This window comes from Nesoenas mayeri (assembly GCF_963082525.1).
Source record: "Nesoenas mayeri genome assembly, chromosome: 3".
Classification (NCBI taxonomy): domain Eukaryota; kingdom Metazoa; phylum Chordata; class Aves; order Columbiformes; family Columbidae; genus Nesoenas; species Nesoenas mayeri.
Window position 1 is genome coordinate 40358754 of NC_137544.1, and position 288358 is coordinate 40647111.

A 288358-nucleotide genomic window follows, 5' to 3' on the forward strand; every position below is an offset into this window, starting at 1 on the left:
GAGTGTTTTTACTGCAGTTGGTGTAAAAACACAGTTGTGGTGTCAGATATTCTCATGCAAAACCCTCCCACAGGAACTTTTAAATGAGCATTAAATTAACCAAAGGGGATCAAACATAGTCCTCTGAATGTAATAATCTCTGCCTTGTATAAATATAGAAAAGTAATTAAAAAGCTGAATATAAGGATCCCACATCATGTTTCCCAGTTCATTCTTGCATGTAACATTTCATGCAAATCAGATTATGTTGTTTGACTTAAAAATTACTGGGCCAGATTCTCAGCCAAACTGATATCAATGAAGTAGATTTGATTGACACAAGCTATGGGCCTGATTCATTACATTAATTTAACATATTTAGATGTCCAAAAAAAAGAGAACTTTCATTAGAGAGAAAAAAGAGAACTTTGCTTCAATGTTACCTTTTTCTTTTTCCTCTTCAAAGTAATATTATAGCTGTACTTCATGGTAGGCAACATTTAACTGATGAGATCCATGCAAGACTATGAAGGGCTGGAGTTTGACTTCCAGCTCAGCTCTGAGGAAAGTGTGACCACTCCCACCACAACCACAGGACGCATTGTGTCTGACAGATCCAATTCCTCCCATGTTTTCTTTTACATTCTAGGAGTTATTATAACAACTTATGACTGGCGAGGCTAAACACCAAATACCTATGCTCCCAATGTAAGTTGGTTTGGTTATTTTGGCTAGAGAAAAGGGGAAGTAAACCACTGTTGTGATTGTTCTTCCATGTCACACAAAGCAACCTGGCCTCATACAAAGTCTATCAGGTGCAGCAGGAAAAAAACAGTATAGATAATGATGCAATATATATGCTTTGGAACTGGAGCAGCAGTAAATGAGTAAAGAAGGCATGGTAATTTCCGCAACTTCACCATACTTTCATTGTATATCAAAAACTGAGAACCAGGACTAGGTATGGTGGATAAAAATCAGTTGGAAAAAGAGAATTTAATCCTGACTGTTCTTCAGTTTCCCTGGGTTTTTTTGTTGTCTTCAGATTCTATTGAAATTGAAGGATCACTATAGAGATATTGGAGGGAAACAGTAAATTAATAATTACTGTGACTTTAATTATCGTAATTTAATGGAAGAAACAGAGAGATTCATATTAGTTAAGTGGGTTACACAGGTATTAAAAGGTCACATTGTCACTTCTGAAAAAGGAGTAAATTTTCATAGGATACATGTATCTTCACCTTGCTTATCTAACCCACCTTCAACAGGTTATCTTAATTATCAAAAATCACTTTTAATAATATATTTGTCATCCAAGCCTGGTGTGAGCAAATTTTACTTTGTGGAACAACATGTAAGTATTGTACTTGCTTTGCTTCTGCATAAAAGTTAAATGGCAATAACTATTTTATTAAATTGCAGTGGGAGTCATGGACCTCAAATCCATTAACTGAAGAACCGACTGTATAAAATTTACTTAGAAACTACTCACTGTTTTTTGGATCCATTTAAAGGAACACTTACAGAAGCAGATGCTTCCAGCTCAGGAGCAGTGAAGCCTAATGAAACAAATACTAGATGCAGAGATATGACTTTGTAAATTCTAATCCATGTTTTCTTGAGACAAATTGAAGAAAATTAGAAGGTATCTGGCCAGATCTCATTTGGAAATACTTTTTTTTTAGATTTTGGGGTTTCTTGTGTGTTCTACTTTCTCTGCCATATTCCGATTAAGACAACTAGAAAATCTATTCTTCCAAATTAGTCAACAGGTCCACATGTTGGCTCTACAAAATCTTAGCATTTGTTCATTTTATTATTGCAGGAAAAATCTGCTGGGAAGTACTTCTTATTAGTTTTATCCTTAAAAGGGTGATTGCAGTAGGCAAAAATCAATATATATAGGTACAAATCTTCACATAAATCTGTTGGAATAGAGAACAATTTGAATGCATATTTTTATATTGAGAGCTATGGAGTTCACACAGCTAAATTCAATACTTCTGGAATGTATTTCTAAACAAAAACAATTTTCTTATGGCCTGCATGTCAAATAGTAGTTTAAATGTTATTATACTCATTGCTATCTCTGGAGTTTCATTTCCCTGAAAATTTTTTAATATACATATATATTTTTTTTATTTTTTTTTTTTTTTCTTCTAGACTATGAAGTACAGATGCAGGACCAAGAAGGGATGATTTCTGGACTGTCACTGAATCAAGGGACCCACAAGTGCATCTGAGTTTACAGTGCATGTTCTGACCATGTCATTCACCCACTCTGTATCCTGGCTGTTGCAACAAAGAAACCTGAATATACAAGGTCTCAGAATGTTCTAAGTAGGTCCTTATGAAGACAGACAGCCTGATACACCAGCAAAGTTTTCCAGATTGTTCCTGTAATTTGGAGATGAATTAAAATCTCAGTCCCACGAAACAGGAACATAGAATAGTTAGTCCTAATTGTTCAGATTTGCTGCAAAACACCAATTAAGTAATTGTAACCTCTTCATGTCTCCAAGATTAATCCAGAAATAGGAATAGTAGTAAGAACTTTCTCTCAGTTTTTTCTTTCTCTGTATTTGAGCTGTTGCCTTAAGATTTGTATCCAGAGGAGAGAGTGTGTGCATGTGTGCATAAATGTGCTAGAACAATAGTGCTGCAGCACACAATTTTAGAAATCAAAATAGATATAAATATTTATTAGTATAAGAAATAAATATATATATATATATATATTTTTTTTTTTTACAATTGCAAAAAGTGTTCCTCTACTGACTGTTGCTGCTCTGGCCACATTAACTAGATCTATGTTAGTGAGCTGTGCAGTGATGTTCAATGGTTCACACAGATTTCTTAAAAGACTTGTAAAGACTCATCCCTACATGTTCATGGAATCATATGCTCTTCTAATGGCACTGTCTTTGCTTTAGACAAAAATAGTAGGAAAAAAATTATATCTTTTGAAGATTGGTTATTATCTTGTTTGTCTTGGAAAACAATTTTCCCTACAGTCATCACAATTACAAAAACAGTAAATGACTGTGTTCAAATCATCTTCTAGAGGTGCCAAATATAAGCATTATAGATACTTTTACACCTCAAGTCAAGTTAAGGGGCAGAATTTTGGAACGCCTTGGCTAATATTTGCATAACTGTCCAACTCTACTGTCAGTGAAAAGAAAAACATTCAAAACCTAAATTAAGAAAACAGCAAAGATCTTACTCTGGGAGTTTAACTTAAATATCACTCTTGTTCTCTCCATTGACCCTAGAGTCAGTAGATAAGCCAAGCTGAAAGAATTTTGTCCTGGAAATCTGTCATTACAATGCTTAATTGAAAAACCTCTGGAAGACTAAATGCCACCTACAACAACCATTATTCTTGAATGAGGGCTTTTTGAGTTTTGTTTGAACTTGTGTCTTTATAATCTAGTTATGGCATGATTTATATTACCTGGCATACTGAAAAATACCCAGTTTCTGCTATTTAGTCTTCCCAGGCAAATTGCTGGTACGCACAGGAAAAAACACTATATTTAATTTCTTATTTATCAATAATTTTATTCAATACAGAATTATTTGCATTTAACTAAAAATGTTTAAAAATTTGAAAATTCCACTGCCACCTCTTTTCTTAATTTTGATGTTTAAATCTTATCTTTAGAAGAGTCATATAGTTCTTTTCTATTTTTGTAGTGTACACGTTATTGTTTGCTACTAAAAAAGAAAAGCTGGACAATTGATTCAGCTGTTAAATCATGTCTACAATGTGTCATAAACAGCAAAAAGATATAAAGCAAGAATCTAATTGACCAATACTTGGGTAGTGTGTGACATTACGTAGCTGTTTTAGCTGCCTTTGTAACATCACAGAAATCTATAAGTTCATACTTCGTGAGTCAGAATCAATAAACCTGCCATTACAGACTCCAAAATCAATCTTGCGTTGCATGCTCCCTCCTTTTTACTTCTTCCTCTTTTCCTTCTAGTTCCCAGCAAAACAAAATGAACTGCTTTGAGAATTTATAATATTTTGATCTAACTAAAACAGATTAATTAAGAATGTGGATTCTATGGGCAATATCACTTACCACCCTCTTCAGGGCTGAATGTTGAAACAAACACCTCAGAGCTGACACTTACGCCCAATCTGGTTTTCCACTATAGCCATAGCCCCTCATTCCTCTCTTTTTTTTTTTTTTTTTTTTTTTTTTAAGTTACTGTGACTTAAGTTCAACTTTATCAGCCTTAGCCAAATGAATACTTCAGGTAAAGACCTAATTTATCCTGTAATATCTGCAATTCCTCTGTTCTTCTTTCTTAAAACTCATTTTACAATCCAGATATCCAACATTATGACCTATATCTTTGCCATCCTAACGCACTTTTTACCCCTTCAGTTCAGGACTCCAACATTATAGGTGCTACACTTCATATACCTACCTCCTTAACCACATACTCAGGTGTCTTAGAGCATCTACCGATGTCACTGGTCTCCCCCAGGAATTTCATTAGGTCAGTCATTGGAAAATCAATGTGGGGCACTGCTGTCATTCTAAAAATGTTACTGCACCAGTTGTGTCACGAGAACTATTTGTGTAATGTCTCTTTGACCTTGTAGCACATGCCAGATGGTTTTAAATCCTTACCCTTTCAGGAAAGAGGAGTAAGCTCCTTCAGATATCCCATAGAGAAAGTGGATGTTCATAGGAAGAGCATCCTCAGATCTTTGGAAGTCCAAAAACCCACTTACCTCCTTATTCTTAAGGTTTTTGCTAGTTATCAGAGAAAAAGGGAAAGAAAAAAATGTGAATATTATCAACATTTAAATGACAAAAATGATTGTAAAAACTGCCCCTATGTTCCTTTCATAGGGGATTTTGTTGTTTACTCAGTGCAAATCCAGATATTTTGTTACTAAAGGCTTGGGTTGCCATTTAATCGTCTGAAAGAATCAGCTTCAAGGAAGTACATGAACCATATATGAAAACAGTTTTCACAGGTATGAGTACAATGGAAAAAAATAACTTGTTTGAATAGAATTCTGTGATTCTGTGAGCATAGACCAAAATCTCAAAATCAGACAAGAAAGATGATAGGATCTTTGGTTTTGTTTATTTATAAAGTATGTCATTTCTGTTTTCTTCACCAAGGCAATTCTGCTAATAGATCTACAATTTTATCTTGCAAAACGAATACACAAATAGTATGTTTGGTACATCATATAGCTCCTGGTGCTAACTGAATCCCAACAATGTGAATACTAATCTCTTCTGAGCACAGATTTTTTGTATTTTCCTCATTATTTATTTATATTTCCAAATAACCCAGACACCACTTAGGATGTGGTTTAATAAGACTAGCTTTTATTTTTGAGCTATTAGTGCTCTTGTAGAGAGCATTTTTGGCATGTATTTTGCTGTGTCAGCCCACTGAAGTACTTAACAAAAGTTGGTAAATGAGAAGTTTGAGAAGGGAAGGAGAACAGTTAGCAGGTGTCATGCATTTGCATAGCTGCACATGCTACACTGAACCTGTAATCTGAGAAAATTATTGGCTTAAAATGGCAGAGAAGAATGAAAAAAATGATTATGTATGGAACAATTATATTTTCTTGGCATTTTTTCCCAGGATTTGGCATCATTTTTGACCATTTATAGGAAGACCAGAGCAGTTCCTCCACACAAGATGCCATGTCATCCTTAGTTGGCTTCTCTGATCTTACCGAAAAGGGGATATGGATTCTTTCCAAGATTAATAACTGTGCATCTGTTAGTATAACAGTGAGGCAGATTTGTGGTCAATAGACCTACACATGTAATTGAAGAGATCAGTGGCACTGATTGAATCTAATCATGTAATTACAAAAAATTGGCCATTATACAAGTCATTTGCGCCTCTTTATTTTGATGGTATTTGATTCTGCTATGATATTTTAAATGCTCAAAGTGTCAGTATTTCTTTCCCTTTACTTTCCTTCCCTTTTCTTCCTTCCCTTAATGGGGACTTTCTCCAAAACTATTTCTTAACAAGAAAGGACAACTGCTGAAAGATCAATTATAAATCATGACTTCCTGTAGCTGAACAGAAAATTGAAAGAAAATTGCAGAGCATTTAATGAATATTTAAAATTATCTCTCTTGTTTGATAGAGAGATTGCCTTGAGAATGTTTCTCTCTCTCGTAATTTCTGGATTGACTGACTTTCCTCTAATTGTCCACCAATAGCAGCACTGAGGTTGCTACACAGATTTCTAAAAGTGAAAATGATATTGAAAAATATTTCTGATGTGTTTTGAGCTTTCCTTATCATGACAACATCTGAAAAGAAGAAATATTATTCCAGTCAAATTAGATAAAAGAAATTTAATTAATTGCAATAAACATGAAGGAGAACTTGGACCAGTCAGTCCTCAGTAGGTCACAAGCAGGTTCTCCTTTAACCACTTTGGAAGCTATTCAGATTACATAACAACTTTAGTACACATCATGTTTGTTCTATTTTTAGTCGTGCTATCAAATACTAGTAATGCAAGCACAGAAAAGAAAAAAAAAAAAAGAAGAAAAAATGAACGGTGTAAAAATGTACATTTTAACAGCAATGTGTGCAACAATATTAACTTTAAAACCTGATCAGAAGGCTTGCCCCCATATATATGATACTATGATCTCTATGCAAATAAAATTGCCACTGAAATACACTGTCTGAGAAATAACTGCAGAGAGCTTCACAGCCAACTCACACCCATACTACCATTCAGTATGAATAATTCCTTTCTTGCACAGGAGAAGAAAGTGCTATAGTTTTGTTTTAATTCTGTAGAAATAAACTAGTCTACATAGAATTAAAAATCTGAGCTCAAGAAGACTGAAAGGAGCTTGTACATCTCAGTAGATCTCCCTTCACAACAAAACACAAACCATCACTAGTTGTTGTCACCAGCCTTCAATAGCATTAGATCTTTTTTCACCCTGCTAGTAATGTGAGAAAAAGCCTCTGAAAACACATCTCAAACCATACATACATATAGTAAAGGCAATGAACCAACATGACCAAGCAATAGGTGTTTGGTTTCTTTCAGAAGAAACTACAAGTTTTGTAAAAAAATCTACAAGTTTTGTGAAAAAAATTACTATCATCTCACTTTGCACAGAAGGAAGAAGTAATTACGCTTCTCAGTCAATGAATGCAAGAGAAACTGCAAGTATATGAATTCTGATGTTCCTGGTGAGTTATGTGGCTATGGAAAAGGATAAATTTAGACGCAAATGAACATGCTATGCCACTAAAAGTGATTTATCTGCTTGTAAGAAACAGTAATTCAAAGGAGGTGAAGAACAGGTCTAGCTGAGCATTCTGAAGCTGTTATCACTAATTAAATAATAGTATTAAGCTGCACATATTTCTGAAATTAGAAAATGGTAAACCCATGGACATAACACCAATAAGAAAAAGGCTAACGCGATAAGTAAAACTGAGTTCTAAAGGAATTGTTTGTTTTTTCTTCCCCAGTACTACACAGTGAGGCTTCTCAGTGAAGGTTAATCTTTATCATCTTTTCACAACACAAGGAACCTTTTTTTATGCCAGCTCTACTGATACCTTGTACCTAAGTTTGATAAAGCCTTAAATACTTTCAAGAAAAGCATGTATTTGGCCTCTGTGAGTTGTTTTTTGACCCTTTGTGGTGGCCTCCTTTTAACTTATAACCACAGTTCTTCAGAGCAGTGTATCAGTTTTCTTGTGTTTGGGAGAGAATCTTGATGAGAGTGAAGTTTCATCACCTCTCCCTGAGGATCTGGCTTTTTTCAAAATGTAAGTTATAATGCTTCACACGTTGTCCCTGGCAGGATGTTTTCTAAGCAAAATGTCAAGATTTGCAATATGAAAACAGTTTCCTACCTATTGAAATTGTAGTGATGGAGACATGAAAAATATTTCACTTGTCAAAGAAATCATATTGAGAGATTCTCTTTGCCAGTGGTAGGTTCATGTAAGCATGTGAGTAACTGCTGCTGACCTTCTCTAGTCTGCTCAGGAACTTAAAGGTCAGCATGGGATTATGTGCTACACAGAGTAGCTGACATCTACCAAGCTAACTGTATTGACTTCTTTTTTACTTAATACCTACAACTTGTACTCTTATTAGTTGTTTGTTTGTTTTTCAGAACAGTATCCTTGCACAACTTTATGAGAAGAGGAATGGTCTCTCTTCTTAATTCTCACCTGGGAGGAGTTAATATTATTGTTCTTTCCCCTGCACCATTTTGTCACATGAGCCATTAAAATGACATGCAAGAGTTTGAAGTTAGAAGTGCTCTAAATTATGTATTTCCAGTGATACTGTTTCATACAGCTGTCTGGGAGACATGAGCTTGATTTTACATCCCAATCTCATATTCCTGCACATTTAAATAGAAAAAAAAATAATAATGAAAAAACCCAACACATTAATAGTAACTAGTAATTAATAAGCTTTTCCAACTTGGCACGTCCCTCAGTCCCTGAGAGAGATACTGCTTCCCTCACTAGCACAACAGAAATTGTAAGGAAATAATACAGTTGTGGATGTTATTATCTTTTCCGTAGTGTTCCTTAACAGCAAGTTATTGCTTGAAGTCTGAGAAAAACCTCTGACCATAAAATGAGTTAATGTGTCCTTCCTCCTACCTTGTTAGGATCTCCATTGGGTCTGAAGAGCTCTTATAGTAGAAAACTCTAACTATTTTTCCCCAAGGAAGCAAGTTTGTGTGCCATTTATAAGAATGAGAGACCAGGTTTTGATATGCCTCATTGATCTATCTATTCTTAAGTTCCAGTATGAGATATTGGTTCTCAGAACCAATGGCTGTGGTAGCCTGCAACTATGCAACTAGGTCATCTATTCCAGAATATAAAATAGACCCAGAATAGACTCAACACTTCCTGTCCCTGTGGAATGATAAGATCAAAACTACAAATATATCACTGCCTGCCCTGTTTTTCTGGAGACCACCAAATTGAAAGGAAAGTTTGAATTCCTATTGCTAGTTCACTCTCAAATTTGTTGTGACATTATTCTTCATAAACAGATGTAAGCACATTTGAATGTTGCAACACGATTATTACCTTAAAAAAACAACTTTGCTCTACATATGTATATAGAGAGATTGTTATAATATTGGTTTTTATATATAAATATTTATTCATGTGTATACAGACCATAGAATGCTGGTTTATGTTGTTATCAGGCTCATTCTTATTGCATTGCCTGCTCTACAACTGAATTTTGAGCCATATACCACTGGGATTCCATATGTATACAGCAGTCTGCCAATGCACAGTGAATTGCAAATTCGGGAATTTAATAAAAGCATCATGAAATTGCAGGGAATATTTAATGAAAAAGACTCCCTTTTTAAGAACCATACCACGCCCACAGTAATTTACATGTTTGTGAAAATTATGAATTGATTATGAATATATACCATGCTGTAACATTTTGAACAATTCTGACTGTGAAAAGAGTACGAGTTGAACATATAGTCCAAAATTTAGCATTAATATATAGTTTTTTGGCAAACACTAGAACAAAGAAAAAGAGTGTACCTTTAAGAATATTTATCACTTCTATCCTATTTTTCATTACAAGGGCTCAAAGTGCTTTATAAACATCAATTAAATCATACTCATCTCCTCATCTACTTCAAATGAGCAAACTGAAGTTCAGAGAGATTAAAGGGTTTCTCTATAATAAAGTAGTAAATCAGTGCAAGAGCTAAAAATAGAACTGAAGAGTTTGGATGAGAAGACCATATTATCCAAAATTTTCATAATGAAATAAAAAAAAGTCTCAAATATCAAGGAGATTTTTTGTTATAGATTCATAATTGGCTCCAATCTAATGAAAACAACATTTAAATGCTAGTGGGAACAAAAATTATCCTTGTGACAGAAGTATTCAAATCACATTTGAGACTCTTTTCCAGTAATAACAAGTCTGTTTGTGAGTGGAAATAGATTCTTGAAAATTGTTTGTGTATCAAAGAACAAATGAGAATTTATGGGTTTATATATCTGTATCTATGTATGTTTGTACCATTATATTTATAATTATGTATACATATAGCCAGTAATATCATCTTATTAAAGCTACAATTACAGGAAGAACAATGGGCCTGGAAATATTGCAAGACAATGACAATTTCCATGCAAAATCACATAAAATCAAAATGGCAGATGTAAGCTAGCTGTAATCCTGACCATGAACCCAATGATAGAAAACAATATGATGCATTCTTTCAATTAGTTTCAGTTTTAAGAAATGTGAGCAGTTGTTTTCTAATATATATACAATTTCTTTTTAGAAAGCACGTTAGTTCTGGAAGTAATGTCAAGTAATGGCCAAAATTAAAACAATGAGATATATTTAGGATATTTATTTTTTTCTTTACTGACAACAGCAAAACCCACTGAAACCTTTGGTGAACTTCAAACTGAAGTTTCAGCATTTCACAGGCTTCATGATGTTTTTGTTCGTGGAGATTTATTTGGCTATATTATATCTGGCACTAGTCAGTGAACAACTAACAACATAGCACAGTAATGACTGCATGATGCTGTCTCTGTTCTCACTGTGAGCTGGGCAGTTTCCTATTTTATGTAACCTTAACAATTTGTTCAGGTGGTAGAAAAATAGTACGCTAAACTTGTCACACACTGAAAAGAATGAAAATAATATTCATCAAGAAATACTTCGGTCTTGTTGGTTTTGGAAAGTTATCTGAGAAATTAGATGCGTAAAGCAGATGTCTTGGTGATTGTGTGGGCTTATCTCATCGCAGCCTCCCAGAGTCAACTCAGCACCCAAATGTCAATAGTTTTAGCTGCAGATGCTGGGTAAGGATTTCAGTGTGTTATACTGCAATCTCCCCTACACCTTGTCACTTATTTCTTTCACACACTTTGCTTGTTTAATATCAATAAAATTTCAGCTTCCCAGGCAACTGCCAGCTGCTGGTGCAATATGGCTGGCACACTCGCCCTTGTCCCACTACAGTCAATGAAAAGAATCCCATTGATTTCATCAAGATCTAGATCAAGGCTTTTTTTTTTTTTTTTTTTTTTTTTGTGAAGCAAAGCTCATTCGAGCTTCCAGTAAATTCCTTTGCCATATTCTCAGTCAGAGAGTGAGCTTAAAATCAAATTACGGTTTGCCAGACCCAAACGGGAATGCAAGCCATTTTTTGATTCACCTGCAAAAATCAGTAGTGTTACTACACTAGGACAGGAGAATGGACAGATGTGTTGTTTTTTTGGTTTTGTTTCTCTTTGCTGCTGCCTGCAAGCCTATGTCTATATAATTAACTACTTATTACTATAGGTTATTTGATAATATTGAGAGGGTTGGTATATTCAAGGATCTCAGGTGAGTCTTGTTCTATGTGAGGCAGGAAACACATTTGTACACAGACACATATTTAATACTTTTGTGGCAGTCCTTCCATTTACAAAGAATAGGAAGATAAGGTTCTTCATAAGAATGTTTTGGGAATTCTCATTCTGAAATGTACTGTTTCTTTCATTCATGTGGGTGGAATTCATCTCATTTAACCTTCAGCCATCTACAAGCTTAGCCACGTCACTGGGGGTTTATCTATAGCCATGAGAAAGAAAAGCAATGCATCCAATCCTAAAACAAGCAACTCAGTTAAATGGAATGAATCACCCTTTAATAACGCTTGCCTTTCTGCATTAATTATAGTACCTAAATAATTAATTTAGGTTAGATACACAGATTCTCTGTCGCACTATTATAAGAAATAAGATCTATTCTAAAGACAAACTTCATATGCATATGACACATAAATGCACATACACATACATTTATCTAGATGTATGCGTACTTAAAACACCCATAACACCTGTGTCTATGTATGTGTGTGATCAGTTTTTTCAGATTGCTTTCTATAAGCCAGTCATTCAGTTTCTCTAAATATTAGTAAGTAACCTATACAGCTCTCCTTCTAGTGTCCTAGGTATTTCATTAATAAAATTACATCAACAATCAAGAAAGGCAGAACTTGGGGTTTTTTTCAGTTGATCTTCCATTAAAAAAAAACAAACCCTCACATTTTATGTAACTGACTGTTTTCCTTCTCATTGTATTGTATTCAAAATGATCAGCTACAATTATATTTTTAAAAAGAAAAGATTTTAAATATTGGAAAGTTTTCTTTTCAGATTTCTAATATTCAGTAATTTTTTAAAAATTTTTTTTTGGTAGTGATGTCGACAGATAAATTGTCACTAGATTCATTTTGATGACACCTGTCATATTACCTGCTGTAATAAGGTCTTAAAGTTCACATTTTGTTAAGAAAATTATCATGACAGTGGAAGAAACAGCTCATTAGTAGGATGATAAAGAGGGACAGTAAATGCTCTGTAAAATAGAAGTCAGCTTTACTTTCAGATTGATATTAGTTTTGTACCAGATAATATAATTTAATTGAAAGTAATTTTATGCACTGGTTTTGCATTTGATTTAGACTTGAACATGACATACCAAGGAGTTGCTGATATGCTGCAGTTAAAATTTCCTGTAAAAATATTTAAATGCAAAGAGTCTCGCATCTGGTTTTGGCTTGCATTTTTCCTCCAGATAAATGCTAACCTCTTATGAGATTGTTATCATTACCAGTAATTGTTAACAACAATATTGTTAATACTAATTAGCAAAAATGCTCCTACATCCAGAGAAAAAAATAGGCATAGCTAAAAATACAGGCGAGGCGCTTGTTAGGAACCTGATCAAACAAGCTTAATTATGACCCCCAGATAAAAGGGCTGCCATTAAGCCATTAAATTATCACAGATAACACAGGTTCTCAGTCACTGTCTGATGGTAAATCGCAGCTAACAACAGCAAGGAAATCAGAGCTTGAACTGCTAATCCTTTTGAGGTTTGTGATGAGCACCAGTTCTCCTACTGTTTTGCATCTATTTATGTTGCACTCCGAACCCCCAAATGGCCTCTGCTTATCTGCAGCTCTAGATAATTTATGTCTATTGGTGTGTCACCTCACAGTAGAGGCTGTTATCAGGAAAGAGGAGCTTTAGGAAATCTGATCCCTTGAAATGCTAATCCTCTGGAGATCACTGCACATAAACAACTTTTCTGCCATGATTTACTTTTGTTTATTGGTAGCAGAGATTAGAACTTTACAATTGTTGTTTCAGACAACTATGTAGTTTGGGAATAAAGTGATTATTTAATGTGGTTGATTTTCACATCTGAAGCTGTCCTGTTTCTTGCAGTTAGAAGGCAAGATAGTAATTTTAATTTATATATTCTCTCTTAAAAGATTTGTAAATATTTTACTACATGAAAGGCTGAACTTAAATGCCTTATTCCCTAGACCTTAATCCAGAAAGGCATCTACTCTTCTGTGTAATTTTAAGCATCTGGGTGATCATAGTAACTTTGATGGGATATTCTTGTACTAATAAGGCACACTAAGGTGTGCTTAAGGACTTGCTGGGTCAGGCCCCAGCAATAAAATGCTCTCTGGTTTCATTCAGCTATGATGGGTACTTTCTGTGCTGAAACGATTACTGATGAGAAAGGATGTATGATATGGAATTTTATTAGAAAGCTTTTTCCCCTATCTTAATGCTGTTGAACTGCTAAGAAATCTTATCTTTTAGAATTTTATGGGGTTGTTTGTCTGGTAGTTAAATGTAGTGCTTTGTAGTGCTACAGAATATTCCTAAATGAAAAACTACCAAAGCCATCAAATTCAAACTTTTCTGTAAGTGTAACATAATGAAACCTTGAACTGCAGGCACATAGTGCTGCTGAAAAAATAAGTGGACTAAACACACAGTTGCTAATTGTTTCCAATTTCCTTTTTTGCTGTTATACTCAGGTTCAATAGTCAGACTGGATGAGATCACACCAAGTGACATGACTGATTACTAATTAGCCAAGCGTTCTGATGGTAGCTGTTGGTGGCAGCTACTGAGACACAGTACAATGTGTCAGAGAGATAAGGAGAGGTAAGAAATTAAGCTGACCTTGAGATTTCATTACATTTAATGTCACCTGATAGCACCTGATATTTTTAATGCTCCTTACCAAATCCATTTGCACTGGCAAACATGATTTAAAAAATAAAACAAAACAAAGCAAAACACACAAAAAACACAAAACAAAACAAAACAAAACATGACAAAAAAAATGTTTAAGAACATCCGCACTGTTTTCTCCCTTGGGAATACTTCAGTATAAAAATGCATATGAGGGCAGTCTGGAGGGAAAGAAGTAGTGTCCCCTATTTTCAAGGGTGACAGAGGGACATTTCTTGAAAGAATGTACTCATATATAATTTTGAGGGTTTTTTTTTTCCTGGGTCCCTTGGGGAATGTAGTTAGTCTGTGATTCTGTTAATCTACAAAAGCACATTAGTGAGGAGGTGGAAAGTAAGCATGTTCTCAAAATAAATCAAAAGATGGACACACAGATAGGCAAGCAACAATGCAGATTACATCTCTGAATGCTTGTTTTTGTTCTATTTTAGAGAATTACGTCTTTATACACATTAAGGTTTCTGTGTAATTTCAATTCAGATATCATGCAAAGGAAAAGATTTCCTTAAAAGTAGTTTGATTCTGAACATGCCTTTAGTTCCTGAGTAGAAGAAACAAAGATAATATCTTTTGACTGGCCCCTGTACGTGTATTTGTACATGTGCTTGAATATCTGTATGCACCCATGGGTAGGTACAGAAAATTCCTGGTAAACTTAGAGTAAGATCTTTTTAGCTTTTTCCCAAGAATTTGGTCTAGATCTGCCTAAAGATTTATTTATAGTTTTAGTGACAATTAGGATGTGATGACACAAGTATCTAAATCCTTTGCTTTCTTTTTTCTATTCAGCTGTCAAAATGAATGTATAGTTGTTGATGACTGTACAGATAAAATATTACATTGCACGGACTAGTATGACAATTCTTACATTTTTATTTGGCAAAGAAAGATAATGTTAATATGTCGTACTAGCTTTAGACTTGAAGTGATTCATCTACAAAAGTCTCCTCTTTTGCTGTGAGCCTTGCCTATTGTAAGTTATGCTTAAATTGTGTTTTAAATGAATGTTTGAAAACATTATAGCATGAAGTTTTCAGAAAGGAGGCACTCCATACATTTTTATAGATTAATTGGTAAATTATTGACAATATAAATACTTTGCAGTAAGAAAACTGTAGATCTTAAACTGCCTAAAGCAATTTCTACTGGCTCTAGTCACTGAAATACAATTTTGAAATGGTGTTATTGTTCTAGGGATAGTTATTTCTACAGTGGACTACAGCAAGGTTTGAAATATTCTTGTCCAAATTAGTATTAATTATGGTTGACAACAGTGCATCTTTTAAGTTTCACTTAGCTGAAATATTTAATGAAGCATATCATCAGCTCCTTGTATTTATTAGAAAAACTGCCTCCAAACTGACCATCTCAATTTGTTTTCCTAGATACTTCAGCTTTGATAAGAATTTCTGTCCACTGGTTAAAAGTTCATTTGTAATATTAAATTGGCGAGCCTGCCCTGGCTACTCAGTAAAGTGCAGACATATAGGTATGCATTTATAATATAGAGCTTCAGCATAAAATAAAGCAAGGCCCTAAACGTCAAAAGAAAAGCAACTGACTTAGGCTTTTTATTTTATTTTAAATACTGGGTTTGTTTGGGTGGTTTTTGGTTGGCTGGTTTAAATATATATATATATATCTGCAGTTTTTAATAACGTGAGAATTCCTGCATTTAAGAGATTTGGAAATCAGTTCTTTTTAAAAAAAAAAAAAGTCCCATGAAGGGTTTCAAGTTAAGTTCCAAACTTTCAGAAACCACAATGCAAAATTATCTTACAGGAAAAGTTTTGATTTTACAGAACTAGAGAAGATGATTTTTTTTTTTCTCTCTCTCTAAAGAATCAGTAATTACTTACTAAATTCTGAGAGTTTGTATTGGAACAAAAGATTGAACCAAGTCCATCTTTCAATAATGTAAGTAGAGTTTACATTCAAAATGCAACTAAAAAGACAGAAAAATCTTAAATAGACCTGAGGCTAACAACCAATGAAGTGATATAAGAACAAGTCCAGTGAAGCAGGGCTAGAGACTGTGGGAAAGGGTGTGGACATGGAGCCCTTCAATCCCAGTCTACACAGAAAGAAAAGAACTAGAAAGAACTGATGAGATGGGCTGTGAAGAAGGAATGAACATTCCTAAAGCACCTGGTGTAAACACTCAATAGCAGAACTGCAATAAAGTTCATCAGCTTGCAGTTAGTACTTAGATTTTTTTGACGAAGCTTAAAGCCACAGCTTTTCTATCAATTCCTTCCATTGTGTCACTGTGTATATTAGATCTCCTAGAAACAGCCTTACTGTTATATGGCATCAGTGCATAAAAAAACACCTTTGTTGCCATTTTGGCATTGTATATAAAAAGATATGTACCCACCCAGCACATACCAGGAAAGATTTGCTGACCTGGCATTTGTTATGAGTTTTCCTCTAATCCCAGATTTCTGTTCACTCTATTTTTTTGCTGTCTGCCATTGTTACTCAATAGCTGTCAATAGAGAGAGTGGGCATATATGCCTAACATAAATTGAGAAAGTAAGAAATTAATTGCAAATGTAGGAACTAGCCTATGTCAATACTTAGACAGAGATGACAGATATAGCAGTCATTCAGGGCTTATTCATTCTTAAAACATTGCATGGCAGTTTGATTTGACAGTTTGTGGAGTCTCTTAATTTTTGGCTTATTACTTCCCAAAGTTCTACTGATTCAGAGAAAGATTTACAGGCATCTACACTGCAATTGAACAGATGGAAATTCATAACACTTTCTCTAGAAACATCAAAAATCTCCTCTGACAGCTAGTCTCTTTTGTCTCTGACCAGCCCAGTATAGCTATATATTTTGAAAGAATTAGTTTTATAACTACAGAAACACAGTACTACATATTTCTGTATTTTTTTAATAGAAGCAAGCAGAGATGTTTCTACAAAAACAAATAAATAAAAAAGCTCTTCATTCCTCCTCTCAACTATCCAAGATGCAACTCAGCTTGAGAAACACTAAATGTCAGTCATCACCCACTTACTTCCCCCGCTATGTAAAATTTCTAGTATGTTATGAATACTAGTAACTCATAGGGTCTACTCCCCTGTCTATAATTACAAACTTGCAGCATTCAGATAAGTCAACATGGGTCATGGCATAATCCTTGTGCAGACAGAGAATAGGTTTGGGAAAGTTAGTAAAATACCATTTCAATGAAGTTAAGATATGGGACAAACTAAAATGATTCCTTTGTACACAAGCAAATTTAACAGATTTACTAATTCAGGGTTCAAATTATTCTCACTGCTTTTACTGGTATTGTAACACAGACACCACCTTACACCTGCAATGAAACAGAAGTGGTTCCCCAGGGAGGCAGTCATGACCCCAAGCCTGACAATGTTCAAGACGAGCCTGGACAACACCCTCAGAGACATGGTGTGAACTGTGGGGTTGTCATGTGCAGGGGCAGGGGTTGGACTCGATGATCCTTGTGGGTCCCTTCCAACTCAGGACATTCTCTGATTCTATGAAATGCAGCTTCGGGTGCTCACACTGACATGGTAGGTCCCCAAAGTTCACACAATTGTTACCTAACACTGAAAGTACAGTATTTGCTGGGATAGAAAGATAGAGAGGGATTGGCACCTCAGTGTTGCAGTTCCGTGCTAGAGCTCACTGCAGGGAATAATGGGACAAATGAGAGAAAAAGGTACTGTGGCAGAGATTCTGAGAGTCTTACCTCACAACACCCTCTAGTCCCGTGAATAAGGCAGTGTTGAAAAATATATCAAAATCAGCACACCATTCACTTGTTTTATTTCCCCCATCTGACTCTTTCTCCAGCTCACTCAGACTGTTCCCTGCTCCGTATGCCAGAGTTCGTGGAGACTGTTGCTAAACACCTGGCTGTCCCCTTTCATTGTAGAGGGATGTGCCTAATCTGGGTTTATAGCTTCTGTGAGGAGGCAGGACATTGAAGAGGCTAAAGGCTATTCCTAAATGTACTTTATGGATCTAGCCCTTAGCAATTTTTCACTCTGAAGGTTGTATAACCACTCTGTCAGAACCAGTAGGCAATAAGAAGGTTTAAACTCTACTTTTGAGGTTTCCAATTAATAAACCACAAATAGCTTGAAGGCCTCTCTCCCCAACACTGAACAATGCAGAAGTAAATTATAGCAACCAGGCACGTAAGTGTGTGCAAAGCTTCCTGGACTGAGGCACGAATTAAAACAAAGATTTTAAGCAAAAGTACTTTTATTAGTAGTAAAAGGAAATGTGATATCTAAGAACTGTCAGATGATAAAGTTTGATACAAAATGATTTTTAAAAGTTAAATCAGAAGCTGTCTGTAAGGAACTGCAAAATGATTTCACAATTTTGAATGCCACTGGCAATAAAGTGGTGATGAAATTTGATAAAACAGAAAGAAATGCACAAGGGAAAATTACGTCTAGCTATATATACACAGGCAGGGACTACAAATTAACTTGCTTGAGAAGAAAAAAATAATTAATTAATACTAGACAGCTTTCTGAAAACATCAAGTCAAGCACTCAGTATCAATTAAAACTGTAAACCAGGATATTTGGATGATTAAGAAAGAAACTGTAAACAAAATAGAAAACATATATATCACTGTATAAATACACTGTATCGCTATATCACTGTATAAATACATCATATACTCTTATGTTGAATAATTCATGCAGCCCTGGTCATTCTATTTTAGAAGAAAGAAGGGCAAGACAGACAGAGAAAGAGAGACAGAAGGAGAAAGTAAATTCACAGGATCTAGGACAAATTCAGACTATTAAACATAGTGCACCCCTGATTTAGGAAGCATTTGAACTGTACATATTGGATACAGAGCCCTGAAGATGTCTGTAAGTCAACAGCTGAAGGTGTTCCTAATCTGTATGGGACAGTGGAGGCCTTATAACAACAGGACTGTACCCCTACCACGGCAGGGGACCTGCCAGGTACACAGGATTATGTGAACTTGAGGTTTGAATCAGTGCAGCTATTCTTACTTTATGCACAACCAAGTGTCCTCTTGGAAAAGCTGACAGATAACAATAGGAAAGCATTGGCAGGAAAAGTATAGGCAAGGTTAAAAACAAATAAATTACAGGCAAAATAACCATGCTGTCCTTTACTCTTGGGATACATTATAATATATATATATATATATTTTTTTTTTTTTAAGACTTTTTCCTTTAACACCACGTGGCTACTGAGGTAGCTGGTATTAACAACCTTCCCAAATCATGCATCTAGTTCAGTGTCTGAACTCAGAAGGTAGATCAAACTACAGTTTACAGAGGTTATGCCACCACCTCATCCAATTGAAATAAACTCTTTTTTTTTTTTTTTTCTTTTGGTAGCAGAGGGTGGGAAGGTGCCACACAGTGGAATCCTCTCTCAGGGCCAAAAGATAGGTACACACATCTTCCCTATCTGCTATCATGCCGGAAGCAGGGGCAAAATTATGCAAAATCTGGAGCTTGGTTAAATGTAATTAGTAGAATTATTAACTATGTCTTGATATTGCTTTGTGCTGAGTCTCTTTTTGCAAAAAGTTATATGCAGCTGAGTCAATAGGGTTCTTTCAAACATGTAAAAATGACGTAAAAAATCCTGTATTGTGGGGAGATACTATGACAGTGCCTTACAATCTCTCTTTTTTTTTTTTTTTTTTTTTAACAATATGTGGACTGTTGTAAAATTTCGATCTACTTTTTATTATAAGGGGAATGTAAACAGGGTAGATTTTGTAAGTTGACTCCATGACTACATGATTTAAATCCAATATTATTTCAATAACAGCGGAGAGAAATTACTAAGGTGGGCCTGATTTTTCAAGCACTGCTGAGCATTATCTAGCTCTCTCTACTTAGTATTTTCTTTAGTAGCTGAAGTTTCTACATTGACAGAGTAGGTCCTGTAAACCTCATTGCTAAAATGGTATGCTGAGGTGAAAAGAGTTTGATTAACTTAAGCAAAGTTCAAATTGAAGACAATTTAAAAAAATGTACTTGGCCGTTGCTGACATTTGACAATCCAGTAAGCCACCATTTACCAAAATGTTCAGGCAAATGATGGACAAAGCCAACCAGTTACAGACTTTGGGCAATATTTCAGCTATGACTTTCAGTTGTCTCCTCCTCACCTAGATGAATTATTTGAATCCTATCCAGAGTCACCATGTTCTTAAACAAGGCTGTTGTCTCCACTAGATGATACTTAAATCATCCTACTGCTAGGAGACTAAAAATGGGCATCATATTGATAAGGTGTCACAACAACTAACTTGATATCACTCTAGTGCACATTTAAGATGAATGACTCATGCAAAACTGTGTTAGCCTGAAGGAGAAGAAAAAAATATCCACTGTTGTTCCCGAAACTTACAAGAAAAGATAGAATGGGTACCTATAGTACCCTAAACATAAATACTTTGCAGTCAGAAGCACCAAGCAAAAAGTGTCTATATATGCCAAGTAATAGAATACTCTATTACCAGCAGTAGTCTGTCAGCTGTCATACCAGTACATCTGCCACACTATAACTATGTCTAAAACCAGTTTCACTGGAGACAGAAAGATCTGAGCCTTTCCAATATCCTTTCTGATAAACTTTCCCAGGCAAAATAGAAGAGCTGTGAGGAGGATTTAAGTGGAGACATAGTCTGCAGCAAAAAAAGTAACTTCCTGTAAGCATAGCTAGTTAATAATTCTTAAAGAAGTTGGCAAAATGCCTATTCTCAGGGAGACAAAGAAACTGGTTTTGCTCTTTGCAGCCTAATTACTAGACATGTCTGATCACCGAAGCAGAGGAGAAGGAAGTGAGGAAGAGATTAGACTGGCCACTTTGCAGATTTCTTGCTCCTGAAGAAATCTTACTTTGGAAATTAGGGTAGTTTAAAATGTCTAACAGAGTGAAAATGACAATTTTCCAGTTTCCTTCTAAAAACAACACCAATTCTCTAGAAAAAAAAATAAATAAAAAGCCAATCCAACATAATTAAATAATTTCCAATTTTATCAGGCATGTTAATGAAAAGTTATAGAATGTATTATTTTTCAATTAGCAAAATCCCCCTTATATCTTTCCATAATACTGAAATGATTATTTTCAGCTTTAAAAGAAACTGCTCAAATATGTATCTTCCCTGTTTCCATTTCACTGTGAATGTTATAATTTATGCTTATTTCTGATCTAGAATGAAGGACATTTTAAAATGCCCTGGATTGGCTAGAGTATCATAATATTGCTGATTATTTCTCAGCAAGGTCTATTTGTAAGTAGTGGCAAAGGCTCCCATTGATTTGTCTGTATGAGAAAGGCTGACAGGATGCTCTGTGCCACTTGCTACCAGCAGCATCATCAGTGAATCTGTATCATCCCAGTTTAAACTTCTTTCCCAGCAGGACCTTTGGAAATGTTTGATTTAGCTGCCTCTCCTTCTCCTTTGCTCTTCTATATACATATTTTGTGTATAAGAGGGGAGCTAGAAAGAAGATGGGGAAGCAGGTTTGTATGAGTGTGAGGAGCTTCCAGGGCAGGGTTCCAGGGCAGCTTTGCTGGCTCTTCTCTCCCTAGCAGCATCGCCATGTCCTGCTTCGCCATCCTCCTGCAATCATCATGCTCTTCAGATGTGGTCTTTCATTCTTGGCAAAAGTCATAATCCTCAGTTTGTCAGGTGTGTGTTCTGGCCTTTCCCATACACCTCTGTTTACTCTTCCTCCTGTTGCCAGTCTGTTCCTCCCTTCTTCTCCATTCCTTTCCATGCTTCTTTTCTACATTTCCATTCTCTAATCCCAACTACAGTCCTTATGTGCTTTAAAAAAATGCCTCATAGCGTTCACTGTGCCTCCAAACCAACCTCATGATCTTATGGTTATAACTCTTGTTTTGCTTCCCCTTTCTGCTTCCTTTGTTTCCTGTCATTATGCCATGTCTATTCAGGCTGTCATCTCTTCTGGAAAGGGATTTTTCTTGTTCTCTGTTTTGCAAAGCACCTGGCATGTTTTTGATTCTGTCAAACAAATAATAACAACAGATATGAAATTGGCAGTGCAGCAGAATCCTGATATTAGGAAGTAATAGAGGCAAATTACAATGTCATTGCCATGTATACACCACTACTTGATAAAAATTCTCATCGACTAAGTAGGTAAACATCAAAAATGCAAAGATTCCCAAGCAAACACCTCTAACATGTTGTTTCATTTCATGTTGGATCTCAATGAGCCACAAGGTTATATTTGACAATTTCAGTATTTGAAATAAAGGAAATAAATGAATGAGGTGTAGTTTTTCAGATGGATGTTTGAGTATAAAATTAAGAACTGGGAGAAGATGTGGATAACTCTTTAAAACAGAGAGGCAGGAAAAGGGTGTAATGGGTGTGTTCAATTTAAACTCTGCTTAATTAAAAAAAGCATACACATGGTAGTTATCTTCTAGCATGTAAACTAATAAAATAGACTGTCCTTTAGCCTAACTGACATTGTCAGAAGCTCTCAGTATTTTGAAGAATCTTGCAAAACATTTTAACTGACTTGTCTCAGTCATTACATGGTGTAAGGCACTCCAAGACAATGTTTATGTTGCTTGTGTTCCCAAAAAAACAAAACAAAACAAAACCCAAAATTTAAAAAAGAAAAGGAAAGATGTCAGTTTTACTGTACATTTAGTGACAGGCTAGCCATGGGAATTCTCCAAAACAATGTAGCTCCAGGACTAATGGATATAGGCCAAGACTGAAGAAAAATTGTTTTACATATGGTTAGCAATCTCTTAACCAAATTATTTTAAATTCCTGAGAGAAAAGCAATTTACTACAGACATTGAGACAAGCCAATGTAACACTAATACTAAAGAAAAATAAACTAGCAGAGGAATGTCCCCCTGCCACATCAAACAATATTCTTGTAGTTGATTCCAAAGAAGTATCTGTCATTTCGGCACATGGATTAGATTATTTAACAGTGTGAATCAAAGGGAAGATACTCATTCAAGAGAAGAGCGTTATTAATACGTTCTAGAATGCCATACATCTCTGTCACCAAACTGGACACTATGGGAGCAGATGTTTTATGATAAACTGAGAAGAGGATCTGACAATACTAATAGCCATAATGTCTCTAAGGCTTAGGGAAAAAAAAAAAAAAGCAAAAAAAAAAGCAAAAAAAAAAAAGCTAGAGGAAGCAATCTGATGGAAGGACAGAATGTTTGTTTGTTTGTTTGTTTGTTTCTGTCTCCAGTGTAGTGTCCTAGGGACTAATTTTACACGTAGGGAAGGTATAGCTATCTAAATTTAATTTCTATTAGTTGGGTTTTTTTTTTTTTGCACCTGCCCTTTGAAACCCCAGTAATGCCAGGAATGCATGAGAAAAGAATGCATCAAAAAAAAAAAACTCTGAGGAGAAAACCTTTCCAAAAATAAGACTTTTTTGATCCTGATAGTTTCTTTTTTCACTGTTTTGAAGGTAAGTAGATATTTGAATTAGTAAAAATGATTGACATGTGAACTTCTTCAAAGCTAAAGGCAAATGCATAGATACAAAGGTATTTAAAACCTCAGGTTACATTTATATTGGCTATGCCTCTACTGACATTTTTGGTCAGCACCAGGATGAAGGTCTTTAGATCAAGAGATTCATGAGACACTGAGTGTATACCTTGGACTGTGGCATGGCTGTACTCTGGGCTGCACCTGGTTCTCATTGCCAAGTGATGGTTTCACCAGAGTCGAGACCAGGTGCAAGCTAATGAGTATGAAACATCAACAGATGGGAGATGAAGATCCCTGTGTGATACATGGTAAATCAATTTGATAATTTCCTTGCATTTGTATGACCTAGTTATTAATTATTTTAATGCTTCGTTTCTAGCTGCCCTGCTGTCCATTGTCACTCCTGAATTAGATACTCTGTCTTGCTGGGAAGAGAAACCTAAAATGGTTTTAAGAAACTGAAGGCCAGTCAAAGACAGTGGACAAGACAGCTGACAAGCCCCACTGAGGTAAACATATGCCTTCAGTTCTTGGTTGGGATATCTGTATGGTCAGATTTAGTACTCATTTACCCAGTCTCTGATGGTGCCAAGGCCATACCTGTAGTTAATAATGAAACAAAACCAGCACACACGAGTTATCACCCACCCTAATTTCCACAGCAAGGAAACACCTTGAACTAGAACTAGCACTCAGCACACTTAGGAGGGTCCTGGGTATGCCATAGTGTATCCCAGCAGTAAATCTGGATGTGTCCCAAGGAAACTATTTTCAGGGATTCACATCCCCAAACTGTCTCTGAATGTAGATGCCCAAATTCACCTTTTCAACAGGAAACACACATAAAAGCAGTATTAAAGAGATGATAGACATTTTATCTACTAGTGGAGCAATGGCAGAATGATAGAGGAAAGTATGGTCTCTGCAGACCAATATTTTAGCTCTTCTGGGACATGACAGGACACTCAACCTCTTCCATGAAAAGACCTCCATCCTACTCAAAACAACAGTCTTCTGTTGGTCTAAACACCGATTTTAGAGAGAGGGGATTTTTGGAAGAGAAAGGTACTTCAGGAAGGCAAGAGATTGTACAGTGCAAGTAGGAATTCTGAAAGTAATTTTGGATTCGGCTTAGCTTAACCAACTTTCTTCCCAGGCAAGCAGCTGCAGATCAAAGTGTTTTCAATATATGAATATCTACAGTTTCTCCCTTCCCATACAGAGGTTGAAAGTATCATGTTGGCCTTCTTGTACCACCTTCCTGCAGCCCAAAGCTGTTGAGTTAGTCTTACTCTTTCTACACCTTTCTTACCCAAGAGATACATAAAATTTCCATGTGTTGTCAGAAAAGAAGTCATTCATCAAACAAAAACAAAATACAGTGAGCATTCTTAGAAGCAGAGGTAAAAGGATGCCAGATAGGTGTGACATTTCCATCAGCTATGTATCCTGAACTATGAGTAGCCATGATTCAGCTGTCAATAAGCATGAGGGGAGTCAGTCTGTTGGGTTGCTCTGGCAACACTAGACAAGGAGGGAGAATGAGTTCAGTAACAGCTGAACATCACCTCTGTGAGATATCACCATAGTTTAATCAAATGGCTTCTACCAATTTACACCATATTTATCTGCTTACTGATGCTCACTGATCTTAGCTAACAAGAGCTTCCATCACCAAAAGACCTTAAATACAAAAACAATAGCAACAACAGCAAAGAACTTACAGTCTAAGCATCAAATATAATATTCTGTTTTGCAAAAGTATGCTGTGATGGCTCAACAACAGATACGCAGATGCATAACTATATGCTAAGATGTATGGTTTCTGTTTCTCTGGTATCTAAAGTGAAACACTGTTAGTTTAGACTTGAACATTCAGCCTTAAATATCAGGCAACAATTTGTACAAGCATTGTGAAATATATACTATCTTATAGGATTTTAAATTTAAATAACTTGGCAGCATCTGAATGTTTATTAAAAAAATAAATAAACTCAGCTTTACACAATCCTATTTCAAAATACAAGTGTAAAAATGGTATTAGCTGCCTTGAAACTTACTTTATAAGGATTTCTTTTTCCTTTTCCATAATTAAGATACTTTGCTAGGCTGAAAGCATGTAATATTTCTAGGGAATATCTTTATTCTTTTCCAGCAAATAAATCAGAAGCAGATAACACAGGTAAAGCATTGGTTTCTGTATGATTTCTATTAATCCAGTTATATTAATTTCATAAAATCCATAAGAAGTAGGTTTATAATAGTATGAAAGAATGAGAAGAGACTTTCCTCCCAGTCATTATCGGGAGTATAAAATCACAGAAGGTAATTATTTTCTCCCACCAGCCTGAAATAGTCCCTTCTCCAGGTGTTTTGATTTCTGCCATTCAGCTCCCTCTTAGATTGTATGGCCAATATAAACACATACTCCATTACCTTGTACCATTGGTGTTACTTGATGGTTCTCCTGTAAACCTGGATGATTCAGTTTCCCCATACACACACTTTTTTTTTGGTGTTTGTTTTGATCAACACTATTGACTTCTGCACTTAGAGGGCAGATCACCTGGAGAGATCTCTATGACCCATAGTTTGCTGGTTGTAGATAGATGTTGCATTTCTTGTTGCTGAGGTACTATAATTAATGTTCCTTCCTCACTGTCATCTTCTACGTACCCCCCAGTGAAGCATGGATGGTGCTGGGTAAGTACTAATGATGAAGGCCAGCTGGGGAAAAATTGAAGTAGAGCATAGCGCAAAAAAAATGTTTCCCTCCATGTGGCTGGGGAAATATCCTTCAAAAGCCAGAGACACCTCTGCACAAGGAATCAAACATGGACATCTGGTGGTGTGTTACTCAGGTAACTACCACAAGAAAGGTACTGCCTGTGAAACACCCCATGTTTTGCAAGCAGTTTCATGGGATAGGAGGCAGCTTGTGAATGAGATTTTCAACCGACAACACGCAGCTTATCTGGGATTCTTTTGCCAGCAAATAAGAAGCACTGAAGAGCATTTGCTTCTTGCACAGGTTTGGGTAATGTAGGCATAGAGACAATTATTTCTCTTGAAAAGAGCACTACAAAGAAATGCCTGAAAGCCTTTTTTTCTTCTTCCCTGGCCCTCTTCCTGCTCTTGACAGTGCGGAGTGTGTAGGGAAGCTATATGGTAGGGTGTAAGCTTTCTCGTCACGATAGCAATCGATAGTACTGAGGCCCAGTAATATCAAAGGAAATTCTCTTTAGGAATAGATCTCAGAGCCTTGCTGGCCCAATTCTTCTTGTATTTGCCTGGATTTGAATCTAACCGTGTCTTCTTCTGCAGACCTTGAGGGTGTAAAAATTGGCTACTGGGGAACAAGACACTGCTATTTTGTACAGAGTAATAAAGAGAGGACATAAGGTGTTACTTGAGTAAAAAAGCCAGTAGAGAGACCTGGGATGAAACAGTCTGAAGTCAAGGGCTCTGCACTGCAAAGATCCTGAAACAGAAATACAAATTTCGCCCAAAGTCATCCACAGGTCCAGCACATCCTCTCAGCCTCTCCGTTCCCAGTCTCCTCACTCCACCCAGTTCCATTTTCCTCCTGTTTACTGGACCCATCTTAATTTTCCACTGACACCACAAGGAAGCACCAGAACTGCCAAGACCAGACAATAAATGGTGAAGGCCTGGTCTGATTCTGTTACAATTTTTTTTTAATTTCTTTACTCCTATGAACTTATGGATCTTACATTTTTGATCTAGTTTCAGTGACAGTGACAGAGGATATCTGCTGTTCAGAAAGCTCCACGCTTTGCTAAGCAGAGTGTTTTATGGAGTGTGAAAATTGCACACACAGACTTCACACAGACCCGCTTCTTTCTCTTTCTGAACAAAATCCTAACCACCAACTAAAACCAGCCATTTCTGAGTGGCCTTCAGGAGGTACCTGAGTGATTTTACTAAGTTGATTCTAGGCCAATGATATTTCTCTTATAATTTACCATGTGCAACTTCTGTGGGCAAATACATTTAATTCGTGATTATGACTGAAAAGAACACTCTGGAGAAAACTAATCTGAGATTCCTGCACCTTCTTACTCTTAAGCTACACATGTGTTCTTGGCACAGTCTGGTTGGTCCCTGAGGAAAGGAAACTGACACATGTTTTGCAGCAAACATCTTAAATATGGACATGCAGCCCTTCAGGAAGCCAGTGGAAGCTGGCATAGTAAGACAGGTTGAATGATAGTCAATATATTGCCTGCGTAATGTTTCTGCAGAGGTGAAATGCAAGGGATAAATGTGGATACATTGTATTTATCACTCTTCAGTCTATCCTCTTTCAAGCTAGATTTTGATGTCTTAGTAAAACAGAGAGATGGCATCTTTGGAGTAGGAAGTTTTTTTCTTGTAAGAGATAAACTCATGGTTTTCTTGGTAATTATAAGGAAATAATCAGAAGACGATGTGTATTGCACTTGCTAGGCCTTACAGACTCCTCAGCATTCCTTCCATCTTTTTATCTGGCACAAAAGAGGAAGGCTGAGTTATAGACTTGGGCCTATGTCTCCAGTTCATAGCTGACTTGAAATACTCAAGAGTCAAGTAATTCTAATACCAGCAGCACACATAAGTCTTTGGGCATAGCTATGGCTTAATCACTGTGTTTTTCAATGTTAGCCATATTATGATTCATCAGATGACCTCTTAGCTATAGTTTTTCATTATTAGTATTAATTATTATTAGCAACACAGTTCTACAATTGATTATTTGGTTAAATTAAACACAGAAGCCTCGGTCCATGGATGAATAGATTTTCTGTTCCTGATTTAGCTCTTCTGGCACTAGGTACTATGTCTTGTTTTGTCCAAGATGCATTTGGCTGGCTACACAAGTTTTCGCATGGCTGTGTCGCATCTTTTTTTCACAGTCTATCAAGACATCAACTATTTTTTGACTAGTGGTTCTTTTTTGGTCACCCTAATTAGACATTAATTTCACCCAGTTTGTACAGTATCAGTGCTAAAATCGGCTACCATTACCCTAGACTTAAAGAAAACTACTCTAAAACCTTCTGAGAGTAAATATCATCAGAGTCCATGTTTTATTTTCAGGCTTTTAGTGTAAAATTCTCCTTTCATGTCTCTTTCAAGTCTGCTTGAATGAGCGTATTACCAGTTGCTTTCCCATCTGTCTCAGTTTAATCTCTTTGACAAATTCCAATCTGGCCTGAGGAAAAATCAGAGTACTGAAACCACTTCACATTAGATTATAAGGTATATTTTATTAACAGTGTCTCTTTACTTAAACAAAAAATCTTGACACTCCGTAACTCCTCTGCCAGAGATATCTTGTGGAGCTCTATGACTTAGAGTCACATATAGTGAATGGCTCTCTTTCCATTCCTTCCCAAATTCTGACTTTTCACCAGGTACAAAAGTGAGGGGTTTCCTCTTTAACTTCTAACTTTTCACAGTCTCTCTGGACATAACCTACACAGTCTGTACAGCATATAAACTCCATATAACTCCTTTCACTTTCAAACTGCCTAATCCTTACCCATGCTGAAAGTGCACTGAGAATTTAATGGACTTAATAGACATCCTAGTTTTTTCCCTTAGCTTGCCTCAACAGACTTTATTCTAAATTTGTGTGGTAATTATCCTAACTTGAAAGCTCACAAAACCCAATCTGGAGATGAAAAAATCCCACAAATGTAGCTTGCATTCTGCCACTACTCTTTTGTCAGGATATTGCAGATTTTATGCCTTTGGTTTAATCTTTTATATTTTCCAAATTCCTATATGGAATGTGTTACAAAAAATGGTGAGTCAAGTCACACTTTGGGTTTCACAGGTCATTTGTTGGATTGGATTTTTCTTTCTTTCTTTGTTTTTGTGTTTGTTTTTTTTTTTTTCTTTCCCCAAAACTTTCTTATTCCACCCCTCCCCCCCATCATCCTTCCCTAATCCTTTTGGCAGGAAATTCAATTACAGAACTGCCGACTCCCAAGAAAAGAAGGCTGCACTATGCAAACAATAAAAATCTCTGTTTAAAAGCAGTTTCTGGCTGTGTTTGACAACCCTTAAGGGAATAGGAAAGAAAATACAGGCTGCTGCCCAGAAATTCTTGTTTTACCAGAAATTGGTTTGAGGCTAAGACTTTTGAGTAGTCTAGTGAATTCCAGATCTACCATCTGCAAGTCCATTCCAAGTTAGTGGGGGAAAAATATCGCCTGTTTCTACATACCAGTTAATTCATCAGAAGTACAATCTTAACAGGTCCTGAACATGCAGTAACCCTGCTGTGCTAGATGCTCAGCAAATCATAGCACCATCTGCCTGAATACCCCTGCAGCACCTGCTGCCACGGTTACTGTTAGGCAAGAATTTGTATTGTACTTTTCTTAAACTCAGCTTGCCATCCTATCTGGGAACTGTTCTCTTCAACAAGCATGCCAAGTGTCACTTGTTTAAAAGAAAACAAATAAATAAACAAATCAACAAATAAAAACTGCAAAAACCCAGATGCATATGATGAGTATATCAGTTCCTAACTGCATGTAGGAAATAAGGATGTGTTAGCTCTAACTTATCACATATATTTATTTTCAAAAGATGAAATGACCGTTTTTTGACTGAGTCAGCCTTTGCTCCTCACACACAGCTGGGGGACAGTTTCATGCCATTACTGTGCAACAGAATGCCAGCTGAACCCACCCCTGTGGCAGAGTGTCTTGGCATCGCTTGGTATTATGGCTGTAGTGACATGATCACCATCTCAATAGTAACCCAAAAGTCAAGGAATTTAAATCATTCTCAAAGTTGTTACATATGAATGATTTAGAAAGTTAAGGACAAATTATTATTTTTTTATTTCAACTACTAACCAATAAATGTAAAAAAATACCAACAACAAACCAAAAATAACCCCCTTAATCCCCCACATTAAAGCAATAGATTTTGTAACATTCAAAACAGTGGAAACTATTTAACATGTATTATTATTAGTGGAGAAAAGCAAATTTAATTTAAAATCATTGTTTCAAACTCCCTCAGTGGATGCCAGATAACTCCAGCTTAAACAAATATAAAAACCTCATTTTAAATGGAGAATAATACAGACAGAGCTCAGTTATTGAGATATTAAGGGCAACATTCAATTTGAGACACAGTTAAGCATCTTTGCCTCCTGGAGATTTTTACATGACAAGGCTTTAGATAAACATGGTTTTGCAAACAGCAGCTATCATATCTGATCACATAACCTCTGGACTGAAGCAGTATGTCAGCAAATATTTCTGATTATTTAAAATACTAAATAACTGTAATTTACTAGGCAGGTCTTCCTCAGAACAATCGCAATTTTTTTCAAGAATTTATATCCATATACAAAAAGCATTTAGATGATATGTTACCAATCTCTGAATTAAAAAAAAAAAAAAAATAAATCACTTCTCTCTGTGATAAAGCCCAGTTTAAATACATTCTGTGACATACTAGTAGTGGAGGATCTGTCTTTCTACGACACTCAGCTTATGAAGGAAATTGTATCAGCTAAGGACATATAGGGTAGGAATCACCTCACCTAACTGCAACTATCTAGACATTAGACGCCTATTTTAAGCTAATCATCTGGGTTCCCTCTACAGGTAACAGAGATATGCATTGCCAGAGGGAGATTCATCCTGCTTGTCTTAGACCTCTCTCTTTTAAATGCTTATAGATGAACAAAATCAAGGCAGATCAGTCTCACTGACAGTCTGCTAATCTGTCTTTTAGAGATGACAATTTCCAAATTCAATGAAATTAGGCCAGAACTGAGATGATAATTTTTTTTTCACCATTTAGCCTTCAATCCTCCCTCTGACCCAACTTTTTCTTTAGTTCCTCCCATGAACATCAACTTTCTCTGGCCTTTTATTTTTCTTTCACTGGACTATGTTTTCCTGGAACCTGTGGAACTGCAACCAACATCAGTATGTTGCTGCTTTACCAGTTACAAATCCATTTACATGCATGTGCTCTAAATTGCAGTAATGTTCTGAACAAATAGCTACGATAGGAGTATTGAATAGCAATTGTGCTTTCTGGTTCTACTCTACCACTTTCAAATGTGTAAAAATCTGTGGCAACATTAAGGCAGTCAAGGTATATAGATGAATGCTTAAATATATTTAATATTTAAAGAAGATGGCTTAAATCAAACAAGGAAAAATAAGGAAGAAATACCATTAGGGCCCTCACTTTTACATGTGTGAGCCCAAGTCACCACACGTGCTTCGAGGCCTCTGTGCTTCAGAATATTGAACAAGTCCTAAAGGTGAAGCCTGGCCTGAACTCTCTTGCATTTAGGGTTCATGGGTTCTCAGCAATACCAGCATTGCTGCATCGCACCTTTATTCACCGAGCCCTTGGAAACAATAGCCAAGATTTATAAGGAAGCAGGTATCTGAACTTAGACTCCTAAATTCATAGCTGGGTGCTTAAAGCAGTAGCAAAACTGACAAGCATCCTGATACTCACCCCAGCAGTGAGGCACTTAGCTTTTGTCATAACACAAAATGGATGTTGATTAATTAAGTGTGTTCCAACGGCTACTTGAAGTGCCTTGGCCGAGTGCTTGCGTGCACTAATTTCAATATTGGGCATGCAGTCTACTCTGTGTCTTACTTCTACAGCATTTCTAGAAAATTTATTTTAATAGTTAAAAAAACAACTTGAGCTGCATACAAGAAAATAACTCCATTTCTACTGAATGACAATCTAATATGAAATAAGAATATTCACCTTTTTTCTTACTCTGCCCAAATCCAGGCAATAAATTAGGGTTCTCAGCATGACTGTAAAGTGCTGTGAATTGTATAAACAATCATATATGGACACTGAAAAATAACCCTTATGCACATTGCATTATAGTTCCAAAAATATATTTACAGTCTATTACAAAGATTACAAATGGAAGTGTCTATGTAACGGGATTATGCTAGTTAAAAGCTTTTTACAGATTTTCTTCAACAAAGGCGGGAAGGGACAAAAAATTAGTATAATCAAACCTTTTTCTACTGAAACAAATAAATAAAATGACAAATATAACACTGTACAGTGATCTAAAAAGGGGCAGAAAAAAAGGAGAGGGAAAATGATGCATTTAAGTTTTTAATAACTATCTTTGGTCCTAAATGTGGGAAAACACATTATGTAGCACTGAATATACACGTTTGTGATGCTCTGCAAGTAAAATAGAAAAATATAGTGCATTTTCAATGTATTCAGAGCTCACTACACATAAATGTGTGTACAAAACAAGACAGTATAAATAAAATTTACAAGTTTTACAAAGGAACATTTACAGGGTTTTTTCTTTTGTTTTTATTTTTTTTGTGTGGATGCCCACATTATCAAACAAGACCAATTTATGACTGATCCCTGGGATCTTTCTCTATTAAAATCAATAGAAGCAGCCTAATTCTCTTTGGAAGTACAGCATTTCATTGCTGGGGTAGTTCACAATTTTCAGATTTTTTAAAGCATTTCTCTCTGGTTCATATACATTCCTGCAATATCTCTAAAGACATCATTCATTATTGCTTATGGTAGTTGTATATTTTAATCAAACAAAATTCATATATAAGGAAATGGTGTAAACAGATACTCTGTTGAGCAACTACTCTTGCATCTGTGTTCCTGATGAATGATTGCTGTGTCTGTGTGAACACATACACCTATGTTTGCTCAGAGCAGCAAAAGCTTGTAAAAAACTTGAAAATTTTGAACTGCCCCTTGCCTCATGCTCTACAGTTCTCATATAAAATCTATGTCCTTATTCTGACAGCTGGACTGCATTCGCCTTAAACTCATATAAAATATACTCCAGCTATTTCTCTCAGATTTGCTAATGCAGAGTATAGAAAAAAAATGTGATGTGCTCAGATTAAATGGTTTAGGTAACACTGGAGAACTGCACCCGTGCTCTGAGACACTCCTACAATCACTTGTCCATTCAATGCAGTGTCTCAGCAGGTTTGCAGTTGTAGATCTACATCTTAGAATATATCTCACTTTCACTCTAGTCCATTAAAATCATCTTGCAAACAATTTGCTAAAAGTGCCTAGAACTACTTAGGGGTCATTATTGCTTTTCTTTTTTCTTTTTTCTTTTTCTTTTTCTTTTTTTTTTTTTTTTTTTTTGCTTTTATTTTCTTTTAAAAGATAGTATATGTGTAACCTTAAAAAATTCTTTAAAAAATATCAGAGCTCTTGGCAACTTGCATTTTCCTGACTCCCTGCCAATTAGCTAGCCATGTCGATATAGTGTTGATTTAACAAAAGTAAATGGCACAAAAGGATACCAAAGTTCGGACAGATATACATTGCTTGGTCATGCTTCTTAAATCTCTAGGAACTCAAATAATCCTTTAGAGGTACCCAGTGTAGTAATGTGTCATAGAATTAGCACTAAAAAGGTCCAAAGATATAAACATCATACTAAAAGAATGTCTTTATGAAGAATAAACACATATGATTAAAAAAAGATTCAGAAATCACAGATTTAAGGAAAATATTTTGTTGAATTCAACAATAATATCATGATTTTATCTGACAAATATATTCTTTTTTAAATTTTTATGTACATTTAAAAAGTCTATTAGATAAAAAGGAGGTTAGAGAGCTCAAGGTGTTTGTATGTTTATTCAGGTAGTACTTTGTTTATTGTCACTGCTGTTTTCCTTGCCACCACTGGTGGATCCTAATTCCCTTTTCATAAATTCTGGTGGCACTTAGGAGTTCAAGTCTGTAGGTGCTTCTTGTAGCTCTTCTATTCACTGCAGGAAGGACCCAGGAAATCAAGTGTCTTCTAGCAGCACTTCATATATACTGAAGGCCAGTGCTGTTCTCTCAGTCTGTCACCTCCCTCATAAGGGAGAAATGTCTATCACACTTGGATGCCAGTGCCGTGTAAATGTAGCATTTGTGCTCTCATAGTCTGAATGCTGCTCATGATTTTCTTTTGATGACCAACCAACGTGATCCCTAAACTCATCACATCCCTGGGGAAGATAAATGCGTACATTGTTAATTTTTCAACTTAGACTGCTATTGTACGGTATTAAACTGTGAGTCAAAGCTACATAGTGCTCTGGGCTACCAGCTTCTAACATTGGAGCTACACTGGAACCTCAGCTCAGTACTGTGAAGTTCATATAGGCGGCGGTTCAACTTCTCAGCGAGCAATGCAATTACATGGTAAGTATCACATAATTATACCGCATGTGGCTCCACATCTGAGAATGAAGCCAGTATATTTTGCACTACAATAACTTTTTATTGTGCCTTTAAGGACACCCGAAGAAAGAGACACTTCTCTTGTAAAATACTTCGGATGGCTTTCAGGACAAAGTTACCTAAATACAAGATTTTGGGGACCACCTGCTTCCTAAAGAGATGCCTAGAGAAACCCTTTGCATATTGACCCACATCCATCATGCAAATGAAGAAGAGCAGCTGTTTCAATTCCACTGCTACTAATGTTACTGATCTAGCAGAAGTTTGTGGGCTCTGACGACAGTTCCCAAGCTATAGGGTGGGTCTCCTAGTGATACCAACTAGACAAGAGTAGGGTTGCAAACTTGAGAATATGGTTTAGAAACTTGTTTAGAAAAACACTGCTCTCTATAAGAGGAATAACGTGTTTGGCAACCACCAGGACAAGAATGTTGTTTGCAGGGTGCCAAGAAGACCCATTTAAGATGGCAGCTCTAATACAGGCCACACTCGCCTTCAGAAAATTGTTTTGCTTCCATAGAGTTTTATCCTAATGCAAAGTCATTTCTTGCAGGACACAGACAGCCCCCAGCCAATTGGAAGAACATTCCACATCTTCTAGTACATGTCTAGAGAAGGTACCAATTAAGTAGTGAAGGCAAAGTGGTTATTTTCCTATATATACATATTTTGAAATGGGCCACATTCTCCCTCAAATTCTAGCCCCTTGGTTTTCTTTCAGTTGGTCTCAAAAGGAGGGAAAAAAGTGATGCCACACATAGGTAGCAGGGTATTTGCCCTTTCATGGGATGCTCCAGTGCAACACCATCAGCTGCTAAATCGGCTTGGCTTATCCCCAAGTACCATGTTTGTACTCAGGGTAAAGTTTTGGAGGTGAACATAGTGTATTATTTTACCTAGAAATTCCCTAAATGCAAGTTAAACATGCCCAGTACTAACTTACTCAATAGTCATCCTGGCAACTGATTCAAGAGAGTTGTAGCCTGCTGCTGTGAAATTATCCTTATATCTTTCCATCTTAATAGCTTGTAACCATTCGCCTACGGAGCAGAAAGTGGTAAAATCGGGAGTGTTCTGGTCCAGAAGAGGGCTAATTGGTCTATGGAGAAGGAAAAAGGAAAGTAAGTTGTTTCCAAAGAGAGTAAACATCAGGGAGTATTTAGCAAGGTGAGAGTCATATAAGTTCGGGATATTAAAAATGTCAAGAGTAGAAAGTAATAGGCCTTTATACACAGTTTAGATTATTCCGTGAATAGCTGTTGACTACTCTGTAACTCACAATATGTAATTCCTAAGCTTGCTCACGTAAAAGATGAAAGGTCAGAGTGAGCAAAATAAGCCTAATGGACTATTGTTACCAACATAAAATCAACGTTATTACCTAGCATGACAGAAGCTGCAACTAATTTTGCTGGGTAAAATAAAGATGCTATTCTTTTAAGCATCTTAGAAAATGTAGCAGCAGCTATTGCCATTATTCAATTGGATGGGACAAAACAGAGACAAGGAAAGAGCAGAGACACGAAGTAAGTTGCTTAAGGTCACATAGCAAATCAGTCAGTAGAAGAACTGAGAGCAGAACACAGGCCAGTTGATTTCCTAGGGAAGTGATCTAGCTAGCAGATCAAAAGATTACCACAATTAAATAATCCACCTGAAATTTACGAAGAAGCCATTAAAAGCTACACCATGAAATACAATGAGATGCAATCACTGAAAGGAGTTAAAGCCAGAAAATGAAAGGCAAAAATCTACAGTGTAGCTTATCAAAGCACATTGGCCAAGCATGAGTATTGCTAATTACTATTTCTATTGTACTAGTTCTTAGGGCAAAGGATGCACCATATCAAACTACAACAGATGATGATCCTTGCCCTCCAGACTTCACAGTTTTAAGAAACAAGGAAAACAAAGACTGCTAGTGGTGAGAGTGTGGAAAGAGTGATGAGCAGGCAGTAGTTCATTGAGAAATGTGTTAGTTCCATGATATTTACTTTCTTCATTTTGGTTATTTTTTTAAGAAAGTCCTTTTGGGCTTTGTTCAGCATGGTAAAAAAGAAGGCCAAATGAGGGAAGGTAAAAACAGGGAACAGAAGGAAGAAGGAACTGAGAGACACATGGAGTAAGTGTGAACTGGAACCAGCTACAAGCAGAACATCCAGAACATCCAGAACCAGCCACGTGAACCATCAAAAGAATGCACACTAAAGATTTTCTTACCTGCTACAGGTTCCCATTGGGGTTTTCAAGCTGTTTGGGTTTCTTATCATTTTGTCCAGAATACCAACTATCTGCTCAAACTTTGGCCTTTCACCGCGCTCCTTCTGCCAACAATCCAGCATCAGCTGGTGCAGTCCTGCTGGGCAATCCATGGGTGCTGGCAAACGATAGCCTTCTTCGATTGCTTTTATAACCTAGTAGCCAACATAGTTAATAATTTTTCATCAAGGAACATTTAAGTAATATATATTGCTATCCAGTTCAAGAAATAAAAGAAAAAAAAAAAATCAATAAATAAAATTTGCCATCAGTCTTGCAAAAATAGGAATCTGTTGTTTTGACACTAGCCTTCATGTTTTCAAATAATTTCCCCAACTGTATCTTTGGGCTTATTAAACATATTGTTCTATATGTGCAGAACATAGCTATATTACCTAGTCAAGTGAGCAGTGGGGAACAACAATTAAATTCACCAAGAGAGCAACAGATAGATTGATAAATGGAGTTATTTCAGAAAGTATTATTACTTGCCCCAAGGCTTTTATGAAAGAGCGTGTGGTAGAAGCATCTGACTTGTAAATGGATAGAGATCTGCGTGTGCACATATAAAATACAACCCCCCTGAAGATATTATAAAAGGATCCAAGAAAAATGTTTACTGGACAGAAATTGTTAGGGAAAAAAGTTGTGTTCTATGTCTAGCCATGTTATATTAATGATAAAGTAGCAGAAATGTGTCATGTGAGAGATGAAGACCTGGCTGAATGGTATTTTAATATATCACCTAAACAGAAAGATAGATTTAATAAGAGATGCTGCCAGATAATGATATGATTGAAGGAGAGCATAAATGTCTGAACCAAGAATTACGCTCACCCGCTGATTTCCTTAGACAAGTCCATTTGCATTTAAGTAAAAAATAAAAATGGGTAAAATAAAATCAGAGGAAACTGCTGTAAACCTTGAGGGCAGGATAAGAAAGCACATCAGGAAGCAAGGCAGATAAAAAGGCTTGTGAAAAAGGACTAAAACACTGTTCATGGGGGATTTCAAGTCTATTGACATTGATTGACATAGCAATATTAGAATTGCTAAGGAAGGGTGCTTGCTCCTGAAGGGTAACGCATAGGACTGTCTTCTCCCTTGGTTTCTATAGATAGCAAGATTAGAAGCTGTTCTGGAGGTAGCCCTAGGAAGTAGGTCTGCTATGATAAATTAAGTTGGTGAATATCCAGAGTTTAGTGAAAATAATAACCTCAGATGGGAAATATTCCATAGATTGTATGAGAAAATGAAAAAGCAGTGGACTGCAAAGTAGATAGAACTGCAAAGAATACAAAATAATCTTAAAAAAGCTGGCTGAGATCCATGATTGTATCAAAACCTTTTGCAGAAAAACAGTTTTGTGAAAAGAGGAGGTATAGCCCAGCGGTAGAGCACTTACTGCACGTTTGTGTCAGAGAATGTCCTTCTGACCCCAGGAAAGTTGCCTCATCTCCCTGAGCCTCAGCTTTCTATCTGAACATTTAGAATGACAGTACTGTCCTGCAACTCAAAAATGACTGAGAAATATTCAGTTCCTGCAGTAACATCTGTGCCTTGAAGAATGAGTGAGTGAAGTTATCTGTTAGAAAGGGCAGGGAAAGAGTATTTCTGTGGAAGAGCAGGCGAATTGGAAGAACAGTAGTATATAGGAAAGAAAACATTAAAAGTAAAATTTGGATCTTTTAGAGCAGTGTTAAAAGGAAACATAAAAGAACAGTTCCTTATGCTCAGAAGCAGCAGTGCAATAAAACTGAAAAGCTGCAGTGTGTATAGGACAACAGGTGTGTTATGAAAAGTAATGCAGAATTTTTTTACTTTGTAAAAGGCAAAAGGTATTAAAACCTTTGTGTATACTACATATGATATACTACAAACAAAGCAGTTGCTTAACAGGTCAGGACATAGAGACAACCAATGAGGAATGATAAAGTAGGTAACAGCAACAGTAACACAACCACAAAAATATCTAAGAGCCTTAGAACTGGCAAACCATCTAGATAAGACTACAGCCAAGAGTGCAAGGGACAGTGAAAACATGATCGAAAGGATCATGAATGGGAATTTTCCAAGTTCACTGTGATCTGCAGAGAAACCTGAAGAGAGGTGGGAATCAAGATGATTACATTATTTTTAAAAAAGGTTTTGAGGATACTGAACAATCAGTGTCTTTGATGTGTATTCTGAGCAAGAAGGATGAAACTGGTTAATATAAAATAATAAGTTAGCTAGAGATGGACAGAATTGCTAGGAATATCCAAAACACTGAAAAAACCATTCTAAAATATTGATAAGTAAAGTTTCTTAAAAAAAAAAAAAAAATGTTTATACAAAACTCAGGTGCTTTGAAGGGTATTACAAGTGTTGACTCTGTGAAGAAAAGTGGGGGCGGGGTTCCAAAAATCAGTACTCACAGATAATGAAATAGATGCAGATTTTTATATTTTTTTAAAATACGCAAAACAACAAAAAAACAAAACAAAACAACACAGCTGGACCTCCTACTAATAGAATGGATTTATATTATTTACACTTCCCACAATTCTTTTTTTCAGATTCTGCTTTTTTGCAAAAAGAGAAAAAAGGAATACTGTTAAAAGTCACGTATGTTTTTATCTTAATCAGGCTATCTGAGGATGTGAAGTAGAATAGAAGAGGGCCTGGTCTGTTCAGTGTATATACTGGTTGCCAACAAAGAAGCATTAAATACAGGTAACTGGATAATGTAGTGTTATCACTCTGCTTCTGGGTACATAATAATAATACAAATTAATAATCATAATAATGGTAATAGATCCAGGAGTACAGAAATGAAAAAAATATGCAAGCCTAAGTTCTTGGCCTTTTCTGAAGAACAAATCTGCACTAAGGTCAGTAACCGAATGACAGCAAGAACTAGCAACCACCAGCATCTAACAGAGGAAGAGGGTAAAGTGCAGTGGGTTTAGGGCTACTATTACCAGAAAGGATTAAGCTGAGGGGAGCCCACTGATCAGAGAAGTTGGGTGGACTCTGTGTATCACCTGTGTTCAGCCCTATGTGCCTCTGTGGCTAGCTTGTAGGATGAGTATTCTGGTGCACCCTGACTCTAGTCACTGCTAAAAGGAGGACTTTTGCTTAAAAAGAGATTGCAACAGTAATTTGTATCCTCCATCAATCTAAAACAATGTCTTAAAGGAAGCAGAATTAAATAAATGCCATCTAAAGATCCAAAGTCAGGGAGACATATTTTATTTGAGATCTGGTTTATGACTGCACCCACATCCACTTTTAGACAAATTATATACTTAAGATATATAAACTGCTTGATTGCTTTTGCAAAATCAGAAAAATTTAGCATTTTTTATTACAGTTAAATACTCCCATTGGTAACTGTGAAAGAGAATAAATAACCAATCATAAGATAATTCAAAATTTTTTCATCATTGTTTTACTCATGGGATTGGTAGGATGTGTATATATTTTGGGAGGTATGTTTCAGGACACGCTTGAAGATCACAGGATACAAGAATATCTGAAATTATTTTACCAAGATGCATCTTTTAACTATATGCTATTGAAGATTATTATGTAAGATGCTAAAAAGAGATAAAACTGCAAGAAATGGTAATTAGCTGTTCTATGAAAAAGGTTCAGTCATGTGCTTTCCTTGCATGGGAATACTTTTCAAAATCCAACAAGAAGCATGAAGATACCAAAATTTCTCCCCTATTTGAAAGTTTTTCTTTATTGTTCCCTGAAAGCTAGGTAAGGTTTGCCTTTGAGGCATCTTATATTCCTGTCAGACTTCTTTTATGTTTGAATCTAGTACAGAAGGAAGGTGTCAAAAGAAATGAAACTCTACTTGGTGTCTAGGGAATGTAAATATTTCTCTTTCTCTGCCCCAAGGACTTGTTTGCCCGTATTTTGACAGTCCATGAAATCTTTGACACTGAGACCTGTCAAATATTAACAACTTTGCACTGTGCCAAACTGACTCATCATTTACACTTTTATCTTTTTTTTTTTTTCAAGTTTGATGTCGATCATTCAATCAAAAAATAAAATAATAACAAAAACCACTCAAGACCCCGACCTGAAGAACTTTAAATGAGACTCTTTCTGACATCTTTCTCACCTGTATGGCTTTTTCCTATGTAATTTCTGTATTAATAGATACTCTTGTCAGAAATCAAGATTAACACCCATCTGTTCTATTACCACTGACCTGTTGGTCTGGGTCATATTTTATGGAAACAAGGTTATTGTTAAATCAGCATAATTAACTTGAAAAAGCCAAAGTAGGTCATTAACTGCCACTCACATTTTTAGCAATTTTTATCAGCTGATTAATCATTGTTCTGAGGTCAGAAACCTCAGAATTATTTTTGTTGGAAAAAAAATAATTTCTTCTATGCTTAAGTATAATAAAGTGAAGAGCATATATTACTATTTTTGATGTTCCAATTTTACTTGATACTCAGGACAGAAATCTACAACATCCACATGGTAAAAGAAATATTTAGAGATTCAGGTAAAAAGTGAAAGCTCTGTATCTTTTTAATTTTGTAAGAACACTACAGTATTTTGATAAATCTTATTTCTAAACCAACATTTTATGCATGTATAGTGAAACACATATGTACGTGTTTACAGTATGTAATTTTTGTTTTTTCTAACACACACACATGCTCACAAACAGTCAAAGTATAACCTACATCTTGATTTGACATGTCCCAGTAAGGCCGTTCTCCATAAGACATTACTTCCCACATAACTATTCCATAACTCCACACATCACTGGCTGAAGTAAATTTGCGGTACTGGATGGCTTCTGGAGCTGTCCATCTCACTGGAATTTTTCCACCCTAAGAAATATAAAGAAAAGAATAAAGTTTTATTGTTTGCTTGTTTGTTTTATCCACAAAATTTCCATATCATCTTCTGTAGAGAGTGTTTGCAATTATTTCCATCAACATCAGAAGCAGCAACTATGATATCTACTATAGTTGACTTACTGTAGAATTTTCAAAGCAGTCTAAGGAAGTTCAGGCAGAAACAGAAACTTAAACACCTGTCTAGGCTAAGTTGGATGCATTTCTCTGGAAATGCTTATCTCTCCATTGATTTTAAACGTCTGGTTAGATGTCTGATTTGCCTAGTCATTTAAGTCCTGGCTGGCTGAAGCTAGGAAGGGTAGTGTCATCCTGTTCATATAAATCCAGTTGACTTTGAGATCTTGGTCTGACATATTTAAAACAAGGTCCTACTTTAGACCCCAGTGGCAGGAGTGACAGCCATGAACACTGGTGTGGTTTCCTGGATCCCTGCGCCTGTTGGAGCAGATTCCAGGGGCCCCTCCTTCCCTCAGCATGAGAAAATAGGTACAGCAAAGCCCCACGGGTGGGAAAGTAGAGCTGGCTAAACAAAAGAATAAAGAGCATAGTGTGCCCAGTGAATGCTTATTTAAGAAAAGCGTCCCACCCAAAAGCAAGGGAAAATACAGGAGTTGAGCTTTGTCACAGCCTAGCCTCAAGCTAGTCAACTTTTTGTGCGATAAAATCTAGTCTGAAAAACAGTAATAGCCTACAAATATTTTAATTGACTCATAGTAAATGAGACGATTAAAATTTTTATGGGTAAAACTTCCATATTTGTTCAAACAGAAAATCATGAGGAAGGGAATAATGAAGATACTGTCCAAAGTTTTTAGAACTTTACCAAGTAAAGTTAATGTTCTTACAAAATTATCAGTCCCTAATTCAAGCCAGATTTCTAAAGAGACTCTTTTCCATTTGACTAGCTAATATTTCTCAAGCAATTTATCTATTTCTCTTATCTATACTGTCTATAAGACATGCTGCTTCTTAATAACCACAACTCAAAACTATTAAAACCCATCGATTTCTCTTACGGTAGTAGTGTAGACAGCCTCTGGATCATCTTCTATAACTCTGGAAAGGCCAAAGTCTGATACTTTACAAACAAGGTTGCTGTTGACAAGAATATTGCGTGCTGCAAGATCCCTGTGTACGTATCCCATATCGGCCAAATATCTCATTCCAGCAGCAATTCCTCTCAACATCCCCACTAGCTGAATGACTGTAAATTGCCCATCATGTTTCTGGAGGGAAGAAAGGAGCAGCAATTCTTTTTAGTATGACTGAGAGGAAAAATAAGAATTAGTTTCACAACTTCAGCTTTCTGCTTATTTACTACTTCTGTGGCAATTCATCCAGGGGCAAAGAAACTCATTTCAAACACAAGTTTTATGAGATAAAGCAGTACATCCAGTTAAGAAACATGAGTAGTTAATGTACTAGAAGTAACAAAACTTGTTAATCCCTATAAATTTCTGGCTAAGTCCTGACAAGCCTCTTCTAAGAGAGATTACCTGATGCACAGGTCTTTATAGTTTGCCTGTATGCTCTTCATCTCTCAGCATAATTATTTGTATCAAGAGAATAAGGACTATCTCCTTTTAGAGATACAACAATACAACAAACATAATCTTTTTGTTCTCTATAGGGTGTTCATATATCATCTCACACTGTCTTGTACATCTGGTAAGGAGTTTAGAACACACACTCAAAAAATACTAAATTATTGTGAAATTGCATTGCTTTTTTCCTTTGTTCTTCTCTTATACACAACCACAGTTCATTTAGTGATCCTTGTATACTGATTTCTACCATGTTGACACAATAAAATTCTTCACCCAAGAGGCAGAAGATTGGGCCTTAGGTATCAGTAGTTTTAACTTCAGGTGGTGGCAATAATAAAACCCATCATTTCTATGCCACATTAAATCACCTAAATTCCTAGAATGTTCCCATGTGGTCCTGTCTGATCCTCTCATTTCTGATCTGGTTTTGCTGAAATAACGTAGTGAACTCATAGTAGTTGTCAAGCTTCATTTCAGCCTGAAAAGCATTTTAATTATATGAATATCATGCATGTATACCTATATAGGCACATATCTAAACCCACATTTTTAAAGGTGACAACATATAATATAATATATATATCACTTAAAATATGTTTATGTATGTTTTCATTTTGGTACTCACCCTAAGAAATGCATCTAAGGCCCCATTCTCCATGTATTCTATTACAATCATGACTGGTTTCCCTGAAAGAAAAGAAGACATATTTTGTTTGAGAAACTGTAACGCAAATGGAGTGCCTTTTTTTGATAAAACACATGGTACTCCTTTGAAGGACTGAATCAATGAGACAACGAACATTTCTGAGGCCTCCAGCACTGTTACTGAGCTCTAATAAGTTCTTAAATGTCTGTGTGGAACGTGGTCATGATTCACAAAATTAAACCATACAAATCAAAATGTCAGTGTGTTCTCCTAACTCCTGCTGTGTGAACAGGACTCTGGAATAATGACACTTCAGATAATATAAAAGGACATAAGAAACCTTATCTCTCTGCATGGTCTTTGAGGCTAAATGGAACTAGAAAAATTATATATTTCAAAGTACTTCATCTTTTAATCATGCATGCATCATAATTTTTTTCCTCAGGTTGTACCATAAAGTAAGTATTGTTTTAGTTAGTCACGCATCAGGAGAAAATCCATTACGAGTGTGCAGCCTAATTTGAATCTTTGACCATGAATAACCTAAAGTAATTTCTGCCATTATGTTGTTATTTGACTGACAGTTGGAGCCACTGCTTACCTCTAGTAACAACCCCTTCTAAGTGAACAACGTTGGGGTGGTCAAACTGTCCCATGATGCTAGCTTCACACAGGAAATCTCTCCTTTGCTTTTCAGTGTAGCCAACTTTCAGAGTTTTTATGGCTACTGCAACATCTCTCTTGCCAGGAAGCTTTAGACGCCCACTGCACACTTCACCAAACTCTCCTAAAATGAAGTAAATCAATGCTGAATTACTCCAACTAGAATATCAATATTTCTCTTAGGCCTTGATTCAACTAGCCGCCTAAGTATGTGTTTAAATTTAGCATGTGACTGTTCATATTTGAAATGGATTACTTAGAAACACAAAGACAGGCATGTGCTTTAAATGAACTGCTGACTGAATACCTTACAGAGTAAACACGTCATGTTAAGTCAATCTACAAGACTCTTATTTGAATATTTCATAAGACTTGTTAGTAATTTGTCACATTTTTTCATAAATAGGCAATAAATATGAAGTAGTTTTTATAAGAAAACACTATTACAGAAATAGTAATACCATTTCTAAGTGAAAATGTAATTCTGTTCTACATGGTTTCCTTGCCATCTTTAGATCCGATGGGCTTTTTTCTTTCAAAAGGCATCTCTCTCAGAGCTACTTTTAATTTAACATCATTATGGTGTTAAATGAAGCACTACATTATTACCTTCAAGTAGGATAATTTACTTTGCAGATTATGAAATGAAAGGTGTGACTTATAATAATTTTGTTACATTAAACAAACACAAGCATACACTAGAAGTTTGTAAAAGGCTTCTAAACTAACAGACAACTGGAACTTGAAGAAGTATGTGAAAAAAATTGCCAAACAACCAAGAACAATACCAGAAAAAAAAAGCCCCAACAACTGCATGGAAGCACGTGAGATGTGGAGATAAATGCCACTACTATTGAGACTGTGAAGGATTTAAGGATTGTCCCATGCCTCACAGCCATGTCACCAGAAAGGAAAATAAAGACCTCCTATTCTGTGATCAGGAAGAAAGATGTCTTGAAATATATAGGAGAAAACGTTAGTAACATATACTGAATGAAGGGGAACATCTCTTTAAAAAGCAAAAGATTCATCGCAAAAATATTTGATAATCTGGTACTTTTAAAATTTATCTGCAGTATGGGAGATAAAGATCCAAGTCCCTCTTCCAAATCAAATCAAGTCAGAAATTTATCTCCCACATATCTATGGAGTGCCTTAACTTTAAGCTATTGAGTATACACAAGTATGCAGACACACCTATATCCAAGACATGTTATAGGGTGAGTGCTGAAAAAAATTATTTGTATGAGGAAAGACTAATATAGAGACTTTGACTAGAGAACTCCTTTGGACATAGGCTGAGGTCCTCAGAAACCTGGTGGGATCAGGACTTAAGTGCTCATACACACTGTCAAGGCATCTGGCTGGCAGAGGAGAGAGAGGTATGCCTGGAAACGGGGCTGAACGCCTGAATGCCTGAATACCTGAATACCTGAATGTTTGAAGTGTCCTAGTGGATGAATTCTGTTTAGGACACTGCCACCGTTCCAATGCTACTGTTCTCTTCTCACCCCCAAAAGCAGAGCCTTGGCTTCACCATTCTCCAGACCAGATAGAAGTGTAGAACTTTGGCCAAACCTTAATATTTCCTACCAACTTGTTCAGGCAAATCTCCACTCAGCATGGCTGATTTTATGAATCTCACAGGAGATGACTGCATACAGAACTGAATTCCTCTCTCTCTGTTTTATGCTAGTTGAATTAAGGTTAGCTCAGATTGACTCCATATACCTCTGCTAACACTGTGCTGTACTGGAACTAATTGGCTAGATAGAGTACAACTGTTCCTGCCTGCACAGGTGAGGCATTAGCATCAACCCTCCTTGGGTACTGGTGGTGTTGTCTGAATTTCCATCTCATAGCTATGAATACCCTGAGGCACAGCTGTGACGTACGTAACAACTAGCTGTTCATGCCCTTAGTTTGGTGCCTTGACCTCCCACTTGTACTTCATTAGCATTATGGATGACTATTAATGAATTCACCACTCACCTGGCTCACAGCTCCTAGCCACAAGAACTTACTAAAGGATAATAATTTTCTCTAGTAATACCTTCCAAAACTGTTTTTTGTTCCATGTTGAAAACAAAACATGTGTGTGTGTGTATGTGATACTTCAGATCCAGGTAATTAGGATACTTGGCACAGGAGATGCTAAGGCTTAGCACCTTTCCAGCTCTCTGTGATCTGTTTTTGATTGATTTCCAAAAGCAGATCACTCACACTCAGACAAACCAGAAACTTGAACTTGGATGTTATGCATTTCAGGCCAGGATGCTAGCCATTGCACTACTTTTATTCTGAAGAAAATAGTATATTCAGCTGAAATGATGCCCAAAAAGGATCCACAAAATATGGCAACAGGAGAGGGAATACTGGACAGTCACACAGCCACTAGCTCAGCACGTCAACAAGAAAGAGACTGAAACAAAGGATGTGTGGTATGAACAAGGACTCAACATAGTGGACACCATATTCTGTGTCTGACAGGTGGCCGCAGCAGGGTAGTAATGAAAATGTTGGCAAGGAAAGCACATATCCCTCATGCAAATTGAGCACAAGCATACTTGCTGCCTGTTTGTCTGATAGCTGACGTGGCCAGGATTGCTGATGTGTATTGAGACTGCTAAGTGGCTTTTCTGGTGCTGTCGCTAGTACAAATTCTATATTCTTCTTTGATGTGTGAGTTTCAGCTGCTTCTTTGGGTCTTTAACGTTCTGTTGTTCCTGGACTGCATTTCATTTCACTCCTATCTGCTATCTACATCAACAGGTTAAAGCTGTAGCTACACCCCATCCACAATATGCTATTCACCATAGCACTTCTAATTAACTTTCTTCAGTATGACTAATGACACATGTTAGTTTTTTACTATCACTCGTACTCAAGAATAAATTCATCTGCAGTCAACAAAATTAACATTCTGGAATTACTCTGTCACAACAGTGAAAATACATTTTAAACTGTATACTCTTTGCAACTGAAGCGTTTTCAATGTTTTGCTCAGGAGGCATAGGCAAAATCCAACTGAATATATCTTTGTGCTCTGAGCTGTTGCTATGCTGATAGTTTTTTAACTCAAAGCAAAAGATAAAGCTCAGTAATTTTTCTATGCTAATCTTGATTTTAAATCTTGTATATTATGTATTTATTACAAGAGATGCTGCCATTCTAGCCTCACAAAAGTTATTAGTTAGCAAGGGCTGGATTCTTATGGTCTTACTCATCTGAAGTAATAATTTGCTCAGCAGTGTTGTTAATTTCAACAGTACTACTCCTTGATTAAGACATGATTCAACATGAGTGAGGTTACATTAAGGAGGCATTGTGAATTCTAAGTGTAAAGACTTTAACACAGGTAAACCAACTTGTTTTAGAGATATTTCTTCTCTTTTTAAATAATGCCACAGTATGTAATTTACAGTGCATATCAAACTACAGGGTGATTTTAAAAGTATTCTACTAATACTTTTATAAAACAACAGGAAAGCAAAAGAACATTTCCTCCAGGAATCCAAAGTATTTGATATTTTTCTTACTCATGGAAACTTAATTTTACTACATGGACTAGTGCAATAAAAATGTCACATATCTTATTAACGCAAACAAATGAAACTGCCTTTTTAGAGCATGAACACCATGTCTTAAGTAGGTGGTAGACAGTTCAAGAGGAAGAAAAGCAATGTAATGTTGGTGCAATTACAATCAGTCATGAGAAGTTAAACAATAACTTTTTGTATTCATAAAATATCAAAAAGAAAAATGGTAGAACAAAAAACAGCCTTAGGGAAGATTTTCCTAGTCTCTATTTAAGATTTTGTGCTGCAGCCAGTTTTCCCTGCGTACAGGAACAAAAATTCAGAGGTCAAAGAGCCCTCTTGCAAAAGGAAAGCAAGTAGAATTTGCACTCATGCCTAACGCCTTTAATATGTAGCAAAACTCCCCCCCCAACTACAATTTTAACAGTAGATACAGAATTAGAAACCCACAAGATTTCAATGTCAAGCAAGGCTCTTCATTTACTTATTTATTTGGGTTTTGTAGGGTTTTTTCCCTCTGTTTGTCTTTACATTTTAGAGGCGAGTAAAGCTTCATTGCTCTTAACCACTCTGGCAAATGCAAAAAGTTCTTCTATACTTGAGGCATAATTATTTGCCTGTCATTATGATGTATGAGTTTCGATCCCAGCTAAATGGAATAGTTGAATTAGGAAGCCACGGCAGCCTTACCTGCACCAATCACGCGCTCAATTTTAATACAAGAGGCATCTAGCTCCTTGGCGAATTGATGGACAGCTCTATTTGGGTCCTCATAGGTTTCAGGGTCGATGTAGGTTTTGGTGCCTGGAAATTTAACTGTAATGATGTAAGAAAGCATGACTGTGATGAAGCAAAGGCACTTATTGTGCAGTCAGCCCAGGAATTTCATTATGCAGAGTGCTTCTTGGAAGAGTGAACCTGCTTCCACGCTGCCTGAGTCAGAGCCGCTCTGAGAGGCAACTTTAGTTTTAGGCGTCATCTGCAAGCATGCTAACAGAACTACACAATCCCATCTCTAAAAATTACTAACATTAGCATCTGCATCTCCAATGTGAAGTGAAAGAAGTAATAAATGTTAAATAGTGCTCAATGGAATAAAATGCAAGGATTGAGCGGAAGCAAAAACAAAGCAGGGGAAGGGGTATAAGAGCAGCAGGTGAGGTGAAACTTTCTTTTCTGTTTAAGGACAGCATATCTTCTTTTCCCAGGTTGCATAAATAGGGTTTCTTTATGTTATCTCTGTCTTCTAGGGGGATTTGAAAGTCTCTTTCACCTACTTCAATTTGCTTGAACTACTGAATATAGTATTATTTACATGCTGTGGCAATAGTCAGGCTGAACTATTCATAGCACTCAGAATTTATATCCTTAGTTATGTTTCTTGCACTAGAATATGAACATAAGAAACACTTGTAGTCAACTTGTAAAGGCATATGAAGGGGAAGTGGGCTCTGCAGCACAATTATTCCCTCTCTCAAGCACCTAAGTGAATAATATGGTGCAATTAGTTTTTTGCTCCCTTTTTCTCCAGTATAGCATTTAGTGCAACTCAGGCAGCACAGAGCTCTGGCTGGTATGTAGTTTTTTCCCTTAGTTAGCTGCTGATTCAGGAAAATTATTTTTTCCTCTTCTGGTGAAAGTAGAAACTTCTGTTGAAAGTAGAAACTTCTGGTGAAAGAAGAGGAATGCTGGAAATCTATTAATCAAGCATTTTTTTTATGAAATAAAATCAGCTCACAGGGATTACAATTCTGAGCTTTAATTAAATCAGTGAATCAAAACTCATTATGAAAATACAAGAATGTTCCTCCATTAATTGATATACTGATACACAAGAACAGGATCAAAAGTCAATACAAAACATATGATAACTTTTTAATCTTTTAATTGAACATAAAATATTTTAAATTTTAACATCTATTGAAAAATACCATAGTAATCACGTGTATTTATGTTTCAGACAGTATTAGTGACCAAAAAATACCCTAAGCCCTCAAAAGAAGGAAAAAGCTAGAGAAAATGTTTGAGTTATCCAACAAATTTATATCCAGAAAAATTATTTGAAATGTTGCCCAGATGTTATTATCTACCACATTATGTATTTAAATAGATGTTCTTCCAGTTGTACTGATAGTGCTACAAATTTTTAAAATTATAAATATTTATTTCTTAAAACCAAAAATGACTAGAGAAAATGAGAAGAAAGTAATAGGTTAACCTCATATGATAGTGCTTTCAGGCAGGGAGACGGAGGAGTCATCCTCTTGTGTTTGTGATAAGGGGCCTGGATTGGAGGTAACCTTGTGAATCTCAAAAAGGTCTCTGATGGTTCTTTATTCAAGCTGTCATAAAACATTTTGTCAGACCAAGGCTATCCTGGCATACCAATGTGAAATAATGCTGGCTTGGATTTGAAGACATTGTTAGAAGAAAATGGTAGGAGGAAACCAAATATAAATCTGAATTGCTTGACTAAACTCCTGCATTGTACTTGTATCTTCAAGTGTAGAACTTAAGGTCACAGAGAGTTGAAGGGAACAGAAACAAAGTATTTGACACTCTATTAAACACAGTACTTTAAAACCTGCTTTTAAAAATGGTTACTTGTAAGTTTTTGTATTAATTAAGCACTTGTTATAAGTCACATTTTTGAAAATTCAATCTGATACCTCAGCACAGAAGAGGGTTGTCTAGATGTTATGAAGCAAAAGGACACCAAATTGGTATTCACAGCTTTGTGATCAAGTTCGTGTTCACAGCACTGGGTTCTATCTCATTCTGTACATGGTTATCAAAGAAAATTAAACACTAAACTTTCAATCAGCAGATGATGAAAAAATAGCTTGGCAAAAAGTGTCTTCTATTTGGTGCTATGAGTTTAAAAGACTGTGTATGCTAACTCTTCTGACTGATTTGCTGGATAACCAGATTTCTTGAAAGCCAAATGATCAAAATGAAAACTTATAAAATCTCGCAATTTCTGGATCAACTATGAATCATTATGTAGCAACTTTCATATTAATCTGTTTACACTTTCACTGAAACAAAAAATGCCACCAATAATTGAGATGAAAGGAATTATTTAACTACTATATTGTTTTTGCTTATATACTGACATACAAGAATACATATCTGATCTTGTTCTTCAAGGACATAATGGGGATTTTAAAAGTGAAAGCAGCTCTTCTGAAGACATGAAAAGCTTACACTGCATCTAAGAGACGTAAATTTCATATCCATCACTCCCAGAATAGCAACATTTAAGTAATATCAGACTTTTACTGAACTCTTTAGAATCAACTGCACTGCAAAGTGCATGATAAATAATTCTTATCCCATTCTTATCTCCCACCTTTCTTGCAGAGATTATGAATTGATTGACTAAAGCTGCAATGATGTCACTACTTAGTTTCCTACTCACTGCATTTCAAGTAAACGATTTAGGTAGCAACACACCCAAACTCAGGGAGAATGAAGAAATTCCCACTGATCTGATTTTTTCAGGGCAGAAAGGTGAGACAGAAACCTTGATTTTGAGTGGAGCCTTGTACAGAACTACTCCTTTAAAGAGACATGCATTGAGAAGATCCTACAAATTTGTGACTAGTGGGTACTTCATTCTCCACGTGATGTTACATTCTCATGATTTTAACATATGTAAAATTAGATAAAACATATTGCTTTCATTAAAAAATCTGATGGATTTAAGCTACATCTGCAATTATTGGTAGACAACAAAGGCTATATACATCACACCACGACTGAATGTCAAGTTCTGCTGATAGGAGGTATGGGAGAAGACTGGAAACCCAGGCATTGTTCTGTGTCAGAACTTGGAGTTTAATTCTGTTATGTGATTTTGGATGCTAAAAATAATTTTGGAATTTAGTTTTACCATACTTCCTGAGCTAATGACTGATTCTAAAAAAAATGAAAGTATTTTTAATTTCCCAGGTCAAAATGATATTACAAGTGAAATGAAAAAGGGCTAAAATAAAATTTTTTAAAAGACATTTTGATAAAAAATAAACTATTCTTGCATGAGCCTTCCTCTCCCCTTAAATTTTCAGTTGTCATTAACCAAAGAAAGATGCATTTTATTTAATTTTTCCGGGGTCCTGGCATAAGTTCGGGTGGTAGCTGTGATTTTAAGAAGAGGCTTTAGGTGCTATTCTTCACTAAGCGAGTGATTCTAGAACAGAGAACAGTAATAAAGTAGCTCACCTTTCTTTTCACATTAAATATTCTATTTTTAAGGGCTATATGTTTTGTAAATATTGATGCCACAGTATTCACAGTAGCAGAAAACAGCTGCTGAGCAGAACAGCTTCATTGTTAAGGTGATGCAGAGACCCATACTTTTTTAATCTGAAGTTTGCCTGAGGTAAAGATCATACAGTCACTTAGCCAAAGGTCTCGCAAATACTGCCCCTTAGAGGGATCATTAGGATGGTGTGAAACATGTATTTAAAGCAACCAAGAAAAAAAAAAAAGGCAAAATGAAAACAACAATATATCATACACATGTATAGAAATAAAACTGTCTATGTGAGCAACGTTGACTTTAATCTGCATTCTTTTTGTTTAGGTCACATTTTCACAGTGTCTAACTTCCCACTTGCTATTTACACAGCATTTTTTAATTTCTTATGGCTTTCTCTCCAGTTTAGTGTTGTTTTAGTATTGCAGTTGGTAATTTTTGAGAGGGGGGGGAAAAAAGCAAAACACTTACAATGAAAGTAAAGTTCTTCATCCCCTTCTTGATCAGCTTTGCTATAGCCACAATGCCTGAAAAGAAAAATGTCAGTTTTACTCATAAATAATGATTTGCTTCCTCACATTTAAAGTCCTGACAACATCAGCTTTGTGGGCTGAGATTTTTAGTCACTGAGCACCTAACTCCCGTAAGCCCTTTGAAAGTTTCAGCTATAATTCTCTTGACAGAAGAGTTTTAAATAAATCATGAACAGTTCTAATCAAAAGGCTTTTGTACCAAATACCAGTTGGGACAGGTCCTAAAGAGAAAATTCTAGTTCTGGTGAAAAGCTTCTACGGATAAAACAGAGGATTAAAGAACTTGAAAGTAGAACACTGTTTTACATGATGGTATTCTTAAACTTACTGCTGTGCTTCTTTTTCTTGAATGTAAAGTCATTTAAAGGCTGATCAGATAAAGTGTCAGACTTCTACACGTAGGAAAACTGAACAGAAAAAGGAACTTTTAGGAGTACAGGTAAAGAACCTACTAGGGGTTCCTTTTACAGCACGTTTACATAGGACAAAAAGAACATCTTGATTTAAGTATGTCTTGCCAAAGAGTACAAACTATAATTGATAAAGGGATTTAAATGAAAATGGTCCTTACTAAAAACTACTTCTGTTTGAGTTCTGCAAATTACCATCCCAGATTAGCCTATGTCTCAAGAAATCACAAGAGTGCAGTCAGATGTGCTTGTGCCTATACAAGGTGCAATACCTTCTCCCAATGATGAATCCAAACACCATGAAGACCAGAATGATGGTTCCTGCCACAGCAACCACAGCTATGATAATAACAGGATTCTGTTCACTGGAAACAGCTGTGGCTACAAACAGAGCACAGAATAGAGATTAGTCTAAAATTATTCCCTACAAAGGAATTGCAAAAAATCAAGTAAAGGTTCATGAATTGCAGACTGTTAGTTTACCTTTTCAGTTGCCTGAAACTATTAAATTGATAATGTTAGCCTGAAAAGGGGCCTCTGTTGGAAAGTCATCCAAATGTTGGATGAGTTAATGATCGTCTACAGGGAGTAAAAAGGAACTATGTTGGAATTGATTTGGTCAAAGTGGCACAGACATTAACCAAAAGCCAGCACCAGCCACTTCCACTCCCTCCTACAGCTGTGCTGCCTTCTGTTTTGCTCAGCGGTTGACTCCTTCCTGAAAGGAAAGACCTGGATGTCCCTGTGAAGGGGGAGAGTAGGAGAACAATCCCTGAAGAGTTCTTCTTCTAGCCTGCTGCCCAAAACTGGTTGATGTGACTTTGAGGGTATCCAAGGAACCAGTGTCTTAACTATAAGAATAATGTTTGAGATGACACACTATCAATTAACACATATTTCCTAGTTAGCGTATTTCTATCTCTTACTGCCATTAATCATTATAAATTGCTATTATTACTTATTCATTTCTGTTAGGAACAAAAAGGTGCTTCCACATATACAAAATTGAATTCTCCGTGCTTCAAAGAATTTACATGCTAAAATATCCACACATTATTGCTCTTTATTTTCAGATATGCCAATGCTATTAATATATACAAATGTTTGCATGTCACATCAATGTAAACTGAGGATGTAAATAGCCTCAGAAACCTCCAAGTTTGTTAAATATTAATACATTGGGGCCCAAAATCTAATGAAGGTGGCCATATATTCAGTCACATTAAATAAGTGCAGCTCTACTGAGCGTCATGGAGCTTTGCTGGTTTGTAACATAGAGGATATAGCCCAATAAACTGAGAATACAGGAGGGGACATCAGGCAGGGATCCTGAGCAAGGGACTGTGAAAGTGTGAGTCATTTGGAAACAGCAGAGAGACAAGAAAAGGGGTAAAAAAGCAAACCCAGCTGACAGCTGATTAACTAAATTGTGGATGGTTAACTCTGGCAGAGGTAACTGAAAGGAATGTCTACATGAGGATTTTATGAATTCCACAGAACCAGATTCCTGTTACAGGCTTAAGAAGTTCCCATAGAAACAAACAAACCAATCTTTTATTTGATCTGTCCTGGGAGAAGTGAGCCAATCAACATGATGTATTTGACACTGACCTGTACCAGCTGCTCCCCTCAAAAAACCAAATTCCTTGTTATTCCACACAGATACAGAATAATACTAATTGAGGGGAAATGCCCAGTTTCAATTCCTAAAGAAACTTGGTAATTTTTTAATGTTCTAGCTAATGCAGATAAGGAAGATCTCATTTTTCATATTGATCTTTAACTGAAAAGAACAAATGCTTATTTTTGAGTAACTAAAGAAAAAATCCTTATTTTTTAGTAGCTGTAACTTTCTCAGATACTCAGATAAGTAAGATGCTCCTGCAGGCCTGCACATATCCCACTTGTGGGACTTTTAGGAAATCGGTGGTCACTATTTCATGCAAGAGTGTAGGGGCATACATAACACAACTCAGTTCCTATAACATCACCAGGCCATCGAAGCAGACATTCCCAAACATGGGAAAGTAAAATTTATGTACTATACAGCATTTCCTAAACCAGTTCCTGTCTCTCCTTGAACTTCAGTGCAAACCTCACTTGAAAGTCAAGAAGAGGCAGCATCCTGTCACAACAGGGTGCAAAGCTGTATCCATATAAGACAGCCTGGAAAAATACCCACCCCAGCCTGTCACCTAATCTAGCAGCTGAGCTAAGTGCATAGAGGTTGATGTGTGTGAGTGGGTTGCTCTGCATAACTGCCTCACAGATTTTAGGTCTTGACACATTCTGGAAGCAGGCTGAGGATGGAAAAAGGGCTCTGGACTCTGGAAAAAGTTGGAGGCATGGTACACTGGACAACTGGTAATATAGGTGGGATCCAATGTATGATGTATTTTTACATCTTCCTTGATGAGAATTATATTCTACAATGTCCTCTCAAGATCATGGAAAATACATCACTTTAAAAATGTTCTTTAATGACAGTAAGGAACCTTTTACATGGCATGTCAAAACACAAAGCTGGCCTGTGACAAGAGAAAAATCTGCTGTGCGTACTGGCCAAGTATCTCCCTGGTTTATATGCAGTTTTTCATCACCTGAGTCAGAAAAAGGGTACATGGGCATGGTCAGCGATGCATTCATTCTAGAATTTCCTAGTCTTCCATATGTTGACCAAACTCCAGTCAAGACTTTACCTCTGAAATTATCTTTGCTAACCTCAGTAGCTACAACTGTGCTTACATTTGGTATATACAAATTACCTACATAATTAAGGAAATGTTGTGGAAACATTTTGGTCTGCTAATTTTAAACCATTATGGACAATAAATTAGCTAATTAGAAGAAACCTATGACAGATTATGACAGACTTTTAATTTGTTTTCTACTCAAAATAAGAAATGACTTCTGGCTCTACCTCATGTTCTAATTCTGTAAAATGGGAATTCTGCTACTGACTCTAAAGCAGAACTCTATGGATGGAAAGCATGCTATCAGACACAGAGCTAATAATATTAGTAATAACAGTTTATTGCTGCTATTATGATAATTACTATTTCAATTATGTCTATTAGATATGTGGTCTTTTTCATTACCAATAGTTTACATATTCTGTGTGGAACCAAGCTGGAATCAAGACCCAACTACTGTGTTTTAAGAAAACCTACAAACTGTTCATGCAGCACCTGGCTGCAATTAATTGAATGCAACAATGTGCATCCACACCTTAGATACTCTGCATAAAGTGTAAAGAGCAAAGTTGGCATCCCTACCCTTTCAACCTGCTGGCTAAGTATTCTCAGCTCCATATCTGGCTGATCTGCTGTGTGACAGGTCGACATGAAGCAAATGACCCTAAAAAAGCATAATCAAATTTGGGTCTGCGACACAGTGGTGAAGCTGCAAGTGACACAGGCCATTCTCATGAGTGGGCTTATGGCTGCCAGTTCTCAGTGATTGAAGAGTTTCTTTCTGAATACCCAAAATGTGGAAGATTTTCTCTAATCACGAATGCTCATATCTACATTAGTGAGAAAAACAGGTATCAGTGTCATTTTTAGACAAATAAAGGAACAAAATTGGTTTCAGCATTAAGGAAAGAGCAAGCTCTCATGAAGTGTTATCCCTCTGCTGAGATGTCACAGCCACATTCTCTGGTGCACTGTACTCAGAGAGTTTGTACTTCAGCTTCATACTTTCCTTTGTGAGAGTTTTGGAGAGGTGTTTTTTTTTTTTCCTTTACATAGTTTACACATTATTATATGAGAAATCTAGTATCTTTGAGACTTCTGTTTCTTTATTAAATCAAGTTGAAACTAGCCAATGAACTCAAAAGACACTGAGGATGGACATACAGCTTAAACAAGACACACACATAAACAAAACTATGAAGAGTCTACTCCAGCAAGGGATTGGACTAGATGAACTTTTGAGGTCCCTTCCAATCCCTAACATTCTGTGATTCTGTGTGTGAAATCAAACAGGGAAAAAACAACCTGGAGATGCCTCTGTGGGCTGAAATCTCCTCTTCCCTGCTCTACCCAGTTACAGAAGAATCTAATAGAGTTATTCAGGTCACCATACTCACTTCTCTTGTGGAGGGAAAGAGGTGTGTATTTGAATGAAAAAATCTTTTCTTGATGTTACAAGGACATCAGAGGAGAAGAATCTGATATGTTACAAATCCTTTCCAGCTAGTTAGGAGAGTATAATCTGTAGTTCTGTGGTAAAACTATTAATTGAAGCTTATTCTTCAAAATACAGCAAGAGCAATCCACCTTCCTGAAGAACTTCATTCTTTCTAGTTTTAATAATATTACCTATGACTCTTTCCTGTCTTGCTTTACTTGCTACTTCTATTGAAAGTGTTAAACTTTCAATAAATCTAATTGTTCACCTGTGGCTTCTTCAAGTGTGGCAACATCCAGTCTGGGGCTGTAATTTCCATAACCAGCAGCAGTAAAAGCACGAATCTGGAAAACATACACTGTTCCTGGCTTTAGGTTATTAATAGAAGCTGAAGTGGACTTGGTTTTCACTGTTGAATAGGTCCTTTCTCTTTGATCCTGCAAACAATAAGACAAAAGTTTAAATGACATTTACAGGTCAGATTTTATCATGGTTGCACATCAGCAATTGAGAGCCAGCCTGGGTAGTTTATCTCAATTTGTTGAATGTTTTTTTTTTTCCCAAAATAAGAAATAAAACATACTCTGTGGAGTATTACAAAACACTGTCAATGAAATGAAGAGCTCTAAGTGCAACATAAAATTCAAATGGGATGCTCATGTTGTTACTCATAGAACATCCAGATATAAAATGTTTCTTTGGCTCCGGTTACATTTTGAGAAATTTTGATAAGTAAATAGTTTCACCTCAGATTTCCAGGGGAAACTATGGGGTCTAAACAGTTCAAGGACAGGGAAATCTGTATTTTTCATGGTCATAACATCTTGCCTTGTTACCTTCCAAAACCTTTAAAATGAACAGTAATGTCAATGTATAAATGGCTGGATTTTGCACAAAATTCTGATATACTTAAGTCAGTTTTCATTTAGGTTTGGGGTTTTTTTGTGTGTGTTTTTTTGTTTTGTTTTGGTTTTGCTTGTTTGTTTGTTTTTCTCTGGCTTTTAGTCTTTTTTCAGGTTTTAACCCTATGAAATCAAGGAGAACCCAGGGAAAGAAGCTCAGTATGACACCATCCGAAACTGGAGAAGTAAGAATACAAAATCTATGAGCAATAACTCACTTTCAAATACTAGAAAAGCTGCATCACAGATCATTACAGTATTCAAAATGCTCTACTTATTCATCACATTTACTGATCCAGATTATCTTTCAGCATAGATATGTGCAGCCCTGTTGATTTTTGGTGGCAGATGCAACCCTGATTTGAAGGGCAGAAGAGATGAATTAACCAACCATCTGAATGCAACGCATGACCAGAGAAGCATGAGCCGAACGAGGCAGTGATAATGAGACAGATACAGAGGGAAGGAATAAATCTGTAACTCATTTCAATAACACTTCAGCAGCTAAAAATTATAGAGAACCTTCCCCTTTGCAGACAGTAGAGCAGCAAAGGCTTTTGCTGAAATACAGGGTTAAATACAACATATAAGATTCTTTTCTGAGATTCAGTCATGGCATCTCCTGGGTCTTGTCCAGTCTGTCATTTCAGTAAGCCTGCTGGCTTGACTAGCAATTTTTCATATCTTCTCCAGGACGGTTTAAATCATCTGTAAGTAAGGACCATGGTGGAAAGTATGTTGGTATGTGAAAAAGAACAAGAATGCTTGAGAGATGAGAAACAAGTGCGTGGAAACCATAAACAGTCATGTTTGGGACTGTAAGCCACAGTGGAATTTCAGAGTTTCAGTTTTGATGCATAAATGGGGCTTATTTGAATTTCCAATAGTTCTTGCATTAAAAATAAATAACAAAGAAATAAAAAACCCGTGCTAGAAATCTCACAGGACAGGCTTACTAGAGAGATTTCAGGCAGTTTCCATTCCAGTCGTAGCCAGAAGTGAGAGGTGAAAAAAACACTTATCAGAACATTTTGGAACCACATAAATGTTTGATTTAATTTGGCTCTAAAACAACCTGATTTTTTTTCTTTTAAATTAATGGGCCAACACACAAACTGCCTCTCTCGTTCTGAGCAAGAAGTTTATGCAGCAATTTTCGAGCTGAATAGCATTATTGTGGAAGGAAGGCAAGCATTTAAGTATTTGTGTTGAAATTCTCTCCCCAAATTAAAAGGTACATAGTTTAGTTTAGCTGTGACTGTAGGATGAGCTTCTTATTCTCCTTTACTAATTTCACTTTAACAAGTATAGTGCTGGTAGGTTTCCTCCCATTACAAAACAAGTTTAACATCAGTTCTTGTCTTTGCAAACATAGGAAACTAGCAAAGAAATTCTGCTGCTTATGTAAAGTAACATGAATATACAGGAAAAATAGAAAAAAGTCACATTCTGGAAGTCGTCCTTTTATGAAATATCTAGTATCTTAAGCATTTTTCTGTAATTTTTCATTACCTATTTATTTTATTGTAACAGATTGGAAATCAATCTGCATATTAAAAATAAAGGTTTGAAGGTTTTTTTGGTTGGTTGGTTGGTTGAGGTGGTTTTTTGTTTTGTTTTGTTCTTTTGGGGGGTGGAGGGTGGGAGAACATTTTTGCCTTTGGTAAATGTGCAAACTTTTTTTTTTAAATGTATGGACTTTACTTGTGTGTATGCACACACACACATGCTTGAGGGACAAAAGTTACTATTAAAATTACTACAATTCCCTTAAAATAATTGTTTAGCTATCTGTACATATCTGGTAAATTTTATAATAAAAGTCATTAAAATGAATAACCTAAACTGAAGGTTAGAATCAACAAATAAATATTTTACTCCTCTCTCAAATCATATAAAGATCTTTTGATAACTATGTGTGTACAATTCAGCTTTGAAAATTAGATGTGGCACTTGATATTAGATCCAATCTGGTCTGAATTTACCTGATTCTATGTTAACTGGGAAGCAGACATGGTCTTCTTGATATAGAGGTGATATTACCTTTTTTTGCAGAGATGAAATATCTTCACAATTGATCACAAAGGAGCTCCTCTGTTCATTTCTTTGTATTTTTATTCTTTCTTTTTTCTCCCAGAATGCTTTATAAAAATTAGGAATATGTTATGTGCTACAATAAGTTTCCCAGGGAATCTGGAGGAGCCACACTTAGTCTGGGTCCCATGACAAACACACAGCTGCACAACCTGCCTTCTCTCTGCTTTCATCCAGCTTACGGTTGCATGTGGCCCTACTTATATGCTTGTCGGAATGTTTTTATTCTGGAGTACTTCAAAGTTATCACGAATGAAGCCCTAGACACACTGAAATGAATGGCAAAACTCCGACTGACATCAATAAGATTGCAATTTCACTCTACCAGAAACAGAGATCACTTCATCTACTATTGAAAAGCAGCCCTCAATTCATTGTTGTGTTGAGACAACAAGTGAAAAATAAATCTCACAATGCTGGGACTATTTAAAAGGATAAAGAAGGAATATTTATCAGCTGAAACTGTAGGGACTGCTTTGGAAATTTTCAGACATCAAGTCAAAGAGGCCCAGCTCATAAGGAAATACCAAATGCAGTCAAAGTGTTGTATTTCATAGATTATCTCAAGACTGTAATTACAGTGACATAGAAGGAAATGAAACAAGCTTTATACACAATGTAGAAGAGATGGGAAAATGACAAATATTGTGGTAAAATATCCAAGTCCGACTTAACAATAAAAAAAGTGGGAAAAAAAGCCAGATTTCAAGTGGATATTCCATTGTTAGGATACCAAAATACAATATGTGGGACATATGATAACAAGAATAATTGTAGGGATTCACTAGTTTCTAAAAACAAGCAAAATCACTGTGACTTTGAAGAGACAGGATAGTTGATAGCTGATGGCTTTAACATTGTTCCACAACATAGCAAGCCAAAACAAAGCAAACAGCACATTGTCGTACATTAGAGATAATCTTAGCACTTACTTTCTCATAATACTTGATTTCATATTCAGTAATGACTCCATTGGGATGTTCTGGTTCCTGCCAGGAAAGCTCCACGCTCCTTTGCAGCACTCGCTCTTTCATTACTCCACTAACTTGCGAGGGAGCTGTTTGGACAAGATGTGTCAATAAATAAAAAGCAAATTTGTTGGATGCCTAAAATCAAATGTCACTACTGATCCACCCCATGCTGAGCCACTTTCATTAAGGTAAAAGAAAGCACTTCTTTTTCATAGCTCACAATTCAAAGCTAATGAATATTCAAGCAGGACCCTATTACTGTTCATAAACTTAGAATGGAAATCGAATTAAAGTTCAGACAGCAAAAAGTGGCATTATTCAAGTTAGTGCAAAACTGAGATTAATGGGATAGGAATAACAATTAAGCAAATTAATTCTGATTAAGATAGCAAGGTAGATTTTTAGATTGAGATGTAGTAAATTAAGAGTCTAAATATTTATTACTGAAATGTGCATAAAAAGAAAAATAATGTTTTGGAAACAAAATCACATTTTAGGCTGATTATGTTCATATAACTTATTCCAATTCTGCTTAAAAAAAATAACCTGTTGCACTATCTGATTATGGCATGACTTGGTGATGAAAACAGCTTTGTTAAGAGACTAAACCCCCACTTTTTCTTTAATTTAACCTTTCCAAGGCATTAACTCTTTACAGCTCAAGTTTCTATATTTGGTCTTGAATTTTTTTAAAGTGTGAGACAACTGAAGAAGTAGATCTTATGAAATAAAGGGGTCACTGTCTTCCTTCACCTCACTCTACAGAGACATACCTATATGCACACTCACACGTGTGCACACATACACAGAGAGTTTCCTAATAAACATCACCAACAAATAAGCACCTTTTGAAATTAAAGAAAGTCAACAATGTACAATCACTATAGAGCCATTGACTGTCATTTAAAAATGTTTAAGAGATAATTTAATAAAATGTGACCGACTGAAAAAGTAACTTGCTTTACCTCATTTACCTCATGCTTTACTGCATTACCTCATTTACCTCGGTTTATCTCATTGTTTATCAAAAAAGGAGGGCAGAATTTCCGGTGATGTGTGGTTGTAAAGGAGGTCTAATATCATACTTATTCTCAAACATACACACTGCCTCTATGAATGTAGCACAAAAGTCCTCTCAAAACCTAGCTCTTTAAAAAAAAAAAAAAAAAAAATCTATTGCATTGGAACCATGCAGAACTTGATCTTGTTCTTTTTCAATTCTATGTGAATAATTCAAGGGTGTAACAGTGCTCATGCAAAAGATAGAGGACTTGATCCTCAGTCCCCTACAGTTAAAAGCAAAATGACACTTATGTGTACAGGACCTTGGTCATATTCACAGAGCAAATTCGGACACAGGAAAAGAAAATTCAAGATAAATTTATTTATATATTTTCAAGTGTATAATCTAGTACTGGTTCTACACTGGAATGTTCAAACAAAAGTACTGTAAAATTTAAATCTTTTTCTAGGTAAAAAAAAGAACAACCTCGTTTCAGAACTGTATATAAAGCTTTCACTATGTAAAATGACGTACAGTCTTCAGAAAACACAGGGTTCCTATCCCATGCAACAAGCAGGTGAACTGCACTTTCTCTTTTACCATTCCCTTTGAGTCTAATTAGAATAACTTTCACTCCAATGTTCTTTAGTGTACACACTTTATTTAAATAACATAGAAATAAAATACATAGAATGCACACTCCTGTAGCATTAAGGATAAAAATACAGTGGTAACTAAAAAGTTATATAGCACAACTGAGACAATAATTCTCTAAAAAACTTAAAATTTGATTGTTAACTTCTTATTTTAATTGTGACATTTCTAATCTTTTTATTATAACATATATTCATGTAGGTTTTTAAATTAAATTTATTTACATTTCATTAGAGGCTCCAAATGTCCATGAAAATTAAGGATTGAAGCCATGCATGATAATTTTCATTAGGAATTATTATGTTGTATGTGATTAATATAACCAGAGTTGAAGACCCCTTAACATAGGCTGCCCAACTGATAAAATCACAACATCGTATCATGCAAACACCACGACTTGATACATCATTCCAAAGCCAGGATCTCTCTCTTTCGCTTTTTTTGCACTCTCTTTCTAAAAGCTTACAGAACTTTCACTCTCTAATTAGCAAAATATATTCTTTTTCGTAGCTAAGAGTCTGGAATGCAGCAAACTAATTTACTCTGTCTAGTTTTCTTTGCCTTGATTAACTAGTTGTCTTCTTTGTCTAAATGAGTAGCACAGCATCCTGGCTGAATTTCAGAGAGGTCATTATGTTTCACGTATAATGTTCTATCTCATTCAGATAAATGTTTTCAAATTGCTAATTTTACATTTTAGATGCCTAAAATCGTTAATGTTCATACTTATCATGGCAAAAAAAATATGTTACCTAGGTCACTGGAGTTTGTTCTCAACGTTTGCTGCCTTTTGTTTTAGCTTATCAAATTTTTTCATTCCGTTGGTCATAGCATTCATTTTTTTTAAGCAGTGAAGCAAAATGAATTTGCTTCCTCTGGTATTAGTTAACCCTCTCTGTGTATGTGGGGAAGAAACAGCAATGCAGAGAAGGAGGAATAGAGAAGGCAGAAGATTTTAATCAGGGATGTGAAATATACTATGTGAGATTCCTACTTAACATCTCTACAAAGCACAACAGGCATATTCCATTCTGAAGGAATTTTCAAAACAAAATCTTTGTGCTTTATAGACATTGCAAGACAGTATTTAAAACTCTTAAATAAATGCACTCAACAATAAATAATCTGTCAATTAATACTCCTTTCATTCAAGAATGGTCAGATTAAAAGCTGGTTTGGCATCTAGTTTTAGTTGTTTGGTTTTGTTTTTTGGAGAGGGGGGTTGTGTTTTGGGTTCTGCCCTCTTTCCCTCAAACTAAAATGTTGTGCTACTTTTCATTGGTAGAAGAACCACACAAGGAAGAAGAGAATGTTCAACCCTGCAGGCTCTATATGTTGGTACCTCTGAAGATGATTAAGTTGTATGTAATTCCCATAACACATGATATTCCTAAAATGCAGTTAGTTACATCAGCTTATTTTGTCTCTATATTTGTCGGGGGAAGAAGGGAATCATCAAATCAGTTGAAGTCAGAGTATCCTTCTCTGGCAAGGTACACTGGCCTATTGTTACTGCAAGAAAATCACTGTAAACTAGAGCAACCACATAAGCCAATCTATTGATGCTACAGGCTAGATGTATATGCTATCTTTCTCCTGCCTTTTGGGTTGCATTTCTTGATCTCTGCTTAATGAGACTGTACAGGTCAGAAGTGTATTGTTCTTTATTCAAATATAATAATTTCCTCTGTATTCTCTCTGTGGCTTTCTTGCAGACTGTTTTGCATTCGTGTTTTATTTGTTCTGGCTTCATCACATCTCATTTTAAACCTTTAGCCCATTTCTTATTGCCTAGCTTTGTAAATCAGCTAACAAACTATTTATGGTTTTGAAACAACTACGTTTGAGCAATCTTGAAAATGAGTTAAAGGATTCAATTAATCCCTAAATACAAGGTAATATATGCTATTAAACCACAAAAAAGATAACTCTATTAAAATCATAATTAAAAAAATAATATTATTAATAATAATAGCTGTTTAAGTTTTTTGGGGGTTTTTTGTTTGTTTTTTGCCTTTTTTTTGGTTTGTTGTTGTTGTTGTTGTTGTGAGTTTTGTTTGTTTGTTTGTTTGTTTGTTTCATTTAGTATTATAGCTCTTGCCATTGCATCTATAACAAAGCCGCTCATGGTGAAGACACTTCTTACAGTATTTCTAGATAACTAAGTACTCAGTCTTGAATGACTTGAGCATGCATAATCCCTACTGCATCACTTCAGGTTACAAAGAAGCATCACTTGTTGGAATCATTATTTCCATAATGTATTACACTGGGGGATACAGGCTGTTCAAAACACCATTTGCTATCAACTTTCTTTCTGATATACCTCATCTCTTCTTTTTCTCCTTCCTGCTGACACAACATCCAATGCATCAAACACACACAGCCTCTCAGGGCTAACAGGCAGATGTACCTACACATGCTGCATAAGAAAGTACTTAGAGAATGACAGGCACTCAGCACACTCATTCACCTTTTTTAAATGATTCATATATACCATTCAGCAAAAGGAAAAATTGATTTTTCACCAGGTTTCAACATCGCAGCCACAGAGAAATATAACTCTGCTGGGCTTTACTGATAAAGCCTTCAAGTTATATAGATTTCAAGCTGGTCATCATTTTCAGATCAAGTTATAGAAAAAGTTAAAACTGAGGTGTCAAAAAGAACAGGATATTTCAAATAAATATTCTACTCCAGAAAGAATATTGCATCTGGTAGACTGATGTGTTACATCTATACTGGTAATCCACCCATATGGTATATTATTAATGTGTGCAAATATTTATACACAGAAAGCTGTACTGATTGTTTTGGAAGGCATTGGTTTTAGTCCAGAGTCCTCTGAAAATGTTATAAAATTTCTCATGCCTTTAATCTCTATGTGTAGCTATTCTCTGATTCTTATCCCTAACATTTCCCTTGATCCACAGTGTACTTTCCAAAAGAAAAAGATATATGCAAAATTAAATCTTTTGTACTTTGTATCAGAAACAAGCAAACAAACAAAAACCCAACAAAACCACAAACAAACCAAAATAAAATACAATACTAAACCAAAACAATAAAAACTGAAAAATGAAAATGGGAAGATGGACGTTCACATATACAAGGAACTAGGCATAATGCACCAATTGCTAGCACAAAATGAACTATAACACACTTTTATTGAAAAAAGGATGATAACTCAGCAAAAGAAAGATACCTAACTATCTCTCTGATATTTCTTAAAGTTCTGCATCTTGAATGTGTCTCAATTCCAGCAACAACATCAGTTCTGGAGACCTTTAATTTTATACTTTTTAAAAAGTCTCTCTAGCAGAAACATTCCAGGTGTTCAGTAGTATATGTGCATAAAACAAACCACTAAAAATCCTCAAAAATAAGGGTTTCAATCCCGCAGTCCCACTGCATACAGAATGTTTTAGAAACGAACATGAGTAAAGGCTCCCAATGTAAGACCAAACTCCTTATCAACAAATGCTACCAAACATATGTTTGCAACTCCAGTTTTGTCACTTGTTATACAAAGACTAATGAATTAATGGGCTATCAGCCTTCCTTAACTATTTTTTATACTTCTTTATTTTATAATAGCAATAATGTGCTTAAGACAATCTGAACTTCACCTTGTACTTGCTGAAACCAGCACTAACACTTTCGTTTTCATAGAATGGACCCTTACAACACTTCCTAAAGGACAAAAAAGTCTTGGCTTTTGACCTCTTTGCTTTTAATATCATGAAGATACACATAGTCACTCAAAACCACTGGCTTTTCATATAGCAGCAAAAAGATAAATTTTTATATCCCTGCAAAATTGTATCTTAGGGTCCAATGTAAGTTTTACATTACATGAAGCATTAACATCATTTTTCTGCAACCACATTTTACAGCAGTTGTGGGGTGTTTTGGGTATTCAGCCTGAAGGGGACGTTGCTAACAGATGCAAACCATGGAAAAAATGGAGATATCGGCATCCCAATGGTTATAACCTCCTCTATTACCTTTTTATAAAGTGTCTTTGCTGTCTCCTTTCCTGGCAGAAATCTTTATATAACAGAGTTGCTTTGACTCTACATCTATTTTAAGTGAGACTGGAATCTGGCATTTTACCAACAACAGATGCAAAATGAACCCATGTATACATATATGGAAATAGTAGCAGAAAATTATACTGTTGTTAGCTCTTAAATAGTTGTTCAGGAAGAGAATACAAAACTCAAGATACTCTATTAACAATGCTGCACTGATATTACCCAAGTGGCACCCTTCTGCACTGGTTTGTGTACTAATTTTCTCCCAAGAGAAAGTGTGTAAATGAAGTCACAACCTGGCCTCACACTATGCTCTGGTTTGCTCTGAAGGGAAACTTAGACATTAGAATTGCTGAAATTACTAAATATGACATCTGGAGGGAGTGCAGCTAGCTCTGTCAGGGGCCTGGGATCAGCATGTGCACCCACACTGGTTTTGACGCTTGTCTGAAGCAAGTATCTTGACAAGGGTTTGCAAGTACTGGGCAAATTTTAAGACTTTACTGTGTAGACATTTCCCTTATTTGTTTATTCAATTTCCCATAAATATGAAAAGCTTAGTGTGGAAAAAAAAAAAAAAAAAATTAGAGCACTGTAATGTGGCAGTGCTACTCAAGCCATGATAGACATCTGCCACAACTTGTTTGTTGAATTCTTCAGAAAAAGAGTCTACATATATCTTCATGTTTACACTAATATGCACAATAATTTTCATATTGTTTTTAGTAAGAGTTCATAAACCCCCCCATAAAAACCAAACAAAACACCAAAACCAACAACAACAAAACTATAGAACAAAACAGGTGGTTTTAAACTGCACGTTATTAAATAGATAGATGGAAATTCATAAGACTTCCTTTTTTGTTACGATGTATTTCTGTCCCCTCAGTTAAGTCTCCACATGACAAAGCAGGCCATGATAAAAGGTTATTGAGTACCACTGTATTATGCCATTAGTACCCATTGCTTTGGATCAATGACAGAGAAATTCCCCACTGTGTTTACAAGCTGCAGCATTCAAAAAGAGACCCAAATAAATCAGATATTTTACACTAACAATATCCTACAGAGAAGCCATTTTAACTTCCTCTCTGACACACTTTACTTTCCGGCTCATAAATACAGCACAGTGTGCCTACAATGCTCTATAAGCCATGAGCAGAAGCACACATGGCTCTTTGGGCCACTTGGGGATGTCCTGAGTACATGGTAACAGGCAATGTAGTCAAGTAATACTTGACTGCATTACTCCATTTCATTTTCTGCCATTGCTTTTGTGGTTGAGAAACTCAAATTACCTGCTGATCTACAGAGAGGAACACAAGCAGTAGTTCCCTGAATACTTTTACAAATCAATTAATAAATGTAAGTAAAAAAAGTAGTAAAAACAACAAATGCATTCTGATTTCCCCTAATGTCATTAGCAAAGTTTTAAGAAAACTTATGCTCAGATAGCATTCTTACAAAAATGTAGCGATTTACTAATTGTCCATATCTTTTATATAGCTGATGCATTTAAAATACTTAATGGTTTGGTAATTCCTTCATCAAGCTCAAAAGTCATCAGCTTTATCAGTTTCATATGCTGTCTATTCTGGCTGAGTTCTGGGGAGGGAAACTGATAAAAAGAAATAGAACTTACCAGAAAGAAACGAAACAATTTAGAAAGATCAGGGTTGACAGTTTGTCTATCATGTTTTGTGGGTTTTTTTTCTGTTCAGAGTCTACATCTAGACCCATTCTATGAAGTCCCCCGTTTCTCCTGCCTGACATATGGAACAAATATTATTGTCATGTCTGTATGCCATTTCTTCCAAAACTGGCAACTTGGGCATCAATCAGTGCTGAACGGATGCTGAGTTGCGTAGCAAGTGACAATATTGACTCCCATGGTATCCACAACTCTTGCTTTGTGAGTAAGTTTTGACATGTCAGGCACAAACCTGATTCTTACAAATGTGTTAGAGTAACAAACCAGCCTAACAAATAACAGAGAGGGGCTTTTGTTCTCCTGAAGCATTTGTTTTCTTTTGCAGAAGAAATATTTCTATGTTAATTAGGTTTTTCTTTTGTCATGCCTTCTTTTGCAATTCATCTTTCATAACATTTTTTTTTTTTCAACAGAAACATCTGCCACCAGCCTTGCAGTTAATCCTGGACACACAGGTATTATTCTTCATTAAAGAAAACAAAACACCACAGACCTCTCCAAAGATGAGGATATGCTTTTCCCTGGTGAGCTACTCAGACACATTATGTTCTCCTTCTGTCTCCAGCCATCTCTGCTGGCAAGTGTCAATTACAGACACAGGTTTTAGGGAACAGAAGGATAAAGCACAATTTACAAATACGTTCCTCTGGAAGCAGACAGGTGTAATGACTGAGACTGTCTGCTGTAATTGAATTTCATGCTGTCATCTATTCAGTCACAAAAAGATATCAGCTTCAAGGATGCTACGTATGGGAAAAAAAAATCCAAAACCACCTTAACACATTCTTATTGCTACTGTATAGCTAATATTGCCACCCTAGTTTGATTTCTCTAAAACTAAAAGTTGCTTTTGCTGGAGGCTATGAGGTGATTAGAACAGTGGCTTTGGAGGCCTGCAGACTGGTACAATTATGTTTATTTAGTGTATGATGCCCAAGAGACAATTGAATGAATTCCAGCCCCATAACAAAGCATTTTGTTTCACATATAGCCAACCAAAATCTGGAAACATAGTGCCATGCCAAAAAAATAAAAAAGAAAAACAGTTGATCAAATATTAACAGAAAAGCATATAAATATTCTATAAAGATGTCAGTACAAAACAATAATTACCATTGCGCCAAAGGTTTGATCAAACTGATGCTTTCAAAGACATAATTGTTCAGTGGGGAAAAAATACTACCCTACTAACATTGCTAAAATGCGTGCAACTTCTGTTCCAGCCTTCCAAATTCCTGTGAAATGCATTATAATGGCACTGCTAACGACAGACATATTTCTGAAAGCAGCATGGGTGGTATTCGCAGGGAACACGGGAAGAATTCCTTGAAAATATGGCCTGCATTTTTATTTTTTTTTTCATGTTATGAACCTGTACTTCTTCCCCCAAAAAGCAGTAACTCTCTAGAATTTAAGGAGATACATAAATATCCTTCTGGGATTCTCTGATATAGTGATAAATATCAGAAGTAACAAGCCTGAAGTTAGTGACTATGTGCAGGAGTGAAAGTCATGTTCATGAGAGGAAGGTCAGGCACAGCAGTCAGTCCATGGCTCCCTCGGTCAGGGCTTGTGGAAAGCAGCAGTTTCACTGACCAGAGTGAGGTCACCACTGTGGAGAACTGCCACTGACATAAATACAATATTCAAAATTTCCCTTGAAGTATAAAAATTCACGTACATTCTGACAACTGGAAAAAAGAACCTACTTGACACAATCCTGATTGTCCCAAATGAAATAATTTTGGAAGTATGCGTGAGTTGTTAAAAAAATTCTGTCAAACAAAAGCAGAGGAGAACCCCTTATCTAAGGGGGAACATATTTCATAAAGTGAAGACAGCTGATTGGTCTGAATATGCAGTATAAATCAACACCTGCCTACTGAGCAGCAATAATTACTTTGGAGGTAATGCCCATATTTACTTAACAATAAAATATACAAAATTTGCATGAAAATATCTTCAGTTTGTTTATATATATATATATATATATATTTTTTTTTTTGGTAATCAATAATATTAAAACTTGAAACAGGAATAACACATTTCTAGGACTTACACAACTATGTACGATAAATTGGCATGATTTTTAAAAAGTGTACCCCTACCATCTATTACACAAACACTAAATTCTAAACAGGATTTCTAAAATACCTTAAATATTCCTGATTTGAGTAGACATTGGTTCCTAAAATCTCCTTACTACTTAAAATCACATTCGATTTGAGGGAGTTTTTTTGTTATTTGAGAACATGCTACGGTACAATGCTTCTCCACGTTCTGTTAACTGGAAAATTTTGCACAAAGACTTGGCTGATTCAGAAACTTATTAAACTGGAAAGACATGAATCACTTAATGAAAGAACTTACTACGTGGTTTTTAAAGCTGTAAAGAATCATCATCTTTTTACAGACTTTCTAGTGGCCTTACTTCCCTGAATGCTATGAGGCTCTAAGGGAAACTCAAGATCTATATCCGAAGGTTAACTTCTTGGAGATTTAGATTACGAAAATGTCAATTGCACAAATTATAAACCCATTTAGCTTTCTGATTAGTTCCACTTTTAGCATACCATTTAGGGCTCAATTCTGACCTCTCATCAATTATATTTTAGTTTAGCTGCATTGATTTTATCTAAGTTATCCTTGTGTTATACCAATGGAAATAAGATCAGAATCAGGTCCTAAGGGTAAAGTAATTAAAAATGTAATTACCACAACTGATCATGCAACGTAGCTACATCATTAGTTGGTTACAGCTTTAAAAAGAACAAAATAAAATAAAATTTCTTTTTACTCTTCTATTTCAGAAATAGATCTGGATGGGATCCAAACAATCTAACTTAGGCACCTGGATGCACCTACCCTTCAGGCGACTACAGCTCTCCTAAATTAAGTGCTTAAGTTCCTCCAAATAGCTTTGCTCCCCTGACAGAAAGATAAGTGAACTGGAAATATTCAGAAAGAGATCCTGCTTGTTTAAACTAAGACCTATAAATGTGAAAACATCTTCATTTTAAGGCCTCTGAGAAACTTTATCCACTGACGATATAGTGAATTTAGGCACTGATTTTAGGAGAAACAGATGACCATTTACATGACATTTACATACTTCTTCGGTGAGGTAAACTCCATCTTCCTCACACACTATCTAGAACTTCTTCTTATCTCATAAGTTTTCCTTGTGAATTTAAGGAATTGTATTCCTTGATCCTTAAGGTAATTAGTCTGGAGTCTGCTATGACTTACCTCTCATTGTATCTTGTAGGATCATAATCATATAACTCTAATTCTTGACAAGCTTAGAAGTACTTTAGCAAGCTGCTAGCTAAATACTCTGACTCCACCATCACAATTGTGTGGAATCAATTTAATGCTAAATAGAAGTGTGAACTAACATTTTTATAAGAAAAACAACAAAACCAAAACCAAACCCAAACCAGAACAAAAGCTCCTGGGTCTGATTATCTTTCAGTTTTTAATGGTGTGAATAAGTAGTGACTGCACTGACTCCTTTCATCCTGGATGTTGAACTTTAATCAATATCCAGGATGAAGGAGATAAAAACGGGGCTCTTTGCAGTAACAGAAAACCATGCAATGTTTAGTCAAGGTTAAACATAAAAGAAAAAAAGAAAAAAAAAAATACAAAGCTGTTCCGTCTTATTGCAGAATTAATCAATATATTGGAAAAATAAGCAAAATTGCATAAGCATCCTTTAATAGTTTATTATGGTTTTATTTATCTTAAAAAATATACTTAGGTCTGATTCTCCATTTCCTCACTCATAGTGAATGTATTGGGAGAGTGCAGGGTTGGTCTCTTTTTCAGACTGCATGCAACATACCCTGTCCTTTTAAATAAAACTATGACAAAATGTGTCTAGACACCTTACGGGTCCTTCCAGGCTGTAAAAGGTACAGTAAAAATACAGTAAAACTGGAATGTCACAAAATAAATTAAACTTGAGTCACAACCACAGCATTATCCTGTGTTTTAAAGAAAATTACCATTTTCCTACACAGACTTTGTAGATCATTTTTCAATTACTGTTTTTCTAAGAGAAGCTCCAAATCTACAGTAGAAATTATTGCTCCCTACGTGTATATATAGCACAAAAGTTGTATTCACCACCAACATCAAAAGACATAAATTTAGTGATTCCCAGGCACATCATGAGTAAAGCAACTCAATTTACATGAGTGAGTACAGTGTATAATATCGTTCACATTTAGATTAGCTGAACAATATGACAGCATTTGGACCAATAGTGTATTAAATATCAGAACATGTAAGGTTGCACAGTGTGTAAACAGAAAGAGAAATAGGACTATATCCTCTGCATATCACTCGCCTTATTCATGTGAAAAAGATACAGTGTATGTACTCATGAATAATACTCATGAATGTATTATAATACATATATTAAGATGGATATACATCAGAATCATGAATGTCTATAGCTTGTTTCCTTAATTAATATAGTTTCAGCACTGCTGAAAACAAATATACTAAAACACTTGGAAAGTCCTCTCATGATAATTAAATGATAGAAACACTTAATCTACTCATTGCTTATATGAGTTTCTGTAGTTCTTTAAGTGAGCCCCACTGAAGAAGGTGAAATAGCAGAGAGCTTACTTAACTAATCAAAGCTGTGCTACACACATGCTCAAGGATAATAAAAAAGGCAAAACAAAATGTCCCCCTTTGTTCTGAATAGCCAACAGTGGTTGAATTAATCATAAAATAAAGCTGGCAATGATAAGGGCTTATTTTACTTTAAATCTCTACTTGAAGGGTTTTTCTTTTTTTAACCTTGTAATTTCTCTATTCCAAACTAAATTAAAGGTTTATGAAACGTGCATATAAAGTCAGATAATAGAAAGACTCAAGGCACTTTTATAATAACATCTGTATCCCACAGGAACCAATCAGAGCTTCATACATGCAATATGTGTGCAGATTAACAGGATAGATACCTTCAAAAGGACATGACTGCACACTGATTTTAGGAATGGAACACCCAACAGATTTTGTTGCTCCAGGTACGGCCTGAGATGGAAAAAACACCACTTGATCGGTAGGATTCATTTTTCATGCTATGTCTTTCATAAGGTTTGAGGGTTTTTTATTATTTTATTATCATTATTCAGTTTTAAAAGGCTACTCTAATATTTGTTTTCTGTGATAAAAATACAGAGATGCTGGTATTCGTATCAATTGATTATCCATAGCTGGGAACTAGCCTCCCTAATTTAAACTCTTGAGTCTACACAATAGTCACCTAATGAAAAAAATCTCTCCCAGAAAGAAATCTAATGAAGGAGAGGGGGTGCCCTTAAAGGCCTCCAGAGAGGTCATCTTATCTGGCACAACTCAGGCACCCAGCTAGGGAGGCAGGAGTCCCCTCTGAGGGACCTCAGAAGCATCAGCCACTCTTCAAGAGGCAAATCAGGCATGTCCTTTAAGCAGCCTGGTTTACTCAGAGCTTAAAATTTGTGTTGATATGTGATACACAGAAAAGTTTGGCAGATGGAGTCTACCACCTACCCAGCTCTCTGCTGCAGTCATTAACTTTTCTCTAGGATCCCTAGAAACCATTCTCACCCCCTAGATACAAACAGAGTTTTGAGTTTCTGCACTTAATTTCCACAAGATTGTATTCTACGAGACACACTTGCATAAAAGATATGTATATATATATATATATATATATATATATATGTGGTAAATTAGGACTGTGAGTAAGGCAGGTTTTGAGGTGTAACATGCAATCAGCTAGCCAGCTGACCTAGAGCAAAACAATCATATATATGTCTTAAGTAAATGAACTTGGACTGAAGATATAGCATGACCCAAACCTGTGCTTGAACCCTACATTTTACTGTACAGCCAGTCTATCCAGATTACATACTCCAATGTTAAGTGTGTACTACTGGTACACTTTTGAACTTTGTGGTAAGCTGCTGGCAAAATAATTAGAAAACAACAAAAAATAGATCATCAATACAGTATATAAAGATACCTAGAATACATTTTTATATGTATATATATTTTATATATATTTAATAACAAGCTAGGACTCAACCCTCTCTCCCCCCCCAAAAAAAAAAAAGAATCAAGAAAGAAAATCCAAATCTGCAGTGGTTTTGAACACAGGTGGATTAAATTAGTGTGAAAATATCCTATTTGCTCCTTTTCTTTAGTTTTCATACTAGTCTATAGCTCAGGGAATATGGTACAAGAAGGAAGAGATAAGGTGTCATGGTTTAACACCAGCCAGCAACTAAGCACCACACAGCCACTCACTCACTCCACTGCCATGGATGTGGGAAAGAATCAGAAGATAAAAGCTATAAAGTCCTTGACTGCTTTGCAACAACCTAAACATCAGTGTGTTATCAACATTATTCTCATACGAAATCTGAAACACAGCACTATACCAGCTTCTAGGGAGAAAAGTAATTCTCTCTCAGCCAAAACCAGGACAAAAGGGAAGGGTTGCAGTTTTTTTCAGTCAGATGCTTGCATCTTCCTCATTGATTTTAACATGAAGAAAGCAAAATCTGAAAAAAATTCTGTTCCAGTCCTGACTGTATAACGGCAAGTGAAGTGCCATGACTGGTCTTGAGTACTGACTCAGTGCTTCCAGAAGGTCAGGAATACAAGCAGTTGGCTGGACTTTAAAGGAAACGTAAGTTGGAAAAAAAAAAAAAAAAAAAAAGACAAGAAAAAAAAGCCATTTTAATGACTTACCAGAGTCTCAAAGCAGGTTAAGCTGTCTGCATAGATACAAGCAACGACAATAAAAATGTTAGACTAAAGAAATTCTCCTTACCTATAGAAAATCAATGTTTATCAGAGGAACTTTATCTTGTTCTTAACAACTTGAATCATGCAAAAACAAGATCAATAAGGGAGGATGTCTCTAAAGATCCACGGTAGCATAATGGAACTTACTTTGAAGAGCTGGCTGTGCGTTCATGGAGAGTTAACAAACTGTCCCTGCAGGCACAGGTGACATTAGGCAGCTCCAAATACAGTATTTCACTTGAAGCATATCTGACTCATTCTATTGACATAAACATCACATGTTTAGCATTAATGGCTTTTACAACCTGCTTTATAAATATATTTTGCTTCCCTTTCCAACGGCTGTCTTTTCCTTTCTTCTGTTGCAAATATTTTTGCTTGTTACTTTTGCCTCTGACAGTTTGACAGTTATTACCTTAAGACATTGCAGGTGTTCTTCAGTTCTTTTCAAAGAATCATCTAGGAACCTAAAGCCTTCTGCACATTAACAGATGACTAATTTTAATAGTACATCTAAAAGAATAAAGTTCAAAGACACAAAATACAAATAAAAATAAAATGGTGACAGGAGCACTTTTTTTTTTTTTTTTAAATGCAGTGGTATTATTTTTAAGCTGAAATGAAGAATAGTCTAATCATTGGCACTTTATGACATGGAACTGCAACACTCAGATTACAACAAATGGAACACACTACCCTCTTAATTAGGCTGTTAATCAGCAGAGTGAAAGGTGGATCAACTGTGTTACACTTGCTCTAGATGCAGATTTCTAGATGGTCACAGGTTATCCAGATAGTGGCCATTCTGCAGAAATGCTATTTTTGCTTAAACAGCACTCTTTGACCCAGTCATTCTGGGACTGAGAGTAAATCTCCCTTCTTTGTCTCCACAACAAAGTCCCTTTGAAAGGAATTGGGACTTTGAAAGAGAATTGTTTGGTATGAGAAGCAAATTTATGAATTTGAGGTTTAGAAATGTCCCCTTGGTCTGCACCAGCTTTTCCTGGATAGAGCCACAGTTTTTTCTGAATGGAAGTTAACATGGGCAAGCCTCTCTTTCCAAAATCAAGCAGGCAAGAGAAAAAGAAAGGTCAGCCTTATTTCTATATATATTTTTATCCTTTTATCTCTTTGCTATGAATGCCTGATGAGACTGATCTGAATTTTCTCTTCTATAGACTTCCTGTCCATTTCACCTTGTCTTATTTTGTCTACATTTAAAAGTAAAAACAAGGACAAAGTGTTTCTAGCATTGACTCAACTATAATTTAAGTTATGATTCACGCACTTAAATACACTCAAAGTTTTAAAATAAGCCTGTAGATTTTGAATAGCAAAATGGTGGAGTTTAATGAAACCTAAATTCTACATAACTTGCAATATGAAACTAGGACAAAGACTTTAAATGTCTCTATTGTAAAAGAATCAAAGAGCAAGGAAAAGACAAACTTAAATATAGCAAAACAGAGGCATTATGTGGAAGGCTACATCAAGCCACTAAAAGAATGGGTATGAGGCACGACCCAGATTCACATATAGTTGAGAGAAACCTCAGGAAATTATACTTCTGGGTCTCTTCTAATATTACTACAGAAAACATTTACTTAACTGTAACTTAACTGAAACTTAGCTATCTTTTATGTACTACAGAAAATGTTACTACAGAAGAATTTTCTCTGAGATGCCTGCCCACAGCAAATGTACAAGAGGATTAAAAGTTGTATAAGTAAAACAGGGATGTACTGATGCTGAGTGGTTCATTTATGAGACAACTATGTTTGAACAGAGATTGTCCAAACTGGACTCTTTTTTTTTCACATCCTAAGATTATCTTTCACCCTTTTAATTGCAAGCAGTAAATTAACCTTAAAAAAATAAATAGCACATGGTACCCCTCTCTGTTCCTCTCAGTTTAGGAACAATACCTGCACCTAGCAAGTAGATAGCATCTATACCACTAGCCTGTAGCCTCCAAGGGATCGGAATGTAGGTGGTGTGTACCACTTGAGAGAGAGGCCCCAAGAGCAGAACGCTGCCAAAGGCTGGAAAAACAAATTATGTCTTTTAATCACTGGAATCATCCAGCCTTGTGTTAAATCACAGATATAAATTAAAAATGAAAATTACATGACTAGAATTAAAGAGATTTTAATGAAATTCATTTCTATCCTCATTCTTTTTCTTCCTGACTTCTTTGTCATAGTATTCAAACACAGTTTTCTTCTAAATAAAACTTCAATGTAGTTTTCCACTTTTTTTCCCCAAATTCTCAAAAGATTTGTTTCTTTCAAGGTAGTTCTTTTGAAACTGTCAGCCTTAACAATGGTTTATTTAATGTCCTCTGTAAAACTGTTTCTCTATTAGACATATGATTTTATTTACTGACTTAGTGTTTCCATCTTTCTTTTTAACTTTCTAAGTTTATTTTACTATTTGCATTCTTTCACAGTCCTGAGGTGAAAAATAACCTCACCTATGTATATCAGTATATGGCTTTTTAACTGAAACTCTCTGCATAATGAAGACTTTGCTACGGGCTTTCATTCAGGATGTATCACCTGGCACTTTTTTGTTTGGTTGCTTGATTTATTTTCTGGCCTGATTCATTGGAACATCAGCTGTGAATATAAGCTAATACACCTGCTTTGCTTTAACTGCTTACTTTTTAAATAATTCTGGTCACCAGAAACAATTGATACTACAAATGACTTGTATGTTAATGACATAAAAGAAACAAAAAAGTGTTATACTGATGACCCTCTAATTATCACATCTTTATGGCAGCACACTTATAAATGCTGTTGGACTTTTATATTGCTAGGACATTGATTTTTGCCAACTAATGAATCCTTGTATCCTGAGAGAATAATATTCTTTCTTGAGCTGGATACAGATCTCTGATTACACAGAGGTGTTCTTGGGAAAACACCATAGTTTTACACTTTAATGTTCTCTTATTTGTGAGAAATAGTGAACTGAATTTGCTGGGATAATTATCACCTCCAGTCCCACTGAAAATAAATATCACAAAAACAAACAAACAAACAAAATCCACCAATGTTATGGTGATAATAGGATAAATCACTACATTATGTTTCCCTGATAAAGAAACGGTAATATGCCCACATGAAGGCAAGTCTGAGTTTTGCACTACAGGCTTTATAGTAAACAAGTGCTACAATAGCAAGAATTAATGTATTTTAAATGAGTTCTCTCATTTAAAGATCTCAATTTTCTTAGTCATAACTCCACTTAAAATATGTATTGTTTATTAACATTTATTAAAGTATTATGTAAAATATTACTTTTAAAGCATGTTGATTAAAAAAAGTATGGGAAGCTAGAAACTTTCGCACTAACAAAAATACAGCCATCACAGAAGTTGTACATTTCCATTTTAAGCATCAGCATCTGCACCACTGACTTGAAGGTGTCTGAGTGCCTCATTCTCTAATGTTGACTCTGGACCAGGAAACACAGGTTCATCCTCATGCATTATGTGGCACACCAAAGTTAAAAACTAAAGTTTCCAAAACTCCTTAAAGGCACATTCCAGTCAAACATCCATATGCCTTGCTGTTGGATTTAGGATAGTTAAAAACAAAACAAAACAAAAAACCACCACCAAAACACCAAAAACAAACAAACAAAAACACTAAAAAAACCAACTTTATCACTAGCATACAGACTTCTGGTTAGGTGCTAAACTGAAAAGGATTAAAACTAGGCCTGAGTTCTGATCCAGCAAGTGTGACTCAACTTACACAGCTATATTGTCCCCTGGGAGTCCAGAAAACCATGTTTTTGATTAAAATATGATTTAATGTGCAATACCAGTCTTGATTGGCCAAAGCTTGCCACAAAGGTCAGCAAAACTAGCATATGGGATAAAAAAAAAAGGAAAACAAAACACTGAACAACAGCCTAACACAAATCTATTTCAGATTGGAATTAACAGTGTTTACTTGCTCAATTTTTAATTTCCTTACTCCATTTTTAACTGTGGAAAGGGTGGCACCCCTTTCTAAAACAAGGTGAGAGAAGAACTGAGGGCACTTGATTCATAGTGCTGCTCCTGCTAAAAGCTGGGCCTGTTCAAGTGTAAACATCAATTTAGTGATATATGCTAACAAAATGCAAGAAAAAAAGATTGTGAGCTTACTGTATATTACTTCCAAATAGGTTTCTCATCTGTATATCTGGGCCTTGGCCACAGCTTAAGGAGAAAATGCTCCTGCCACTCAAAAGAAGCTGTCTCAGAAATTTCGTTCTAACATTTATTGCTTCTGCAAAACATTTTACACAATGCTGAATATTAAGTGGTTTTTTTAATTCTTATTATTTACACCCATTTAATCTTGCTATTTCATTTTAAAAATTAAACACAATTCATAGTAAAATCACTTCAAGTCCTGCATTGCAAAGAAAATTTATGACGTTTTAGCATCTACTAGTACTGCCTGTAAGAATTCCTCTGTGAAGGAAAGGATGAGTGGCCACTGAGTGTGAGGAACTGGAGTATCTCAGGAATCTGCGAGTGGGTGGGTGAGATGCCCTGACACTTCCATATCACAGCTGTGTATGAAATACCTTCCCTTAGTTACAGTCATTTCAACTTCCTTTAGTCACCAAAAATGAATCTTGCTCTTCTGATTTGGCCACCTGATGAAAGAAAAGACTTTCTGAAGCAGAAAAAAAAAAAAAAAAAAAAAAAAGTGGCTTCCATAATTTCATTTTAAAATTACAACTTAAGGTATAGTTTTTCTGCCCCCCTTTTTTTTTTTTTTTAAGATATATATATATTTGCCATGGGGATATATGGTTTGGGTTTTTTTGTTTGTTTTTTTTTGGTTTGTTGTTGTTGTGGTTTTTTTGGTTGGTTGGTTGTTTTTTTGGCTGGCATGATTCAGTGGAGTGCCAGGGAATGCTATAACTTAATTTCTGTTTATGTATCATATCTGTAAATTGTTTGATTTTTTCTGTACAGTGAACAAAATTAAGCACGTTGTTATACAACTTACTTGAATGACTATTTCAGACCAGAATTTAAGTTCACATGTTTTGATGTTATACATAAGATTTGCTTTTCTTCATTACAACATGATTAATTTTTTTTTAAAACACAGTAAAATAACTTAAACCTCTTTAGAAGTAACCTGCTGTGTTTGGTTAATAAGACATACATCTGTTACGTATACACTGAAACACTAGGGTATTCTTTGAAAAGTGAATTCTGTACTAATGTAAATCAAATGATTCATAACACTAAGATTAAAAAGTAGCACTATAGAAGGTAATCTTTTTATGAATATCTATTCTAATATATATTATTGTCTGTATATAATACAACTTTGAATATGTAATGCATGTCGGATATATGTAATGAATAACTTATATTTGAAATACAGGTTTTAGCTCCTCCCTGCCCCCCCTCCCCCAAAAACAAAAACCAAAAACCAACAAACAAAAAACCCATCAAAACTAAAACCAACCAACCAAACAAAAAAAAAAATCACCAAAACAAAAGAAAAAAAAAAACAAACCAAACACAAAAGAAAGAATAACATAGTTATAAGAATATTTCCCTAGTAATTACTTCTACTAATATTAGAACTGTTTCTTAAAAAAAACCCTCATTAATAAAAATGACTAGCATAATGACTTGTTTAGAAAACACCAATATATTTTTTCCTAGTTTTACTGTAATGTTTTTAACCCGAAGTCTAGTTAAATGTGTACTTCACCCGTCTTTCAGAGAAGTGATATGTTAACTACCTCAAATAACAAAAATGTGCTGGATTGAACTTTTTCAAGCCCCAGAAATTTCACATAAAACATACATCAAATCTGCATCAAATAAACCCACAGACACTTAAATAACTTTTGACTGCTTTTCCTAATAGAAAGTTCAAAAGCTGGGTAACGTTATCTGTCATGCCTAATAGAAAAAATAGTCTATGGCAGAGATTTAGGAAAGAAGACATGGGAAATGTGTGTTGAACCAGCAGATAAAGATTTTCATCTAAAACGGTGGAAAGAAATTTGAAGAATCTGTATTGTTTCCCAGACAGAACCATTGTAAATTGGCATAATAAATGAGCATGTCCTAATTACTCAGGAAGTTCCAGAAATTAGAATCATAAAGCTGTCCTTCAGAGTAAAGACATTTGTCTACTTCACCACTTGCTATGTTGAAATGAGTGGTAAACAGGACATTAGCATTTCACCTTGTCCTTGGCAAAGCATGCCATTGTTACTTAGACTAAAAGCTTTTTGGATTAGAGAATGCATTTTTATATGTGTATCTAATGACTAATGTAGTCAGTCTGAAGTCTGATGGGCACCTTTCAACACTATTCTAGAAGAAAAAACAGTATGCAAAAAAACCCTGATAATGACACCATCTTTCAGCTAGTTTGGCAGTAAAGTTTTATATGGCTCTGCAGATGAGAGATAATTTTAAGTATACTGCCAAAAATAAGGTGAAAAAAACAGTGATTCCATGGATTTAATAAGGCACATTCATAGCAGAAAAATAACAGAATTATATGTACTTTCCCATGCTTTATACATCACTCCTTGCCCTTTTCTTCCTTTAGCAGAAATAGCTGTATGAAACAAGATAGGCTACTTCTATTTCTGTCTTGGTTTGCAGGACCCAGTCCTGCAGAAAAATCATAAAGTTGGTTTGTGACATCAGAAATAATGTTCAGTGTAACAGGTCTTATCACAGATTTTGGAGTAAAGATTCTTTGAACAATAAGCCATGAAAAGGTGAGTCATAAGGAGAAAAAGTATAAAAATATATAGAAAAATATGAAAATGAAGCAGCAAATGGGATAAACAATAATTTAAAGCTAGTTCCAATATAGGCATGCTATCCAAAACTGTATACCACAAGTATGATATAAGAATTCATATTCAGTTTCTCTGAATATTTATAATGTACTGGCAGAATTCTCTTTCTTAGTCTACCATTAATAATCAATAATACCGGTGGTATATGCAGACAGCAATATTATTAGTAGTGCATGGAAATGGCAATTACAATGGAATAAATATTTTAACATTACAATAATGATTGTTTCCAGTAGCTCCTAAAGTGTTTTTAATATTATATTAACAATAAAAAGGGAATGATAACATGTGCAATATTTACAATTTTCCAATATCTTGTGTTCGCTAGCATTCATCAACATGAATGTTCATGAACATCTACACAACACTCAATAAAAGGTGTATGCAATATCAGTACTGTCCCAGGACTTGTGATTACAGAAGATCAAAACTCAGTTTCATCAGAATATTAAAAAGAAAAAATAATAATCAATAGTCACTATTTCTTTGTTAAAATTTCGACTCACGATTCTTGGTTATTTTGCTGCATGTGTCGTTCAAATAAATACGCATGTATTAGTAAGTCATAAATAAACATTCCACCCTTTCACTTTTCACTTAATACAAAAGACAAAGATTTTATTTCAAAAGTCCAGTTTTCTTCTTCCACAAACTACTAAGCAAAGAAACAGAAATCCTATCAGTCTGAAATATCTAGACAAAAAAATAAGAGCTGGAATAGACATGCTTAAGCAATTATAAGCCTAATTGTCTTTGCCCTGTCTTGGTTCTATCTGTACCCACATCTAGGCTAGGATTATCATGAAACTAAATATGTTTAAGGCAACTTTGGATTCATAAAACCAGTTTTACTTGGAGATGCTTGACATTGATCCAGTAGTTACAAGTGATTTCAACTTTTGTGATTTAAAGAGTATACACATCCATGGTCATACTTCATCATAAGCACAACAACTAGGTACAGAAAGAAAACCCTTATTCTTACTACAGAGAGTATAAGAAAAAAAATGCCTTTTTTTTTTTTAATAAATATTAAAAATAAATGCCAATTTTCATTAATGGGATCTAGTTACACTTGACAATGAGTAAAGTGCATGAAAATACATAAAACAATGTAAAAAACAATGTAAATCAAAAGTAAAAATGATAGTGTTTGTTAGCTAATGAGATTCACTTTCTAATCTGCAAAGCTGTTGAAAGGAGATGTATTTAGAGCAAACAAAAGTCCACCATATGGTGCAAGGAAAGGCGAATAATAATTAACCCTTAACAAGAGAAGCACTGCATGCTATCAGTTTGTGAATTCTCTTCACATTAGCTAGATTTCAAATGCCTGCATAGTTTAAACAAAGAGAAATCTGGAAGTGCCTCAGCATTCCTGCTACAGAGCACTGTGGATCTGGCACCTCTCTGTGGATCAACGTCTCCCTGTCTCCTTCCAGGCTTTGAAGCTGGGGTGAAAGATTTGTACTTTTACGCCTGCCAAAATATCTGCTCAAATGCTTCGTTTTGACTCCATAGCATAGACGGGTGCAAAAGAGGAGTAGAATGAAGAAGGGGAAAGTTTAACCAGTCTCCTGAGCATGCTGCAGCTTAGTGGTCTTGCTGCATCCACATGGGAACAGGGGAACAGGGAGGGAATCCCCAGATCCTGGGCTGCAAGTGGGCCACACTACTATTTTTTGCCTTCTGCTGGTAATATACCTACTTAAGGTATGTGTGCTCCTAGATTGGAGTACAGTTGTTTGCATGGGAACCCAGAGGACAATAAATGATTTCTCCTACTCCTTATCTCAGGATGACATCTAGGGTACAGCACAACATTAGGAAAAAACAAACAAACAAACAACCCTCTCCCCCCCTCCCCCCCCCCAACACAAAAAAGAGTTTTTTCTAATACAAATGCCTTATTGCATCCTTACATTTACTTAAGACACTTCAAACGTGATATATTTTCAAGACTTCTCCAAGCTTCCAATATTACAAACAAGACTCTAAGAGAAGGAAACGTGTATGTGTAAAGGCATCAAAATTAAAATATCTACAGTGACATTAAATTTGTAAATTTTTATTATGTTTTTCGTGGCACTTCCAGGTTATCAGTTCAAATGAAATTTTATACTATTCAAATCTAGCAAACACTGTGTAGTTACTGCTATTAAAAGATATAGAGGGTTTCCAAATAGTTTTCTGGTGTCTACCAGCAGGGATATGCTTTCTGGAAAGCAGGTTTCAGTACTTTGACAGATGGAAAGGAGAACACTTTTTAAAGAGGATGAAGATTCTTTGTATTCATATGAAAATATTGAAAACCTTTTGGTAGCTCTTAAATTTCAGCATTTTTCCTTATGAATGTTGAAGAGGATTTTTTTTGGGGGGGGCTGGGTAGGATATGATTTCAGACAGCATAAACAAACAAAGTGAGAGAGAAGCTTTCTAAATACACCGTTTTAAAGAAGAGACAAGAAAACAATTGAAGGCACAAAGTAAGTTGAAGTGGTGCAAGTATACAATATATTCTTTATATTTCATGAAATGCTCACTGTTTTGAAGCCTTTGAGGCTTAATCACTAATGAGTGATGTGCCATATGATAACTCAAAGCTCCATCTCAGGATCTACCCATGCCAAACCTTTATTGCTCCTGAAAACTACAGCCTATTTCCCAATGACTCACTGAATTGAACTCACACGCACTCTTCATCACCTGCTCTGGCAAGTGAGAGAGCTTTGAATAAACCCCAAGAAAGAAATATCCAAGCACTGCCCTTCCTTAGCAGGAAGCTTTAGAAAGAAAAATGTGGCTTTCATTACTCTTTCAAACTAAATCAAAATTAATCCACTTTGTTTTGAATATTTGGGGAAAAAAAAAAAAAAAAGTGGGTAAAGGGAAAGAGGCAGGAGAAAGGGGCAGTGGAAGAGCAGGAAGAGAGAGGAAGTAGAAGGAGGTGGAATCAGCAAAGCTCACAACTGGGAAATACTGGCCTGCAGATTAATCTAGCCCAAGCTGCAATAAATTCAGAATGTGATCTGCTCCAGCCTCAACAATGAAATCAGTTTGAATGTTACTTTATAAATCATTCAGTCATTCTTTAACAAGATGGATGTCTGGCGAGATTCTTTCCTTCCCTGCCTCCTGGAAGAGATTATATTTTGAAAAGCTTTAATTTCTGAAAATCTTCAATATGCTAAAATATGGGCTGCTCCAGAAAGCAGCTTTAGCTCTGTATTTCAACAAATGAATTGAGTGTGAATACACAAAGAGAAAGATGCTTTACACTCACCATCTCTTCCAGATTAGCGTGGGAAAAAAAAATGAATGAACAAATAAATAAACTCCAAACCATCCCTTTTCTGCATAAACCTTGTTACTTTGCTGAAATGCTAATTCTAATACAAACTATCACAGAGATTGTTTGTTGAATCAGTGCTTTGCTACTCATGCTTCTGGGAATGCATGATACCTTATTGCCAAATTCACCCTGATACAGCTCTGGGTTATACTAGATTTGATTCTGAGCTACAGTGAATCAATCATTTAACTGAAATGAGTAACAAAGCCAGAGAAAGGGTTTTCTGCTTTTGATTTTTTTTTCTTTGTTGACATCTTTTTTTTTTTTCCCTGAAGGATAGCACTGACAGAAAATAAATCATGTATTTAGAAGTAATCCCTTTCTAAACAAATATTTTCATTTTCTGATTCTGAAATTGCTTAATCTGATGCAAGAAATAGGTAGGAAGGGCAAAGATATTTTTAACCGGCCCATCTATCAGTGAATACCTTGATAAGCTTCAGCTCTGTAAATTCTGAAAGCCTGTGCTTAGATGTTCAGCCAATTAAAGCCAATGAGATTTAAGAATATGCTGACTTTTGCTTACCTGTTTTGTCAAAATGGGTATTTTGTGGGATCAAGTCCAAACTAAATAACCCACCCACAGCAACTGCCTTTTTAAAATCTATTCCACTACATTACCATACTCTCACTATATTTAAGATAAATGAACACAAAGCAGATATATTTGTCCTTCATATTTTAATCCTTTTCAGAGAAAGGACTAAAAACTATATTTTAATTATGTGTAATAAACATTAGGCAAACTGTGCTCAGGCAAAATCTCACTTAAGTTACTCTGGGTTTATACATGAATGCCAGAGCACTTGGTTGAAAGATCTCTGCCTGGCATTTCTGGGCTCTGGTGCGTTCTTCCTTTCAGAGTACATTTCTTGCAGTTTGCTTCATTTCTCATCAGCCTCATACATGCTGCAGAGGGAATAGCACAGAAGGAATCCATCTAGAAATGAATACACTTGTTGTCACATTAACTTCAAGGTGAATTTTCATGTGGTTTGTAGTTCCTTAGCCCTGCCTTTCAAACCCTGGACCTTTGAAGGAAGAAGAATTGAGTCTTAGAGGCAGTTTTACATACAAATTCTTGGGAAGAAAGGATTAGGTCAAACCAGAAATCCTACAAAGATGACTCTTTATTAAATAGTTTCACATTTATAAATCCTACCTAAGGAGCAAGAGGTTCTGTGTGATTTTCTATATAACCTGGGCACATTACTCTAATTTTGGCAAGATATTGTCTGTAGACAAAGGCATTCAGTTCTACAAGAATCCTATAAATTATCAAGGATTCATAGATAAGACACATATTTATCCATTTCAGGTCTGTATGAGATCCTAGATGCTTCAAATTATATATATCAGAGGACTGTTCTTGCTTTCACAGTCAGCTTTTAAAATTATTTTGAAAATTTCATCTCTACATGTTCTCAAGGTGCCTCAACATACTTAAAAGACACAAAATCACACCACCAAAATAAAACCAACCCGAAAACTGGTCTTAAACTACTCAGGCTTACAAAGAGTTGTCTTGGTTTAAATCAAAACTATTTTTATTCCATTCGGTTGAAGTTATATTGACAAAGCTTCTTGTTATAATAGCAGCAAAGGGATGTATACAGATATATAAATGCTCATCAACACATGTACTAGTTATATGAACAGATCCATGATATTAAAATCTTAGGGGTTAGTCTTGTATTCTAAGCCTATCTTTGAGATCCTGGATTTACACTCCACAAATGTCAGATCAAATTAATTGTCTTCATTTCCTCTTCCTTGACTATGCAGATTTTTTAGATGTGAAATTTGATCAAGCACAATACTTTAAATACTATTTGAAAATATCCTTTAAGAAAATGTGGACTGTGCTGTCTAAGATCTCACGACAAACTCCCAGAGGATATGACTGGTAGTTTTGAGAGTTTTAGCTTTTTTAAAAGTTCTAATTAAACCTACAGGGGCTGATCTTTGTGCCATGGTGTTGCCAATAGATTCCAGCAGCATGATGTGCTCTGTCCCTGACAAGATATGCAGCAAAGTCCTGATATCATAATAAGGCCCCATGATTATTACTGTCAGTAATGCTTCAAGTTTAGTTCAGTTGATAAATATTGTACCTGGCTAGTTTTATTAAATCAACACTACAAATTTTTTTAATGTTAAATTACCCTTCCACAGTCCTTGTTTTACAAGTTTTTATTCTGAATAACCTGAAGAAATGAAAGTCACAACTGACATTCAGACTCAGAAGGGAATAAGTACAGAAACAGGAACATTCCTGAAGTAGCAGATTTTCATTTTATTAATTCAGTATACATGGCCTGTAACAAGACCCTTTCTAGAGATAACAGGGATACCACCCCTGAGAACTGCTTGACTGAGTTCATTTAAAGATTCAGACTAATCTTTAAATACTCTCATCTTTCTTCTTGAGGGAAATAGAAGATATTCAAGGAGGAATTCAATTGTCAAAATCCTTTGTTCTGTGCTTCTCATAGAAAAGAGTTCACCTACTAAAATTCTATGTCTCCTCTCACAAGATGAGTCTTTAGTTGTTTGCACACAGCTGACATGAGTCACAAGCTGAACTAACTAAACACTTACACAGATCTGGTTACTCATTTCCAATTAGCTGTTCTTTACCCCTCCTGCTCAATGTCTCCAGAATGTTATGAGGAATGAAATAAAAATTCACTAAACTTCTCTTGACTCTGGATATCACTTTTTAGCCTCAGAAAACAGGTATTGGTCATGGCTGCAACACTGTGAACAAGGTTTCTGCATTACAAGAAATGTGACTGGGATAAAGAAGAACCATGGAGACATTTAAGTAGTTCTGATTATTGAGTAGAGAAAGTGACACCCATATGTCAGTTCTCTATGGCCCTCCACAAAATGCATAACTCCTTCACAGCAAAAAGTGTATGTTCCTTGTCTTACTCCAACAGGATCTTCTACAAACGAAGACTGCTCAGCTTCCCTTCTCACAATGCAGGTTCAGACACTATACCAAAACCAGAATTGTTAAAAATTTCTGCACTGTTAGTTAAAAAAGCTGCACATAATACATACATTTGAAGAAGGAATTATGTTGTTCAATCCCTTAAATTGCTACATTTGTATAGGAAGGATGGATGGTCGTATATCAGAAAAAAAAACTTCCTTATTATGACTGGAGTCCTCTGATATTGAGTATGATGTTCTCAGGATATTGTTGGGAATAAAGTTATTTTGCTGTGATGGCAAATAAAAAAATATCTATGGAGTAAACAGACTTTAAATGAAGAAAAGAATTAGACAGCAGAGAAAAATACCATTAAATATACTACTCTGATGATGGGAAGTGGAAAAAAAAAAACCAAGAAACATTTAAGAACCTCCTTATAGGAATACAGATATACTGAGTTTATTTTACTTCGGTGTTAAGAGGAAATAAAATTCTTTAACAGAGGTATTCCTCAAACTTGTCTTTTCTATTATGTCATACCAAATGTAAATTGATGTGTTATCTGAACTATAAAACTATGAGAAAGTGACCCTTGAGGCATACATACTATCTTCCCTCTGTGAATCAGTTTCCCCTGGCAAGACCTCGTTTCCTCTGCCAGCTAAGGACTGTCCATTCTGCTCAGATCCCCTTCTTTATTGACTTGCAAACTATCCAGTAAAAAGATTTATTTTACACTCATTCCAGGGTTTGTTTATTTCTTCTTATTATTACTAATTTGTTTTAGCCTTTCTTTAGTCATCTTCGCTGTTAAACCGACAGAGATTCTCTCTCTGTCCTAAAACTAAACAGGAATAGAGGAAAACAAAACAAAACAAAAACAACAAGGAAGCCCATGTCAAATACTGGTTTTCCATATCTGGAATGGAACCTGTCTGCCACTTTGTAAGGAGCAAGTATTTCAACTGGAGAACTTAGACTGACAAATAGCCAAGACCATACCTCAGAGCCCCAAAATAGTGGCAACACTTGTATACTCAGCTAAAATTAACACCGACAGAAGACAATAACTGCAGTTATGTTTACTTACAGGACAAGGCTCAAATGCAACTGCTGAAGTAGTGCACAAAACAAAACAACACAACAACAAACAAACAAAAAGAAAAACTGGTTATCCAAGTTAAATTTCTTATAGAGGCTGGAACTCTTGAGAAGCTAAAATGCCTGCTCGAAAGATGTTGAACCAGATACTGCTTCAAAACCATCAAATCAGTATTTGCTCCTGATTGCTGTGGATATAAGACTTTAACATACCAGGACTTCAAGTTTCTCCATCCTCTCTATTTCCTGAGAAAGCTTACTTTAGGTCAGAAGTTGTTTAAAAAGAAGCTCCAGAAGCTTCTATTGCAACCATATAGTTTCTATGGAGTGAGTACTTAATATTCTTTTTGACAGAAGGCATGAATTTGCCTTTCTTGCTATCACTTTCACATAGCCTGACCAATAACATGCTCATCAATCTTTGGTTAGTTCTTCATCATAAACTACTCCCTTTGAAACACTGAACGTCTGCATTAAAAATAGATTTATTTTATTCTTTTTTTTTTTTTTTCCTAATCTCCAGTAAAATCCAGGCAATATTGATGTTTCTGATCACAATGGATCAACAACTTTTGAAAATGCCACTTCTATTGAGAGTCACAGCTTGATTTACATATTCTGATTTAGGAAGTTCTTAATCTCTAATGGAACAGGCTAAGATAATTTGGAGATATGTCTGTTTGCCTGACACACTTCCTAGATCCTTTCTGTCCTTCCTCTCTTTGGCAATATGTTGTTCAATGTTTGGAATTTCTTAGAGTCAGTAAATAAATCCTATCTGACAAACCATCACTCTTCTATGATGACTGGAAAGAGATCTCTGGGTCACAAAACTTAATGCTCTGTTAAATACATTGTAGCTACCATTACATGGTCAGGATATCAAGATGCAAAATATCAGGGGATTTGCTGCTTTTTTGGCTGGAAGATTGTTCTAGAATGAGATGCATGCATTATTAACTTATGAGTATTTCCTACCTACCCTTCTCTTGCTAAACAAGCTATGTATTTTTATTTCTCCTCACTCAGGTGACACAAAATGCATATAGCTAAAACCCCAAAAATGTTTGGGGAGGAGTCACTAAATCTTTTAGGTATGAGAGAAATTTGAGTGAGAGAGAAGTGTTGCCTAGGAAGCCTGAAACTAAAAGTGCTGTGGTGAAGGGGCAGGAGGTAGAAGTGACAAGGGGAGGGGAAGAAAGTGAATGCAAAATCTGATTTCTATCTTCTTTACAAGATCCAAACCCCTGTGGTATGTGATATAGCCCAAACAGAAGTATTCTTGCAAAGCTGCTTTCTGGACAAGACTCTGATAGATAGAGCTCTGCTGAAGGCAAGTTTAAAGTACCACATCCCAAAGAAACAAAGGCAGTTTCACTCCTTTTCCTTCTTGCTGCCTTGTGTTATTGCAACAGAGGCTTTTCCAACGGTGTAGAGAGGTGAAATATATCCAGGTAAATTATAGTTTCCTTTTTCTGCACAGCATGTCAGCTGCAGAGCTGAAGTGGCCAGGATGCTCCTGAAGTCTGTTCAAGCTTTGAGAGTTTCCTTTGGAGAACCTGCCCTATGAGTAGAACAAACATCTGCCAACATCAATGCACTGATAGAAGGGATAATGCTGCTTTGGCTGTGCACGTAACTTTTTTCATCCTTTATCTTGGCCTAGTCTTGGCTTCCAGGTAGCTAGATCCACTATTTGGAGGATAAAATAGACAGACCATTCAGAACAGGTGAGAAAAAAGACAGAGCATAAAATTAAGGATGGAAAATAGGAACAGAGATGAAGGGATTCTTTCTGACAAAGAAAATAATGTACAGCATTTCCAGGTGTCCATGCAAAATATGAATCATAAGTCAGCCAGATTGCTATCCCATTTCTAACAGCTTAGGTGAATGCAGTCCACGTGTGTAGTTTAACCAGACAATGCCATAAGAAAAAGTAATTACATAACAAATTAGCCACAAAGCTCACATTAAGTAATCAGTATGACTAAATAATTAAGGAACAAAACTTGGAGCTGAGATGTTTGGATACTTTTCTACACTCTGCCAATGATTTCCTTATAAATCTTCAATAACACTTGGTATCTCTTCATCAGAAATTTCTACAGCAACACTGCATAATAATTGTTACCCTTATTTATGATGCATATGAAGATTAGGAAATAATCAGTACATCATATTTTCCTAGGGATTTTCCTGTACTTAGGACATGAACCTTACAAGGCACATCTCTGTGAAAATATAATGTAATTATTACATTAAACAAAAAGGTCATTCACTGACCCAACTCTGTCTATTTAATAAGAACATTTCTCCAAAGATAAGACTATTACTGCTATTTGTATTTAGCAACAGTGAGGCAGTAAGATTATCCTTGCTTCTCTACAGCCATCAGCAATATTTCTTCACCCAGAGATGACAACCATGAAAAAGACTTGCTATGTAATACAAGACATCCTTCTGATTTATTTATTATTATTTAGCTTTTTTAAAAAAATATATTAGCTATAGGTTCTATCATGACTAACAGATAATAAATACATAAATCTGAAAGCATGAGATTTATTCAATTCATTATATTTTAACAGACTGACTTTTTTAATTGCAGCAGCAGTAGATAGGGGCAGCTGGTTCCAGAATCAGTAAATGAATTAATCCATCATGTCACGACTGATAAGTTGTGAAAAGGCTGTTTACCATTATAAAAACCTTTGTTTATCAAAATAAAGCAAATTATACTAACCAGATGGAAGAAGAAGCTTCCTTCAATTTTGTCCCAACTTAAATAACCACTATCTTTTAATTTTATGTAGATGGATATATTTTACATTACAACTGAATGTGCTGACATATACAACAACAAGAGATACTGTGTTTGAAATCCAGTCCAATAAAATTGCTATGAGAAAGCCAGCTTTCATTAATCCAAAGTGGATGACCAGGAATGAAGAAGCAAGACACAGGAACACCATCTTAAAATATCTTTTAAATCACTTATTCTTTTTGTATAACCAAAATAAACATGGCAAAGACTTTCAATTTGTACGTTATTGATGCCTCTTCTTTCTTCACAATATATAAAAGAAGATAAACATGTTGTTTTGATTTGGCAAACAGAAGTGATGAAGAATGAAAAAAACCTATAATAAACAACTACAAACATGATATGAAAGATCAAATTTACTAAAATTATCTATGACTTTGGCTTCTCAAAAGACAATCAAACACCATAAACCAGCCAAAGGCTTGCCTTTATAAGCCAATGAAGATGTATAGGTAGCCTTACTCAGGAACTCTAATATGCACTTGCCTGTAGCTCTGGCATTCAAAAGAACTACACTCAAACTTCAGTTACGTTGCAGAAAGCAGAGGATACGGAGACAAGAGTGTCTCAAGGTTCCCGCAATAGGAGGAAAATACGCAGTTTCTGTTTTACTGGCAACTTGTTCAGATACACATTAAGACTTTTAATTAGCAGACTGATTTCCTTTATCCATTGACTTTCACTGTTTTTTTTCCAGGTATAGCCCATTGTTGTATCATCAATGTCCCCATAGCAATGGTAAGTATATCAGTATACATTTGTAAAAACAAAATAAATTGCTATGTCTTCACTGGGACTACAACATCTCTTGCAATAATATTTTTTATGTAAAGTGTTTCCTTCCTCAGAACACATTCATATTCATTTCTTTATGCATTGCTACATTAAATTTTAATTTTCAACTCCTAATCATAACAAACAGATTATGCAAGGACTTTTATTGTTTATCTGTTCATAACAGCTGAACCTTCCACCAATCTGGTCTGTTTTTCTCACTAGCAGTCCAATATTTCCACCTATTTATAAAGCCCGAGTGAAATATAAATGTTTTCCTAATTTAGATGATTCTTATTGTCTCTGCTATGCACTATTTTGGGAAACATTTCTGATTTTGATACCCTACTGAAAAGGCTAAATCCTTCAGGCATGCTCTCAGACGTATATTTTCTTATCTATTTATACTTTAATATTCACCACCAGTCATTAGTGAAAACTGCAACTGGATTTAGTGTGAAGTCCATCTGCTAAATTTCAGTGAAATATGCCATGATCTGCCATTAAAATAAAATAAAGAAAGACAGCTGAGACTAGAAAATTCCTTTTATTTTTTTTCACACCTGTCCTTAAAAATACTAGTTTATTAAATGCTAGGTTTCATTAGAAACCAAGAGCAAGTGTGGTTTTAGTATAGTGAAATTTTAGTAAAAGTATATATTAATTTTAATGAAAATGTATCTATGTTTTTATTTTCCCCATTAAAAAAGGGCTTCAAAAAGATAAGCTTTATATTTCTATGCTATCTCTTGGGGTTGAAGTTCAGTTATATTTGTTGTTTTAAGGGAGTGCAGCAATTAGTATACAAAGCATTTTTGTCCAAGTTCATTACACAAGGTAAGAACACAACCTTTAAATTTTCATTATAATTTGATGTCATGTTATATAATTTTCATAATTAGGTGCTACAATTGCTATATGTTCTTGAAAAATCAACATAAAGCTCAAACTGAAAAATATTAAAACGAAAAAAAAACCAGTAAGATATCCCGTTTATGCGATTTAACGATAAAATACTAAACTGCATAAATGCCAGCTTAAACATATTTTTTGACCAAAGCTTGCATACTTGTGGTAATGCTTAGTGCTCTGGAGCCAGTATGGACTGACACAATTAGTAAATCCATGAGACAACACTCAGAAGCTAAGAGGTGAGATAAGAGTAAGCTTACTGACTCCTATGTCCCCCAAAAGAATCTGGACATAACTAGGAGATAATCCTGTTAGTAAGGGGTTCCGCATGCCTCCGCACACTATATTACGGAAACTGTATTTTCCATCTTGTGGAATTAGCAAGAGTCAAGTATGTGTAACAAACCTATTGCTTTATAAAACACCATGGCTGTTTATCTCATGAAGTACTATTGTTTCACCATCATTAAACTTGCATAATTATAACTTAGTTTTATGCTATTGCCCTGCCGTTGGGTGAGTGCATTAGAGTGCATGACTACATATGTGCTTTAAAAACAGACAGCCCCATGCTTTAAAAGGGACATCACCAATTTGAATGTTTGACTATTTTTTTCCAGGTACAGTCTATGATTGAAACATTTTTAATTGCTACTACATGATTATTTTATTATGCAACTTTCCAACAAGGAAGAAACACAGCACTTGAATTCTGTACAAGCTTATATTGTTAAGAAGTCCAGTTCAGTGAAATGTAGGATTAAGATGCCTTTCTGGCACTTTTTCTTGTTTCCCAGGCTGGACTATGATGGAAATTGGAACGGGCCCCAGGAGATGACAGCTGAGGGGGCCATTCTGTATTACAGCAGACTCCAAAGATGCCCTAAGGTAAGCAGAATTGCTCAGAGTTTGCACAATGTCGCTTGCTGTTATTTTGTTATTGAAGGCACTGTTACATTTTAGTACACTGTGCATTCACAGCCCACCGGCAAAGAGGTGACAGGCATCACTGGTCATCTAGTAAAGCAGTTTGGTTCCCTTTAGATTTTCATTTATAATGCAGCCATTTTATGTGTCTGGAGAGATACTTTCCTCTGCTACCTGTGCAATGAGAAGAAACGAAGGAGTCTGCTTCAGAACATTACATCCCAAAAATAAGGCAAAAAATCTTTGCCCCTTACGGGATAGAAATATACATTAATAAATCTCACTTCCTGTACATTGCCCCATTTGTACTGGAATGCCACTGGAACAGATCTTTACTGTGCCAGTGCTATCAAATGCTATGTATTATGGAGATGAGAGGGGCACATTCTGTTTTTCTTCAGAGTCCAATATGAATCTATGATCTCTGGAAAAAAGTTGCACAGGAGGAACAATTATACTGGGAAAAAATAATAATATGGGGAAGAAAATACATTATGAAACTGTTCAGCCTTTTAAAAATCTAATTCCAGAAATATTGTTGACATCGGTAGTCCTGATGTGTCATATAAATGTATGCAAAATTATAGACTTAAACAGTATAATATCACACACCGTCATAAGACTACTGCGTGGCCTGGGATAAAGAAAGAGTACCCTTCTGTCCCTTGTTCCTATTAAGATTGTCCTAAAGAGCTTTAAGCTGAAATCCTTGTTTGAAATGAAGTTTTCAGCATTTGAATCTGTTGTCTTTCTTTAGACTCCCTGGCAGAAGGACTCTTCCCCACTGTTTCTACAGTGCCTGGCACAATGGGATATCAAACCTCACTGTGTGCATTAGATGCAACTGTAAAATCATTATTGTCTACACATATCTATTCTGTTTCTTTGGTTCATCACTATTATTCATGTGCCCTCTCCTCTCTTAAACTTGCAGCCGAATGTCCTCTGTGAAACAAGAGACTACGCTGGTAAATATGAACTATGCAGATTCTGAAATCTGCCAGCAAAGCATACACGATAATTAAACATCAGCAGATGCGTGTTATTTGCTAACTAGGCCTTCAACATCAATACATTCTGGGTTATATTCTGCGCTCCTCGGGCTGTTTATTAAAGCATCGTAATAGCAAATGTTTACCTATTTTGACATATTTTTTAATTTTAGTTTTAAATGTTCAACTTCCTGCTGGATTAAAATTACTCTTACAAGGCCAAAGTACTAAAAATTGAAGAAATTTGCTCCTAGCTAATCTAATGGAGTATCATCTCAGCTTCCAGTCATTCCTGCTTCTTAGCATCTTTGAGCTTGATATCAGTTTTGGATGCAGTTAAATGCCAACTATCCCGATAAACATGTACACTACCAGCTGTTGTTCCATCTGCTCAACTAAACATTTTCACACCAAATCTGCCGGGGAAAAAAATGTTGGTTTTGGAGTTGGTTTGTAACAACTGAAATATTAAAATCTTAACTCCAGGTGGCCCTTCACTCTTCTATTCTTCTGATGTATATATTTAGAAGAAAACAAAACCAGCTATTTATAGTCTGCCTCAAAACCACAAAATTCAATGGAAGGAATTTGGTGCAAAAAGAACAGATAAATAAAAGAGAAATCCCGAGATGATAAATCTCCACTTTGTCTCTTGCAGAGTCATTGCAAGTGCCTACGTGACTGCAAGACCTGACGGATGTACAGCGGCAGCTATAAATAGCTCCCAGTCCCTCTGCCTCACCCTTGGGATGAACAGCAGCACCCTGGAGGCAGGCAAGGCTGGTGGGGCTGTCTGCCTGCTCCCAAGCGCTGCAGTTGCAAACATAGAGCTGAAATCTGTACTTCACTAAACTGATATGATAGCTGCAGTGTTTTAGAGTCTTATGAAAACAAAATATTCCCCCTTTTTGTGAGCAGGGACATCTATAGGAGCAGTGAAGCCAACATCCTACCGGAGTCCTAGATGTACTATCAGTCTGAATTGAATTCCACATGTACAGCACGCTCTGGAGTCATAGCTGTGTACATGTCTTTGTATCAGATAGATGCCTATCCCATTACTGTTAACATGTGAATATTCACATCTTCTTGAGCAAAGAAATAAAAGTCATCAAGTAAAGGCAAAGCAACACTGTGAATGTGGCTCTTGCTTGAACTGTCAAAATCACGTTAGAAAGTTCAGTGTGGTAATGAGAGGGCACTAGGAATGGTACCTGCCACCACACTAATATACCAAGTCTGAATGAGGAGCAAGGTTTAAATTGCACTAAGAAAGTGCTTTTCACATTCCATTCCCCTGCTGGGAACTTGATAGAAGGTGTGGGGCAGCCCCAAATCTGTCACTGTGAAAGCCTGAGTGGCTATTGTGAAACAGGGACAGCACAATGGCTGAGCAGGAAGACTAATCCTAGCCACAAGAAGCTCAAGTATTTTTTTCCTGCTCTACTTGCTGGGACCTGTAAATTGCTCCTTCTGAGAATCCTCAGCTACATATGCCAGAGTCGTGATATAATCTTACACCTTCATGAACAACATTTTTAAAATAATGGATACAAGTCTACTTAGCTCAAAAGACTAGCTGATTCAGACCAGCATGTTTTGTACAGTTTCATCTTAAAGAAAAAAACAGAACAACTCTCCACCCCAGTCAGGGCTTTTAAACTGTTGCAGTAACATAAGAAGTAAGCAAACAGGAAAATAACGGATGAATAGACTATACTGTGATTTAACATTCAGAGACATCCTAGTAGAAACCCAAGAAGGCTGAAAAGGTGTGATGATACTGTAATTTTTGTTAATGAAAGCCAAGAGTAATTTTATTGAAGTGAATGGAGTAATGCCAAAATTTTCTTACTAAAGAGACATCAGACCCATTTAGCTACAAAGTTCTCCTTAACAACTACATACATTTCTGTTTTAGAAAGTTAAATTGTATTTTAGATATTACACCTTCTTCTATTCTGTTACATGTGTTCCTTATAAAAATAAAATAAAAAAACTATTTCTAGATCTAATAATTTATTCTAATTAAAAGAAAAAAAAATGTCACCCAGGAATGTGCTTTAAGTAGACATGGTAAGCAATTAACAGTTTAGACTCCACATCAGAGACTTCTGAGACTTTTTGATACACCTTTCTCATGATTTTGTTCTGAGTTTATTCTTATTACCAAGGTCTAGTACATAGGAAACCCAGAAGGTTTTTTTCCAACTGCTGAAATTAAATAACAGAAATTAAAACAGTCATGAGAAAGTTATGGAAATTCTGCACAAAGATTTAGGTTTGTACATTTTATCCTTTCTAGTTCACTTAGCAATGCTTTGTCTATCTACATGAGTACAAAGGTATCAGTAAAAAAGGAGTTTGGGCTAGAAAAATGTATTATATTATACTGAATAAATTATCACCTAACAGTTCTCATTAATGAACACATTTCAGTCTAATACCTAGTGCTATTGTATCTAACAAGTTAAGACAATCAAACTGTGAAAAATACATATCTGTCTTTCTTTCCCTTCATATTTTTGACTCAGGAAACATTACAAAAAACCTCAGTAACAAATGAAATTGTGAGAGACATGAGTTCCAGAAATAAGCTAAATATTATGAAGTTATGTGCAGAGCCACACGTAGATAATCCACTTCGCTACCTTCTGTATTTTTAAATTCTCCAAAATAAGTCCTATTAGAATTAGTCAGAAAATAACAGAACAGAACTAATTTTTGCAAAATAAATAAATAAATAAATAAACCACCAAGATTTAAAAAACAAGATCAATATCCAGCATTGTACACAAATAAATTACATTTTATTGTTCTGTATTCAGCATCTGGCTATTGACTAACACTGAGGAATAATATTCTAAAAAATAATCCTGAATCATAACATTTATTTCATTATTTTAGTATTTAGCTTCAGTATAGATATTGCATCGTTATCTATGTCTGTGATTTATAACAGAACAAAAATTAGTCTAGCACTTCTTTAGAAGCAAAGCTTATGAGCCATATAATCCAGCAAGTTCTTGTAATAATGATTTTCCATCTATATATTCATCTGTTATAATGTGACATATTTTCAATGTAGTCCTTTGAGCTGTACTAGTTTATAAAGCTAGGCATCTTTCCAAACACAGAAGCATATGAATATAATGTATACTTCTCATCCTTTCTCAAGGAGCAGAGGAAAGGGTAACTGAACATCTGAGCTGGAAAGTGCCTTTTTGTTCTATTATGGCTGTTTCTCTGTAACTGTATCAAGATAGAAGCAAGTCCAAGAAATTTGCATCACACAGAGAAATAAGGCAATATTTCGATAGCCATCAGATTCCTTGGGAATTAACTCAGAGACTTTGATGCAAACTGTACTGCCGTATGCTCTCTCCTATAGATAAGCCTTACATTTACTGTGAAGAAATCTACTGGAGAACTTCCAGCAGTGAAGCTATCAAGCACCGGGGCTTGAGATAGCCTTTTAGATATCTGAGCCCAGGCCAGAGAGTCTTGAAGATAAAGAGTGGAGACTGAAGTTAAGCTTAATTCTCTGAAAAGCCAATGTAAGGCAGACTGATGTGCTCATGGTAGTCTGAGTTGCTGCAAGCTTTGTATTAGATAACTTTCCCTATCCAATAAGAGCTTTATGCTCAGATCTACTGTGCTGGTATTATCCAAGGGAGAAGTAGTAAATGCTCAAATAACTGCACCCACTTCAACACTCAGCAGGATGAGGTAGACTCTCTTACCTAAAGAGGAAAGAAGGACAGTTTTAGCTACCAGATGTCACTCTGTGGCTGTTTTAGTGTCAACACAGAATACAGAATGCATTGATCAAAAAATGATGTATAACTTTAACCAGAAGTTACTATACTGGGCCTGGGAACTCATGGACTTGTCACTTTATTTTTGCTAGTACCACCTCTGCCTCATTTGAGTTCAGTTTTAACCAACTATATTTCATTTCTGTGCTGTTTTCTTGCAATCAGTTGCGACTACAGTGAAACTGGAATGGTTAACAGTCTCAGAGTACTAAAGGAAATGTATACTATCTGCATATTTCCCAAGCATACCATCTGACCTGTTTACACAGTAGCTGAGTACAGATGCCAAAAAGAGCTAGCAATAAAACTGATTCTTGAAGAACACCAGAATGAAGAACAGAAAGGCAGTCTGCCCTGACTACTCATTGGATGTGTTTGTCCGGGAAGAATGCCAGCCATTTTAGTGTATTACTTTGGATTCCACTACTTCTCTCAAACAAGAAAGTACAATCTCATGATCAACTGTGTTAAATGATTGAGATATGTCTAAAGTGATGAGAATAGTCATCTGCCCTCTCTCCACTGACAAGAGCAGATTACCTATTACGCATGCCACTAAGGCCATTTCATGCCCTGCTTTAAATTCAGATTGTGCTGGATCTAGAATTTTATCTTAATTTAGTTAATGCAGTTGGCCTTTGGCTAGCTTCTCTATGAGCTTGCAAAGAGTTTCACAATTATTCTGTGTCTGTATATGGGGACAAAGAAAGATGATTATAGTTAGCTCTAGGGTGAAATGTGGAAACTGTTATAAAGCACATGGAAATGCTACACAAAGGTTTGGGACAGGAAATGAATGGATAATGCAACTGAAGCTACATGGGGAACAACAGGGATGTGAGACATAATTACTCAAACTGGAATTTGCTCAGGACACTGAGGTTAACACCTCTTGCATATTGTGCCAAGGCTACAGCTCACAGGACTTCAGTTTTTTTATTCAATTCGAAAAGCAACAAATCCAATTGCAAGATCCTTTTTCCCACAGGGGACAATGGGTTCGGCATAACAGTGAGAAAGAACTGTCTTCTGAATCATCCTTAGCACTTCTTTCAACATCTAGATTCTCACTGCAGATATCCCATTCAAGTAATAATACTCCCCAGCATAACTCTACTCAGTCTGATAAATGAAGAGAAACAGCTTAAAGAAGTATACCTACAGTGACTGTGAGTCAAATATTCATGTAATTTAACCTCAGCAACTAAGTGAGTAAATAACAACAGACCATGAACTAAACTCTGGAGAATATATAACAACCTGGAAAATTTCTAGATTGTTACTTTAAGGTTAAACAAGAGTGGAAAGTAGATGAATGCAGGTTATTAAAACCCATATAAATGTACACACTCTCACATATATAAAATAATCAATTTTATGATGTTCAAAAGCTGTACAAAAAATACTAGGTCTTTGTGGGATTTTGCTGATCTTTCAAGAATGACAGATCAATCTGTTAAAGGAAGAAAAATGGACTGAAATCCCACAATGTTTTAAAAAGCAATTCCTTTCAGAGCTCTACTTTTTTGATAAATTAACTATGATCAGCAATGGAGAAATCCATTTTCTTTTCTACCTAAGTTTCAAATAATGATATATAATTCAAAAAAAAGTACATAAGCAATTCATACCAATGCACAAATTCTTCAGAATTAGACTCCACTTTTCAATTGCTTTGTTTTTGTAACTCACATCATGATTTTCAGAGATGCTAATTGCCTACAAGTCCAGTGGCACTTCAATTATGCAGCAAATACTCCTGCCAAGGAGTCTGGCAGGTGTCTGCTTTGCTGCATCCCTGAAGCCTGAGTGACCAACTTGGTGCAAGGTGAGCTGTCCTATTGCCATATCTTCCTGAGCCTTTGAAAGGAACAGTTCCCCACAGTAATCACTGCTGAAAATCAGGCACAGTGGATATCCAGCACCTGAAGCATTCAGAAAAAACACATTTTAAAACCTCGGTCATATTTCTACATCATCAGGCAATTATGTCATTACTTATAACCTGCAACCTTAAAGACCCTCCTCCAGGGGTTTCATGCCATATAACAAGTTAATGACTCGTTGCAAAGTACCTCCTTATTATGGCATTCAAATCTTCATTTTAGCACCTTGATTACGAATGACATGCTTCTTGTGTCACTGCCAGTAAGGTGCTGAGTAATTAGCAGCACAACATAAGAAAGTAGAAGCTTTTCAGATGTTAGATATGTAACATTAACAAAGCTAAGAAAAACACAATTTTCCAAAGAGTCCCTTAAACTTATAAACTACATAGACTAGACTATTATTACCTGTAGCAGAAAAGCCTTTTAGCATCTAGTTTTTGTGCTACACAAAGGCAAAACTTGTTTAAAATTCATCATAAGAATCAGTTAGTATTAAGGACTATAAATTTGTCTTCTGATAGCATAATATAATCTTTCTTTAAATCTGATTTGAACTCATTTAACTGTAGTACCAATGTAAAACAATATGTCAGAGTACTCCTTTTAGTGACTACAACATGATTTGTCCTCCCACAAATTACGAAAAGTAAGTGTTTTGGTTAAAAAATGGTGAAATCATAATATAGTCAAATGTATTTTTAGTATCAATGATGCAGAATTTACAGATCCTAAAAGGTTAACAAACGCAACATTCATTTAAAAGTAAACAAACTGGGGATAAGTCTTTGCTCACCTTCTAAATTTACACTATCCAGTGAAACAACACTTACTCTATGCTTTATCAGTCTTGACATCAATATTAGAACAGCTATACAAACTGTCATAATTGTTTATACATTCGGTTCAGCCATTTCAATGTGAACAGTGTCCTCCTTGTTTCTTAACCCTACATGAAGCTATTTCATCATCTCCAGTTCACATATCAATTACCAGACTTCTGCAATCTCAACAAAGATTCTTCTTTTCTATGTCCAACCTCTCTTAAGCAATAAAAACCACCACCATCAAATTACAGGTGAAATGTTTCTGAGAAACTGGAGAACATAACAAAATATAAAGTCTTTTCCTAATTAAGAAAGTAGGAGTGGAAGGGTACTTTGGGATCACCATGTCCAGTCACCTGCCATCTCAGGCAACCATGTGCTGTCATTCCTTCCAGAAGAATGACCAAGCTCTGTCTTAAAATCAGATTATGTCTCCCACTACTCCCATCAAAAGGTTAGTCCAGAATCTCACTGCTCTGATGGTTAGAAAACTTAAAAGTTTCCAGACTAAATATCTCATGTTACAAAACCACCTAGTTGTTTTCACATCAGTACTAGTCATTCCATTAAGCTGAAAATTAGTTTGTGATTTCTTCCCCACGTTCCGTCCCAGTGTATTTCCGAATATTAGTGAAATTCGTGGAAGCAAGGAGTCTCTCTCTGTCATTCCTGCTGAATCTCTGTTGTTTGAAAGAAAGGCAATAAGAAAGGAAGAAAATTAGGCACTACACATAAACATGACTCTGTGGCCTAAAAATTAGGGTATTCCTACAGAAAAGAGTTAAACTCATCAGTTAAAGAAGCAAAATGACTCCCCCATTTCACACACTACAGCATAAAGCTGGAGCAGTATTTCTGAGCTCTAGCATCCTATTTTAACAGAAGACTGAGCCTATGCTTTTCTCAAAAATTCATGATTACTGGCGCATACACTTCTGGACAGGTTTTCTGGCTCTCAAGCCCGTATACACTCCTGTTCCAAATAAAAGGCAGAAGCTAACCAGGTCCAACAGCTTTTCTTCCAGCATGTTTCTCCTGAATCCTTCTCCTGAGGCACTCGACTTTCTACAAGCAGAGGGTGACATTTCATACTATTCTTGATCCCTCCTAATAATGGGCTACTGATACAATATTCATGTTCTCCTCTGTGCTTAAAATCACTCTATCCCATCATTTCCTTTACATGAGATGTGTGGAACCACAATTAAGAATAAGAGGAAACTGTTCTCTTGCTTTTTTAACACTGGCATCTGGATTATGAATGCAGGACTCAATACTCAGGTCCTTTCAAGGACTTTGTATCTTTCCTTTTCACCTATATAACAGAGATAATTTTTAATGTGGAATTAAACCACCTGTTTGAAGTTTCTTCAGGCTCATGTGCTCATGATGTTGAAGCATTGCAGTGAGTGTAATCTTTGATGGCATCCACGTTGTACTCATACTGAAGACTAATTTTTATTTTCCAAGTGGCCACTCCTGGACTCTTTAGAAGCAAATAATTGTGTTAAACTCTAAAATATAAATGACTCCATATTTATAAAAAAAGAAACTAAATCTGATTTTTTTTAAAAACTAAAGTATAAATGGTTTCATGTCCTTTTTAAAAAACTGATCTACAGTTCATTGTCATTAATCATACAGCAATTGAAACAATACAGCACCTAATGCAAATAAACTGAAGAATTTGCTTTCAGCTTTTACAGGACTCTGAGTATCTTCTGTTTATTTTTATCCCAGTTAATATCTGCAGATATTACATTGTATTTAATCTGTACTACAGCCATTTATTTATTTTGAATTTTTTTGTCACATGTATGTTCATGACAAAAAAAAAAAAATTCCTCAAGATGTTTCATGTGATGAGGACACAAGAGTGGATTTCATTTTCCTTCACAACCAGTTAGCAAAATCTAATGACTTTCATATTTTGCAATACAAGATGTGTTCAGTAGTACTTCAAATTTATAAACTCCAACAAAAAAATATGTATTTTATCCACTCTAAAACTTTTAATAACCTTACCTTACTACATTTTTTTCCTTCATACTCCTCCCCCAAAATGGATTTAAAAATACAATTAGCACTGGTCACTTAACAGAATAATTTCCTGAAAGGTTAAAAGATTATTTTAGAATGGTGATTTCAGGTGTTCCTAATATAAAATTACGTTTGAGACAACTCAGTGAAAAAATCTATAAATCTGTAAAACAGATCTGTGGCCAGATTTTCCAACAGTAGCCTACGTTTCAGTGCAATCTGTGATCAACAGAAACTGTGAGCAGTTTTATGTCCAAACTTTATAAAGTACAATAAAACAATTAGTATTGTAACTCAAAATGTGTACAAATTACAAACATAAAATAAAAGCCCTCAGAGAATTCCCCTGGGGAAAAAAAAAAAAAAGTGTAACAAAAGAATCTCTGAGATTTTCAATACTTTTTCATATGTGCAAATAATAATTATTGATGTGTATGAAGTCATTAGTAGTATTATAAACCAAAATATTGTTTGTAGTTGAATAAATTTTCCTTAAAAAATTCAGAAATGGTATCACCTATTCAATTCAAGGTTAAAAGAGTAAAGGAAATTCATATGGGTCCCTGATGATCAAGGTAGGATTAACATATTTTCAGCTTCTGCAATAGAACTGCTTTGGTACAAAATACATTGTTCTGCACTGTCATGATGTATGGCTCATATTTAGAAATCTGACAGTTTAGGAGTGCATTATGGCATTCCATTAAAGTGAATACATTTTTGTGCTGCACAGGAAAAGATAAAGAGGCCACAATTTCTGTCTTATTTTTTTTAAAAAAATAATGGCTTATCTCATTACAGTAGTAAAAAATTTAGAAAATGTGGTATTTACTGGACTGGTAAGTTCTATTCTCTGTGTTTCCAAAACCATGAGGAGGATGTCATTCTTTATTGTATATAAAATATAACTGCTTTAAAAGAAGATGAACTATATTAATTGATAGAGGTGACAGCTAAAACCCTCATTTACAACTGCAATAACTGTAATTTTGAAAACCTTTGGAATTTGACCTGTAAGTAGACTGTGATGTTTCAACTTCTGAGTGATATTAATGTTTTAGGTAATTGCAAAATGCCAGCAACATTGGTGATGCACTGTTATTTCACAGAACAACGCTGTCACTGAGACAAGAAAGAAAGGAAAGATGAGGGGCAAGAAAAGGGGCTTGAGTAGAGAAAGGAAAGAGGACTAGAAAAACACCAGTGAAACTTCAGGTTAGGACATACGTGTGCAAGAACTCCTTATTCCCATGGTGACAAGACACAGCAAAGTTATCTATAAACCCCTGGAATGTAGACAAGGCATTCATTTAAGAGCTTTATTCTTAACACACATTTGGGGTTGTACTATCGCAAACCCACCTATGTCATAGAAGTTAATTAGCCCATTGTCCAAATGCCTGAAATTTTCTTCACCTCAACAAGATTCCAGAGAATGCTTTTAAAATAGTATATCAGTTGACTTGTTTCTTCAGTAGTACACTTTTTACCTTGCCTTCAGTCTTGTAAACAAAATATTCAAAATCAAGATGAATAAAGAGGCAGTTTCCTGAAGATCTCTATTTCCTCTTATTAGATTAATTTTAGTTACTGGATCATGAAGAAAAGTAAAATGACAGTGCTTGGCCAGAACAGGGGAATATACAACTGAGTGGAAGTCCTTTTATCACAGGACCTAGAAAGGCTTCACTCCTGAAGCTTCAGCTGCACGTTCCAGCTTCTCTCTTCCCTTATGGTTGGGTTAACAAAATGTAACGTGGGCCAAAAAGGTAGCAAAGCAACCACAGTATCACCCTGCAAATGTATGAGGCAAGATGTTGGCTTTGAGAAAGTGTGGAAGAGGAACCAGGAGGCCAAGGCTTGATGGTTCTGCTTTGCTCAGCATCATCTGGAGCTGTGGGAAATTGTCCACAGTGTTCGTAGCTAAAATTTACTCTGTGATTACCTCTTTATTAGTGGTTAGAATTTGCTGAAGGTCTGTGGTTTTATGCCTGGGCTACATATGATTTTAACTACATTTTGAATCAAAATAAAAATTATAAAATAGGTCCCTAAAGTTTTGCATCCTCTGTTGTTCCTTACACCTACTTTTGTGTGATCTTAAAAGATGATCAGATTCAAAATTGCTTTCCTTGGAGACATTAGAACAGAAGGTAAAACAACTTATGGCCATATGTCTGAACAATCTCTTGAGCTGTAGTGATGCTGTAACATGGCAGAAAGGTGACATCTAAGTTCTAAAACACTTGCAACATAAAACAAACCTAACATCTTTCCACACAAAAGATAAAGAGTAATGTTGCTGGTCTCCATAAAATTATTTCTCTCATTTGGAGTAGTGGGGTGAGAAAAAACATGAGCCACGAAAAAGCACTTTAATGTGACCAGTCTTGTTATTTTAGAGTACTGGGTGAACAGCTTATTAACTGCAACAAGAACCAGATCTTCCCAGGTGCAATTAGGGAATGGAGGAATGTATCAATGTTACAGTTTAAAAAATGCTATATTAAAGACCTGCTTTTGTCCCATGGGAGACTTACCTAGAACACTGCAGAAAGATTCACAGGGGTTAGGTTGCCAAAAAAGTGTCACAATGATTAGTGATTAAAAGCAAAGTTCCAGCAAGAACAAACTATTTCAGAAAGGTCACAATCTCAGGATTTTCTTTAATAGGCAAATGTATTATTAAAACATCCTTGAGGGCTAACCCTGCTACCTGCTCACCGTCTGCGAACTTGAAGACTCCTGGTGAGATTTGTTTCTCTTCCATATGCAACACTGGCAGTTACCCAGTGCATCCAGCAGAGCTGCAGGAGACACAAGCTTTCTTAAAAAGCTGGTGATGTACTGGACTAGTCCTGTTTACAGTCTCCCGTGTCTTACAGTTCTCAGGAAATATACAGAGGGATAAAAAAAGCCTGTTAAGGGAGGTTTACCGAAATTTCAGCCAAGAAGAATTTGGCCGTTAGTGAACAAAGAAGACGAACAACTCTATATGAACATGAAAACAAGCACTTAATTCTATTATATATTAAAAAAAAAAAAAAAAAAAAAAGAAAAGCAAAAAAAAGGACCAAAAAAAACCCCACAGAGGAAGACTTTAACCTATCTTAGTACTTACCTAAATACTAGCAGAACAGTACCTAAACACCTCACAGTCACTAATGGATTTTTCTTCACAATGCTCCTTTGATGCAAGGAAGTCCTATTATCCTCGTTCTCGTTCTTCTCATGAAAAACAGTGCCACGGAGAGATTAAGTCATTTATCCAGGGTAACACAAGATGCCTATGGGAATAACTATGTAATTTATCATGGATCTCCAGAGCCTCAGTCCAGTGCCTGAACCAGTAGACCATTCTCTTCTCAATAGACAAGAGCTGCTATACAGTACCTTAAATGACCTTTCAAAATGGCTATTTTTACTTGTGTGTTTTTTTTCCTCTATCACCATTATAAGAAAGTTGTTAAAGTAATAGACTGTGAGAAAGCTTAATGAAGCACCCTGTATCTTGTCTTAACATCAACTGTCAAACTTTGGAACACAAATACTTTTCAGACCAAATATTACATTTCTCCTCAAAGACATCAGCAAAGCTAAAGCTCGGTAGCTTGGCAGCTGGCAAAGTTCCTGGATGCTCTGCAAATGACCATACTTTGATAAAGTCCTTTAAAGGATTTTTTTCAGGCTTTTTATATTCCTGTGACTGAAAACAGCTACTATACTAGCAATATGTAAGTCTGAATATAGGGCAGGAACCATTCGGTAAGTACAAAAATAACTTATTTCCTGGCAAGCTGCAAGCAAAACTGAAGAGATCAGTTTATCATTTGGTAAATCTTCTTAAAAACAAAAGGAAGTCAATTGTTTTCTTTTTATATTCAATGAATGGTTTCGGTTTGAATGCAATTCAAGCTGCAGGAGCATCCATGAGACTGGCAGTCTAACACACTGGGACTGTATCTGCCTCTAAAGATTCAGATTAATTAAAATACGATATTTAAAGAAAAAAAACTACTAAAGTTCTTGCTTTATCCAGAGAATAAGTACAACTCACATCAGCAATCTAACATTCTCCAGCCATTATGCTCACCTGAAGGGATCATGACCAGGAGTGAAAAGTTTACTAGGTCATGCTCCTTTAATCTTACCTTCTCTTTTGAATGACTGCCAAAAGCACTGCTTATGATGATGTTTATGAAAAAGAAAATGAACTGCGTTCATCATTTAAATTCCACACAGTTCACAAACAACTTTCATATGGTAACAATTTTTTGGACACTGCTTGGGTTGACTGAATTTAAATTGGTGACCTAAAGGTGAAAGATTCTGCATTCCATGATCAATCTCTATATGCTGTTCATTGTTCCCAGTTTCTGAAGTTCAAAGTGGTAGAAGTGAGAGTTACACAGTTAAACACAGTGCCCTCAACTTTTCAACCAATTAAATATTTTCAGATTTTTCCCTTAAAATTATTCTAAGCATAAAGCACAATTATACCAAACTTTCTCATGTTCTCATCTCTCTTCTGATTAAAAAAATGTACCTCCATTAAATAAGAAAATAATCTGCTGGCAGATAATCAAATTTTGATATTAAAAAAATCCTGCAAACAGTAAGGAAAAAGCAGCACAAGTTCAATTGTGCCTTTGTAAAACTGTCTCCTACTTTCAAGAGTTTTTAGTTAAGGATATCAAACAGCCTGCTTTGGCTAACTTAAAAATTACAACAACAAAGAAGAATCCTGTGATCTTAAGATTTCATAATTTTCTTCACAAATCGTCATGCTTTCTTAATTCCTATTAAAAAGTGCTTTATTTCTAATCCAAAAGATCTGTTCTGTACTCAAAATATGAAACTCAACTAACACATACATTCTTATCAGCTTCAGTGATAAAGTGAGTAAACTTATTTCCAGGAAATGGACTTGTGAAAGTCCGCAAGAAATTCTCAGCTGTATCTGAGGTAAAAGGTTTCTGTCAAAACCTTTGTAAAATGTGACTTATCATATTTTTTCTTTGAGGAATTAGAATTTAGAGGAAACAGGGAAAAAAACAAAACAAAACAAAACAAAGCACTTTCAGAAAAATTACAAAATTATTTCCAAAACAGACACAGTGTGTCTAAAGTGTAGGCAACTGAATGAAAGATTCGCATTACGCTATTATTTATTTTTACCTAATGAGACAGCATTTTTGTTCAGCTTTCCCAATATCATAACTTTTCACCATTTTTAATGAGACATGCACAAGAAAAAAGGAAAACCTCTCCTACATATTTATTACCATGTTATTTAATCTGGTGGTTCAACAGTACGTTTTTAAAAGCCTGTCTTTCACCCACAAAGCAATGAAAAACGAAACTGAATACACTTGCAAATCCCTGATCTGATACTGGGAGGAGGACTACTAATTTATCCTCTGAATACAACAGCTCTACAAAATGTGTCTTGGGCATACCAAGTTTATATTGTAAAAATCGTACATTATTCAAGAGCAAAAAAAAAAAAATAATCATTTTTGGTACCTAGTATCACAACCTGGTAACTATTTCTTCAGAGACTTTTATGACCTGTGCTTTTTAAATTATTATTGTATCAGCTACCATTTTCTACCATTGCCCTTTCCTGCTTTACATTGTTCAATCTCAACTATGTAAACCAAATCAACTAGACCACAACATGCTTACAGACAAAAAAAAGAAAAGTGAAAAAAAACAAGTGGGACCAAAATTTGTTTAATGGCCTATTTGGTTTAACAACAGACCCAATGCCCATTCAAGCACATATAATTCAGAAGGCCTGCCTGCCAGCAATAAAGACTGAAATTGGATACTTCGTGAGATTAATTACCTAGATAGGGCATGATAATGCTAGTCAAATGGGAAGGTAATTAAAGTGCACCTTCCATGAAAATTATTCATTGCTGATGGATCAGGTGACAGATAAATCAAAAGGCACTTAAAGAAGCTACAGGTTAACTTGTAGAAGGCTGTTCCTCTCTGGAAGTCACCATAACTGTGACTGCTTGTTCCCATCGTAAGACAAAAGGTGGGAGGGTAACGCAGCCTCTGAGAAAGAAGAACCCCGAGAAAAGTTATCAGCATTGTGCCTGCAGACAAAGGGTCAGCTAGAGTGGAACCAGGCTGCTGGCAGCCTTCGGATTACTAGATCTCTCTGCTTGTATGCCATAAAGGGGTATTGCAACCGTAAAAGGCGGCAAGTGATGAATTAATAAGTTGACTAGTCCCCCGGGTGCAATCCTTATAGGCGGAAGACATGCTGTGGTAATCAAACAGGGTTATAAATTGTGTACATTGAACAGCACAAAATGCGTCTCACTTCATCACCGTTAAGTCAAGACTTCCTGAATTTGTCATTAACTCTTTAGCTTCAATATATTTATTTAAACTTTAAAAGTAAGAGAAAGCGCTTACAATAACAAAAGGGCAACTGATACTACCCAGCGGGATACACAGTCTAATGGAGATCACTGACTCTTACTTTCTACAGCTACAGGGGTCAAACTGCACTCCTTTTACGCCAAAGCTCCCCTTGAGATGTACTGATTAAGTTCAAAACGTTTGACTAAATGTATTTCTGAACATAGAAAAAATGAAAAAGAGGATTAAGTATTTTTTTTTACAGCTAGCTTATGCAAATTCCTATGTATTTATTCCCTACTTGGAAAAAAAAAAAAAAAAAAAGAAGAGCTTTTTACATGGGTAAGCATTTCCCAGATAGCAGTTTTTTACAGAAAATTTCAAAAGTATCTTATTTTTGGATGTAACATCTGATTATTAAAATGTATGAAAATGGATAGTTGAATAATTACCACTTTTTTCTTTTTTTCTTTTTTTTTTTTTTTAATGTGTGCTAACTCTCTAGGTTGTGATCTTATGATAATTCTAACTGTTCAGTGAAAGTTAAATTGAAAGCAACTTTGTGACACCCTTTTAATCTTTAATAATAGTAAATTTTCAAGCTATTTTCAAGGCCTATGACACCTACCAGATCTAAAGGGAAACTAACCTCTGACTTGGAATCAGAGCACAAATAGGCAGAAAGATATTTTTAAAAAAATCCTTTACTTAATTTATTATCCAAAAATATATCTAAGGTTTTCCCACACTTGGAAACAACAGTTCTGCATGTTTTATAAATAACTTTAAAACAGTTTTCCACATCCTCTGAATCTTTTTCCCTTCACTAGGCTTCATAGTGAGTACAGGAAATGAAAATCTGAGTACTGAAAAGTGAAGCAAACTTCAAAAACATTAACTCCAAACTGAAGCTCCTTCTATGTAGCCAATGGAAAGCATAATTCTTTTTTTAAAAAAGAATTTATGACACCAGTCTTGACTTCTCCCAGTCTGAGGGAGTATTCTGTATTAAAGAAGTTTATATGATCATGTGAAAAAAGAGGCATGGTACTAGTTTACCAGCTTCACCACAGTTGGCAGCTGTGGCATTCCCCCAGTAAAGTTGTGCTGATTTTATGCATCATTTTATCATTTTGAGATCAGCCTATAACATTATTTTCCAATAAGTCAAATTTTATAATCTCCTAATCTATAAATATAGCTCAGTAAATTTAGTAAAGTAAACTGTGGTAAAGTTGAGGGTGGAGTACAAATACATGCTTGCACTTACTATTAATTCATTAGCACGCTTAGCTAGTTGGGCATAGTTGTGGCAATCTCAATGTAGGCACATGGGTTTGGGAGCTGAAGATGTTTAACTCTGGAAACATGAGCCCTGACGTGTCAGGAACAGAGGATGGACGCTCATCCTTTTCGTGTAGGCAAAGTTTTGGTAAACAGGGAACACACATTAGCTTCCTTAGACTCCCACCACCTGTCTGCTGGTATTCAAGTGGAGTTTGTGCTATTGATTTAGATCTATAGTTTGCTAAATGGGATGAGACTTGTCTGCCTGAGAGATCACCACCATCCTTTACCCCTGCTGTAGTCAGCAGAGGTATGAAAGGTGGTTTCCTGGAAATTACTCTCCAAAGCGTCATGAATGTGACAATATTCTGAGAGCCTAGGGTACCTGCTAGGGCAAAGGTTGAGAAACAGCTCCCAGAAGGGTGGTGAAGGAGTTCACTCCCTCCGTTTATTGCTCATTGAAGGTTATCTCTTTGTAATTGTTCTGTGCCACTGCATGTCTGAGTTAATGTATTGCTTACACAAAAGTCTATAACACTCATGAGTGCTCATCACTGCATTATTGTAGGCAAGATAAACTGTAAGGCACCTGCAGTCCTCCTAATGGGGACTCTTAACAAGCATTAAAATAAAAAGAAAGCATAGAATAAGTATTTTAAATTTTTAAAACATTTTAAGATTAATGCTATACACTGTGATCAAGTGAAATATCCCAATTTTCAAGACACATCTGTATATGCATATCCTGACTAAGCACCTTAGTTAATTCAGTCAATGGTAAAAGGCTTCCAAGAGTCTTAATAACATAAATTACTGACAGGACTAGCAAATTATTTTTAAGGAGTTTTTAAATCCTGAAGACAATAAATTATTTTAAAATTTACTTGCTTGTTTAGTATTTTCTTGAAAATAAATAGAAGCTTGTAAATATTTAACATTAACATTGTGGCAGAAATTAACATTTGTGCATGTAGGGCTAGGAGGAAGAGGGCATTCCTGTCATCACCTTTTGGCAGTTAATTTAGGTGGCTAAATAAGGAAGGTAATCTAAAGCTTCCACTGTAATTAAGGACGAGTCAATGCACAATTCCTAAATTGGGCTCCTGTTCCAAATCACCCCCTGAAGAAACCTATCAATCTCCACTGACTACAACAATGTAAATATCCACCAAAGATTTACATGCTAATGTTTAATGCCAACATCAAAGAGCAGAACATTTAGCCCTAAAATGCTTCATGTGATTAATTCTACACAACATAAAGAGCAGTGACACTTTTCCCTCTTCATTACCAGTTAAGCTGCAATACACAAAAAATACAACTAAGGGTGAAATTTTGATCTCAGCTACACAAGGGAATATTTAGAATAATTCCACAGAAGGTCCACAGAGACAAATCATTAGAGTATTGGGTCTGAAATATTCACATCCAATTCCTCGTTTCACAGCCATGATTAGAGGCTCTATGAACTTAAATAGACTCTTCAATGAAGTAAATGACATTTCTCCACACAAGCATCAGGGTTTGCTCGCTCAGAATCCAGCCTGCTGACTCAGCCACTGCTGCCTGAAAGGAGCTTGGGTGCTACGGACAAAAATTAGTGCTCCATGATGTATTAGGAAATGGGATAGTCAAAAACCAGAAATCCTTAGATGACAGGCAGACAGAAAAGGTCAAAGAGAGAGATGCTAAATAGATCCATCCAGCAGGCATGAGATGGAAGATGCAGAAAATGAAGCGTCCGCTGCTGCAGAGGCATACATGTGAGAGGTAGCCCTGGAATCGTGGATAATTTTGTACAACAAGCTGTTCAAATGTAAAAGATTTAGAAGGGTCAGCTTTAAAAAGGAAAAACTAAGAATCACAGTGACAGGATCTTGTCCCTAGAGTCTTAAGCTCTCACTTCAGAGGAAATGAGATATGGCTTAAAAATTCTGAAAATTACACTTAACAGGCTAGAAGAAAGTGAGATTAAAAAGAGATTAAGCTTCATGTAGGCATGTGTGTGTGCATGTGCATGTGAGTGCACATCTTCCTCTCTTTTCCTTTCTCTGTGCCTGCATAAGGCAGAAACCACATGGAAATAAGATGTGAAAAATCTCATTCTGCACTTCTAATATTTCTTTCATTAACATTAGAAAAATACCAACAGTTCTGTGAATAGTTTTTCTTACAGTTTTCTGTGTTTCTGCCCATATGGATTCTCTTATGCCTGATGCAGGATTTAGCTCATTCAGTAAGGTACTGGTTTTCATTGGCCTGTTGACTTCATGTAGGAGTTTAAGATTTCAGCCTCTCTGTCATACATAATTAAAACACGTTAAAGGTGCTGAAAGAAAATTGTCCAAAGAGATATAAATTTTGCACACTCTCATAGCCTTGTATGTTTATAAAATTGAGCTAAAAATAACCTTTTCTTAATTAACATTAATACTAAAATGGCCTGAATCATATGACTTACACTGCTTGCTGTGAAAATTTAAAAGTACAGATGAAAGAGAAGCAAGTTAGTGAGTTTAAACTACAGCTGTCATTAAAGCCTGCTTTATTTTGTGGGTTGCTATCACAAACAATCTACCTTACAGAAACATTAAATGCAGCTTGTTATAAGCTCGAATTTAGGACATTTATATTGGTCCCACAATAAGAAGATTTCTGTGTCATTATCGTGAACATGATTTAGCTGACTTATGTTCGCATGCAGACACTGTTATGTAACACTTAGCTCAGACAAATGGCTCCGTTCTTGATCTTCCCTTTTCTACTGTAGTTAATGACCAAATATTGTTAAAAATTGGGACACTAATTGTCTGATGTCGACATGTTATGGATAATTAAGAATTGCTCACTCTGAAGCCATGTTAATTGTTTTTCACAGGTCTCCTTCTCTCGTCCTTGTGTCCTCAAAAAGGCAAGCAGCTACAGGTTTATGCGTACATCTCTGTCACATACTTTGTCACAGAACATACATCATCCTTTCTGGCTCATCCCCGATTAATTTTGCTGCCTTGCAGCAATTATCTCTCCCTTTGTGACTGACCTCGTGGTAAATGGAGTGCAAGATAGCTGGGTAATTTTTTCCTGCGTATTTTACCACTTAATTGATCCTAGTTGGCTGCCCACAATAGAATATAGTAAACTTAAGTCATAAAATGCTTGAAATTGGAAGTGGTAACCATGTTTTACCAATTGTAGTTGACAGCTGTAAAAATCAGATCTTGATAATGTTCTCTCATTTACCCTATTACTTGGATCAGTTGGTTAAAGCTGTTAATGATCCTCTTGGATCAATGTCTTTTGCTTGTAGCTATAATTTACTGCATTGGTGGATTAGTACAGATGTTTTCATAGATAGCTTTGCATCATTCCACCAGATTGCTGTCTGAATCAAATTTGCTTTCATTCATCACTAACGAAGCAAAGAGAAAGCTAATCAGCATCTCCTAACTTAACATTAACTATTGAACTTGGGATAACACTTTTATTGTTGCCAATTTGCAGCCTTTAGCCATGGCTTCCTCAGTAAATTGCCCTGAGTATTTCCTCTAGAAATAGATCCAATGATATATTTTCACCATAATGGAGAAAGACTACAGAAATGCCAAACTGTACAAAACTACTAATACACTAAGAGTAGTAGATATAACTGTTCAATTAAAAATATGCCCTATAGAGTCGGGGCTGGTTCTACCTCAAGGAAAGCAGAAGAAACTACACAGGGCAGCAACACATCAGAGATGGCAAAAACTGCCCAGACACATTAATTACCCGGACCAATGCATAACCTGAAAAATCTGCTGCCACCCATGGAGCTGTCATAGCAGATAAGTCAGCAATGGCTATTGCTATTAGACAAGATGTTTCCCCTTCCTGTTAGCCCAGTAGCATCAGGAAGATCAAGCCTAGCTCTTCACAGACCTCTATTTTGCCCTGACATTCCACCTCGTCTTGGCTGTCTTTTATCCCTACCTGCCAGAAGTGAACCATTCATTCTTGGGCCATTAATACTCCCTAAACTGCCAGAAGGCCATGGGCCAGGAGGTTAAAATTTGTATCTTTCACCTGAGGACCCATTTAGCCAGAATTCCTTTTTTCCTTTTTAAAAAAAAAAAAAAAAAAAGAGGCTTGCTGGCAGAAGCAACAAATAAAAGATAAGTAACTGAGTAACATACAATCTGTTTCAAAAGAGCAGCAGTAGAATCTCTATTTCTAATGAGAATACATATACAAAGCAGACTGAAAATAGCCTATGTTAAAATGCTAGACAAATCTTCTGGCATCTCTTTCTAGACAATTAATTATGAGACTGAACTTCATCCCTAAGTGGTGGATTGAACCTTGCTTTAAGAAAGCTCTTGATTCAAGACATTCTTTGTCCCTTCCTGCAGTACATTTTTGGCATACTAACTACACTAGCTGTGATAGACTCACCACAAAAATCTTCCAGCTATTAAACAGGGACTAGTGTGAGCAATCTCTTCTATCCAGAAGTTGCACACTGATTCTATCATTTAAGCTTAATGGAGAAACTTTCTTAGCTCTCCGTGTACAAGCTATCATCTTCTCCCTTTTAAAGATTCCCACAGAAGTCGTTACAGTAGGCTGGCTCTAGGCCATACTGTCATCAAATGCTTCACTCTAAAGAGATGTTAAAGAATTTTTTAATTTACTACATACAACCTCAACTAGGATTTCAGATCTGATGTCACTCATGCATTTGCAATAGTGCCTTTCAGTAGTGATGTTCATTTCTCATCAAAGAAACATTTGTGCTTTTAGAGGGTTTCGTCTGTTCTAATGGCAATGGGACTTGAATTCTTCAAAAGGTCTGAAACAAACTACCAAATATTAGGAAATTCAGGGACAAAACTGCTAATGCTACAAATATTATCAAACTCTCTTTCTTTAAGTGTTGTTTTTTTAGGCAAAATAGCAAACAAATAAAACCTCTTAATAATAAATTACACTGTACTGAAGTAAGATCTCAGAATTCATGAGCACAGTGTGTTTTGGCTAGATTAATTCAAACAACATGTATTATTCTGTCGTACCGATAGCAATATTTCACAGTTTTGTTCACTGAAGGAGTTCAAATCTGTTTTGTAAATACTGAAACCCAAATCTTCCCTGTGCTTTCAGGACACCAGCTATGTGTTGCTATTAGCTACTAATAAGAAACAGGAAGCTAAACAAACAAGCAAAAGAAGTCATTGAGCCGTTTTATGACAGAATCAGAATAGGCCTTTCTTTTTGCCAGTTTCTCCACTGTATTTCTCTTTTACTCTTGGGTCTCAATATAGCTACAACAGTATTTTGCCTAAGAAAGTTTCCTATGAAAGTTCTAAAGTTTCTGCACAAATATTTGCCCACATTTCATAATCATCATAATGAAATTATCTTGGTAAGAGAATGATACATGTGGCAAAATTATTCAACAAATAACAAGTAAAGGTACAGAATCACACAATCACTTTGGTTGGAAAAGACCTTTAAGTTCATGGAGTTCAACCTAACCTAACTCTGGCATTAAATCATGTCCCTAAGAACCTCATCTACACATCTTTTAAACACCTTCAGGTATGGTGACTCCACAACTTCCCTGGGCAGCTGGTTCCAGTGTTTGACAACCCTTTCTGTAAAGAAATTTTTCTTAATATCCAATCTGAACCTCCCCTGGTGCAACTTGAGGCCATTTCCTCTTGTCCTATCACTTGGTACTTGGAAGAGACCAATACCCTCCATGCTACAACCTCCTTTCAGGTAGTTGTAGAAAGACAAAATGTCTCCCCTCAGCCTCCTTTTCTCCAGGCTAAACAGCCCCAGTTCCCTTACTTGCTTCTTGTAAGACTTGTGCTCCAGACCCCTCACCAGCTTTGTCACCCTCCTCTGAACATTCTAGTATCTCAATGTCTTTCCTACAGTGAGGGCCCCAAAACTGAACACACGATTCAAGGTGGGGCCTCACCAGTGCCGAGTATAGGTGGATGATCACTTCCCTAGTCCTGCTGGCCACACTATTTCCGATACAAGCCAGGATGCTGCTGGTCTTCTTGGCCACCTGGGCACACTGCTGGCTCATATTCAGCCAGATGTCGATTGACACCCCCAGATCCCTCTCTGCTAGGCAGTTTTCCAGCCACTCTTCCCTGAGCCTGTAGTGTTGCATGGGGTTGTTGTGACCCAAGTGCAGAACTAGGCACTATAGATTTGTTCTTTCTTTACATATGAGTTAATTAGCTACATTAAGCTGTGTATCACCATGTATAAATGTATTAAGTGATTTCTTGCCTTTGTACTGCAAGTATCTTGAAAGTTCTTGAAGCTGGCCAGGTCTTCACAGAACTATGCGTGAGAGTCCCTAAAGAGTGTAATAGAGCTCAAAGAGCACTGTTCAGTTTCTACTCTGTTCAAAAGGACTTATGGTCATGAGAAATAATCTAACTATGGATAAAGTGAAAGAAGAAGCCAAGCATATTTATGAGGGGCTAAAATCCCACCCAGCAGGCATAACAAGTAGAGCTCTTTTATTTTACAGACCTTTCTGGGACTGGTCATAGAAAATGTGATGTTAACACTTTTTTTTTTTTTTTTTAAGGTCAGAATTAATTTCTCCTCACTACTTTTAAGAAGACAACTGGTGTAATTCATAAATACCAAGGATATATCTGGCCTGTGTTTGTAACATTAGAAGAAAAAGTGGCTCCTAGTCCTTTGTGTCATATTAGCAAGCAAATCTCTCCTTTCTTTGGCTAAATTGTACTTTATGCCACTCATTTTCTTCCTCAGGTATATAGATTTTTTGTTCCATAGTTGGTGAAATTATGCTTTAGTTGTGTACATTTGACTGTGGTGACTTTACCTGCTATTTCAATAGCTCAGTACATGGAAAAGTGGGCTGTAATGCATTTAATGTAAATAAAGCTTAATCTGACCATTTCTAATTCATAACTTTGGTTCTATGACGCTTAAGCTTTGCTTTGTCTTTTTGTAGCTACACTAGAATGTAGCTTCCCACTACTTTTATGTCTAAATAGGGTAAAATTCACATAGTCTCTATGAGAAAAACTTAATTTCTTAGCAAAAACAATTACATCTATCTCTAAAAAGCTTTTATGGTAAAGGTGGACAGGCAAGAGTTCTGATACTCATTTGGAAAAAAAAAAAATCATATATTTAGTATACTAAAAATTAATAAAAATTCAAATGACATTCAGACACAAACTGATGCACAAACACCAGCTACAGTCATAATCAAAATTGATATGAAGTTAATTTTCCCTTTCAGGATGACAGGGTGCCCACTGCTTTGGTTCCTGTGTGTTCTGATATTCTGATAGAGCATAAGGTTCAAATCCTGCTCCTATTGAAGTCAATGACAAAACTTCCATTGACTTCAGCGGTGCAGGATCAGACCCTAAGCAACACAGCTAACATCTTTCTTGCTTCCTCTCTTATCTTTCAGTGAAAAATATAACAACAAACTAGAACTAGATATTAGAAAAAAATGAACTACTATCAACTGGCTATTTTGTGGTAAGTTTTCTTATAAAACATATTGCTTTCCATTTCAAATGTATTTAGATATATATATTCTGTATATGTATATAAAATATTATCAAAACTGTCAAATATCACACCATACCATATTATAACTTATATATGATACCTTCTTTGTGAAAATCCTAAAAAAAAAAATAAAAAAATTTAGTAATCTTAAAGTAGTGCCCCAACATAGCAATTCTACAGTATCTCTGTAACCTTGTGGACTTCACTACATGAAATATGACCTGATACAATCAGGGAATGAACAAACTGCTTTCCCTGATCTGATGGTATTTGCTATACAGAGACTGGAATTCTTATCAAGTTTTTATCCACAAGTTTAATTCAGGCATAAATTGATTTACCATCTCCTGTCAAAATATGTGATATTAGTCCAGGGTAATGTGATTGCAGATCTATAGGCAGTTTTAGCTTCACCGAAGTAACCCAATCCAGTTTTTACATGCACTAAAAAACATTAAAAACTAGAATAATAATAACTACCACATGTAATTAATTTCCACTCCAATTTTACCCTTTTTAGTTGGTGGCCATGGAGTGCAGAATGCTTACAGAACTATGCTGTCTGCCTACTGGTCTAGAAAAAAGTTAAAGCAGATTAAAATATATCTTAAATATTATTAATAATATGCAGTAACATCTTTGTGGCTCACATTAAATAAACCAAGGAAATGGTTAGCCAAAATACAGTCATCGTAATATATATGTTTCTAAAAAGCACAGCTTAATGAAAGCAGTTAGGGAATATTAGTTTGGAAAAGCGACTTTTTCTATAAAGTAATCATCCCAGCTCAAACGGTGGAACATGCTTGTTAAAAAGAAAATAAAAACATTATTTTTATACTTGGAATTCTTTTTACATGAAGCACTGTTTTTAAATAAATACACAGATGTAGTCTTATCCATGTGGGAAAGGTGATCTCCATTTGAAGGCTAGAAGATGAAGTATGGCCCAAAAAGTAAAGTTACAAGCAGGAAATATCAAATAAAACCTGAAGCTAAAGGGAGTCCATTGAAATAGGAAAACATAGAAGCAATGTTCAGTTGAACACTGAAGCTATTTGTAATAAGCTGTCCTGTATCACCAGAAGCGAACATTGGATGGAAGGGGTACATAAAGTTAGATAAAAACAACTTGGCGGCAGAATGGGAAGACACCAAAATAGTCTGAGGAAAGGAGAAAAGTGGGCATAGGACTAGAACAGTGATGTCAAAGTGACTGGGAAAGCCATGGGCACGAATTTTCTTGATTGTTGCCTCTTCTGGAAAGCAGGTCACTGATGAAGAAAAGTCAGGCTTAAGTGAGATTGACAGGGAACAGGAAAAAAATAGATGGTCAATAATGCAGAGACTATGAAAGAGGAGATTTTAAAAAATGTGTAGAGATAATTGAGAGCTGGGGAAAATGCAAAGAGAAGCAAAGAAGAGAAAAATTATGAGCAGCAACACCAAAGGAGAACATAGAGTGGGGAGAATATAAACTGCCTCCCCTGTTTAGAAAGACTTCCAAGTACCTATGAAAGGCAGAACCCATCACACACTTATACAAAAGGGATGGCTTATTTCCTTTATGCATTCAATCATTTCTTCTTGCCGTGTAAATCAATGGTACTATGGCTAATAGTCATGATTTTATAGCATGTAATGTTTTTTTCTGTTCAAGTTGCTGGGATAATGCAATGTTGAAAAATTCAGTTCTCTGGGTTTTTTTCCTTTTTTTTTTTTTTAATGTGAATTTTGGAATCTGTTTTATGTAGGGAAAGGTCTGAAAATTGAACTCTAAGATGCAAAAAAAAAAAAAAAGGAAAAGCATATCAACATATATAAAATAAATTGTTGGTAAAAAAACATTTTTCAAGAGTAAGCCTTGATTATGGAGCTGAATCAGGGTTTTTTAACCACTTCAAGTTGTCAGCATTAAGTGCATCTGAAGGCGCAGCATGACCTAAGAGTGCTGTGGGGCACCTTTCTCTTGCTATGAAGAAGCAGTGAGCATTAGCAAGTGTTCCCTGCATAAGAACAGAGAGTACATTTAGGAATAGGTATTGGCATTACAGTTTAACTTTTGTTTGTCATGTTTGGTTATAGTAATATGACATGATGAGTGTCCCCTTGGATATTATTTTTTTCTTTCCAGTTACTATAAAGACAGCTCAAACTGTCTCAGGACAGATACTTACATTTTCTCAAACCTTGATAAAATGTTGGGTTTCATCCAACCTATCTATTCTCAAAGTCAGGCTAGGGTAGGCAAATATCACCCTTTACCACGGACTGGTACATTGTAGAGTCAGTTAAAATTCAAAGGAAAGGATGTAGAAAGATAGTTTTAAAAACATAGTATTTTTGCAAAATTGTCAAAAGAAAAATTATACAATTGTTATTGAAACACTTATTTTTTTAAAGGTTTGGAAGTGCATAAATGATAAAACCTGAAAATATTCATCTGCTGTGAATCCTACCTGATGCCATTAACCTTTTGGGTGTTGCATGGAAAAAATGTAAAATTTAGAAAGGAATTTGATGGATCAAAAGGAACTATCAGTATCACCGAAAGGTGAATATCTTATTAGGGAAGTGGTAAATTTTATCTTTGGTAAACAACCATTCAATAAGCTTACAAAGGTAGTGCTTGTCAGCTGTTTGCCAGCTGCAGCTCTTCAGTACATTCACCTATTGTAACTGGGGCTTAATCACATTTAAATCTGAATTCTAGAAGGATGCATGGATTCACGTAGATCGGATTGCAATACTGAGATGACATCCTGTATTCTTTATATGATGCTGGATGGGCAAGATATGAAACAAGATGGTTTACTCCTGAGGGACTTAGTGTACTTAATCTTTTACCTCTGTTTCTGGCTCAGTTCTTTCATGCTTTTGTCAAAAAAACAAAAAACCAAAAAAAACAAAGCAAAACAAAAGGCCTCATGGTTCTTGGCTGCAGCATAAAAAATATGCCATATGACAACTGATAGCCTAGCCACAAAGACTTTTAAACAAGGAATGAATAGCAATGTGTCGTGTATATATGTGAGCAATGTGAAATGCTACCTCCCCATTTGCAGTCATTTTATTGTATTATTTCCACAAATATAAATAGGTTTTTATCAACCACCTGGTTCTTTTCTGTGACATGCTCTCTTTGTCTCATCAGAAGCTTCTTATATGTGGGTGAAGAAACAGTGAATGTATTCCATAACCCCATTCTTTTATCAATAATTTCCTGTTATCATTACACAATGATTTGAATTTTGTGAATATGGCCACAAAAGATCAATTCAATTAAACCAAAACTACAAAGGGAATATCTCACTGCAAACCTCTGTGCAACTGGTGAACCCAGTAATTATATATAGCAACCTATTGTGCTAGCATAATAACATGTGAAGAAGGTTTAGTTAGACACATTTACACACATAAAAAGCAATATGAACACAGAAAAAGTCATTTTTGCTGAAAGTATAGAACAGTCACACAGTAACAAATGAGACCTGCATGAATCCTAGTTTACTTGGCTATAAATAAATCCTACATTTTCCTTCTCTCCATGGTAAAATAAAATAGGAGCATAGAAGCATAACAGTTTCTTTTGAGCAACCAGTCTCTTTCTGTTCAATTATAGTAATCAATCTGTTCCACCTAAAATATTTTCCTCCTTGAGAAATCAAAGAAATCAGTATTAGGATCCAAAACATGCTGTTGCAAATATAATGTAAAAGAGGTCTTTCCTTTTGGTGAATGCATTTGTTCTGAAATATTGTGTTTTCTTTAACACAAATTTTGTAATTTGGGTGAAAAAAAAGGCTGCAGTTATATGGCACTTTTAACCAGAAAATCTTGAAGAGTTTCATAAGGAAAGGTAAGGGTTGCTTCCACGTTACAGAGAGAGAAAACTGCAACAAAGAAAGTTTAAATCTATTTTTTCTTTTCCCCAAATCTGTCTCCCATGTTTCCTTTTAGATGTCCAACTGGAAGCCTTTAAAACCTGATATTCAGAAGTGCTAAACAGACAAAGCTTCAGTTGTCCAGGTACCCTTTCTCTCAACAGTGACACTGTCAGATTCTGTAGCACTGGGAAATACTCACCTGTGCATAATCCCCCAGCAAACTGGAGAGCAGGGAAGGAACAGAGTCAGGTCTCCTGCTTCCTACTGCATGCTCTTATAGAATTTATCTAGGAGGGTGAACATTTTCCCATTACTTGAAATCACTAGGTCAAGTTTGGATGTTGTCTCTAATATATATCCAAATAATTTAACTTGTGTTACTTGTAAGGTAACAAGATAACCACGTTATGTTTTCTGGCCTGAAAACCTGATCAGTCTATGACTATGTAAACACAAGAAAATGAACTATAATGAATTATCTTGGGAGTAACACAAGAAACTTCTATTAAGGCTTTTTCATCCTCCTGAGGTGTGATATTAGTCACCAAATTTTATTGTCTCTTTCTTTACCTTGTGTGCCACTGAACCATCAAAGCATATAAAGTAAAGCAAATTTGATTTAACTAATAGGAAAAGAGTCCAAATTCTACTGACATCTACAGACATCTACCGAGAGCAGAAGACTGTCCACCTGTGCATGTTCGAATTATAGAGAATTATTTTAAAGATGAAAAATCAAGGTGTCAAAATAATACAATCTGTGGCGCAAAAATAGATTCAGGGTAAGTTCTCTGTGCTCAAAATCTCATCATAAACTCCAAGAACTGACCAAGCACAGAGATTAATCCTTTCAGTCATAGGGTTGGTTCTAAAATAATACAAAATGTGCATTTGGTATCCGGGAAAGCACTACAGGGAAATTGAATATCCCATAAATATTTCAGCCTAACTTTAACAACTATATTAACCATACTAGGTTGGGAGGGAGGGAGGGAAGGCTTTTTTTGTCCTTTTTTTTTTTAAATTGAGATGACCATCTTTAAAGTGCAAAAGAACTACAGTTTTTCCTATTTCTTCATTGCCCCTGTACGGTGAGTTTGTCCTCAGTTCAAAGCATTACTGTAGGGGACCACTTCTACTGCACTAAAAAATAATAGCTTGATCACAATCTTTAAAATTTCTTCCAAGATGTAAGTATGAAATATCCTTTAAAACACTGGTTAGCTGTTCTCACAGCAAGCATCAGTTATTCACCTTATATTTTCATTTAAGGCATTTCTTCAGAAGACAGGTCTTGCAAACAATGTTCACTTTATGATTTTTTGTTCAATGTATAGAAGTTTAGTTTTACTATGCTCTCTTAAAGTCCACAGTGCACTACTGTAGATTCAGAGGCCTATAATTTTTATCAACAAGCAACTCATCTTTTCAGAAACCTGAAACAGAGAATTATTTTTTTTTCTCTCAGCATGCAGACAGCTAAAGTCCTTTTTTGCCCTGGGGCGATGTGCTAGTTTGATTTTATTTTCCCTGACATTTCACCTGTTAGGTTATGATAAGTAGAAGAAACGAAGAATAATCATCACATTCTCACTGAATTTCATAAACAAATATCTGGAAATATAAGATAAATTAGAAACATTATCCCGAGGCAAAACATGAACACTGAAAACACCATCAGATATCCAAATCATCTCTCGGTGACCGAGGACTCCCATATGGGTTTAAAAAATTCAGAAGGGAAACCTGCATAAGACTGCCACGTCTACTTTTTTTATCTTCAAATACTAGAGAATTACCTACAGTGACGCAAGAAGACCAAAAAAAAAAAGTTGTAGAATAAAGAAAATCTATTTAATAATGCTTTCATGTATGCTTTCTGAAAGCAATCCTGAGGCCAAGACACAGGACAGGTTATCGTGAAATAGTGTAAACTCAAATTAACTACTCGGAAAGGTGAAAAGATTAATGAGCCAAAACACACCAAACATGCTTCTGATTTACTGCATCTGTACTTTGCACGTTCCCAGTTTCTCTCAGTCTCACATTGTTGAGATTCATAAGTGATGAAAACTTACCTGCTTGACCGGTGGTAACACTGACAGCTGCAAAAAGCCTCTGGGAACGACTCAAGTCAGAAACCCCGTTCACAGCTTCAACTTCAAACGTGTAGTTAGCGTGAGCTAGCAGGTCCATGACAGTGACATAGTTATCTACTAATCCAGTTTGCTGGGGCATATATCCAATGTTACTCCCACAGGGAACACATTCGCCCTGCTCCCAGCTGCACCTCTTGCACAAAATGCGGTAGGTTACATCATTTCTTCCCCCGTTGTCAGCAGGAGGACTCCACTCCAAACTCACGGTAGTCTGGTTGATATTGAAAATGAGGTTCTGTGGTGCAGATGGAGGTCCTATGTAACACACAAAAGATCCAAGGTAATTGTACAGAATCACAACAAGACGTGTGGCTAGTTTTTTAATTACTGAGACAGAAAATAGTTGAATAGTTTCTTCACATAAACGTTTCATTATTTTTACTACAAGCTGCATAAAAGCTTCCTTGAACTCACTTGGCAAGAGCTTTATTTATTTCCCATCAAGGCATCACAATAACAATTGTCTGTATATTTACTGCAACTGACTTTAGCCATTTCTCTTCTGTGCAATTAAAAGGATTGGTTAATGTACCTTAAAGGTTGTCTTTTATAGTTTTCCCAAGTATGGGATTTGTTCATCTCTTCTCAATATACTGCATCAACTGCATCTAGTCCTTTATTATCAGCTCTGATATGATTTACAGAGATATTTGGTGCTGCTTTGGATTTAGGAGACTTCCACTATTTGAACCACCCATCTGCATAGGCTAGTCCATTTGCACTTAGAGGGTTAAGACAGATCCAATTACGGTTCAATCAAAGCTCAGATTTGCACAGGTTACTTTTCTTTTTTCTTGTTACTCATTTTGGTATTACATCACATAAAGCACATTGTCTTCAACAATTTTACAGCCATGGGAAAATTATGCCTGTATTCTATCACAATGAGTTACACACTTACCCAACATGTAACGTTTTCCAATGTTATATCAAACAAATACGAAAATTGTATTTGTGCTGATTCTGTATTCACTGACAACCTTTTTTCCCCTCTGCCTTTCAGTTTCATTTACTGTTGTAAATGTACTTTTCAAATACAGGAAAAGCCAGCTGAAACTACTAGCTACAAGTGGCTGCACCTGGTTGGTTAAGCAACATCCCTTACTATGAAATTCATGACTGACTCACTTGTGCATGCGACATATGGTGGATCAGAAGGTGCTCTATAATAGCTATCTTCACAATCACATCTTGAAGATCCTTCCTTGTCAGAGAAGCTGTGAGTAGGGCAGCGGGAGCACTGCAGATCTTGTGAAGAGGATTTGTAGAACCCACGGCCACAAGCTAAGGCAGAACAAAACAAATTAATGTTTAGATTTGCAGGGGCGATTTTGATATTTTTTTTAACTCTGTCACACGAGGTACACATTCCTGTAAACTTCTAAATTATCCATTCTGTTATGTTGGTGCAAGCCAAAAGAAAACACAATTTATTTTTCTTCAGTTGATGCTGTTAATGATTTCATGGCATTTTTATGAGTTCAAGCATACATTACAAATACCTCAGCAGTTGGCAGCATAATATTTTAAAACAGAGGGCCACAGAAATAGAAAAGCATCTTTTTTTTTTTTTTAACAAAGAATAGTACAATCATGGTGTGAGAAGGCTGGATGCCTGTAATAGGCCTAAACAAGGGAAAAATAGTCTGGAGCAGCTCTGCTTCAAGGCCACTGAAGTGTTTCTAGTATCTGAACTAGTTGCATCAGAATTAACAGAGCAGAAGTTACTATTCCCTGATCTGAGAAACCCAAAGAAGCTGTAACCCACCAATGAACCCTGAACCGAAGGAAAGAATGAGGTGTGAAACAGTTGTTGGACAGATGACGCTGGTAAGGAACAAGCAGAAAGAGGAGGAGGGCGGACAGTATAAGCTGCACAACTGTTTTTTCCAGTTCCACTGGGAAAGACAACCAGGCTGAAATTAATTTACTAGAACTTTCAAGGGAAAGTAAAAGGTAGATAATTGGAAATATGTATGTAAGATCACTTGAAACTTTGGTTTGTGTTCTGGAAACCCATGGAAGTAAAAAAAAAGTTGTGTTCCAAATCCTATGTTTAGAAACAATTTGATCAGCTACTGCCACAGTTCCAGAAGCACAAACACCCATAAAACACACCTATAATGATTCTTACAAGCACATAACTGCAACCTAGACAGCCAGCTTAAGAATGGATGAACTATGAGAGCTGTAGGAGACAAGGAAGAGAGAACTGGGGATCAGACAGTGCTAAACCTGGAAACAGATTAAGACTCCATTTCAGCACTGAGGTTATGGGCAAACTTGCAAACACTGTCAACATGAAAAACAGAACACAGAAGTCCTCTAGAACTTTCTCATAAAGCAGAGGCTTTTTCAACCACACTATTTTATTCTCTTTTTCCAATCCTAACAAAAAATCTAACCTTCTTAAGCCATCACCTTTATACAAAGAAAAGGGGACAGTGGGTGAAACTTAGTACTGAGTATCAAAATATTAAAGCTGGTTAAATAGTCATTCTGAATTCAGAGGGAGAGAATTTACTTTGGTTATATTCATATTTGCTCGGATGTTTTCTCAGAACAGAAATGCAAAGTATCCAAAGACACTGATATTTGGAACAGTTATTTCAGTTGCCTCATATTGCAGTGTTGGAAAGAGCATGAAAACAGTGAGCTTTATCCAAATCTCACTGAAGTCAACGAGAAGTGGCTTTGACTTCAATAGCCTTTGGGCTGGACCCACAGTGTAGCTACAGCAACATGATTCTTATTAATCTGATTAATTGTATGCAAATAAGAGGGAAAAAAAATGGTGGTAATACTTAAGATAACAGTAGATTCAAGTTGATGAATTAGGTAAATCAACACTGGCTCATAACAGTATAAAATGATAGGAAATTCTGGCCCTCTGTTACTCCCTATCAATACACTAACTTTCTAAAGAAAAAAAAACATGCTTAAAGGACAGAAATAGCCATAACATTTAGCGTTTGTCATGCTGAAAAAACACTGGATGGCAGCTAAATCATCTGGCAGAGAAAATTAGCATGCAAAGCATGTATTCTTTGACTTCGACAATGGGGCACGAGTTTGCATTAGAAGAAAGTCTAGCCCAGCTTGTAAAACATACTATAGTTTGATTCTATCACAGCAGCTGTTACACATTCTACTCAGAAAAGAAGAAAGAAAGAAACAGTTTTGGAGAAACACTTTGGAAAAACATGAGCCGTGAATTCATAGCTGTGACAAATGCAACTCAGAGTTATCCTTTCACACCCTCATTCAAGATTGTTTCAGAATTTCCTAACAGAAGACAAAGAGCACAAAAGCTGAATTCATTTGTATATGCGTACCTTAAGACATATATTTAAACTTCTGTCTGCTTTTTCAGTACTTGCAGTTGAAATGTAGCTAAAATTACCAAATAATAGCTTCCTGCCTTTCTTGAATAGTCATGTTCCTGTCACACTGAGCAAAACACTGGACAAATACACGGGGCATTCCAGCACGCAGCCCTCTGCAAAGCAAAGAGCAACTTAAAAGGCAAGGATTCCCACTGAGTTTCCAGTCTGTCCTTCTCAGCAGGGAACATTACAAAGCAAAGATGCAGAGGGTAAAATAGAGATTTCAGAAAGAAATATCAAAACGTAAACAAAAAGTTCTTTTCATTTATTTTCTGATGACTTGATCAAGACATTTATATGCTTAGTCACTTACTATTTAAAATGTGTGCATTTCTTATTAGAGTTCAAAAGATGTGAACGTCTGTGACTAGTTTACATGACTGAAAGCCATTATTTCTCCTGCACAGCGTACCACAGGTGGCAGGTTTCGGCTCTTATACCAGCCCACAATTCCTTATCGTTTTTTCCAATAAGAGTCTTGTGACGACATTTAATAACCATCCCTTCAACTTATACAGCACATAAATATAAGAGGCAGAATATTCCGGCAATGAAATTTTTAGCAGTATGAAAACAGTGCTTTTAAAAAGGATTTTTAAAAGTTTATAGCTCTTTAGAAAAGAGAGTATGCAGGAATAACCATCATAATTAAAATTACTCATTGGAGGAATACAACTAAATTATTTTCCCACTTTTCTTCACAAATTTAAATTTGTCACTTTTATTTTCTTTTCAGCCTAGTACTGGAATAATTCTATTGTTCAAAACTCAGAGAACTATGAATCCTTATTTGTTTTTCACATATATCATTGCCCTTGCCAAGAAACTTAGAATTGAAAACAATACCAAGACAGGCTGTTGCATGGATCACTTATCAAGGTGTGATGACTTGCCACTGATCTGTTACAGATCATAGATGGAATGAACCGTTCAAAAATATGTTTTTGATTCATTTTTCCCCCTTTTGTGCTATCTTGCCAAATTACCATGGTGATTTTTCTTTAATATTACAAGTAATTCAAATAAATTGTTTTGTTCTAATCTATTTTAAATCTACTTATTTTGATCCAGTATAGTTCTTTAGGTAATATTGTTAACACCACAAGGACAGGTGTATAAAATCTCCATTTCCATTACCTTCATGAGTAACACTAAAAAAAATAGCCAAACATTACTTGGAGCTCTGTACCTGCAAATCTAAAGGTGATAAATACAGATGCTGTTCCACCAAAGTATATCTCATGGCAAAGCTTGAAGTAACTCAAATTATATTTTATCATCTCCATTTTAATATTTCAGTTCATTAGGGCAAGAGAGCACTCACCAGGAGCACTTTTTTTTCCTATAAAGGGAGCCTACATTGTAAATCAAGGTACAGAACTTAAGCAATGATGGGAGGTATGGAGGAGGGTATAACTGGTGAGGCAGCACTCTGATGTTGTAGCCATAATCCTTGTTATTGTCAACCTGAGTAAAATGCGAACTCATTTGATATCCCTCAAGCAAACTAAGATCCAAAACTTGTTTTGCTACTGAAGGTCTGCTGGGGTACTAGAAAATATGGGGAAGAAAGGGAAGAAAGCCAGCACAAAATAAATTTACTCCCATCCACTGTGGTGTGTCATTTACAGCTGCTAATTTAATAGAACAGCTCTTCCCAGATGAAGCTCCCATTTTATTCAAACAGCTGCTCCAAAGTCTCATATGTTCCAGGAAAGGGTTTCAAACCAAGAGCAGTCAACTTTACTGACAGCACAAAGACACAGAATAACACCTACCAGCCCAACATAAACCAGCCTTCAAATAATGAGAAATTAGTTGCTAATTCTTCCCCCATATGCTACAAAATCAACAATAATTACAGAAGAAAGCTATGCTTCAGCTAAGACACAATTCTTTGTTTAATATCTTAGCCTCACAGCCATTAGGGACTGACCATCAGTGACCCCCCAGGGCTACCTGGCACCTTGGATTTACTTGTCTGCAACAGCCACGGCTGCTTCTCAGACAAAATCTTCCCACCTGCTCTGTGAAGCAAAGAGGTTTCTCTTGTTGGAAAGCTGGCAGAGTTCCACCATGAAATACAAAGATGATGTGAAGAGCTCTTGGATAAGAGAGTCTCCTCACTCTGCAGAGCTGTGGTTTGAAACTGAGCAGGCCATTGTTTTTTCAGATTTAAACTTCCTTGCCTGGAAGCCCTAGATAAAGAAGTATATTATTCCGTCTGTATATGATGAAAGACCCTGGTGAAGATGACACTAGCAGTCTTTTTTGTCTTGGACTAAGTTGATTTCTCCTAGTACATCCAGTACTCAGCCATAACAAGGATGTACCATGACAGTAGGGTCTGGTATACGGCTGGACAAGGCTGCAGCATCAGTGCAGAGTACTCATTCAAATACACATTTAGCATATGCCCCTGCAGTCAGTGCTATTCCAAACATTTTGAGACAATATGTTTGGTATCATTTAAGGGCCCATACAAATACTGTAAATAATGGCACATTGCAAAGCCACAAGGAGGATTTAACACACACTACTAAAACTAGGATGCCACATCTGTGGCACAACAAGGCATTATCTGTTGTAACTAAAGATGCTGACTGCAGCTTATGTAGAAAAATAGCAGCTTCTCTGCTGTGAGCTCATCACATGCCTCAGTGGCCTGGTAGAGATCAAATAATGTATTATTTTTCATATTTATAAAAAAATTCCAAGAAACTCTGGAAGGAGGTAAGAAGGCAGATGCAGACAGCAGCAAACAGCAGTCTGGAGTCCTACTCGTGGGACAGGAAAAAGGAAAAAAGGGATAAGTTAAGGTACTGTTCATTTTTATGTAACCTTTTCACTATAAACACTGTGGAGATTCATTTTGCTTCTGGGAGAGATAGGGAACTTATTTGGGAGGGATGATGGAAATATGGTGAGGGCTATGAGTGACATGTCTAACAAGTGATGTTTATATAACCAAAGGAGAAGGAGTAAGCAGTTGTAGGGCAGTGACACATGAAGAAAATTATTTGCTACTACAGTAATACAAACAAATTAAAAAAGAAATCTCCATCATTGAAGTGCGAGACTTCCAGGTGGCATATCAGCTTAAGACTTAAAGGGCATGCAATTGTTTCAGCATGTTAGATCCTTGATTAAACATGGCTTTTGATGATAATTTTTGAGTTTATATGAAAATAATGAAACATAATGAGTTACAAGGAGGTTACTGCACTAATTACTGTTTGATCCCACTATAAAAAGTAGACTTGTATGAGGAGAGGAAAATAAAGATGGCATACTGTGCTAGCAGAGCAGAAGAGCTTATCTGTGTATTCTGGTTTACTCGCCACTCCCTGAGTTTGCCATCATGAGTAAGTTTTAGTGGGACACATGGCACAGTTTAGTGCACGATAGAGGTGAGGCTAATGTTTAAAAAGCTGATACTTTTTCACAGTTAGCATCAAAGTAAGGCAAAGAAGTAATCACAGAGTTTCAACAACAGCATTTTACTTATGAACTTCAGGTAACAGTCTGAGAGCCACACCAAAATGACTGCACTACTCAAGAGAGCTCAGGTTTTCCCCTGGGTTCCTCCCTTCTCTTCAGTTGAATAAAGTAAGTTGACTATATGTTAAAGTGATCATGTACATTGTATATTTTCCTACAGGTAGTGATTGGAATTTGTTTTATATATGTGTGGACGTAAGCTTCTATTCTTGTGATTTGTTTTGTGTTATCTTAATCAACTCCCTACCTTTCTACCCTCCTCAAGCCTGAAAACATTAAAGACAATTCATCTAACCCCCTTTTTGCAGAAATTATGCATACACAAGGAGTTTGTACAGATGTTTCCTGGATGAAGTTATGCAGCTGCAAAGACTTTATTAATTATAAAATGCAAAATGGATTGTTCTGTAATTGAAACTCTCTGGGGCTCCGATACATTTGAAAATTAACATACATATATGTATGGTCAGGACATAGATGGATGCTGTTAGATTATTTATTACAGATGGATATTTTAGCTAATGCAGAAAAAGGGCTGGTCTTTCTCCAGTGGAGCTTTCAAATATTTCCTTCATATTAATATCTATGGTTCCATAACTCAGGACTGAAAGCACAGCTTGCAGAAACAGTACTCCCACTGCTAGTGTTGCTGACCTCATCTACGATGGACAGGTCCAAAATCTTTACTTTAATCCTATTGACAGTGCCTCAGTGGGAGTAATTATAAGAGTCGGTCACAAATCCAGACCTCCTGTCACTGATATATTAGAGTTTTTCACGATGAAAATGAACAGCAGACAAGGAGGATGAAAACAACATGGGGTAGCGATTATAGCAAGATTTGTCAACCCCCTTCTGTATTAACCTGCTACAAACATATGACAATTTGGCATGAGAGACATCAGAAAAGCACAATGTTTAATCTTCCATAGTAGCAAAAATAAAATTTTGAAAATAATTTGGGGGGTATTGTTCTCTTATGAGATATTTGGCTGGTAGACCACATCAGCCACAGGCACTTTTTAGCCAACCTATCTTAAAAGTTTAGATAAACTGAAAGCAGACCATTATAAAATAGTTCCAAATGTGGATTTCAGTGTGAAATATTAGACATAAGAAATGCAGTAACAAAAGGAGACTTTATAACCTCTGATCCCCTTTTCCAATAATTTGTGTATGTTCAAGTCATGACTATGTTTTAAACTGTAAATTACTTTTATAGTGAGAGATGGCATCTGTTATGCTTTCTCCGGCACCTAATATATATTGTTTTATAAGGAGCTTAGAGTGTAGTATTTTATTTGTCTAACTACTATGCAATGATAAATGTCTAGCTGAAAAATATGTTTATTTTAGCTTGATTTTTAAACTGCAATAGCATTTAAAGATTATTCATGTTTCAACCAAGGTATTATGTTGTATGGTTTAGCCAGAGTAAACTCAGAACTCTTAATGGTGCCTCAGCTACAGTGTGAATGACATATCTAAATAGGGCTGTCCCATGGCTGCATACCATCATCCAGTGAATGTTTTCTGTTGCCTGTCAGGAATCTCTTAGAGCTTGTATTCACTCTCCAAGCCTAATATGCCCTTGTTGTCCAAAGTCCTGCTAATGTCTTTTGAGAGATGTTCACATACTGCTGTTCACACAAATAGAGATCCAGAAATAGATTGCTAGCTGAGCAATAGTAACTTATTTTTTCTGATTTTTTCACCGAATGAAGTGAAATCGTTACCTCTCCACAAATCTACTTAAAAACCAACAACCAAAAAACAACAACAACAACAACAAAACAACCAAAAAACAACCCCCACTACTGATTATGTCATCATGTGTGCCTTTTTTAATTTATCTAGCTGCAAAGAATCATAGGCACAAATAAACTCTCCGGTCTTTTCCTGGCTAATTTATACACAAGGACAAGGTAATCAGGTTGAAGAACATATCCCACAAATCAAAGAATACCCAACGTCACTATACTATTAAAGTAAAATTACTTGGAATCTAATGATTCTGAATAAGCACACAGAAGACTACATTTAAATGGCAATTAAAGAAACTCTAGCATCGTATGAGGAGAATTAATTAACTGGGTAAGTTAAAAGTTGTGCACTGGGGCTATGACATAATAATTCTCTACATTTGCAGAGTTTGCAAGGACTTGTGCCTCTCATTACCTTTCCTGGGAACTACAAATTTGAGGGAAATTAACATTTGAGAGATATACAGGCATAAAAATGCAGACAGATGCAACTCTGTTGCTGAACATAGGTCCAAAGTGAAAGGTGTGTTAGAGAAATGAAAGAAAAAAGATATTCTGGCTTCCCTGTTCATTCTTTTCCTTTTCGCTGTTGTTGTTGGTTTTTGATTGTTTATTTGTTTGTTTTCTTCCACCATGCCCTTCCCTCAAGATTAGCTTTGGTTTCTGTGCATAGTTGAGTGACAGCTCGACTGATTAGCCAGATTGGGAGAAAAAGCTCCACACTTTGCTGGACACGGTGTATATTTGTCACCAAAAAAACCCCAACCAAACAAAAAACCCACATGCCTTAGGCTTTGTCAGTCGTATAAAGTCACTGTGTTTTTCAACCAGCCCCAGAAAAGCAGTTTCCAAATATCTGCAAAACCTCTCTTGCTCCAATGGTTGCCCCTTTTCTCCTTTCCTGGGAGTATCACCAAGAAATTTCCAGGAGAAGAAACATGAACTGGTGAAGGGAAGGCTAGTGACAGTTTTTTGGGGAGAGTTACTTTTAAATTATCATCAGAGGGAGACTGGAAATATGGGTCAGTTTTGGTCTGTCATAGGCATGTCAGCCAGATCTGCCAGCCAAAGAGATCTAAGTATGAAGAGACTGAAGTTCCCAACTTGCCTCTCACTCTTCAGGGCCATTCCTCAATGGACAAGTCCCATGGCCATGTGGGACAGACAGCTTATACTAGCCCAGGAAAAGCAGATCCCTGCTGCTAGGCACTTCTCAGGGTGCCTACAGTTTCGATTTGCCCCTTTGAGACTGTCCAGGAGAGTCTGTATGTTGACCTGCCTGCCTGACTCCAACCATGTGCAGTCATGGGTGGGACAGTGTTGGCTCAGGTCAGCTGGAGGATACCAGGCCAAGTTTTCCTTCCCAGGATGCCATGAAAGACACTTGTCTCTAAAAGCCTGGACACTCAGCGAGTCTGGTTTTGCTCAAAGGCTCAACACTGATGTCTAAAATACAATGCAGATGCACCTGTGCTGACAAAGCAGTTCTCCACTAACAATCTACTTCCACAAGAAATAAAAAGCTACTTTATTATACAGGCATGATCGTTCACATGTCACTAAAGCCTTATGTACAAAACCTTCTGATGTACTACTGTAAAAGTAATTGTTTGCTGTTAGTTTTATTGGTTCCTCAATCCAGTTCACTCTTCAGCCACCAAATGTCTGTGAAGGCAGAGTACTGAGGGCTGCAAAATGGTGGCACCACTTCTTTCAGTAACAATGCTTAGTTGATGCATTAAAAAAATGTAAAGATAGTAAAAATATAACCTGAGTAGGCTCTTGTACTTCTGTGAGGAGAACAGTACTACATGTGCTCATTCTGTCTCTTTATGCCGTGGATTCTCTGCTCACACAGAAGATTCCCTCCTGACGCCCCAAAATCCTGTCTTACAACAACTGTCTCGATACAAATATAATGGGAGAGTTTCCTATGAAGGCCTCAGATAATCTGAAATCCTTTCATGAAGTCATTTTGTCCCCTGTGAAATAGCGGAGGTCTTTTGGGGGAGTCTTAGATCATATGGTTTAAGGATAAAGTTCACTATAAAGGAAGTGGAGTAAACAGATTTTTTCCTGTAGACTTTCAGAAGCTCTAAGACAATCAATGTGATGTGGATGTTTATAATTGGTTAATAGTTGGCTAGCAAGAAATTTATCTGGTGGGCTTACTTATAAAATAGAACAGAAGCAGCATCTTTATAAGCTTTCCAATTGAAATTAAATTAAAATAACCTAATAACACATTTTTGTTTCCTTTGGACAATGAGCTACCATTACCATTCCAGGTCTCAATTCAGAAGAAATTTTTCACAAGTTTCTGTAACACATTCTTCAAGGCCATCATTAGACAGCATGAAATCCATCCAAACAAAAGACCAGCTTCTAAGACTCCATAAGAGAGAAATGACTCAATTTCTGCACAACGGTGTTATAGAATCTAAAAATAACTTTAGTTGCAAATCCTGGTCTCCAATATTCACATATTTAATGTTGATTGGCCTCCTTACTCAGAAAAATATGCTCACACGTATCAATCTGTTGTGGTGCTTTTGGAGGAGCTTTCACACAAAAAAGCAACTCTTCCCCACATTTACATTTGTCTTGGAATGGGAAGAAATAGGAATACTCACAGGAAACAAACAAAAAATACTCTCTAATTTCTTTAAGATGGGATTGCCTCCCAGGTTCACTGAAGCCAACAAAATTTTAATCAGTGCATCAACTGGAAATTTTAACTGTCCATGTAAGCATTTAACCATAAGCTTTCAAAATAAAAATGGATTTAACCTTTTTTATCTAAAGATTAGCGTATCTGTTTATTAGAAATTGCAAACACACAGCTCCCCTTTAATGAAAAAAAAAAAAAAATAAAGGAAAAGTATTACCATAGTAATTCACTGATATGAAGCTGAACTGGAAAAAAAGCATGAAGAAACTTTCTGGGTTCGGTTCAGTAACTCTGTGGTAAGAAAAGACACTGCTAACTCTGACAGATTTATCTGCTACAAGTTTTTATGAGAAAACTTCCCGTATTCACACTATGCTTTAATTCCAAATAGTGCGGCATAAGTTGTGATACTGTGAAATGAAGTTGTCTATACTAATTGCATACTCTGAGCAGAAGTGTGTCTTATAGCAGAGAGCGTATCAAATCTGCCTGGCTGATCCTTACGATTTGGAAATGTCACTTTCTACTAAGCACAGAGAAAATAGGGAGGGGCAATAAAGCCGCTCAAAGATAGCAGCCATCCAAAAAGATAAAGAACATGCTGAGGAAAAGCAGACAACAGATTGCAGAGACAGAACAATCACAGATGGAGGCCAGGTGGGTGGGTCAAACAATTTTTTTATAAAAAGGCTAATTTTCATATTTAAACAGTACCCCGTTGTGTAAATGTTCAGCAAAGAACTGATAAGAAAATGGATTTGTAAGTGCGTTTGAACAAACAACATGTCTTATAGTCAAGAGGGGCTTAGTCGTGTATAATTAAGGGATAATATGCATGGTTGAAGAGTGTATGATACAACAAGCATTTTCTGCAAGTGATTAAACGTCACTGCAAAACAAAGGAGCTCGATACCTGAGGAAGCTTTATGGAGCCAGTATGGAGTAATCTTAAAACATGAACTTTTTCTTAGAGAAGACAAGAGGATATTCATCTAACCATACAAAAGATTTTTTTTCACTGAAAATGCTGTGAACTTCCACGCTGCTTCTGCCACCTAATCAAGTTCTTTAACTAAGATTATCACACTTTCTGTTTCAGTGTACACTACTATTACATTTAATCTTTTAAACCCCCTAAGAGAACAGCTCTGTGCACATACAATACCCAGGCTCACTGGAACTGTGTGCAATCACAGTTCTCTACAAATTTCCAAAATCTTAGTGGCATTACTCAGCTGAGCAGTTACAGCCCTGAGGGCTTGATCCAAACCCGCTGAAGTAATGGGTCTCTTGGACAATGGATGACCTGAATTATGCAATAAAGACAAGGCAAATGAGGAACATCGATGGTCCACCTAGACCACTAGCTTATTTCTGTCCATGACCTATGTCAGATGCTTACAAAAGGAAAGAAAGAGCAGGGCAGAGAGAGGCAGGGTGGGCCCACATCCAACAACCAAGCAGTAGCAATCACGAGCTGATTAACCATCTCCACCTCTTAGCTTAATATCTCCTGACAAACTTTCCTTTCCTGAATTTATCCAGTTATTTTCATAAACTACCAGAGTTCATCCAAGTGATTATTTGCTTGAATTTTACAGCATGTTTCTGCACAATTCCTCACACAGCTGTAGTTTCTACAGATACAGACACACAAACACTGAATCTGGGTAATGCTGACAGTAATACCACAGCAGCAGACAACTCTGTGTGGCTTTCAAGGCCTCAAGAAACGGAGCAAATAGTAGATTCCAAACATTGACCATTGCAAGGTTGTGCACAGGTGTCATTGATGACATAGCCAGCTCAGATATGTCATAGCACAGACTGCAGTAGGGACACATGTACAATCTCCATTGCATTTCACCAGATGTCAGATACACTTCCAAGAATACCAATATTCCAAGACATTTACAAAACTTTCAAGGATCTGAAAATTTAGAATTCCTATTTGTGTTTTTTTATTGCCATTATTGATTTGTGTGTTGGGTTTCAACTTTAAAAAACAGAAAGAGAACAGAAAGAATGCTAATATAGCATGAATGCATCCACATTAGCACTGTTGAAGTGACTTCCTGGTCATCCCTGCTTGCTACATTTTGGTTCACATCAGAGTTCTCTCAGGGCACATGAACTGGTGTGCTTTCAGAGGAAAATAACCAGAAAATGTGCTCTAAGAATAAAAATAATGCACTCCAACCACAATTGGATTAGATATCTATTAGGTCCACTGCCCCAAATAAGCTCCCCGGAAATTTACTTAGTGTAGACATCAAGTCCTCAGGACTAACTGTTTTGCTTTACAGGTTTACTCCTTTTGTTCTGTGCTCCTTGCTAGAGAGACCATAGTGAGGGGAAAACATGAATTCTTTGTTTGGAGAAGCTTCTGTCGTTGCCTTTGATTGGCAAATCAGTATATAACTTATTCAACACATGTAGAACTGACTCAGCGTCCTAATTGTGAACAATTTGTTACTCAAATGATTCTTTTCTGTCCAAGTGATTCTTCAAACAGCTCTGTATAGCTTGTTAGAAAGACAAATTTATAGATGTTGATTCCTCAGTGCTCAAGAAACTGCACAATGCTTTGAAAAAAGAGCAAGATACTGAAAGAAAAACAATGAAGGAAGCAAGTTGTTATAGTCACAAACAAATAAAGAAAACAGAAAAAAAATAATAAAGAAAATAAAAACTGGTTTACAGAAGCAGAGGAGGAAGCAAATTTATATAAAGTTCAATAACAGGCAATGGGGCCCAGTTTGTCCTATCATAACGGGTATGAAGCTCCCAGAAGAAATACTGTCCATGTCTGGGAAGTGCCCTCACAGCCCACGGCAGAATTCAGTTTTCCACTTAGGGTGGAATTTAAGGCTTTCAATTATGCAGCTCTATTCAAAAATCATTCATTCATTTTCAAAAGGATAGACTACCAAGGAAGAAATAAAACGTATCTCAAGAAGGCGCGAAAGTCATGGTAATGGCCCAGAGGACAGCAGATATTGCCAGTGACAGAAAGCATTTCCTGATATCTCCCTGGCCTCTAATACATTTCCATCTTCAGTTCTGCTACATTACCCAAAAGCATACCAATCTTCCAGTACACTGTCCTTCTTCCTCATACTTGCAATTTTCTGTATTAAATATTAAAGTTTTTTTCTGAATGATAACAACACATTAAACATTAAACTTTAATTAAAGTTAATTTTATAAGAAAAACAAAGATAGAACAAATTCAGAAACTAGAGTGGCTGTGGAGATCCACTAATCGTCAAGGAATGGGGCTGAGCAATGGAAACAAAACAGACATGCAGTCTTTACTCAGGGCTCAGTTCATCCCCTTCTCCTCCCAACTTTTTCTAATTGCTCAGCCAGACAAATTTCCATTACACAACCCAGCTCCTTATCACCATCAAGCACACGACTCCAACAGACCTACTGATCTCAGTTGGGTCTCCTCTGAGACAGTGACAGGAAAGCTACACAAAGGAAAAAGGTTGGCCCACTCTGGCACTGGATTTAAATACAAAGTCAGATTGGGACTTGGGCGTCCTGAGTCTGCCTTGAGGACTTCAGCAGGAAAAAAAAGGGCTGTTGGGAGGGAAACATCAACAGAAACTGCAGCAATATGATACAGAGCAGGAATGTTTTTAAAAAGTAAGTTGTCCATATTAATCCCTTGATCTCCACTGCCTAGCTGACAACTCGCTAGATTACAGCACCTAAATTTCAGTGTCTATGTGCTAGTGCTTACATGTTTAATAAGTAGCTAAGTTCTCACTGGAGTCTATGGAGACCCAGGACTCACTTCTGAGCTGCCTAAATGCAATTGCCTAGTCCAGTCTGAGAAAGGTTATTCTGACAGGTGCCAAGCTAGTGGCCCAAAAGCGTACAGGTCTTCCGTGTCTCCTGTATCACATCTGCCAGCCCACACAGATGTCTTGTATACTATACATCACCTCAAACAAGACCAAACAAACAATGTTTATGAACCCAAACCCATCCTCTTGCAAATGGTCAGTGGAATGGCTCTCCAGGCACCAGCTTCAAAATTAATCCTGCTCTCACTTGTCCTGGCATGCCAACATGTAAAGCATCCAGCCATAAGAATTACCAGTAATCCTCAAATGGCACCCATCTGCATATCCTCATATAATATCTCCTGTTTTGTTATGCAAGTAGTTTATCTAGTATCCTATGATAGGTGGGTAGTGATGAGAAATGAGAACAGTAGATTATCCACATTCTCTATCAGGTCTGCCTCTATCAAGTACCAAATAGATCCATACACATAGTGTTGTAGAGCTTTTTATAGCTTGTCTCAGTGGCTGAACTGAAATGAGTAATGTATGCCTACAGGGAATGAGATATCAAGCTGAGGCTGGCATATCTGAGCCTTGGAGCAGAGAACTGGTGTACTGTAACTAGTTATCTAAATTCAAAATAAAATACTGGTGAAGTTGTTTATGATTATGTTCGGCTATTACGACATTTATGTGGAAGATGATGAAAATTAATTTGATATGAATGCAAATGCTAGCTGGCAATTTAATGCATTACAACAGCAGCATAGATAGAACACACATTTGAAGAATCTTAATTCTGCACGAACAACGTGTGTCTATGTTTGTGGGCATGTGTATCTACACATGCATGCTTCGCAAGCATTCATATTTCAATGATATAACCCTCTTACTGGAGGACTATTATGTGCCCAAAAATGAATGGTAGGAGTAGAAAATAGTTTGGGTGAAGCCAAGAAGAAGTAAACATTCTCAGCTATTAGTGACTGCAGAAAGCTGAGTTATTAAAATTTATATCAAGTACACATTGATTCCTAAAGGGAAAAAAACCAAACCAAACCAAAACAAAAAACCACAAAACACCACCACCTCTATTTGTCTTTCCATATCTCATCCTTCTTCAGACTTTGGAACAAACTAACATATGACATCACTGAAATAGCAGATGCAAAAACTAGATATTGGGCTTTTTGCCACTATATGCATGAAGAAACGACAAATATTAATTATGGACAATTCTGGGAGATTCTGTTTCCTGCACTACAAAGGGGGCCAACCCCTTTGTCTGGCCACTAATTCTCATGTTGAATTAATAAGGCACTTTCATGCATTTTATGCCCTTTTGATTTCCTTGTCCTGTAAGGCCCATGAGTGGTCAAAACTCTATCCTGCATTTAGCCTGCAGCTTTTAAGATATTTGATAATTACTGATAACTTTGTCAAAATAAAACAAATTGCAGTTCAGAGCAAGGAGCTCCAAGATGTAAAAGGAATGGAAAGCTCCTCAACCTTCCTCAAATGCAGGGAGAGCTTTTGACTATATGTACCCACACATATCATGTCAGTGTCACACAGAGTGACTCTATTGTACATATTTGCACGAATGAGCCCAAACACAGATCATCACTACAGGCATACTGGTTTTCAAGCAATAAGGTTCCCTACAACTACCTCTGAATGGAATTAAACCAATATATCCTCCCATCCGTCCTCTGCACTTATGCTTTTCCAGCGGTACCAGAGGTTTCAAATAGCCCATACTTAGTGCTGGATTTTCACTCATCCTCCTTCAGTCTTGAACATAGCTCATATTGTGGATTAGCAATCAAAAAACCTGTTTCATCAAAGTCTGAAAATGGGGGCTAGAGGAAAAATAAATGGAGTTTAATGAGAAAATAGGTAATGCTAGGGTTGCTGTACTAATTGCTTTTTTGCTTTTTGCCTTTTTTTTTTTTTTTAAATACTGAATTCACTTACTGCCTCTGCTTTTGATTTGCACTGAAGCTGCTATAAAATGTTCTCTCAGCCGTAGCTGGTTTGCAAAATTAAGGGCTACTGTTGTACAATTTAGAAATACAGATTCTTGACCTTTTCCATGATGATGTTTCTACAACATCCTTTGGCAGCAAAGCCCGTATTCTAATCGATCGTATAGTAATTGTCCTGAAACTTAATATAAATTGTTCTTGACAGTGCTTAAGCACATGGAATTTTTATTTATGTCCACTGACATATGAAAATAAAATAGTCCTTTTCTCTTTGTAACTCTCTGTAACAGATTGGCAGGCTTCAGATTTTCCCTAGAAATAAAAGAGTTTGTGTTCTGCACTGCTTTAAAACAACCCCTCCAAAAAACCAAAACATCTCACAACTTTAAGAATGAAGAGTACAAATGCCAAGTCATGCTGTTAGATGAGTAGCTCCCACCAATATAGAAAAGTGAAGCACCTCTTTCATATGAGAAAATCTGAAGAGCACAGGGGACAAGGAAAAACCTCAGGCAGACTCAGAATGCAAGAAGATTAGGTAGGGTTTATGTGGTTTTACTAGTAAATCAAATAAAATAACACAAAACCTAAGGAAGGGGTTGACTTTTGGTATCATCTCAGTCTATATTGTTCAGCTAAAGATTCGACAGTTATATAGCCCATTTCCATGGGGCTCTTTGCATATGCAGCAAAATTTATGTCTCCTGCTCAAGTTTTATTCCAGTTCTGTTAAACTTAGAAGATTGATTGCACTACTGTTCTCACAAAGGTCAAACAGGTGATGCAAACTTCTGCCACTTCTATTTCATAAATTTCTGGAAAGCTACCTTAATTCTTTGGTTTTTAGGTTTACTTTATTAAGGTCATACTGATTATTAAATACCTCAGTGGGGTGGGAAAACACAATTTTTCTGCATAAAAGAATAACATGACATTTGTCAACCCATACTTCTGCATTATCTCCTTAATTTTCCCTTTGCATCAAAGCCAGATTAAAACTGCTGTTATTTTCTTTATTCTCTTTTCTTTACCTAAATTATGTTACATTTTCAATAAACTTGGGTAAACTTTCCACTGAAGTACTTATTCCTTGAAATAATATGACCACAGTAACTCATATTTGTGATAATTTATTTTACCTCTTCTAGCCTCTCATTTTTATATCAGAGAATCTGTATACTGTTCTTCCAGACTTTCTAGCATCTTATCGCCTCATCTTCAGCCTGACTTCCTGGCACTGAGTACATGGAACCTGTCTGCCAATTTTAAGTGAGTACATAACATACTTTTTCATTGTCTGTCTTCACAGGCCCTTACTCTGAAGTGACTGAGTTGGCAACAATATATGCACTATGTCCTTATGTCCCATTATGGAAAGTGTTAATAGAGAATTATAGGTGGTTGCATACATTTAAATATGTGTAAAACCCCAAATACAGGCTTCTCTTCAAAATTTATTTCTTCATATGTCTGTAAGCCTAATGTCCATTTTTGTATCCTTCTCTTTGTGATGATAACGATCAAACTAGAAATAGATTTCATAGCAAGAGCTGAAGAAAAGTAGATAGCCTACTCTGTTTCAACTTTCATTAGTCATGATGAGGTACAGTACAGGCCTGATAATTTAGTTTTTATGGCCTCTGTTCTGTTCTAAGCAGGGTTATAAAGCAGAAGTGGAAGTGGACCAAATCCACATCTGATCTTATTTCGAGATTTCATTGTACTAGTCTGCTAACTAGAATAGGTATTTGGCCAGTTTTGCAGGCTATGCAGTCTTCTTCATAGAACAATATTATTTAGAACTAGCATTGCTCAGTAACAATGATACTAAGTTGAAATTTGTGTTTGGGATCTATTCCTCACTTTGGCACTTAACAGCTTTTTGAGCATAGCCAACTCATTTCATTTCTTCTGTTTTCTCTATCTTCTCTGATTAAATAATGAACAATTTGAACAAAATATGATACATTTCCACAGAGTGTAAAGACAGTAGGACCTCAGAATCAACTGATTCCTCTCTTTGAGCCTGGTTGAAACATGTAGGCATTAATACACTAAACAGCAAAAACAGCCTTAAAAAAATCTGTGCAATTTCAGAAGAATCCAAACTGCCCAAAGGAAAATATCACTAGGACAGAGAATATTTTCTAACAGCTGATGGAATTACATAGAACTGACTGTCCTCTCTATACTTCCACCAAAACAAGCATGAAATGATGAAGTGGAAAGGAACCTTGCTGTCAGCCATAGAATATACCTAACAGGCACACTAAAGATAAAGGCTTTATTCCTGGATCTTTTTTCTTGTGGATTTCAAGAGAGGATTGTGGAGGTGAAAGGGAAGATAGACAAGGGGCTTGTATCGATTTTGTCTATCATACTTGCTCTTGCTACTTATTAAGAGCTATGGAAATTGCCCATAGTTATCTTTTCCATGTTGTTTTGTTTGTTTGCTTTTCTGGCTACAATACTCTCACTCCTGTCTTTGTTCAGGTCCTGGAAAAGCAGTTACTCCAAGGATCACTGCTACAACAGCAGCACACACCAAAGGCATACAAATGAAGATGGTAAGAGATGTGTAAACATTTTGCAATATTCGGAATTCTCCTATTAATCAACACTGTCGTCACTTAAAGAGGTAAAGACCTTCAACCCACAATACTGATGGCTAACACCATCCAAAAGCAAGATGGATCCCATAGGATCAGGCTGTAAAAGACTGCCTTGTTTTTACTGTGGGTCTTTTTTTTTTCAACCAGAGTTAGACTCATTGTGACTTTCCTTTAAGAATTTGCAATGGTGTCAACAACAGAGGCAGTAGAGGCAGCAGCTTTCCAAGCATCTGTTGTGTCAGTGCTGGGGCCATCAGCTTAAACAGATTGTGCTAGAGACAGTTGTCCCATGTGAATCAGTAAGACTCAGCCAATTCTCTCCATCCTGTGCTGATCACTGACAAAAAGGATTTTCTTTTGAATTGAAGGATAAATGTTATAAGTTCCTTGTATGTACAGAAAATCTCAGCATGTTTTATGCCTTACTTTCCCTGAAATTCTCCTGACAAATGCACTCTCTAATCTGATAAATATTCCCTGAGGAGCACCATGCATTCTGCCTGTACAGACACACAAGGGAAAAAAAAATTAAAAATCAAAAATGGATGACTAAATACTGGTGAATATTGTGTGAATTCTGAGGCAGGTTTTCCCCTCGTCTGTCTTCCACTTTCTAATTTACAGAGTCTGCAGTATTTAGAGTCACAATGTCAAACAAAGTCAGAAGAAATAGAATTCTAGAAAGCATTACAACCATCATTAGCACTCTCTATCCCAGCTACTTATCAGATGCATATAAATCTTGATGCCTATGTGACTCACTATGATGAAATTAAATGAGACCAAACAGAGCAAATGCATGTCTACTGCTTTTATCTCTAACCTAGTCAGACAGTAATCAATATATTTGAGCTACAGCAATATATTGTGTAATATTTCAGAATATTGTTATCATTGTACTAAACCAAATATATTTAGTATTTACTCCTTGTATACCTCCATAGTTTCCTAACAGATAACTCCTCTCTAGCACTGACTAAATCATCCAACTATCCAACATTTAATACAACAGCTTAACATGCTCCCTTTTCTAAAAAAAACCCAAGAAACCAAAAAAACCACAATTTCTTTTCAAATATACATTTACCTTATGCATAATGTGGTACAAGGAGAGCTAAAATGAGCATACACAGAGGCGAGGAAGCAAAGCAGTTAGAGTCAGTAAGAACATTAAAGCATGTGGCATCCCTGTTCATAACTGCATGTATTGTAAAAGCATGGAAGCTGTACATTCACACCAAATCAACCCTCCATTTACCCACGGACATTTTAATCTGTTTCCTTAAAAGGACAGGTGCTGATAAAGATTTGAAACAGAGACTGAATTAAGAAAATGACAGGAAAAAAGGATCCCTGCTGCTACAAAACAGCACTCTCACTGGGACTGTATTTCTTGAATATTCTCCTTCAAGGAGAAGAGTGTATCGTATTTTCTATTTAGCCAAGGAAGGCGACAGACTGAAATCAGAGTTGTTAAAACCAAGGCAGGTAGTGTGAAATCTAAAGAAGCAGATAATTGAGAAATGAAAAAGAGAAAAGGGGTTAAAATTCTTTTTCATCTTTAGAAAATCAGCACATTATTCTAACTGAGCTAACATGTTCAACTGTACTGCAGAATTACAAGGAAGCTGAAAACAAAGGTTTCATTTAAAAGTCTACCCTTTTACAAGAGATAACCTCCTGCACAGATGTGAAGTCAAGTCACATCTGATTAAGTTCACTTCTCCTGTGACAGTGGACAACACTTTTGGAATCAAAGTAGAAAGAGAAACCTTGATCATGGATCAGTCAGTGTCCTGCATATTGCTCAGATCAAAATTCAGTATAGGAAAGTTGCACAGGTAGATATTCATTACAATTATGCTAAAAACCATGAAGAAATAGATAATCCTCTTTTTTACCATAACCGAATAAAAATACTAACCCTTTATAACAGCAAGTTGTGAAATACTTTCAAACATCACTGATTTTCCACCATTTATTTTCTTTTATCACAGGACATGTTTAAAATAAATCATTGTCAATATTGTTTAAGAAGGTACCTCCTCTTGATGTCTGTCTTATCCATGATGCTTCTGCTTTGTGACATCACAATTAGCTGTCATGGAAATGAATATGAGATAATAAACAGAATACTTTCAGCCAATTCCTGATCCAATTAAACTAAGATTCCAGCTATTCACTTCAGTAACGCCAAAATTTCACCTTTTAACTTCCGCCAATGAAAACCCAGAGGGAATAGCTGAACAGAACATGGCATCCAGTTTTTATGCAACATTTGATAAATAAATTCAGCGGGAGGTTTGGCATTTGTTTTCATGGAAACATGGATGAACCTATTGGATGCAAATAAGCTGTGGGGACAGAAAAACATGCATTCATTGGAATATTTTGTAGAAAGTGTGTTTTTCACACAAAGTTTATTATTTTAGGAACTTATTAGTTGTCCCAGAAGCCAAATTAAAAGGAGTCATCTTACAAACAGGCAGAAAACTATTCTGTTTGCCTCTGAATTACACATCATCCTCTTTTATTCTGAATTTCTGGCAATGATGTGCTATGAGACTATATTAACTCTTTGTGCTTACCGAGGCAGCAAGGAAGAGTATGAGACTTTTGATCGTGTTAAAAGGTTATCTTTTAGCACACCATTTTGTAAGTTTGTCAAAATATGTGTGATCATTATTTTAAATTGAAAATAATAATGCAAAATTACTACATGCATATGATACACTAATCAGCATCTACCTCAGAATCGTAGCAAGAAAAAAAAAGTGATAGATAAGACAGAAAGCTGACACTATAAATATTTTTTAATCTGTTTCTACTCTGATACCTTAATATTGCTCATTTATCACAGAAAAGAAGAATGTGTGCTGACCTAGCACTGCAACTTTTTTGCAAATGCACAATAGCCAGCTACTAATGGCTTTGAATGCTATTAGTGCATTGTGGTGAGAATAAATGTATCAATGAGTTTTTAATGACTTTAAATGGGATGCCTCTGTGCAGCAGCAAGGACAGGCACAAACATAATACACTGTGTTTTATTAATAAAAGAGCAACCATTTTTCCCTCCATCAAGATGATCCCCCTCAGGCCTGACGTGCACTGTAGGTGATGGCTTTGCGACAAAAATAGAAAGACATTCTCTCAGTTCGAAAAGAATACTCCCTAGAAGGCATTACTTTCTTCCTCCGAAGCAAGCAGATTACTTTCGACTCTCACACAGCCCCAAACAGATAGCTCACATCTGAAAAGCACACCTCAAGAAAAACTTGAAACTTCCTGCCTAATGAATGATGGGCACACAGAAAGGCTAACAATGGCAGGTCGATCTCTACCTATTTGAACTGGGGACTTTAAAATATGTCCATTTCCATTTTCTTTTTTGATTATCTCTTATCATTTATTATCTTCTTTTAGTATTCTTAACTATACAGCATTTGTAAAACATCAGAACTGTTTGACAGCTTATCCATTAAAAGATTCGAGAAAAGAAAACTGAAATGTATTTCTGCAGGAGCTGATACTGTACAGCAGCAAAGTAGGTATAAAGCTTGTGATAACACTACAAGAGCTGGCAAGAGGCACTTCACACAATGAGGCAAATTCAGAGTTATTTTATTGTCCAGCATAACTTTACTGAATTCCCACACTTTATTTTTAGCACAGAATTAAAATTGCCCTCTCTATTTCTCCCCAGTGTTTCAAAGGAATTCAGTGAATGATGGAGTATCATCAGGATAGAGCATTTTAGTTCTTACAGCAGAGCAGAAGTTGGTAATTCCAGGAAGGCCAAACAGCAGCAGCAAGGTTGTTAACTTTTAGGGCTGTATTACCAAGAGCACTGTGCATTACTTCAGTGGAAATAAAAAAAAAAAAAAAAAGAAGGCATGCAAAGTAGAAAATGCAGTGGAACACAGTTCTGAAATAATAAGATTGGTATTGCATATCAAACAATTTATTCCCTTTTAGCAGTCAGTGGTAAAGAGACCAGACATGGCAACTCAGAGCTAAACATCTGATTTACAAGCTGAGGATCATTGCATGGTCTTCACATGTGGTTGTTCCTGATTAAATCCATGCAAATAAGACTTGTTCCTGTTTAGTTTAAATCACCTTTAAAGCTAGATTCCCCTGGATGCACTTGTTTGCCACCAACAATTCCTCTTTTTATCCTGCACTCTTCAGCATGGAGAAACGGGTGCAACCTGACTAGAAACTTACTGCTGCTCAGCAAGGATATTTCCTTGCTCTTAACCTAAATTCTGCCCATAGGGAGACTTCAGTTACACAGACATTGGAATGCAAGTCCCATGCTCCCTGATGCACTGTACACAAGGAGCTGTGAAGGTGCCAGACCTCATGTGCTCCATGTTCTCTGCAGTCTGGCCATTGAGGGTATTTTACAGATTCAGGCTGTAGCAAGATTTCACTCCAAAAAGGCCTCTACAGTCATGTCGGAGAGTGGCAGCAGTCCATGTTTATGCTTTGGTGAATTCAGCAGCAAATATACTTAGTTTCCAAGAAAAAGCATGTTTTGCCATTCACCCATCATACGAAGCCAAGTCTTTACTTACGGACTTTAAAAGCCACAAGTGACCTAGCTCCTTCCCATTCCTCATCAGTGGTAACAGTGTTTCCACAAGTTAAATTATGTCCACAATTACACCTATGCAACAAATAAATAAACACTTTTTGACACTTTGCCTTTGACAGTTTTACCAGGGTAAAAGCTACTGGAAGTCATATAATGTTGTCAATTGTTTTTTGGTTTTTGGGGTTTTTTTTTAATTCTTAATCCTAAAGCAATTGATAATGTATTTTAAATTCCAGCTCTAAGAATCACATGTTTTTGTTGCTGTCATTGTTTCGGAACAACTGCCTAAACTCCAGGTTGAGGAAAAACAGCTTCTGTTCCTTACAAATGTGGAAAATAGTTTGAAAAGATGACCCAACCCATTTCAGAGACTGAACAGATGCATATACAAAGACTAAAGATTGTTTCAAACACTCCTGGTTTTGTGGGGACCCAGTAAATTTTGGTTACTTGAGGTATGCAAGACTGCCTAAAAGGTAAGAAGTTAAAAAAAATTCTCAGATTCAGAACCTTCTTTCTTCTACTGAACTCATATTTTAATTTCCAGTTTTGCAGGCACTTAGGGATGACAGAGGGAGAAAAGAGACATTCCAGCTTGCTTAATGAGAAGCACAGAGCTCAATTGCCCTAGGTCCATATAATAAATTTAAATTTTATCTTTTTTTCTATTTTTTTTTTCCTAAAGTAATATTACACAGTTCCTGCTTCTCTTACCGCATGGGTAAAACACAGTAAAAACTTTTGTATGGGTAGTACAAAAATCTAACTTTCCTCACACCCTGTGCTGTTTGAGGAGAAAGAGAAGCAGCATGCAAGAGGGAAGAGGAAGAATGCACCTTATTCTCCTCCACTAAACAAGAGTATGGCTGCACTTACAAATAAGCCCTTCTTTTTTTATTATTATCTATGAAAGGTATTTCCACAATGTTTACCACTGAAATTTAATCTATGAGAACGGTTCTTTTTTGTGTGTGAAAGGCACTTTGAAAACTGTTATGAGAAAAATACAACAAAAGCAGGAAGTAGGCCTTAGCTCTTATGAAAGACAATCTCTCAGTCACTTCAAGGGGATAAGGTCAGGCCTCACCTTTATTCTCATGCATTTGCATTATTGACTTTATGAAACAAAGGCAAAGCCCTGTGTAAAGAACTCGTTGTGCAAACCAAGGATGCCTGCGTGATCCAGTGTCATTAGCGATGGCACCACATGCTGGCTGAGACGCTGCCTATTTGCACAGCATTCAGATACCACTTTGCTGTGGTATGCAAACCATTAAATGATAGGCCTACCACAGTGATGAAAACTCCTGCTTTACACTTGTATTCACTCACCTGTCGACACACTCACCACCTGGCACTCCGAAGTACAGGGTAGAGGCTTAGAAACAACTCCACCCCAAGCTCAGCCCCTGCCCAAAATCATGCCCTCAGATCATATCTCCTCACCTTTCCACACTCTCCTTTCTCCTGGAGGATATATCCCCAGGCTTCAGTTTGACAGTGTTTTAAGCTGTTCAATCCTTTGTGTGGGTGGAGTAAATTATATTACTGACTTGAAAAAAAATCAAAAAAAGGGTAGCCTTGTTAGTATAAAAAAGAATAAAGTGGTACATTTAATTTAGACTTTTTTTTTCCCCATATGGCAAATTTTGTTTGTTGTAAAATCACATATTTCATTACTGTTAAGTTATTTACAGTATTTCCGATCTATCCAACAAAATGGTACATGGTTTTAACTATTCTCTTTGAAGTGACTCTATATTAGTCATATAATCAATTTTTCTACTGATTAGGGAAGATGAGTCAGTACTGAATATTCTGGCTCCTCATACAATTGATTTTTTGTGCTTTTTCTTCCAATATTATTTTCTCCAACATAAATTTGCTGGTTAGTCTTTATTAGTATAAGTCATCTTCAGATGTGCTAGAGATTTCACACTACAGCTTCAAAGATCTTTTCTAGAAACTCCAGAGAACAAAGCAATTTTTCATACCTAATTCCATTCTTCTCTTCCCCACTGATGTAACTGTCAAAGAAAATCACAGTTGTGCTGACAATGCAATACAGAATGCACTCAGATCCATACAGACTGTTTCTGCAGAGGTCCAGAGTCCAAAGGTGAAAATTATTTATTATGCTAAACAACAGAACCAGACAAAAAAGAAAAATCTGCTGCTGAAGATCTCACTCCTTGTGGATAAGAATAATCAGGAGCAAAATCAACCTAGCTACAAGCAAGTACATCAGATGCCCAGTCTCTGCCAGGTTCCCTCCATGACAGCTGCCAGACACGGTGACAATGTCACCAGAAACCAGATGTTGGTACTGCCAGGTTTATTTCTGCTTTCAGACAGCAAGAGAGACACCACCAGCCACCTCCCCACACCCCTACAGCTCACAGCTAGCGGTGTCACTACCACCATAATGAATCTTCCACTGACATTTAGTCCAAAGCATTTTTTGTTTTGTTCTGTTTTGTTTAAAGGAAAAAACACAACTCACAAACAAACAGGAAAGTACATTAAACCAAGCACTTTCAATTTACATTATTTTTGGATCACTTCCTCAGCAGCCTGCCCATGGAAAGCTATCATTTTGCAAACTTTCAACTAAAATAGGAACAATATTCAATACCAACATGATGAAATGAATCAATCTGCCCATGGCTTAATTCACAAAGGCAAACTTTGTTTTCATAGTGGAAAATAAACTTCTGTACTTCAGTATCCATTTCTGCTGCAGAAGAGGGCAGAATTGGGTCAGTTTGATGTTTTTTTGGCATTCTACACTTTTCACAGGATAAAGCCTGACAAAGGGACAGGCTATCAAAACTGAGCCAGAAATGAATGGATTTACAGCAGTGTAGTAAAATCAAAATGTGACTCAATCTGGTTATTAGTCCATATAACTTACAGAATAAATGGGTCTTTGTAAAGTCTTAAACAAATTAATTTGCTTGCTTAGCAGACTTAGGGCTTGTTAAAAGCCCACAATGGAGCCTCATTGGTTTCAATGCTCTCTGGCTCATTGCTCCTTCCACACTGTTCAGTAGCTGGCCATATTTCTGTACTTCAGAAGTTTTCTTCTAACTTCAGGTAATTTCAGAACAACTATAGAACGGACTGAATATAGGATTGGTGGGGGGTAAAAACCTGAGTTAATCTATCTGGACAGATTAGTTCTACCACGTACCCCATGAAAGTTGGTCCAAACTAAAAATTGCCTTTTAGTCATCTGAGCTACAACTGAGCCATTACATGTCACATCCAGCACACAAACAACCAAAAGCTAATGAAATACAGTGCTGTACTTCAAACAAAAACAATAACTGACTTCTTAAAATTTAATCCAGAAATACAGTGAACTTATTTATCTCTTTTTTTGTTTTTTGGGTTGTTTTGGTTTGGTTTGGGTTCTTTTGGGTTAAATCCCATCTGATATGAGTCAATATCAAGCAAAGGTATACAGAGAAATCTCTGGCTGCTTAGTTGCTAAGTAAATCTGCTACTACAGGAAACTTGTTCACATCTTTAGCAGGTACAAACAAACACAACTGATGGGAAGAACACAATCAATAAAATAGTTTCCCAAAAATCCTAGGACTGTTTATCTTAAGATCAGATCTGAGTGATTTCAATTAGATGCAGATCTGTTCTGGTATTTCTCATCTTTGCCAGTTTGTCAGATAATTGCCTCCCAAGCAACACTGGTGATCAGGCTTTCTCAGTTCAACCTTTAACTCATTCTTCGACACACACACAGAGAAAAAAAAACAAAACACGCCATGGTACTTTGAGTTCTTTTTCAAAAAGACAAGTATGGATTGCAGCCTAAAAGGTGCTAGCTGTACTACACTCATCATTCAAACATATTTTTAAAACCAATACTGCAGCATAATAGAGAGTTTTCCAGATTTCCATTACCTGCTGCTGTGTTCTGTACACAACGGGGGAAAAATATGGTTGTGTGAAGTTCATTGCTGGATACAGATGAAAATTTTGATTAATAATGATTACTCATCCTGCATCTGCACTTTCTTACCATAAGCCATTATGCTCATGTCTCATAAGGTAAGCACACATGAGCCAGAATTACAGCTAATTTACATGAAAAAGAAAAACAAAACAAAACCAAAAAACAACCTATTTTTCACCTTCCATATGTGGTATATTTTTATATGCTTCCTTGAATCAGAACCACAGGCCACTGAGAAACACCACTATGCCTTAAGAAAGCCATAGTGTGTTACTCCAGAATTACAACAGATGTTTGACACTTGGCTTTTACACAAGAGGAGTGAGGATGCATTCTGTTTATAAAAGTCTATGGAAGGTTTGGGGATCTATCTGGATTAAATGTACTGTGTAAATATGCAGTTATCATTGGTACACTTCTGCCTTAGATAAACCCCTGGCAAAGTGGAACCTATGAAAACTGTTTAACTTTCTGTAATTAAAACAATATTAGAATAGTCACGTTTCACCATGAAAAAATATTACTGGAGACAAAAGAAGACCTGAACCATTTCTTGTAAGAGGCCTTTCACAGGAAAAACCAGGCCCATGAAAGCGAGATTTTTTTTTTTTTTTACTTCTGTGATACATTTCCTTTCATGAAGGTATGTTGCAAAACAAATGCTATTCTTCATTGTGTTCTAAAAATGTCTGCTTTAAACTATTTAAGCTATTTTAATTACTTGCTGTTTTATCAGCATAAATAAAATTTGCTTACTGACCCATATATTTCTTATCTAAGTGAACCGAGATACTTCTCCCAGATCATTTAGTGCAGGTTAGCCAGGCTTTGTGAGCAGCATATAATGATATGCAAACTAAAACCATAACTATGTCAATTTAAGGTCAAAAAGGCCTATTTGTGGCTATTATGGAAATCAGTTTAAATGTGAGGTGGCTAAACAATGCGTCTTTGCGTACTGGCTCAGCAAAAAAACACAAACAACCTGCCAACATCTGCTTTTTGAAGTGTCAGATAACATTATTTCCAGGATGACATCAAGGGCCTTCATTGGCTATGCATAAGGTCAGTGAATATTAACTTCATTTACACTTGGCTGAGAATTGGCTGGTGCCAACAATAGAGGTTTAGATCCTCTGCTGAGCAGGGTTAAAAACTGACAGAAAGCTGCCATTGAGGAAGATGGATGATCGTACTAGCTGACCCTATTCCTTCCTAAGTGTCACAGCTTCAGCCCCTTTTCTATCTCCGCAACAAAAGACCCTCTCTGAGCTTCCCAGTGGCCTTCAGCTTTATTGGTGCTAACAGGCCCAGACATTTTCATCGATTGGATTCTCTACCTCTTAAACACAAGAGCTTGCCCTCCCTGGCTAGCCAAACCTTGGCACAGATGTCTTTTTTTGTAATTGCTTCTCTGCTGTCTGTTGGGAAGGATGCAATCGGACAGGCGAACATCATGTCAACACGGAAAATGCTTCACCATTTATCTCAGTTTCCCAATGGCATTTTAAGGAAAGTGATACACTGTTTGCCTGGGGAGATTAACCCTTCAATGCCTCAATGTGTCTTTAAATGCAGAAAAAGAAGTTGGTGTAACATTGCTGTAATAAAATTGTAGTGCATTTGTCCTATGCATAGTTCACAAATGATGAACTCATTTTTTCAATCAAACTATTTGAAATACACATCTCTAAATGCACAGAAATCAGTTTAGTGTTGTTACTGTGTATGTTTCTATTTCAGATCCTCAAGGGGCTTTTCAGTCAAGTTCAAAGCATACGTTTCATAAATAATCAGGCCTAAATAGTTAATAATGTAAACATCTGTGGTATTTCCAGTCTAAATCTGAGGCCACAAACTTAATAAAAATCGCAAAAATACACTAGGTGCTTAAATGGATTAGAACACATCTATTGCATTGAATGAAAACAATCAGACGTCTTTTAACATTTGAATGACAGAACGACTGGAGAAAGGACACAAAGGAAACATAACAGAACTGTATAGAATGCTTTAGGTTGAACGAAAACAAAACTGATTCTCTTTTATCTTTAGTTTTTTAAACATCTGCTACTGGACATTGCTGGCAAAAGAGTGACGGATTTGACAAGCCACTTGTTTGATCCAATACAGCAATTCCTGTCTTTCTGCATACACCATGGAAACACTCAGCCTCCTATCATAATTTATATATTTTTCCAGATTCTGGGCTGTGCTGCATGTGCTCTGTGCCAGACTGATTGTGCAAAGCCGCCCTTGAAGGCATTATAGCTAGCCAGAGGACTGGTCTCCCACCGAGGTGCAATCAACAGGATTATAATAACACTTGCTCTGCCTAACATAGGTTTATAGCCAGAAGCAAAAGAGCACAGATTAAACTCCCCTATTAAAACCCATGGCTCAAGTTATCTAGCACAGACTGGCACAACTCTCAGGACTAAGGATGATGTAAAAACCATGCATATAAAAGCTGATGAAAAAAAATGGGCAGGGGGCACTAAAACTGATTTTTTACAGAGCTATGGGTTTTGTACTAAATATGATAGAGAAATTCTTTTATATATTAAGGCAGAAATGCTAAACACAGGGGAGGGCACAAAGGTGGGGCAAAAAAAAAAAAATAAACCAAGCTGTTAGTCCAACCTATAAAACTGAATCAAAGTATCAGCCACCAAAAAATACTTCTCTGCCATGACACAGTGTGGCAGGATGGATCAAATAATTTCAGTTTTCCAATAACGCTTGTAGTTATAATTGAGGAATGTGATTGAGAGGAGTGGTGGGGTCATCAAGTAAAAAGGCATTTTCTGGTGAGGGAGAGGGAAACTAGTCATGATCAAAAAGGAAGTTATAGTTATATATATTAGTTATATATATTAGTATATAGTTATATATATTATATATAGTTATATTATATTTTATATATATATATATATAGTTATATATATTAGTTATAAAAACAGTAGAAAAGAAAACTTGGTCATAATTCAGCCATAAAGTGAAAAGTTGTACTGTGAAAAACATATGTGTGAAAGTAGCTGAAGTTATTTTTGAAAATACAGTAATATCTATATTTATTGGAATTGAATGTTTATTGCATATAGCCTACCACAATATAAAATAATGCAACTGTGTGACTGCATACCAAGACTCATGATGACTATTTTTTTTCCTTTTTTTTTTTTACACTACTAGTAGGGAATAGTGTCACAGTAATGAGGAAAACACATATTTTTCGTATTTGTAGTAAGTCCTATTAAACGAACTGCTTTTAGCAAGTGCTGCATGACTGGGTCCTTGCTCTTTGTGTTTATAACAGATGGTTATGACATGGGGCCGATTCCTGTTTTTCTTAGTCTCATAAATAGTCCCAAAGGACTTTTTTTTGTTGTTGTTTTTAATAAACCAATCAAGATTTTATGCAAGGGAAAACTAGCAGTTTTGCAACAAAAACATTTGTGGTCCTCTTTTCCACTGAGTAACAGGAGGGAGCTCTGCCTCTTCAGCACGTCCTGCCAGCCCCAAAGGCAGTGTTAAGGAACTCCAACTGCAGGTGGTTGGAAGGAAAAGTGAGAGGGAGAACTGGCATGTAAGTATGAAATGATGACAGCTCTCAACAGATTTCCCCAATATGTTTCAGAAACCACTATCAGGGATGGAGATTGGCAAGGGATCCCCAGCAGCACACTACTTCCATCTGGACTGGGTGGAACTCTGGTGTCTCCCAAAGCAGATAGCTACAGGGATTTTTAAAGAGGACAAGACAGATCCATTTGTTAACCTACAGAGATGTGTAATATAGTTCAGGTTTTTTTTACCCATGGCTCTAGTCAGAAAATATTCTCCTTTATTCTCCTTTTTTTATCACCTTAATGAATAGCCTTCCATCTCTTTTAGTTAACAAATCCAAGTCAACCATGATAGCATATTCATAAAATTAAAATGAATAAAAATTATGAGAAATAAGTATCTGTGAAGCAGTTGCTTATCATACACTGAAGCTGACCAGCCTGTTCATCTATACAGGAAACTGTCACCACTCTATATTTGCTATACTGTCAATAAACCACCATTCTGCGTTTCTTTAGCTAACTGCCAGCACTGTTGTATGATCAGGTGCCCACCACAACAAGCAGGAGGATCTGAGCAACTGTTTCCATGGTGCATAGGCTACCTAGCCTAGGGCAATGTAATTTGTATGTAACACACAAAGGGCTTGTAATAGCCTCCTTGAAAAGGAGGTGTGAGGTTGCCACAAGTTCAGTCTTCATTTCACTGAGTATAAATACACTACTGACTCAGGGAACTGGAGACAACTGGTATGACCACGGATATTTAAAAGTCACTTCTGAAGAAGACTGTAGAGATTGCAAGATTGAAAAGTCTCTTCCATATCTGCATTTCAGTGTAACACTAATTAGGGTTTCAGAATTTTCTTCCTCCTAAAGAAGAAATTACATTAGTATATATCCATTAGGTATGTATAGCATCTTATAAAGCAATACCCAAAAATATTGTTTCAACCTGAATGCTTAAGCACCTTAGCTACTCATAGCTAGAAACAGCATGATGGCACTGCCCGTATTTCCCAGACCAAACTAGACTCTTCTTCACTGATGACCATGGTGCTAAAAATCTAAGGTTTAACTTACAAATCAAGTGAAACTAGGATACATGGAAGGATATCCTCCTTTTAGACAGAAAAACAGCCTAAGCAAAAGATCTTTTTGTGTATGTTGAGCTGATCTGTAATGTTTTTCTGTGTCCAGATGACCTGAGCATCCTGTTTGTGCGTAGTCCCAGAATACGTCCATCAATCAATGTCAACATTCTTCCAAGCTCCACTTTGACTGGCAACTGACAGTTATCTCATGAATGTTAATTAATAATGAATACCCTTGTCACCACTTAAATACACAAAATGTCTTCAAAAGACGGAATTTTAAAAATGGGGTTTGTTCTGTGAGAACAGGGGTTGTATTTTCATTTAGTCCTTGTATTAAGAAGACAAATAAAATTCCTCATGTAGAGATTGCACATCATTTGCACTATCAACCTGTGCTTTATTTTTCTGAAAAACATTCATCTCTACTTGTGCCTTGAAATTTTGAATCTTATGTTCCTGGATACATGATTTTTACAACAGTAATACAGAATACAGTGACTGTGTAGCTCTACGTATGACAGAAAATCTTTAAGACAGAAGATCAAAAGTAGGAATATCATTGTCTCCTCCTCTGTCACACTCACCTAGGAAAAAGAAAAAGTGTGGTTTTAAAAGATGTTATTTCTCTCCTTTGTTTATTGGCATTATTCACTACCAATTCCACTGACAAGACTTTTTTCAATAATAGGCCAAATAGAGACTTATTTCAGCTAACAAGCTAAAGCAGACAAAAAATCATACACTTCATAAACCCAAATAATTCCCCCTTTAAATCAGAAAATTAAGTAATATACAAGTAACAATAAGTGAAAGTGTACAAAAGACATGGTCACGGATCACAGATTGAATATTCTATTCAAGCTGCACTGGGAGACATGATTTTCAGCCCTGTTTATGATTTTAAGCACATGATAGTTTCACACTTCCCAGCAGAAGGCTGCAGATTAAATCTGGCTGAGAATTCCATAGGTGAGATAATTAGGTGACAATGTGGAGCCTTGGGATTTGCTAACAGTTAAAACAATGTCTGTTTCCCTTAGGAATCATTTGGGTGGACTTTATCAGTACTTTTTTTTTTTTTTTCTACTTAGTGTCAATAAAACTGCTTACATTTTGAAAGTTGCCCATTTGTCTCTGTAAACATATTGTCATTACGCTATCAGGACAAACAATATCATGATTATAATATACTCAATAAAAGAAATAATGAATGCTAATTTTTATTAAGGAGCTACTGGTACAGAACAAAACTTAAAAAAAATGGGACAAAAATGAAAATGGACAGTTGTCTAATTTATTTACTGCTCACATAAGAAAAGAAAAAATATGTTGACATTTTTGAAACACGAGAAATCAAACATCTGAGATTCAATGTTTGATTTCAGCTAAGAGACTATATCATGGGCCTGATCCACCACAGCAAGTAGGAATACCTTCTCTTCAATAGGATTCCAATCGCATTCCAAAATTATCTCTATGCAGCAATTAAAAATGAAATACCAAATATGACCTTAAAAAAAAAAGTTTTGTGCAATCTTTTGCTGCCTAATTAGATTTTCTTATTTGATATTTTAAGACTTCAAATGACACCATATGGTCTAATGGAAACAAGAAAAAAAATCAGTACATCTCCATTTGCTTTGACATACAAACAAGTCCCCCTTATAAACAAATGAAAAATCAGTAGAATGTTTTCTCCAGTTCTCTTATTCACCTCAAAAATATATACATATATATATAGTGCAAATTTCTTGATCAAGACAAAAATATGTTAACATTCTGAAACATGAGACCTCAAGCATCCAAGATTAAATCCTTCCTATCTTTATATATATATATGTGTGTGTGTGTGTGTGTGATTTATATATTCAATATATATATATAAGAAAGCTCAGAACTTAAGAGACTGGAACCCATCACTCCATATGAATGGTTCTAACTGCTAGGCTGTATGAGCAAGTTTCAGCAGGGGCTAATAAAACCTTCTAACAGTGACTGCATGTTGGTTAATAGACATGCCCTATTTGAAGCAAGAGATCCAAGTTCAAATTCTCCTCAGCAAGAAAAATAATTGACCTAAATCTGAAAAACCTGAGTTGAATGAAATAATGTAAATATGATCAGTGATCACAGCCACACGTTGTCCACTCAGACCATGTTCCACAGAAAAATTTTTGAATGTGTAACTTGGCCCAGCCTCCTCAGTTCTGAACCATTTGGCACACAAACTGCCAAACGTTTAGGAATACAATAAATTTTGCTTATAGAATTTCAATTGCCAACATTCTTTAAGCATTTTCATGATAACTAAGCAAGAGCTCAAAGATTTTAAACTACAGATTTAATGAGATTCTCAACATCAGCTATGTCCCTCTGTGGACACAAATGGAATGATTCAAATAGAAATCACATTGACATTCATGAAATGTATCATTTGTTCTCAAAATATAGCCATACAATAGTTTAGTGTAAAAAAAAAAAAAAAAAAAAGGAAAAAAGGTACATTCAGGAAGTTCTTCAAAGAATACTATGTTTACTACTCATAAATGAAGATTATCTAGTAAGCTGGGAAACTGAGGGATTTGGAGGGCTGGAGGCCACAGGCAGTACTAATTTTTCAGGTGGAGTGGATCAGATCATTAACCCAACTCTTGATGTAGACAACTCTTGATGGTCTACTAGAACTGGATGGAGAACTCTGACATCCTGCCCCAAGGATTAGACTTCTATAGAGAAATATGTACATATAAACTGTACATGTACATGTACATGTACAGCAGGTCACATGCATACGGCTACATGAGGCAACCGTATTAGTCACCCGACAGAAGATCTCTAAGTACCACTTTCAAGGGCCACCCTAGTTCAATCCACTGTGTTCAATCTACTGGAGAAATGAACACCAGACATCTAGGCTGGGTGATATTCCACATTCACTAAATGTAAGGAAAGAATAATAAGAAGTTATAGCCACTAATTTTGCTGGAGATTATACATCTCATGTACAATCAGTGGAATTTTTGAGTCCTTTTCAGCTCCTCTGTACACATTTATACCAACACAATACCTGCAATTCAGAAAAGTACATCTAATCAAACATGCATTTAAATATTTCATCAGCATAAAAGTTTTAGGTTTATGTATATGCTTACAGTTACTTAAAACTTTAGCACTTTTCTCAGTAGAAAAATATTAACACATGATGTTATCTCATCGAGTTAACGGGTTTCTTGTCATTAAGGTATAGGGATTATGCCTCAGCCCATATTCCTACAGATAATTTTGTGTTAAGCATTACTTCCTTAAACAGTTATAACTTGCTTACTGAAAAGAGCCCTATTTTTTACACTTTCTACAGCATGTTTATTTATGGTAATACATACTATCAGATTTTTTTATTTTTTTTTTCCAAAATGAAAAATTCAGTAGCCAACAGCAAGCCAGGGCTCTAGGCTTGCACTACTTTCTCAAAATGGAACCCTTAAGTTATTTTGCAAGTATAGCAAGAAATAATCTTTGCGGTTATGCGTATTAAATACATTGCAAAACAATAGCAGTAATTATATTTCTTAAACATGTACTTCCTTCTCATCCATCAATCACACACATTTGAGGTATGTCAGGTGTCAGAAAATACTAACAATTAGTTAGACTTTTATTAGAAAAATGCTTGATATCATTATTGCAGGAGAACCATGTCTTGCCAAGAGTCACATGTAAATAATCCAAACCACAAAAATGAAGAAGTTGAAGTATCAATTTACCTTGAGTAAAAAACCCTCATGTTTCTTACAGATGTGAGCAACTTTATCCTCCTTAGGATAGGCAGCAGGGCCACCCAGATGAATAAAGTTATATGGGTACATGCATTGACAGGATCAAGACTCAAGAAGTATAATAACTGAACCTAATACTTATGCCACACAAGTTTTATACTTGGTTGCCTTTACTACTCTGAATTAAAAAGTAGTTTAATATTAAGCAAAGCTCCCAAAAATGCACATAGCTTTTAAGAAACACTTTTTTCTATGAGGAAAATCTCTTCTTAATGGAGAAAAAAAAAAAAAGACATATGGAAAAAAGCGTTAAATACTGAACAGTCACTCTCCAGTATGTTGGCATGTTGTGTTTATTAGGGAGACTTGATGAAATCAGAAACAGTCATTAATGGAAAAGTACACAAGAATATTACTTAACCAGATACACCAGACATACTGCTGATATATCTGAGAACAAGAAATGAAATACGAGATTCTCACAGAAAATAAAGTTTCTTCTGTGAACTATTAACGAGGATACTATTCACTTTCACATATAACATTTATTTTTCATTCATGTTAGGGGCAAGAGAACTCACTGTGACAGATACAGGCAACAAAGATTAGGAAGTACACAGGGATAAAAGCTTTTCTTAGTAAGGAGAAGTCGGTCCATAAAAATGTCTTAAATATATTTGCTATTGCTGCTGTTTTCTCAATAATGCAAGGCTACAGAAGAGATTAGATACATCATCCTGTAAAGAGAGGTTACTTTTTATGCAATTTAATAGGGCTAATGCTGAATTAAACAGTGAACCTGCCTTTTTTTTTTTTTTTTCCTGCTTGATGGCACAACATTCTGTGAAGTTTTACAGTAGAAAACATTTACATATTTTTCCTCTCATGTCAACAATGTTTGGCTTTTAATAAACTCCCCTGAACATACTTTTCTAAGTATTTTAATGAAATCTCATTAAATTGGTTTATTCTTAACTTGGTTCCAGTCTTAAATTTTTATCAACAAAGTAGTATGTGTACATATCAAGTATACTTCAAAAGATCCACCTTGTCTTTGCAGATATTAATTTGAATTTGTTTTACACATTTTCAATTTTAAAAGTGTTAATCTACAAGCTGTGTACAGCTCATTGTTTTTAATAGCTAAATTAGTACTGCAAGTAGAGCTGGCACAGTACAGGAAAAATACTGAGATTCAACGCTGAGAAGTCAAGGAGCAACAATTATTTTTTTTACCTAGTAGTTCAAGTGGTAATAAGCCTGATACTAACTGAAAACCCACATAAAGGGAGAACTATCTCCACAATTTCCCAAGTAAAAGCAGAAAGATATTCTCAAAGTTTTAACACTGCTTAATATAAATGAACTTTTTGGAGGACGAGGGAAAAATATTTTCATAACAGAGGAAGTTTGGGATGCAGCAAAATTCAAAAGTTAATCTAGTTAAGCAAACATTTTGCTATCATGATTTTTATTTTCTTTCAACTTCAGTACCAAATACGGATTTCTCTCTATGGTTGTCCCACTTCTTGAGGGAGAATCTCCGCTTCACTCTTTTGCTTAAAGCAGAGAACAATTTATATTTTGAACTGCAGTTTGCTTAAACAACTTTGAATAGCATTTAACTATCCATGTAATAGATGTCTTACAAATATATAAAATAGATTAGTTAAATACTTATTAACATGTTCCTCTTTTCTGTGATTGTTTCTTTCATTAAATGATCTCTACTTTCAGTTTCTCTGCAACCTACTAACTCTCCTTCTTTTCACTTCCTAGAACCTTGTTTACTGGCTGGGCAGGTCGGGTTGAGGAAGACATGGGCATGTTTTCTCTTTTGTTTTTTCTTATAAAGCTAGCAGCCGTATTTAATGGAAGGCATGTACATTTTATATTCCCCTAACAAGGATTATATCTGTCACTTCTCTTATTTGTACTCAAAAGCAAAATAATATTTAAATTTATAATATCTAAATGTATTTTTAGTGGCTTAATTATCAGAGGATAACAGAAATTCTGGATCAAAAAACCACCAAATAACCAAAACAAAACAAGCAAAAAAAAAATTCCCAGTAATACAGTCACTTTTTCATCTAGGAAATTCTTCTTTTGTACTTAGAGAGTGACAACAAAGCTCTTGCATACCTATTGCACCTTTCACAAGAGATTTTTGGGCAGAAAACTTTGTTTCAGAAGCAAGATGTATGGTTTTAGGCAACAGACTCGAAACAATTAGATTCCATTTCTAAATACCAACTAAAGCTTCATTTAGAACAAACAGAAGATAGACTTTATGGCTAAGGAGTTAACAGCCCAGCTGTTGAGCAGCCGTAGCTAATTCAGCAGTGGCATCCCAGATGCGTAAAAAGACAGCTTTAGTGCTTCCTCTGTAACTAAAGGAGAAATTACTAAGATTTTGTTAGATTTCATTGCTGGCTTTGTTTTGATTTCAAAATTTATGCACAGCACTGAAACTGACAAAAAAAAATGCAGCAAATTCAGTTATTAAAACAATGATATTCAGAAAACCTTTGGCAAAATACAAAAAAATAAAATTAATTCCTGGAGACAGAAGAATCTGAGAACAGGAATGGGGTGCAGAGTGGGGATGAAGAAAGGCTGGAGAAGGGATAGAGCTCTACATGCAACTACATTATCCAATAATTTTGCTTCTAGGATCTGGGCTTTTTATTGCCCATCTGCATGTGCTATTTCATTCCTGTCAGCTCTTCAGGACCAAAACAACTAGTTCGTTGGAAACTAAACCCATTAGTAGCTCTGCAGTTAGTTAATTTTAGGGATCACTCGGCATTATGGATGAGAACGAGCCATTTTTGATGGCCTCCACCACTTGATCATTTCAACTTAATATTGCCTTACTTCTCATACATATATTTATGTAACACTTGAGAGAGGATGCTGTATCACCAAAACTATGATGGTCTATAACCATACTAACCTAACTAATTTAGACATTTCAGGAAAAGGAACACTTTTTAGTGTATCTAAGAGCCAGAAGGAAAACCAGGGGAGACTGGAAACAAATGCTATGAAGCATGAAGGCAACAGTTTCTTCAGGTGACAACTAGGCCTGACCACTAAGAACACAAGCCATCTTGTATCATTTCATTTGGAAACCACTCTTCAAAGAGGATGCATTTAACAGCAGACATAGCTCCTTTCCCCTTCTCTCTGTTGACGCATCCAAAAGGCTGAAGGGCACGTACAAAGTAGGTCAAAGAAACCCAAATGACTTACGGAGACTGACAAATTTGTGAAAATCTTTCTCTTTATGAACACTAGACTGTTCTGAAGGAAAATAAAAGAAAAAAAAAAATATATATATATATATATAAAACCACATGTCTCTGACAAGAAGGGCAGTCAGAAGACTTCAGGGTGAAAGAAAGCAAAGACATTCAACTTTCTAGAAATTCCAAAGGGGGCTAGAAGCAGAAATCACAGCTCTGTATTTAATAGTAGAAACACCTTCAGTATTCTTGACCATCTAGCTACAAAGTCTTAGTTTCACCTTAAAAGTATTTTGTATATTTTTGAAACCTGCTAGGATCCTTTGGAAAGATACTTAAATGGTTTGGTTTTTTTAATCCAATAGTTCCTATGCAGCTGTATCTGAGACCTGATATCAGATCAACCTTTCTTCAAAATGGGATAAAAAAATTATTTAATGTGTTACATGATGAAAAGGGAAGAAGGTAGACACTTTCCTGTTAAACTTCCACTGGCTCCAGAGAAAATAACAAGACTCAGAGATACCCTCATTTTCTGCTCTGGTTCAATTTGCTGAGAATAATTACATTCTCTTCCCTAGAGTAATTTCGGAGGCAAATGAAAGAAAGGTAACTCTTCTTCAAAAAGGAAACCTTTAGAGTCTTGATGATATAAATGCCATTGAGAAAGTTTTCTATCATTTTGCCCCTTCTCCACAAAGCAAAATATTTCAAGTTGAAAATGCAGCATTGTCAATATACTCAAGCTTCAGGTCACCCACAGCTTTTGGAACATACTGTCTGCGCTAAACTCTACACCCAATTCACAATATGCACCAGTTGGGCTTCTTAGAAGCACAGTAACATATTTTTAACAACAACTTATTCACATTCACCTCTTCATTCATTGCCCTCTAGCAGTAAACTTGTGACACAAGAGCTCCTAAAAGTGGTGTAATATTAAAAAAAAAAAAAAAAGACAAGACACCCCTAAAAAAACACAACCACACCTAAGTTACCACAAATATGCCAAGCATAGGGCAAATTCAGTTTCTGGATGCACTGTCAAGTAATATTTCACAAATGCAAGGGATAAAAGTTCGTCCCAAGAAGAAAAAAAAAAAAAAGAAGGAACAGATGCAGCTTGCAGTCTGGCACAGTGTACAGCACATGACAAAGTTCGGAAAGAAAAGTCTGTAGCTCTCTTTTTACCTCACCAAGACAAAATGTACAAATAGCTATAATCCCCTCCCCATTTTGGGGCCAATAAAACAACTGTTAACGCATATGGTATTATAAAATGTTTAACAGTAAAGTGTGCCCATTTGGCTTTCCTGAGAAATCTGAATTTTTTGACTTAGTGCCAAATCATCTATGTAATTTCTCAGTTCAGTCATGTTAAGAGATGCTTCCTACCTTCTGAAATAGCACCCTACTACTCCGATTGAATAAATTTAATTCTCTCCCTCCCCATCTCCAACTAACATGAAACAGATGGAAAATACATTACACTAGAAGTTCTCAAAGAATTATTTTCTCCTTCAAATACCAATTACTGATCGCAGTGCAGTTCTCACATGCGCAACATATTGACTGGACTCCACTGTGAGAAAAATATTGAAGTTAGACCTATTGGGAGTCCACTACAGTTAGTGAGAAATTTACTGGGGTTTTGTGGTTGGGTTTTTTCTTTGCCAGAACAGATGCAATATGTGATGTCGGAAGAACCAAATATTTGTAAGTACCTTTCTGGTGCCTTTGCTAGGTACATTTCCATACAATCCTTTAAAATGTACGACTTACACATCTGAGCGCAGTGCCACACACACCTGAGCGCAGTGCCACACACCAGCAGATATAAAATCAACATTGAGGAGATTGTGCCCTTGCACGTAAGCAAAAGAATCTGCAATTCAAAGTTCAGAGGCTTATCTTGTTTTCTCATGTTTGTTTCACCCAGATTTAAGATTTTTTTTCTTTAAATGATGATTGTGAGCTCTCTGGAATTTGGCTCTCTTATGTATGTGTGTTATCACAATAGATCACTGAGGTGTCACGGACTCTTTGGCACCCCTGTAGTGAGAAGTAATCAATGTACAACCAAAACCAAGATTAATTCAGCTTGAAAGATCAAGCGCTGAAGACAAAACACATAGGAGCTGAGTTTCCAGGTTACGTGTTTCACCGTTCATGATTGTTTTCTTCCTTATCCTTCCCAGCATTACCAGTTACTTACATTCATACAACAACAACAACAACAACAACAAATCTGGCAACATACCCAGTGCAGAGTTGTGTATAAATCAAAATTCAATTGTTTTAGTATCTGAGCTCAATAAATTTAACACTCAGGAGAAGAGCTGTATGCAAAAGGAACACATTTTTCAATCACAGCCAGACAATCAAGCTAGTGTAACACGAATGAAAATCCCCACTGAGTCACAGGCTGAAGAGCTATTTGGAACTACAATGTGGCCATCTACTCCTACCTTTGCTGCAACACAGCCAGATAAGGTATTATTCTGTATCTTTAAAAGACCTTCCTATTGTGTTAAGTTAATTCAGCTGAGCTTTAGCAAGTGTGAGAGAGGAATCACAGACTTCTGCCCATCCTGTCAGAGCACAATGCTTTCTGCCATGAGTAGTCCCAAAGAAGTCACACAGCATGCCAGGTACAAAGTATTTCCAGAAGTGAGCCCTCAGACAGGGCTATAAAAGCTCTGGGTTAAGAAAGCACACGCCAACTTGCTTCTGCTTGATCTGTTACACAGCTTGACAGTAACAGATAGCCAGTTGCATCAGTGTCAATGTTCAGATAAGTTTCTCTCAATATCTGTCACAAAAACCAGACGCGGTATCAGTGTGCCAGCTGTATTATCGGTCACTACATAGTTGATCATACTTAATAACATCCTCAAGCGTAGACACGGCTAACAAGTATCACAGACAGCAATTACTATTGTGCGCCAGTCACCCAGATCGTTCTGACTCGGAGCTGCCAGCAACATGCATTCGGCGAGTGCCTGCCTCCCACCTTTTCCCTCGCAAATACATTAACTTGCCTCAATATGGAACCAGAGCTTGTTTTGAAACTCTTAACAGGATCACTGAAAGAAAAGAAGAAAAATACTATAAATGATCCTTTGGACTGCTTCCAGAGTAGCATTTTCTCCTAGTGATTGCTTTGGAAGCAAGCCAAAAATGGGAAGTATTCTTGCAAATGAGCACGCTACTATACTCAAGTACAAGTTATCATTTAATTCTTTTGTCAACATCAGTGCGGTTAGAAATTAAGAAGCCTGTTTAATAAACAGGTAGCTTGAATTCCAGTCACCAAACACCAATTTCTTCTCTATCTATCCCACCCATGCTCACGCAGCTCCTGTCCCTCACCCACTTCCCAACATACACTGCTTTCTTTTTTGCATACTTTCTCTCCTTTACCGAAACAGAAATAAAATTAATGTATTAATTGCATCAAACATGACTAAGTCTGTAATCAAGAGAAAGTTAACTAAGAAAAGGAAAAAAGTGACTCAGAAAAAAAAACATTAAAAAACCTCAAAACAGGCTTCTACGGGACACAGTGCTTAATATTTTTAACAGAGCTTTAATACAGTCTGCTGAAGGGTTTCGTGGGGGCAGTTTTTCATGTTACAGTTACTCCTAATGAGATCACCCTCCACAGTATATGAGCCCTGATCCCTCCCCAACAGAACAATGAAAGATTTATGCAGGGCTACAAAGGCCTGATCAACTCCACCCACTTCACCTTGTATCAAATTCCCTCATAAAAACTCCCAAAGAACACAATCACACAATCATGAGGTGTTTTGTGCGTGTGTGTTTTTTTTCTTTCTTTCTTTTTTTTTTTTTTTTAAACTTGAGGATAAATTATTAATAATGAGATACATTTATTTTTGTTTTAGGCTGCTCATAATTCTCTGTAAATTATTTTGAAGTCCTCACACAGACATCTCAGATTCAGTGACTGCTGCCAGCTTTCTTTTTGAGATTCTCTAGGTTTCTCCTCTTCACAGATTTGTGGTTGTTTTGGGGGTTTATTTGTTGTTTGTTTGGTGGTGTTTTGCTTGTTTGTTTGGTTTTTTCCCCCAGTTTTTGACTTACAGCATTTCTCACCAACAAATGTCTGCACATCTTACAATGAAGATATGGTAATATATAACTTTTGTCATCTTATGATAAAAATGGTAGACCTTGTGTTAAATGTGCATGAAAATACGCATCTTCAAACAAACTGCCTATTCTCTTGATTTTACTGTAAGCAAAGACAATGAAAAATGCTCTCTTACTCTAAGCAGAAGTATCTTGCACATGTAGCTGCAGTGACAGCAATACTGAGGTATTATTTTAAGAACATGGGTAACTGAACCAGTCTGAATTAGAAAGAACAACTCAGTAGTCTCTGATTTGCTAGTATTTTTGGGAAGCCAAAAGTTTAGAGTTAGTTTTATGTAAAAAGAAATTGTAGAAAGGAAAACATTCTTTACTCTGGAAACTTGATATTGTTTGAAAGATCTAAAATGATAATCTTTTGTCTGAATTTATACACACTTACAAACCTCAAACTCAGTTTTTATTGTGTATTTTTCCCATTACTAACCACGCCTTTTTCTTCTTCAGTTTTAGTTTCCTTATAATCCTGTCACAGATCACATGAAAGAAAAAATTGTTTAACTACTCATATCCAAGATTATTAATAGAATATTCTGTGGTAGGTATGACTTGCTGAGCAAGAATTACAAGGAACATAACCTTAACCAGTTTAAAATGTTAATCTTGAATCTATATCTATAGTTCATACAACTTCAAACTTTCTTGTTTAAATTTTAAAATGCAGAATGAACTGCTGATCTCCCTATCAAGAAAAGCTGACTGCTTTGGATTAGCCATTGTGCAGTTTACAGATCGAGGATCCAAAAATTTTTAAAGCAGACTGATGATGTATTTATCTTGAAAAAAAAAAAAAATAAGCTGATAGAACATGACCTATAATGTACAATTAGAACAAGTTGCACGTTTACTTACGTTCACACGTGTCTCCTTTTTGCTGGTATCCCGCTTTGCAGATACATTTTCCAATAGGCACTAACCATTCTCCTTCTGCGCTGCAGTGCATCTTCGGCGAGTTCTCCGCCTCCTCTTCTGCACTGCTGACACAAGTTCCTCGCACTTCAACTAAGGAGGAAAACTCTGAGCCAGTCACTGTGTCAGGAAAAATAGCTAAGTTCTCAATGATGGACCAGCACTTCTTGTAGTAGACTTTGACAGAGACCAAAGCAATGCAGGCCCCTACATCCTGAAATGCAAGATAGAATCCTTTTTTGGACAAAGGTCCAATTTCTCTGACCTCTGTGTTAAGTTTCATTTTTCTCTCCCCAAGATCACCCTGGGTAAAACTTTCATCTGCTGCAATAGTGTCTATTTTTACATATTGGTTTTCTCGGATATTCCTGCCAGTGTCGTAGTCTGTTTCATAATAATACAAGTTAAAAGTTTCTTTACAAGTCCCCAGAACTCCAGGAAGACTGTTACAATCCCTCAGAGTGAATTTCAGTTCTACAAAAATCCTTTGTGCATTGCTTTTTGCAATCCAGTTAGTCCGCAGCCAGTTGTTTTGGTTTGATTCCATCACCTGGCATACCTGGTATGTTCGTATAGGAGTGTAGTTTTCGTCCAGTCCACTAATTTCTTCCCACTAAAACAATAACAAACAGTTAGTAATACAAAACAAGTATGCCACCAGATGTAACTATTGAGTATTTTAAAAGGTTTCATACAAGTCTCCTCATTTTTTACAATATGGCTTCATAAAAGTAAGTTATTGTTAAAATACTTGTAAGGACCCAAATGAAGAAAACACATATTAACTCAGCTGCAGGCTCTCGCTCCCTCCACATCTTTCCCACATATAAACAACTGCTAAAAATAATTTCCATATCACTGGCACAGTTGTAAAAGGGAAGCTTCAGAGAAGGCTGTCCCACGTACCAAGTTCCGATTACACACTGGGCTCTCCCACATTTTATTAAGGGCATGACAGTTTTGGGTAAGCAAAGACCAAAAAGAGGGAGGCAGCTTCACTTCCAGAGAAACCTAAAATCAGTGAAGCCTTAGAAACTGAAATTGCCTAGTGTTACAGTACATAAAACTTGTGTACATAAAACTTCCAGTTAAACTTTCAGTTGTAAAGAAAGCATAGGACCGGGACCTGAAACTTTTGAGTCATACAGTTTTAACTCCTGTATGGTGAACCTGGCATAGAGAGAGAGAGGGCAAATGAAAAGAGACAACATTAAAAATGTGAAAGCAAGAAAATATTTTGGATATTCCCTTTTTTTCAGTCTACCTTCTCTTCTACTTACAAACCAAAGAAGGTAAGCAGGAGCTCCTCACTCCACATTTTGTTCAGTGGCTGCATCCATGTTAAAAGGAGTGAACTTCATTTAGTTAGGAGTTCAAATGAACCATGAGATTACATACATAACTAAGACTGAAAGTTCACTAGTTCAAAGCCTGGGTTTTGTTGTTGTTCCCTCTTCAGGATACCAACTATTAAACAAACTGGTAAACATGTAACAATCTCAAAGTCTTCAACAGCCTTTGGTGGCATGGAAGTTTGCATCTCTGCCAACAGCAAACCTTCAACAAAAATCAACCAGGTGGATCTGCCCCGGTGCAACCAACACAATATCTGTCTCTCAGCTTTTTCCACCTTTCTTATAACATTTTTTTCACTACAGAAACCACAGCTATAATAAATTAGAGGGGTTTTTATTGTGCTATCCTCACCTGATGATACAGGCAACCATGACTTCTCCATATGGCACTTAGCCCCCTGGCCCTGTGTCAATAATGCACTTAAGCTCACGCTTAAGATCAATAACAGTACTTACAAGCTTAATGGTAAGCGTGTGCTTAAGTGCTTTGTGGGACTAGCATGCTCCGCACCTCTGCAGGATGGAGCACTCACTGACATTCCTTATATCAGCAACCAAGCATGGAAGGCATTGGTTTCCCAGCCTAGGGGCCATGCAATGTGCAGTACTTTGCAAGCCCATTCAACAGCAAATGAGATCATTTTAATGTTGATCTACTGCTCCAAGAAAAAGCAGATGTGGCTGAACTGATGCTGGAAGTTATCATCACAAAATATATCATGGCTGCAGATGTTGAAATGCACAGAAGTTGTAAATATCAAAGCACATTTCAAAGACCCACAGTTAATATAGATGTGCTATGTATGGTATTATATTTGCATATGGTACTAAATGATTGAATTATATTTTTAAATGCTCATTGAGTTAACTGAACTGATTGTATAGGGAACTGTGTTAATCTCAGAACAGAAGAAAGTCTATCTTCATAATAGATTTATTAGATCTGAATGAGTAAGATCCCTCACCCCCCCCCCCCCGCCCCCCCCCCAAAGAATTAGTACAAAGAAGGAAAAGGAAAAAGGGACCCTGGACTGAGGTTTTTGTCTCTGCCATATTGAAAATTTAAAATTAAAAAAAAAAGGCTACAATTTTACTGGTTTTTATTTTCTGTTTCACATCAGGCACTGTTGCGGTTTTGGTTCTGTTTTTTTGTTTGTTCTTTCTGAGTTCATTTGGTTTTTTGTTAGTTTTATTTTTATGTTATGTAAGCAGTCAATCCTCCCTCAAAACAACAGGCCAGATTCTGCAACGAGATATTTCAGTTCAACGACGTATCATATCTTTGAAATGAAAGTAACTCTAACACCATGCACAACAGAATCTGACTCCTCACATTTTGATGTGGTCTGCTCCATCAAAACCAATCTCCAAAGCCCCACATCCCCCCCCCCCCCCAAAAAAAAAAAATCATACTACAACACAAATGAGCCTTCTTGGAGTCAAAAGCTCATTACATGAGCCTAGCTACTATGAGAGAGTTTGATATGCTATAGTCAAGGACTACAATACAAAACACTAAATTCAGATAAGAAATCCTGCTTTACCTTATTCCTAGCATTAAACACCAAAGTCTACCTTTCCATATTTTGCCAAAGCTATGAAGTATGATTTTCTTAAAAAATTAAGGAAATATGACTTATGATTCAACTATGTAACCACAAAACTATTTTTTCAAGTACTCCATTGGAGGTATACCTGTTTCTCTGCAGAAAAACAAAACAAAACAAAACAAACACCAGCACTACAGGATGTTTTCACCTAGCAATCTGAGGTCATATTTCATTAATGTCTCTTTAAAATGATCAATTCCATAACAGCTTTTACAGCAAGAAAATTCTACTTTTCTTTGTCCTGCAGCAACATTTGGTGATAGACATGTAATTCCATTTGAATGTGTCCTGTTCTATTGGTTTCAATATATGGTATTTTAACTTCTTGGTTATCTTAACGATATTTGAGATCATTGTTAGATGTAACATTTGCAGTTGAATGAGGCATTTAATGAGTGTCTGGCTGATATATTCCATACTGTGATAATGCAGTAGTTTGTCTTAAGAAGATTTTCTGTGTTTATTCCCATGAAGTCTTTATTGCCCAGCAGAAAATTCAGTAAGGAAAATCAGAAAAACATTTATTTTCAAAATTATACTATTAAAATGTTACTTTTATGTTAATTTGCAGGCAACTATTCCTGAATATTTTTGTGCATAGGAACCAAGCCATTAGTTTTGATTTACTTTTAATTCCTTATTGAATTGGCTTCTACTTCTGAAAGTCGCCTTTTACTGCTTGTTGAATTTGACTCTACTTTCATCTTTCTGTACGCTGACATGTGTAACATGTGTTGACATGTCTTTCATTATCTACAGGTTAGCCTAATATAATTGCCACCAAGCTAATCTTTCAAATACCTCTGGTAAAGGCTTCAATCAGTGTAAAACACTAATGCCAAAGTTATTAGCCATCATACGTGTTGAGCTCGCATTATATTTTTTGTGAAGTCCTTAGATTCGTTTCCAGTTTATGCTTGTATTGATTTTACAATCTTGCTTTTAAAGAAAGACACTTTCATATTTTCATTCTTCTTATTTAAAGGATTTGTTACACTTTTCTATCCCCACTCACACTTCACGGTCTTCTGGCTCCAGATTTCTTAATGCACTGAAGATTAAGGGCCTGATCCCCCAAGTTGTTCATGCAAGGAACTGCAATGGATTCTGCAAGACTGCTTACAAGAGTAAGAACTGTCCGTATAATTTATGATTTGTCAGACTGAGCTAAGGTAGGACTGAGCTAAGGTAGGACAATACACCCTTTATATGTTTCTGAAAGTGTTGTATCTCAAGGCTTGGGGAAGAAGGGTTTTTATGCCACTTTTAGTTCAGTCTGAAAGGAACATTTCTCAACTTTACATATATAATAAATAAGACAATAACACCGAGGTTTCTAAATTCCTTATTATTTATAATTATGTACTTTACAAACGCGCATTTCAAGGAGCGCCATGAGATTAATTTGTAAGCAAGCTGGAGGTGGCCTTAACCACATAATTCGTGCCTGGTTCCAGATATCACGCTCCTCGAGAGTTGGGGATGTTTCAAGTTTGGAATGTCATTTCAAACACATCTGCAGTATAAATGTTTTTATTTTAGAGCACTTCAATCTGTGCTATTCAATTACAAAGAAAACATCGTAAACAAATTTATGATCACCCATTATACCAAAAATGAAAAACATATTTTTAGAAAGTTTCCACAGAGAAGTTAATTCTGCTGTTTCTAAAGGAAGAAGGAAAAAGTGATTTAAAATACTGTGTTATAAATATACAGAGCTTTCTGGTACAGCACAAAGAATTACACTACAAAACATAAAGCTACCAAGAACACTTAGGTGAATTTCTAAAGTGACTCTTACTTTTAATTAGCTTGTACATTTTTATATTGTAACCTTAGGAATGCTTCTTTCCATTCTAAAAATGACAAAGCCATAAACACTTGGTACAATTACTGAGAGAAATATGAGGGCGAGCTAGTTTAAAGTGAGCCTTTCAATTGCTTTCGTAAAATAACTACTCTTCCTTAGGAAGTTAATTTCTGTCTGGAGTACTTACCCCATTGGGAGGAGAGGAAATCCATTCCAACTCTGTCTGTTGTGCTTTAGAGTCCAGCAATATTACTAAAAAAAAAGAAAAAAAATCCACTGTTTGTTAAAAAAAAAGTGGGAATATAGAAACACATAACAAAGTTGGAATACAAAATTTGATGAAAATAATACATTTTTAATACAAATTAATAGTTTTTTCTTCATATTATTAAAAAATTACCTGCAACCACAACTACGTGTTTATTTGTAAATAGATTATTAAATTATTATGTAGCATCCACATATAAGCAGATATTCACTAATCTTAACAATTTCACTGCTTAAATCAAATTGTATTGTTTTTCTTAGTGCTGTAAAGTGTTACTAATCAGTCATTAAGATGCATGCTTCCTTCACCTTTGTCATAAGGACATTTCCCATATGCAGGTTATTATAAAGAGCTTAAAACAAATAAATACACACCAATATTTCAACACTTTTCCAAACTGATTTAGACAGGACTAGCCTATACTTTACCAGGAGATGCACTGCAAAATCAATTATCTATCTGAGTTTGTAAGAAAAAGATATGTCCCTTAGGTAGTAAAACGGTAACTCTATAAACAAATAACAATCAAGAATATAGAAAATAAGAGACTCTGCAATTACCTCATACTTTTCGTACACAAAATTCTACATACACTATATCAGACTAGTTCACTTTATGGTAATGGCTTACTAAAATCTTAATGTCACTCTGGTGACATTTCTATAAAAAAAGACATCAGTTCTAGTAGCACTGCAATTGTTTTCAGCTAAATGTAACCCTGTCTCCAAAAGTGGTTAATCACAGCCTAATAAAACAAATCTTAACATATTTTACAGCACATATTGGAGATTATATTACTGATGTTCTGTTACCTCCAAACATGTATTTCTATATATGTCTTATATTTCAGTTATAGCTATAAGCTTCTTTCTTAGTGTATCACTCTAAGTTTCTGTAAGACTTCCAAATGGTACATATGCTAATCTGTAACAAAAAAAAAAAAAAAAATAAAAAACCTTAAATAATCTTCTGCAATACCTTCTTTCAAACAGTCAAAGGTGTAGAGTGATCAATCACATATCTAGGTTTGGTACACTTCGAAGATTCCTTCTTCAAAGCTGCACATTTAACTTCATACTTCCATTTGATTAAATGAAAAGTAGCATTTTTAATTTAAATCTATTCAGTATATTTTTGGCTATAAAGCTATTTATAACTTTGTACACTAACATTTAAGTACTGATACTTCATTGCATGATTTAAGGCTTGAAGCAACTTTTGTCGCGTCTTTTAAAATGGTTATAATTCTTGCTTCAGCCCTTTGTCCTAGTAGAATTTAACACAAAATTTCAGTGAATTACTAGAAAGATGACGTGACCTTAAAAATTATGTAGAAATTCATAGAGTAATATCTGGAATGTTAGGTGAACACAAAACGGTAGCTTCCAGGCCTGAATTTCAGTAGTAAAGTGGAGCTACTCAATAAAGAAGTTAGTCGCTCTCTAGAAAGATTATCTGCTTATTTCATTAAGCTTGGATTCAAGGGGCTTTACTTTGTAACACTTTCTATAGAAAAGCAGGTGGTGTATGTGGTGGTTTGTTAAACCAGAACATTTATAATGGTCCTGGGAAAAAAAGGTACCACGAAAAATTTAACTATTTCGGCACCAGCACAACGTCCCATGGCTGCGAATCGTACTTATTATTTGGCAGCAATTCTCCATCAGATAGTAACGGCCGGACCCATCCCAGAAAGAAAAGACAATCAGCAAACAAACACAAAACCCTGCTCTGCAAACACCCCTTGCAAAGAAAACGTTGCCTCTCCGTGTGGCACCGAAAGTGACTGGAGAAGAGCTTTCCAGGCCAGCGGCGGGTGCGCTGCTCCCAGCCCGGACCGCGCAGCGCTGGGACGCGATATGAGGGAAGCTCGGGGACCGTGCCGCGCTCCGCGTACCCCACTGGCAGCCGCGCACACATGCGCAGCCTCCAGGGTGCCGGCGCTCCGCGGGGGCGCAGTGGGCCGCGCTCCATGTGCGGGGGAGGCGCCGCTCGGGGCTCCTTTCGCTGTGGCGGCGGGACAGGGAGCGAAAGGAGGCGTAAAAACGGAGGGCGAAGGGCGGGAGAGCGGCCGTAGGGCGCCGTGCAGGCGGGGAGCAGCGGTCTCTCGCCTCCGCGGGAATGCAAACCACGCACCCCGCCCCGAGAGATGCGCGGGCTGCGCAAAGGTGGCCGTGCTTCCGCGCGGGACTTGGTGACCGAGCACCATTGCTACCGCGGTCGCTCCCGCCACACCCCGCCAGCTGCCGATTTGGGGAGGGACCGTCCGGGACAGCAGCCTCGGGACGGAGCCCCGAGGGTTCGTAAACCACTGGGCGAAGGGATAGGACGTCCTACCCGGGGAGAGCGGGCCGTAGCGCACCCGCGTCTGCGCTCGCCTCGAGGGTCCCAGCCGCGGCGCTGGCTGAGGGCTCCGCAGGTAACGCGGCCACCCCCTGTCTTGGAGAGCCAGGCGGACCCTGCCCTGCTCTTCTCCAGCATCTCACCGCGGCTTTTATTTAGCTACAGAACGGGAACTCGGAAAACTTTTCAGCCTCTCATCCCCTCAACCTCTCTTCCGTACCCAGCGGGGAACGGTAGGAAACTGCGAAGGGCTGCTGCTGCCCCCCGCCCTTCGGCGAGGCCGGAGGTGAAGCTGAAAAGTTACTTTTTTTTTTTTTTTTTTTTTCCCTTCCTCGTTCCTTCTTCAGCGGGAGTTCTCTCCGCTTGCAGCAGGTAGCCGCTATCAATCCCTGTCTGCCGCTCGCCCCCTCCTGACCCTCCTTTGGCTAGGTTGATTTTCTCCAAACATACACAAACACGTCTACGCTTATATGTATAGTTGCCTATATATACACATCCATATACGCATTACACACACAAACAGGAGGCAAATGACCGCCGGGAGGAACCGGCGCAGCCCCGATCGCGGCGCAATCTGCGGGACAGAGCGGGGCATGCAGCCCGCACCCTCCCTGCCTGCCCCCCTGCCTGGCCGGCCCTTCTCTGCTCCCCAGTCCACGGCCACACTCCCCGTGTGGTGTTCTCTGTGCTTTACAGCCTCTCCAGATAAACTTTCGAAATTCTGCCACAGAAAGGCTCTCTCCTCTAACCTCGCCATCGCCTTCTTCTCTTAATGGCAGAAGACATTTTAATTGAAGGATTTTTTTAAGCTCCAGTCACAAGCTCTAAATGGTATTTTACTGCATGCCAACGGTTTGATGAAAAATATTGATGTATTCAGCTGAGTGGGTAAAGCCCCCAAACGCATACATATGCGGAGACACCGAAATAGATCTCGAGTCCCCCTTCCCTGTCGTTGTCCCCCCCGCCCCGAAGATGGAGACGGACCTTTGCCTTTGGCTGTCAAACGCGAGCAGGGCGCTCCTTTAAATCATTCCGGATTTTCTCAGCGTGAGAAAAGAGATTCTCAAATGGACTTTGTGAATTGATTTTATACACCTCCATCAGTCTCTGATAGAAAACTGCTTGTTTTCTCTCTGTGCGTGGGGGAAACAAATGTCCAGGGTTCGCCTTACACAGATACCAGTGTTGGATTGATGGGAGTCGGGAAGCCTCGTTGTGATACGCAGATCGCGTAAAACATCCATCCCCAAACCTCTCCCTCTCTCCAGCCATGCCGGGAGAGAGCACACACGTTGCAGAGACACGACGCCAGGATGTATGTACCCTCTAAATGCATGTCCAGCCTAGGTGCCCGGGAGGTGCAAATCTGAACCCCGATGCTCCTTCCCACCGTCTGTGCACGGCCCCGCGGGACCGGAGCGCCGCAGGCCCCCGGAAGGCAGTGGTGAGGAGCTGCCCCGCAGCCTCAGCCTCACGCCATGCCGTGACTCCCACGAAACGTCCCGAGCCCTAAAACTCAGTCCTCAGCCCCTGCAGCCCCCGCCCGGGGAGCAGCGAGGTAACCCCCCCTTCCCGCACCTCGTCAGGAGGGTTAAGGCTGCCACAGGAGAGCGAGGCTCCCCTGCACAGATCCTCGGCCGGGGACTGTCTCCCCAGCTCCATGGCTTTTCATCACGTGCAAACGTCTCGCAAACCTCATTCCTGAGAGCAAAGGCAGTTGTCCCGGTCTCTCACACATACACACGCACACCCTCAGTGAATGCCTTGCTCTTTCCTCCCTCCCATCTCAACTAAAAAAATGTCTTTTCTTTTTCTTTTAAGGGGTTCTGACAAGGAGCTCGCAGTGGCAGGCAGGTCCTCAGCTAAGCCACCACACAGAGTTCGTGTGCAAAAGCAATAAATAAGCCCAAACTTTTGTTTTCCGCATCACCTTACCTTCTTTTGCAGCCTGTGCTTCCCCCGTGTGTGCAAAGCGGAACAGCCAGATGGAGCACAAAATAATCCAAGAAGGGAGCCTACTTTGGAAAACCATGGTGCAGGAGCGGGGTGATTTTATATTTCTAGCTATATATTTCTAGACACTGCCGCTGCCGCCGCTTGGTGGGTGCTAGAGGACGGTGGAGAATTTGCTCTGCTAGTCTCTGGCTCGGCGCTCCCTCCCTCCCGGCTGTCTTTCTCCTCCTCCTTCTCCTCCACCCCCTCCTCCGCGCCGCTACCCGGCTCCCGCACCAGGCCGGCCGCTCGCCAGCCCCGACTGCAGCCCGGCCGCCCGCACCGCGCTCCGGTAATATCAAATAGGGCGAGGGGGCGGGACCGCAGCGACACGGCGGCCCGTCCCTCAACCTGACTGACGGCCGCCGTTGGCCAAACAGCAACGAACCTCAGCGCCCGGCGGGCCGAGTCGGCTCCTGAGTCGTCCCGGCTGGGAGGGCGGGGTCGGCGGTGCCGCCCAATGAGCGCGCGGGGGCTGTCGGCTTGCCGCCGGTGCCGGGGAGCCGCTGACTGTGAGCGGGGCGACGGCGGCGGGACGGAGAGGCTGAGCCGGGACAGGGACACTGGGCCCGGCCAGCACCCGGGGGCTGCCCCACACGCCTGGATGTGGCTGGCCGGCTGGCTTGTTCTCTTAGCGAGTGGGGCGACCGGCGCTTGATGCTCTCGGCCCGTGCCGCCCCGCTGGGGTAGAGAGCGAGGGGATCCCGGCTGGGGCCCAGCCCGACCCGCCACCGGCGGGTCCCGGCTTTGCCTCCGGCGCCGTGCCCGGCCGTGTCCCAGCCGAGCGCGCACCGGGGCTGCTGCTACCGAAAGGGGAAACTTCGTTAGGAGCTGCGGGATGGTGCCCCGAGACACTCCCCTGCCAAAAGTCAAGTTCCTCAGGGCTGACATCACTTGGGCTCCCTTCCCTTTGTTTCATTTGGGTTTTCTGTCCCCCGTCTCCGATTTTCTCCAGATGTGAAGAACAGGGTAATGACAATTCAGGTCGTATTTGGGAGGATAAGAAGCGATTGCTCCCTCCGCCCCCCGTCGTGTGTAACCTGAAGCGAGGGTAATCAGCTAACAATGAGACAATTTAAATAGAAGGGCGAGGGGAAAAAAAAAAAAAAAAAAAAAAAAAAAAAGCGCAAAACCCCAGGGAGAGACGAACTTGCCAAATCCCTTTTGTCAGCGCTCACCCTACGGGCGGGCCCAGCAGCGCTTTTTCCGGGGACCCATTACCCATTATGCCCCCACCCCTCCGTTTTCCCTTGCCCAAACCTAGCCTTGCTCCTTCAATGAATGAAAACAACAGAACGACACAAAAAACTTACCGTTCCCTGAGCGAGGCTGCGGAGCGAAGCCCGCTGCGACGGGCACCGTGTCTCCGCCGGACTCGGTGGGAGCGCTCCTCTCCCCGGCCGCGGCGGGACAGGGGCCGGGGCCGGGACCGCGCAGCCCCCTCAGCGGGAGGCGGCGGCCCCGGCTGCGCTCCCCGCTCCGCGCCCCCTGCGGAGCCCCTGCCTGGCCCCTGCCTCTAACTCTGCCCTGAGCACCTTCCCGGGGCTGGCGCTGTGCGGCTCGGAGCTGGTTTTGTACAGCTCTATTAAAAGTGCATCGCGGTGTCCTTTCGGAGAATAGAAATGCGATGTAAACGGAATAAGTGATTGTTGTCTCGCACGCAGGCTAAGGCAGCGAAGCGCGGGGGGTGTATTTGCAATTCGCTGGCAAGATTTTGCGAGAATCCTAAACAATCCTTGCGCAAATGGGGACTCTGATACAGAAAATGTCATGCCATAAATGGAAATTTAAATTGGGGGGGGAGAGTTGTTTATGGGAACTTTAGGTAGATACGGCAAAATTTGAATTAATATTATTAATAATATCCTCAGCACTGTCGGATAAACAGCCACCATACTCCGGGCTTTGAGCATTTTCGCTGTGGTCTCTTCGTTTCAGCTGAGAATGGTGTGGAGGTAGCCTCAAAGATGCACTGCATTCATTTCACTTGCTGAATAATTAATACTCATGTCTTAGAATATGACAGTTTTTGCGTTTCATTCAGAATGCTCTTTTGATACTCTGCATACCATGATAAGTGTAGGCAAAGTACACGCTCTTGATTCTCTTGTCCTCTCTCATCTCTCATTCCCATCCTCATATGTGCACAGTCAGAGAGGGGAGCTGAACCGAACAGTGAGTTTGCTTGTCTTCTTTTAAAAACACTATTTTGTTTTGAATACTGACATGGAGGTATTGTGTAACTTCTTTGCAAGTTTTCATAAGTAAAGTTAGTTTTAATGTGGCATATGTTGTAGCAGTGAGTAAAGCAGATGTAGGAAGTCCTTAACTCACTTAGTCCTCTCTGATTTCCTAGCATAAAGTGCAGGCATTTCACTGCAACGTCATTAACCCACCCCAAAAATTTAACCTGCAGAATGTATTAATAAAGTTATTTGTATTGAGACTTTGAACAACTATCTTCATGAAAACACAGGAACTTACTAAATGAACAAATTGACAACAAAAATGCTCAAATGGTTATATAGTGTTAGGCCAGACACTTATTTTCTTCATCACCTGCATTTATACAGGCTATATTGTACTATATTATACAATCTAATATTGTATGTGTATAATATCTGTATATGATCTGTACACATATAAGGATACTTAAAATTATGTGAATGTATTCACCCCAGAAAGTATAGATGTGCACATGACTGAGTGTATAAAGAAATAGGAGATTAAAAATAAAAAGTGTGTATTTATCTTCCTAATCAACTAATTTTAAATACCTTGTCTTCGTGATATTCCTAAAATAAGCTAAAGATGACATATTATAGGTAATTGCTTTTTTAGCAAATTTGGGTTTTTTCCTCTTCCTCTGCTTCCTTGTGGTGTTCTCTAATAACTGTATTCTGTAGGATGCACAGCCTGTATTGCATCTCATCCAGCTGAGAGTTGGATCCTCCGTGAACAAAAACAGAAAAGAGAAATATTATAACTGAACCACAATCTTCAAGCTAAATGGACTACAACTTTCAGACTTGGTATCACATTCCCTGAGAGTAGAGAAAAAAAACCAAAACAACAACCACAAAAATAACAAACAAACAAACAAAACAACAACAACAACAAAACAATTAAAAAACAGACAAACAAACAAGCAAACTGGGAACGTCATTCAACTGAATATACCACAGTTTAGGCATCATCAAAGTGAATGGTTAACTGTAACAAAACAATGTAATCAAAGATACTAAGGCTGTTTTTTTTTTTCTTTATTCTGTTTTGTCCTTTTTTCTTACTCGAATCTGTAGGCCAGATTCTGCATTTATTTAAAGTTGTGTGTAGTGAGAATGGCTTTCTTGTTATACCTGGCTTCTCTTTTATTGATATCAGTGTGATACTAGCCGAGCTTCCTTATACTGAATTGCAATGGTCTAAGCAGATTTTGGAGAAATATTTAAAGAATTTTCTCTGTAAAATTGGCTAACTCTATCTTCACCACATAAATCAATATGAAATTGTGATACAAGAAATATGGGATGAATTCTAAGGCTATACAAGCATATGTAAGGAAATGAGCTTGGTTTGAAAGTAGTTATAAAATTCTGTTTTCACAAATCTCTTTTTGAAGGATTCCAATATTCTTTCCTGTGCAGGGATGAAGCAAAATTTCAATAGCTTCAAAAAATTCTTGAAGTTTAGCCTTAGACATAGTTAATGAAAATTATATTGAGTCTTGGTTCTGTCCACACAATGAACAATCCTTAAAACTGGTTTTGACCAAAAACATGTGAAATATATTTTACAGTAGTAAAAATAGACACTAAGCTTCAGTAATACAAGAAGATTTTTTTTTTAAACTCTGAACTGAGTTATTTATAGTCATAATCTAAGCAATCCCTTTACTTGTGTACTAGATTTTCTATGAAATATGTACACATGTTTGTAAAAGTTTTGTCATTTTTTGTAGAATTTTTAATATAAAAATGCAATGGCTTCATGGCTTTTAAGTAATATGCGTATAATACATCATTTTGCATTTAATCTTCCAGATGTAATGGCATGTACATTCCAAACCCAGATCAGAGATGACTGTTCTGTACAGTGTCAATTTCAGATCTTCTCGTGGATTTGTAAGTCAAAGTAGCTCTATTATAGTAAAGAAAGGAATATATTAAATTAATATTACTGGTTCATAAAGAAATTGTAGAGAATTTGGACTGGCTTGTTTGAAAAGCATACTCATATGAAAAGTCCTTTCTATTGTTGAAATTGTTTTTTAGACTATTTTAGCGCAAATCAAAAACGGTGTTATAAAGCTTCACACTTTGAAGTCTTCACATGCATCAGAATGGTCATAACAATTCATTGCCAATTTTCTCTCAGGGGGTTTAAGGTGCTAAATAGATATTTAACTTCTGATTTTCAAATCTATGAATCTTCAATACACTTGAAAAACACTGTCCAGAAATAGAGATGAGGTGGTGTACCATGTTGCTATGTAATGGAAATGAAATATATTCTATAGAACAAGACAAATTCACATTAAATACATAGGTGAACATGAAATGCCTCTGCCTTTACCAAGGAACAGCATCAAAGAGTTCCACGAGGTCCAAAAAAATGCTGCATCTGGGTCCTGTAAGACTGCTTCTCCTGATAAATCTGAATTTGAAAACGGTTTTACTGAGGAGCAAGAGCCACTGGAATATATACTACCTCTGTGTTGATCACTCCTCAGAGTCTGTTACTACATCTTATTGTGCTGCAGACCTTCCCCTGGGAAGCCCGAGCAGAGCAAGCCAGTGCCATCATCCTGCAACACCATGTGGGAATATTCAGAAAGGAGATAATTTCCATGGCTTATTTATGAATGCCTTTCTGCCCAGGTGCATCAAGAAGTAACTGCACACATAAGCACATTCTTTACTTCAATACCCTATAAGTTTCAGATTTTCTAGGATGTTTGTCATACTGAAAATTGCACACAGAAGAGTCTGATTGTAAGGGTAACTAATTCTTAGTTTGTTAATTAGTTGTAAGTGGTAGATAAACTCTAGCAATATGCTCCAGTGAGGCTGGTATCTTCCTGTTCTCCTTGAGTACAAGTGACATCTGATCACTTCCATCTGTGACAGTCTTAGATTCTTCTTTCAGCCCAGCTGAGGTGAAAAATCAGACCCAGTAGATTTCCTGTTTCCATATATTACCTCCTCTTACAGTCAGACTCTATCTCTCAGTTTCCTTATATTTCTGTGAAAGAGCAGGGAAGAGAAGAAAAAAAAATACAAAATCTCTCAGTCTCCCTTCTGTGTTAGGAGGTAGGAGGGGGAAGGATAAAAGAACAGATGCAATAACCCTTTTTTAGTTCTGAAAGAGAAACTACAGATTGCAATGGCAGGAGTTCCAGTGCTTTCACCTCTAGATCCAGGAAGTGTAGTGATGTGGAGCATCACTACTGACAGGAAAGCTGCCAGTGTGCATGGGAGAAAGTGTTCCTTGAAGCAGAATAATTTAAGAATTGCATTCCTCAGGAGTACAACCCTCTGCAGATTTTCCTCTTTGCCATCTTTCACATATTCTTATACTCTGTCAAGTTGCTATATGCGTATAGTACCACTTCTGTAGATTTATCTCCTCTCAAAAGTGATCTCTCATCATCCACTGCAGGTAAACCAGATTCCTAACAATTGATACACATATCAATTTAGGGTAGATTTTTTTTCTTATATATACTAAGATAGCTGGTGCTTAGCAGATATGTTAAATCACAATACCTTACATATTTTATTTTATTTCCTTCAAATGTGGAAGTTCATGTGTTAGGGAGTTTTGTGGGTAAATAATGATGTATTCAGAACACATTTACTTTTGGCTTCAATTTGCCAACTGTAGTTTCAGGATGTGATTTCTCTGGTATTTACTGTAGTGTGACAAAGGTTAATAGAAGTACCTAACAAACTGTTTTTATACAGTCAACTCTGGTTTATCTAGAGTAATAATCTTGTAACACAAATGCACGAATGATGGAAATCCTCTGTAAAATTAAGCTACATGACTGTATAATGAAGAAGAAAGGTTTTGCTATGTTTGACCCTAAAGGGCAAGCTAACACCTGCCTGGATCAGTAAATGCAGACTGAGAAATAAACCACAATATTGCAACATTGCCTCTGAACCCCTCCTGTCCCTCATGCAACCAGATTAGCTCTCTGTGTCCCCACAATAATGTGCACCACAAAATGGATAATTTCACCCCAGTCACCACTGACTGGGTTCTTTCTATTATTATTATTATTATTATTGTTATTGTTATCATTGTTATTTCATGTACATTTATCAACTAATTTCTTAGTTGTCTCATGTCTAAAGCCTCTGTTCAGATAACGCTTTCCTCCTGTAAGCAGTTCCATTGATCTAGGTGAGAGTTAGGTGCTACTCTAGCTGAATGAGAGTGACACTCTTAGGTAAACACTAAGTATCTTTAAAGCTCCTTCAGATGGAAAACACTTCATTTCAAGAAATCCTTTATTTGTTCTTTTGTACATGTTTTTCTTGAGGAGGTAATTTGAACTGTAAGCAATAAGGAGAGTTAACTGACATGGTGGGGAGTGCTTTATTTTGTACATGATTTTTGTTGGTGTGTTTTTTTGTTTGTTAGTTCTTTTTGTTCTTGTTTTTTGGTTGGTTGGCTGGTTTCTGTTTGTTTTGCTGGGTGTTTTTTTGTCTTTTTTTTCAGTGGTGTTCTTGGGTTTTGACACTGGTTTTGTTTTTGTTTGGTTGAGCTTGTTTTGTTTGGTTTTATTTGATTTGTTTTCTTTTTCCAATGATGGCACAATAAGCAGTTGTCACTGAGCTGTAGTGTTGCCAGTGATGTCTAGGTCTTTCCCTTAAATGGTTGCAATAAATTTAAAGCCCTTCAATGTGATTGAATACTTTTTTTTCCTTTCTTCTTTCTAGTGAATAAGATGGCAGCTATCTACAGTAATTCATCTGTCATTGCGTTGCCCAGCTGCTTAGAGAAAGGGTTTCTAATCCACTGCATAACCTTCCTTAATGCTGGCTAACCTGAATAACCTTTTGCCACATAACTGTCTACAACTTCTACAATAAGTAATAAATATATTAAACTGTGCTACTCATAGTACATATCTTGGAGCACCCTATAATTTGCCTGGTTTTATGATGAAATCAACCATTTATTTGTTAATGCACTTTGTTTTCCATCTCATAGCCAGACACCTTTTAGGAGACTCAGTTGACTATCTTGTATCATTTTATTTGAATTTTTATTTTTTTCCCTTTTTAGTAATACTATCCAAAACATTAAAATGGAAGGCAACTGTAATGCATGAATTAACTATGTCCCTTTGCTTTTAAATATTGTTATTTGTCACATTTTTAAATATAAGCAAATATTCAAATAACACTACAAGAAGGGAAATTAATTAGTACAGCTGGCAGACTCAACCTTAGAAGCAAAAAAAATCAGATTTATGCTGTTCGTGAGGTAATAAGATTTTGTATTTTTTTCTACATCTTTTATTAGTCCAGAAGCTACCAGGGAAATTTCTATAATCGCTGTATTACAGTAGTAAGCCCAACAGTAAGAAATCAACTTACCTAATTGAACTTCCAGTTTTAAGAAAGAAAAAAGAAAAGTGCCCAACACCAGGGCATCTGCCAAGGACATTTCAGCAGAAATTAGCTTCCTGAATTCTAAGAGAAAAACTCCACACAATTTTTTTCCTTCTTCAGTGTTAACATGTATCTTCTTAATCATCCCATATGGGTGGTGGGAGTTTGTTTTTCCCCCAAATGGGCACAGAGTTCTCAATGAATGTTGCTACCGAAAGGAAAAAAAAAAAAAAAAAAGAGCCACTGAAAAACCCCACAACAAACACAAACCAAAATAACAACACCACCAAAACCACCAAAAACTCCCACCTATTAAAATTTATGGTCAAGGGGCATGGCAGGCTGAGAGAGCATTAACTCACCTTTGTGTCATTCTGATTTGGTAAGCTGAAAATGTCTTCAGTGTATCCAAAAGTGCTCTGGAGGCCTGTAAAATTATGACACACTCCTAAGGCTGCCTGGCGCACTGCAGGACCAATTTCAGTCTCTGCCGTCTGCTGCCCTGTCCCATCCCATCCTTCCTTCCCCCAGCTTGCCCCTAGCTTTGTCCCTTGCCATGATTTGCAAGGCAGTGCTTTAAAAGCTGCCTTCCAGCATGCCTGCGCAAAGGCTTTCCTCTCTCAGACAGAAACATTGATTGTAGGGTTTAATGCTATTCCAGCCTCTTTGTCCTGCCATAAAATGTGCCTTGCATATAACCAGCTGTAGCATAATTAAGCTAGATTTTAGGTGCTTAATCAGGCTCAGCAAAATAACAGTTTGTCACATTCCTTCCAGCTGAAATCAGTACATAGTTATAAGTCTACACTGCCTCTACTGTACCTGTGAGTAACTGCTGTCAGCTGGCAAGAGCTTCATATGAATTCGGATTCACTAGATTAATTTAAGATACTTTTCCTTCAAAACAAGTACTGTACTGTATCTCTTCAGACTGAGACTTTTCAGTACATTTATTTGTCAAATATGCATATGTATGTGTCTACATACATAATTTCCTCATAAATTCAGTAGTCGTAGATAAATGGAATGTAGAGATAATATAGTTTCATGCACGCAGTACTGTGTACAGAGGGCCAGTCCGTTATCTCCTGTGAAATGACATAATTGCAACAACATTATGCTAGTTGGGGCTTGTTGGCAAGAATTCATGCCAGTTACATAATTAATTGCAGCATATTCTAACCTACTGAAGTCTATGCATATTTCTAGGCATGGCTTGTACAGTCCCAGTGATTTCTGCTTACAAATTCCCTTTATACATGCCCTCAGATTCCCCCTGGATATGCTCCTGTCACCGTGTCACTTTGAGAATCACTGCTTCAGTTCTTCTATCTATACAGTTCTCATAGAAGTCAGTGTGGGATTCAGATGCACACAGGTAATAAGGCTGGATGCTGGGCAAAGCATGGTAGATTCTGAGCTCTTCTAACAGTCCTCTGCACATCCTTCTGATTACTAAGTTCTGTGAGCCTCAGCCTGACCTGATATGAGCCCCTAGAGTTAGTATCGTTATGCACCTGCTAAGATTTCTACCTTAAGATGAGCTGTACCATTTAAATATTTCAAATTGTGTTTGTATATATATATATATATATATGAAAATATATAATATCGAGTATCTGGGTAATAGTAGAGGGGTTTTTTGTTTTGTTTTGTTTTGTTTTTTTTGTTTCTTTGTTTGTTTGTTTTTGGTTTTTTAATAAGAATTCTGTAGGTTTTTGTGGGAATGGAGAACTCTCCACCTTTTCTCCAAGTAGCCTGCCACCAGGCTGGTTTTGTTAGGAGACCGGGGCTTGTTGCTGATGATATCTGCCATGCAGTCAAGACAGTAACCCACCGTGGGATTGCAGATGTTAGAATGTCTTCTTCTGCACATCCTCATTGAGATATTGTACCAACTGTCCCTGTGAAATACCCTCTCTTGCCCAAAGGCATGGCCGGTCTACATGACTCCACTTGCTCACTGTTCTGGCTCTGTTTCAAGACTGTGCAGGAGAAATGAAAGGAGTAAGGAAAGATGAAGAGTACAGTTTGTATTATCTATGCCTTATCTTCTTTTCTCACCCTCAGTTTTGCTATTCATATGGACTTAGTGAATTCTCAGAAAAGTGTAACTTTGATTTCAAAGGTGTCTGTATCCAAATGATGGAAAGCCAGAAGAGTTCATAAGGAGGCTAAAATAACAAGATTGTTTAAAAATGACGTTTGCTTATGGTTTGAACTGTTGTGTCTCTCTACCATGCAGATATTTGTGATAACCCCACTTAGCTGGCAGTTAGGTCACATTAATCAGGCTACTTCTATAGCTGCTTCTTTCTATCTGCAACTTCATATAATTCTCCAAAGGAATTCTGCAGTTGTGGACAGTGTAGAGACAGGACTGATTTGGCAGTGCTTTGCTCAGCTGTGTTAAGTTGTTTTGCTATATGGAAAGAATTTAATTAGCCCACACCAAAGTTACATCACCTTCAGTGGCAGGTAAAACTGGCATGTAACACTATGAGCTGAATCAATATAAACTGATATAAAACTCTGCAAAACTAGATTTCAATGGACTGCTTAATGCAGCTCAGAAAAGCAAATCCCAGCACAATATAGCATGCAAAGTGAAATAAATGAATGAAAACTGCATGATTAAATGCTTTCATCTGGAAATTTCGTTGCAATATTCAGAATCTCTACAAATTCTTCTAATTCATCATACTCTTTGTTTATTACTAATAAATTAATGTGCTGATGGAAGGAATTCATTACCCTTTCTACACACTTCACTAGTTGCAGGTCATTTATTAATCTGTGTTATCTGGTAAGACTAAAACCAGCTGTAATTACATTGTTAAACATTGATTAATAAGCAGCCCACATCACTAATATACGCAAGAAGCAAGATAAAAAATCTTTTTAAAGATTTAGAGCAAAATTTTAACATTCCTTTGGGAATAAGGAAATCTGGATCTTCATCAATATTCATTTTTGTAGGATTCCATTTGCTTGTATAGCTCTATCTCTAAACACCTTTTGGAAACAGATTAACAAGCAAATTCAATTACACTAGAGTAAACGAACTGCATTCACAAAATGGTATTAATGCACTAAGTGAAACATTTAGAATGAAACATTTTTTTTTTAAACAGTCTTCAGCTAACCATTCTTTTTTTTGTTTTGTGTTCTTAGTTCAATCATAATTAAGTACACATCTATTTTAAACCCATTTATATTTCACAGATTTAAAAACAATTGAGCAATTTGAAACACATTATTAAAAATACTGTAGATTTCTAGACCCTGCTTTTGTAGGCTTTCAATAAAATCTGTTTGATTGAAGTGACACACAGCAAATTATTACATGTAAGAAACTTTGATTATAATTAACAGCAAATAAACAGAATGTTTCTGGCACTTGACAAAATTGGGGAACTTATTTTTGTGATATAGCTCTATGGAAATAAAGCAGATGGAAAGAAGATGCCTTTAGAAAAGATGTTTTAAGATGGTCCTCAGTTAATCATAAATGACAAATCTTATTATAGCAGCACTATTGCTAAGGGTCTGTCAGTATTTCCATTACAAACCTATATTTCAAAGATTTATAAATGGGCTATAAAAATTAAGTCTGGGATGAAATTTGGTGTTCATACTGTTCACTGTGGGATCACATTTTCCTCATAAAACTTAAAAATCCACTTTACCTTTTTGAGTAGGACAACTGCAAAGGAACTGAAAGTAAGATGTTTGGGATGACTTGTGTGTTTGTATAACTTTTAAAAATGACACTTCTTTTGAGGAAGATCAGAAGCTTGTTTTGAGACCCATTAGTACATACTCTCTACTGAAGGATGTTAGAGGTGATTCACTAGTTCTTTTCTACTCTTCCCTACCTGTGAGACAGAACTACCCACAACATATATCCTTTGATAGGACAAGGGGTAGTGGTTTTAAACTAAAAGAGGATAGATTTGGACTAGATATAAGGAAGACATTTTTTACAATGAGGGTAGTGAGGAACAGGAACAGATGGCCCAGAGAGGTGGTAGATACCTCATCCCTGGAAACATTCAAGGTCAAGTTGGACAGGGCTCTGAGCAGCCTGATATAGTTAAGATGTCCCTATTACTTGCAGGGCGGTTGGACTAGATGATCTTTAAAGGTACCTTCCAACCCAAATTATTCTGTGATTCTATGATATGGAGAACACAATAAGGAGATCCCAGTTCTCTGGGATCTGACAGTGTTTTTTAGCCACTTTGCCCAAGTCTGCCTTGGTAAGCTGTGTCTGTGACTGTTGTCTGGCACTGTTTGTCTCGTAGAGGAGTTTCTCTATCCCAGCTGGCTGAACCACCAAACCAGGCAGCTTCACGAAGCCTGTCCATGGGGAACTGCACGTGCCCATGCCCAGAATTGTTTAGGAAAGTGCTACATAGTCTGGCCAGATTCTGCTATAATAGTGCAAATAACCAGTGTTTGGCAAGATTCCCTAGCGCTGTTTTATTTCCTAATATATATGTAGACTTTGAGGCCATTCAAACTGATGAGACAGCTAGAGATTGATTTGGACTGAACTGAAATCTGCAATCAGGGTGAAGTTTGCCAGTACCAAATGGGGGAATCCAGCTTCAGAGAGCCAGACTTTCAAGTTGTCAAAGATCATGTTACCTCTAGAGCTGGCAGCCTTGAATGACCAATGCATAGACATATGCTGATCTCTGCACATCATATACCTAAAAAATTCCTGGTATATTAACAGGCAAAGACACTGTTCCAGAAAAGCTACAATATTCATCTGGCTGTCCTGGATATGCTTTCATAAGAGAAGAATAAGATACTTTTTCATCCACTACTGCTGAAAAATCGTGTTCTTTTTGTAGTAGCAGCCTTGGGATAGGCTCACACTAGAGATCATTGCCTGCTACCCAGCAAATCAACCTGCAAATGAACCTACCAACTGCTGCAAGTGAACCTGGTGTCCTTTCAGTGCCTGAATAAGGGACTGGCCCATGAAATATATGCCTGCACTGATACGACACCTGCTTCCACTAAACACACCCCTCACTTCCTTTCATATGGCAGGCTTGGCTGGCTGACGAGAAATAGGAACCCTACAGCCAAAATTCAAGCTGAAGTACCAAGAAACTAGATTTGAATAAGTGGTAAAAAGAAAAAGAGAAGAATGCTTACAGAAGGAAAGTATTGAACAGACACTAGCATTATTATTGATGACATTATTATTATTATGCTGAAAATTACAATCCTGTTGTTTTTGTAAAAGACAGAAGACATGAAGAACAAAATGTATGATCTTGTGTTTTTCTTTATTTAGGAAACAACATTTGTGAACGCTGAAGTCTAGGCTGATAGCTTGTTTCATCTGGACAGTTGATGCTTAAGATTTTGTGGAGAAATAGAAAAAAACCCTCTGTTTTATTTAGAAGTTACTTAATATTTCAGTTTCTCTGCAGGTGGAGAATAATTATGTTGTGTTATTTTTTTCTTATTTTGTCTTTATGCAACATTGGTCATGCTGAAGGCAGTAGAAACTGTCTAAAATATGATGTTATCATCTGAGAATATAAAAAATAAATCTAAAGAGGTAAAAGCAAATAAAATGGTAATAAGGGGAAGTGGGTCAAGTGAGCAGACTAATAAATATATAAAATAATTATCTTTAGCAAGTATTCTCTTCTTTTCCAGGGATTTAAACAGTCATATTTTATTAATAAACTTACTGCATATCTGTAAAAATTAAACTTGTAATACAGGCCTGCCTGCAGTATGCAATGTGTCTCATCTATGTTTTGGGGGGTAACCAGAAACAGAGTGGTCAAACAGTGAATTTTCATAAACTTTCACAGGTTATTATATGCTAACTTGTGATTGTGGGTGATTTCTGAGACTAGAAGGTGTGATATGTGAAAAAAGTAAAGGTTATTTGTGCAGACCCTTACTGATTTCAAAAGCTATACATATTTTAACACAAACAAGTATTCTTAAAAAGAAGAATATTGCCCTTTGTTCTGTTTTTTCCACTGTGTTCATTATGGACTAGAATCAATACTGTGGAACTTAGGTGGCCAGGCACTAACTGATAGTATTGGCTAATAGAAGTAAATTCATAACATAATTGAGGTTCACAGACATCACTTCTGGCCAGAAAATTATAGATCAATCCAAACTTTAACAAAAGCAGTCCATGATTCATTAGTCAAAACATACCTAAATGTTTGCAGACTTGTTAACCAATAGTCTCATCAGTGGAAAAGGAATTACTAAGCAATGTTCCTCCTAAGCATTGCAGCTGCTTAATGACTCACATGCAAATGTTATCAAAAAGGTCATTTACCTCATTCTTTCACTGTAGAGTTCATTTGAATATTCTGCATTTGAATTACTCTTTTTTTTTTAATTAACCTAACGTGACTGGAGGTGTATTTTACATAGTAGTAGCATGTGAGTTGTCAGGGCTGGCCCAGTACTTCATGTTTGTGACAGTAAGTCTTTGGGAAAACAATAAGCACACTCAAAATATTGATGGAGAAATTGCTTCTTTCTTATAGACATACACAGAAAATTACAAAACCCTGGAGATTCAACACAGTTGGCCACATTTGATTGTGTTGTCCCCAGTCTGGTTGTATGAGTAGATGCTAAGTTGTGTTTTAATCTTTACTTGTATTATTTCTCAAGCTCACTGCCTCAAACTGAGAGCATCAATGAACATATTTCAATGGATTTCTTGACTGAAGTTAGGAGAAAATCTGGAATGAAAACAGTCCTACAGGGCTTGGGAAGATAAGAAAGCATGATACCAACTAGTAAGAATGTCTGGTTTCAGCTGATTTTGATGCATAACTAGCAGTCTGTGCTTGATTTGCTGCTCTTCTTCCTTATACACGCTTGTATGTATCTGTGGATACACTGTTGTACGCTGCAGGCTGGAGGCAGTTTAGAGAAGACAGAAGCTCTGATGTACCTTTGAAGAAAATACAGCAAATTCTCTGGTTGTGCCTTCTGTTGCACATTTTGAACAACAAAAAATGTTTGCATCAACACAGCTTTTACATGAGTCTCACCAGCCATGCAATGTAACTGAAAATGTTATGGTCTAAACTCTGATGGTTTGATTATCTCACATGGTCTGATTTTCTGGTAGTATCCGAGCTGGACCTCTGTAACAGACCATGGGACCTAAGCACAAACATAGCTTTTGTATCTCATGGTGGTATGTTCGTAGAGAATCTGGTACTCTGCAGGATTTTCTGTCTCCTAAGGCTGATGGTTGTGCATAAAAATGAAGCTTTTGTGTGTGCTGAAAATTCCACAGTTCTGGATTTCTCATATTTTTTTCAGGAAAAGTCGAAAGAAAAAATTACAATATTTTTATATTTGAAGTGTTTGTTTTCATGGTGGTGGTATTTTATTTTCTTTCAAAGAGAAATGAGAAAGATAAAATCAGATTTTTTTTTCCAGAGAACTACCTTAGGTAGAAACTGTTTATTTGCTTATTTATTAATATTTATAAATAAGTTTTTGTTTCAAAAAAATAAACCTAACCAACTCTAATTTCATATTGAACATTATGGGGAAAATACTGCAAAAAAATGGCTAAATAAGTATAGAGGTGATTTAAAGAGTAAAGCAACATAACCAAATACATACACAGCTTTTAGGTATGGCAGAAAACAAACAAAAATTATACTTCCATGCTAATAAATACAGTGTGTCATGGCCTATTCTTCACTCCTGAAATCAAGTGGCACAATGTGGTTTGCATGTCTTCTGTCCTAAAAGAGGATGGATTTACTGATTCGTGCAACCAGTCCCAGCTGCATTGTCACCCACCTGAGCTGGCGCCGGCTGTCCAAGCAGCCCCACCTCTGAGTCCCCATTGACAGTTATGGGTGGATGGAACGTAGGTGACCACAGGTCCTTGTTTAAAGCCATGCCCTGGCCCTGCTTAGTTTCTTAGTAAAGATGTGGCAAAGGGACTAGCTTTCTGGTAAAATTTGGATGTGAGCTTAATTTACCTGCTGGTCTTGATCCTTGGTGATTAGAGAGCTTTTCTCATGTTGGGGAGCCTCACTGCTGATGAATGGAGCACAGGAAAGAGTTTTTGGCTTGAAATAGGAGTGGTCTGTTCTGAATGATCATTTTTAATAGGGTGTGAATCACTGCCATGTCATCAAGAATATAGAAAAAATGCATGAGAAAATTCTGTCAATAGAATGCTATTTCCATGGACTATTTTGTATTATAACAAATTGTATTTGCTGTAATAAGTTACAAATGTAATTTATTACAAGTTAACATTGAGACTGAGACAAGTCATTAAAAATGTATAATACACACAATTTTGTTTCCCCTGATAAATGTGAAGTTTGCTAGGCTCAACTCCCCTCATTAGTATGTGACAGTGCCAGAAGACACTTTGATCCAAAAGGCTAGATATACATGCTGTATGCCATAAATGCATTTTAGTTTTAATAACTATCCAAGAGGTTCAGCATATTGCTTAATAAAAGATCAATGCCGTAATATGATTAACCACCCTGTGTTGCTTTCTTTCTGTTTCTGAGAAAAGATAGTTCAGGAGTTGCATGGCAGTGAATAGCAAAATGACTAATTGACAGGCAAAATGAAGGTTTCCCTAAAGGTTTTTTCCCCCTCTCCGCCCTCAGGGCTTTCTTTGTTGGTAGAATGCTGTTAACTCTTTTGTTTAGGTTCTCTTACCTTTAAGCAGGCCTGTGGAAGAGCTTTTCATATTTTTTAGCAGTAGATTTGCTTGCTGAGTAAATACAGCTGATGAAAGAAAAGCTGGTGATCCATAAAAGACCAGGCTGCAGGGATCCTCATTAATCTTCCAATAGTTTTTGCTGTCATTCCTCTTTAAAGTTCCTTGCCTTGTAAAGTGTTTGTGGAAAAAGTAGGAACACTTGTGCCTTCCACTAAGCAACGATTTCCAGCCATATCCCAACAAAAGCTTACACTCCCTTTCAGCTAGTTTTAACTTCAGCCATGTCACTGGGCAGAGTTCTCGGCTACGAAAGAGAAAACATCGTTTAACTGTTTTACAAAAGGAGGACAAAGAAGAAGACAAACAGTTTTCTTGTTGTCTACTGATGGTAATGTGACTATATCATCAAACAGAAAAACTAAGTGGGATACAATGATAAAAAAAAAAAATTTGAGTACATTCAACCTTAAATAAGAGACTGTCCCTTGCAAATCTTACAGAAAGAGTAAAACATGTGGCATGAAATTGAGAAAGTTAATATAATTAGCTGTGATGGATTATGGCAGGATCATGAGAACATTAGGATGGAGGCCTACAGTTTAGAAGGTATTCCAGATTTGGGATTGCTGAGCTAATGGTCACCAAGCAGGGCTCAAAGCATGGTCTGCTGAGGATGATTAAACTGACTTGTGTTCAGATTGTGCTTTCTATTAGCACCATCCAGAATTTTAGTCCATCTATCAGGTATGCCACCAGTCTTTTGACCAAGGAAGAAGTCATAGGGAATAATTCAAGCTCTTTCATGGAAAAGAGACAAGGAAATCAAAGGGTTTGAAAAGATCCTATTATTCAAAAGGTAAGAAAGAATACAAACCACCAAAATGCTACCAGTTTGCATTAAAAAAAAAAAAAGGAGAAAAAGAGACAGTATAGGAGTCCCGTTCAGCATTCCTGATGCAAAATATTTTGGTGTGAGCACCATTCAGAAAATAAAGAAAGTATCCTTATGGCAGAAGTGGTAATACTTGCTCTGGTAACCCTACTATTGAAGCTCTCTCTGGGACCTGGGAGGCCAAGGTTTTGATGTATTATCTCTTTGAACTGAAGTAGAAAAAGAGACCCTGTGAATAGTGGCAATCCATTGCTCTTCCTCCAGTCTCCCACTTTATGGCTTACTTGGTTTGTGTATAACACTGAAATTATCACCAAGGCACAAGCTAAAATTTAAGAGCAAGTTTCGTGTGGCTTAGTTTTAGACAGCTAAACAGTAGTAATTTTGTTTAAAACATCTTCCAAGATCCTTCTATAATCAATATCAGGTCAAAAAATCAGTCTTAAGACCTATCTAAGGATTAGTTTGATCTGTGAATCTTTCTTTGCTGATAGTAACAGAAGTTTAGATTATTACCTAAATCTATTCTTTACAGAAATATGGCAAAGCTGGGTGATACAAATCTCTGCTTGAGTGTCTCTTCTTCTAACAGGTCCTAGGCTTACTTTCATTTCTCTCTGTGGCCTCGTGAATAGCTTATTATTTACACAATGGGCAATACTTTAAACAAAAGCCATAGAAAAACAGAGCTCCAAGTGACTGAGAAACTTACATTCTTCTAGGACAATGGGCAAGAGGAAAACACTACTCAGTGCCCTAAAGGAAGTATTTGTGCTTCTAGAGTAAACTAAACATTAATTTGTCCCTGAAATTTGATTGTGATGTCACTGAATTAACCATACAAACTATCTATCATTATCCCTAATGCTATAAAATAAGGTTATATAATAAACATACCAACATAATCCTATGTACAAGAGTTGTTTACTAGATTTCTCTGCCTTTGGCAACATATATAATTATTATGATCTCTTCTATTGTTGGGCATTGAAGTGACATGGAAACTAAAATGCCACTTTTCCTATGAAAAAAAATAATCAGAGGAGTCAGGTGCAGCAATACATTTCAGGTTGTACAAGCAAGACCTCATCATCTACAGTCATGGCTCTGTGGCAGACTGACTTATTCAGTGTATAGGTCAGCCTTAGACAGACGGCTAGTCCCTGAGAAAGCCTTCAAAAGTGAGTTAAAGGACTGCCTGGGGCAAGCTCTCCTCATGGAAATGATTTCACCTCTTCCTCCATTCCTAAATTCCTAATTCCTGGAAACACCTGTTCCTTAACCTGGGGCTGCTTAGCTCAAGAGAGATATTTCAGCTTGTTTCTTTGTAGCCTTGACTTTGTAAATCTGTCTCTGCCTGTTGGGAAGAAATGGAGGAGCCTTCCCACCACGGAAGAAGGCATTGGCTCTCTGAGGTGAGAATTTGGGCTGCTTGTAAAGAACAAAACACACAGGCTCTGATTGTAATAGCAAGTTGTTCTCACAATGCCAATAACATTAATCCTGTACCATAATAAACAAGTCCAGATACTAGCATTAACTGCTATTTGCAACAATTATTATTATTGTAGAGCAGGACCTCCATGATAAAGCACTGCATGATCATAAGTGAAAGCCTGTGCCTCAAAGACCTATAGTCCAGAGCCAAGGAACAGCAAGTAAAACCCACTGGAGTAATTGGTTTCATTTGAAAGGAATGAATGGACTCAGAAAATCAAGTATGTTAACATAATCCAGTTGCTAACAACCAGTCAAGGTTTAGGAAAGAGCTAACACAGCCTTGATTTATATGGTAAAAATCGCCAGTGCAATAAGGCCTTTACATGATTTAAAGCTCTTTGAACCAGAAAAGGAAACAAACAAACAGAACAAACCAAGAAACTTCTGTTGTGTTTTAACCCCAGCCAGCAACCACACAGCCACTTGCTCACTCTGCCCTGGTGGGATAAGGGAGGGAAACAGAAGGGTAGAAGTGAGAAAACTCCTGGGTTAAGATAAAAGCAGTTTAATAAGTAAAGCAAAAGCCATGCACACAAGCAAAGCAAAACAAGAAATTCATTCACTACTTCCCACAGGCAGTCAGGTGTTCCGCCTTCTCCAGGAAAGCCAGGCTCCATCATATGTAACCATTCCTTGGGAAGACAAACAGCAAAACTTTGAACATCACTCCTTCTCCCTCTTCTTCCCCCAGCTTTATATGCTGATCATGACATCATATGGTGTGCAATATCCCTTTGGTCACTTGGAGTCAGCTGTCCCAGCAGTGTCTCCTCACAACTCCTTGTGCACCCTCAGCCTACTCACTGCTGGGGTGCCGTGGGGAGCAGAAAAGGCCTTTACTCTGTGTATGCACTGCTCATCAGTAACTAAAACATCCCTGTATTATTAACACTTGTTTCCAGCACAAATCCAAAACATAGCCCTATGCTAGCTACTATGAAGAAAATTAATTCTATCCCAGCCAAAACCAGGCGAACTCCAAACAACAAAAAATAACCCAACCCCAAACAACAACAACAAAAATGAAAATAATGTCCTTTTTTACTGTTTGTTCTCAGATGCACCAAATAGGACCTACAGGAAATTAAGGCTAAGTGTTATGCTGTGTGAACAGGACTAGTCTACAAGTAGCCTCATTCTCTCATGGTGGAAAACATAGTACTACCTCTGCTGGTGAATTTTGAATTAATCAGTGTGATAATTCTTATTTTCCTGTTTTAAAAAGACACAAATGAAAATAGAGATGGAACAATAAAAGTTGGGTGTAATAGATATTTTAGAGGTGCGTCTTCACAAGATGTTTTCAAGAGGATCAGTCATTCTTAATATCACAATTTCTGCTACAGACTCTCATTAGCTACTCCAAGATCTTGTGTGATTGATTTGGCCAGGTCCATCTTCTTTATTGCTCTGAGGCTAGGCTAAAACATCTAGGCTGTTTCACTTCTGCTGCCATTGTGATTGCTCTCAGGATTGAAAAGCAGAAAGGACAAGATTGAGAAAAGGAAAGACAGCAATAAAAAAAATCTGAGGAAAACAGAGAAATGTGCTGAAAGGATGAAAGAGGATGAATATTTTTTTTTCTGTGTTTGTAAGTGTGTGGACCACTGGTCTGGTGTCCCTAATGTGGACATTCTGCTTGTTTGTTGTTGTTGTTGTTTGTTTTGTTTGCTTGTTTTTTTTTTTTGTTGTTTTTTTTTTTTTGTTTAGTTGTTGTGTTTTTGTTTGTTTGTTTGTTTTTCCCAGGCTCAATACTGAACCCATCCAACACAGCAGGAACACATTTTGTTTTCAGGACTTTGAGAAGTGAGGTTACAGATGGAATGTACTGTCCCAGACTATCTCATTCAATATTTACATCCCTTCTTTGCAATAATAGTTTTAGTTCATTGATTTTTCAGTCTGATAATTTTTGTATTTAGTAAGGTGAAATTTCACATTGGTGCTGAGGTTTATCAAAATTCTTTTTCATTTGAATAACTTATTTTTTCCCCACTTTCGTACCACTTCCTTCAAGCAGTGAGTATATTATTCTATGAATTTTTGACCACTTCGCACAACTGAACTCACCATTAGGGAAAATGTTCAAACTTGGATTTTTACAACAGGATAATAAAGAAACAATAAGGCATATTTGTCAGCATTGCAGGCAGTTGGCTCAACACTAGCAGCTGGACAGTTAGGAAGTGTTTTGAAGGCATCAGGGAAAAGGAGAGTTTTAAGATTTAAAGGAAGATAGTGAATTAGGATTGCAGATGTTCACAAGGATACCTTTCCAAATGTGAGTAGAAAAAAAAACTAAAGAACTTGACAGAAAAAATAAATGCCTAAGATAAGCCATGGATGTTCCTTCCTTGAATGTGAAAGCAGGTAGCCAGAATTCAGTGCAAGGAAGAAGGGAAAGCCAAGAGAAAGACAGAAAGAGCTAAGTTGAGTTGGTCAAAGTGCCAGGCTATCAAAAAGGTCATTGCAAAACAATTTTGAATGCACTGAAAAAGAGAGATTACCTGTCTTAAAGCCTGGGAGAAGGATGTTATGCTAACTGAAATGCCAGATGACAGGAGCCAGCTGAAATAGATAAGATAGAAAAGGCTGCAACCAAGACATATTTCAATAGATTTAGACACAGTCTGGAAACAAAGATCTAGAGAAAAGTCTAAAGTGGCCTAAAAGTATCTATTAATCTTCATTAACTATTTAGGAAGTCTAAATGACTGCTCAGCTTTAATTGTTCTTACCCGTGTCTGTGATGGCTAGGTGATAGATCTGATTGACAGGTAAGTCTTTGATCACTTTTTTTCAACAGAAAGGAAAAAAATTGGGGAAATCTTTAAGAGGAAAAACAAGGTCCTATTTTAGCTACATGGAGTATGAGCTGATGACTAGATATCTTCAAGAATGCATGAGAGATGAAAGAGGATTTTGATTTGTACAGAAGACAAGTTTGGCCAAAGTAGAACTGTGATTTGTCATAGTAGAGTAAAATCAGTTTGCATCTGAAAATAAAATTACTTATAAAGAGAGAATGAAAGAGAAAAAGAAGGTAATATAGAACACAGTATGTAGATCAACCACACTGAGGTTCCTCCTTTGATGAATGTATTGAAAGGACAGTTGTTAGAAGCAGGAGAGGATCCAGGAAAGCATCATAGAAGCTAAATGAGACAAGATTCAAGGAAAGGTCGGTAATATCAAACGCAGCTGACACATTAAGGTAAAACAAGGTCTGGGAAAAAAAGGAGGAATTAGAACTGTAGGAAGAATTGTTTCACTGTACATAAGAAGAAATGGTGGGAAACTGACAGTTTAAGTTAGAGAGAGTTAAGTATTAAGAAAGATTTTATAAATAGTGATCAACTAATTCGAAAGTAGAAGAATGTGAGGTTTGTTTTTTTTTTTTTTTCTTTTTTCTTTGTAAAGTGGAAAGATTAATGTCTGTGTCATTAGGAGAAAAAAATGGAATGGGATTGGAGGGTACCTATGATTCAATGGTGAACAAAAGAAGGGTTTCTTCTGAGACAGGATGGTGGAACGAAGGGTAGGCAGGAAGTCATGCTGTATTTTATCAGATGATACTCTGTCTGGATACTGCTACATAATTATGTATATCTATTTTTCTCTTCAAGCACAGATGACCTTAAAACATTCTCTTGGGTTGTAACAATTTTCTCGTATGGTATCATGAAGTATTTTGGAGAAATTAAAAAAAAAGAGAAAAAAAATCTAACCTTTACTTCCTGCTTATATATATATATATATGTATATATATATATACGTAACAAATATCCAGGTAATTCTAAAGAAAAATATTTATTCATAGTAATGTGCTAAAACATTTCTCAGAGTGCTGTGGCTGCACTGAGAATGTATGTTACTGACACAAAAGTAGCTAGAAATATTGGAGTGGAGTATATATCTCTTTCATTTTCATTTATAACTTTATTGACCTCAGATTTATGTATTAGAAAACATTAAAGCACAGCAATGGTTAAGGAATTCTGCACAAATCAGGCTTTCCCCATGAGAAGCAATCCACACACCTATATTTCTGGGCTGCATTCTCATTCACTTTTGGAGCAAAGAAAGTATAGCAAAGTGCTCTTCAGGACTGGGAATGAATCCTGCCTCACCATCTGTTACTAATTTTGGAACTGAAGACCCCGTGCATTATTAAATCACTAAGTTAAAAAACTTGTGTTAAGCTGGTGTTAACTTAACCCACTACAGTCAGGAATGTTAAAGTTCAGACTAGATTTGGAACAGGGTATCAGGGGTGAATAGATTCTTAACTTTATATATAACCTTTCTTTGGGGCTTAAGATGTTATATTTTATAAATAATTGCTTCACACTGTTGTGAGTATTGAAGTGGTCTTGAATAGTATTATATTGTCTTTTCTGTAATGCCTTAGTACAATGAAGCAGCTAAACAGTGAATTATTGGTTGTGGGTATGCTCTCAGCTGTGTCTGATATATGGTGCTATCTGAGCTGTGTCCTTGTGATGTAATGGCTTTAAAAGGTCATCCATTGCTTTACACAGGTCACCTTTTTTGGCCCCGCACTACACACTTCATCTTTTCCTGAACATCTCAAAATGGCTGAGGAGATAACACTGCAGAAGATGACAATTTCAACTTTATTTGGTGAGAGCTCTGTAGTATGGCGATAGTCCAGAGTATTGCTTGGAACTGAATCCTTCATTCTGAAGTTCTCTTATTGTAAGTGAAGGTATACATTCAGCCTGAGTAATTTACAGGTTTACTTTCTTTTTCTGCAGGACTTCCTAGAAGAAGTACATCCAGAAAGAATTTGGCTTGCTGCACTTGAGCTATACAGATGGCCTGCATGTGTGCATAGAATCAGATGCATTGACCTGCCCATATGTAGCCAATATGTCTGTGGTGCTCCTCCAACTGAGCTGCCAGGCATCTGGAATTCTCAAAAAAAAATGTCCAAAATACTCGAATTCCACCTGGACACCATTTCCATGAGGAAAAAGAGGACACATCAGGAAAAACTTGGAGATATGGCAGCCCTGGTACTATGAGAATTTTTAACTATGAAAGCAGCCCATTGTATATTTTGTATTCTCTGTCTTGAGCTGGAAATGTAGCACACCTGTCAATGTGATTTTAGGGTAATTCTTTATTGTTTATCTTATCTCTTTTATCATGGACATTTAACGAATAGACAGTGGTTTTCTGCTACAATTCATCAGGTTTGCAAGCTTCTCTAATGTCAGTATTTTCTATAACATGGAGTTATATTCTTCATGCTCTTCCCAAGAGTCATTATTACATGTAGTATGAATGTGAATGCAAAATAATTTAAAATAGCTATAGGGGATCTATAGCTCCTACTTCAGTTACAAAGCAACCTCAGTGTACACTTTTCCACCATCAGTATCTTTTATGTTTTATATCCATGAAAAGCAATCACTACTTTTGTTACTTTGCAGCATTAAGGTAATGGCTCCTTTGAACATGGACACACTGTATTGTAATAATAGCACAGATTGCATATTATGAATCTGCAATACTCAATGCAAAGTAGATATCCCAATGGCAAGTAGCTTCTGAGAATGCGCAGTAGTTGTTTTAAAAACACAACATCTTGCCCAATTTAAATTACTTAAACTGATTATTCTACATTCCAGGCTAATTGTCTGCAAAATTTCATTATAAAAATCACAGCTGTTTTCTGGTGCATGTGTGCATGGGAATTTGTTTGTTTGGTTGGTTTTTATTCATTTGAGAAAAGACAAATATGTGTCTGAAACACAATTTTTTTTGTTCAGTTTTCAAAGCCATATTTAGTATAAAATGTTTAACACAGAATCAGTTTCAGCCTATTAAGCCTTGTACCCTAACATTCCATCCACACCACCTCTTTGCACAGACCTTGCAAACATGTTGCTATGGAATATGCAGCTATACATCAATGCCTGAACACACATATTGCTTCGAAGCATACTGACTCAATCCGGCCATAATTTTTATAAAAAATGGGCAATGTCTATTCTTATTTGCATTTAAAGAGCCTCAGATATGAATTAGAAAATCCAGTTGACATCAATGGAAGTACATGCACTAACACTAGCATATGGTCCTCAGTTTGTGGAAAACAAGTGTTCTGCCCACACTTTTTTTAAGACATACACACACACACAGGGCCTATGCTTTATACTTCCACCAGCTGCAAAATGTTAGAAATTTAATTAGCAAATGTCTTTATATATATATATATATATATATATATATTCTTTTTTTTAAAATCTAGATTTCTACTCAGTTGGATTTAGTTGTGTTGTAACTGAGCATTCAGAGAGAGTCATAACTAATATTTGCATGGACTAAACTGCTGACAGAGATGTAAATTTGCTAGAGAAAAATATGACTGATGCCTTAAAATACTAGTTCTGTTTCTTGTATAGACATGGGTAAAAGTTGCTGCTTACTTAAATGCCATTAGCTGCAATAGCAATAATGGTGATCATGGTATGTGACCGAGATAAGTCTGGGGAGTCGTGCCTTATATAGTAATTGCATCCCATCAATGAATCACTTATTTCTGTTCCATCTCTGCAACTGCAGGCAGTGTCAGCTCCCTCCATAAAAGGCTAAGAGTATTCACACTGCAACTGCAGTTACCACTCACCCAGTGACTGGAGAGGATATTCTGGTAGACACTATTTAGTGACTTTTCAAAAACACCTGCGTGACTCAGAAGTTTGAAAGTGGCTTAGACACTTAAGAAAGTCAATAGAAATTATGCACCTCAGAGCCAGATTTTTAAAGGCTACTATCTTCCATTGATTACAGGAATTAGGAACCTAAATACCTTTACAAATCTGGCACAAGAGGCTAAATCACATTTGAAAGTCAATAAGAATTAGACTCCTAAGTGCCTAAATCAAATGAAAAAAAGACGTGTTTTAGGAGTGAGAATCTTTATAATTGTATTCCCACTAGTGTAACTGCAAATTATGGGTTCAATTATTCCACTTAGGCACAGCTCAGAGGAAGAAAGTGGTATGAAGTTGCAATGCCCCAGAGGAAACCAACTGTTCCTAAACTCTTCTAGGAGATGCAACATACTGCTTCATGAATTTTTGTCTTGTGAGAGAAAGAGATGATGGTTTTGTTTTAAGCTGTTTTCTTTAGACCATCAGGATAAAGACTAATGATTCTATTGGCCTTTATTTCTATTTATAAAATGATGCAATTAAAAAAATATACTGTTTAATATGTCTTACAGGTCTGAAAACTGATATAATACTTAACAAAAATAGGGCAAGATATTTTCCTTGAGTCTAATGACTTACAATGTAGGGACGAAATAATATAATTATTTGAACGCTGATGTGTGTGCTCCAATCAGGTAGATTAGTTGGACTGAGAAGTAACATTTTACTCAGTAGAAGTGCTCACTATGAACAAATGTGGCAAAATACGGCCATGAGTAAACAGAGACAAATAAGAAAACGGATCAAACAAAAACACACAAAAGTGAACAAAAGAAAAAATACCAACAAGAAGGTAAAAAATATTTTTGACAATGCCTTGAAAAGCAAATAAATATATATTGCTATCACAGATTTATTTTGTTTATAATTTTACCATAATTACATAAAAGAGTCAGCCCACCACTATCAAAAGGACAGTGATTATATGCAAAGATTATCTCTCTTCACATTAATCAAGGAGTTAACAGTGATTGAGATGATTTGGGAAAAGGCTAGAATGAAAAGGGAGTAATTATTCAGAGAAGGGAAGAAAATCAACAGGAAACATCATGTATTGCAAAAACGAATAAGAAGACTCCAAAATGAATACCACATTCACTTCCAGCATTATCCCATCTAGGGGGGAAAAACAAAAATCCATCTGAGCTATTAGTACCACAGTACCACATGCAATAAATTAACTACTTTTTAACTCCTCATTTGGAAGACAAATTATGGGAACTGAGGAGGGTATATAAAGAAAAACATGTAAAGGGTGCCTACAAAATCATACATGGTATAGCAAAAGTAAATCAGGAGTAAATCAGGATCGCCAGCTTGAACCCCTACCAGTCCAAGTGGGCCATTTGTGCTTGTGTTGCCCAAAAAGGTCAGACCTGCACGTGGAGCAACTCCTGTGGTGAAGGAAAGCTCTTTTCTAAAGAACTAGTCAATGAAAGCAGTGAGATTAGAGCTACCGCATTCAGTGATCACGCAGACAAGTTCTTTCCTCTCACTGAATTGAACAAGGTATATTATTTTTCCAAAGGCACTTTGAAGAGCACCAACAAGCAATATACAGCTGTTAAGAATGACTATGAGACTACATTCACTAGTGAGACTTCAGTTGTGCCCTGTGATGATGCTCAGCATCTTCCATCTGTCCAGTTTGACTTTGTGTCCATCTCTGACTTTGAGAACACACCCAAAGACTCAATTGTTAATGTAATTGGAGTTTGCAAGAGCTATGAAGATGTCATTAAAATTATCATGAAAGTGAACAATAGGGAGGTATCAAAGAGGAATGTGCATCTGACGGATTCACCAAGTCTCACAACGCAGCAACTAGGGACAATCCAATGAAATTATTAGAAAACAAAAATACAACAAAGAAAAAGGAAGATTGATTGTTTTCCATACAAAATATTGTTAAATTGCATTACTTTTTGCTATATACTCTTGTAGAGGTGAAGTGTAGCCTTGGCCAAAATAGGGTTAAGACAAATTAATGAAGATTATGGCAAGTGATAGCTTTAATCCTGTTAGGAAAGATGTTAGATCTGAAAATCCCTAATTTTGATGACTGCCAGAATTAAGGTAGAAGAAGCAACTTAAGGAGAAAAGGTGAAAATAAGAGCACCAGAAGAATGATTATGTATATATTATTCTTACATTCTTCCCTTAACATAAATTAGCACCTGGTGATCCTATTGAGTCTTTTTCTTACAGACAGGTTCATGTCCGATGAAAAGGTCTTTCCATGAAACCCATGTCCTGTTGCCAAAGGGAATACAGAGAAAAAAAAATACTGGAATGAGCAAAATCAGCATGGGGGAAATAATAAATAGAAAAGGGAGGAAGGTAACTATTAAAAGGCCACAAACATAAGGGCAGGGAAACAGCAGGAGACACCAAGCAGAGTCCCTCAACTCATCAGTCTTTGAAAGTATCATCCAAGGAGTAGATGGGCACTGCTTGCTGATGTGATGTGTTGAGATATGACAGGACAAGGCAACAGAAATAGTCTGCAGTTGTTCCCTTTCCCCATGCAGTTTTATTCTCTTGATTCCAAGAATGGTCAGGGTCACCAGGAGGGTGATGAGGATGTGCCAGACCATGATGGGGTCTCAAGTCTCACAGGTATAAATAAAAGGAAAAGAAGAAAAAGGTAATATCAGTAAAGAGTTATTGAGGTGGAAGAGGGACTTTAGCTGATGTGTATGGTGTATATTTGCACCTGAATCTCCTTCTCTCTGCAGGAAACACAGGAGATGCCAAGAACTGCTCCGTGTCCATGAATATGTCCACATGTGGACAATTTTCCATTTAGTATTCACAGTGAAATGGGGAGCATGCTTCCCCACAGACATTTTTTGACAACTCGATAGTTAGAGAGCCTGTCAATTAGTGTCTGGATGGGGCACAAAAGTGAAGAAACAGAGTGAAGTGATTGTGTGTGTCATGAAGGGTTTTCACAGAACAGTTAGGAGACTGGGTAGCTACACATCGTGACACTTGCTCGTGTGGGGTTGTGATGTGCTCATTCTATCTGATAGGGTATATAAGGCCAGAAACCCAATGAGGAAACCTGTGTAGCCAAGATTCAGGCATGACTGGAGTCTACCTCTTACAAGGTTTTTCTGGAGGAGGGTGAGATTGAGAGATTCAAGCTGGTCTTCCTCTTCTTGAGCAGAGGACAGGTAGTATGGGGCCATGCGTATCTACTGACTGTAGTCCAGTAGGTCTCCAATCTTGCCAATCTCAATTCTTCTACATGGCAAGAGGATGTCTACTGCTCACACAGGTAGGTAAGGGTAGTGCAGCATAAGTTCAATAAGATTCTCCTCTTTGGTGGCAATAGGGAACATAGGTCCTCCAAAGAACTTTTAGGCATATGTTGTTGCAAACAATGTCAGTTAGATAAAGCTTCACTCTAAACGTGGCAGTCATATATTTGCTTGAAGTCCTCTCATCGTGCTTTACTTTTATAAAGTAAGTCCAGGTTTCCTTTATAGCCAGTGTAGGGAGAGGCACCTTGGCTGCTTACTTTTTAATGCTAGTGTGTATGAACCTAGACCCCTCTGAGAAGACTGTGTAGGAGGAAGGAGTTCTTGGCATATCAAACATTGAGGGAAAAAAGTTCTTATTGCCTGACTTGGTGCTGATCTGCTATAAGGGTAGCTTTCGTAATGGAGGCTCTAGCTGTCAGACTGTAGTCATAAAAATAAGCTTTCTTCTATGTTTGGTATAAAGAAACATTTAATACCCTTTCAGGCTCCTCTTTTGCAGGTTATGGAACAATAGACAATTTAAACTCTATTTGTATTGCTCTACTAACACAATAAAGCCACCCTCTGAGAATTTCTAGTATTGCAATACTTCCACGGTGAGTACTGCATTTCCCATACAAAATAAATCAGAAGTCATGTAATGCTGCAACAGAGTCCTGTCAATACCAGTTAAGAATCCAAGAGGATTTATGAGGTGCCAGCCTTCTGATTCTGCAACACAAGGTAGCTCAAATAACCCTGAAGTTTGATTTAAAAGCAGTGACCCTCAAAGTTTGCTGCTTAAATATTATAAAAACTTGCTGCTAATTATCAGGGCCATTACTGTCAACAAATCATGGTTTAGAAAACTGAGCCTGAGACTGTCTACTATTCTATTCATATGTAGAAGATTTATAGTTGCAATTCACATCCTGGCAAATCCTTTCATCTGTAGAATGACAGGTGTGATTTAAGCATGTCACTTATCTATTAAGCTCAGTGAAATTCCAGAGCTGAATTCTTTCATATTTCTTTTAACAAGAGAAAGACATTTAAATATTTTTTTTTGTTACCCAGTGTAATGAGCTATCCACATTAATTGAGAAAATACTGCATGTAGATTTTGCAGTTGTAAATGGAAAAGTAATTAGTGTTTGAAAATCATATGGCTTCAGTCCTTGTAGTTTTAAATACTTAATTGAGTGTTGATCTTGCAAACATTTGTGTATGTGAGCACTGTGATTAAAGTTAACAATGCATCTACAGCTTTGTAGATTGGAACTTTTTGTGATATATCCAAGCACTTCTTTTTGTAGATTATGAGATACATACAAAGAAAGTTAGTTTGTAGAATCAATTGCTTTCAATAGCTGCTGGTTGAGAGATCTCAAGGTATAATCAGTCATGAAAGGACTTGTTTTCTTTCAGAAACTTGTAAGAGGAGGTTTGTAAGTTTTATTCCTAAATCATATGAGTATTTTCCTCTGTTCAGATTGCTCATGAAAGTTCCATTAAGCATCTGAATTTACCAGTTTTTAAATGTACTTATGTTTCTGATTAATATTCAATTTCTAACCTAAAAAGACAACCATAAAAGACATGAGAATTCTTTTTCCTTTGGGAATTGTAACGTGTCCCCCAAATAAATGACAACTTATTACTGAAGAACTTAATTGCTCTTTATCATTCATCCTATATGTTGCTTACAATAATATTTTTATTTCTATCATTATTTTGCTTTTCCATGTAGAGCAAACAAGATTTCAAATGGTATGGTATGGTATGGCATGGCATGGCATGGCATGGCATGGCATGGCATGGTATGGTATAACCAATCAGTCCGTTCTGTTATTCTATGGTACACAAGACTGCCATTGTATTCTGAATACCTTGATGTTTCTGTCAACTTGCTTTTTCTCCTCCCATATCATGACCTCTAAATAGTAGAAGCAATAAATTATATTCCTGATTGCAGGAAATGAGAATCATAAAAATTCTAAGGGAGCATAAGGATTTTTCAAGTACATGTTTATTCGCTTATTAAATCAGACTTTTCCATGACTTTTTTTTTTTTTTTTAAATGGATATGAAGAAATCATTCCTCATTTGATAAAATGCAAAAATATAACTTGTTCTTGAGAGAAGCTCAGTTCATGTCTTCCTCATAGAATCATTACTGTATTATGGATTAGCGGATTAGGGACTGTAATCAAGAGGCAAAAATTGTTAACATTACAGGAAAACATCTCTTCCTTTTGTTCTTGAAATACAGGATGTTTCAAAAATGATGGACCCAGTTTCAAAGCAGTAGTCATTTCAAATTGGGTGCATCTTTTTGAAGATCCAGCACCTTATAGAAGAAGTTTTGTAACCTTGCAGCTTTGCGTTAAATAGACTTCCGAAATTATGTGGTATTTATACATGTAATTCCCTTTAGTACTAATTAAAATATATAATCATGTGTGCAAGACTTTCCCATGTGCTACCTAGTGAACTGTCTATGATAGCAAGTTTCCAGTCTAGGGACAATAATATATGCATAGGACAGTGTGGAAAAAAGAAAAAAAAAAAAAAAAAAAAAAGAAGAAAAGAGAGAAAACATAATGAAACTATCAGAAAAAACAATGAATGGGATTTTTCTGGTTAATGATGAGAGAGCATATCGGGGTTTTTGGGAAGTGTTCAGTAGGTATTTAAAAAAATAGTATCTTTTACTATAGACAGTGGTATCATTAGCTTCTGTTGGGTAGCTATCAGAGGATTCTTGACAGGTCCAAACCACTGAAAGGTTGGACTAGATGATCTTTTGAGGTCCCTTCCAATCCCAAACATACTGTGAAACTGTGTGAAACTGTGAATTATTTTAGATACATATCCAACTTTCTTCACTTTTCACTCAGCAACTGCACCTGGTTGTGGCATTTGGATCCCTCTGGAGCCAGTTCAATACATGAAGTTTGCAGAGCACTAAGAAAGAGAGAAGGCTGAAACGAAGGAAAAAAAAGAGAGAGAAAAGCAGTAAAGAAGGAAGGATGTAAAGAGAGAAAAAGAGAATGAGCAAGGGAAGGTCCTCTGAGAGTATATTTTCCTTTGCTGACTAGAGAAGGATCCAAACAATTGGCTAAAAATAGATAACTAATTAGTAGACAACTAAAAAGGCAGGAGATAAATTTCAGTCTTAGCGGAATAGTGTTCAAAACAGATGCAAGATAGGTGAGCTTACATCCATTATTTTGCCTTTCAATAGGCCACACGATCCTTTATTCTAGAGCTCCTTGTTCTATACAGCGAGGTAAAAAGATTTGTAATTGCCATGGGACACATAGTCCTGCAGAAAGATAATATACGGGCACACTATTTGAATCCTTCCCCATATCCTGAATCAAAATAACTTTGTCAAATGACAACATTACTTTTAACTTCCTTATGCAAAAATTTATTTTTCCTGTACTAGGGACCATCTTTACTTCTACACCACTACACTGTCTCTTCCTTTTCCTATAGCCCCCACTCACTTCTGTGGGCCTTCTCACAGGACTTGGGATACCCAGCCCAAACTGCCTCTTATCCCTGTCTGTCATCTACTCTTTCTTTTGAGACTACATGAAGCACTAATCTGCTTCTTTCCTGTGGATTAAATGTCCTGAAACAATTTATTTGTTTGTTTCTTTGTTTCTTTGTCTATTTATTTATTAGTGTGTAGTCATCTAGATTGCTCTGCCTCCATTCCACCTTCTCCAGTGGTGATATAAAGCTTTTCTCTGTGCATTTTGGCTGGAAATCTCTTTCACTATACCAGCTAATGCACTTCCTCCAGGGAGGCTTCCAGTAGCAATGAGATTCATAGGCAGTACTGTCTCTAGCCCTTCTACTGTGAACAGCTCTGACTTCTTCACAAAAGACACATATCTGTCTGATGGTGCCAGGATTCCCAAACCCTGCAGCAAAGGAATTATTTTCCTTTTAACCCCACATAATATGCCTGTTTTCTGACACTGATTGGTGTTTTCATTGAGTTAAATGGCAGTTGTTTACATTGTGAACTTGAAGTAAAACCTTTACAAAATATTCATCTCAGATTTCTATCTCAATCCTTAAATTTAATCCAAAATGTTATGTTTAGTTCTGGTTAATATGCAAAGATAGTTAAGCCATGTAGCATTTACAGAATCAGTTTAACTTAACATTTATTAAATTTGCATATTTTACTGGTTTACAAACTTCTCTACCTGAGACTTTCTTCCAAATTTGCTGAAACTGCTGCTTAGGAAAACTGCTCCTTTTTCTCTCCCTTTTTTCTGCACTTTTTTTGAGGAGTAGCTGGAACTGAAAATAGTACTCTATAGTGCACTGATGTACTGCTAAGCAATGCAGCATAATTGCCTAGCTTGTTTAACATGACACTCATAATAATACAACCCAGATAGCATTTACGGTATTTGAAATATGTCATGTTGTTGACTCATTTAATTCATCATCTGCTAAAGTACCTAGATCCTTCTCTCTAACTGCAAACTTAGTGATTCTTATGTTTTATATGAATGCATCTGGTTGTTTCTTCTTGTCAGGAATACTTCATGTAATCTCATTGGATTCTGTATTCTTTTTCAGGAGTTATATCCCATTTTTCAGCATTGTAGCTATTTTTTATTATCTGCAGAGTGTCATACCCAAAACCCCTGGTCATGGTTATCAGGCTTCTGCCATACCCTGCTTCTGCTATTTACATCTGTCTTGTACCAACATGATATTTTGATTACATTCAGCAGTGTATTTATCTACAAATGCAATTAACATATTCCCAACTTTAGCCTCCAAGTCATTAATGAAAATATTGAATGAAATTGAAGCCAGAATATATCTCTGAGAGACCCATCTTAATATCTCCTGCCAAGCTGATGCTGAGTCATTAATACCAAAGTGGAAGAATAATTTGTACTGACTAATTTACTGGATAAGTCTTTTTTTCATGTTTACTGATTGCAAGTGAGAAGATCATTTTAAAATGAATATTCCAGTTTTCATAAAAGAAGCTATGGTGAGAAATCCTTGATTACCACTTTTCTCTTGAGATAAAAGAAAATGAATGGCAATGTATGCTTTAAATTGTGTACACTGATGTTACTGTTTAGGAGCTGTATACACAGAAGAATCACAGAGGAAGAATCAAGCATGGGAATAATATCTGCTCTTCATTAATTCCTACTATGGATGTGCACAATGATTACTCTGCCTGGCACCAGCTACTCACTTTTCAAGATAGTGTAGCTACTACACGCATCATTACTCATAGTTCTCACTAATCCTGTGTCTATATTAGTGAATTATATGTGCATGAGAACAATTGTGGGTGCTGAGGCCAACTGGCATGATGCTGCCCACATCTTTGGTAGCAAACTCTCTTAGCTCCAGAACAGAGTGTTGTATGTAAACTGTTTATTGGAAATGAGCTAGCCTGTACAAGCTCATGAACCATCTCTGGGCATGGTCTGAACTGTGATGGTTGGCATGAGCCAAATTAGTGCTAAGGAACATTTAAGCATTTACTCATATAGACAATTGTGTTCCAGCATCTGGAAACACTCCCAGGCATGACTGAATTTAATACAACAGATACAGTCTAAAGGTCTACACTGAATGTTTGTGTGGCATGCTGATGTGTTTTAAATTTCCATCCAACTATGCTGTTAATTATTTCTCTTAACTTCCCTAACTGTCTACGTGTAGGTACATGTAGTGCTTACTTGGTTCTGTTCTCCAGCACAGATTTCAGCATTAATTTTACCTTGGAGCATAGCCTTAAGGAAAATCAGGTCATTTGATGGCAAATGACTCACTTCCCACTTCCCAGCCCATATCACTGCCTTTTCTTTTGAAGTCTTTTACTAAGCCTGGAGATAGAGGAGATCAGCTATTGTTAGAAGCATAAGAAACCCACTATGTACCAAATATTTTCTGGTGAATCTGGAAAGCAATTAGATATTTATGCTGCTGAAGAGAGGGGGATTGCTGTTGTCACTTCAAAGAGTGATTAATGGAAGTACCCCAAACCTGGTACAAACACCCTCAGTGTTTGTCCTCAGAATACTGAAAAGGCTGGTCCATTCTTAATCTTCATAAGAAAAATATTCCATATTTTAACTTGGTCCAACAAACCATGATAGATTAAATCAAGTTAAAATCCCATTTCAGTATATCTGTGATTGACATCCTGAACATCATTCTAGTTTGCATCCCTAATACTGTGTTATTTAATGTTTTAAGATATTGTCATAACTCACAGCAAGACATACACACACACACACAAACCCCTAATCTTGTACATTTTATTTGATGGTCATTGTTTACTAGTTTGTAAATGCAAACTCCTCCTCACAAAAAAAAAAAAGTGAGAGATACTGATGGGGTTCTATAAACTTTAAAAAAAAAAAAAAAAAAAAAAAAAAAAAAGAAAAAGAAAAAAGTTTTTGAAGGAAAAGGTTATTTAAGACATAGTGGACGTAGGAAAGCCTTATTTAATTTTAATTTTTTTCCTGTGAATTTTAGGCTTTCTTCTTGCCACCTTCTTTCCCTCCTCCTCAACTTCATTTAGGTGTTTTTTATTACATGCTATAGGTGGTTTGATGTTGTGCTTGTGATGATTGCTTGCCAATATACAGATGCTGAGTGGCCAGATGTCTGATTCCTGTCAAAGGAGGTAAAAGGATAAGTTGCATTTGCTTTTCCCTCAGGGGAGACAATAATTTGTGGGTTTTTCCTCTATCTAAATTCCAATTATCACATGAACTTTGAAAAGTTAAATTACTTATTCAATTGGTTAAAATTGGTGAGTGACTTCAGAAGTTATTTGTAGGACAGACAGCATGGTAGCATAACAATTACTGCACCAAGAAACCAGACTAAAATGATACATCTGGAATAGATATCAGAACTTCTGCTTATATATTAATCATATATTTTTTTATAGATTTCAGCAACATTCAGTTCATACACTACAATAATTTCCAACTAATCAACCTTAAATTTATCAGTTTTATGTGATCTGACACACAAATCTTGTTATACAATTATTTTAATGTTTTTCAGGATGCTTTACATTATTAGATCTCGACCTAGAAATATTTATGTAAAATGGCTCTAAGCCAGTAGTATGTCTTTTGTTTAATAAAAATGCACTGTGAACAGTTGAAGAGGTGTCTGTGTTTAATGGTGAATAAAACACTGACTGTTCCTTTCTGCAGCCAAGTTGCTGTCTAGCTTGAGGTGCTAAATAACAGAGAGTAAATTTCGTGGTCTCTGCTAAGCCTGAAAATGGAAACACCAGAGAAATTCCATGTACAAAGGGTTCCAGAGAAGAACATAGAAAATGGCTTAGTGTGTAAATAAAGTTAGAAGAGCAACAAGTCCAAAGGATATTCTAGGTGATCGAGGTTGTTGCCTCACAGGACAATTTAACTCAGGTGACTGAAGTGTCTTGGAGCACCGTGCCTTATCCTTGTCCCCATGGGTGCTGTGCCCATGGCTAGGATAGCTGGCTCCATCTGAAGCTGCTCCTGAATGCATTTACAGCTGGCCTTTTGCCTTACTATGCTAGTGGTAAGCTGTTCAAGGAATAACGTTAGAGTTGGACCAGTCTTACCAGCTGCAAGTGGCCACCTCTGCCAGAGGCAAGGTGAATAATAACAGCGAATTGCTGCTTCAGCCAGACAAGTTTAATCTACTTGTGCCCACATGTCAACATCTAGATGGAATGAGGTGAGATTCAAGGTGAAATTTAAGGTGACATGTTGAACAGTCTTCACTTGCATTGCTTGAATTTTGGGAGTGCAAAACACTTCCCTGATTACCTTTCCCAGTTAAAAGATGGCAAAGTGTTAAGCCCTGACAGCCTTAGGGGGTAGCCCCTTCAGATCGCAGGGCTCTGCTATTACAAAAGTCATTTTTGAGGCAGTGTGACTTCTTCAGCAAGTAATGACTATACACTTAGACAATCCTTTCTGAAATAAAGTTTATATATATGTTTGTCTAGCAGCATTAGTACGGTCCAAGAAACAATCTTCTACAACAAATTGAACTAAGTAAATAGAGTATTTCTGTTCTTGTAGCATGATCTAAATACCACTAAAATTGGTGACAGCTTCTGAAATTATAATGTCAGGCCTTGAATCAGATTCTTATTAAAGAGTTTCATAAGTTTTTGTGTGCTTAGTGTCCCCCTCTTCAAACAGAAATCCTGGTTACAGATTTCAGGCTAGTATTATGTTTTTAAAGCTGAAAGATTCCAAACAGAAGGGAAAGATTCTAGCTTGATTTGTGCATGTTTTCTATGCATGCATAGTGTATGCTTTCTGTATTGTGCAGATATTTTTCTCAACGTTCAGCCTTTGAAACAGGTTGGGTCTTTTTCAATTAATATGAGAAATGTTAGTATACCACCACTTTTCTGATTGATTTTTTTTTCATAATTCACCAAAAAAGGTGGGATGTTTTTTTTGTTTGTTTGTTTGCTTGTTTGTTTTTGTCTTATTATGGGCAAACTGTGACCCTACGCAAGGGGCGTTTTTCCATTTGCTTGTCTAGAACATGATACATTTCCAACCCAAGACCCAATCAGATCTGCAATGTAAGATTAAAAAGTTGTTGCTCTATAGATTTTGGCAGAATACAGAAAAAAGCACCATTTAAACAACTGACCAGTGTTTTCTCAGCTGGGAACTGTCTAGGGAGTGCAGGACAGAATTTAAGCCAGCAGGAGAAGGTAGGGGGTAAGAAGAATGAAACACACTTCATTCCTTCTCTTCAAGCATGCTTCCGCTCAAAGCTTGCTTCAGCTGGGGGCCAGGAAAAAAAGCTGGGTGGTAATGGGGGTTGCAGCTGGGAGACCCATCTCTCCATAGCTACCACTAGGTGAGAGGGAAAAGAAAGACATTTTGGAGTGAGACAAAAGAAATGAGAGACATGTAGTGTCTCAGACATGGGTGACAATGTTTTCAGAGCAGGAGATACAGAGATATTAGAAGGGAGAAAGTTGACAGGACAGAATGAGGAAATTAAGGAGCTTTACCCAAGTCCACTACTGACAGCAGCTCTACCAGGATACAACCGTGGTCCTCACTGCCTACCTCATGTTTTTCTGTTGGGATGTTTTCACAACAGCATCCAAATCTCCTTGGAGTTCTCTTTTCTTACCAGATTTCTTTGTAACTAATTGTAACTAAAGTGTCCTGACAAGAGCCTGTTGTTTCCATGGGGCTGGAGGCTTGGCCAACTGTCACCTATTTTATGCCAGAGGAGAATTCATCTTCTCAAATCCTCCCAGCCTCTACTTCCAAAGCTGCAGTTAAAGTGTCTGAAGAGGAACTGAAGTGAGGTTTGATGCCCCTGCATATCTTTTCAGATGATATGTAAACTTGAAAAAACATTTTCTATCAAAACTGGAATAAAGCAGATCCCACGATCTGCATGTTTACCAAACTCTCCAGCGTTATCTTTCTAAACACTTATTTATCGCAGGAACAGTAGGGAGCTCTAGCTCAATGTAAGATTTTATGGCACTTGAAAGGACACTTAATCAGTGACTCTTTTGTAATTTAATTTTATTATACTTAAAGATACTATAAATACAGATTTAGGGACTGAAACTGCAAGTCTTTAGTCATGCAAATAACCCCATTGCACTCAAAAATACTATTTCTGTGATTACAGAATGAGCTCTTAGGTTATTGGGAAGCTGCACAGCTGTTAATCAGACAATATCATATTCATAATAGCTATTCAGAAAAAGAATCTATAACTGTGTGAAGAGGAAAAGAAAAAAATATTCAAACGGTAGGTGTTTATGAGAAAAAAATCATGTAGTAAAAACATTTATTTTATTACCACATATAAATAAATTTTGGTGTATGTCAATTGCCATTTGCATGCATATCTATCTTCGAATGAATTTTCATTTTTTCAAGTAAGAATTCCTATACAGATTCAAACAGCCTACTTGTGTTTAATCATCTATAAGAGGAACTTTCTTTTGTCCAGGATATAGAACTTTATTTTTAGTGCTTGCCTGTCAGTAAAGCCTGGTCCACACTAAAGAGTTATTGTAGCACCAGTGCCAGTCTTGGTAGCTGGCATGATTATAGTGCCAGTCTTGGTAACTAGTGTGGCTACAATGGCAGAGGCTCTTCTGTAGACAGTACTCAGATATGTAACTTTTGGCTAAATGCTCTTTAAGTGATGTCTTTAGCACAGTCAGTGAACTGGTTAGTGAGGTTTCAAAATTCTTCTTCTTACATGCAAAAAAAAAGGTTTCCTTTACCATAATTCACTCTTTTAATACAGAATATGTGGAAGACCAAAATATATATTAATTTGATTAATTTTTAGCTGCATAGAAGTTAGACACTTACACGTATGTAGCTTGCACATAGCTTGGCAAACCATGGAAGAGCAGGTTGTGGGCCTTACCACTGGCATACAATCATCTATAGCATCCAGCAGAAAGCACAGATCCTGGCAATTTTTTACCATGCCTACTGTTGCTTTCCCAGACAATATCCAGGTACTGCTGATGGACAGCCTAGGCCATTCTGGTAGCAGTTTGGGTGCAACCCTCCCTGTTTTGGCAGGCAAGGGCTTGTGTGTAGTTGAATGGAGGACTCAAAACTATGCCATCCTGGTTGGGCTCAGGCCAGAAAACAGTCCATGTCCTGTTTTGTTTTTTTTTTTTTTTACTGATATCCATGTAGTCTTAACCTCATCCAGTCTTTCTGTCTCATCTCAACAGAGGCAGAGACAGGCATTGCCAGTAGGTGGTTCAAGCTGACTTAATATCACTGTCTTAATTAGAAAGATTACATGACCCATTGACTTTAGAAAGATCTTTATTGACTAAGTTAGAGAAGATGATACTTTAGTCAAAATTCAGTGAACTAAATCCTAGGGGGCTGATTCCCTGGTGAAGACAGACCATGAAGGAAGAGGAGTGTTTTCCAGCAGAAATCTCATTTGCAGCAGTCTAGGAGCTACAGAATGAAGATGATGTGCCAAAGGAGACACTCATGCTGCAATGTGCTATAGAGATACTGCAAGGTTTTGTGGGAATCTGTGAGGTATTTGAAATATGAGAGATAATTAATAGGCTTGGAGGAAATCAAAATAAGTAAGTATCTATGTCTAGATAATTGTATATTATTAAGGCTCCCATCTATACGGTAAGCTGGCATATTTAAAATACCATTTGGACATATTTTCATGAAGTTTTAACTGCAACTAGCTTGCACTGTCCTTAGGCATGAATAAGATTATGTCCTAGGTGAAGTATGGCTCTTGAAAAAGTAAAATCCAACACATCATTTCAGTTTCTTGTCATTTTGTGGTGTTAGAAGTGGATTGTTGTGTGGAAATGTTCATGTTTCCAATGGGACATTGAACTTGCTTCTTACTTTTGAAAGCCCCAAATATCAAACTACTGAGGCACTAAATTGAACACGTCACATTTCACCTGCACTACATTATCTCTAACATTAACATGTGTTAATCCACACCACAAGCCCTTGTATAGAGGACTCACAGCATATGAGGTTCCTGTTGTTTGTACACTCTCTCTGGGGCTATTCCCTTCTGTATTCATAATTCACCTGTCAGACTTAAAGGACAGACTTCTCAAATCACCTGACAACAGTGAATGACTGGTAAGTAGGCATATTGCTTGTAATTCATGCAAAAGTGTTTTTATGGTGACAGCAAATCTTTACGTGTCCTTTCTGAAGGAGCATCATTGACATGAAACCATCAAGATTTGTGGATGCCTCTGTGCACAGTGATTGACAAAGTGCTTGTGCTGCTATTAGTAAATGTAGTACCTCAATGGTTGCACAGATATTACCAAAAATACATTATATTATGACATATTGCTGTCCACTCTTAAAGCTATGATGTGCCTGGCAATTACAGGATAGCAACTAAGTTGTTTCCTCCCCAAGTAATATAATTAAGAGTTATTTCTCATAGATGACACTCAACTCCAGGCTAGGGGTGGTGACAGGACACCTTGTACAATGTGGAAAGTCATCATAACGGCTGGGATTCACTTTAGAACTAGCACACATCGGATAGTTAAAATATTCAGGAGGGTAAAATATGCAGTCCTTGCTAGGCATGTATTTAATTGCACAATGGAGCCTCCAACCTACTGTGAAGGCCATGAACCCACAGTGCACACTACTAATCCAGACAGCAACTTTTGAAGCAGTTTGTAGCAGTAACAATTCTGTATCTTCATAGTAGCTGGAAAGAATATGGAGTCGCTTAAAAATATTTTGTAGTAAGATAAATTAAGGAGGTAAGAGTTCTACACAAGCTACCTATGTACTTAGCAAAAATGAAGCTGGAACAAAAATTCAGTTGGAATACCTGAATTAACTCCTTTGAGATATAAGAACATGCTCATAGCTGATTTCTACATTCAACATACTAGAGCAATCACTAGGGCTTTTTTTGCCTATGGTTTGAAGTTTAAACTGTGTAAATTCATACTAGGAACAAGACAAAGATTTTAACAGTGATAGTGGCAGAGTAATCAATGGAGTAACTGACTAGTGCACAGACTTTCTCAATTTTATGGTAGATGCTATGTGACTCTGAATTTTCAAAGAAAGGCTTTTTTAAACTGTGGTTGAGAAGTTGCTGAGCTTTTATAGTCAAGTGACAGGTTTCTTTTCTGTTGCAGTATGTTACTATATATAAATTTATTTTTCTGCAAATACTATAATATATGTGTTCTGAGAACCAGCTTTAAATGGCCCTATTTAGCCTTGCTGACCATTAACACTTTTCAGACTACAGTTATTATCTGCTGTCTAGTTCAAAAATTATTTCATAGAAGACTCTTACCTTAAGACCAGTTTGGGTAATCTCAATGGTTCTTTATGATATCATAATCTGTGAATATCAGTGTTGAGGACAAGAAAGGCTAGGATAAAGTTCAAGACCATAATCAGGGGGCAGTTGTTAATTCACCTTCTTTCCAAGAAAACGATGTCCTAATCAATGATCCCTTAGTGTAAATGATAACAAAATTTCCTACCCCTGAGCTAATGGATTTGATCCACTTGAAAGGCAGATGAACAGCTATGTAAAGGATGTCTGAACATACAGAATAGAAAGAGTCTTGGAAAATGGATCAGTTGGAAAGGAAATTAATTTGGACAAATGAACAAAGAATTCTGATAATTTCCATGTACTGAAAAGTAGATGGACACACTTTAGGGTGAAGCAGCTACTTTCATTCATGAAGAGTCCCCATGAAGAATCAGTGCAAAGCAAGAACCAAGCAGTAAACACGAATAAAAATCGTCTGTTTTCTTTCAGTTTGCAACTCAAAAGATAGTTTACTTAGTTTACTTCCTAAGGAATATTTTAAAGTTTTTGTTTTTCTCAGGAATTTTTGCTTTCTTAATAACACTGTTAAAGAAATAACTTTGTGTAAACTTTCTCAAAAAAATACCGAGGCAAAAAAATCCTAAGGTGAAATAATGAAATAAAAAAATGTTGTTTCTTTCATATTATTCTTGGCCTTAGGTCAGGGCTATATGTGAAGGTGTGAATTACATCGTTGACAGGTGAGAATCTAAAAGACAAATGTGGGTGGTTAAAAAGTAAGCTCATTGTAGTAAAAATAGTTTCATGAATAACATCTTTGAGTGCATGTGCAATAGTGGGTGGACAGACACATAACATTTCAGATCCACCATTGCAGCATGTGGATCAGTAAACTGTGTTTTCCATTTGTTTGGGTTTGATATCTAAGCATTTATTTCTGAAATATGAAGTCTCCTCCTAAAAATGTGTACAGGTGTTTATCAGCTTCAAGCTAGAAGAGCCTGAATTCTGCAATCATTTGAAGGTCTGTACACACACTATCTTTTATATTTAAAAAAAAAAATTATTGCATTTGATTTGGGTTTTTTCTATAAATTTTGTGCTAGCACTGTAAGAAAATACTCCCATACATACATACTCAATACATCTCAAGTTCATTGAGATAATAACACATAATGAAATGCATGTGAATCTTTGTTTAAATCATAGTGTCTTAAAGCACTTTGCAAACACCAATGAGAACATCTCAGAAACTTTCACTGCATTTTCACTGCATTTTATGGAGGTGGGAATGGAAAGTTCTAGTGCATTTAGCTGCAGCTGTTCAGGATATCCATCAGTGATTTGTACTAATACACTAATACACACGGTGAATGTCAGTGGCCATTGGATGTGTCCACTTCTGCCTGGTGCCTGGGTGAAATGGCAGCAACAGAAACCAGGGTGCATGGGCAAGGAGCAGGGGAAGATAAAGTAAGGTCCAGTAGGTCCCCTTGTATGGGTAACCAAAAGACTAGGGCTGTTCTGTATACCAGAAAAGATACCCATCCCACTGAATAGTGCCTCAAGCTGGCAATATGAAGAATTCTATCAATTTCTCCTAACTGAGGTTGAAGTCCAGGAGATTATATGAAGACTATTTTCCTCTTCCTTAATCTCACCATCTCCCTGAAGACAATACAAGTTTCAGCAGATTTGACCTAGATTTAGGCTGAGTTGCCATTCATAATATCTTAAGCCTCTCTTTTTCTAAGACATCCTACAGCCAGAGTTGTACTCTCAACAATATCAGATGCTTACTCTACCTTACCACCAGATGTCCTTGGACTCAGGTAACTGGAGGAGAAGAAGGGATTTGAATGTGTCCTGAGTACATAGCCAGAGGCCTCTTGTGTGGAATATTTTAAGTATGTTATAGAATTATTTATAGGTTATTTATAGAATATAGATATGTACAGGTCTTACTACTGTAAATAGCCAGGTCCCGAGCATGAACCCTTCAAAAGCATTATTAATCATCAGAACATAAAATAGTAGCATATTTTCATAGAACCTTAGCTTAGATAAGACAGCTGTGTCAACAACAACTAGATCCGCACATTATCAGTTTCATTGTAACAATCGACAGCAAATATATTGTCTTACACTTGGGCAACACTGATTTTGTATTCTGATGCACCTTGTAATTTACCTGTTCAGGGAATTATGTGTCACGTTTCTTTATTTGTGAGCATTCAGAAATGGTGGTAACAGATATATATTCTTTTGCTTCTCCGTTTCTTCATTTCTGAAGGGCAAAATGTGATGCCTGAAGCTTGAAAGTTCCATAAAAATCATCCAGGCGTGGCAAAAATTTATACTGGTGGTACAACATGCATATCTTCCCATACCTGCATGAAGCCAGAACACAGATTCATCAAAGCAGTTGATTTCTAACTACTTTATTAGTGACATAGAGTGAATAATTATGAAAATATCAACATTCGAACAAAAATGTTTTTTAAAAATGGTAACAAGTTGTTGCAGAGTGCTAGAACTGCCTAGCTGAAGAAGCAGCAGAAAATAAAATCCCAGAAGTAGTTTTGCATTAGAAATCAAATTACATTCTTCAGAACAAAGTAGTTAAGGTTTGAATCATTATTATATTTTATTTAGGGCCTTTCCCATTTTATTTCAGGTCATCTTCTGACCAGCTCTCCTACTTCTGTATTCTGTTTACATATTGAGTTAGTTGCAAAATATTTCTTGTTTTAAAGTGCTGAGTAGCATTGTTTTATGATGGACAACAGATGGGTTCTTCAGTTTTTATTTCCTTCTTTCACAGAGATACTGTGACCTAAGTTAACTAATATTCGTAAAGCAGTTAAAGATATTTTAATGAGAGTTACACAGCTAGCACAGAAATAAAACACTGTATCTGGTTCCCTCACATTTGCTGAAGTTCAGAACCATGTCGTGGGTGTGATGAGCACAGTTTGTGACTAGCAACAGCAATGAACATTTCCAAAGGGCAATTTATCCTCCCTATCTCAGAGACCCAATTTAGGACAGGATGTGTCATAAGATTATCTCCTCATCTCAATCTACTTCTCATCATTTATTGTAGGAAAACATATGGAACTATGCTAGAGTAGCCTGACTTCTTAATAGCTAGTGGTAGGTGAGCCAAATATGACATTATGTATTAAATCTGCATATTTTCACTGATTTTAATAGAGCAACACAGAATTGTGGAATCTAGAGTTTTTATCCAGCAGAAGGAAAATCTCAAATCAAAAATGGAAATGCACTTGGAAGTTGCAAGTCACAGCTTACCAGAATTTTAAAGGAAGATAAAAATATTTTTAGTCAGTAATTTAGCAGTAAGAAAATCTGGTCCATTAGTCAGCAAGTTGAAAAGCTAATAAGAAAAAACACTGAGAACACCAGAAGTGCCGTCATCCTTTGTACTTTTATCTCTCTTCTAAAGTTTAAGTGTGACATACAATTAACAATTGATGCCAATCATTTAATGGTGAAAATTCAAGTTATAACAGAAAAAAAATACATTGAAATCTTCTTAGATATATTAGAGCTTGCATGGAATTTGCCCTTAGGGAACTGGCTGAAATAATTTCAAACTAGCTAGTAGTCATTTTTGGGAAATGAAGAAGGACAACTGAAACAACAGAGAACTGGAAAAAGATATGATGCCTAACCTCAGGTGGTAAGATGAAATATGTATACTAAATTTAAGGCTTTGGAACAAAAATCAAACAATTTATTTGTAAGTGTTTAGAAGATAATAAGGCATTAAGTAACAGCCAACACAGATTTGCTAAGAACAATCATGTTAAATCAATACAATTTCCAACTAATCCTTGTGGAAGAGAGAAAAGTGAAATATGTAATTTTTCCTGGTTGCTCTAGGGTTCCTAACAGTTTTAGTTGACATAATGATCAAAGTAGGTTAAATTTGACATAGATGAAACTATAGTAAAGTGAACGGATAAAGCACCAGAAAAGTATAGTTTTGTGCTGTTCGCTATCAGAGTCTTTATGAAGCTGGGTTGTACAGATATCTGTTCTGGGTCTGATATCGTACTTAACAATAATTGGGAGTACATTTATTTAATGATAACAAGCTAGAAAAGTTACAAGTACTTTGTGGAGGTAAGGAGTAAAATTCAAAATGAGCATGACAAGCTATATATTTGCTTGAAAAATAGGAAACAAGGCAATGTAGTACATTTGGTAAGAAAAAACTGCACCTGCAAGATGTGGAATCATTGTCTAGATAGTTCTGCAGAATGTAATCTGGAAGATACTTTAATTCTTAAACTGATCATCAGTCACACGACTGCAAAAAAAAACCCGAACATTTTTCTGCGATACATAAATAGGAGAGTTATATGTAAGAAACAAAACAATCCTTCCACTGCCCACAAATAGTCTTAATTAGGCACAATCCAGAGGGTTGTGAGAATTATCAAAAGTTTAGAAAAGACAAGATTACAGGAAAAATATCTGAAAAGAGTGAATCATTAAGTCTTGAGGAGGAATGACAACAGACAAATGTGTAATAACATTGCGTAGGAAAATAGCCTGTTCCCTGTGTCCAAAGGTATTAAAAAATTATCTGAACAGTAGCAGAGGGAATTTAGCTTATATATCTTCAAGGATGGAGACTCCAGAACCTTGTCTCTGGTCAGCTTTTTCTGGTGTTTGACCACTCTCACAATATATTTTTTTCTTTTAAGTGGAATTTTCTGTATTTCAGTTTGTGCACTTTGACCTTCCCCTAGATGTTTAAGTTCTTTCAGTGGATATTTAAGGCTATAATTTGCTTCCTAAAATATAGTTTTCTTCAAGGAAATGCAAAAGCTTCCAGTACAGTGTAGGAAAGCAACCAAAGACAAAAGATCGACAGAACTTCATGACTTCATAATAAAGTATCCATGAAAAATCCTATTCCACAAAGTAAATTGAAAAATATTATGTGATATTTTAGTCCCATCTTTCCATTCAAAGTAATTGAGAGCCCAATACTTAATATAGTTTTCACTGGCTAGCAAATTTATACTTTAATATTCCTTTGATTTGTGAGTATGAAAACTTTATAATATCTCAAATTTAAAGTATAATAAGGGAGAGTATTCTTCTGTACATCATGAAATAACCTTTATTTTATTGTCAAATAAGATATTAAGCTATAAAGAATCTTGAAATGTGCATTATCTTCCCCTTGATAATAAAGTTTGTATTTTGTTTTTCTCAAACAATGTTCAACCAAAAAGTCCAATGAGAACGAAGAGCTGTTTTTTAGACTGAAGTAAAAGATAAGTGTATGCACAGATGCTCATTTCTGTTTACATTCTCATTCTTCCTTAAGAATGAAGCAAAACTTTAAAAGTATAAATCTGAAAATGTACAGTAATTTTTATCTGATTAACATGGGTTGTTAATTCGAAATGCAAATAATTTCAATTTTCACATCCATTATCCTTTCCTCCTTCAGAAAAACTTCATTTCTTTCTATATGTTTGTCTTTTTACAAGGATTGATGATCTGTCTCCTGGTTGCAACTAGCTGGAATACCTTGCCTCTTTGAACTCAATTTGTTTCATCTGAAGAAGAGAGAGAAATTAGGCAACATTTGGTGCCTCAGTTCTTTGCTGCATCTAATCCACCATTACCTGCCCATGTCCATTAGAAAGGCAGTGTAACTAGTGCTAATGATTAATAAACTAATATACTCTCTTGCATACAGAAGGCTTAGAGAAGAGCTAAGCAGTCAAAGATTTTGACAAGTTTAAGTGTTTCATCTACTGCTTTTTTACAGATGCCCTTTGTCTCAGTTGGGTACATACCCATGTACTTTAAATTGTGATATTTGAGGTGTGAGTCATAGATTTACTCTTATATTTCAAGTATGTAGTTATTATATTGTGAGTTTCTCAAAAAGAGGAAAAGAATAAAATGTATAGAACACTTGTACTTGAAATTAGATCTGTTCATCTAATGCCTCCTTGAATAATTTATTTTGAAAAAAAAATGTGAAATTCATCAGATGATCTGATTTGCAATGAATAACTCAATTACCTTGACATGACGTAGTATTGCATGAGGTTTGAGTTGAGTTGCCATAATAAGGCTACAGAGAGAAAAAAAAATGCTTAACTACCCACCTGCCAGTTCTTCAGGAAAGGAATGAATTTTGAAGTTTGCCTTCAGAAAAGGTGGTTACATGTCTGTAACAATTGCCCTGCGCATCAGAGTAAAAGAGTTTTCAGATTATTTCATTCTGTTTGTCTTCTGCATACTACCATGATAAGGACAACTTGTCTGATGAAAAACCTGACACCTCATATCACTAGTGGGCGTCTAACTCAGCAGCAGAAACAGATGGAGTCAGGGAAATCACAGCATCTGTCACATAGACAGCTATGAAATGCATAAACATTTTCTGTGAAGGTGAAAATTGGCAGATTATTCTTCAGGTTGTAATATAGAAAATAGGCTACAAAACTAGCTCCTGGATGAATCATTCTCACAGGTAAAGGTCACTAGTTTTCTCACCTACATGTACATTCATCCACTTCCAGATTCGGATTAAGTACAAGACAGTCAGTACTGACTAGAGTAGATAGATGTTGAGGAAGTGGATGGATAATGCTGTTAAGTCTAAAAACCAAAAGACTGAGATGGTTGGGTGTGTTGGAAGATGGAGACTGTCCAAAAGGTGCTTTTTTGGATACCGCCAACACTGAGGGCTTCTGATTGTGCTAGTGTTAAAGTAATTTCTAGGCTTTACCAGAAACAAGAGATGTTGGGTAGGGAACAGAGACTGTAGACTTCATGTCACAGAGAACCGCATAATCATTCTACCAAAATATGTAAATGTCAAACAAGATATGAGAGTTTATTTGTAAAATTCTGCTCCTGATGTCTACTATTTTGGGAGCTGACTCAACCCATGATTTTCAGTGTTTTGATACACTGGGATAACAGTATCTCCAGTGTTACACTGTCTTTCTAATGGACATGGGCAGGTAATGGTGAACAAAAAGTAATTCGAAGAAGACACCATGAATGTATCTGTCCAAATTGTCAGCTAGATTTGAAAACAAAATATTACATTGGAAAGAAAACAAAACAAGAAAATGAAATATATTAGAATGATGTTTGAAACCAGAACCACGTGGGGGCCCTGTCTGCAAATAAGCCAAATAACGTAGGAAGAAGTCACTTAATTTGGCTGAGGTGAATGAATTAACTGCCAGGAGTCAACACTGGTAAACAAGATAGAAAAACTGGAGAATGACTAGGGATTCAGCTGGTAATAAATAATTTTTCTTAGGTAAGGGGTAACCTAGTTGCTTTAGAATTCAAATCAAAGTGGGAACTTGTGGATTAACAAAATGTTAATTGTCAAATGCTGTATGTAATTGAAAACATAAAAATCACTTTATAGTTTCAGACATTTGCATATCACTGTCACTGAAAAATAGTGTCCTTCCCACAGAGAGCTAACATACTGAAACCAGTATGTTTTTTGTCATGACAGAATGCACAGTGTTAATTTCTACAGCCAACTGTCATGTTGTGCAGTGATCAGTGTGGTATCATAAAAACCATAATTATTTAATTGTCCTTCATCACTCCACCTCACAAGTCAAAAATGGCTTTCAGCTGTCTGTACAGCAGCATAAAGCTGGGGATCAGTCCTCTACGCCTTTGATACACTATGAAAAATTTTGAAAATAAGATACTTCAAAAGGAAAAAACATGAGGAGCTTGGTGATTTTTTTGTACTTTCCTTTAGTCCTTTAGAATGATCAGAAGTGTAATGTATAACTGAATTTGAGTCTAATAAAGTAAAAAAATCAGATGTCTGGCAGTCACTTACTACCAAACACCCCAGTTATTCTTCATGGAATTATCTGAGGTGTTAGCTCCATCTAAGAAGGAAAATTTGAAATATGGGATGTCTCCAAAGATTTAAATAATGTCACATCTGTAGGATAATTGTGATTACACCTTACTGCTTGTTGGCATCCAGTCTTACACTCTACCAACTGCTATTGAGTCTCTTACTTTAATATTTCTTTTACTGTTGTCAATTGAGACTGATTGTAGGAATATACCAGTGAAGTAACCCCAAATAGGGAATCTCAAGACAAAAGACTGGAGATAAATGCCTCACGGCAACAGCGTGCAAATGAAGAACTATTCCGGGAAGACATTACCTTGCCTCAGGATTAAATTCCCTTGGACTGGAAATGAAGTTTCTTGGTTTAAGGCAGATTTACCTCAGCTCAGTAGTCTTCATTATGTAGCCAGAACTGTGTTTTTGGTTTTGTTTTTTTTTTTTAAATTAGCTAGGAGTTCTCCATACTATCCTATTTATATGCTTATGCCCTTACTTTGCAAATTATATTTCTTGGTTTCCAAATATATCTTGTTATTTAATTAGCACTTCTGTATCCACTTCTGAAATGTCATTCTGAAGTTACATAAAATTCTCTGTACTCAGCATTTAAATGTTTCTTAAAAAAAAGACCATCAATATTCATTGTGAATGTTATTTCTTCATTGATAGTGTGAATATCATGTCTTTTTGCTTTTTGTAAATTAGCCTTTTATTCAAAATACATATTTTCTGCTTACTCATTCTTCAATCTCAAATATAATGGGATACAAAGATGTAGTCTATATTATATGAAATCAAGACTACATTTGTTTGGATGACCTTTCTAAAATGAAAATAATTCAAATAAGGAGTGTTTGTTGTCCTTTACTTTGTTTTGATAATTAATAGTTAACTAAAAAATAATGCAAAATCTGAGACCACTGAAAATATTGACTACTGAAAGAGCTGGTACAGTTTTCTTGGAATAAGTATCCTCTGCTTCTAAGTTTGCCAGAACCTGAAATAATTAAGTAGAAATGTAGTGTCTCCTCTAAAAGATGAACTGTAATTGAATAACGATCAGTTAGTAGGTGCTGAAAATATTGATATAGCTTTATGTTTAAACATTGACAATTCTTTCCCTGATATCTGAAAATTATGAAATCTCTGTAAGACTGCTAAGAACACTTCACATTTAAGAACAGTTTCTGAGCATTGTGGTCATCTTCCAGTAACCCTTACCCAATGGAGTTTGCTTTTTACTTGTAAGAATCAGTGAGTGCACATTGCAATACACTAGGTGGGAACATGGAAGGTTAAATCCAGCAGACGGGGAATTAAGCATGGGCTTTTTGTTACTAGACTGTATGATCTTTTTTCTAATACTCTTCTGCCTTTTCTTATCTTCTGATTTGGCACTTCAGTGCTGGAGTTCACTTAAAGCACTGTCATTATCTGAAGACTCTGATGCTTCTACATTCATCTTTAGAACTTCTGTATTGGTTGGTAGCTCTATTTCTCTTTCTGTAACTTTGAGACATATTCAGGAGTATGGCAGAACAAGGAAAAGAAGATATGCAAGCTCAGAAAGCAAAGGATATGCAGCCAGATGTCTGAAGTAGAATTTGACTCTATGAGTTATTAGACACATTGAAAACAACTTAAACTTCTAAAGAAAACCAAAACCCATAATTGTAACTCACAGAATGGTTGTGGTTGGAAGGGACTTCAGGATGTTCCTGGAGGCCATCGCCTTTCCTGGGCCAAGGAATCCTTTTCTAACCCATTGAATTAACTGTCTAAATGCATGGTGCCTCCCTATTTGATCTGAAATTTCTGCAACGGCTAGTTTTTTTGAACAGACTGAATACTTCAGGGATTGCTTCTACCAAGCTCAAGATCAGAGCATCCGGACACCTAGGAAGTCAAGGAAGGGAGCCAGGAGACCTGCTTGGTTAACATGGAACTTCTGGGCAAGCTCAAGTGGAAGAGGAGAGCTTACAGATCATGGAAGGAGGTGCTGGCCACTTGGGAAGAATAGAAGTCGGTTGTCAGAGGATGTAGGGGGGCAACTAGAAAAGCTAAGGTCTCCTTAGAATAAAACCTTGCGAGAAGAGTCAAGCACAACAGAAAGAGCTTCTTCAGATACATGGCAGATAAAACTAACACTACAGGCAACGTAGGCCCACTGGTGAATGGGGTGGGTGCCCTGGTGACAGAAGATACAGAGAAGGCAGAGTTACTGAATGCCTTCTTTGTTTCTATCTACTCTACCAGAAGCTTTCCTGAGAAGTCTCATACCCCTGAGGTATGAGATGGGCCCCAGAAGAAGTCAGGAAAATGGAGGAGCTGCCTTGGTTGATGAGGACTGTGTTAGGGAGCAATTAAGCAATCTGGACATCCATAAATCCATGGGTCTGGATAGGATGCACCCATGGGTACTGAGGGAGCTGGCTGAGGTCATTGCTAGACCACTCTCCATCATCTTTACTAAGTTGTGGGAAATGGGAGAGGTACCTGAGGACTGGAGAAAAGCAAATGTCACTCCAGTCTTCAAAAAGGGCAATAAGGAGGGCCCAGGTAACTATAGACTGGTCACCCTCACCTCCATCCCTGGAAAGGTGATGGAACAACTTATCCTTGGTGCCATCTCAAGGCATATCAAGGATGGGTCATTAGGGGCAGTGAACACAATTTCACTAAGGGGAAGTCATACTAACCAACCTCATTGCCTTTTATGAGGATGTAACGAGGTGGATAGATGATGGCAAAGCAGTGGATGTGGTCTCCCTTGATTTCAGTAAAGCATTTGACACGGTCTCCCACAGCATCCTTACTGCTAAACTGAGGAAGTGTGGTCTGAATGATAGGGTAGTGAGGTGGACTGCGAACTGGATGAAGGACAGAAGGCAGAGAGTCATGGTCAATGGGGCAGAGTCTAGTTGGAGGCCTGTATCTAGTGGAGTGCCTCAAGGGTCAGTACTGAGATCAGTACTATTCAATATATTTGTTAACAACTTGGATGAGGTAATAGAGTGCACTGTCAGCAAGTTTGCTGATGACACAAAATGGGGAGGAGCGGCTGACACACCAGAAGGCTGTGTTGCCATCTGACAAGACCTGGACAGGCTGGAGAGATGGGTGGGAACAATTTAATGAAATATAACAAGGGCAAGTGTAGAGTCTTGCATCTGGGCAGGAACAATCCCAGGTTCCAGTATAAGTTGGGGAATGACCTTTTAGAGAGCAGTGTAGGGGAAAGGGACTTGGGGGTCCTGGTGGACAGCAGGATGACCATGAGCCAGCACTGTGCCCTTGTGGCCAAGAAGGCCAATGGCATCCTGGGGTGTATTAGAAGGGGGGTGGTTAGTAGGTCGAGAAAGGTTCTCCTGCCCCTCTACTCTGCCCTGGTGAGACCACATCTGGAATATTGTGTCCAGTTCTGGGCCTCTCAGTTCAAGAAGGACAGGGAACTGCTGGAGAGAGTTTCCAGCACAGGGAAATAAAGATGATTAAGGGAGTGGAACATCTCCCTTATGAGGAAAGGCTGAGGGAGCTGGCTTCCTTGAGCTTGGAGGAGACTGAGGGGTGACCTCACGAATGTTTATGAATATGTAAAGAGTGAGTGTCATGAGAATGGAGTCAGGCTCTTCTCAGTGACAAGCAATGATAGGACAAGGGGAAATGGGTACAGACTGGAACACAGGAGGTTCCACTTAAATATGAAAATAAACTTCTTCACAGTTAGGGTGACAGAACACTGGAACAGGCTGCCCAGGGAGGTTGTGGAGTTTCCTTTTCTGGAGGCATTCAAAACCTGTCTGGACACCTTCCCATGTAACTTCATCTAGGTGCTCCTGCTCCAGTGAAGGGATTGGATTAGATGACTTTTCGAGGTGTCTTCCAGTCCCTAAGATTCTGCAATTCTGTGATTCATTCTTGTAGATGTGTACCTATCATTGCCTATGTCTCACTGGGATCCAGAGACTAAAAAGAATACTGCAGATGTCTTCTCATAGCATAATTGACTAGACCAGGCCCTTTGGAACAATGTTTGTTTTAATGGAAGTGATTGTCATATACTGAAAGATAACCACAACATTAGAATATATACACTTTTTTTTTTTTTTCACTGCCACATGATAAAAATTTACAGTAGTTAAAATATTTAAATTAACAGAAAAAAAATAAAAATGATTAGCAATGTTCTCATGCTTTCATGTGCTTGGAAAGACTTTATGTTAGAAATATTACTTCTCCTTATTTCCCTAGTCTGTTCCAGTCTGAGATTTTATCCAAGTTGAAGGCCCTAGCTGGGCTGCATACATTTTACCAGTTGAATGACAGGAAGCAGAGCACAGTGAATAACAGTCTTTCATTTCATTGTCAATATGTCTTTTTATGTCAGAATGATTTGAAAATGAAACAGTATTTCAAAAGATGAAAATTTCCACCTTTATTGGGGGAGAGCAAATGTAAAACTTTTCTATTTAGTTAATTCTATGTTTGGAAAGCATATTCCATTATAAAAAACAAAAACAAAATCAAAAACAAAACAAACAAGAGAAATCTTTTATTATTGTTTTTAATTAAGACTTCTGGTTTGGTAATTGAACAAACAAAAGAGACTATAATTGTGTGTAGATGGAAGCTAAAATGCTATACCAGGAAACTACCACTCTCAGGCTGGCTAATACTCACGCTCTTTCCCAGAACACCGATTACCGGACATTACTTGAGATAGCCTTTTGAGTTATATACCCTTTTCATCTGACCAGCTTAGCAATTTTTGCATCCTATTCATTTTCCTCTAAGGATATGACATTTTGCACACACCTAGAATGCAATGCAGTTTTCAGACTATATGTTGAGGGAAATTATACTTATTGAAAATGTATTTAAGTTGAAGATAAAAGCATTTTAAGCTGGTAATACTTTGCACACAAAGCTCTTGCCAACAGATCAGAAATTAAGAGACAGAAAAGAAGCTGGTTTGCAAACCTCACCCTCATGCAAGTGAGCCATTACTCACATGAATAATCACTGAGTTTTCACTCTCACTGCATCAGAGAGTTGCTTGTGAAAACTGATTATTTTGTAATAAGAAGACAGGGACACAGCGTAAACTTATTCTATAAGCATACCCTGAGTGTGAGATTTGTCATATGCTGATAAATGGAAATACTCTATTCATACAGTCTTACCTTAGTTCAGGTTTATTTTCACATGGCATTTAGCCACAAGGAATATAGTTTATTTGACATACTTGAGGCATTAAGGATCACATTCTAATTCCAGCTGAGAATTTCTGTGAATCTCAAAACATATGGCTTTGTGGTAGTGTTGGAAATTTTCAAGAAACATGGAAGTGTGTGTTTGAAGTTGAAATATGACCCATAACACTGTGTAGTACAGTAAAAAGGTTCTATTTTTTTTTTTTTTTTTGTAATGGTGCGTGCAGATGGACAGTTTTATATTTTTGTACTGGTTAACTGATTACAAACTGTATTTCAGAATAATGATCTCAGCCAGATATCTGTGAACACCTTCTTCCTTTAGATACTTTCTTAACATCATTCACAAGAATATTTGTGGAGTATGACATAGGACACATATTTTAATTTTCTGCAGGAACATAAAGCCTATTGCAAGAAATGTATTTCTTCTCCTCTAAATACTCATGAGACACTGATTTTACATGGTTTTGAAAGAGACATTGTACAATGGGGTGAAAGTCAAGAGAAGAATGCAAGTGAGCAGGGGGAAATAAAGAGAGAGAGGATGTTTATGGATAAGCCTAGAGAGCAGTACCTGCTAAGCATAAAAGATCTATAGGAAATCAAGTTGTGATTGTAGGGTATCTGTGCAAGCAGTAGTTCCCATCCTTCCTTTACTCCTGGCAGCACAAACTCAAGAGCTTTGCTGCTAATGGTTTCTCCAGCATTTAACTTAAGTGACTGTCCCTAGGCTCACTCCTTCTTCATGCTGACAGCCTCTCAACCTGCTTAATACCAGCCTTGCTGCATTCATGAGGAGACACTCCTGGGGCCTTGTAACCTGCAATGTAAGCTCTGTTCCTATTCCTGCTTTTCTCAGGGCCTCAGTGCTTCCCTCTCTGTTCCTACATTTCCCTCCAAGCAGTGCAGCAGAAAGAGCTTTTGACTAATTCCATTAAAGCTATTGAAATAACTTACAGAAATGCAAATAAATGTAGGCAAATCACAGCAAAAGAGGTTTTCTTTCCCTTAAAGGGAGCATACTATTTTTATTAGTAGATTTATCATACTGTTTCTAGAAAAAATGATGATATTCAATTAGAAGAAGAATAGTTTTACCTAGATGCACAGTAAAGAACAAGGATTTCTTAATAAGCAACCACCTCTTGGGTGCTTTAAATTAGCAGTTAGTCCAGTCTCAGTGGAGGTCCTCTTACAGCCACACAACAGCCATGTTACTCTCTGATTTGTCCTAAAAACAGCTTAGTACCCCTCATGTTGCTTCATTATACCAGCTCTTCTTTTCTCCCTGTGTGCTAAAAAAGGACTTTTTTACTTCATGAATCATTCACATTGCAGCGTAATAATTCATGTAAGTCAGTTCATAGTCTTTTGTGCTTACACTAATTCAGAAAGATATGTTTAATTTTTCTTGAAACCTCTTCATTTCTGCTCTTGCAGAGTTCAATCTCACAGCACATGATGCTCATTTGGGTCTTCTTGCTGTTTCTTGGCCTTTAACACTGAAATAGTTTTCCCTAAGCTTTCCCCTTTTAGGTTTATCCCTGCACCTTAGGAATGCCCTGCCGTTCAGTTCTAAGATCACTTAACATTCTGATTATAACTGTTGTCTCAAATTTCTTTTTGCCAAGTTGATCTGGACTATTTCCAAACCAGTTTCTGTCATTTTCAAGCACTGAAGCTGTTGTCTAAAATACATCTAACAGCATCTTGCAACCTGTACCCTTTCTTTCTTCTTGTCCTCCCTGCTGTTTTTCAACATTCTTGCTCAATATTTCCTTAAACTGGATTTCTTTAACTCATTTGTCTTTTGACTTAATATCTCCAAGCATTCTTTATTATTTGTTTCTGGGGACTACTTTCTTCATTATGTATCACATTCTCCAAGCATCCTACACATTGCCAGTTTGCTTCTTTATATCTTTTTTTTAATGTTTGTTTTTGTTGTTTGTTTGTTTGTTTTTGTGTGTGTGGCACACAGGGTTTTCTCAGATAATGGTAATATTAAGAAAAGACCTCCCAATTTTATCCTGCTGATTTGCAGTTCATATTTTATGCTTTTTGTGTTTCATCCATTGTTCAAGACTGTATGGATTTATTGTATGGATTTAATTTCTAAATCGGTGATGTTCTCCTTTAACAGTTTCTTGTTCTTATCGATACCAATACTATCATTCTGTGACTGATACCTACAACAGAGGGACTGTTTTGTCTCTCATCTCTCTCTTAACCATGATCTATACTCGGAAGTTTTGCAAGCTGAATGATCTCAATTTAAAGTGTGGAATAAATTGCACACATCACAAAATGATACAGTCTAGACCTTCATAAAGCAAGACAAATATAATAACCAAAAGTTATTTTGTCCGAGTAATATATTTTCTTCAGGAAGTGACTATGACATTTTTTAAGAAAAGTTCTGTTGTGTGTTTGCTGAAAGCGATTGCCAGATTAGCTGTAGTATTGTATGATACCAGCAAATTCAGTACTGTCATGCATTTTGTATTAATATATCTAAATCTGATATTTTGGTTTATGTTCACCCAGTCCAAAAATTCTTGTTCAGACTATCATCTCCCATGAAGATATCTCCTATCTGTCCCTGGATAACTGTAATGTTCCATGGTGGCTCTTTTTTCAAATTTGTTTGTGGTTTGAATTTTTGTTCTGTTGAACCAAATTCAGTAATGTCATGGAAAGTATTTACTTAGTGGACCAGTGTCGATCAATCAAGCTGTGATTGACAACATAATTCAACTCAAACCAGCAGCCTGACACAGCACTCCTGCTCCTTCAGCCCCCATGCTTTGTGTGATCTCTGTATCTCTCAAGACTTGTTTTCCTTGCCAACTGCCATGTATAAAATTAGTCTGAGAAAAAATACAAACTCAACATCACACCAAGACAAAATAAAAGCACATGCCAACACAGAAGAATCGCAAACAAAAGGGATGAATGCTGTGGAGGAGATCAAGGTGGCTTTACAGGTTCGTCAACCAAGTTCAAGTTCAAAGGTCACTGCTTCTGTGATCATCATCACAGGGGAATTGGTCCCCAAAGAAACTCTGCAGTGAGATCACCTTATTGTAAATGTCAGTGGGCAATATGAGGAATAACAGTCAATCTGTTTAATAAGTAGCATGCTTTCCTTTCAAAGAGAAATTTACTTGAAGAGTTGTCTTAAAAGATGCTAGATATACTTCACAATCTGAGCTTTGGGAGTTTTTTTTTTTCAAAATTTCTCCTAAATTTCAACAGACACTGAACTGAAATAACAATCCAGTTAATAACAGTGATAGCAGGAGATCAGCTTCTGGTTTCCATTACCCATTTTTGTATTTTTGAAGTTTTCATTGTCAATATTTCCATGACTAAAGAAAAGCATTTCATAACAGTAAAAAAAAAATCGTGAAAATGCTTCCACTGTGCTTTACATGTTAAAAGTTTTAGAGCTTCATCTGCTGCTGGTAGTTGTGAGAAGAACCTTTCTCTCAAATAAATGGCAAAACACTTTTCTTCTGGAGTGAGATCATCTCCTTAAGATCTAAACAACCACCGGGAATTCAAAGGAGTCACAGATGTAGCATTTAGATGACGTAAAATTTTCCTAATTAGAGAAACAAACGTTAGATGCATATACTCAACAGCCTTCACTTTCTCTTTTCTGGAGAAGACATATAAAAGAAAATGCCTAATCTCTACTAACTCATGTGAATCTGTCCATGTTAAAAATGCAAACCCATGCTAAGCCCCATCAGATGACTAAGACACCAGGCTATGGAGGGAAGAATAATATCTTCTTAATCAGTGTAAAGAATTGCATGAAAAACAATGTGGTATGTACAAATATCCTTCATTGAAAAGGTTAATTAAACTTGATATACACAAAGGCTGATGTATTCTATACACATCTTTTAAATAAATAAAAGCAATTGCAATCTAATTTTCTGACTGTCTGAATTTCTTGCTATTAACTAAGTCACAAGAATAATGTAGGTGAGACATAAGAATTTATTAAACTAAAAACTTGAGAGCCCATTTATGTTTTTAACTGTATTTTCCAATGAAAGGACACTTCAGGAACATGCTCAATTGTGCATATATTTGTGCCTCCTTTCAGCAACTTTTTACTGAAAAACCTAGCTGTCAGTTGACTATTGTAATACCAGTTGCAATGTCAACTGAATTTGACAGAGGACTAGAGTTCTCAGAAGAAATAAATTCACAGCCAAAACTGAGAAGCAGAAATGAGAAAAACTACGTTAGGGATGGAGTGAAACAGGGAAGAATTCAGGTTTTGTGGAATAAGAGGAAAAAAATAAATTACTGGGACTGCTGGAGTAGCAGATGACAACCAGAATTCTGCAACTTTCCAGCTTTTTGTATCTGAGCTTTAAACCTACATAATCATACTCATAGAAACGTTGTAACCTTGTATCTTGTTTTCACTCCCTCTTTTGTAGTGCACATAGTCTACTAATAAATTGTTAACTTATTTAAATTTATAATTTGTATATAGGCATATTTTAAGGGTCAAACCTTGTCTTTAGATTCTATAAAACTATTTCTGTTTTCTACAGATAAGCTATTTTATTTCTGAACTTTATTAATTTTTCTTTTGCAAGTAAATTTTGTAACATTTTTGATGAAAATACATACAGGACACACTAGCAATATGAATTTTGTTTTGTTTTGTTCATTCTCACAAAACAGCAAACCATTCATTTTTCATACCTGAAAATGTTTAATCCTAATAAGTGATTAATATTTCCACAGAAAAAAAGGTCCCTAAGAACAACCATACATCTGGTAACAATAGAAAAACAGAGGGCATATATAACTCCAGTTGTAAAGAAATTTCTATGCTCAACAGAAGTTGGGCCTCAAGAAGCTCTATTCCATTTCCTTCCCAAGATTTAAATGATTAAATCTATGTAAATTCTGGCATATGTTTGCTCTATTTTTTTTTTTAAAGATGACCACTAATGGAAACTTGATAATATCACCAGGCAGTCTATTTTCTTCTTAATGACATGAGTTGTTTTTTTTTTTTTTTTTTACTAATGTATCACTTGATTTTTTTTCCTGTTGCATTTACTCCTTTTGACTGTGGAGACAGAAAACTGATTTTTCTTTTCTTTTCTCTTCTCTTTGCAGTGGCCTGTATCTGCACACACATACACAAGTATACTTACACGTAAATATGCATAACATTGTATAAATAGACATATATGCTTCTCTTCTCCCTTCTTATTTCACTTCCTAAGCCTTATCCTTGACTTAAGGTAAGCCAGGTCATTCAGTATTTCTTTTCAAAGTAGTTGTGATTTTTAGATTTATGTTTGTTTTTGTTTGTCTCCTCTGGCCAATATTTTACTTGAAATGAACTCCCAATACTCTGTGCAGTATTCTAGCTGGAGTTTTGCCAACTCTGAATAGGACTGTTTTGTACTTTTACTTACTTGTCATATCGACATACAATGGCTGCATTTTTTGCAACAAACCGACATTTTTGACACATGTTCAGACTAGGATCCCTTATAGTGTCCCCCTCTTTTTTTTTATTTTTTTCATTAACTGTTATCTACTGTTATCTCCTCAAGTTAGTTTTATTCTGTATTTGTGCAGCTGATTACTGCTGCCCTATTTGCTGTATATTGCACCTGTTCGTACTGTTCCTCACTAATTGATCCATATTTTTTCCTCTATTTATCATGAATACTTCAAATTCTCATCTTGCCTGGCAAAGAACTCTGATACTTGTGTCATCTGAAAATATATTCAAATATTAAGGAATTCATCAATCAGCATTAGGCTGAGGACAAAACCTGGACAATGTCACTTAATATATTCTTCTTGAAAGTGAATTAAGAGCTGCTCTTTCAGCATGGTAACCCAGTAATTTTGGTACAAATTTTAATTTCATTTAATATAGTGCATGTGCCCCTAGTTTGCTAATGAGAATGCAACATGTAGAGTGTAAAATCGATATGTCTACTGCTTCTCTCTTGCTATGGAGAAACTCCCAGCAGCTCTTCAATTTCTTCCAGTGCCCTGTGCCAGTGATCCCACACACTTGCACATGTCTCGGTTGCCTCAGTGGTCTCTAACCTTCCCTTCATGTATCCTAAGATATGATCCTACTTCCTAGATACTCAAATTTACTGTTCCAGCTGCCAGCTCACCCTTTCTCATTGAGCACCTCAGCCAATTGAGGGTTGTTTCTTAATCACTACCAGGATACGGAGGACCTGGGGGAAAGAATTACCCAAGGTCATGGAACAGCAATAAATTTTATGTGACCAGGATGAAAATGTTTAATTTCTCCATCTCCCCTTTAGTGAAAGACTGAAAGATCTTGAAAATGTGCTTTTCACAGACTAGATAACACATTAATGTGGACCCCTTGATGTAAGAAAATTCTCAACAATATGAGGATTCATTTAGAAAACATTTTTAAATATAGATGCACTAATAGTTGCCTCAGTGTATGCATCCCAAAACAATCAGAGAAGTGAACTCTCCATTTCTATTTAGCTGATTAGAATGTCAACTTTGAAGTCCAGTGATGACACATTGCTGTTGATATTTACTGCTTAGTCACTGTTCATGAAATGAGGGCAAAAGATAGGATTGAAACCACTTTCACCTGGAAACTCAGGATTCAAAGTATGGAAAAGAGCAGAGGAAATTACAAGAAGAGAGTAGAGGAAAAAAAAAAAAAAAAAAAAGAAGAGGCAACAAATAAATACAAAATTCAGCAAATGACAGGCATATTTTTTTCAGAGAATAACAAATGTGACAAGAAAACATTTGGACAATTAAATAAAAGCCTGAGAGTCCTATGGCAGCTTTTATGGCAGCTTTCTACTGGTGTCAGTGGGTTTTGTAGCTCCAGCACTGCAAACAGTACATAGTTCTGAATTTATACCTTCTGCAACAAATAATCCTATTTTGATATTGCCAAATACAATAAGCATGTGAATCTGGTGAGCCAGTTAGGTAAAAGAACAAGTGGACCTGACTTTTAAGTCAAGGTGTTTAAAAACAAGTGGTCATTTTGCTTCCTTGCTGCTTTTAGAGCCTGTGGGCTCAACCTAGGTCATGTTCCCATGCTCTGCAGCTATTGGGAGCCTGAGTGATTTTTCGCTGAAGGTGAAATTCTCACACAGATACTCGACTCCAGAAGGGGGAGCTTCAGCAGGCACAATCACAGTAAAGTCAGTTTGCAATGAAATATTTAAATATTTGCTCTCTTACAACAGATTTGATACTTTTTGTCACAGTGGAGGCAGAATTTGATCTGATCAGAACACAGGTAATGCTCTTTCTTCGGTCACCAAGCACTAATAATTATTATTTTTAAAAAATAAAACAAAAATGACAAGTAAATATAATCTTAAATCTTATTGAAAACAAATATCTCTAAACTTAGGCACATATTTCAATTAATTAGGCCTAATACTGTAACTTCTTGCATTGTTTTTGTAGTTTTCAGCATCAGTATCTGAAAATGAAGAACTGGCTACTTTCCGAGGAGGCTATGTAAGGAAAAAAATTATGACTTTTTGTTTATTGGTACCTTAAATAATGAATAGGGACTACAAGTTTAAATAGCTTCTAGGGCATTTTATTAATTTGAGATTCTCAGGAGGCCAGTATAAATGTACAGTTATAAGGAACAAATGTGTTAAATCTGAAAGAAAGCAGAAAAAATCTTGAAGACTGAAGAGGGCAAAGATACATTTATAATTAAGCCCTTGGTGAAATCCAGTAATAGGTTTTTGGGGCCAAAGTGCTGATTAAGAATACAGGACTCAAGAAAATAAATAGTGAATCACTTATTCCCAGACCAAAACATTTTGACTTCCTACATGTCCACCTCAGAGTAAAGATTGTCCTATAGCTTTCAGGGAACAAGACAACAGAAACATACAGAGCTCTTCTCTGAGATGCTTTGCACAAATCCTCTGACTTTGTTTGAAATCTTGAAAAGCTGGTAGTTGGTAGCTGAAGAATTATCTCACTCTAAAGCAACAACAGCAATGCAGTATGCCCTGGATGTGTCCCTCTCAGTTTGGATGTTGGAATCATTTAAGTGTTTACTACCTAAGTCGAGAATTTTCACAACTATGTCCTAGAGACATTTTGAAAACAAGAAGTTCAGACCTTGATTTGTCCCAAATTTTACCCTTCCTGGCCATCAGATCATTACCATTTAATAGCTAGTATTTTAGATATTGGATATATTAACAGTTGAGCATTTTCAAGGGTTCACCAGCAAGGCTTCCTGCTCTTTTTTTACCCCTACTACATAGAGGCAGAAGAATATAAAACTTGTCTACAAAGTATGTTTTGAAGAAGGTCATATCAGGCACATGGTGACTTGGTTCAGGGATTTAAGTTTTTTTTTTTAAATTGTGATGGACTCTAATACAAAGAAAGTATTCACTTAAAAACTCTGGCACTGATACAATTTACGATATATGCAATGGTTTAATTTACAATGCTTTCAAGCAATTCCCTTTTTATAGATATTGAAAACTAGCAATAAGTCAAGAAGTAGCACATTCCTAAGTAGTACTTCAAATCACAGCAGATCAGTTTTGGATATATTATGAAAAATTAGTAAATTAATAACAACATAAAGTAGAATTAAACAAAGAAAACATCTTAAGGGACTGAAAAAGTCTTTTATAAACTACATGGGGTACAGTCACTTCATCTGGAAAAGATAATTCTAGTCAAAGGTAAACATAAAATTGTTCTCTTTTTACATTTCTTTCGTCCTCATTGTACCTATTCATTATGTGTCCAAAATAAAGCCCAATAAAGTTGATGTTATTCTTTCTCTTTGTTTGAATGGTCTTTAGAACACAGTCTCCCTTCCACTTTCAACATACAACTATATCTGTATATTATTTGCTGTTATGATACAAAACATGTCCTTAGCTTTCTGCTTTAATTTCCAGATTCTTGATATTTTGGCACAATAAATTTAAGCCACTGGGCAATAGCCTTTTTTGTTGTTATTTTTTCAATGACTGCTTAGATATATGTATTGTCCCTTAGGATTCAGATTTTACACATTTTACATTCACCTGCATATTAAAAGGCCATTAATATTCTCTATTTTCTCCAAGTGAAACCAGTAGATTATCTTTGGCTTTCAGAAAGGTATCCGTTCAAAGACATAAGATAGTGCAGAACCTGCGACTTCCTCCTCTAGTTTGTTCTCTTGGTGCAAAATAGACACTGTTAAAACATGCCTATTTTCCATGCTTCTTACCGTAAGTCCATAGAGTCACTAAATAGATACTTTTAGGAAAAAAAAAAAAAAAAAAAGAATAGACAATCAGAATTGAGTGAGTAATCCAAAGATAATCATAGGAAACATGGCTCAGAAGTGTGTCACAATTTCAGAGTTCTCCAGATTCTATATAGTATATCCCCAGGCTTCATTCACTAACTCTCCCCATGCTTCAATATGCTTATATATGCATGCAAGAACTTTCTCAAAAATCTCGTACAAACTACTTGAATTTTGGTACAGTAGTACCACTTTTTAAATGTGTGATATTTCTGAAAATCCAAATTAAGCATTTTCTTTGACTGAGCAAGTTCATGGAAATGTATATTCAAAGGGGAAAAAAGGATCACACTGATTAAGCCATTAAAATCCATTAAGTTCAGTGTGATTCAGAACTCGAACTTGCACACGAGTGTGTGTTGTTTTCCTCGTATTAATGTTATCACAAAATGTATTTATATTTATTGTCAATGTGAGGCAATGTGAGGCACAGTTCCAGTGCCACTGTATTTTCCAGTCACTGTTTATTCTGTCAAACATTACCAGACATTATCCTTAAACTGAAAATAAAGTAAAAAAGTAAGGATGGCATTTGGAAGGAAGAAGGCATAAGTGTTTATTAGGCTTAGAATCAAAATATGACTGCCCATTTTGTCAAAGAGTACAAAACTATTATATAATACAGAATATCTGAAACATGTAACAGATGCATGTCTTAAAATCATGCAAAAAATCAGTAAGCATCAAATATTCTTTCAAATTAACTTCCCAAAATCAAAATGTTGATATTTTGAACATGTCTCACAAATGTCTTCACACATGTGCACACCCTCTTTCTCTATGATTTTACTGTAATTTTTATTCCATGAAAAGATTTCAATAACTTTTGTAGTAACTGTGGATGAAAAAAGAGGAAATAAAGAAACAATCTGTTTTGACTCCTATATTCTTTTAAAAATTACTTTTTACATTTTACCTAGTTTGCTTTTTGCACAGTAGTGAAGTAAGTTTCAGAAACACGCATGGAGTACACTAATTCTCAGAATCCATATTCCTGGAAAGTTAATATAAATGACAAACTTCTTACCCCTCTCTCACTTATTCCAGCCTCTGGCCTGTCAAACACTCACAGCTTATGGTGTTTAGACCCTGTTCAACATCTAAGCAACTTACACTGTAGAGTCTTTGTACTCTGTCAGCCCATGTGAGGTCAGAGGTCTAAAAAACTGTCCAGTTTGTTTGCCAGACTTTGATCATATGGCATTGGCGGAGGGAAACAAGATTTTTAATGTAGATAATTGTCATGTCTGTACTACTATGAGTAATAAGCTTTGGCCTGCACTAAGTGATAGTCCATATTCAAAGGTTTTGCAGATTGAGCATGCAACCAAAAAGCATGCATATGATACCAGTTATGTCCAAGGAAAAGGACTGTTTCCTCTCTCATATATAGGTGGACCTGCTGAAACAGTAAGAAAAGGGAGGCCTGGATGATTTAATGCATTTGACAGTGACTAACAGGCAAGGAATGAATGTCTGCATGCAAGATCCTACTTCCTATAATTCATCTGAAATAACTATCTAAAAATCACCTCAATATCCTGAAAAGCGCAGTAGTCGTGTATCATGACTGTTTAGACAAGAACTCTACAAAAGGTCTTAAATAATCTCCTGTATGCCCACAGAAAGAGTTTGCTAATGAACAGCTCCCCATATGTCATATCTAGTGCTTTGTATTAAGTCTACTCAAGATAATTTAGGTAATGCTTATTCAAAACTTCTTGGACACCCCGTTTTACATAAAATATGTTGAAATAAATGTAACAGAAAATCTTCAAAATATGACATTATTTTCCCTTCCATCATATCCTGTATCTCAAAACATTGCATCAGTTGCCTTAAATTGAACAAAAATATCTCTGCTGCCTGAAAAATGCTCATAAACTCTTTGAAATGGAAATTATGTTTTCTGGAAGGACAGTTTAGGTTAAAAGGCACATAACTGGGTAATAAATAACAGAAAGCAGAAAGCTGGATAAAGGTGGAACACTGAGGGTCTTAGAGTTATGTAAAAACAGTGGAAAGTGGACATAAAAGGCTGTCACATGAAAATGTCAGCCTGTTACAGCCACTTTACATCTTCTCTGCACTATTGCAAATAACTGATTTAGTACAGGACAAGAGGAGTTGAACCTCTATTATACAACCATCTGGAAAATAACCCTGAAAATTGATTCAACCTGATTCATCCTTTCTAATTCTATTTTTTTTCTTTTAATTTTTTTTTAAATATTTGCCTAAACAGTTAAAAGTTCTTTAGAGAAGGTCTTCACTTTCATTAGTTCAGAAACATTTCAATATAGACAATATACACTTCAATATTTCTGGAGGAGAACATTTTTTATCTTTGTTTGATAAAACATTTTTTAAGCTTATATGATATAAAAATAAAAACAACAAAACATACTGCAACTAAAGGGTGAATTTATGAAAACGAAATTTTCAATGAATCTGAAAATAATTCAAAAAATGTTATAAAAACATGCTAAATATTAATTGGTAATGCAGATTTACTAGCTGAACAAACTGCAATAATTTTTTTATAATGTTATCTTGTACTGTAAAATTTGGCCTGATCAGCTGCTTTACATGTAAAGAAGGATGAACACATGCACACACAGTTGGAGGTACTATTTATTTGATTTATACTTCTTCAATTTGATAAGGACAGTTTATGGTACATGATTGATGAGTGTGCAATTGTGCTCTCAGAAACGTTATGTTGATGATGATGAGTGTAGATGGCGCAAAAGGAAGGAAGGAAGGAAGGAAGGAAGGAAGGAAGGAAGGAAGGAAGGAAGGAAGGAAGGAAGGAAGGAAGGAAAGGGAGGGGAGTAGAGGGGAGGGAAGGGAAGGGAAGGGGAGGGGAGGGGAGGGAAGGGGAGGGGAGGGGAAGGAGACGAGAGGAGAGGAGAGGAGAGGAGAGGAAAGGAGAGGAGAGGAGAGGAGAGGAGAGGAGAGGAGAGGAGAGGAGAGGAGAGGAGAGGAGAGGAGAGGAGAGGAGAGGAACACGTCTTAGTTCTGCTGGATGACAGGAAATTCTCTTGAACACCCTTGCATTGTTATTGTTGAGCTCCACTGGAGGTACAACAGTTATGGCAACGTAACTCAATCCTACAAGAGCCAAGTGGATCAATTTACTGTTTCTACAGCTGCAGGGTATTAAATGCTGGCTGCACCCAGTTCTGTGATCATCAAACTGTTTTTAGCCATACACCAAGTCAAATGATAGATCTACTACTGGCAAAGCACTTCTCTTTCCTCTGGACTATTGGTTACTAATGAGTACACATCGTCTTGCTTTCCTATCTGCCCATCAACCATAAGTACCTCTTATTGACCATTACTAACTTCATTTAGACTTCTCTTTCTCACAACATGTAAACACAGTTACATACATGAAAGGTAATTTAATGTTTGGAAACCTTGCTAAGCTTTATTTTTGTTATTTTTTTTCTAAAGATTTTTCCTCTGAAACCTTCCAGATTTGATCAACGATGAGTTAAAAGGAAAATACTGGGCAGATATGCTGTGCTCTTAATAGGCATTAATGAAAAATGAAGCAAGCGACTGATGAACATGCTTAACCATTCTGTCTGACTGAAAAATTGCTGAAGAGTTATGCTGAATTTTAGGTGTCTTTCTCCTTTGTTATAAATTGCTAGAAGGGCCAAAAGCTGTCCTTTCAGTTATTAGCAACAATTCAGATTGTTCATTTGATAACCAATTACTTTGGGATTCACAACACCCTATTCATTCAGGGCAGTTCAGTGTAAAAAGCTGACAAGGAATCTAAAAAAGAGGTGGGATGGTCATTATTCAGCTGCATCCCATGCTTCATAAAACCATGTGAAAATACCTACAGCACTGGGATAAAAGCTGAAGATCCTCAGCTTTCTTGCTTTCATTGTTCTTGAATATATTGATAATTGAGCACACAGTTGATTGTGTGATTTTTTTCAGTTAACTGTTTGCATTAATGTGATTTCGCCAATTTCCATCATCCTTCTCTAAAGAATTTCTAGGAAAGAGCATGGAGGTTAGTGGGACAATTTTATAGCTTGCTGTTAGCGTGCCACCAGACCAGTGGAACTACAGAGAAAATGGCCCATTTTGAAATAATTATACAAAACTCACTTGGTACACAATTTCATTTACTCTTTAAAAATTTGAGACTGTGGTCAGATCTCATTTGTTTTCCACTTAATTTTCTATTTCATTATCAACCATGTGTTTTAATCTGCAAAAATGAAAAGGTAATATTTAGAAAAGAAACAGAGCAAGAATTACCCACAAAGGGAATTCCTGTAACATTTTATGTAAGTGTTCGCATTCATGTTTTATGATCCTAACGGAAGGCATTTGTCTAAATGAAAAAATATGTTCTAGTATGAGAAAGGAATTGAAATGAGGGACATCTGTATTTGCCAGTTTGGGGAATCTACATAAAGTTCATAAGTTCTTGGGGGAGTATTCATATCATAAAATCACCAGTGCACATAGAAGATGCTGCAACTGTCACTATTGTGGCACCTGCATCACAGATTAAGAAGCAGGTAATCATAGCCATCATCTGACTGCATTTATACTAGGAAAGATGACCATTTTGAACAAATTTGATGGCAACAATTAAATTTTCTTGGGGAAAGATTGGCATAGAAGAACGTAGCTATGTGAAGTGATTACAAGTTTTTGTCAGAAGTGAAGAGGATAAGGCCATACTGTGGTATTGAAAGAAAAGTCTAACTGCAAGATAAGCCAAGAAAAAATACATCTGTCTTGTAAAGCTGCGTAAAAACTTTAATGACAGGTAATGCTGTGAAGAGGAATCAACATCTGGAGAAGTAGAAACAATAAGTTATGGTTACCTGACTCTCTAAACTGAGCAGCCCAGAATTTTGAGAAAAGAATCATGGAAATTTATATGAAAATTAGTACTTTACCTATGAATTATTTGTTTGTTTGTTTGTTTGTTTGTTTTAGGTAAAAATACATTGTTCTCATCTTGTGTGATATGTGCCTATGAGGAATTTTGGCTGTCGTGTGCCCTTGGGTATTCAGGTGGAATAATCATAAAGGTGCAGTTCTGGGAAAGATCTGTTTATCTTTTTTTGTAAGCCTGGGGAAAGATGAATATATTTTTCTAGGCAGTGGTGTCTTGGGCAGTAAGATCACAGATTCATTTCTACAGAAGTCTCAGAGACATGGTCTTCACAGAATGGGTGTTGTAGGGAACTGGAGGAGAACCTGCACAGACCAAGAGAAACACAGGAGCATTTGAAGCACAGTGAAGGGGAATCTATACATATAACCTCGATAAAGACTTTTGTCTTGGCTGAGTGTGGAAGAGTGAATCTTACTACTAGTTCTCTAGAAATAAAAAGGTGTAGAATTTGGATTGGGAGAAATAGACAAGAAAATATTTTGATGGTACTTGAGGGGGCTGGTGTTATAACATATGGAGTCAAACATAGGTATTTCAGTGGCATGGAACTTTTAGAAATCTTCCATTTCCTATACACAGAATGCTTACCGAAGGCGTCTTGGGGATGCTTTTCTCCAGATCTATGGATACTACATAACAGACACGATGGTCTGGTGTCCCATGTAACAAAATTTATATTCCAGTATCCCTAGCTTCATCTATCAGGACTTAATAAATTGTTTGACAGTCAGGGTAACAAGATTTTCCTCAAGCAGTATGTAAGAAATAATGACCCATAGTCCCCTTTGAATAACTCAAAATTATGTCCTCTATTCCTGAGTGAGGAAGATCTCATGGGGAGACCTTTACAACTGAACTTGATTTAGCTGCCTGTGGGAGTGGATTTCCACTCATTCAAAATCCATTGCAGGGCCAGGGTCAGTTCTCAAACAGTGTTGGCTTAGATTTCTATAGGAAGAGAAGGGACTACAGGAATCAATGGCTACATCGGCATACTTGCTAATGGAATAGACGTTTATTACTTAGTGACAAGAGGCCATCCCTGCCACTCAATTTTGATGGCTTACAGAGCTGGATATCCAGACTTGCCCCCAGCAGCCCTTTGGCCCGTATCAGGTGTCAGTCTTCCAGACAATTCTCGGGCACAGTATGTGAGTTAGGACAGCCCACTAACTACTCCCAGTAGGGAGTCTGGAAGCAGCTACAGTATTTTGGAAGTCAGGAGGTTTTCATAGTGTGGATACAGGGCATATCATGTTAGCTAACATCAGTGCTAAAGAGTGTTTCTGGACAGTCTAACTTACATGTATAAACACAGCAAACAAGGACCTTTCTTCTGTGACCCCATGTCAGGCAATTTATTCTATAAACGAACTTTAAATTTCCACCCTCTAAAAATTAACTGATTGCTTGACTTCTCTGCTGCCTTGAAAAGGTGTTCTAGGATCCAGATTGGTTCCAAGAAACAGGGCTCATCTCTCACTTTCAGTTTATTTCATGTAGTTGGTTACTTTATATCAGCATTTTTTTGCCAGAAGTTATTTTCCATGTAATTGGTCTGTTTCCCTCCATTGTCTTTGTCTCTTTACACGTCTGGCATACGTATGCAGCAATAATACCTGCATTGTGACTATGGACGCAGATGAAGACTTAAGATGTTAGCACATATTTGCCTCTGGAAACTTGGCCTCTGTAACTGCCAGTTCTCAATGATAAAAATACAATATTGTCATGGTTTGTAAAAATAAACTCACTTTTTCTCTTATAGAATTGTATCATAGTCTCACTCTCTGTTTGTATATGCACTTTAAAAAGGTGGAATCACAATTTTTGTATTTTTTGAAACTTCTGAAAGTACATGACTGATATGCATCTGTTGTACACAGGAAAAAGAAAAAACAACTCACTGAATGTTATTATCAATTTATTTTATTTATATATTTAAGAGAAAAATAAATAGAGCATGGACAGTAGCTTTGCCCTCATGAAAATAAATTGATAAATGAAATCACACTTTTGGCTTACTGATAAATTCTGAAAAAAAATAATTATATATATATTTAATGCCATTTAGAAAGTATTAGAGACCAACATACTGGAGTTAAACAGACATATTTTGAAAAATAATGTACATTTTAAAATGAATTCAATCCTTTATTTGGATTACTATAACATATTGCATAGAATATTTGTGCAATATGTATACACACAGCCTACATATACAGCTCTTGAGAATTTAATAGAAATGTGTTTCTGATATGGAATTCTATTCAACAGCTGCAGTATAGAAAATTTCATAGTCCCTTTTCAATTCTCTAGGAATATTTCATAGGGTTTGATTATGTGAATACTGTATGCGTACAACTATTTATGAGTAGCAGTTTTATCTAGAATGTATTTCTTGTTTTGATATCAGCATAACTGAGAGCAGAATTTATCCCATTAATAAACAGAAATTGATAAAAGTGTGATAGCACTTCATTTTAAAATCTGAGTTCAGCCTACTTCTATATTGTAATTATCACAGATTAGGAATACAACGCAAAAGCTCTCTGCACAAGCTACATTTGCATATTGTATTTTACACAATCTTTTTCGCCTTTTTTTTTATTTATTTAACAAAAGCTTCCAAAAGAATACCATCAACCAATGAAATAAAGCCTAACTGACTGCTGTGGGATTTTTCACATTAGCGTTTTCTAGTGACTTTTGCTTCAGCTCTCCCAAGAGGGAAAGAAAATAAGATTGGCCTTTGCCACACTTGTGAAATTGTTATTCCATAGGGAGGGATGATCAAAACAGAGCTGATCAAACCAGCCCTTCTGGTTTCTCTCAGAATGTAACTGCAGTGATGCTTATTTTTAAAATGTGTCTCTCATCCATTCTCTTTTACAAAATTTAGAGTATCTGAGACCTGCAATGAAATGCATTTTACATTAGATACACCATCTAAACAATTCCTGGAGCAGGGAGAGATCTCAGCACTTCCAGTCCTAATTAACCTGTGGGTTTCCTCTTGTGGTATGACTCCAGCCTATTAAATCATGTATTTCTTACTGCAAAGTGGCACAAGTTCAATGGGACACACAGAAAGTGTCTTTCTCTTCCAGAAAATGGTATCCCATTAGCTACGGAAAGCTTCTGGGAGGTAGATGCAGTAGATTTGAATTCCTTCCAGCTGAAGCAAGAACGGAATCCAGTTCGTTCTCCAGTCCCTTAAAGAAAAAAGGTTTGTAGCAGAACCACCTCCTTTGGTGATACTTCAGAAAAATGTGGATTTTTAGAAGTCTCTATCTTGCTAATGTCTGTGAAGATAACATTCATAGAGAAATCCCTCATTTCTGGATTCCAGTGGGATGGAGGTAAAAAAGTTGTGCAGTATTTTACATGCAGATAGTGTGGAATTTCGGAGATCTAACAAATTTAATGTCAAATACAGACATATGACAAATGTAGATGCTACTGGTTACAGGATTGTTTAGGAAGAAGAAGATGAAGGGAACAGGGAAACATTTGTGAAATGAGCTTGAAGATAACTAAAAATCTACTTGTGCTCTGTTATTGAATGCCTGTGAGCCTTTTATTTACAGTAGTAGGTTCATCTCAGAACACAGGTACAGATGCTGAAAGAAGATCATCCATATTGTTAAAATGTTAGTACACTCTCTGGCACAATATCACTCTCTTCCAACTAGTGTGCTTGAAAATAGTTGTCAAGCATGCATTGGAAATTAGCACAGTGTAGGAACCATTTCAAAAAGGCAGTTTGAATGTTGTTAGCTTGTTTTTGATGGCAGGAGAGTTTAAGAGTAAGGATGCGCCAGTTGGCTTCAGTGTCAAAGAAAACCCTAGGCTCTGTTTAGTTTGCTAGTATAGATATAGTCCTATTGCTTCCAACATCTAAATCTAACCTAAATCTTACTGTATTTTGCAGAGAAGATGAAGGATGTTTTGGGATGCTGTCTCTTGTGATTTGGAAGTGATCTCACAAACTCCTATTCATATAAATTATTGTAACTCAAACTGATGTTCCACTGATGTTAACAAGCTGCCTATAAAGTCAGGACAAACACTTGTGAGTGAGATTTTGCAGAATCAGCACATGATGGGGCAAGTGCAAAATAAAATCTGATTCCTTAGTGGTATTGCATTATGCTTCCAGGGAAACTGAAATCCTAAATACCAAAGTACTCTGTCTCACCCTTGGGTTGTTTGTCCATGCATCAGTTGGTTCTGTGGCCTTCCCCAAATCAGCAGTCATTTGGACTTTGTTTTATTTGTATCCCCCCTTATATAGGCTGATGGTAAAAAACTGGTCCTGTAAAAGTGTTGCCTTTGTAAGAATAAGTACATTAATCCTCACTGTGCAGTAGGTATGGCGGCTTCTTCTTTTTACCCTTTTATCCTCAGTAACTTTCTCACATTTTCTACTTTCCTATCAAAGAGTTTCTTCCTTGAAGAAAAGGGAACATCATGTGCTATCTGTACTTTTCTTAAATAATAAAAGCTAAGAAACAAGGTGTTATCAATTATTTAGAAAAGTACCATTGGTACTGGCTATTATTATGCTAAATGTCAGTTATAGTTATTATGTTAACATCAAGAAGGCCTGGTGAGGAAACAGAAGATCAAGTTCCCCATGTAGTTGGAACTGCACAAATATAAAGAAAAAAGATAGACTTTGAACCTCAGTTTGGAAAGAAACAAACAATAATGACCAAGTTTAAAAATCAAAGGGCCAAGAAGTAAAATCAATTGGACAGTTTCCTCTTCTCTGACACCCACACCCAATGACATCTACCACAATTCTTCATGCAGCCACCTCTTCCCACACACTCCACCACCTCCATCCCCTACCTAGCAACATGAACTATTCTCCACCTCTCTCCTTTTCACTTTCTTTCGTTATTTCTGGAACAATCCTAAGAGAGATTGCAGCCTTCTTCACACTCCATTTTCTACAGAGCTAGCTCTCACCGAGTCCTGATGATACCTCTGTCATCCATCTCTTACATTCCCTCCTCAGCAAACTAAAGGACAGGAGACTTATTTTCTTCCATTCATGGAAATATTGGATCATAGAAGTCTTGGCTGGAAGGAGTCTCTGGAGGTTGTTCAGTGCAGGTTTCCCACTTGAAGTGGGACTATACCACCACTAGGTCAGGTGACACTTTTTTTGCCAAGCTCTGGAAAAATCCAAGGACAGAAAGTTCACTCTTCTGCTTTTCTAGGTAACATGTCCCAGTGGTGTACTTCCTTTCTGGAGAAGTTTTCTTCCTCTAATCTGAATGTCCCTAGCCACAGTTTGTGGCCTTGTTATGTCTCCTGCCATTACCACAGAGACTTTGGCTCTGTCATCTGAGTAACATACTTTCAAGCTCTTGCAGGCTGCTATTCGGTTGCCTCCAGTCTGACTCTTCACCAGACTAATGAAATATAAATCCCTCATTCCACCCTTAGAGGTGATGTTTGAACAATTTGGCAGCCTTTGCTAGACTCCCATGTCTGTTGTAGACTAGAAGGTCACTGGTGTTGGAAACTTGTGTTTTCAACTCCTCCATCCTCTCCTTTTTCTCTCTTTTTCCTCTTTTACATCTGCTTATATTTTTTCCTTTATTACTCATTTTTTCAGTGGACACCATGAGATTTTCTCACTTCTTTATCTCCTTTCCTTTACAAAGAATTCCTAATGCTGTTCCCTTCACTCTCATTAATAACAATTCAGATTCCTTGTTAATGATATTTGTAATTCAACTGTTCTCTGACGTCTACTCCACTTGCAAGTTTGGTTTGCAACTTCGTATCCAGAAAAGGACATCAACTTGGTGTTCATTTGGGACATCTGTAATCCTTTTGTTTCTACTATCCTCTTGTATGACCATCATCTGATTTTCACTGCCATAATCTATTGTGGTGCTCTCTAGCTGGACTTTTTAGCAACTTCCAGCTGATGAGTGATTTCTTCTTGTTTGTTGTAAGGGTTGATGAAGTCTTCTCCTTCCAGGTTCTCTTGCTTCAGCAAAATTGTTCCATCTGTCACTTCAATCCACACCAGCTCCTTGCCTTTCCCACTCTTCAGTGAAATGCATTGTGTAACTGTCTGCATTGTTTGCTCACAGAATCTGTGAGCTTGTGACTGGGCAAAAAGGGCTACAGTTGTCCTTGCCCTGGCTCCTACAATGGGTCAAGGGAAATTGAACCCAGTGAGATGTGAAGCAATTCCATCCTGGAGAAAAGGCCTGTGTTCAGGTCAGGGAGGTTCTAGAGTTTAAAGTGAAACAAAACAAAATAAAACAAAAGTTATAAAAAACTTAACAAATGGAGAAAATTCTCTATGAGAAAGGATTAAGTGAATTCTAAGATAACTGAAGGAAAACACCAATCAGCTAACCAAAAAAACCCCAGTCATATAACCTTCCTTTGAATATTCACAGTCCATTAGATGCTTGTGGTGTATTCACTTGTCAAGAGCATGCAGCCAGATGGACTTGAAATTCTGGATGACCCAGTGTCCTACCCAAATGCCTCACTGAACTACCCACCCTGAAAAACCATCAGCATCCTGTTCCTCCACTGATACTCCCAGAATGAAAGTTTCTGGGGGAAATTCTATGAAGAATTTTACTTCCTGAAAAATTTGTTACATTCTTCAGTCAGTACTAACGTTTTTCTTTCTAAAAAAGATACACTGCTCCAAATTAATTGATTTCCATACCTAAAATCACAGCTTCTATTTTCTTCTACTCATTTGTCACGACCTCCTTCTACTCCCATTTTTCTTTCTTCAGAGGTCCTTGGCAATTTCTTTTGAGAGAAAGGAAATAAAATGTGTGTCTTGACTTTTTTTTTTTTTTTCTTCTCACCCTCTCATGTATCTCCAGTGTAGAGGATGAAGAATTTCTTCATTCTTTTCTCCTTTAACTCCACAAAGTGATCTAGGGAGTCTCATCCTATCTCCTTACCTTCCATTGTGACACTTATGACCTCTTTGACCTCTCTTTTTTGTCTTACATTACAAACATGCTCTATATTTTTCCAGTCTTAGCAAAAACCCCACACCCTTGCAGTTTTTTCAGTCTTTTTTTCAATTTTTCTTGTCTTTTTTAGAGCAAACCTAGGTTAATTTCACATTTCCATAAAAAACCTGTTCAGGTATGGTTGCTCTGCAGTGCAATCTCTAAAAGCCATATTACCTCTTTCATTTCTGAGGGCAAATAGCAGAACCAAACTTACAGTCTCATTCCCTTCTTTGGCTGTCATCAGCAGTCATACATCTTTAACATTGTCACATGTTTTTTATTGAAACAATGTCTTCTTTTGCTGTGGTGACTCTGTCCTCTTCTAAGTCACTGTTGCCACGTCCTATACAGATTCCTCTTCACCCCTTCTTCTCTATGTAGATCTTCCATGTATCTCTGCCCATGGTCTTTTCTTCTTCCTCTTTTAAATATGGATAATCTTATCCATACTAATTCAATCACTATTCACCAATCTGCCACTTCACAGTGGAGCAATCTCATTCCATCTAAAGCAAGATTTTGAACTGTTTCTCCAATATTTCTTCATGACTATCTAGTCAACTCATCTAGCACAACACAACTAAACAAATATATTAAAGAAAAGTGAAAGAGCTTTTGCTTTTCCTTCCTAAATCTCCATGCAAAGACAAGTGCTTATGTCTGTCATTCAATGCATTTGACTCAGATATCCTCTCCAGGTCCTCAAGTATAGGTTATATTTAAATTGTTTGTCTTCCTTTTGTACAATATCTTTAATGCACAGTTTTTCTGTTCATCCCTGCTCCCCATAATTTAATCTTCTTGGATGGTATTTGCCTGATTTCAGTCACCTATATGCAGTATAGACATATGCATCTGTGTTCTTTTCTTGGATTCCTTCTTAGTCAGCGTAGAAAAATAGTTACTTATAGAGTAGCATTTTTACTAAAATAGACATCCAATCAACTTTTTTTTCCCCAAAAAGCTCCTATATCTCTTCAAGGACTAGCTCATATGTAAATATCCATGCTGCAGATGTCTAAAATTAGTTGAAATCGATCTTGTCTCCTTTTCCCGTTCTCTCTTTAACATTGTGATTTCTTTCTTTTTGATCCTACCAAAGGCAAACTATCCCCACTTAGATTCCACTTCAAAATAGTGATCTATATTAATTTTCCCAGGCTGTAACTTTGACTGTATCATTCATATTATATACCCTTTCATCTAAAATCAAGTTTATGTTACTTATGCACAGCCTTTCATGTCTCATTTACTGTTCAGACTGATAGCCACATACAGTTACCCATGGCTGTAATACTATACTTGTTCACTTAAGACATTTTTGAGCAAACGTATGTATAGTTCCTCCCAGGCTGTCTCGCATATTTAAGGGAATATTTTCATAAACATCTGTATTGCTGTAGAAACTAGGTTTTTACAAAATTAAATATATTATTTCCTATGATGCTTAAAAGAAGTTTGTCAAGTGCTTGGCTCTGACACATGGGGGCTCCTGGTCTGGATGTTTGATTACAATTCTCTTTCTTTTCTTCCTCAGCTTGTCTCATTCAGCCATAGTAATTAATATTTTTGACCAAGGACTGTTTTAAATTTGTGTTTGCACAGTACTCAGACGTCTTAGACTTTGAGTAGGTCTTCTAAATGCTAGGAAAAATTAAAGAAATATTAATAACAACAATACGAGATAATTTTGTAACTAAAACATTTGGTGCTTTAATTATCTCTAAATCTCAGATGAATAAAATCTACCCTTTCTTGGGTACTTTGAAAATTCATGATGAGTACCATTTTTATGGTGCTTCAGTAGGTGAAAAGATTATTATTGTTCAGTAAGTGTAACCATATATTTTACTAAATTCTTGTAGGGTAAGAAGGACAAGCCTGCATTTTAGACTTAATTTTGCACCTGTCTCTATTGGGAATGGCAAGCAATTTACAATCATTTGGGAGCATTCCTACCAGATAATTTAAGAGTGACACAAGTGGATTGTGTGTTATATTTTAGGTCACAAGGAGACAAAAAAACCCACAAATTTTTTTTTCCCGGTCAGCTCTATTGTTCCCAGTTTGTTTACTTTGACTGTCACATGTTTGTTTTGCATATGTAAAATTTTAATCCTTATAAAGCTAGATAAAAGTATTGCTTTGGATTTGCTTAATATTTGCATAGGCCCTGCATTGATTTAATTCAGTATAGTTAAATCAGATGAGTGATACTGTGTCTCATCAAGTTAACTAAGGAAGATATTACACTGATGCTGGTATTTCTAGTGCATTTAATATTTTTAAGGATTTATTTTGTTTTGTTCTTTAATATGTATCATGAATAATTCTACTCCTGATAGATAATACTGAATAAAAAGCTATACATGTAGAGTCATCGTCTATATCATCAGTACTAAGGAAGATATTTTAACCTAGTATTTTACTTTTCACTTTATTTAGATAACCTCCAGACATATATATAAACAAAGAAACTTTCCTGTCAAGTTTATGCAGCCTAGGATGCAGAAAACTGTCACTTTATTTCATTAAGTTCAGATTCACCTCACAGAACCGAGACATGAATTTGCAGTGACTGAGTGCAGCAGAAAGAACATCACACACTCGCCTAGAGAGACAGTGCACATTTTTAATAAGTATTTATTTCCATAAATGTAAGTGCTGAGCAGCTGATTTCATTAAAATTATGGCATATTACATTTAGGATCTCTATTTGCATATTTTTTGAAAGCTGAAGTATTAGTTTTTGAAGTGCCATTTTAGGCAATTTTTGTAGAGTGACAGATAGAGATTTTCATTAGGATCACAGCAAGCTATTGCCTAAGATTTGAACTCTAGAGAAAAAGCTTCACTAGAACTACATACAATATGTTAAATTACTATCAAATTGTGGGGGCATGAACTCCACAAGAAAAAAATATGCAGATATTCAAGGTTACAACCCCCTGAAGTACAGTTCTTTGAGAAAATTAAAAAAAAAAAAAAAAAAAAAAAAGAAGTTAAAAAAACCACAAAAATTACAAATAGTTAGATTACAAGGCAAAAAAAAATGAGGAAACATTTTGTCTTGCTTTGATCTGATTGCATATTTACAGAAAAAAAAATATAATCTTAGTAGGATGAAAAAATAATAAAAAACCACCTGAAATACTAGGGAGATTATGCTATGCTCCACTTTCTAAACTTGTAAAACCCTGCTTTTTACTCAGTGATATGACTTTTTATTCCTGGCCACATTCATACATTCTCATTAGTCTCATGATTCAGGTTCATAGCTCTGTCTCAAGGGATACCTCCACTTATGTTTCCTCTGCCCTCTGTTTTCAAATGGGAAATGAGCATAATTGATAGCTGTGCTTAGTTCCCTTTGAAGCTCTTGAGTATAGAACTTAGTGGAAAAAAAAGGACCAAAAAAAAAAAAAACTTTGTACATTTATGGGGGAAAGGAGACTGCAGAAGGACAAAAGAGGAAGGAAAGCTGGAAGATGAAGGAAACATGGAAGAAAATCATGAGGGAACTGCAGCTGAAGATTAAATGCAATATAGTATCAGGTTGCAAGAACAGACAGACAGAAGTATGAGTCAATTCTGAAAGTTACTTCCTCCAGAGATCTTGTGTCACAGATGCTGTTGCTGCTGAAGAAAAGAGGATTTAAACATCTATCAAAAGCCTACTGTTGTCCTGGTGGGAAAATAGATAGTTCAACATATTGCTCATCTAAACTAAAGTTACCCTGTAAAGGCTTAGAATGTCAGGAAACTTGGGACCCATGAAAGCTTCTCTCTATTGTCTCTCACCCAGATCTCTGCCCCCATCCTTCTTTTCCTCTCTCTCTCTCTTTATCTCTATAAATGTAAAATATATGTATAGTTATAAACAATATACATATACTACATATAGTGTGTGTATATATGTAAGAATAGGTATAGGTAGGTATAAGACTGTGTCTGTATATATGTGTATATATCTATACACACACGTATCTATGTATGTATGTATAAAATGTATGTGTCTTCTTAAGCCCTACTGAAGTCAAGAAAAATCTTATTTAGGAGCTGGCTGAATTTCAAAGTGAGATTGCATGCAATAACTTCATGCATGTGTGCACACATAAACACATTGTACATTCACAGATTTAATGTTCAAATGCAAAGTAGAGATCAATGTTATAATTTACTGGAGATGTCTATCAAAATTGGAAACTTTTCCAGAAGGAAAAAATAGATTATGTATCCTTGAAAAGTTTGGAATTCAAGTTGGATCCACACCCAGTGTAATTAATCTGTATTACTACTCAGCATCATTTTTTAAATGGGCTTGGATATGAAATCAGTTTTTTTTCCTCTTTTCTTTTTCTAGTAGGAAACAAAAGGATTAGACAGGATTTGGACAGAATTGCTTGAAAACACAACAAATCTAAGGTTCTTTCATCTTTATCCCAGGAAATCTCTAGCCTGGATATGACTGAGAAGTATAAGGTTCTTCCTTCTTGTAAAATAGCTCTTGTAAATTAATCTGCTGAGCATAGCATGAAAAAAACAAGAGTCAAAGCCCAGTTCCCACTTTAACGTTACTGCTGTTGGATTCTGTTGAAATAAAATAAGATCATTAGATTTAAGGCCAAGCCTTTATGTCTGTGTTGACTGGCACTTAGAAGAACTAATTTCTAAACTGGATACAGCTCATACAGAAAATATTGTCCTTCTTATAGTGTGTAGTTATGCAATTGAAGTAATGAATTTACTTAGCTTCTGGATTTGTATAGCTGTTAAAACAGTAGATATTTACATCATTCTTCTTTTCTTTTTTTTTAATAAAACCATAAAATTGTTATATGAGATATTAATGAGGATCTAGACTTTTGGGCTTCGATACTTGGCTGAGGACAAATTCATCAAAGTGGAGCTGTGGCAGAGCCATTTGGAGTGTCTGTTGAGGTTTAAGAATCTGTATGCAGTGTCATTAAGTAAAAGTAATAAAAAGTGCTGCTGTTTGCAACTCTGTTCATAACATGTGTTAAAAAATTCAGTGTGCTGGCCTGACGAAAGCTGGTCATTGCTCCAATCTAGTTCAAGTAAGGTTCTATGATATAACACAGAAAGGCACAGAGGAAAGACTGCTTCACTTTTTATAATATTCTTTCAGGTTTTTCCACAAAAACGAAGAGAGTTACTTATCCTAGACACATAATTTTCCACAGACCCATAAACTAAGCTCTATTTTATGAGAAATGTTGACAAGAACCTCATGAAATTCAACAAGGGAAGTGCAAAGTCTTGCCACTGAGGAGGAATAGCCCCACTACATGCTGGGGGCTGACTGGCTACAAAATGACTTTGCAGAAAAAGACCTGGAGTCCAGATGGTCAGCAAGGTGAACCTGAGCTGTAACAAAGTTTCATTGCAGCCAAGAAGGCCAAGAACATGCTGAGATGCATGAGAAGGAGCAGGTCAAGAGTGATGATCCTTCACCTCTCAATGATGGAGGGACACAGCTGGAGTGCAGGATTTAGTTGGGATATTGAAGGGAGTCCAGTGAAGGACCACAAGGATGGTGATGAGGAGACATACTATACAAGGAGAAGCTGAGAGATCTGTGACTGTTTGGCCTGGAGAAGAGGAGGCTCAGGGGATCTTAGCAATATCTATAATTGGGGAAGTTAAGAAAATGGACACAGTTTTTGGTAAACTGCTCTGGCTGATCCTGCTCCGAGAAGAGGGTTTGGACTAGACGATCTCCAAAAGTCTCTCCCCACTCAGCTGTTCTGTTATCCTGTGATACTATGAAACAGATGAAATCCTGTTGGGAGCCCTCCCTGTGTCCCTTCTGTGGCATGACAGTGTCAGTACTGTACGTACTGAACTCTTCCCTCCCTTCTATTCCCCTCCCAGCTGCAGACAGGACACTGCAGTGAAAAGTGTGTTTAGCAGTGATTTCCAGAGGCTAAGGAAAAGCTTAGCAACACAGCGAGAGGGTCAGTATCTTATCACAGACTTTTATTTATGCCTCAGTAGTATCAGCAGCCAGCTGGCTGGAGGGGAAAACCAGCCATGCTCAGAATGTATTCTCTCCCACAATGTTAGGGTTAACCCTCGCACCAGGCAGCCCCCATCAGTCCTGAGACAATGCAACACTCATAATTTTCTATATGGCTAGGTGAATAGATGTATAGGCACAGTGCTATAGAGGTATGGGTGTATTCCTCTACAGGTATGCAAAAGTGAATACTGCGTTGTACAGTAATTTCTATGTTTACAATTTTAAATCCTTTTCCATCTTTGATTAAAGCAGAGTAATTTTAACAGACTGTCACAACAGTTTGAGATCACATGCCTTCTAACAGTTTTGTGGAGAAACTATCCAAGACTTTGCAACTGGGATACCTAGAAGTGACTTTTCTCTTGTCCTTATTAGGTAGCTGGAAGGAGATTACAGTATATAGTGTAAATTTAATGTCACCCTGGCAGGAGGTGGCAGGTTAGGAATCCTGTCAGTCACTGATTTACTGCTTAACAGTAGGGAAAGGCTTTAGAACAAACCCTGCAGGAGCATTATAAGTACTTTTTTATTGTCAAGATGTCAGAACACAACACAGGGTAGCCACTAAGCTTAAAAGTGATTTATGAAAAAAAGACCACCTGGAGATTATCTTATTTTTATCATTTTAAAAGGACATCAAAAGATCATTTTTGTAATATCTTTTTCCTGGTCAGTACACAAATCCACAGAGAAGCAATTTACTCATAAAAAGGCCATTGATGTTATGAAATTGTTCTAATTTCTAATGTTGCATGCCATTTATTGCTATTACTTAGAATGACCTGTGGTACATTTTGCTAAGTTACCATCTCTCCTATCTCACCAAGTTTTTAACTTCCACATTCAAAGAGGTGAATTTTCCCCAAGCTGCGGGAAATATTCAGAATTTGCTAAATATTTTAATGTCAAGAGATGGACACCTGTAAGGGAGAGTGTTGTTAAAGACTGTGGCATTTTATACTAATTTTCCATCTAGTGGTTATGGTTCCAGAAAACTATAATTTAAAACATTTTAAAATCCTAATACCAATCATATGAAATAATAGCACTTGCTATATAGAACCAACAATAAAAATAACCTTTGTAAAGAATAAAAGCTAGTAGTAGAAGTTATAAATTGAAAACTTCAATGTGACTGGATTAATAAAAAAAAAATCCTCAAGATTCCAACAAGCTATGTTTAATGTCAAGGTCAGGACTCAAGCATAAAAGCAACATAAAACAAAGCAAGGTATTATTTTTAGCAATAATAGTACCTTGTCCAAAAGTGCACTTAGAACTGGTATAAATACAATATGAATTGCTTACCTGTTTTCCCTCTTATGGTTGTTGGTTTTTTTTTTTTTTGTTTTTGTTTTTGTGTATGTATTATCAACTGAAAAATGCAGCTTGGTTTTGCTGCTGCATTACGTAGCACTTCTCCCATTAGATGGAACTGGCTCAGACTAACTGAGAAAATGTTCTGCAAATCTGTTCCATGGGCAGTCCAACAGAAACTATTTTCAGAACCAAAAATATTCAGGCTGAACTAAACACCACTTAAGTTTATGATTTCCATGGAAAAATATCCTTGGGTTGCACACAGTATAAAACAAGGCTTGGCTTGTTTGGCAATACGGACAAAACCATGCTTTCCAAAGCCAGGGAGAAGGAAGGAGGGAAGAGAGACTGATGAGAGCCTGTTCACAGATGAGGAACTGAAGTGTCAGGATGGGAGCCATGTCCTCAAGTTCTGAGTGGGAAGGACTCTGCAGAACGAGACTTGTTTTCATTTTGTGTCTGAGAGGCTTGAATAGATGGGCATCCAGCTTCTGCTTCTGAAATGGGGCAGCATCCCTCTTGCTGCCCAAGCGGTACTGATACTACCTTGGTAGCCACAGAAGCTGAGTTTTCTATGGCTAAGTCACAGACAGAGAAAGTATCAGTCCCAACAGTCAGCTGCTGCCTTCAGAGTAGTGTAAAAAAATAAATTTTCTGTTAATTGAGGAAATATGTCCACCTTTTCTTTAAGAGTTGTGTACAATGATAACTATCTTGGCTTTTGTAGTTCCAGAAGAAGCTATTTTTTTTTCTTTTCATGTTAGATGGAAGGATTAGACCATTCATCTCCAATGTGTTTGAATAAAACTCCTTCAAAATACCAGAAATCAGCGAATGTATTGTTCCCAGGGAATGTTTTATCTCATAAATGTAGATGCAGTAGACCTGGATATTGCAGGAGTCTAAACCAATTTCTATATCCATATCTGAATTGAAATCTGAATACAGCATTTCGCATTTTTTTTTTTTACTGCAAGGCCAAATTAGGCATTAGGAAATCTGCACTACTCCGTGGGGAAGTCACGGGGAGCATGTGCAGGGAAGGACTGTGGAGGCTGCTACCTGCTCTCCTCCACACAGGGGGATGCTGCTGTGGGAAACAAGCTGGACAAGATGAGGCAAGTTGGGCTGCTCTTATGGTCTCTGCCAAAGAACCTTTTAAGGGCCTGTTATATTCTAATCTTAGCTATTACTTTTAATGCCAAGCTGGCATGAAAAGTGACAGAAATTGAAAACTTGCTTTCGAGTTTTATTACTTTTTGTCACTCTGTCTTGTATAAAAAAATATCTTTTTTGCCTTCCATGTTATAATCAGTATGCAGGCTTTCAAAAGTTTACAAAAATAAAAGATTTTAGTATTTTCTAGTGCAAGAAGTGATGAGCATAAGCTAGTCCATTTGATATGCACCTCTGTTGCTATTTCAGGCTGACACACTAGGTAGATAATATAGCATTTGTAACAAGGACATTCAATTTTGTCAACTTAGTCTATAAATGGAAATGGTCTTTTTGAAGTCAAGTGGATTCGTTCTCAGCAACAGAGTTGGAGGCAGAATGAGGAAACATCCTGTCCGTTTAATTTGCTTTTCCAAATAAAACTGTGAATTTACTGAGAGAATGTATCCTGTCTCAGTTTCTCAGTTAAGTAACAGTATAACCTCTTTTTAGTTTATTCTCTCTATTCAGAAATGTCTTAATAGCTTTCTCAAAAGCAGAGCTCTTCCCCCTGCCAATGTTTCTAGTAAAATATGATTATACAGCCAGAACAGGAGCAAAGAAATATTTTGAGATGGAAAGTTACTGACACGCAAGTGTTTCTCAGTGCTATACTTGCCCTAATTTGATTAAAATCCTACAGAAGCTGTTAGTTTACTTGCATTAATTATTTTTTAAGGAAGTTTTTGGCATTCAACTATGTATTAAAGCAAAGGCTAGAGAAAAAGTAGCCATGAAGCTGTTGGGTAAAAAGATTATCTACTGGTTGTGATTGTATGTCTGTATCTACTGGTATGTCTGGTATGTCTGTATCTACTGGTATGTCTGTATCTACTGTATGTCTGTATCTACTGTATCTACTGGTTGTGATTGTATGTCTGTATCTACTGGTTGTGATTGTATGCAGCATATACAAAGTATATACCGTGTATTTTTCCTTATGTCATTTGTACCCCCCAATGACAGTGATTTCTCATTCCTATTGCTACCCAGGAAAATGTCTAGAGAGTATTTCTCTGAAAGACAATGCATGCCATTCATTGTTGTCACTATAAAGCAAAGTGATTGCAATCAGGCACACATCAAGGTGTTCATAATTGTCTGTTAAAGGCTGAGCTAGTGAGAATTTTGAACACCTCAGTTCCACTTTTAGCCCATCTTTCTGTCTGGTTTGATTGTGGTTTTTGGTGAAATCCCCAAAGTTCTGGAATGTCTGGAGCTGACAATACAAAATGAAGACATTTATCCTATTTCAGAGAGAAGTATAAGCAGATTTCTCACATGAGCATCCTATTTATGACTTGCAATAACTTATCTTCATAACTTATCTTCAGTTGATTTTCTTTTTTTTTTTTTTTTTTTTTTTGAGTTTTCCCTTGATATTATGTAAACTCCTCATTGGTTAACTGATAACAAACACATAGATTTTGTTATTTTTAACTAGCCAAAAATAACTTCTAATATGTCACTTGATTTGTTCATTGATGTGTTTGGTTTTGAGGAATAAGTTAAATATTCTATAAAGAAGCACATTAGAAACAAGTACACACATAAATCCTGACAATCTTAATCAAATACTTCTGTAATTTCATATCATGGGAAAATACTGAAGAGGAAAAAAAAATTATTTCCCTTTATTTTAAAGTGATGCTGTAAATAGTAAATAGAACTGATGCAATATCTTGCATTATTTCTCCTTGGAATTGAGTGAAGATCAATTGCATTCTAAAATGTCTTGAAAAAGAAGGCCTATTTACATACTTTGACATGTTACGAAAACAAACCAGAATAGGTATAATCTCATGGCATGTTAGATCACTCACATGCACCTCTTGTATGACTCTATACACAGAATTTCATCTATCTGATGTTCTCTAGTGAGTTCCACAATGAGAGCTTGCATAAAGTTGTTTTTTCTTTACACTATGCAGGCTTAATCTCTATAACTTTTGATATCTAGTCTTTTCTCACCATTCAGTTACTTATTCATTATGACCAAATAATTTCATTATGACTTAAAATTATTTGTGAGTAAAAGAGATAGAACACTCTGAGTGTTTCACAGTAGACCATTTTACAGTCCTGAAATAATTTTTATTTATTTCATGCATAATGTGTGTGGTTTTTCAGTAAGAATGCTTTGTAGAAGTAATGTAAATGTCTTGCAGAAGGGTATATGCAATTATTCCATAAACCATGACTTTTCTCTCATCAATACCAGTCATTATATACTGTCTGACTAAACCTAACACATGAAAATATATGTATGACTCCCACACCAGTGACATTTTTATCTGTTTAATGAAGACTGAATTTTTCTCATTACCTTTATTTTCTGTCTTATTTCAGCTCAAGAAATAAGAAAGTATTTTTAAGAAACTGTAATTAAGAAAATATAAAGAGCTTAAGTGTAAAGAAGTTTTTGTACAGAAGTTCTCTAAATATACTTTCTTAATTTTTGTAAGCTATTCATACAACATTAATAACATTACTTATTTTGCTAAGGATAAATATATCCACTTCTATGCCATGTGATTCTCTTTGTAATACAGTTCAGTTCTAAGAGCAATTTACTAGCTCTTAAGATAACTATAAAACATCATAACAAGTATGAAATTAAAATAGAACATTAAAGACATCAACTGTCTTATTTTTCTTTGAGAAAAGTCAGAAAGTCACCAGCATAACTAAAAATTCCTCTGTTCAACCACTTATATTTATCATTATGTTTATTAGTCAAATGAAAGACATATTTATGAACACTGCTTTCAAATTTTTAATAAAGGAAATGAATGAAGATGAAGAAGTAGGAGAAAAAATAGAGAAGAAATGCAGCATAAAGCACCTATAGTAGTAAAAGGAGGAAATGGCTGTCTATCACAACTGATGCAAAGGTTCCAGAGTGGTACAGGAGAATGCAGATGGTTTGCTCAGGCTTCCTGAATCCTCAGGACTTATCTTGTCAGATAGCTGTATGGAAGCAAACACAGCTCTGTTTCCCTATGTTATTCAGATCAGAATATGTTTTAGGATCAAATACAGCATTTCCTTGGATTTCTTTCTATTTTAGATCAGAGCCAATAAATATAAAATATAAAAGCAGAGGAATCAATGGGTATGAGTCAAACTCTATGTAGAAAGAGGATGGAATCAGACACACAGAGAGATCAAAGATTAGAAAAACTCACATTCCAAACTAACTACTTCCCCATGCCTCTTCCTGTCAGTTCTCTTAAATCAAGGTGTTCTGTAGTCATCCTATGTCTCCTCTGTCTACTGGCAGTGGACCCAGTGTAACTTCAACAACCTTATTAAAGCTTTCTTAATACTGAATTTCTTCTCTCTGTTTTCTGTTCTTTATAATGCAATGAGTGTCCATGTTAAAATATGCAATAAGCATGTGCCTGTATTGAACAGGCATAATATATATTGCATAGGAATTTGTAAAACCTGTTCCAATTGGTTGAGAAAGGATTGTATGGTGCTTTTTGTACTGTAGCTCTACAGCTAACTGGCAATGCAGGAAACTTTTTTTTCTTTTTTCTCAGAGCAAGAAGCATTTATCCAGGAGAGGCAAGAATAAAGGGTCAGCTACAGTTCAAATGCTGTTCCTGTTCCTTGAAGTATGCTTCAGTTCTTTGCGTCTACTGTTGATGCTTGCTGGGAGTTCTCATGTTAAGGCAAAAGAGCAAAGAGAAGGTATACAAGGCAGCTCTAGGGAAGGCAGAGAAGGCTTTGGAAAAGGGAAGGGGAAAAGGGCTGACAGTGAGAACAAGACTGAAGATTTCATTTGACTTACCATAACAAACAACTTGCAATGAGTAGCTATGAGGTGAGGCAGTTCCTCCCTCTTCCTTCTCCCAGCTGCAGAAAATCAGCCTCACCTGTGCAGACCACTATGTATATGACCTCAACAGGGAAATGTTTCTTATTCCAGATAGGATTCTTGTTATTCCCCATTAAGAATATGGCACCCACTAAGTTTCAGGATTGTCTTGTAGATATTTAGGCAAATAAAAGAGGAAAATGCAGCTTTCTTGGAGAGACAGTTCATCATATATTAATACTAGGCTGCAGCCACTCACAAGCCTCCAGATGCATTTATCAGAGTTAGTTATTTAAGTAAAGCTATAATTGTAGAATAGTGTCCTGTCCACTTGAGCCATATTTTACTTTAACAGCTAAATAATTACAATTGTCTCATTTTTTAAATAAAATAAAGAAGTGCTGTATGGCAATCAGTAACCTCAGCTAACTATTTTTGTAGTTATTCTAGGGGTTTTAATCCTTTAGGCAGTTACTGTATTACATATTTCAACATGTACTACAGAATTTTAGGGAAAACAGCTCACAATATTTTGCCTTGCCAACATCTTTTCTTGAAGATGTGTAGCTGGAAGAGAAAGATCATTTAAAAACATGTTGTTCTGGGATCACTAAATCTTTTAAAGCCAGACAGGGAGAAAACAAAACCTCAGAGACTATTAATGCTTTTGGGCCTACTCAACAGCATATTCCATAATGACATGCTAAATCGGTATAATTTTATTTAATCTACCTTGCTTTGTGGGCTTTTTTTTCCCCCTCTCTTGATTTTTCTCTATCATGCCAATAAACTGGCTATTTTTAAGGAAAACTGATAAAGAGGAACAGTCTGGTTAAGTGTGGAGCTCAACTATGATTGCAGAACAACCTGAGAGGCAAATCTTATTTATAGATATGTTTTATCTAAGTACTTAAAATTCAGAATAAAGTAGTACTTTACATATCTGAGTTGGTTTTGGAGAGGTATGTAGGAAATATGAACACCCACTTGTACAAAAATGGATTGAAATGATTGCACTCTTAGCATGAAAGTCTCTTATGCAGATCTGAAAATATCATTTTGACACTTTGCAACATTGTAATAATATCTTTTCATTCATCTAATCTATTTAAAACTGTGAAATAACATTTTTTTTTTTTTTAAAAGTTGAAACTATATGATATCCACTACATGCAGCAGTCCAGCCGTTCTTCAGAGCACCTGAAGGCCCCTTTTTGGTGTTATCTTTCTGCTTTCACTTGTTGTTTTTAATAAAGATTATCTTATTGTAAACAAGTAGATTGAAAGAAATGTTGGTGAGATACTATGACAGCCATTAAAGGGGAGTCAAATGAAATGTTTTGGAAAATGTTAGTGATATCTGATCTAAGAGAACAATAATGCTCCTTTAGAATAAGGTGGTTGACAAACTTTCTGAAAGTTTTTCTGTTATAGGAAGCTGATGTGATCCAGCCATTTTCCAAATTAATTGTTCCTCTCTATAATAATAATTCTCAGAAATATTCTCTCCTACCTATGTTTTCCTTCACCTGCTTCCTGATTTTGGTTGTGCCTGTGGCCACACATCGGTCTTGGTTTTTGCTCCCAAGTGTGCCCTACAGGCTGCTGCAGGCTCTCTCACCATGCCTGCATGCTCCTGCCTCTGTTCCCCTGGCCCACAGGCCCATCATGTGGTGTTGTGGCTCTCACTTGGCAGACTCGCAGCTCTAGTGTGAGGCAGAGGCTAATGGGTCTTGCCGAGTTCAGGATTCAGAGAAACAGCTTGTTATTGCAAGAAGTCATTGTTGCCAGTTGCTGTTGAGCTCAGGGGAGGAGAGGTTATGCCATTCAGCCTCTCAGGGAGGAGAACTGTTTCTTCCCTCAATATAAATTTTTGGCTGCATAGACTGATTTCAGATCTCAGTGGGAGCTGTAAGGTAGAAGTGCCTGTGATTCAGTGTGCTGAGGTACTTCTCTGACTGGAGTCTGAGAAAGCTTTCTAGGTGAATTTTTCCTTTCTTGCCTCTATTTACTGTAGCCAAGTAAAGATATGGGGGACGAAAAAAGTCAGGGACATGGATAGCATGCTGGTATCTACTGCTGAGAACTGAGCAGTCATCAGACCCCAAGACATAGCATATAGGCAAGATAAGGTAAGAATTATACATGAGTACAGAAAACGTCAGTGAAGAAACCTGCAACACCCATGCTGCCACCCCGACCAGTAGATAAAAAGCATTGCAGTGGTAATAAGAGTCATCAGTTAAACACAATGACTATAAGATGACCACTAAGGTTAAACCAAGGTGTATGATGGATTTCTTCAGCTATGTTTCAAATGTATTTTGTTTTATAGGTAAGATATATCTAGACTGGAAAAAAAAAAAAAAGTAATTACCCTATGGTGGGCTGGAGATGAAGTTCCGTTCTTGAAAAAATAAGTTCTTTTCTTCCAAAATGTGTGTGAGTGATGACCAAGCATTAATATGTGTTGATTCAGCAATTACAATAAGGAGGGAAGCATAAATTGTAGTGTCAGTTCATCCTCTGTGAATGTACTGTGACTGTGGCTCTGCTGTGAACAGTCACCCACAGCCTTGAGCCTTAGAGAAGGAAGCAAATGACTAAGAGATATGGAGAGCCCTAATTAGTAAGGTAAGTTCAAAAGACCCAGAATACTTTCAGTGTAGTAAATAGAATCTTTCAGTAGAGTTATAAAAACAGAAAATGCTGCAAATACCAGAAAGTTAAAACCAGCATTGACAAGTGCAAATGGAACTGAGATGCACAACACCTTGTAGTTAAGAATACATCTGGAAAGACTCATTAGTCTAGCCATTAGATTTATCAAGCTCTCTGAGGAATCAAGGTTCAAGAGAAGAATTCTAAATGTGAAGAACCTGTTAACAGCATTCAGTTAGCTGAAGGTGGATTGATAAACATTCCTGTTTATTTTCAAAATGTATTTTCTATCTATTGTTTCAGGTTGAGCCAGAGAACATGTGACTACACTCTATAAAGTGGCATTGGAAAAGACACAAGTCCCAAACCACCATGCTATTCTTGTGCAGAATAAATCTTCATAGTATAAGGAATACTATTTCTTCTCAGGATTTGCAATATTAAATGTATTATGTTGGTATATGTCTCAATTATCCCATTAAGGACACTACATAAAATAGAAATTGTTACTGTAGCATTTGAATAGCTAAATTTGTTTTTCTCCTCCCTCTCAGTTTTCACATGTAGCTTTTTTCACCAATCATTTCTGAGCGTAGTAACTAGCAATCTGTTTCACTTATACCTACACCTCAAAAAGATAACAACAAGGCTGAACCCAGCCTGGCCTTGAATGTTTCCAGGGATGATGGGGCATCTACCAGCTCTCTGGGAAACCTGTTCCAGTGCCTCACCACCCTCATCATAAAAAATTACTTCATTATATCTAGTCTGAATCTCCACTCCTTTTGGTTAAAACCGTTACTCCTTTCCCTATCACAACATGCCCTGCTAAAATGTCTGTCCTCATCTTTCTTATAGGCCTCCTTGAAGTATTGAGAGTTCACAATAAGGTCTCCCAAGAGCCTCCTCTGAACAGCCTCAACTCTCAGCCTTTCCTTGTAGGAGATGTGTTCTAGCCCTCTGATAATCTTGCTGACCCTCCTTTGGACCTATGTCTTTCCTGTACTGACAATTCCAGAGATGGCTAGCAAGGGCCACCAGTTAAGCAGAAACTAAAGGAAACACTTTGGCCGGTATAAATACTTCCCACTAGAGAAACTGAAGAGTGGTGCCTTATCATCTGTACTCTTGAGTCCATTCATTGTAGATGCTGAGTGCCCTCAAGGTAACTTCAAGCAGAGCTGGGAAATGGGAATGCTTTATATTGCCCCAAATTATTTAGGTGTGGAATGAAGGAAATTCTCTTTCACGTACTTATTTCCTTTCCTGATGGTAATTGCTCTAGCTAGCTGTAGCATTTATTTTGCTACTGATTACTAATGATAATTTTCCAAGCTTGACATGTATATCCTTTTGTCTAATCCTTGCCAGTCAAGTCTCTGTTGAATATGAAAATTCTTTGTTTCTGTCAGTGTGCTCATTATTTGCAGTCATTTGCTGGAAGTAGAGCACTGAAAGCTTGGGAGAACCCACCTGACAAACATAATTTGCTAAGCTTCTGTGTCTAAAGATAGCTTAATTGGGCAGAATACTACATTATAAAGAAGGGAAAATTAGGGCAGCAAAATGAAAAATAATAACAAAAAAAGTATTTGTAAATATTACACTGGCAATTTGAAACAAATTCTTGTGATTAAAAAAAAAGAAAAAGAAATTTCTCAGAAAAAAAAAAAGAAAAATAGAGGATTTTTCCTACACTTGAAAAAAAAAAAAAGGATCATCAAGGGGTTTTTTTTGTTTATTTTGCTTAAATGTCTGACTCTTTTGTGTCTTAGTTAATAGAACTAATAAGCAGAATTCTGAAGCAAGCCTTTGTAAAATGTAGTTGTGTGATCCAGATAATGAAACAAACTTCACTTGTGTCAAACTGGATAGCATTGTCAGATAATGTTGTTACAACTTCTGGCTGTTTACTCTGTATGTATGTGCCTATTGTATGTAAAACAACTTAAAATTATGAGTTGTTACACTTTACTGAAATTGTATTTCTCCATTACAAAGTACAAGATATGAGATCTTTACTTCATCCCTGGTCCCTTAATTCTCTGTAAATGGATCATCACTACCTGAGACCCATTGCTGGTGTGAGGGAGAATTAACCTAATGAAAGCATGGTGGGTACCAATTTAGGGCTGCATTCGGTGGAGCTTCTAATGAAGGGAGAGGAAGTTATTAAAACAACAAGATGATAGATCTAAGGATGTCCATTCAAACCAGCCAGGCTTTTAAGGGTGACTAAAATGGACATTTATCAATCTCCTGGAGCAGCCTGGAAAATGGAGGTACAAAAATGATGTCCTCAACTCTCCTCCAAAAGCGGTGCACACACTCTTTCAGCAGGATCTTTAATCTGAATATTTAAGAGAATTATTCCTTTTTTTTTTTTTTTTTTTTTTTTTTGTCTTAGGTAGCAGCTATTCTGTTCATAGTTATAATCTCCCTCCCCTGACCTCTTGTTTTGTTTTGGTTTATTTTGTTTCTAATTTGGACAAGCTGGAAAAGACAGGCATGTGTATCTAGTGGGACTGAATGAACTCAGGTTTATATAATAGATAGAAGGATCATATGATTATCATTTAAAAGTATATATATGTTACATCTACCTTTGATTATAACTTTTGTAATTCAGCATGATACATTGCTTGCATAGATACATATATAATGAAAACATACATACAAATATAAACTTCAACACATACATCATAGTTTAACTATGTTGGCATCGAAAAGAACTGTGGACATTTCTCAGAAAATCAGACATTTTTATCATCCCTTTTAAGGCTTTTCTGCAAAGAGGAAACAGTTTTATGCCAGATTCCTAAATTGCAATCCAACTACTCAAAAATACAAAGAGACTGTTAAAATAAATGCGTTGTATATATTTGGTATATATAAGTGCATATTCAGCTTCTCACGTGTTTCTGTGTGAATAAATATGCTTATCTATGTGTATATATATATATATGTATATATTTATATATTTAAAGCCGAATAGATTAATGTAGAGGTGATATGTCAATTAAGACAAGGGTTTTCAGTGATGTATAAATATATATGCACATTTATAAGTATGTATGTGTATTTTATATATACACATAGATAAACCTACCTACATATATGTGTATATATGTAATCTTTTTTAGTTGTCCACATATGACTGTTTGGTAAGACATTGTTCAAAAATAAAAAATGAACTTCATTTTTTTTACTTTATTTTCACCTTCCCTTACACCCCCTCCACCCCTTTTTTCTTTTTTTTTTTTTTGTTTGTATTGGGTTGGTTTGGTTTTGCAAAAGAGGAAAGATTTTGCTTTTTTTCTTTTGAGACTACAGGAAAACAAGAATTATATTTTAATTAGTTTTCTCCTTTTATTTTTTTTTTCCCCCTTAGTATTAAATGGACACAGAAACCTTGTATGGCTGAAAGATACTTTAAAGTTCTTTTATAAAGCTCAGTTTTCTCTCTTCTTATCTTATTTTTGTTTTGTCAACCTATCTCATGTTTAAGCCTCAGATCACATTTATCAAAATGATCCTAAAATAATTGTATTCAAAATGAGATCACAATGAACAGATTATTCTGAAAATTGCCTTGCACTTTCAGCTGTTCCAATTCCACCTCCATTTCAAAAATTGTAAAAATTTTTTTGCAGGTCAGATGATGCATCTGAGAGTTCATACTTTCAATCCAGTTTTGCTCTATATAAGTCAATTAAATACTTTATGGGGAAATATATTATTCTGTATATTTTTCCATAAAATTGCTTCAAATGTGTGCAGTCAAATGATTCCAAACATCAGCAGACTGCCAAAATATAATGGACTTCAGTTTTGCTTAGGGCAGTTTTTCAGAATTTGTTTTTTCAAAAGTGATTCATATTGTACTATCTGTATTCATTCACATGTTTCAGTGATCCTTGATATAATATAAACCATATAAGTTTGTAGTTTTTTTGATCTTCTCTAAGAAGCTATTTAAGTTTGGAAGCATTTCTAGTTAATTTCTTTCTATCCATTGAGTTTAGCGAGAAAGTGAGTGTGACAGTTTTTACAATGGCTCCTTTCTAGAGATTATGTGCAATGTAAAACAATAAAACTGTTGCAAAACTTTTGGATAAAGAAAGATAATATTCATAGAGATTAGGCAAAAATCATGTTCTTCGTTTATGTTGTTTCTGTAAATAGTAGTTCCTATAGTTACATATAATTGTCTGCTTATAAATATATTTTTATATTGTTGATTAGTGTCATGGTCCATTCATTCCATTCTGGGAGACAGAACCCTCAACTCGAGTTTGGGGTGCTCTACGCCAAGGTGTGTATTGTGTGCGGGAAATCTAAATCACCCCCCCTTGCGTTCTGGACACTTCTCACTGATAACAAGGTAAGGCCAGGTGCGGCTGAAGTGAAACATCCTTCCCCTGGTGCAAACCATATACTACCTACACCCCTCTGTTTCCCAGAATCCCATTCTAGTTGCCAATTTAATGTCACGGTCCCTTTGGTGATGGACTTGTGATGGTTCATTTATCTTGAAATGCAAAATTAAGGCAACCAAAATACCAAGGGGTTAGAATTCAATCAAAGAGTGTTGCCTTATTATTTTGCCCATAAGGCAGCACGCGATAGTGAGAGAGGAAAAGGAAAAAGAAACAGGGAAAGAAGAAGAAAAATATGGGAATGAGGATTAGTTTATCACCAGACAAGTTCCAAAGGTGTCCCTCTGGTCTCCAGTCCCATAGAGTCCTGCCTGTCCTCCATCATGGTTTGGGATCCTCTGGTGGGAAGATGTTAACAATGCCCATTTGGGAGTCATTTCTTATGCTTCTTCACCCCCGCCTCACTCCCATTGTTTGAGGATAGACTCCGCCTTTGTTTCGCAACCGAGGCTTAAACTGCACAGGCTCAGCAAGTCCTCATCTCTCTTGCACGGAGCCATCTGTGCTTGCGTGGACTGCATTCAGGGGTCTCTCTCTGGTCCACTGGGTGACCTTAGGACCCTTGGCAAGCTTCTGGGCATGTTCTTCTTTGTTGGCCTTTGTCTGAGGGAGGAGGTAGGGGACAAGGTGTGACTGAGGCTGCAGATGAGAATCCATCTTCTGTACAGCAGCTATTGTCCCTGATTCGAAGAGACCCACATAACAATCCTTTTTAGGAGGCAGGGGCTAGTTTGGCTGAGGCAGCAGATGAAGTCTATACAGCAGCCACTGTAAGCAGTGAGTGTGAGGGCCAAAGACAACTGCTATATTTATACCTGTGCAGGTGGGGCTTTGCCTATTCCTTACATGTTCATACCACATTTCAAGGTATCACCCTTAAGCTGAGCAAACCTAAGATACTGCAAATGCGGATGTCACTTTTTTGAGAAGTAGCAGTAAAATGATATGGTTTGCTGTTACGATTTTTTCATTTTCAGAATTTACTCTCCTGAAAGAAACACAATTGCAGGTATATGCAATGTGCAATCCTTACTGAGTACTTCAGAATGAAAGTAGTCATACTGAAGCCAATGGGAATATTTGCATAAGAGTCATATACATTAGTTTTTTAAAGGCTGTACAGTCAGAGTGGCTTTAATTAGCTTTGCCTTTTGCTTTTGTCAGATAATAATAAAAAAAAAAGGTCTGGGAAACTACTTTAAATTATTAACAATTAAAAGGGTTTCAGCAAGACCAAATAAAGACTAGTTTATGAAACAACATATCTAAAACCAAAATATGATTCAAATTTTTTAAAAATGGGAATTTAAAAGCTTGTAAGAAGTTGAAGATGTTCTCTTCTTAGTTTAGACTGCTGGGAGATAGAGTTTGAAGACTGTATATCTGAAATTCTTAAATTTTTTAATATTTCAGACAGATCTTCAGATTTCGATACAAACTCTCTTGGGAATAGACTGCAAACAACAAGGAAGTAGTCTGTAGCACTGAAACATCCTTCCTAATATTATCTTAACTTTCCAAACATTTCTGAATAATTCAGGCTGTTAATAATAAGTGATCACTGGCCCTGGTTCTCATGGGGAACTTCTGCCACTCTAATATTGACTTCAAGGGCAATCAAGCAGGGCACAAGCAATCCAGGACTTTTCTGCATTGTATGGATGACAACTTCCTGACACAAGTAATTGCAGGGCTGACAAAGGGGTGATGTTTTACCAAACCTCATACTTGCACAGAGGGAAAGACTGATCACAAAGGTGAAAACTGGGATCAAGCTTGAAAGCTTGGCTGCTGGGCTCAAGGATTTGTGATCAACAGCATGAAGCCCAGCTGTGGCCAGGGTCAATACTGTTCAATATCTTCATTACTGATCAGGATGACAGTACAGCATGCACCCTCAACCAGTTTGCAGATGATGAAAAACTGGAAGGAGTGGCTGATAAGCTAGGTGACTGTGCTGCCACTCAGAGGACCTTGACAGGCGGAAGAAATAGGCTGACAATAACTTCATGAGGTTCAACAGAAGTAAATTGGAAGTCCTGCACTGAGGGAGGAATAACCCCATGTACCAGTACACAGAGAGGGCTGAACAGCTGGAAAGCAGCTTTGCAAAAGAGACTCCAGGGTCCTGATGGAAAAAAAAAATTGAACAAGAGACATGACAAGGTACTACTATGACAAAGAAGACCAATGGTGTTCTGGGCTGCACTAGGAAGAACAATGCCAGCAGTTCAAGAATGCTAACTCAGTGATGGTGTGGCAACATCTGGAGTGTTAAGTCTACTTCTGGGCTCTCCACTAGAAGAATGATATGTGCTGACCAGAGCAAATCCAGTTAATGTCCCCATAGTTAACTAAGAGACTTAAGCATCATATACATGCTGAGAGGCTGAGAGAGCTGGAACTCTTCATCCTGGTGAGAAGGCGGCTCAGGAGGATCTTATTGATGTGTACAAATATCTGATTGCATGGGAAGTAAAGAAAATTGTGACATGATTTTCTCAGTTGTTTTTTTTTTTTTTCATTTTTTTTTCTTTTCCCAGGGACAAGTCAAAAATGCAGTGGACTACATAAAGAAAAAACCACACATATACACAAAAACAAAAACCAAACACAAACAAACAAACCCAAACCAAAACAACAACAACAACAGAAACAAAAGCTCAGAACAAATCAAACAAAATCAAACTCACAAACAAACAAACAAAACACAAGAAACTACCACCACCATTAACAAAATATTGGAATTCTATCTGAGCATAAGAAACCCATTTTCCATGTGACAATGGTCAGACACTGGAGCAGGTTGCCTGGAAAAGTAGTGGGGTTTCCTTCTGTGGAGGTATTAATAATATGACTGAAAAAGGTCTGGGGCAGTCTGACCTGGGCTTGAGCAGAAGGGTTGGACTAGATTATTACCAGAGGTGCCTTCACACCTCAGCCATTCTGTGATTCTGTAATGATGCATATAACTCAGGATGGGAATCCAAAAATAAGATTACTTAGACACAGAATGTTGCTCAAGTAGAATAAAATTCTTCTTGGAAGGAACTAGAGATTGAAATATTCCTTAAGTTCTAGTTGAAAGAAAATGAGAAATAATTGTCCAACTGAAGACATTTCTCATCAACTTGAAAAGGGGGTTTTCAGGAATTTTTCAAGCAAGTTCTGTAACATATATAGAAAAAAAAAAAATTGAAAGCATCTTGCAATGATTAAATTTCTTTGGTACTTTGAACCAAACTGAAATACTGAATGAAAAAGAATGTCATAAAATATTATCTGAAAGATGTATTTTTATTTTTTCTTACTGTGATGAAGAAGAAAATAATCAATTACACATAAAATTCTGGTGAAGTGTTATTTTACACTGCTGGTATAATCAGCAAAACCTTAAAGCATGACTCAGATTTGAGGCAAAAGTTACAGAAAGTTACAGAAAATCTTAGGCATTTCTTGGGTTGCTGACCATGCAAAGAACTCTGTGGCAGTTCATTTTTCACAATTCCCTTATCCTCTGGTTGAAGACAATGAATTGTTGCTGATGATGGTCTCCACTATGACTTTTCCACCCATGAAAGGGATCCAGCCAAACCTGGGCTATAAAGAAAGATCATAGGAGTAACAATGTGTAATATGAAGATCTGTGTCAGCCTGAAGGGCTAATAATCACAACTAATGGTCTACAGTGTGGGAATACATTTATATGGCAGGCTGTCATGGTCGCTGACAGCTTCATGAGGTGGGGGAATCAGTTCTCCTCTGATGGGCTTTCTATATATTCCAATCTTTTATGACATTTGAGGAGTTCTTTTGGCCTTAATGTGTCTGCAATACTCATGTCATGGCTTCACGATGGCTGGAAGATTGAGGAAAGATAATGGAAGAATCCATATTCAGATGCCTTTATCACTTATTCCTACCAGGGAGCTGAGCTGTCTCTCTGAGCTGTGACAATCCAGAAGTATCTTTTGTATAAATTCCTTGTTCCCTTTTTTGTAAGCTGAGATACGTTCAACACTTGTGCTTCTTCCTCAAGTCCATTTTTTTTCCAGATGACGTCTTCTGATTCAGTGGGGAGAATGGGCAACAGCTCCTAACTGATCAGCATGTCAAAATTTGGTTTTCTTTTCAGTGCTTAGTATAGACTTCCTGCACATTATTCAAACACTGCTGTGGAAGCAGCATTACTAGCATTTATGTTGACTTTTCTGTGCCATCTATCATAAGTATTCGATTTTTTTTAATAAACGTTAAATAACTTTTTATCTAGCAGTCTTATTTTAAAGATTTTTACCCTATTTTCAAGATAAATAATAATAATATGTTAAAGAGATTAAAAAAAAACCAAACAACCAAACAAAAAAACCCCAGAAAACAAAACCCTGCTTAAAAATGAGAGACAATTCAGACTTGATTTTTCAAAGCACTTAGTATATGCAATATTTGTATGTTAAAAAAACAAAACTAAGCCAAGCCAAGCCAAGCCAAATCAAACCAAACCAAACCAAACCAAACCAAACCAAACCAAACCAAACCAAACCAAACTAAACCAAACCAAACCAAACCAAACCAAGTCAAACCAAACTAAACCAAACCAAACCAAACCTCTAAATGGCTTTTGCATTAGTAGCATTTACCAGTTCTGAAAATAAGACCTCACATTATTAGACAACCTAGAACATGAGGAAAACAGTATCAATAAGTAACTGTGAAAGCTACCATTTAAGTTGCTTGTATAGAAATGAGTCACTGTGGAAAAACAAAGGACAGAGTCAAATTCAGGAAGAGAAATCAAATTCATCCTGTTCTCTTCATGAGGTCATCTGTTCTTTGCCTAAAATTCCCTATTATATTCTCTAAAATATTTTCTACAGTGAGTAAAAAAAACCTCCTACAAAAGAAAAAAGTTCAATTAAAAAATAGATCACTAAATTTTCTAATTCATGTGTCACAGGTCTTTGAAATTCATCCAGCTGCAACTGAATTGAATCCTATGTAAATTCTATCTGACTACAGCATAACCTATCAATTTATGTTATGAATCCCTGAAGGGAATTTTCTGTTGGGCTGCTCTACTTATTCCATATGAATGTTGGCATCAGTTTCTCTAATACTAAAATATTTATTAAGATGTCATTTGTCATTCATCTCAATATTTTTTAAGGTACTTGGATATTTTCTCTAGTGCATCTGATTTAAAGATGTTTATTCCCAGGAGCCATTAACATAAGTCTTGGTTACTAATGGCCTGGAAACTCCATAATCTCATGTTTTACAAGAATATCAGCCAGCTTCTCTTTAAGTGTATGTTAGAAACATTTATCAGAATATTCTCATCTTCGCATGATTTTAAACTTGTGGGGGGTTTTTTGTTTTGTTTTTGTTTTTTTTTTTTTTTTTTGTTTTTGGGTTTTTTTTCCTCGTTGTTTGTTTGGTTGTTTTTTAATTATTTAGTTTTATAGCTCTTTTCCTTTTATAAATAGGTTGTGGGGTCTTTTATTATTAGTAGTCTTTAAAAAAAAATCTGTTTTTACTGACAGTTGTAACAATTATGAAGAATTTTTTAGTTTTAACTTCATGTATCTGTTTCCTATATTTCATAGTATTTAACTACTTTCAAAGTAAAATAAATTGACTAACACTTATTTTAGTAGATAAAATCTGCTTTCTGCATGAATCATAATAGTTTTAACCAACATTGTGTCTTTTTTTAATTATGGAACTGTATTTTTTAACTTTCCGCCCAGACGCTTGTAAAGATTTTCTTGTTTTCCATTGAACTTTTTAGTCTCTTCCTTATTTTTGCATTTCCAACCCCAACAACTTCTTCCAATAACTCTCTTCAGCACTGGGAAATTATTATCTTTGAAACATCTCAAACAGTATTGGTTGGGGCTTTTCTCTTTTTCCCTATACAAGCTCCACAAAACATCATTTTTTAATACAATGCTTCAATTAATCAAAATGAAATCCAAAGTACACTTAGAAACTCTTTGATATAAAGTGTATGACAACTTTTTTTTAAATAAATCATCATTTAGAACTTTTAGCTACTCCAATGGTATATTACCAGCCCATATTCCACATTCGGACTGCTAAATGATTCCACCCTAACACCTTATTTTGTTTCCTGCATTCCAGACTGCTGCTCCAAATATAACTCTTGCTATTCTCTCATTTGGTCTGTTGATTTATAACGAGCATTGACCAAAGAGTCTCCTGAATCTCGTGGTCCTTTTGCTCCTTTCATATCATCATGTTATTCTTAAAAATATTATAGAAGATTTAAATATTCTAACCACACAAAATGTTCCATCAGTTATCAGTGCTTAATTCTTACACCTTTCTTTGGCTCTAAGTACAAGTGAAAATTTCAGCTAGGGTTAGTTTTATAACCTCCTTCCTCTCTCTGTCTCATTTATTATTGCACCTAACCTCTGAGTATTGGACCTCGTAGCTGAAGCTATTTCTTTAGTGTGGTCCTCTCCTGTTCTGCAACGCGGACTCCTTTGCAACAAAAGTAAAATCTTCAGCTTCCCAGCATTAACATAATAGGGTCAAAGGACAGACAGGTCCTTCAGAGTGCAATTTACCCCATCTTAAGTGCGATATATAAGATAAGGAGACAAATCACATTTTAGAAATGCCCATATTTCTATTAATTTCTAAGATACTGCAAGACAAGAAGTATACATTTGATATCTTCCTTCTAAGTGATTAAATTTAGACATCTTGAATCTCATCTTTGAAGATGAACTTTGCTTCTTTCACTTTACTTCCCTGTGTTTTGCCTAAACAGCAGACATATCAAAAATTTGAGCTTCTGAGACTTTGCAGGTCAGGATTTAGGTCTTTAGAATCTAATGATTTTTCAATTCATTTTTTCAAGGATGATTATTATTTGTTTGAAATTGACATATATTTCCAGAAAAACAGACTATCTTTCCTCAGCAGAGCTTAATTTCAATTGAGTAAAACAATTAGATGATCTGATCCTTTTCATATTTAGTAATAGTAGGTTTTCATAGGCAATGATATTAATTAACTGAACAACAGTTATGAGGACAATAAAATTCTTCTGTAATACTTAAAATAAATATTTGCATAAGTTATATGTTGGAAATACAGTTGTAATTTAGGTTAGAGAGGGAATACAGAAAACCTTGGAATTATGCTATTTAACGCTGTTTAACAGCTTTCTGAAGAATATGAATGAAAGGTTAAGTTTAGAGGTAGAAGAGAAACCTCCTGGAAACTGTGACCCAACAGGGACTTATTTTTAACAGCCTATCCTTATGATTTTCAGTTTTCATCAGGGTGTATGGGTATATCCATACGATCAGAGAAGCATGTTTTCATAAGAGTCAGTATGGTCTGTTTTAGATCACTGCTTGCATAATTAAACATATATATTTAAACCATATCATTTATAATATTACATTTTAATCCTTCATTGCTGACAGCTTTGTTCAGGTTATTCTGCCCAATATGAGCCTGTATAAATGAAAACTGAATCAAGCACAAATATATTTTGAGATTAATTCGTCTTTAATTTTTGGATAGGAAAAGGTTAAAAATGTAGTGTCAAACCCAAGGGAATTATTAGGAAATTTTGCTGGGAATTTGACACAAAGTGTCAATGAACCTAGAAGCTGATGTCACAGTGTCTTGCACTTAAGGGTTTGGCATATTATACTTCTATGCTTTCCATATATTCTTTCAAGTATCAATTAACCTGACTTCACAATAGCCCATTTATATACACACTACCATCTGATATGCATATTTTTGGTCAGCCGTGTTAGATTAAGCAGTATCCAGAACTCCAGCCTTTGTTCCTGTTCATTATTCATGCCTCCAGCCACTTCTTATATCCACCTGCACAGCAATTTGTGTGGGTATGCACTAGGATGAGGAACTTATCCTGATGGAAAAATGTTGTTTTTTCTTTTACTGTGTTCTTTTTTAAATGCACCAGTTACCCATTTTGTTTCATTATATGACCCCATAAATACTTAAGGCCAATACAGAGGCAGAAATGAGTGTCAGTGTGGGACAGAAAATGGGTCATGAACTGCTGTAATTGGTTTCAGCACTGTTATGGTGGAACACTTAATATGGACAGAATGGATTATCAGGGCTCTCCAAAGGCGAATATGATGTTGTGGTAGACAGATTACAGGGCAAAAAAGGGAGTGTGAGAGAGACATTGTAAGAATGAATGGTGGTGGGAAAGGAAGAGAAAACAAATGCATACAAATGCTTCAATCTTAAAACAGCACTGTGACAGTATGACAACTTAATACTGTAATATTGGCAGTTATCATTCAATCACTTGTTAATTTATAATTTTTTCTTAAAGAAAATTAATTGACTTTTGATGTTTTATTGTGACTCCTACTGGTGTTTGCTGGAGTTACATGGTGTGTTGATTAATATAGAAATTTTGAGGAAAAACAATATATATTTTTTTTTAAATAATAATAATTAAAAAATAGCTGAAATAATATAGTAGCAAAGCAAGTGCCCAGCTGGACTAATCTGAATCTGTTCCAAAACAGTAAAGAGGAAACGCTAGATTACATTTAAACTACATTTCACTGAAGTGATACTAATGCTAACGCAAATCCATCACAGGGTTCATTTGAAGGCAGGGACAAAGCAAGCCATCCTTAGTCCCCCTTCAGAGCCCATCTTTGCTCAATGTTTAGGTAAACTGGGTGGGTATCTGTCTGTCTGTTTGATGTGAAATACAACTAGAAACACATGCAGGTCAGTACTATGGGAAGACTTTGCAGAACCTCAATTTAACAAGCTTGGTGATCTTTCTGAGCCTGAACCTATCATAATACATACTCAAATGCCTCCAGAAGGCCATACCTGCTGGGGTGTGAGTCAAGCCTCCTGTCAAAAATGTCCCACTATAGATGGGTACTATCAGAACACGAAGGAACCTGAGGTAGATCACTCAGGAAAATATCTTAATTCCTTCTAGATCTTGCTCCAGACTCCAGCCAGTTCTGACTTCTGGCATCCAACATGGAACTACTTACACCACATTTTAGATTTGATCTTTTTAGCTAGTAAACTGATTGAATATCTCTTAACATAGAAGAAAAAATTGAATGGTTCAAGAATTTCAAAGACATTTGGAAGATACTATCTCACAGTACACACAGGATACCTCTTGGTTTATTTGTTTTTTGGGGGGGTTGGGAGCTGGGTTTTTTTTTTTTTCCTCCTTTCAGAATTGTGAGAGTATTTTTACATTTTCTGTTTGGTTTTTATTTGCCAAGTCTTGTGTTATTCATCTGCTCAGAACAAATAGTACAATGGTTTAATGAAAAATAAAATCTGCAGACAGTGAGTGCAACATTCCATTGCCTAGTCCTTTAATATGTTATGCAATTTAACTGTCTCTATGGAGATTGACCAAAGAAGCAAGAATCAACCAATACAACTGCAACATCTCTCAGATTGCATGGGATCTTTTCTTATTTTTTTGTGTGCGACAAGATAGATTTGGCTAAGTGAAGAGGATGTGTGAAATGCAATCCAGTTAGCATCAGAAATTTCTCCGCCTGCCACAAATTAGCAATTTAACAGACAAAGGAGCTCCTTTTCTCTTCAATATGAGACAAAAATCATTGCTTCAACTTTCAGAAGTTATTGATCTTTGTTTGAATACATAAAAAAAATAAAAATCACAGCCTGAAGGATAGCCCCAAGGAAAAAAACAGCAAGGAAGAGTCTTCACTGCGTTTTAAGTACAGTGTGCTAAATTTTAGTTTTGATATAATTCCATTGACATCAGTGGAGCTGAATATACCAAAGCCTGAGTCTCCAGTTATCATGGTTACTTCTGAAGTCTTAATTCACTTAGTTTTTTACCTATAAATATTTTATTGAAAAGAAATCAAAATTATATATTGGCATCAATAAATCATTGTTTCAACAGGAAACATAGTCTAGAAATTCAGTAATTAACTTTCAGAATATCTTTATCAGGTAGGCAGATAACCACCATTAGTACTGTTTGGTAGATGGAAAAATATGGGTTGAGATACTAACACCGGATCACACAATAGTTTGGTGCAACCTGTGTGTGAACTCAGAATCTCAAACCCAGACTTGTGGTCATAAATCCCAGATCACACTTCTGGGGTTTGTTTGTTTGTTTGCTGTTATTTTTTTTTCTTGTTTTAAATTTTATTTTTTATTATTATTTTAAAATATAATTTATTTTTTATTTTATTTTATTATTTTAAATGCTCCCACATTTTCAAGATTTGTAGACTGCATTATTTGAACATAGTCTTAAATGTGTCATGCAAATCTACACGTTTATTAGCACATGTTGGTGGCTGAAAACTGAGTGATTTGTACCTTTTCCAGAATGCTGTGATAACACTTTGGCATGTAGTGTTATACTTAGGTGAAATTAAAGCCCATATCTATACTAATAAACCAGACGGAGCCCAGGAATTTTCCCAAGCATAAGGACAAGATTTTCTATATTAAAAAACTGTTACTAATCCTTTGCACATGCCATTTAGCAATCTCTCCAACAATTCCCAGTCACAGTTCAGGAAGCAAAATATTCTAAGGACTGTTCCCGTGGTGTGGTTTGCAAGCAACTATCCTGCTTTGAACATCTGGGGAAAATACTACCTTGATCTAGACTGGACTGTCCCTGTTAGCCAAGGAGCTTAGTAATGTTCATGGGCACCTTTTAACCTCTTTTATAGCCACAGATACTTGTCTAGATCCAAAATTGTGATCCAGAATATTCACACCACTTATACTACAGAGGTTCTTTCCTTTCCAACATGGATTTTTTTCTGTCACTGAGGACATCTTGGGTTTCAGGACATCTCCTTCTAGTAGTGAGGAATGACTTCATTCATTGTGTGAAGATGACTCACACAGCTCTGAGAAGATAAACACTTTTCAATTCTTTTTCTTGTTACTTTTTTTAATAATGTCTCAAGTAACTTTAACTTCAAAAATTGAGATAAGGGATAATGAGTTTGTTTTCCCTTTTTCTCTTCCATAAACATAACCTTTTTTTTTTTTTTTTTTTTACTCTTAAGTCAAAGGAGTCTCCTGAATGCTTCCTAAAGGCCTGATTTGGAAACCAAATTATTGAGGACTTACTTGCATAAGCACATCCAAGGCAGGTCAAAGAAATCAACCTCAGTTAGTTATTCAGTCAAGTGGTGTATGTTAATTGACGACGAGGAGATTTAAGTATATGATTAAATGGTTAAGAACCCTAATTTTGTTACGATAATGAGAGCAATATCTTAATATTCTAGGGAGTGAGATCTAGTAGCTACTCTACCAGATTAAAAAAAAAAAAAATGAGTTAACATTTACCTTTCATCTATAAAGAAAGTATACCAGAAATTATCTTTTCTGCAACAGCTGTTAATATCATATATGCGGAAGAGGGTAGGGGATGGCTTTAAGTACAGTTTTAATCAAAATGTTGGCATGTTTATTGTTTCCAGTGTTTTTTAATGGCTGATGAAATTTTCTTTGTGTTAACCTTCTTGGTAATCATTAGAAATAAACATGTTATGTGCCAACTAAAATACTCATGCACTTCTTCAATCCTTTTGTCTTCAGAGAAAGTGCAAGAAAAAGCAGAATTTTTGCCTGTTGAAGAAAATTGGCAATTTATGTGTAGGTGAAATGAGAAGTGATTTTAATTCCTGACACCAGGAAGTTATCTGATAATGCAGAGGAATCAGATTTGTCAAGCAAAAAGAGACACCTCATTGCATAGTAACAAGTCAGGTTATGTAGGTC

General features: G+C 36.5%; 1 protein-coding gene across 4 annotated transcripts; it reads right to left on the bottom strand.

Moving 5' to 3' along the window:
- Positions 1-21951: 21951 nt before the first annotated feature.
- On the bottom strand, positions 21952-180997 carry EPHA7 (EPH receptor A7; the record flags this gene model as incomplete). Of its 4 annotated transcripts, none has more annotated exons than XM_080341814.1 (17): positions 21952-22147; positions 35844-35999; positions 37121-37314; positions 41860-42009; positions 43056-43265; positions 44212-44273; positions 44834-45019; positions 49125-49250; positions 53167-53222; positions 53911-54019; positions 58038-58206; positions 61698-61822; positions 126415-126750; positions 127624-127779; positions 171517-172186; positions 176539-176603; positions 180901-180997. In XM_080341814.1, 17 exons carry the CDS (start codon positions 180995-180997, stop codon positions 21952-21954), a joined length of 3063 nt encoding a protein of 1020 aa, XP_080197940.1. The 4 variants fall into 4 exon arrangements, with proteins under 4 accessions (XP_080197940.1, XP_080197943.1, XP_080197942.1 ...); XM_080341816.1 differs by lacking the exon at positions 21952-22147 and adding an exon at positions 34551-34665 and having other exon boundaries at positions 49125-49238; XM_080341815.1 differs by lacking the exon at positions 21952-22147 and adding an exon at positions 34551-34665.
- Positions 180998-288358: the final 107361 nt, after the last annotated feature.